Source organism: Erythrolamprus reginae, chromosome 11, assembly GCF_031021105.1.
Source record: "Erythrolamprus reginae isolate rEryReg1 chromosome 11, rEryReg1.hap1, whole genome shotgun sequence".
NCBI lineage: Eukaryota > Metazoa > Chordata > Lepidosauria > Squamata > Dipsadidae > Erythrolamprus > Erythrolamprus reginae.
Genome location: NC_091960.1, coordinates 37,656,783 through 37,935,909, shown reverse-complemented (window position 1 = coordinate 37,935,909; position 279,127 = coordinate 37,656,783). Strand labels below are relative to the sequence as shown.

At 49.5% G+C, this 279,127-nt stretch overlaps 13 protein-coding genes across 28 annotated transcripts; 6 read left to right on the top strand and 7 right to left on the bottom strand.

Moving 5' to 3' along the window:
* Positions 1-2,450: 2,450 nt before the first annotated feature.
* On the bottom strand, positions 2,451-12,247 carry AZIN2 (antizyme inhibitor 2). Its single transcript, XM_070764699.1, has 11 exons — positions 12,075-12,247; positions 11,863-11,979; positions 10,316-10,488; positions 8,332-8,505; positions 8,027-8,199; positions 7,309-7,443; positions 6,128-6,293; positions 4,908-5,070; positions 4,482-4,594; positions 3,391-3,605; positions 2,451-2,817 (listed from the first exon to the last, which is right to left on the bottom strand). The coding sequence occupies exons 3-11, from the start codon at positions 10,412-10,414 to the stop codon at positions 2,673-2,675; spliced, it is 1,383 nt and encodes a 460-aa protein (XP_070620800.1). The 5' UTR covers positions 10,415-10,488; positions 11,863-11,979; positions 12,075-12,247; the 3' UTR covers positions 2,451-2,672.
* Positions 12,248-13,325: 1,078 nt separating this feature from the next.
* Positions 13,326-21,613, top strand: AK2 (adenylate kinase 2). 2 transcript variants are annotated; one of them, XM_070764301.1, is made up of 7 exons: positions 13,327-13,485; positions 14,892-15,017; positions 16,529-16,639; positions 16,883-16,977; positions 17,498-17,570; positions 18,487-18,682; positions 21,369-21,613. In XM_070764301.1, the coding sequence occupies exons 1-7, from the start codon at positions 13,381-13,383 to the stop codon at positions 21,374-21,376; spliced, it is 714 nt and encodes a 237-aa protein (XP_070620402.1). In that variant the 5' UTR covers positions 13,327-13,380; the 3' UTR covers positions 21,377-21,613. The 2 variants fall into 2 exon arrangements, with proteins under 2 accessions (XP_070620401.1, XP_070620402.1); XM_070764300.1 differs by lacking the exon at positions 21,369-21,613 and having other exon boundaries at positions 13,326-13,485; positions 18,487-19,329.
* Positions 21,614-32,674: 11,061 nt separating this feature from the next.
* Positions 32,675-49,499, top strand: RNF19B (ring finger protein 19B). The gene is made up of 9 exons (XM_070764295.1): positions 32,675-33,555; positions 39,981-40,186; positions 41,223-41,367; positions 41,631-41,793; positions 42,045-42,159; positions 46,173-46,313; positions 46,984-47,191; positions 47,918-48,049; positions 48,767-49,499. The coding sequence occupies exons 1-9, from the start codon at positions 32,831-32,833 to the stop codon at positions 49,224-49,226; spliced, it is 2,295 nt and encodes a 764-aa protein (XP_070620396.1). The 5' UTR covers positions 32,675-32,830; the 3' UTR covers positions 49,227-49,499.
* Positions 49,500-51,974: 2,475 nt separating this feature from the next.
* Positions 51,975-62,455, top strand: TMEM54 (transmembrane protein 54). Of its 4 annotated transcripts, XR_011560310.1 has the most exons (7): positions 52,265-52,441; positions 55,699-55,892; positions 56,440-56,499; positions 58,841-59,029; positions 59,298-59,432; positions 60,587-61,729; positions 62,171-62,455. XR_011560310.1 is itself a non-coding variant. In XM_070764298.1 (6 exons), the coding sequence occupies exons 2-6, from the start codon at positions 55,701-55,703 to the stop codon at positions 60,677-60,679; spliced, it is 669 nt and encodes a 222-aa protein (XP_070620399.1). In that variant the 5' UTR covers positions 51,975-52,191; positions 55,699-55,700; the 3' UTR covers positions 60,680-62,455. The 4 variants fall into 4 exon arrangements, 3 of the variants coding, with proteins under 3 accessions (XP_070620399.1, XP_070620397.1, XP_070620398.1); XM_070764298.1 differs by lacking the exon at positions 52,265-52,441 and adding an exon at positions 51,975-52,191 and having other exon boundaries at positions 60,587-62,455; XM_070764296.1 differs by having other exon boundaries at positions 52,181-52,441; positions 60,587-62,455.
* Positions 62,456-64,555: 2,100 nt separating this feature from the next.
* On the bottom strand, positions 64,556-82,973 carry HPCA (hippocalcin). The gene is made up of 4 exons (XM_070764299.1): positions 82,902-82,973; positions 71,300-71,696; positions 65,074-65,179; positions 64,556-64,738 (listed from the first exon to the last, which is right to left on the bottom strand). The coding sequence occupies exons 2-4, from the start codon at positions 71,675-71,677 to the stop codon at positions 64,641-64,643; spliced, it is 582 nt and encodes a 193-aa protein (XP_070620400.1). The 5' UTR covers positions 71,678-71,696; positions 82,902-82,973; the 3' UTR covers positions 64,556-64,640.
* Positions 82,974-124,194: 41,221 nt separating this feature from the next.
* S100PBP (S100P binding protein) lies at positions 124,195-131,285 on the bottom strand. 2 transcript variants are annotated; one of them, XM_070763879.1, is made up of 5 exons: positions 130,942-131,285; positions 127,947-128,799; positions 127,058-127,167; positions 126,227-126,308; positions 124,195-124,575 (listed from the first exon to the last, which is right to left on the bottom strand). In XM_070763879.1, the coding sequence occupies exons 1-5, from the start codon at positions 130,949-130,951 to the stop codon at positions 124,404-124,406; spliced, it is 1,227 nt and encodes a 408-aa protein (XP_070619980.1). In that variant the 5' UTR covers positions 130,952-131,285; the 3' UTR covers positions 124,195-124,403. The 2 variants fall into 2 exon arrangements, with proteins under 2 accessions (XP_070619980.1, XP_070619979.1); XM_070763878.1 differs by lacking the exon at positions 126,227-126,308 and having other exon boundaries at positions 130,942-131,031.
* On the top strand, positions 131,044-148,311 carry YARS1 (tyrosyl-tRNA synthetase 1). The gene is made up of 13 exons (XM_070763877.1): positions 131,044-131,466; positions 134,096-134,242; positions 135,279-135,454; positions 136,557-136,686; positions 137,660-137,740; positions 138,850-138,942; positions 139,904-140,039; positions 140,188-140,273; positions 141,244-141,379; positions 144,167-144,264; positions 144,356-144,549; positions 144,686-144,827; positions 147,737-148,311. The coding sequence occupies exons 1-13, from the start codon at positions 131,410-131,412 to the stop codon at positions 147,845-147,847; spliced, it is 1,587 nt and encodes a 528-aa protein (XP_070619978.1). The 5' UTR covers positions 131,044-131,409; the 3' UTR covers positions 147,848-148,311.
* A 2,319-nt stretch (positions 148,312-150,630) lies between these two features.
* NHSL3 (NHS like 3) lies at positions 150,631-205,609 on the bottom strand. 3 transcript variants are annotated; one of them, XM_070764598.1, is made up of 7 exons: positions 205,154-205,609; positions 165,027-165,188; positions 163,247-163,302; positions 160,422-160,539; positions 158,239-158,355; positions 154,625-157,645; positions 150,631-152,713 (listed from the first exon to the last, which is right to left on the bottom strand). In XM_070764598.1, the coding sequence occupies exons 1-7, from the start codon at positions 205,329-205,331 to the stop codon at positions 152,691-152,693; spliced, it is 3,675 nt and encodes a 1,224-aa protein (XP_070620699.1). In that variant the 5' UTR covers positions 205,332-205,609; the 3' UTR covers positions 150,631-152,690. The 3 variants fall into 3 exon arrangements, with proteins under 3 accessions (XP_070620699.1, XP_070620700.1, XP_070620701.1); XM_070764599.1 differs by lacking the exon at positions 205,154-205,609 and adding an exon at positions 190,851-190,959; XM_070764600.1 differs by lacking the exon at positions 205,154-205,609 and adding an exon at positions 174,059-174,147.
* SYNC (syncoilin, intermediate filament protein) lies at positions 205,596-237,926 on the top strand. Of its 5 annotated transcripts, none has more exons than XM_070764601.1 (4): positions 205,596-205,800; positions 232,303-233,258; positions 237,023-237,147; positions 237,624-237,926. In XM_070764601.1, the coding sequence occupies exons 1-4, from the start codon at positions 205,755-205,757 to the stop codon at positions 237,682-237,684; spliced, it is 1,188 nt and encodes a 395-aa protein (XP_070620702.1). In that variant the 5' UTR covers positions 205,596-205,754; the 3' UTR covers positions 237,685-237,926. The 5 variants fall into 5 exon arrangements, with proteins under 5 accessions (XP_070620702.1, XP_070620707.1, XP_070620704.1 ...); XM_070764606.1 differs by having other exon boundaries at positions 205,748-205,800; positions 232,299-233,258; XM_070764603.1 differs by lacking the exon at positions 205,596-205,800 and adding an exon at positions 225,097-225,237.
* A 2,730-nt stretch (positions 237,927-240,656) lies between these two features.
* On the bottom strand, positions 240,657-248,891 carry RBBP4 (RB binding protein 4, chromatin remodeling factor). 2 transcript variants are annotated; one of them, XM_070764870.1, is made up of 12 exons: positions 248,562-248,891; positions 247,098-247,245; positions 246,154-246,299; positions 245,605-245,778; positions 245,188-245,303; positions 244,930-245,090; positions 244,665-244,791; positions 244,369-244,446; positions 244,050-244,126; positions 243,909-243,966; positions 242,277-242,387; positions 240,657-241,527 (listed from the first exon to the last, which is right to left on the bottom strand). In XM_070764870.1, the coding sequence occupies exons 1-12, from the start codon at positions 248,575-248,577 to the stop codon at positions 241,462-241,464; spliced, it is 1,278 nt and encodes a 425-aa protein (XP_070620971.1). In that variant the 5' UTR covers positions 248,578-248,891; the 3' UTR covers positions 240,657-241,461. The 2 variants fall into 2 exon arrangements, with proteins under 2 accessions (XP_070620971.1, XP_070620970.1); XM_070764869.1 differs by lacking the exon at positions 248,562-248,891 and adding an exon at positions 248,295-248,419.
* Positions 248,484-257,532, top strand: ZBTB8OS (zinc finger and BTB domain containing 8 opposite strand). 3 transcript variants are annotated; one of them, XM_070764871.1, is made up of 7 exons: positions 248,484-249,248; positions 250,101-250,125; positions 251,250-251,371; positions 252,951-253,033; positions 253,595-253,647; positions 254,561-254,597; positions 255,117-257,532. In XM_070764871.1, the coding sequence occupies exons 1-7, from the start codon at positions 249,161-249,163 to the stop codon at positions 255,201-255,203; spliced, it is 495 nt and encodes a 164-aa protein (XP_070620972.1). In that variant the 5' UTR covers positions 248,484-249,160; the 3' UTR covers positions 255,204-257,532. The 3 variants fall into 3 exon arrangements, with proteins under 3 accessions (XP_070620972.1, XP_070620974.1, XP_070620975.1); XM_070764873.1 differs by having other exon boundaries at positions 248,805-249,433; XM_070764874.1 differs by having other exon boundaries at positions 249,181-249,240.
* Positions 249,319-266,841, bottom strand: ZBTB8A (zinc finger and BTB domain containing 8A). 2 transcript variants are annotated; one of them, XM_070764867.1, is made up of 5 exons: positions 266,678-266,739; positions 263,294-264,256; positions 261,043-261,212; positions 259,185-259,513; positions 249,319-249,395 (listed from the first exon to the last, which is right to left on the bottom strand). In XM_070764867.1, exons 2-5 carry the CDS (start codon positions 264,228-264,230, stop codon positions 249,368-249,370), a joined length of 1,464 nt encoding a protein of 487 aa, XP_070620968.1. In that variant the 5' UTR covers positions 264,231-264,256; positions 266,678-266,739; the 3' UTR covers positions 249,319-249,367. The 2 variants fall into 2 exon arrangements, with proteins under 2 accessions (XP_070620968.1, XP_070620969.1); XM_070764868.1 differs by lacking the exon at positions 249,319-249,395 and adding an exon at positions 258,699-258,844 and having other exon boundaries at positions 266,678-266,841.
* Positions 266,842-270,697: 3,856 nt separating this feature from the next.
* ZBTB8B (zinc finger and BTB domain containing 8B) lies at positions 270,698-276,818 on the bottom strand. Its single transcript, XM_070764866.1, has 4 exons — positions 276,744-276,818; positions 273,876-274,857; positions 273,251-273,429; positions 270,698-272,409 (listed from the first exon to the last, which is right to left on the bottom strand). Exons 2-4 carry the CDS (start codon positions 274,822-274,824, stop codon positions 272,107-272,109), a joined length of 1,431 nt encoding a protein of 476 aa, XP_070620967.1. The 5' UTR covers positions 274,825-274,857; positions 276,744-276,818; the 3' UTR covers positions 270,698-272,106.
* Positions 276,819-279,127: the final 2,309 nt, after the last annotated feature.

The window sequence follows — 279,127 nt, the reverse complement described above, 5'->3', positions numbered from 1 at the left end:
AAGTGTTAAGCTTCCATTTCTACACATTCTAGTATCTTTTTATTATAGGGATATCCACACCTTTCCAATGTTGTGCAAATACAATTGTAGCTGCTAATAACACATGTATTAGATACACAGTCCCTTTATTATATTTTTCTGGTGTAACACCCAACATCAATATTTCTGCTTTTAGATCTATATGTTTATTGTTTTTTCTATCCAAATATGTATTTTTGTCCACTATGTTTTTGCCTTTGGGCACACCCACCAAATGTGGTAGGATGCAGTGAAGAACTACCAATTTTTTTGCCACCACTCTGTGGCCGTGGCTTATGTATTTCCTTTCAACATCTTCCAGTGCAAATTGGGTGCTGGGGGGGGAGCTCCATTTTCAAGACGTGGTCTTGGGGGGAAGGTGTTGTGCAGAGTGGTAACAGCATACAAGTACAGCTGCCCCAAGTCTGCGGAGAGGGGAGGCATACAAATTTTAATAATAATAATAATAATAATAATAATAATAATAATAATAATAATATAATGCAGCTAGAGAAATTAGTGAAATACGAAGATCTAAAAATCGAGCTGCAACGACTCTGGCATAAGCCCGTGAAAGTGGTCCCAGTGGTCCTTGGCATGCTGGGCGCAGGGCCAAAGGATCTCAGCGGACATTTGAAAACCATCGGAATGGACAAAATCTCCACCTGTCAATTGCAAAAGGCCGCTTTACTGGGATCAGCAAACATAATTCGCCGCTACATCACGCAGTCCTAGGTGCTTGAGAAGCGCCCGACTGGGGATGAAATACAAAATCCATCATAGTGATCTCGTTTGTTGTGTTGTACTGACATAATAATAATAATAATAATAATAATAATAATAATAATAATAATGGGGAAGCGCTTTTCGTGCCCCCGGCTCATTCGTGCAGGAAAGAGTGGGCACTTTGAGGAGACTGGAGGGGGCAGTCTCCTTTTGGGGGGCAAAGCCTGCGAGAGTTCCGCAGGGAAGCTACGTAGGGAGACCCATTCAGAGGGACCTGGTGGGGCAGGTCCATGGCTGCACGTTCAGAGCTTCTCCAAGTGCCGAGGTTGCGGGAGGAACGGAGAGAGCCTGGAATGGGCAGCAGCAGCAGCTCTCTCTGTCCCGCCCACCCCCTCGGCAGTGCCACGCACCAGCCAGAGAAGCTCCGAATGCGTGCCCAGGCCTGGGATCCTCCCCACTGGGAACCCCCATTCTCCAGCTGGTGGCAGCGCTCTCTGTTCCCCCCCAACCTCGGCAGCCGCCAACTGGGAAACCATGGTTCCCAGCAGAGAGGAACCCAGGGAAGCCTGTGCATCCAGAGCCTTTCCACAAACTTGCAATTGGGTTGTGATCAGCCCACATACCAATTTCAGTGCTCACATTTTGTACATTTACTAATAAATGTATTGAGATCCACATCTATTTTTGACCAGCTGCTCTATTTCTATTAGAGCAAAATGTATATTTGAGGGCCTGGGGGCGATGAATCAACAATGATCATGGCCAAATTGTATGAATGTCATGTACGCATGTTGACAAGTTAGTTTATTATGGCTTTTAATTAATGGTTTTGTTTAGATTCTATATTTGATTTCTGTTTATTGTTTCTGTAACTTTTACTGTTGTAAGCCGCCCGGGATTGGGCTGGATAGAGATTTTGGTAATATCTTCTTATTCCTTTCCGTTGTCTTATACACCTCTACTATAGCATTAAAGTCTCCCATCGTGCAGATATTTTCATAGTCTAATTCAGTTATTTTAGCATGTAGTTTACAATAAGACTTATCTTGGCATTCATTCGGTGAATAAATCGCAACAACTAGTAGTGTTTTTTTTAATTATTCAGTACTATTCCACCCATCAAAATCCTTCCATCTTCATCTGCATATATACATTTGAGATTCATCTTTTTTCTGTGTAAACTTAAGAGTTTGGAAGCTTCACTTCTAAGGACGGATGCGCCTTCTTGTCCCCATCGTATACAATGGGAGGAAGCCACAAAAATTGTGCATCTTTTGTGAGCAGCCAGCCCGCCCTCTTACAGTCTGTGAGCTCTGATCAGCCAGGTGAGAACAAAGAGCCGAGATTCAATTTAGCTTAAACGATATTAACTATATATAGTGGGTAAGGTGGCTCTCAAGTCACATGAAAAGTGCCACTTTGGAGGGAGCTCTTGTGGGGCGAGTGAGGGCTGGACCAAAGTGTTCGGGATCCCTTGAACCTGTGTAGATCCCACCTTGCTCTTTTAAAGGCTCAGCTGCCTTGGAACACCCAAAGGAACTCTTCCCGAAGACCAGATGACCCAGTGGAACAAAGTGCAGGCAAAGCAGCCCCTGAAGGATCCGACTCAGAAGCAAGCAGAACGGAGGGCCGCCGCGGCCACCCTTCCCACCAATGCCCCTGCCTCCTTGGCCCCCAACATGCCCCCAATAACACCAGGGCCAGGCTAGGAGGAACAGGATTTATGTTGCATACTTAAAAACCACACTGCTTGGAAAGGAAGAAGAAGAAGAAGAGGAAGAGAACCCAGACTTCAGGGCAGGATACGCAACGGGCAGGCCGGCCATTGGCAAAGAGGAGGAAGAGGCGAGGCAGGAGAGGACAAGGCGAGGGGGGGCTCTGCTGGGAGGGGTTTGCCCTCCCCACCCCGGGCGAAGGGCTGGCACAGCTCACATGATGCTGGCTGGCGTGAAGACGGGGGCCACACACAGGGGGTCCGTGATCTCCCAGCCACAGGAGAGCGGGGCACATGGGCTCTCCCGGTCCTCTTCTTCCGGATACAGTGGTTTCCCCTGGAGGAGCTGGACAGCTTCCCTGCAGGAGAAAGGAGCCGGGTGTGGGTGTGGGTGTGTGAGGTCTCCAGACGGGAGGGGGCCGAGTTCAGAGACCCTACACTTGGGGTAGCGGCAGAGGCCTTAGACCAGTGTTTCCCAACCTTGGCCACTTGAAGATATTTGGACTTCAACTCCCAGAATTCCCCAGCCAGCAAACCCTGCCTTAGACGACCCTCCCCAAAGGGGTGCAGTCACCCGAGTGGGATTCTTGTGACTAACAACACAGCTTTCGCTTGAGACGGTTCACACAAAAGCCTTCCCAGTTTTTGGCACCTGACATCAGCTCAGCCCCTGGAACTGGGCCAAGGGGTCACGGTCCCTGCAAGGAGCCTGCAATTTTTTAAACAACAGGGGACTGGTTCTAGTATTGCAAGAATGCTGAAATAACAGGAGCATTCTGTGGGATGACCCTGTAACAAAAGTGGCTCTAGCAAGGCCCAGGCCAGGCTTCCTCGTCCCTGGTGGCTTCCATTTCATACCTGGGGGCTTTGTGGGGTGGAAATGCAGGTGACCCCTCCCCCTTTCCTTCCTTCCACCCTGAGAACCTCCTTACCAGGCCACTCTGGACATCGCGTAGTGAATGGGGGTTGACGGAGATCCCTGGAAAGAGGAGGGGGCCAGCACAGAGTGGGCCCCCATGTTCTCAAAGATCAGCCAGTCCCCGACCTGCAGCTCAGGCATTTCCAGGCCATCTGCAATTCGGTCCAACCTGTCCCCAGTCGGTCCCCAGAAGCTGCTGCTGTGCAGAGGGACATCTGGTGGGGGCTTCTGCAAAGAGGAAAAAAGAACCATCACCAGACGGATCTTCTGGGATCCTCAGTTCAAGCTGACCTTTAACCTGACTCTCTCAAGACTGGACAGCAATGACCTAGAGATAGACCTCGATTTACAGCCACAACTGAGCAAGATAGTTGTTAAGTAAGCTTTGTACAATCTTCCTTGTTCTGTATTGAATATATACAGTTGTGCTAAGCTTAAAGTGAAAGTAACCTTCAGTTGACCCTGTGAACCTCAACTGTTTTCATATTGGCTCTTTCAAGTGTTATGACTGGTCAAGGGTGAACCAAGCACGAGGGGTCGCTCCATCCCCAGGGCATGATAAAACTTAAGAGTCTCTTGGTGGTCCCCCACCCTCATTTCTATAGACTCAGTCTCAGCCCTCCCCAGCTACCGAACCATCCAACTGGCAGAAGGCAATGGGGGCTTTCGTGGGTATCAGTCTCAATCCCATTTTCTCAACCACCTCTGGGCTAATTACACATCTACTACACCCAAAATCCAAAGGGGTCAACATCTCCCCCAGGGCACCAGATGATGATAACCTTAGTGCTACTGGGAGGTTGATGGAGCCCATTAGGTTGACTTACCAGGGGTCATCGTCAGATTCCCTGTAGATGTCCCCTGGGGTGGTTGGAGATCCCAGCTCCTCCCCTGGGGTGGAAACGGGGTGTCGCTCAAAGCCCAGAAGGGGGGAGCCACCACTAACCGCTGGCGGAGGAAGGACATGGGGAGGGGGCCGTAGAGCATCCAAGCCGGAGGGAACCGGATGGTTCAGGTCCTTCTCTGGTGCTTTGGCACTCGGGGCCCCCTTGGCTCAGAAGAGGGGGGGGTCTGTCCCTTGCTGGGTCGTGGGCTTCTCCTTACCTTAGGCAAGATGGGGACAGGGCAGATGTTGCTGAAGATGACCGAGCCAAGAGAGCCATAGACGCCATCGTTAATGTGGTAGACAAAACTCTTCTTGCCCTCAGTGTCTTCCTCTGAGGAGACCAAATGGCAGGCGGTCAGAGAGGCCTGGGGAGACCGAGGATGGGAAGCCCCCGGCCAGATTTGTGGGTGGCTTAATTCTTGAGATGCAGGGCCTCCCACCTGTGGGAACATGGACACCCAGCCAGATGTGGGCTGCTAAGACGGAACGGTGACATGTGCTCGCTCCCACGGCTCTGAGTGCTAGTGGAGTCCAGCGCATTTATGCCACTGCACCTGGGCCATGGGCGCCCCTGCGTATCCACACATGATTTTGCTACCTGCCCAGATGCAGTAGCAGGATTGTCCCGGGCCCTCTGGACCTACCGTCTGAGCCCACCTGGTCCAGGGGCACCTCCTTCTTGGCCATGATGTTGACCACCAAGGTAAAGGCCGACTGCACGTAGTAGCGCCCCAGCTCAGCCAGGATCTCAACCCCGCAGCCATCAGGGAAGTAGAGCTCCAAGGCAGAGTGGATCACAGCTGCCGACTGCAAGAGCCCAGGGGGGCGGGGGGGGGGGAGAAGAGAGGAAAGCTTGCCATCACACACACACAGACACCCAAAGCCCTCCCTGGACTTGGCAGCTGTTGGGGAAAGAGGCTGCTGGGGCCAGAAGGGCTGCAGGAAGTCAGATTATTATTATTATTATTATTATTATTATTATTATTATTATTATTATTATTATTTATTAGATTTGTATGCCGCCCCTCTCGGGAGACTCGGAGCGGCTCCAGATACCGTCCGGCTGGTTGGATTTCATAGCAGCACAAAGCAAGTAAGCTGGGAGGAAGTGAAAAGTAGATGTGGGTCTGGCACAAAGTATGGAAGCCCCTCCAGGCACGACAAGGATGTAGCCACTAAGCCTCCCTCCCTCCCTCCCTTTTCTTTCTTTCCTTCCTCCTTCCTTATTTCTGCTATTGGTCAGAAATAGTGCAGGGTCTCTTGCTTGGCCGAGGGGGTGGATGGACTACATGACCTACAAGGTCCCTTCCAACCCTGTTAATCTGTACAGTATTTATACCTGTATCTGTATTTATTTATAACTTGATCCAAACCTGCAGAAAATCCCAGGAAAATGAGGTCCAGCCTCAGAGGGTCACTGGAGGTGCTCGTGCCGGAAGACACCGCGACATTATGGGATGCGCTCAGTGGCTGAAGCCACATCAGTCGCCTCCTGTGTCAGTGTTGGGTATGGATGGTTTCAGAATGGCTGGAAGGTTCTCCAAGAGGAAGCGAGCAGCAACAAGCATCTGAGTGCGCCAGACCCTTCAGCCAGACCCTTCGATTCGTCAGCAAATATATTTTTTCCCACACACCATTCCATATATAGATTGACCCAGTTGGAAGGGACCTTTCAAGGCCATCCAATCCCAGCCCCTGCCTAAGCAGGAAGAAGCCTCCTGGTTGGAAGGCAAGGGCTCTACTCCTCAGCCACAGTTCTTGGGTCAACAGAGATCAGAGAACGGAGGGAATTCCTGGCCGGCCAAGGGGTCTTTGGAGCCCCCACTGTGTCCCCACCGCAGGATTCATGCAGGAGGACTCCTACCTCTTCGAAGTGCCTCCTGGACTCTTCAGCACCGGGCAGTCCTCCTCCAATGACCAGGAGGTGTATCTGGTAGCCCAGCTCTGCTCCCATTTCCACGACCAGGCGGGCGTCTGCTATGGACTGGGCAAAGACCTGAGGGTCAGCGCAGCTGCTTCCAATGTGAAAGCTGGAAAGGAAAGTGGACGAATCACCTGTGGACACGTATAGCTAGAAGACTGGCTCAGGGAAATTGTGTGGGGCGCTGCTCATATTGCCCTCTGCCCGACTGCGTGGCAGCTTCTGTGGGTCACACACACACCCAGATGTTGCTTGCTCCCAGGTAATTGGGGTCCCCACCTCAGACACGTCCAGGGTTTCCTCTCTTTGGCCAGAGAAAAGCACTATGGAACCTCCTGGGTCTCCCCCACTCTATGCTCCTTTCCACACAAAGGCTCCGTGGCAGATGCCGTCAGGTGTTTCTGGGTGTTGCCCTGTGCTGAGTCTTTTGACCAGATATTACTAGCCCAGCAATCAAAGGCACTGGCCTGAGACCTCTAGCCCATGTCCATTCATAGTATTCTGATTCCTTTTGACCCCCTAATTCCAATGTAAGTTTATCCATCTCAGAGCAATCGTAGATTTTGTTTATTAAGACATTTACCCGTTCATTCATAACGTGAGAACAGTGGTACAAATGGGTTGAGTTAAGAAAAATAAATAGGAAAATTATAAATAACAGTCAAAATTAACAGTAATAGAAAGATATAAAATTAGATATAAAATTATGTCATTGCAAACAGGAATATACAACTACGTATATTGACTAATGTGTTAAAGAAATAAAGTTTGAAAAAAAGTACTGTGATGAAACATAGATATGTGAATATTTATTTTTCATTTCTTTAGGAACCAATGCAGAATTACTAAAAGTATGACTGTCATTGTTTTTAAAGAAAATGTTTTTTGTAAATACCAATTTTTTAAACCAATGTCTTAATTATGGGGTGGGTGGGGTTAGATTAGGTTTTTACATTGTTTTTTAGAGTTTCTCAGCTTTTGTACCGTCTTCACTTTATTATGTAAACCGCCCTGAGTCCACGGGAGAAGAGAGGCCTAGAAATCCAATTAATGGATTAAATAAATAAATAAAATAAAAGGGGAGGGGAGGGGGCCATGGAGGAGGAACCAGGGAGAGCCCCTACCTGAGGCCCACCACCTCGAGGTTCATCTGCTTGGCAATCTCCAGGAGATGTCGGCAGGTTTTAAGGGTGGCACCAAACTTCACACGGAGATGATTGCGGCACCTGGAGTCATCGGTGGCCAGCTGCAGAATCATTCTGCGTGGGAATGGGAAGAGTTAACAATTCTGCTTTAATTCCTATGTTCATGATGCAGCTTGGCCTCACAAGGTCACTGTGCGCATAGGCAAATGACACAGATAAGGTCGTTTTTAAATGATGCCCATGCTCTCTCGCTCTCTCGCACACCCAAACACAAACACTGTGAACCCTCCAAGGCTACCAGACTAGGAAACCAAAGTCCTGCCAGCTGATATGGTCTTTATTATTATGGACAGAGCTCTGATTGACGGTCTCTTTCCCACTTTCCTCGAACTGGATTTAAAAATGTGTTTATTGGAAGAGACTAGTCCAGTGACTCTCAGAGTCCTGGGAGTTGAAGTCCACACACCTTCCAGTGGCCAAGGTTGAGAAACACTGGACTAGTCGGTGTGTGAAGACTTGTAGAAGGCCCTTCAGCCAGGAGGAACAAAGCCTCCTCTCTCTCCTACCAGAAGCTCTTTCCAGGGTCCAACAGCTCCGGAGGCCTTCTGCTTTGGTACCCGGTTGTTGACAAGATTTCTCCCCCCATTTTGGGCAGCTGCCCCTTGGGGCGCAATGCGCACAGGCGCCACTGGCCTACCTGGCGGACGGGTGGCTCCGCGCGACTTTCCCAAGCTCCACTTCATTGTCGAAGGTCATCAGCTGCACCCCTTGGCTGGCCGCGTATCGGATGAGGGCGAGCTGCTTGCAGGGGCTGGCGCAGAGGACCCTCTCCGCGGGCACTCCAGCGCTCTTGACCAGGGCCATCTCTGTCTGGGAAGGGGGAGACCGCCGGAGGAGGTCACCTGGACTTGGGGCTGGGGGTGACGGGGCCACACCAAGACGAGGCACTGACCCCCAAACTCTCCCCCCGCCCCCGTGCCTCCGGGGACCCTCCCACCCCACCTTGTTAGTGCAGCTGAATTGGGCCCCCAGCCCTGCCAGCATCTGTACCACGCCCCGGCTGCTGTTGCACTTCAAGGGGTAGACGGGCTTGACCCGTGGCAGGGCCTTGAGGAGGCGCACGTGTTTCTTCACCACGTCCTCGAGATTCGCCACAAAAAAGGCTTCCCGGCTACCCTGGAGAGGAAGAAGCACCATCAGCACCTGTTCTGCCAGCTTCTAGTACAGGCCTCCAATGAAAAGGGAATTGGTTCAAAACAGACACACACACGCAGTAGAAGTCCAGTAAATGTTTTTTATCTCAACAAAAGAAAAGCAAAACTCCCTTTTAGAATTCAAAGGGATTTCTTGTATAAACAAGGTAGTAAGGGATTACATTCCAATTACAAGGCAAGCAATAAATCAGCAATGAACCAGGACTGTGAAGTTTGGCACAAATACTGTTTGTTCCAGATGTGGCAAAAACTTACAAGGATTTCTTTTCTCAAACTCCGTCACTCCCAACGACTACGATCAGATAATCTCCACGTTGCTAAGCCCGCACACTGCCAATTTAACAGCTGCTATAATTACGTGAGCCCCACTCAACCACAGGTGGATTCTCTATCTCCTGTAATATTTCTTCAGTTGTTCTCTCCTATGCATAACTCTACGCATGCATGGGTCTAGCAATTCCTCATCCAAATCAACGAAGGGAGTTTGGCTTACTGGGCTGTCCGCCAAGCCCCCCTCTTCCAAGTTACCCCCACCTTCTTCTTCCGAGGAAACTTCACTGCCTGACTCTGCCGGCAATAAAACAGGACTATGACGTGTTGATGTTTTCCCTGCATCCACCTCCACATTCCCTGGGGCAGGAGCTGGGCCAGAGCTAACCACAACAGCACCCACGCAAACGGGTCGGTTTTTGCACCCGGCTCTCCAGGGGGCCTCCCCACCTCCATAGTGGTTGGGGGAGTCGGGGGATTTCCCTGCAGACCCCCACGTCCCCGGCCAGCTCCAGATGGAGGTTAGTGTGGTCATCAGGGCCTGTCTCAGGAGTCCCACAAGTTAGTTGCAAACACCGAGCAGGAGACTCTCCTTCCACTTTTGGGTCGGGGGGCGTGGGAGTGTTTCACTAACTTTGGCTGCACAAGTTCCACAATGGAAGGGCTGAATTCTGTGCAGGTTGTGGAGTTGTGCGCATTGACAAGTCTTATCCTTGGCCGGTTCTCCAAATTACCCAAAATTTCCACTACTGGTTCTCCAGAACTTATTTTATTTTATTTTTTTATTCATTCATTCATTGGAATCATATACATTGCCGAGTCTTATCCTTTATATTCTTCTATAGAAAGTTCTAGAGACTTATATTCTCCAGAACCTGCTGGGTCCCACCCCTGCCTTTATCCCAAATGGCTCAGGCGCACTTGCCAATGGGAAGCCCACCCCCTGGGATGGATTGCCATTATTTATTTATTTTATTTGTTTGTTTTGTCAAGTATGTATTGGTGGTATACAAAGATATTGATATACATGATTTTAGTAAAAGAGAAATATTAGGACGGGGGACGGAAGGCGCTCTGGCACACTTATGCACACCCCTTATTACCACTGCTACCTGTGCGCTGGCATGCACAGCTTCAGTTCTCTTGCTTGCATGCATGTCCCAGCATGTTTTTGCTTCTGCCAAAACACGATGAAATCTTGCGAGGGAATGCACACGTGAGATTTCAGTGATTTTTTTGATTCCGCGCATGCGCAGAAGCGAAGAATCGCCAAAATCTCTCTCTTGTGCGGGTCCCTTCACAAGAGTTTGCTTCTGCACATGCGCATGAAGCCAAAATACGCTGGTGCATGCGTGCAAGAGAACTGGAGTTATGCGCACAGTGCACCGTGCACTGCTGGTGCACCATCCTCTACCGTACCAGTAGCTACCCACTGCTGATATGCACCCACCCACACTCCCTCGATCCCCAGCGCATGGGAAGCCAACTGTCCTGGTCCTCACCGTCTGGGCAACCTTGAGGAGGAGACTCTCCAGGAGGTCCCTGGTGGTGAAGCCCTCCTCCACCATCATGACGTCCGATTCATCCAGGTACCTGGTCATGGTTACCACCGAAGGAGGGTCTTTCTTTGAAAGCCCCCGTCAGCGGCGGGGATAGTTTTTAAGTATGCAACACACTGTGGAGGGAAAGAGACAACGTCAGGAAGCTCCTCCACAGCCCCCTGAGATGGCTCCTTCGTAGCAGGGGCTCCTCTGCCGGGTGCTGGATGGTTTAAGCAGGGAGATTCAAAGTGTTGGTAATGACCTATAAAGCCCTACATGGCATCGGACCAGAAAAGCCTTCTCTGTGGCGGCCCCAGGCCTCTGGAATCAATTCCCTCCAGAGATTCGAATTGCCCCCACCCTTCTCGCCTTCCGCAAGACTCTGAAGACCTATCTATGTCGCCAGGCGTGGGGTAACTGATGTATCCCCTTTTTGGCTAGTAAGATTTATGTGTGGTTATGATTGGGTAGCATTGACTGTTTTTAAATGATTCCGATTTCCCGGTTTTTGCTCCAGCCAATACGAAAAGGGAGAAAGGAAGACCAGCGCCTGCTTGTTTCAGGTCTTGGGAAGCATCGAAGGGTCTGCATAAATTGAGGGGAAAATTTGGGGTTGCAAGACCAGGAAGGGATTCGCAGAGAGAAAGGAGCCTGAGACTGAACATCATCAGAACAAATCCTGTTCCCTGCGTCACTCAGTCCTCGGTGCCAATCCCCATCCCATCCGCCCATCCGTCCACCTGACCACGCCACAGCTGGAAGAAGAAAACTGAGCAGGGATTTAAAGGATTTAAAGAAGAGCTGCAGTGGCACAATGCTTAAGACTGCAGCACTGCAGGCTCCTTCAGCTAAGGGCTAGCTGTAGTCCAGCAGTTCAAATCTCACCATCGGCTCAAGGTTGACTCAGCCTTCCATCCTTCCCAGGTGGGTCAAATGAGGACCCAGATTGTTGGGGGCAAAGATGCTACCTGTGTAAACCGCTTAGAGAGGGCTGCAAGAGCATTATGAAGCGGTATATAAGGCTAAATGCTATTGCTAAATGGGAAAACAAATGGGATAAAAGTTATCTGAGAAAGTGCATATTTCTAGATGTGGTTAGTAAATCCACAGGAACTGAATGTAAACATGCCTGGGATAAACATAGATCCACCCTAGGACAAAATACACAAAATAGTATAAGGGCAGACTAGATGGACCAGGAGGTCTTTTTCTGCCATCAATCTTCTATCTTTCTATTTGTTTGACGACATTTCTTTTTTAAAAGAGCTTTTGCGAGACTCTCTCCAGTGCAGGCCTCAATCTGCCCCCCTCTCTCGTGCGGACCCCCCCATGGCAGGCAGAGAAGTGGGGGTGTTAACCCATGTTAAAGCGTTGAGTGGGTCAGGGACGAGGGAGCCGGTCTCCGCTGCTCCTGGGCTCTGTCCATGCTGGGGGAGGGCAGGGTGCTTCCCCGTGTCCCCTCCCTGCCTCCCCAACCAGCCCTTGCCCCACGGAGGGGCCTCACCCACCGTCCCGAAGCCTTCCTCCTTCCCAGGTGGCTAGGTGTAATGCCAGGGGGGCTCTCCGGTGAACTCTGAGCTTCTGCAACACCCCGAGGCGCAGTTGCTGCTGGGGATCCGAGGTCTCTGCAGAGGGGCAGACGGGAGACGGGCATCAGCGGCAGAAGAACCCGGAAAGCCCCCTCTCTCCCCCCCCCCCGCAGCCCTACCACACGACCCACCTTAAAAAGCATTTAAACGGATTTTGCCCATGGGTCTCCCAAGAGTAAATATAGGCTTCGGCAGTGGCTCCTCCTCCTGCTCCTCCTGCAAAGCCTACACCATGCAAAGCAGCACCAGCTAATCTTCAGCTCTGGGGAGATGCTGGTCCCTTACACATCCCTCTCTCCCCCCCTCCCGCATCTCTGCTCACAAGGGTCGCCATGGTGACCAGGCCCAGCAATCTGATTGGCTGAGGGGGAAGAAACAAAGCACGAGTGATGGAGAGAGGTTGAACAGACGGTCCAGGGGCTGGAAAGGTAGAGAGGCCCCAGTGGCTTCTGGCTGATGGGGGGGGGGATTTTCCTTGGGGGTGAACGTGGGTCCCCTAATGTGTTGCCCCCTGCCAGGAGAAGCAGCTGCAGATCAGGGTCTCCCTGAGGAAGGGCGCCAATCAGGATCGATCCCTCAGAAAGGGGACTTAGATCAGTGTTTCTCAAGCTGGGCCGTTTGAAGATGTGTGGACTTCAACTCCCAGAATTCCCCAGCCAGCATGACTTTGATAGTCAGCTGGACAACTGCCCCCCTTCTGGCCCATGATAAGGCCAGACAAAGAGTTTAAGGCCTTTTTATACAAATCTGCATTCCATCACACGCGCATAGCAAAATGGATTTCTTTAACGTGGATTTTATATTTTATAAACCCCTGACCGACAAGGTCCCAGCACTGTTAATCTGTTATTAATTGATTTATTTCATTTTATTTAGAAATCTCAGTTCCCCGACTGGACATAACTGGAGGATGAGCCCTTATTTGGGGCCTGGTCCCCGGGTTGGAGGAGCCCGTGACAAGGGCCTATCCGCAACACCGGCTCGGGGGCCTACAGGCGGCATCGCTGATCAGCATTTGGGGCTGCGGAGCTCAACGGGGGCAGAGCAAGGGATTCAATCTCAGCGACTTCTCAGAAGACTTCAACTCCCAGAATTCCCCCCAAACGCTGCCAGCATCCGTTTCCGAGCCAGCTAGCCCCGCCTCCCGATTACGAGGAACTATAATATTTGCATATGTTTCCGTGGTCCAATCAACAGCCACGCAGCCCAAGAACGAAAGCACCCCTCACTATCGCGAGCGGAGTGCGCAGGTGCAGCTCTATTCCCGCCGGCGTTTGAGGACACAACATCCAATCCGAGGCGAGATGCCGCCGCCGTGGTAAGGTGATTGGGCAAAAGCCGCCCTACGCGAGTTGGGGGCCTGGCCTTCGGGCCAATAGCCAGGCGCGAGGCTGCTGGGTCTGGCGCCGGCGCAGGACGGGCCGGGCGAGCGGCGTGATGGCTCCGAGCGTGGAGGGCGAGTGTGACACGGAGGGACGCGGGGCCCGCAGGGGCGTCCGGGCCCTGCTCCTGGGGCCGCCCGGGGCAGGGAAGGGCACTCAGGTGAGCGGTCCGGGCTGGTTGCAGGAAGCCTCGCGGCGTCTCTGCTGGGCCCCAGAGTGGGCGGGGGGTGCCAGAGACTGTCCTTGCAGGGAGGCCGGTTCTGCGCCTGCGCTGCTGTGTCCCACGTGGTGCCTGGGGAATTCTGGGAGTTGAAGTGCCCGAGGTGGAGGGACTCTGGCCTGGCCTGGCCTCGAGGGGAAGAAGCGGCCTGGTGAGCGCTGGCCCTGAGCTCCAGCCGGCCTCTCCTAGGGAAGCCTTCGCCCTTGGGGACAACGCAGCGGCATTGAGCAAGAGCGTCCGCACTTGCACGTGCTCTTTCCTCTGCTGGCTTTCACTTCCACCCTGGTTCTCCTGGGTGACAGTTACGAGCCGGGGAAGAGTTCGATTCCTGAAGGAGGCTCCCAGGATAGAATGAGAAGGGGGAAACAAAACCTTTTGTGAAAAACGTCGCTCATTATTGCATGTGATTTTTCTTGACGAGTGGCATCAAACAGGCTCTCTTGAATTCCATGGAAGAAAATTATTTATTAGGTACATTTAGCCTTTAGCTATAACCCAGTGTTTCTTCCCAACCTTGGCAACCTGGAGATATCTGGACTTCAACTCCCAGAATTCCCCAGCCAGCGGATGCCAGGATGTGAAAAAGATGTTGAGACTCTATAAAGAGTGCAGAGTAGAACAATATAGTGAGCCGGGGTGGTGCAGCAGGTAGAGTGCTGTACTGCAGGCCACTGAAGCTGACTTGTAGATCTGAAGGTCAGCGGTTCAAATCTCATCACTGGCTCAAGGTTGACTCAGCCTTCCAGCCTTCCGAGGTGGGGGCAGAATTGGGTAGATGTGTCTAGAGAAAAAGACTAGGGGCGGCCTCAGAGTGTTGGAATGTTTAAGGGGCTTCCACAGGGGAGAGGGGTGTGTGTGTGTCAACCTAGTCTCCAAAGCACCAGAGGGCAGGACAAGAAATAATGGATGGAAACTAATCAAGGAGAGACGCAACCTGGAATTCAGGAGAAACTTCCTAACAGCAAGGACGATTTATGGGTGCAAGTGCTTGACCTCAGAGGTTGTGGGTGCGTCATCAATGGGGCTTTTCCAGAAGAGACTGGACAGTCACTTGTCTGAAATGGTGTGGTGGGATCTCCTACTTGACCACGGGGTTGGACTAGAAGACTTTCAAGGTCCCTTCCAACCCTGTTTTACTCTGTGACTGGCACTCGCTTCTTGTTTTCAGTAAAAACTGCCCCACGGGGAACAAGGGTTTTGCTTAATAACTATGCTGTTTAATAATAATAATAAGGGTTTTTAAATTGGGCACAGTTGTGTAGTTACCTGTTTTATGACCCAACGTTGCAGTCGTATTACCTGCATATAACCACGGTGGGGACTTCTGGCTCTTCTTTCTTGTCCAGGCTCCTCGGCTGGCCGAAAAGTACTGTGTGTGCCACTTGGCCACAGGGGACATGTTGCGGGCGATGGTGGCTTCAGGCTCAGAGCTGGGGAAGAGGTTGAAGGAGACCATGGATGCCGGGAAGCTGGTGAGTGAGGAGAGTGGGTTTTGGGCTGCACTTCCCCAACGTTCAAGGAGAAGAAGAATCCTTTTGTCGGTTGAATGCTGAGATTCCCAGCAGTTGCCTTAAACCAGTCACAGGCCGATGGAGACTTGTAGGGCAAGTTGCACCAGGAACTGATTGTATGGTGACAGGATGCCTGGAAACCATGGCTTCTACAGATGCCTCTGAATGGACCAGAGCCCCATCAGGTCCAACTCCGGGAAGTGCCAGGACTGGGAGAGGGTGCGGTGCTGGCTCGCTTGGTTCCAGTGGTGCCCTTTGCTCTTTGGATTAAACCTTGGAGACCAGTCCCCCAACGGGCAAGTTGAGCCAGGTTGTTGTAAATCAGCCGTGGCCTTTCTATGGAGGGGATCCAGCTCACTCATCATAAAGTCCGCTGGAGAAAATGGAGTGGAACTTGAAAATTATATGCATCCTAATTGTATTGCTTTTCTATTTTTAGGGAAGGGTGGTTTATTTTATTTGTAGCTGTCCTAGCACTAAAAACGTAATATTTCCTTCTACATTTAGAGCTGAAGATTTATAAGGGTCTGCAGTGCAGGTTATTTCTGTTTAATGACAGTGCCCGGGATGGGCAACCCCACGGCTGAGCCCAGCATTACGCAGCTGTGCCAACCTAGGGCAGCAGTTGTGGCTGTCATCATGGGAGGCCGTTTGCCATCTGAGTGGACTTTGAGGGGGGCTGCCACTGGCGGGACCCTGCAGCCCTCGTAGTTGCGAGCTGTTGCCAAGCGCCCCTCGCCCCACCTGTCATTGTGGGGATGCTGCCACAAGGGGTCGGTCCTCGGTCTCCCTGTTTGGTGCTGCTTGGTTTCATGTGGTCACTAACTGAAGGCTGTCTGTAAAGGCAGATGGTGTTGAGGGATAACCAGTAGATCTGCTTCCATACATCACCTCCGCCATAAATATTTCTTGCTTAAAGAGCCGGGCATTTTGCTTTTTTCCAGTTGAAGAGATTGGTGCAACATTTCCTACAGAGTTTTGCAGGGGGCCAGTAACGACTGGTCCTTATTTATGGGTTTCGTTTGAAAGTGTCATTTTGCCATCGTTAGAAAGTGTTGCTGATGTGGGTGGATGGATTGGATCATGTTTGGGAGGTGAAGCTCCATCCACCCTCCTGGAGAGCTGCTGAGGTGGGGCTGGACCTCCCAGCCTCTTTTCTGGCAAGGGGGGCATTTCCGCATTGGCTCAGTCCATGGGGAGAAGTTACTCAGTGCTGAGATCTGGGATAGAAACACGCTTAGTCCTCACAGAGGTAGAGGTCAATCGAAATCAAACAATCAAAAATCCGAGTGATTTGAACCGGGAAATTTTGTGATCTTTGCAAAGGGCGTAGGGGGCTGGAGGGCAGAATCGGGCTCCAAGGAAGGACCAGTGGTGTCTGGGGTCACTGCACAAGCACAGTTTTCCAGTGGGTGTGAGTGGCTCCAGCTGCTGCTGCATCCAGCGGTTTCCCCCTCCCCCTCTTTTATCAGGTGAGTGATGAGATGGTGGTGGAGCTGATTGAGAAGAACCTGGAGACGCCCCCCTGCAGAAACGGTTTCCTCCTGGACGGGTTCCCTCGCACCGTACGGCAAGCAGAGATGGTAAGTGCCCTCTGCGGCCTCGGGCGTCTCTTGTGCCCGGTGCAAGGCCTTGTCCGCACTTCCCGGAGGTTCATCCCGGGAGGGGTCCTGGGTCCTGTCAGAATGGAACTGGCTCTGCCTTTGGTGCATGCTCGTGCACGCACACACACACGTTTGCTGACCGCCCGTGTCTGCCTTGGTCCAGAAGGACGTCTGGGGTGTGAATTGGCTGACCGGGCTTGCCTTCTTTCCACAATTTTGCAGCTGGACGATCTGATGGGGAAAAGGAGAGAGAAACTGGACTCGGTCATCGAATTCAGCATTGCCGACTCCTTGCTCATCCGGAGAATCACCGGACGGTAACTGTCATTTTCTCGGAGGGACGTCGCTGTCTTAGGCAGCTTGGACAGCTGACCCACAAAGCTGGGGGCCGAGGCTGTGGGGGCTTCTCCTAAAGGAAAGTTTGCCCACTGAGAAGCATATTTTGCAGCACATGGGGAGTTAATCAGCCTGATGGGGTCAGTGACGAAATAGGAGGCGCCTCGAATCCTATGTAGGGAAACCATTGGTTGTGTTGCAAATGCAGGTTTTGTGTGTGTTTGTCTTGAGTGGGTGCTGAAAGGAAGTTCTCCATCCTCACTGCCTGGATTTTACCAGTGTGGCTGCAGTGATGTTCCAACATCACATTGTATTATAATAATAATAGTAATAATAATAATAATATAGCATTCCTTCTTCGTACCCTTCTGTTTCTTTTTTCATTTATGAAAAATATCTTTCCTAACTAGTTTTTACACTTTGGTGCTGGTAGATTAGCTTTGCCCCACGTTGTCCCTGCAGACGAAAGACAGGTGAGGTTTCTCTGTGCTTCCCTTCCAGGCTGATCCACCCAGGAAGTGGCCGTTCCTACCACGAGGAATTCAACCCACCCAAGGTCCACATGAAGGATGATGTATGTGTCCCTCCCTTGTATCAAAATGCTTCTAGTTGATCTAGAGCCTTAGGGCAGGGGTGTCAGGTAGTCCACAAGTGATGACCTATTGAACTATCGGTACAGGGCAAGAATAACATGGGCGGATAGGCCGAAGAACAGGTTCTATCCCAGAACTGTGTTCAATTGGACTATGTAGTGCAATATTAATGCCGTATCGGGGGCTTTCAATTCAATTGTGCAAAATGTGAAGGATATGTGGACTTTGTTTTTAATAGTTTTCTTGTGTAAGTTATGGCAGTCATAAAGAGGGTCATTGTGTAATCAGACCAAATCTTTGCCATGTTTTGAGGGACAGTTATTACACTGGACGCTGGAGCCCTTCAGCAAATGCCTCAGTCGCTAAGCCAGGCCATTGTTCCTTACGCGCTGGTTTTATTGGAACCAGGAAGTAAATTCTGGTTTCTGGCAAAAGCCTCATTAATTGCAGTTAGGTCACCCCCCAATATGGGCGCAACAGCTGTAAAAGTGCTGGGAGAGGGGTGGCATACAAACCCAATAAATAAATGAGGACCAGTTGCCCAGAATGCAGCCATGTGGCCGAGGGGGTTGGGTGGCATCAGAACTTTGAAATGGGGCCGTAGGTAGCCTTCCGGAGGTCTGCCATAACGTCAGACGGTCACTAAGAGAAACTGGGGAGGAGTCCCTGCAAGAGCTGCCCACCTCAGGGCCAGGCCGAGTCAGCAGCTGGTTCCATGCCGGGCAGAAAAGAGGGACGGAGCCCTTGGGAACTCTCAGCCACAGCCCAGTGGGGGTTGGGGCCCTCCGCTGCTTGGGGTGGCTGGACGTCCCTGTGGCGAAGGGCTAGGTGCCCGGCTGTTCTAGCTCAGGTGCCTCCTCGGCCGGTGCCCGCATTGACCGGTTGCTCCCTTCTCAGATCACCGGGGAATCTCTGATCCGCCGGTCCGATGACAACGAAGCCGCGCTGAAAACCCGCCTGAGGTCCTACCACACCCAGACCACCCCGCTGGTGGACTACTACTCCCGGCGCGGGATCCACGTGGCCATCGATGCTTCCCAGACTCCAGACGTGGTTTTTGCCAGCATCCTGGCCGCTTTCTCAAGAACAACAAGTAAAGACCTGGTGATGTTCGTCTAGGGCTCTTCTCTTCCTTCCTCCTCCTGTCCTGTCCTCTGCGGTCAGCGAGAAAGAATGCCGCGGGAGTAGGAGCCAAGCGGTGGCGGTGTACGAGCAGTGTCCATTAAAGAGAGAGACGTGTGACTCTTCCTTTGTACCGTAGAATTTCTTTTGTCAGTCTGTGGGAAGGCTCTGGCGCTGTGCGTGCAGCTGGCCAGCAGGGGGCGCACCGCACTCCATCCGTCCAAGGCACTTGACAGATGGGGCAGAATTGGTTAAATCAGGAAATGGCTGCAGCTCCTGTTCCCCCACCTCTGGACCAACCTGTGCAGCAGGTCTCAAGCTCCCACCTGAATAGCAGCGGGAAGGCAAATGGCCGGCCACCAGCCCTGGCTCTGGCTCCAGGCCTGGAAGGCTGCCCCAGAAGCGGTTGGGATCCCAGAGGTTTGAATGGTCCTCCTTCTGCCTGGGTCAAGCGAAAGCGGCCGGCACAGCCCAAGAGGCCCCAGGGCAGCGTTTCTCCCACGCGGTCATGACCTGGAGATGAAAGGAAAAGCTTTTGTCAGGCAACACACAAGGCAGAGGCTGCTTCGTCTACTCCATTTGTTTAAAAAAAATAAAATAAAAAATCATGTGATTATGGTTCTTTAGAAGAAGTGACTTGGAGATGGGAAGAGGGTGGTGACATTTCTTCTAAGGAATTGAAGAGTAGGTATTTTAAGGAAAACAGGGGAGTGGGTACGAAACAGCCCAGTCTGGACCGTGTCTTTAGAGCAGGTTTCCTACCTGTGGGATTCCAGGGAGGAGGAATATTTTCTGAGGTCAATAATCTGGGAATTCCACATTAGTTACGTGATGTTGTCATCACACAATCAATGCAGGAGAGCTGGCACATGATTTCGGGGCTGCAAGTGGCCCAGTGGGTTGAAACCACAGAACGGTTCCATTCTTCCTACTTGGGTCTTTGGTCAGTGCTGAGCATCCTGCAATGGAGTGGTTGCTGGTCTAATGCCCTTGTCTTGGGTGACCCAAACAGCCTGGACTCTGTTCTCAGGGGCCTGCAGTTCCTCATGGCCACCCCAGCAGCCTCCGACCTCTGCCTGCCTCCTGGAGGCCATTGGGCTGGCTTGGGGCAATGTCCCTTGCCTCCCCTGCAGTTCAGACCCCCGTGCAAAGACAGACAAGCTGCCTGGGAGGATTGTTAGGAGCCACGTAGCCACCTTGGGGGTCAGAAGGGCAGCCCGCTTTTAGTAGGCTGAGAAGCGGACAAAGCATTTCCCTCTGGGCTGAGCTTTGCTTTCCTCCTTTCGCTTTCTTTCCTCCTGTGGTTTATGTTTCTGTTCTTCTCCAAGAGCCAAGTTCTCCCTTTGAGGAAAGGCAGCGCTACAAACACAATAGGTCACAGGGGACTTTACAGCCTTTTTTAAAACATTTCTCCCGGAAATTACTTGTTATAGTGACATATTTGCACATGTCATCATTCCCAACTTTAAAGATGCAAATGCGACTTGGATGGGCACACTCTAAGTATTCAGAGAGGGGCGGCATACAAATCTAATTATTATTATTAATAATAATAATAATAATCAGTCCTAGGTGCTTGGGAAGTGCCCGACTGGTGATGAAATACGAAATCCAGCATAGTGATCTCGTTTGCTGTGTTGTACTATAATAATAATAATAATAATAATAATAATAATAATAATAATAATATCTTGTGGATCTTAAGGGTTCCAGCTCTCTGAATAGTTAACGGGCAGCTGATTAAGATAATCAAAACACTTCCATAAAATCTCTGCTCCAATTTTATTTTTGCTTCTCTCCTTGCTTTTAAAGAACATTTCCATTCCAGGGGAGTGAGTCGCTTCCTTTGAAGGAGAGAGTCCTCAGCCTTTTAAAGCGATCTGGTCCCACTCCCGCAGGTTTATTGGCAAGACGGGTCCTCTTTAAAGCAGGGTGCCTGTCTGGGGAGAGGGGAGGAAGCCCCGGGGATGCAACGAGCAAGGGCCGCCTTCTATTGGCCAGTAGGGTCCTGGCCTCGGCCTCTGGGAGTGCAGGCAACGCCTCTTGTGAGGAGGAAGGACTTGCCAGAGGAACTCTCGCCAACTTGGTTCCCTTTGGAAGTTTTGAGGCTCCAGGTCTTGGTGACCTTGGCAACACTGGGGGAATTGCAGTCTCCACATGCTGGCAGGCCCTGTGAGATTAGAGCAGTGTTTCCCAACCGTGGCAACTGGAAGATATTTGGACTTCAACTCCCAGAATTCCCCAGCCAGTAAATGCTGGCTGGGGAATTCTGGGAGTTGAAGTCCAGATATCTTCCAGTTGCCACGGTTGGGAAACACTGGATTAGAGGGGAAGACTCTCTCGTTGCCTGGCGGCCAGGATTCTGAGATGCCTGTTGCACATCAATGCCATTTTTTGCCCAATGACGGCTGTGCTGTGATTGAACCGGGGCTGTTCGGGCATAGGGTGGGTTAGGGGCTCCCTGGCACCCTTGCTGCCAATTCCTTTGGTGTGCATTCCGAGGGGCCCCGAGAGGCCCAGTCGCTTGCGAAGAAGAGCCCTCCGAGCGCCTGCTTTGCTTCTGAGCTGCACCTCTCTGATGCCTGCCTGCTACGAACGATGGTCGGTTATGAGTTTTTAAAAACTGTTTCTCTTCTTTCTATTTGTCTTCGTTTCAGCCGCGTGATTCCAGACGGCAGACGTCAAGCGCATCATGTCCCGCCACTGCCTCCCGCTGCCCAGCTTTGCTCTCGCGACAAAGAACGGGTGGGTGGGATGGATGGGTGGATGGAAGGCCTCGTCCAAAGAGGGAAGGAAATGGCCAGAAGTTGGGGATCTCTCCAAAATTGCACAACGGGGGGAAGTCCTGTTTTTTTTAAGAAAGTCAAATCAGGAAGACAAGAATAAAGTGTTGCTGCAGGTGCTTGAGGGCAGAGTGCTTTCATTACGAAATCAAGTAATTGCAATCTTTCAAAGGGGAATTTTTAGCATTTAGGAAAACAGGATCTGCTGCCGGCAGTGGCTTTTCCCCTGGTTATTTACAGGGTTTTAGAGAGATGGCCTCTCGGGCTCTTAGAAACAGAAACATAGGAGATTGACGGCAGAAAAAGACCTCATGGTCCACAATGCACTTCCCCAAGTGCTTTATTTTACATTTGGAAACATTAAACTGCAGTTTCCATTGCTTTGACCACTTACCTAGTAACGCTAAATCATTTGCCATATTACAGACGCCTCCAGGAATATCAACCCTATTGCACACTTTAGAGTCATCGGCAAATAGGCAAACCTTCCCTACCAAACCTTCCCCTATGTCACTCACAAACATATTAAAAAGAATAGGACCCAGAACAGACCCTTGTGGCACACCGCTTGTAACCTGTCTCTGCTCAGGATACTCGCCATTAATAACAACCCTCTGATATCTATGCTTCAGCCAACTGCAAATCCACTGAACTATCCAGGGATTAAGTCCAATCTTTCTGACCTCCTGGTTTGCCCATTGGGAAGGTGCAGTGGCAGGATTGCGCTGGACTCCGCTAGCACTCAGAGCCATGTGGGCGAGCGCACATCACCGTTCCACCCTTAGCAGCCCACCTCTGCTTACAACCTTCTCTTTAATGACTGAGATTATGACCTCAGTGAAAAATGGTAACTTCACGCTTATGACCGTGCAACCTGCATCTATTGGTAATGATTGCAGCATCCAGGGGTCGCGAGCGCTATCTGCAGCCTTCCTGGGGACCTCCAACAAATACAGTCAATGTGGGAAGCCAGATTCATTTCACGACCACGACCAAAACATAAAGACTGGAGCCAACTCAAGAGGGGGGATGCATGAACCTAGCTGCGGTTGATAGGTCCTCAGTCTTGCTTCTAGGAGTCGGAAGGACTTCAGTCGGGCAGAGTAGAGTAGCAGAGCGAAGCCCCCCTTCATGAAGCTCACAAGCTGCAGTTGCCAGAGGCGGTGAGGATGCTGAGGTAAGAAGGACCAAAGGATGGAATTCCCCACTTGCGCTGCCATAGCAACTGTTTCCATGGGAAACGGCAAACATGCGGTAGGGCTGGGAGGCAGGCAGGGGGGTGAATGAAGGAGGGCTCTATTGGTGGAGGGAGCGGCAGGAGGTGATGGCTCTTGGGAGGCAAGAAGCATCCAGAGCAGTGCGGAAAGTCCAGTTGGGTAGCAGGGTGGACGCCCTTTCCCTGAATTTTCCTAGGTGGGTTTGCAACCTTCCCCATCCTCAGCTTGGGCCATTCGAGTAAGGAAAAAGCGGAACAACACCCTGGAAGGGGGCAGGTTACCAAAAAGTTTAGGTGTTATCCAAGCTGTGCCTTGACCAGACGTCCTTATCCATCAGTCCTTTCCCAACATTGCAAAATTCTCCCAATTTTGAAGAGAATGTTGTGATTAACAGGTTAGTTAAATTGGTTGATATGCCTGTTACACAATTGTACAAAGCCCTCAAAACGACTCAATGGACCGTCCCTTCCTGCAGTACTGAACGGGAGCCCCCAGGTTCAGAAAATGCTTTTCAAATACCGTGTGCTCCTGGCTCAGAACTGGGTGGGACGGGTCATAGATTGGGAAGCGGTTCAACATCACCTTGATGAGTTTCAGAAATAACTGAAATGACATTGAAATTTAGTGGAAGCAAAGTAAAGTACTTCATTCAAGAAACGGGCAAAATATAGGAAATACTGTATTTTTTTGGAGTATAAGATGCGCCTTCCTCCCCCAAAAGATGCTGGAAATGTTGGTGCGTCTTACACACCGAATGCAGCCATTTGCCCCAGCATCCCATTTTTGGACAGAGGGTCTGGGAAGCCTGCAGGGAGCTCCTGGGTGCTGGAAGATGGCAAGAATGGCCCTGCTTTTGCAAGAATTGGGCCATTTTTTGCCCATTTTTTCATTAAAATGAGATGGGCAAAGGTTCTGGGGAGCCTGAAGAGACTCCTAGAAACGGGGGGAAGGCAAGGATGCCTCTACTGTGAAAAAAGGCCATTTTTGCCTTCTAATTACTCCCTCAAGCATGACTGGAGGAGGAATTCTGGGAGTTGAAGTCCACTAGTCTTAAAGCGGTCATCTTTGAAGACCTAGGGGTTAGGGGTGCAAGGGCTTCAAACTAGGCAAGTTTAAGACTTGTGGACTTTTAAGTCCCATTCCTGAACTAGCATGGCTGGGGGAGGAATTCTGGGAGGCCACAAGTCGTAAAGCTATTGGGTTTGAAGCTTGTGAAATTGTAAAAGGTATTCTGCTACCCTGGTATTTTATTAAATGATACATCGCCATTTGGCTCAGAAGACCTTTTTCTAAAATCTAGGTGCGTCTTATACTCCAAAAATAGGGTACATGGCTTGTCAATACCTCTGGGAAATAACCCAGTGCCACCGAGTGGGGCATGGAGGAATGCTTACATTGGTGACCTCAGTTCTAATTGATGGTTCTTCCAAGGTGATTCTAATAATGTCTTTGATCCCATTCATCAACATCAGTTGTGTTCTTGTGTTGGCAGTTATACGTCTCAGCCTTGCCAAGCCTATTCATGTCACATCACTTGCCCAGAGTCTGTGAGTTTCTATTGGCTGATCTTCACCTCAAGAACTTGGCCGGCCTTTATTCCATCTCCAGTTGCTATTAGCAATCTTAATATTTTGCTTGCTAAATGCCTAGTTTTCCCAACCATACTTCACCTTTGTAAAAGCATTGCTTCAGCTCTTCTGGTTTTTATTATTCCTGCAGCTGCATCTAGCTACTCGCGTGGGGACGTTCCCCAGCTCGCCTCCTTTCCCCTTTCCAAAGAGTCCTGGCTCTCTGGTTGTGAACCCGTACAGTCTCGCAGGGACATTTTCTGCTCACGCTCCATCTTGTCTCTATACTGAGGGCTCAGATCCAAGAATCTGACTGTGAATGCAAGAGATTCGTTGGCTTGTGTTGGCTCCAAATTAGTAGCCGGGTCCTGCTGAATTTCCAGGCAATCTTGCTAAGCCTTCGCTTTCCCCCAGCTCTGCAGGCCTGACTGTGGTGCCTCCAGGCGCACGGTGCGGTTGTGTGTTAACTAGCTTGAACCAGAAACACTTAGAACTGGAGGGCATAGTTCCCTCTAAGCTGAGCAGTGAGCAATCGCTCACTTAAAAATCATCATCAACTCAGAGTTTTCCAAACCTGCCCAGAAGCCGAGAGGGAAAGAGTGAGAGGGAAGGAGAGAGAGAGGAAGCGAGAGAAACAGATAGAAAAAAGAGAGGAAGGAGAAGAGAAAGAAAAAGAATGGGAGTAAGGAAGAGGGAAAGAAAATCAAAATCTAGTTTGAAACTAGCTCAACTATTTAAGTGGCATTTTGATATTGATAGAGTTGCCCTATTATGAGCTCACTGTTATAGACACACAGTACAGTATTTTATTTTGAAATTCTCTGAGGCAAAACAGGGTGGGTTTTTTGTTTGTTTATTTATTTATTTAATATTTCTGTGCCGCCCAGTCCCGAAGGGACTGCCGCTCAGACACTATACTTTTCTGCCCACCCCCCCAAAAAATTAGAGGAAACACTGCTGGAGGGTCCCAGAGAGAGAGAGCAGAGAGACAGAGAGAGAGACCTTTAGATCCGATTTCCTGCTCAATGTGAGAAGGCTCTTTTGAACCTCCTGGGTCCAACCTCTGTTGAGTGCCCCATCCCGAAGAGCTGCTGCCTTTCAGAGTCATGAGTCCCCTTGTCAAAATGCTCAATCCATCAGGGATTCTTACTGTTCGGCCAGAACCTCTCTGCCTGTAGTCTAAATCCATGATTCTACATCCTGATCTTTGTGATAATAAAAGTCTAGCTATTAAATGGTTTTTGCCCTCCCTCGGTTTACTCTTTTCAAAATGAAGTAATATATCCTCTGAACTCCCTTTGTAGGATTTACAGTAATTTTGAGCCATTAGACTAGATTAGATTAAATTAGATTAGGTCATGTAGCTATCTATCCCACCTTTTTCTATCTTACAAAGAAGTAGGTTGTGGTCTACTTTGTCGAATGCTTTGCTAAAGTCTAAGAATATTATGTCTACAATATTTTGCTTGACCATCATCCTGTTCTAGGAGGTCAGAACCCCTCTTAAAGTTTTGTGTCTGTGCTTCTGAGGTGACCTGATCAACAGAGAGGAAAGTGGGAGGCTGCTGAGAAACGATACTTTTGTTCATGCAGCCACAACCTTGGCCTCATTTACAGGAGCCTCTTCATGTTCCCGACCTTTATGTTTGCACATTATTTTACTGTAGGCAGTCATGCAAAATTTAACTCTGGGGTTGAGACCCACAACATATGTGAAGCTGCTGAAAATCCAGCCAGAAAGGGAAGAGGTGGCAGGTGGTCTTGTGAGGGGTACAGGAAGAATCCCAACCCATCTGACCTCCTCCCTTGACCTGCAGGGTTAATAATACACTGCAATGTCTTTTATTCCAGCCCAGGACTGGTTATAGACGGCTGTCAGAACCTCCTCTCAGCTTCAGCAAAATCCTGACCTGCACTAGATTTAATTTCACCCTGCAAAGCTGCTTTTACGTTTTTAATCACACAAAAAGCAAAGAAGGTCATCAGTTTCCTGCCACTTCATCATCAGAAAAATAAGTAAATAGAACCTCTTCCCTAAATGTTTAGAGTGGCAAGATTTCTGACTCTTTGGCAGTTACAGTAATTGTCCACTTTTGTTCCTGCAACTTAGAATGAGGCCGAATGAATCCAGGCTTGGCAAGTGGGGGAATAAAGTTTAAAGTAGTTGTGCTGCCCTGTCTTGAATGAAGCCACCTACATAAGGAATCAAGTTGGACAATTTCAGTTTGACCATATGGGGGTGGGGTGGGGGTTTTTTGTGTGTGCATTATGCTAAATCATGGTTTGTAATTTTAGATATGTGTTGAGAAAACTATAATTAGCTGGCCTTGCACAATGCTCTAAGCCACAGACCGTGATTAACAAATCACAATTGCAGATCATGGCTAAGCATAACATACATGGCTCCCTGCCCACCTGCTTCAATTGTGAAAGGTCCATTTTACGTGCTTGGCTCTGAGGCTACATGAGTCAGGCAGTTTCTGGAATTTTGACTGTTGGGTAATTTGGGGGGCAAAATTAAAATTTATTTTGAGACTTGCTACCTACTCTTTTACGACAGAGGCCTGGAGGTTATAACGATCCTGGCAAATACCAGCACACAAGATCTTTCTGCTGACAGCTTCAGGACATCTCTTGTCCCTAGACAGAAATAAGCCCTTCCCTGCTTCAGTGGTGCTTCTAGATAACTAGTCGCAGGGCAATCTGACAAGCAAAGCATCGGCTCTGGGTACATGAAAGCGGTAAAATTGTAGTGTGAAGCAATCTTGTCACCCAAGTCTAAGACTTCCAAGGAAAGAGGATCTGCCTATTCGTCAGTGTTTTCCCTGCTCCAGAAAAGAGCTTTGAATGGATCCTGTTTGTGGAATTTTAGGAAGCATCACCTACAAAAGGATATGGATCAAACTGAACGGGTCCAAAGACGGGCTACAAGAATGGTGGAAGGTCTTAAGCATAAAACGTATCAGGAAAGACTTAATGAACTCAATCTGTATAGTCTGGAGGACAGAAGGAAAAGGGGGGACATGATCGAAACATTTAAATATATTAAAGGGTTAAATAAGGTCCAGGAGGGAAGTGTTTTTAATAGGAAAGTGAACACAAGAACAAGGGGACACAATCTGAAGTTAGTTGGGGGAAAGATCAAAAGCAACGTGAGAAAATATTATTTGACTGAAAGAGTAGTAGATCCTTGGAACAAACTTCCAGCAGACGTGGTTGGTAAATCCACAGTAACCGAATTTAAACATGCCTGGGATAAACATATATCCATTGTAAGATAAAATACAGGAAATAGTATAAGGGCAGACTAGATGGACCAGGAGGTCTTTTTCTGCTGTCAGTCTTCTATGTTTCTATGCTTGTAACAAACTTCCAGCAGACGTGGTTGGTCAATTCACAGGAGCTGAATTTAAAGATTCCTAGGATAAACATAGATCCATCCTAAGATAAAATACAGGAAATAGTATAAGGGCAGACTAGAGGGACCAGGAGGTCTTTTTCTGCTGTTTAAGCATAGCAACCATCCTTGTCTCAGTGTTAACCATGGGGCAATCTCTCGACTGCATATGATAAAATGTGCATTGCGCAACCCCACTGCCAAGGAATGGATGCGATCAATGAGAACCTCTTCTTTCCCAGGTACATTCGCAGCTCTTGCTCGCTTCAAGTGAATATTCTGCCGTTGCCCATAGCAACCCAAAAGGCTACGTGGCTCTTCCCACAGAAAGGCTGCTAATTGCAAATCATTCCTGATGAAAGAGGAAATTGCTTTGCTCTGCGTACAAAGGGAGCAATCAGAAATTAAAGTTGAAATTTTAACATGGGGTCTATCACCAGACAAGCTTGTTGCCTTCAGTCCTGCGTGGAGGAGGGGAGACTGAGGGGCCACGAAGGTCCTGGACTGCTTCAGCCTCTGCCTTCGGGCAGGACACAAGCAGGGAAAGGGGGGCTCAGCATTCGATGCCACCCCCTCTTTGCTCCTGCAAGGGGCGTATATAAGTGCACTGATGTGCCTATCGTCCCGTGTCCAATTGTCTTTCCTTATCTCATATATCATATATATTCTCTCCTTATCTATCTATCTATCTATCTATCTATCTATCTATCTATCTATCTATCTATCTATATTATATATATATCATATATACTTATATATTCTCTCCTTATCTCTTATATCATATATATTCTCTCCCTCCCATCTACTTCTCTTCTTTTTTACTTTCTATCTTTATATATATTACTTAATGTCTATTCTCTTCCATATGTATTGTATATTGGACAAAGAATAAATAAATAAATAAATAAAAGTTGCTGCCTGCAATTGGCAAATGCTGCACACGTCAGTAGAAAGAGCGGCATATTTTTCCTTGAAGCGCAAAGGAAGAGGGGTGTTTCCGTGGGGGAGGGGGAGAACAGAGCTTTGGTCCATCATATGCAACCATTGTTCTTTCCAGGCCACTCTGTTGGTTGCCATGGGGAAACAGATAAGCCAGGGTCCATTTTCGTAAGCTCCTCAAAACCCACCTCTGTCGTCAGGCATGGAGGGATTGAGACATTCATCCCCCCCAGGCCTATACAATTTATGCATGGCATATTTGTGTGTATGTTTGGTTTTTAATAAGGGTTTTTAGTTTTTTTAAATATTAGATTTGTTATATGTTGTTTTATTACTGTTGTTAGCCGCCCCGAGTCTATGGAGAGGGGCGGCATACAAATCTAATAAATAGATGGATGGATGGATGGATGGATGGATAGATAGATAGATAGATAGATAGATAGATAAATTTGCTAGATAGCCCACCGTGACCACCTGCCAAAGGGGAAAGGTCGACAATGCCACCCAGGGGTGCTTCTCTGGAAATCCATTCCTGGGACCCCAGGCAGGACCTGCATTGCCCCAACTCAGCTGGGAGGCAACGGCTTCCAAGTGGGCTTAATGCTCCTCCTGTAGGCAGCGTCTGTAGGAGGGAAGCCACAGGACACGGAGCAGAGGTGGGCTGCTATGTGCTCGCCCACGTGGCTCTGAGTGCTAGCGGAGTCCAGTGCAATTCTGCTACTGCACCTGGGTGTCCGTGCGCAATTTCTCTCCCTGCCCAGGTGCAGTAGCATAATTGCGTTGGACTCTGCTAGCACTCAGAGCCAGGGGGCCAAGCACACGTCATTGTTCCACCTTAGCAGCCCCCCTCTGACCAGTCGTCAAGGGAAGATTATTTGGGGTGATGTCACTCAAACATGTTGGCCTCATAACAACCCTTCCTCCTTTTGTTTTGGTGCCTTCAAGTTGCTGTTGACCCCTGGCGACCTGAACAAGTCCGGGCAGTTTTCTTGGCAAGATTTCGGAAGTAATTTGCCATTGTATGTTTCCTAGGGTTGATGGAGAGTGACTGGCACGGGATCCCTTGACTTGCTTTGTGATAAGGTGGGACTAGAACTTTTGCTTTCCCGATTTCTAGCTTTAACCGCCAGGGACCTTTGCATGCCTGAAAATGATTGAAGGCTCCAAAGAGCTTTGGTTTATGTCGACTATATCTAGACATAATTAGAAATCAAAACTAAGAATGTATAAAATATTTTTTCGACCAGGTCCACACTGTGAGTCCTCGCATTTATACCCATTGTGGCATTCCCATGGTCATGTGATTAAATTCAAGCATTTCTCAACTGGCATGTATTTATGACAGTTGAAGCATCTCGGGATCATATAGGTGATCACCATCTATGACCTTCCCAGCTGGCTTTGGACAAGCAAAGTCAATGGGGGGGGGCTTTGCCCGGGTTCGCCTGGTGCACCAGTTGCGGCCCTATCTGGACCAGGACTCACTGCTCACAGTCGGTCATGCCCTCATCGCCTCAAGGCTCGACTACTGCAATGCTCTCTACATGGGGCTACCTTTGAAAAGTGTTCGGAAACTTCAGATCGTGCAGAATGCAGCTGCGAGAACAATCACGGGCTTTCCCAAAAATGCCCATGTCACACCAACACTCCGCAGTCTGCATTGGTTGCCGATCAGTTTCAAAGTGTTGGTTATGACCTATAAAGTCCTTCATGGCATCGGACCAGAATATCTCCACGACTGCCTTCTGCCGCACGAATCCCAGCGACCGGTTAGGTCCCACAGAGTTGGTCTTCTCCGGGTCCCGGCAACTAAACAATGTCATCTGGTGGGACCCATGGGAAGAGCCTTCTCTGTGGCAGCCCCAACCCTCTGGAACCAGCTCCCCCCAGAGATTAGGATTGCCGCCACCCTCCTTGCCTTTCGTAAACTTCTTAAAACCCACCTCTGTCATCAGGCATGGGGGAACTGAGACATCTCCCCCTGGCCTATATAATTTATGCATGGTATGTTTGTGTGCATGTCTGTTTTTAAATAAGGGGTTTTTAGAGACTTTTTAATATTAGATTTGTGATATATTGTTCATATTGTTGTTGTGAGCCGCTCCGAGTCTGCGGAGAGGGGCGGCATACAAATCTAATAAATAATAATAATAAATAATAATTTATTGAAATCAAGTAATTCACTTAAGGACTGCAATGATTTGCTTAGCAACCCTGGCAAAGAGGTTGCAGAACCAGGTGTGATTCACTGTTTGTTTAGCAATGGAAATCATGGCCCTGTACTTGTAAGTGGAGGCCGATCTATATAGTTTGTAGGTATTGCCTGCTGGGGTCAATGGTGGGAAAGTCTCGCCCAGGTTTTGTCCACCTCAGTTGCACTGTGAATGCTTTCATGGACAAGGGGCCCTGACTAATTTAAAACCTGGCAAGGGGGTTCAGCTAGTGTCCAAAGACATCGACATCAAAGTGACCGTGGTAGGAGGGAAAACTCAGCCTGAAACTTAAATTTAGCCAAGATCAATGCACGGTTGCATATTTCTTTTTAAAAGTCAGAATTCAATATTCAAGGTCATACAATTGGAAGTGCTTAGCTTGGGATGGCAGCTGAGCATGAGTCACGAACTAAACATCTGATACGATCTTTAAATCAGCTAAGTTTTATAAAGATAATTATGAGCCTTTTCAGGCCCTGGAATCAGCAAAGTGACATGAATGGGAAGGGAAAAGGCAGTGCAACTTTGCAATTTTAGCCTGCATGACTGGGACCATAATGTTCACGTTCTAAGCAGTTATAGCTCCACTTTATTAAGCATTAATGTGCTTTCATAGGGGAAGTTGTTGGGTCCAATTCTCACTTCAAGAAGGTTGCAGACAAGTTGGGGCGGGTTCAGAGGAAGAGAAGACAAATGCTTCGTCTCCTGGAAAATGTCTCTTCTCAAATGAAATGGAAGTGGCAATATGTACACAGCAGTGTTTCTCAACCTCGCAGCTGGCTGGAGAATCCTGGGAGTTGAAGTCCACACGGCTTAAAGCTGTCAATCTTGAGAAACACTGGCATAGGGTAATCGCCTGGAGAAGAGATGGCACTCCTTATGAATACACAGCAGCACAGGAATGTAAAGTCACCCAGCTCTAAAAAAAAAGACTGTGCAGCTTGCAATATTTAAACGGCAAACACGACTATCCAGACCAGGCAAACTATCAATAAATCTGTAAAAAAGAAGAGTCAACAAGGGCTGCCGGGGAAACAGGGCTGGCTCTTACAAAGACCTCCGTCTCTCTCTCCGTCCTCCGGTGGTGGGTGTGTGATGGTGGGTGGATGCAAACTTCACTATCTTGCTCTTTCAGACGAGGCTGCCCTGTCTAGATAGTGGGTCTGCACAGCAACCTCACCCGGGGCTAATCTAACCATTTGGGCCCCATGTTTAGAAGACACAAACTCAATTCTAAGGAGACCAACAGTTGAGCTTGCACCGTTGTTCTGAGTGTGGGGTGAGTGGCAGTGCAAAGGGAGGCAGCGTTGTGCCCACTGGGGGAGGGTGCCCTGTACCTGGGGAGACCCTAGTGGGGGCACCCAGGGAATGCTGAGGCCAAACTGAAAGGAAAACCTCACGGGGAAGGAGGCAAAGATTGCTGAGCAGTTTTCAGGACGTAGCATCTGTTTAGCACACGGGCCAGAATCAAGAAATGAACAATGAAGAGGGGAATAAAAAGCAACATTAACAAGAAATTAATCATGAAAAAGGTGGAAAAGAAAATCAATTAGACAACTTCACTGAGATTTATGGACAGGACAAAAACAAACGGACACAGAGCATCTGCACCAAAGACAAATTCCTTGTGTGTCCAATCCCACTTGTCCAAAATCAACCATGGAGCGCTGGACACGCCCTCCTCCCACTTAGCCACGCCCCCTCCCTTCCCCGTCTGCACAAGCCGCCCAGAGACGGTGACGGGTCCCAAACGCTTCGGCCGACGTCACACGCATGCGCCCCACGGGTCAATCTCCCCGCGCCCCCCCTCCAGGGCGAGCGCCTTGCGAGAAGGGCGGCCTCTTCCTCCTCCTCCTCGGTGCCGCGCTGGTTGCGCAGGCGCAGCGGCCGTTGGGCCTCTCCGGCAAGGGCCGCTCCGCGCAGGCGCCCTGCCCTGGCTCGCCTTTCCCTCAGAGGCGGCGCCGCTCAGTGCAGGAGGGTCGTCGCCGCCGCTGCCGCCGCGATGGGCTCGGAGAAGGACTCGGAGTCGCCGCGCCCGGCCTCCCTCCACGCCGCCGCGCCGCCCGCTAAGTGCCCCAAGGGGGGCGGCGGCGGCGGCGGCGGGGGCAGCTCGGGGCCCGGGGCCGGTCGGGGGGGTCGCCGCCGCCGCCTCCTGAGCTTCCAGAGCGTCTTCTCGGCCGCCGCCTCAGCCGCCTCGTCCTCGGGCGCAGGGGTCCGTCGCCGCCGCCGCGCCAAGGCCAAGCCCGAGCCGCCGCCCCCACCCCCACCGCCCGAGACGGGGCTGGAGGAGCGCGAGGCGTCGGCGCCCGAGGAAGGCCTCCCGCCGCCGCCCGACTCGCCTGCCTCGCCCGCCGCTGCCGCCGCCGCCGCCCTGCTGCCGTGCCCGTCGGAGAGCGAGGCGGAGGCGGAGGGCGGGGGGGCGTCGGGGGCCTCGGAGCTGGAGTGCCCGCTGTGCCTGGTGCGGCAGCCGGTGGGCAACGCGCCCCGCCTGCTCTCGTGCCCGCACCGCTCGTGCCGCTCGTGCCTCCGCCAGTACCTGCGCATCGAGATCACCGAGTCCCGCGTCAACATCAGCTGCCCCGAGTGCAGCGAGCGCCTCAACCCGGCCGACATCCGCCTCCTCCTGCGCGACTCCCCGCACCTGGTGGCCAAGTACGAGGAGTTCATGCTCCGCCGCTGCCTCGCCGCGGACCCCGACTGCCGATGGTGCCCGGCCCCGGACTGCGGGTGAGGAGGGGACCGGGGAGGGCGGGGAGGGGGCTCGGCCCATTTATGCCACTGCACCTGGGCCAGGATGGGGCTGGACTCCACCGTTACCACTACCTGGCCAAGTGCAGTAGGACAGTGTTTCCCATTTGGACTTCAACTCCCAGAATTCCCCAGCCAGTATATGCTGACTGGGGAATTCTGGGAGTTGAAGTCCAAATATCTTCAAGTTGCCAAGGTTGGGAAACACTGCAGTAGGAGACTCCATGGTTAACATGCCAAAACATGGGCACACTTGCATGTCCATATGCGATTTCGCTCCCTGCCCAAGTGCAGTAGCACAATTGCACTGGACTCCATGTTATCATGCTGAAACATGGGTGCACCTGCATGTCTGCGCACAATTTCGCTACCTGCCCAAGTGCAGTAGCACAATTGCACTGGACTCCGCTAGCACTCAGAGCCCCATGGGCGAGCACACGTCTCCGTTCCACCTTAGCAGCCCACCTCTGTGTGTACTGTATGCCATCATTGTGTCCAGCATTGACCTGTCATTGTATAAGTTCTCGGTGCCTTTCCCCATTATCAGTCACTAAGGAAAGAGATTCTGCTTTTTAATGCGGCCTAGTTAAAACAGTTGCAATTTTGAAAGGATTCTGTTGACTGGAACATTTTACCACTAGATATATGAAATGTAGTGCTTCGTATATACACCTGGCTTGCCTCTTTGGCTGGTGCTTAATTGGAGGACAGGTGAGTATATCAAGGGACTCATCAGAGTTGCTGAGATCAACCTAGGTTGGCTAGATGAGAGTTGGCACTGATAGATCCCTAAGAGATCTCATTATGGAAGCTTATTTCACCCCCCCTGCCTATTATGTACACTGTTGAGAGGACTCCATGGTACTACTGAGACTGTGTACATAGAGATCTCATTAGCAGACCAGGTAGTGTGGAATAATGTCTTAAGAGAAAGGTTGGGGAACTGGCGGTACCTGGTGCCAGGGGATGCTGTCTAATCATGATCCCAATTTTTTAAAGGTTTTTTCTTGGGCAGCAAAGCCCATCTCAGAGGAATTGGTGGACTAGGTCTTCAAGGGGCTACGACTGCCCTGTGGGATGGATAAGAATGGGTAGGTTATTTGGGGGAGGGGGGGAAGATAAGTGAGAATTTTAGTGGATGGGGTAGAGATGCCAAACGGTTGTCAACATGTCCTGTTTGGGGCAAGTTTGATTTTTCCCTCTGCTTTATTTCTAACATTATGCTTAGTTAATTTTAACTTATCTATAGATTTGGTGTGCCCACCTTCAAAACAGCTGGATATGAAGCCATTGATTTGCACTATTACTGTAGAAGGAAGGGATCTGAAGGGTGGTAGTGGTCTGTGGACTCTGGGTCCAGGTATCACCCATCCCTCGTGTCAAATTTAACGCTTCCTTGTAAAGAATTAGTTTTCAACAAGCTCTTGCTCAAACTAGTTTCTCAGCAAAAAATGTTTTTTGATGAGGATTTTGTTTGAATTCTGGTGAAGAAAGGTATAAAGTTGATGATTTACGAGCGAGAGAGAACATGATGTTCAGTCAAAAGTGAGAAAATGCAATTAAATAAATAGAGCCATAATAAGACAAATTCTGTGAAACTGCTAGCAGACCAAAGTGTGAATCATTGTGATTCGGTCAGTCACATAGTTACAGAGTGAGAAATTTCCTACTGACTCTTGACCAATTGTCAGAATGAAATGAACAAGAAGACTTTTGCTTTCAGTTCTGTTTTCTTTTAAATCAGCCTCCTTAGAGTTTCTCTGATGGAGAATTGAGGACGTTCTTTGAGTTGCGGTTTCTTCAGGGGTTTCCTTTAAACTGGGCAACTTAATAGAAAGGATGAGAAGTTATTATTGTAATAAATAATAAATTACATTGCTAAATGTAAATTATTAACTCAGATTCTATAGGTTTCTGTCAAATATATTCAGGTTTTGTGAGCATTATGGTTCAATAGCCAAAATTTACATTGCTTTTGGAAAAGTTTTGATATCTAAATAATTCTAAAGTATTGAAGTTTTTTCTTTAAATTCTGAGGAATATCCTAATCACTGTATCTTAGATGTTCCTGAAATTGATGTTGAAACGCTGTTTCCTTTATAGAAAATTTAAGGGATTTTACGAAATTCATACTTAATAATGGTAATAGATTTCATGCTATACAACAGTGTTTCCCAACCTTGGCAACTTGAAGATATTTGGACTTCATCTCCCAGAATTCCCCAGCCAGCGAATACTGGGAGCTGAAGTCCAGATATCTTCAAGTTGCCAAGGTTGGGAAACACTGCTATACAAGTGTAAAAAAATATTTATCCTAGTTGCAGAGATGTCCACTGAAGAAAAGGCCCCTGTTCCTTCATTCATCTTGCCTTTATTTTTGGTCAGCTCAAGGTAGCATCCATACATAAGTCCCCTCCCTCCTCTTCTCCCCACAAGCACCACCTAGGGAAATTGTTGGGGCTGAAAGAGAACATCGGGCCCAATGCATACCTATACCTATGCAGGCCAAAATACATAGAGACATTACTTTTCATATTGAAGTCAGGGTTTTGGAATAATGTATGGCAGCAATCCTAATGTTACGTGCCGGTTAGCCTGGTGGTGTGTGTGTGCATATATTTGTACAGTTTGTTTGTTTGTTTGTTTGTTTATTTATTATTTAGATTTGAATGCCGCCCCTCTCCGCAGACTCGGGGCGGCTCACAACAAAATAAAACAATTCATGACAAATCTAAATTATAGTTTAAAATATTAAAAAAAGCCCATTTACTAAGCAAACATACATACAAACATACCATGCATAAATTGTATATGCCTGGGGGAGATGTCTCAGTTCCCCCATGCCTGACGACAAAGGTGGGTTTTAAGAAGTTTACGAAAGGCAAGGAGGGTAGGGGCAGTACTAATCTCTGGGGGGAGTTGGTTCCAGAGAGTCGGGGCCGCCACAGAGAAGGCTCTTCCCCCGGGGCCTGCCAACCGACATTGTTTAGTTGACGGGACCTAATCGGTCGCTGGTTTGATGAGTAGCATATGTGTGAAGGTAACAGCACCACATTGTCAGGATCTCTGCCCATTGAAGTCTTAAGGTCTGTTTGTGTTCTTGCTGGATTCCAGAAAATTAATCTGGTTTTCTTCTCTGCTTATATTTTACACAAAATCTCTGTTCCCAAGTTTCGGAAGCCAGTTTCTCTCTGATTTACAGTGTAACCTCCTCCCAGGAAATACGGAGTGATGTCTTCTGCATTCCGTCTTTGCTATAAGCATCTTCATAAATTGGCAGACTTAGCTATTCTGCTTGGGAAGGTGAATTGCAGACCTAACGGCAAGAGTGTGTTTCCATGGCAATGCTGTCTTCTGCTGCACACTGAGACCTGCATACAAATCTGGAAGTAGGTTTTCCTTTGTGGTCAGCTTGTGCTACAGCCTAGTATTTATTGGGTTTGCCCTGCCAGAAATATGGACCATGTTCAGGGCACCAGAATAACATCTGCATTATTGCAGTTATGTGAGAAGAGCAGAACATGGTGAGGCTAGAAAGCTAGAAAAAAGCCACGAGTCTTTGTGACGGAAGACAATTTCAGAAAACAGCCTCCCTTCCTCTAGTAGATGCAGGGACCCAGAAGGGCAATAGGCAGAACTGAGTTCCCTTTATCCATCTGGAATGCTAGCAGCTAGGGTGTGTGTCTCTGTGTGTGTGTAAGAAAAGAAATTACCGGTAGATGGGGAGAATGAAACGCACCTATGAGAGGGGTGGGGTCTTCTGAATATGGACGTCTTCCCCGAGTTTGAAATTCCTTCTGATTTCTCTCTAATAGGAACAAATGCGATTTTGGTTATACACCAGTCAGAAAAAGAGCTCCCTGCTCACATACAGAATTGCTGGTTGCCTTTTAATGCTACCGAGAGCTAAAGGATCTGTGCCTACTCACCTCATTCGTACTCACCTCTTATTCATTATTTAGCTATTAAACAAGACTGCCCTGCCTTTTGTGTCCCAATTGTGCGTTCTTTTCTAAAACCCCCAGTTCATAAAAAAGAAAAAAAACCATCCACGCAGTATGGATCTGAAACTGATCTGATAGAGGCAAAATGTATAATTTGGTCTATGTATGTGTTTGGCTATTGAAATATTTTGGTGATAATAAATAATAATAATAATAATAATAATAATAATAATAATAATAATAATAATAATTTATTAGATTTGTATGCCGCCCCTCTCCGAGGACTCGGGGAGGCTCACAACAGCAATGATATGTGTTGCCTGATGACAGGCAAGGTATGAGCAGTTAAAGATTTCCTTTTTTATTCCTGGAAAACTAGAAAGTATATCATTTCTATAATAGAAATGAGGGTGGGGGCAATTCGAATCTCCGGAGGGAGTTGATTCCAGAGGGCCGGGGCCGCCACAGAGAAGGCTCTTCCCTTAGGCCCCACCAGACGACATTCTAAACAACTGCTTACACAATATCATTTTATTGAGGAATGGGATCGATATGTATTAAAAAAATCAGAATCCCGAATTTAAATGAGGTGTGCAAAAGACACACTACCAATAATTTCCCTGTATTCCTAGATGCCACTTCCAGACATGAGTTGTTCCTTAAGACCAGAAGGCCCTCTCCGTTTCATCCCTTGCTTTTGGCCCTCAGCTTCTTTGCCCATTAAGACCTTCTGAGCCGTCCTTCAATTCTGCTTTCCTGCCAATCTGCCCTGCCTCTTGACAGGTCAATGCACGTGGTGCTCAGCTTTAATGATTCTATGGGCAGGTTTCAGCCCTTTGAACTCCTGCAGCAGGATGTGAGTCACACAGACCCTGGAGTTGCTTGTTTTCCTTTGTCTGAGACACCGTGGCGGGGTCTGAGTGTTAACAGTCGGAGGAATGAAGAAAGCAACACCTGTGAGGTCTTGACTGCTTGCAGCTCTTCAAATAGGGCACAAGGCATTTTAATCGCATCTTGGTTTAGATTCAGAAGTGTATTAATATAACAGGTGGAGGTTCACTAATTCTGCAGAGTATGTTTCCAGAACTGAGCAAGAGGCTGCATTCTGCATGGATTTAGATTTCCAATTAATTTTCAGTGTTAATCACACGTAACAGACATTGCATGTTATGGAGAAATGTACTTTTTCTTTCAACTGAACAAGTAGAATTCATGACGCCTGCTGCTATCAGAATTCAACGCCTGTTCACTATTGAAAAATACACTGCAGAAGTAGCAGATACTTTCCTTGATTCCTGAAATGGCTGAGATACTTTTTCTGCCTCATTTTGTTAAAACCAAATTTGATTTCACTAGCTTTTATAATTTCATAGTACATCTTATTGCGAATAAAATCCACGGCGCTGTAGTCTCATAGCAGCTTCTAAAACTAACCAGTTTATCAGCTTTTATAATTCCCTCAGTTGGAAATGCAACAAATGCACCCCACTTATAAATACTTTTGATGGAAATGTAAACAACGAAGTCAAGCCATAAAATGCACACACTTTTTAGCATAAAAATGTGCTAAATTGATATTTCAGAAAACCAGTATCTATTTATGGAATGCGGTAATATGATTGGTTGAATTAAAGGCAAAATTCTATGGCATTCCCTCAATAAATGCAAAAGCTTTGTAGAAGGGTTCTGCTTAATTTACTTCCAAATAGGCAATAACATCAGCGCTAATCTTGTTTCTTAGAGAAGGCCATTATTGTTCCATATGATAGAAGCAATTACTGAAAAAAATCTAGCCTCAATTTTCTTAACTTCTTAGTAATGGAGAACTACAAATAATTTTATTCAAGATACTCTTTTTGATTCAAGTCATATAAATCTTTTTAGGTTAAAACCAGTGTATTACTTTACAGTGTTAAAGGGGCCTCTTGTTTTAGTTGCAGGCGTGCAGAGCTGTTTTTAGGCCTCTTACCGTTGAATTGAGAAATGGACTGTATGGGATATATTTGCCCTATGTTGCAGTCTGTATAGTCTGGAGGACAGAAGGAAAAGGGGGGACATGATCGAAACATTTAAATATATTAAAGGGTTAAATAAGGTCCAGGAGGGAAGTGTTTTTAATAGGAAAGTGAACACAAGAACAAGGGGACACAATCTGAAGTTAGTTGGGGGTAAGATCAAAAGCAACATGAGAAAATATTATTTTACTGAAAGAGTAGTAGATCCTTGGAACAAACTTCCAGCAGACGTGGTAGATAAATCCACAGTAACTGAATTTAAACATGCCTGGGATAAACATAGATCCATCCTAAGATAAAATACAGAAAATAGTATAAGGGCAGACTAGATGGACCATGAGGTCTTTTTCTGCCGTCAGACTTCTATGTTTCTATGTTTCTATGTATGACCTCTCCACGAGATTCTGCTGTTTCTAAACTGACCTGCACTCTCCTTGCTTCTCAGTTATGCTGTCATTGCCTATGGATGTGCCAGCTGCCCTAAGCTGACTTGTGAGAGAGAAGGCTGCCAGACTGAGTTCTGCTATCACTGCAAGCAGATATGGCACCCCAACCAAACCTGCGACATGGCCCGCCAGCAGAGAGCGCAGACTCTGCGGGTCAGGACAAAGCACACCTCAGGCCTCAGTTACGGACAAGAGTCTGGTCCAGGTATGTACTTGAGAGTTCCTTGGTCACTGCTGCTCTGAAGATCCTCAGAGGGTGGATCCTGGTGTAGTCAGAGGTCAGGATGTATAGGTGCTGTATAATCTTCCAGGAAGGATCTTTCCTCTGCTGGCTTTGACTTCCACGCTGGTTCTCCTGGTTGACAGTTACGAGCCGGGGAAGAGTTAGATTCCTGAAGGAGGCTCCCAGGATAGAATGAGAAGGGGGAAACAAAACCTTTTGTGAAAAACGTCGCTCATTATTGCCTGTGATTTTTCTTGATGAATGGCATCAAACACGCTCTCTTGAATTCTACGGAGAGGGGCGGCATACAAATCCAATAAAATGAAATGATTATTTATTAGGTACATTTAGCAATAGCATTTAGATTGATATACGGCTTCCTAGTGCTTGACAGCCCTCTCAAGTGCTTTGCAGAGAGTCAGCATATTTGCCCCCAATAATCTGGGTCCTCATTTGACCCCCCCCCCCCTCGGAAGGATGGAGGGCTGAGTGGACCTTGAGCCTGGTGAGATTCTCTCTGCCAAACTGCTGGCAGCTGGTGATCAGCAGAAGGAGCCTGCAGTCCTGCCCTCTAACCACTGCACCACCCAGGCTCTTCATATAAGTCCTGGATTGAAGCTCCCTTCCTTCCCACTGCTCAGTTTGTTCTCCTGCTGACGTGTCTCTCTCTACCTAGAAGGCCTCTTACCTGTGGGGCACGTTAGGATGAATCTGGGCAGTGCAGATGTTTTTAAAAATCCAGATCTTTTACTTATTACTAGCCGTTCTCTTTTGCAGTCTTGTCAAATATATCTGAGCCCTCCTGGAGGAACAGTTGATGAGACACAGGCCAGTCTTGGAATGAGCAAGGCTTGGTCCTCAGGACGGCCAAGCTCCATCTGCTGGGCTTGACTTCCCTGTCCAGAAAGGGCTGGGCCAGAAAAAGTGAAGGCCCAAGGATTCACCTTCTTCCTCCTTGCTGGACTCTCCTTAATGTGCAGAGTTAAGAAGCTGACCCGTCTTCTTCCGCCCTCCACAGCCGATGACATCAAGCCCTGTCCCCGCTGCAGTGCCTACATTATCAAGATGAACGATGGCAGCTGCAACCACATGACCTGCGCTGTGTGTGGCTGCGAGTTCTGTTGGCTGTGTATGAAGGAGATCTCTGATTTGCATTACCTCAGGTAACTTGGTGGGAGAGCCCCTGGTTCTGTTTCGCTTCTGCCTTTTTGCTTCCCCAAAACCTGGAGCTGTGAGGTCACACCGTTGGCCTTGCTCTGTGCACAGCAAAGTGACCCCCAGGGCTGCATTCCTTCATCCAGAAATCCAGACTCTGGGCCAGTTCCGACTGAGGCGCTCCCTGGTTCCTCCGGGCACCCTGTCCGCCCGTTGAAGGAACCCTTGTGGCGCCTGTGTGACCCAGAATTCTCTGTGGCCTCTCTTGCAGTCCTTCTGGTTGCACCTTCTGGGGCAAAAAGCCCTGGAGCCGTAAGAAGAAGATTCTGTGGCAGCTGGGGACGCTGATCGGGGCCCCGGTGGGGATTTCTCTGATTGCCGGCATTGCTATCCCAGCCATGGTCATCGGAATCCCTGTCTACGTTGGGAGGAAGGTAAGCAGAGGGACCAGAGAGGCAAGGGGGTAGAGTGTATCTGATGGAAAGGAACATGGCGGTCAGCTTCTGCCTGGAGATATAGAGAAGGCTCTGTGGATATAGTGGCATTTTGATCTCTCCCGGTGCTTCCACCTTTTTCCAGAGATATGTTCTCTTCAGTTCTTCAGGAGTGTATAGAGAGCATCTCTGTGCTGATATCCCCTTTTCCAGGTTTAATTCTTCTTTATTGTTGAATCTTTATGCACCAGATCCACAGCAGATACGAGGGAAAGAAGACTTCCAAACACAAGAGGAATTTAGCTATCACGGGTGGAGTGACCCTGTCTGTGATTGCATCCCCTGTCATTGCTGCGGTCAGTGTTGGTAAGTTCAGTGTCTCTTCGCAGGTCTGGGCTTTGCTCAACAGGGCCGATAGAAGTGCTGGGTCTGAATTACAGACAAGCCTATTTCACATCCAGATGCAGTTCTGCAGAGCGATTGGGGGCTCCATGCAGCTTAAAGGGGTTTTAATGTTTCTCTGGTGGAAGAATCCCCCTCTTTGTGCCCACGTTCCTAACCAGGGCGTCTGACTGACACTTTTCATTAGCCAAGTCAGAGGGACATTCCTGTGTTGAGCTTTCCCCCATTTTTTGATAATTCAGAAATCATAGTGGGGTTACCCTGGTTGGTAGGGAATCTGTTTAAAGTGCTACAAAATAGTTTTAGACTAGAATAGAGCTGGAAGAAACCTTGGTCTTCTGTTCCAGCCCCCTGCTCAAGTAGGAGATGCTATAGCAGTGATGGTGATGCCAAAGGTGGCACATGGAGCCATATCTGTTGGCACGCAAGCTGTTGCCCTAGCTCAGCTCCAAAGTGCATGTGTGTGCTGATCAGCTGATTTTTGGCTTGCACAGAGGCTCCAGGGGGGTGGAGGAGGGCGTTTGTACCCTCCCTTGGCTCCAGGGAAGCCTTTGGGGCGAAACACAAGCCTACTGGGCCCACCAGAAGTTGGGAAACAGGCCTCCAGGGGGTGGGGGAAGCTGTTTTTTCCCCTCCCAAGGCATTGAATTATGGGTGTGGGCACTCACATGCGCACAATAGCGCACGCCTACTCTTGTCCGGCATCCGAGGAAAAAAGGCTCACCAGCGCTGTCCTCTAGCATTTCAGACAAATGTCTTTCCACTGTGTCCAGCCTGTGATGAAACCCCCACAAGACAGTGAAGGCAAGATGTTCCCCTGTTAATTGTCCTCACTGTTAGGAAGTCTCTCCTTAATTCCAGCTTAGTTTTGGGTTAGTTTCTTTGATTAGTTTCCAATCATCGTTTTAAACAGGGTGAGTGCAGCTGCTACTGTCTTTGCTTGAGGAAACCAACGTGGGCTCAAGAGTCCTCCTGTTGCCAGTCATTTGAGTCAGTCCTGCTCTTTGCCTTGGAGAACGCTCGCCTTCTCTTTCGTAGGAATCCCAGCAGGGCCCCCTTGGCCTGGTTGTGCTTCACCCTTTCTTGACCCCTTTCTTTGGGCCTGCTGAGAGTGTTCTCTAGTTTCACGACTGCCCTTGGGGGCTGGAGGTCAGAAATGCGTCACTGCTCAGGTGCGCTGTTCCTGAGCATGTTCCGTGTCTAGTACAGAGAGATTTGCTCTTCCTCAATTCTGAGCAAGTGAGCTCTCCAGATGGGCAGAACCTGGGGTTGTATAAACTAAGGGCTTGAGCCTAAAAAGTGGCCTAGCTTGTTTGAAAGAACTGCCAAGAAATGGACAACTCTCTCTCACACAGTATGTGTGTGTGTGTGTGTGTTTCAGTGGTTTTGCCTGACGGTGTACTTTCTGGAACAATCAAAGCGGGTTAAGGGACTGTGTGTGCTTCGTGGCCAGGGGTTGGCCCCTCCTTATCTGGGCAAACCGGAAGAGCAACCTTGAGAAATGTGACCACGAAAGGTGCCAAGGAGGAATTTTGCAACGCTCGTCCTTTGCCTCAGCCAGCCTTCCACTCAAAACTCAGTGCAGATCCTCTTTATATGTCATTACTTGGTCTTGATTTAATGCATTGTTTTCTGTGGTTTAGGAAGAGGCAATTTATAATTATTTTGTATTGCCATAAGACGTAGATCAAAGTTATATTTTAAACCTCAGTTTCTCTTTCGATTTGATAGCCTGGTCATACTTTCCGTGGACAAGGAAGTGTGTGGAATCCAAAAACCAGCCTCCCTGATTCCATGTGCTGATTAAAGAGGGAAGGAACCATAGGAACTGGAGGGGAGGTGGCAGCCTTTGAACCCAGCTCATTCAATCTAAAAACAGGATACGAAAGAGGAAAAAAATATTGGCATTATCAAAAGAGAAAGTCCAGTTGCCAGAACCGGGCATCCAAAGTCTGAAGGTGGTGCCAGCGGTCAAAACAATAACATCATAAAAAGAACCATACATTCATTATAGTTAATCTAATTCCAGGCCTGCCGGAAAAGCCAGGTCTTAACGGCTTTCTGGAAGACTGGTGGGGAGGAGATAGTGCGGATCTGTGGGGGCAGTTAATTCCACAGGGTCGGAGCCGCCACAGAGAAGGCTCTTCCCCTTGGTCCTACCAACTGACATTGCTTGGCGGATGGGACCTGGAGAAGGCCGGCTCTTTGGGCCCTTAGTGGTCGCAATGAGGTAGGAGAGCGGAGGCGGTCCCATAAATAGTCTGGCTCTGAGCCATTTAGGGCTTTGAATTGCGTTCAGAGACCGACTGGCAACCAATGCAGCTCGCGTAGAGATGGAGTAATATGGACGTACCTTGGTACACCCGTTATTGCACGTGGTGATGCATTTTGCACCAGCTGAAGTCTCCGAATGCTCTTCAAGGGTAGCCCCACGTAGAGCGCATTGCAGTAGTCATTAATAATCTCAGAATTAAAACCCAGTTTTAAAAATGGCAGATTTTGCCTACCTTAAAATTGTAACGAGATTTCTTCTAGTAATGATTTCATTAAGAATAAATATAATTTATGAAGACATAGGCACATGGCTGATTCTCCATGGGACCAATGTACACTTCTTGTGTCACTGAGCTAATGGTGTGGAGCCACCTGGCTCCGTCCCGACTACATGCCTAGCGCATAGCTGTCATTTGTGGGTTGAGAGGTTAGCTTGCTGTCCAAATCCATAAATAAACCTGATGTAAGCGACAGGTTTTTGGGTTTTTTGAGTATGGAGAAAATGCGGAGGTCTCATGTTGCAAAAGGACCTCGGTTTTGATCCTGTGTTTGAAAGATGATATGTCCTGCATTTATTTGTAGGCTCTGACTCCTGCTTCTTAGTGAGTGAGGCTGTGCTGCATTGAGGCTTTGGGGCTCTTGGACACACAAAGTATTTTTGTTTAGGCTCTGAAATCTGATGCAAGTCATTCTTTTCTGGACAGCCAAGATCTGTGATACCACTTGACATATTGTGGTTCAAGACTAGCTTATCATACTTTAAGGTTGTTTCCTGCATTCCCCTTAACCAGTTTTATTTTTAATTTTTAAAAGTACTCTCCTGTCATCACATAACCGAGTGTGTTTTCTGAAATTCAATCTTTTTATAAATTGATATTTTTACCTTCTGTCTGCAAACAGCCAATCCCCCCCTCCCCAAAGGATAGTAACATCTGTCATGCTACTTACTTCCAAGGCCACCCGGTCCCCATGCGTAAATACTGAGGAATGTCCTATTTCAGGCTTTCTGGTTTCTGTGGGTCTTCTAAGGCAGCATTCCACACCTTTCCAGGTTGGCGGCCTGGCATGTGTGTGTGGGGAGGGGGGGATGGCTTTGTGCGAGGGGCATGAGTGGGGTTGCGAGTATGTTCCTGTGCCAGCCTGCCATTCACGTGACCCAGTTGAGGAGAGGCCTCGGCCCACATGTTGTGGACCCCAGCTCTAAGGCTTTGGGGATGTAAGAAACCTCGTGTTCCAAGTATATCACTACTAACCAGCCAGTTGGAGGACCACATCTAGACAGGAAACAAAGGAAAGGAACAGGGGCCTGACACATCATTGCTGTGTGTCAAGTAGCCATCAGTGCAGGTATCCTACCCCATCCCTTTCCCACCCTTCATAGTGCAGTGATGGTCACATCTCCACTGGCCAAAGGCTCAAAAACCTAAAGCCTTTAGGACAGTCGGGAGATATTCTGTGCGGGGAAACAGAGACAGACAGACATTTGCAAGAAAAAAACATCTCTCCCCTGTAAGATAGCAAGATAGTATATAAGGCAGCAGTTGCACCGCTAGGGCAATGCATTTGCAGCATTACAGAGGGAATTGCAGTCTGCAGTCTGCCTGAATCCTTCGATGGACAATTGGTAGCGGCTGCTGAGATGCAGAGACTTTTCTTTCCTGTAGGATTCCTGCTGTTTATTGATGTGCAGCCTTTGTTCCTAGGTATTGGTGTCCCCATCATGTTGGCCTACGTGTATGGAGTGGTCCCCATTTCTTTGTGCCGAGGAGGAGGTTGTGGTGTCAGCACAGCCAATGGAAAAGGGGTTAAAATTGAGTTTGATGAAGATGATGGGCCAATCACAGGTAAAGAAGTAGCTCACTCTGGCCATAATCTTGGGGGGGGGGGGGGGCACTTGGAAACAAGGAGGGCAGTACTGGAGAGTTCTAGGGGCAGCTGTGGGTGGGTGATTCTCACACAATAAATTTGTAAAGACAAGTAGAGAGTTCCTACCATGCAGGTAAAGCATCATCCAGATTTTTTTCTTTATCACTCCTCCACAAAAATATTTCTAAACAGCCCAATTACAGCTCTCCAGTACTTACTTACTTATTTACTTGATTTATGTAACCACCCATCTCACTTTTACGTGACACTAGGCCAGGGATAGGCAAAGCGGGCTCTTCTATGACTTGTGGACTTCAACTCCCAGAATGCCTGAGCCAATTATGCTAGCCCAGGAACTCTGGGAATTGAAGTCCACATGTCATGGAAGAGCCAACTTTGCCTACTCCTGCACTAGGCGGTTTTACAAAAAAAAAGAAAACAACACCAAAATAAAAACACACAGCAGCAGCTGGGCCCCATCTAACCCATCATCCACAGAGCCAGGAATCGGGCCCTAACCCTCAGCCTGGGCCCGGCCTCAAGCACAAAGCCAGAATTTTACTTCTTGGGCCGTCATTCCAGCTGGTTCCGCTTTTACTCTTAGGGGGCTTCTGCTTAACCGCCCTCACCACCTCTCCTCTTGCTTAGTGGCAGATGCTTGGAGGGCCCTCAAGAACCCCAGCATTGGCGAGAGCAGCATCGAAGGGCTGACCAGTGTGTTGAGCACCAGCGGGAGCCCCACCGACGGGCTCAGCGTCATGCAGGGCAACTACAGCGAGACGGCCAGCTTTGCGGCGCTCTCCGGGGGCACTCTGAGCGGAGGGGTCCTCTTAGGAGGGAAAGGGAAATACAGCAGGTAAATACTCGTGGGTGTATGTGGGGGGGGCATGCATGTGTTGCAGGAACATGGAATCTGGGACCACATACAGGCGGCAAATATGACTTTGATTCTGTTGTGCGGCACCCAACTTAAATAGACCATGATATCATGGCCACGAATTGCACTCAAGTGGCTGCTTCTCTGAGAACTAAAAGGCTTTTGCAGTTTAGCATTATGTGGTTCTGTTGCCTGCTGGGGAGGGTGGGAGGGGGTGGGTCTGCTGAGGATGAGAGAAGCAAAGTCAAAGTTCATCCAAATGGATATTGGGTGATTTAAGAAGAATCTTTTTTTTTTTTTGAATTTTTTTTATTGGTTTAAAATATATATACACACATTTACAAAACGTAACAAAAAAGAAAATAAACAGAAAATGAAACAAAACAAAACTAAACAACTAAACAAAACACATTCAGACAAACATAATAAATTATAATCATAATATTAATTACTTATTTAAGTACAATAAACAATATTAACTATAACAATAAACAAATAGTATAATATATATTATTTAGATTCTCTTATGAGGAGGAAAGTCATAAATCATCTTCTCTTATATCAAATTATTTTCTGGTGAAGTATACAAGAATCTTAAAACAGAGCCACGTGCCCTTTGGGGCTTCGTGTGATCGGACCCCCCTTCTACCCCAGTCAGGAGGCTTTGGGGAAACGTCCTTACGCCTCTTCCCTTCTCTTGGCCAGACTGGAAGTGCAGGCCGATGTGCAGAAGGAGAACTTCCCGAAGGATTCGGTCAGCCTCGGAGCCATCAGCGACAGTGCCAGCACACGAGCCATGGCAGGCTCCATCATCAGCTCCTACAATCCCCAGGACAGGTGAGCCAGTCTCGGGAGGAAGACAACGCCCGTCTTTGGAGGGAGCTTTTATACGACTCAGCTTTGTCAAAAAGGCATCCTTGGTTTTGCTATGCTTGGCTGGAAAACAAATGCGGATTCTAAGCTGAGATTCCTAAATTCTGCAAGTCAGTTAAAATTGGAGAAATATAAACATGCTGGCATCTATTTCATTATTCTGTCCTTTGTGCAGAATCTTATGAGAAATAGCTTAATTTGAATGAGCCATTCTGCTGCAAGACTTCTTGTAGTAGGAAGGGGAAGTGACCTCTGCACCTGGTGGTCCTCCCTCCCCCTTGTGTGGTGGCCATGGCTGAAAGGGTGGAATATGCAGACACATTCGCCATCTTTAGGCTGAAGTTATTGGCTTCTGCTGCTCTGAGTGTGTGTGTGTGTGTGTACACCCACACAAACATGCACACACACTCAGAGCAGCAGAAGCCAATAACTTCAGCCTGAAGATGGCGAATATATATATATATATATCCACCATGTTTTTTCCTGCTAAATTAGCCTCCGTGCCCTGGGAGGGTTTGATAGAGGGAGGCCGTCCATGTGCCCTGCTCCCATAACTCCCTTTAAGGGGTGGCTGCATCTCTTCGCCATCAGCATCCGTGTCCCAGGATAAGGCAAGTCCACCTTGCAATTTATCAGCCTTGTTGGTCACACGGGGCTTCACCTGGGGCACTTTTCCCACAGAGAGTGCAACAACATGGAAATCCAGGTGGACATAGAGACCAAGCCCAGCCATTATCAGCTGGTCAGTGGAAGCAGCACCGAGGATTCCCTCCATGTCCCGACCCCCCAGATGGCAGAAAACGAGGAGGAGGAAGAGGAGGAGGAGGAGGAGGAAGGGCAACTATGCCACCACCAAAGCTGCGACCAGAAGGACTGTGTGGCCAGCAAAACCTGGGACATCACCCTGGCGCAGCCCGAGAGCATCCGCAGTGACCTGGAGAGCTCGGACAGCCAGTCGGACGACGTGCCCGACATCACCCTGGATGAATGCGACTCCCCCTTCCCCCCGACGGCTGCCTGCCTCCCCCCGCCCAGTGCCAGAGGAGCTGGGAGCCCAAGTGCCCGCATTGGCCACTGTGCCCAAGCAGACGGACACCGGCCAGAGGAGAGAACACTGGAGTGCCTTGAGGCCCGAGGGTGAAGCCCCTCCCTCCATCCCTCCTTCCCCCTTCCCCCCCTCCCCCTTGGCTTCTGCTCCTGGTTCCCCGGGCGACTGCCCCAATCCGGACCCTGGGCACACGGCTCTTCTTACGTGAGGACAGAACCTCCGTTTTCTTTTTTTATTTATTGATTTCAGCGCTTGGTGATGCTCAGTGAGTTCTGTCAGAGTGTACATAAATGTGTGCGTGTGTATATCGTATGTTTGCCAAACACACACCTAAAGAATGCCTTTAATAAATATCCCTGTTCCATTCTCATTGGATCCTGTTTGCCCCGCGAATCTGTCTGCGGTGCCCGCTCGGCCCCCCCCCCCTGCTCTGGGAGCTCATTCCCGGGAACCCACCCGCAGCCCCTGGGAGGCTCTGAGTCCAAGCGTGTGTATTTGCTGCCCCCTAGAGGACGTGGCTCCCTCTGGCCAGGTGCCCTCTTTGGACAGGGAACCAACAGGTGACCTGGGGCCTCAAGAGCCCCGGTGTCGAGCTTGATTTCATTGAGGGGCTGTGTCTGGGTTGTATTTGATTTTGGGGGGTAGGGCGGGGGGGGGCACGGCCAGCTTGATGTCAATCATGTCAGGGCACCTGTGGTTGCCTAAGCGCTCTGCAAGCGAAAACGGGCTCCCAAGCTCCTTTTTTGGCGGCAACCACTTCCTGCAACCTCTGCCAGCAAAAATGGAGTTGCGCTCTCTCTTCGCTGTCAGAGGCACCATGGGCCGGTCCTTCACTGTTTCCAGAGCAGCCCCGCGGGCCAAATCTCAGCACCCCATGGGCCTGATCCGGCCCCCGGGCTTGAGTTTGACACCCTTGTTCTAGAGGGTTTGGAGGAATTAGAGGGCAGCAGATTGCTTGGGATTCCCTGTTTTCAGATTTGGGGACTGGAATTGCCTAACTGGGTGACTCTGAAGCTGTTGCTGTATTCACCGAAACCATAAGACCAGGCACACAACGTTGTAAGACAAAAGCTGGATTTCAGTAAGTTAAACTGCAAATGTTTTAACATCATTTCACCTTAGTCTAGTAAGATGTATGAATTCAGCTGCAAACAATATAAATATTTCAAATATATGTGTTTCTGGTTATCAGCTGCAGAAAGGAAGAGTATTTTGGAATGTTACATGAAATTCAAGGGAAGATTTATGTTGTGGAACTATCATATAACGAGTGTGTACCATGAGTTTCCACTTCTTTTTAAATACTTTTTGCTCCATCCAAAAAGAGTAAGAATATGGAGTAATCGAACCTTTTGTTAAATCGCATAAATGTTTTGTAAGAGGAAAGAATGAAGAGATGGTGCAACACTTTAGGAAGCTGTTTGAGGTCCCACTCTCTTCCCTTTTCTTTGCCCTGGAATAAGAGGCATTGTTACTCGTCCACACTTCACGTAAACCTGTCATTAAATACGGAGGAAGGCTTCTTAGACCAAGAAGGTATTTCTCTTGGATGTTGTGGAGGGCAAGCACAGATGTTGAAGGGAACCGTGTAGTGCAGTTCATTCTTTCAGAAGGAGGGATTTGTGCATATTTCAAAGTTTGAATGTTGAAAATGTCATGTCCATAAAGAAGAATTGTATCTCTCTGCATCTGTCTGCAGGGTATTTCAAAACCTAATATTCCCATCTCAGTACAGGAAAATATTAATAGTTCTGATCTGAACTGTGAGGCCCTTTATACACTCTGGAGTTTGGTGGTTTTTCTTGCAGATGTTTCATTATACAAATTAGGTAACATCCCTGCGAATGAAGCTTAGAGAGCCCCAAGGACCCCTCACTCCCACCACATCCCAATTGGTACCAAGCCAATGGCTCTGAGCACTAAGGCCCCAAGGCTGTGGACCCTCGGCTCAACCTTGGACCCTTCCAGGGAAGGGGAACTGAGGGTCATTCTCCCTGCAAGGTTGCTCTTCCCACTAGTGAGCTTTGCCTTCAGAATCTCTTTCTTCTAACTTAAACACATTACTCCATGGTTCTGCTCTGGAATGAAGAGACTGGGTCCTTTTTGAAGGCCTCCTCCTCCTCCGCTAGCTTCTCCTGCCACCAAGTCACCTCGGCTCCATGTTCTTCAACCCCAAGGGGAATGTTCGGTTGCCCCCCGCTTCTTTTATATCCCTTCAAATTGAGCCCTCCGCATTGCTTAATCTCCCCTTAATATTCCTCTGAAGAAGAAAGCGTTGAGGGAGAGAAGCGGTGGATTTCTCGGAACTGGAGAAAAGTTTCCCTCCCGTTTTCCTTTCAGGGGAAGGGTCTGCCCTGGCCTTTGGGCTCAAAAATACACTGGCTGCTTCTGGACAAGACCCTCCTGGGGGGGAAGAGCCCTGCAAGGAAATAATAATAATTGGAGGAAGCGGTCAAGCCCCTCGTGGGGGTGGAGGACCCCGAAGCCCAAGGGAGATTTTACTTTTACAAGCACCCAGAAAGTTTTTGTTCTTTTCATATTATAAAACACGTTTTCTAGATCAAGCAGATAAAGTGTATTTAAAAAGTACATACAGCACTGTAAAAAAAAAAGACCCAACACAATGGTCTAGCAAACACTCAGGAATAAAGTGGAAGTCACTGCAGTGTAAAATGCCACGAGAGGTTCTGAAAACAACGGCAATGGCGGCTGAGATCCCGGCGGGGCCTCCTCCCTCCACAGATGCCCCCGTGGCTGCCGTCGGGGGATCCGGAGAAGGGCGGGGGGCAAACGGCGGGGGCCTTTGGGGCAAAAGGGCTGCAGTTCTCCAGCCTCCGAAGCCTCCTCCTGAGGGCGGCGACCATTTTGCGGCCTTCCCTTCTGAGGCCTTGGAGGACTCGCCATGGGGCAGGCCAGGACCAGGACCCTCGGGCCAGAAGCTCCCGGACCGGGCCCGGCCTCCCGGGCTGCCCCGCCGTCGCCTGCCCGCCTGGCCCGGGGCGCGCCCAGGACGGCGGAGGCGGCAGGAGGGAGCGGCCGCGCAGGGTGGGGCCGGCAGGTGAGTCACGTCGCGGAGTCACTCACTCGCGGGGGCCGCAGGTGGAGCCGGGCCTTTTGTTCGGGGCCCGCCCGCCGCAGCGCGAGGGGTGAAGAGCTGGAGCGGCAGGCGGAGATCCCGGAGCGCCGTGGAGGCCGCGCAGGTGGCCGGCTGAGGCGCGCCGCTCTCGGGGCTTCGGCGGCAGTGGAGGAGGCGGCGCCCGTCCCGCCGGGGGTGGGCTGACTTCCGCGCGGCCCCATGTGTCGCCTGGGTGAGTGGAGGCCCCGCGGCGCCCGCTTCGGCCGGCCGGGGAGGCGGAGTGGGGCGGGGGGCCCAGCCGGCTTTCCAGCGGTCTTTCCTGCGGGGCCCACCCGGACCCCGGACTCTCGGCGGGGACGAAAAGGTCTGGACCTCCGGCGGGCCGCTCTTTCCTCTATCCCGGCCGTGGCTGCAGAGCCGCAGGGCCTGCTTGGGGGCCGCTCACGCTCCGAGTCCCGGGGTTCCTTCGGGGGGGGGGGTGTTAGGTTTATTCACGCAACCGAAGCTCCACCGAGGCGTGTAGCGTGTCTCCCCTTTTAGCACGTGAGGAGTTTGAATGACTCTTTCCAGGAAACGTTTAGCTGGTCTTGAATTTTTTAATTGGCAGCTCGTGCACAGCAGGGGGACAAACGTTGCCCTTGCAATTAAAAGGAAAAGTAGGTTTTTTCTTATGCATTGAATCCCAGGAGAGTGTTGGGAGAAAGTTGTTACTAACATCAAATGGAAATGTTTGCTCTTTCAAAACAAAAATTATTTTTATTGACTGTTTTGGTTAACACCAAAAAATGCAAACAGCCTTTTTCAAATATGGTTATTTTTGTTGTAGTTGTCTTGTTTGACACTTACTGGGAGCAATTCTGCTACAAACAACCTCTCCCTTCACTAATGAGAGTTCTGGGGCCAAATTGCCAAACCGTTAATGTCAATGAATCTCTGAAGAAATAGAAGAACATAAATGGTACTAAATATGGAAAAGTCATGTGCATTGTCTAAAAACAACCTAGACAAACTTTCCATAATTAGAAAATTTTAAGGGCTGGTGAAATGTAAAATCGTGCATGAAATGTTGTACAAAATGCGGCTTAACGAGGCTTTGCAAAATGTCTATCATGCAAAAACTAAAACGGTGCTGCATGAAGATTGTCTTGGTAGTGTAAAAGTCCTCAATTAGTTGTTTCTAGTTCCCCCCCTCACGCACACACGCACACACCCCTCCCAGTATTTGCCCCGGAGGAATTTAAAGTCAGATGAACAAAAGAGATGGGAATTTAGCTGCCCAACCAGATTTTGGAGAAACAGGGTCCCCAGTTGCATCCCACGCAGCCTCTCTTGCTCTCCCCTCACCCCCATCTTGTACTTTATGTAGATTTATGGGCCGTTCTGGCCCCCTTCACCATGCTGTCTAAGCCATGGTCAATCTTTAAAGGGAGGCTCCGGTTCTTTCCCAAAGGAAATGCTACATTATAGGCTTCCCTATGGCCTCTGGCTCAACCTGTGGGAGGTGAGTTGGTTGGGGGAGCCACGGCCATGGCACCACTTCCCGGCGTGGTTGGTGCCGGAGAGAGGCACAGCCAGGGCTGCATATGGAGGAGCCCCACCGATCCCGCCCCCCCCAAGTTCTGTGCTCCTCCTGAAGAAGGAAAAAGGGGGTGCCTCTTCCTTCTCCAGACAAGGACACTCATAAAGGTGAAAACTCATAAAAGTTAATTAAAAACTGCAAAGCAAGATAAAGAGCTCGGGAGGTTTGTGGGAAGGGACTCGGCAGAAGGGTTGGTTTGGTGTAGGAGTGGGAGAGCCGGTTGCCTTTGGAGGTTCTAAACTTCACCTCTCTCCACACCTACCTGTTGGCCAACTGGCCAGGGCGGTGGGAGCTGCAGTTCAGCTGTTTCTAGAGGGTCAGATCCTGCCTTGCCTGAGCAACAGCTGCCCAAAAGTTCCTGGCCACCCTCATGAGGGGCTGGTCCTGGTTGGGCTTCAAGGACATATGAAGCAGCTTAGATTCCATGTTTCTAGTGTCAGGCCCACTAGAAACTCATCTCCACAGGAAACATAGAAACATTGAAGATTGACAGCAGAAAAAGACCTCCTGGTCCATCTAGTCTTCCCTTAGACTATTTCCTGTATTTTATCTTAGGATGGATCCATGTTTATCCAAGGAATCTTTAAATTCAGTGACTGTGGATTGGCCAACCACGTCTTCTGGAAGTTTGTTCCAAGGATCTACGACTCTTTCAGTCAAATAATATTTTCTCACGTTGCTTCTGATCTTTCCCCCACAACTGACCTCAGATTGTGCCCCATGGTCCTTGGGTTCACTTTCCTATTAAAACACTTCCCTCCTGAACCTTATTTAACCCTTTAACACATTTAAATGTTTCGATCATGTCCCCCCTTTTCCTTCTGTCCTCCAGACTATACAGATTGAGTTCATAAAGTCTTTCCTGATACGTTTGATGCTTCAGACCTTCCACCATTCTTGTAGCCCCTCTTTGGACCCGTTCAATTTTGTCAATATCTTTTTGTAAATCATGTAAATCATCACCACAGAATTTTGTAGGTCTGATGGTGCCCTCCCCCTGCTTATCCCCAGTGAATCAGCCTTTGGACTCTTCTCGTGCTGCCCAGGACCTCTTTCATACTTTACTGTTTCTTTGCTTATTTCTGTCAGGGAACAACTCCTTTTCTCTGCACACACAGCTGCATCACAGCATTTGCCGCAGCCTGCTTTTTAAAGCTTACCCTAAATTGCATTTGGTTTGTTTTAATCAGTCTAAAACATTTGATGCTCCCTGAAATTGAGCCAAATCATTTGTAAACAAGCTGAGAAGAGCAGTGCTAATATAAATGGTTAGAGAAAAACATCTGGGACAGACTCCATGTTATAAGTCGTGCCCCACTCGGACTGTTCTCTGCATTTTTATTGACCTATTGGAAGCTTCATTCCTAGAGAAGCCTTTGGGGAGGGATTTTGACAAGTACGGTAAATCCCGAAATTCAGGTAAACTATGTTCATCAGATGATCTCTGTGGGTAGCTTCCCCCCTCTTTGATCTCCAAGATCTGTAAAATGACTTGCCTTCAAAACATTTTCACCATGTTTCCAACCCTGAGGATGACTATCTGAACATGAAATTCTGCTTGTACCTGAGGTTGCTTCAGAAAAGAGTTAAGGAGGGGGGGGGAGGGGAGGGAAGGAAGGAAGGAAGGAAGGAAGGAAGGAAGGAAGGAAGGAAGGAAGGAAGGAAGGGAGTCAGCAAAGCTTTGAGACCTTTGTGAAGAGGAGCACCAAGAGCAGGTGCTTTCCAGAGGGGTCAGATTGGCCCCTGCATGAGGATGGGAGATAGATGCCTCTTGACCTTGACTCCGCAGGCCGGCTGTTGGCCAGAGGCAACTTTTGCCAAGTAAAACTTCACATTGGGCACCATGTCTAGTTCTCTCCTCCTTTCCTGTGAGGCAAAACTGAACTGGAGCGAATGTGTTGCTTTCTCAGATATGATTGACACCGGCAGCTCCCAGAAACTCTTGATGAAAACAGGGCTCATCCTGATTGTCATTGGTCACCTGAACTTCATTTCTGGAGCCCTGGTCAATGGGACGGTCTTGCGCCACATCGCCAACCCTCAAGATACCATTTCGTTGCAGTACGCCGTTTCTAACATCATTTCAGCCATCTCGGCCATCTTGGTAGGTAGCCTGGTTTATATGATGGGGAGGCGTTGGTGGGTGGGCCAAGCTCGTTCTTCCTCCCAGATGGTGAGGGTCCCCTGGAGAGGTCAGCCCCCAGTCAGAAAAGTCAAAATGCAAATAACAGTCCCTTTAACTCATACACTATTTAAAGGTCAGAAACAGAGCCAAAATCAGTGACTGGTTCTGATGGGCACCCACAAATTAAGTAACATCTGATCTTCTTTCTCTCTTAATAATAAAGTTGGGGATTGTGCCAAATAATAAATGTGTTGTGACTGAAGTTGGAATGCAGTAGCAAAAGGCAAGCATAATTCTAAAGCTATTACCTTGCCCGAGATTTCAAATTCCTTCGAATAATAGAACAATCATTTTTGATCTTGGAGTCATCAAAACTAATTCCTGCAAAGCCACCAGCTGTTCTCAATTTGCTGGAATTTTATCTTGAAGTCAACATCTGGAGGGGGGCATTGCATCACCCTATTGTAATCTGCTGCTGCTGCTGCTGCTCTTGGCGTGGGGTAATTCCCTGGTTCTTCCTTTGCAGACCATCTCCTGCGGAATAGCAGCCATTGTGCTGTCCAGATACCTGTCCCAAAAACCACTGGTAAGCCACCTTGTCCCCGGGGCAGTTGGGAGCAGAAATATGGAGAGGGGCGGCATACAAATTTAATAAATAATAATAATAATAATAAATAATAATAGTAATACCTCCAGTCGGAAAATGAACCAGGTTTCTGCATAAGAATTCCCTAATAGGCTACACCAGTGATAGGGGGCCTTTTTTTCATTGGGGGCCGAAAGAATGTGGGCGCACTCTATCACACATGCACAAGTGCCCACACCCATCATTCAATGCCTGGGGAGGGGGAAAACAGCTCCCCCTGCTCAAATGGCCTGTTTCCCAACTTCTGGTGGGCCCAGTAAGTTTGTGTTTCGCCCTCTTCAGGCTCCAAAGGCTTCCCTGGAGCCAGGGGGGGGGAGGTAAAAACACCCCCCCCTCCAGACGCTGTCATGGAGCCTAAAACGCCCTCCCAGAGCCTATGTGCGAGCCAAAACCCAGCTGGCCGGCACCCACATGCCCATTGGAGCTGAGCGAGGGCAACGGCTCGTGTAGCAGCAGATATGGCTCCGCTTGTGGAATTCGTGCCATAGTTTCGCCATCGCTGGGCCACACCCTCAAGTGTTTGCAGAAGAGCCCTTGCTAACTCCGTTAGGAAAGAATGGCTTAACCCTGAGCCTCATTTTTCCTTCTTACCACACCTTCCTCGTGCCCGTAATCTTCTTATCTTCAGGGTCATTCACTCCCTGTCCCTCCCAAGAGCATGCAACCACTCCATAAAACCATGCTCTAAGTAAACAGCTTTCCCAGCTACAAAGGGCCCCTTACACATTCTGATTGGGGAGGAACTATGCACATAAGCCTTTGCATGTAGCTCTGCTTGATTCATGTGCTATATTGTGAATTGCCCAGTAAGGAGAGAGCTTTAGGCGGACTACATGTAAATGCCTCTTCAAATGGAATAAGAAAAACAATGAATATAGAGAATTCATAGGGAGGGTGTGCAATTATGTAAGACCCATCTATGCAAATTATGTCCCTCACATGCAAATTCTAAATGCTGTTGTAATGGAAAACTTTGCACAGAACGCTGTCACTTATATTAAAATGCACTAATTAGACGATCCAAAATGCAGATCAATATGCAGGAAGCATTAAAAAAAGTCACCCTGAGGGGCTTCCTTCCATTCTTCCATAGTTTCCTTAAGTGACATGCAGTTTGACATTATCCACGCTGGAAGAGCCTAAGTGCCGTTTCTGACAGGGTGATTGCTTGATTGATTAATTACACGTATTATTATAGCTGCCTGCTCCAAAACTTTAGTTTGCTGGGGAAGAATTTATCCATTCTCTGAACACGAAGAAGCCCTTGAGATCAGGGTTTCTCAGCCCACGTGGGAGGCACCTCAAAATTGGTTAGATTGAAAAAAACTCCTTGCTTGAAATGGTTTGGATTCCAGTTCCTAAGTCTCCTTCCCTCCATTTGAGTTGGACTCCAGTTCCCAGAGTTTACAGTCCTTGGACGGTGGGAATCGAACCCCCAGACATTTGGGTGGCATCACATGTACCGTCTTTTGAATTTCTCCAAGGCCATTCGTAATATTCCTTGATTCTAGTTCAGCTGCGTTCACACATAATGTGGACTTGACTTCTCTTCCCCAAACTTCAAGTGACTTTGGAATTATTTATTTATTTATTGGATTTGTATGCCGCCCCTCTCCGTAGACTCGGGGCGGCTAACAACAGTGATAAAAACAGCATGTGACAATCCAATATTACAACAGCTAAAAACCCTTGTTATAAAACCAATCCTACACACAGACACACCATGCGTAAATTGCAGGAGCCGAGGTTTGACCTCTGTCTATAGAAAGCCATGTTGCCAGCTTCACCTAGGGATCACTCTATGTTCACAAATGGAACTCTACATAAACAAGCCATTTTTTAACATAGCATGTTGTGTGTTGTACGGATTTGGAAAGTTGCGTTAATTTTGTGGCTAAGCTAATTGCTGTAACACTGAGCCAGAAAGGATGAAGGTTTTTGTATGATGAGTCCATTGTATTTTGTAAGCTGTGGTCTGTGGCCTTCCCCCCCTTGGCTAAGCCCTCTCCCTCCCTGTGTCTTGTGGGTCAGTCCTGCCCTCTGGAAGGCCGGGAGGGTAGATGGCCTGTGAGATGGTTAGGGTGGAGGGCTTGTGCCTTTGTCCATGGCAACCACCGGTTGTTCTGTTGAGGCATTTTTTCCTGTTGTTTTAATGTGATGATGACTTTCCAGAGCTTATAAAACCAGTGTCAGGAATAAAATAAATAAGTGCAATGGTCAGTGCGTGGTCTGGCTAGCCCAATGAAGCTTCCTGGTCCTCCCTCCCTCTCTCTCTCTGCAGATATGGGCTGTTTTCTCCCTGAGCATCAGCAGCAGCCTCCTCTCGCTCTTCTGCCTGGTGGGGCTGGCCGTGGCCATCGGCCTGACCTTTGCCAACAAGGGCCAGGCCCTGCTGTCCGTCTGCACCTTTGCTGACATGGAGGTCATTCAGATCACCCACGAGTGCCCCTTTGACCCCACCCGCATCTATGTAAGTCTGCCCACAAGGGCCTGGAGCTCCTGCGACCAGAAGGTGGGGAGGGGGCCTCATCCCCCTGAAGGGGAAAAGGCTCGGCCAAGATTGAGTGGGGTGGGTGGGGGTCATTTCTGAACTGCCATCGGGCTGCTTAGCCCCCTGGAGAGGATGCCCACCCTGGGGAGCTGGAAGTCGGCGTGGGTGGGTGGCTCCACCAGGGGAGCCCTGGAAGCTGGTGGGCGTCTTTCTGACCGTCCCTCCCTTCCTCCCTCCCTCCCCCCAGAGTTCTGCCCTGGTCCTCTGGGGCCTCTCCTTCCTCCTGGACTCGGTGGAGGTCATCTTCAGCATCCGCTGCTTTCTCATCACTCTCAACGTCCTGAACTTGAAGCTTTGTCGCAGGAGGAAGCGCAAGAAAAAGGTAAAACTCTTCCTCTCCCGCTGAGTCCGGGAGGCCGGGCGGCTTCTGCTGCTGCTAGCTGTAGTCCAGCGGTTCAAATCTCACCACTGGCTCAAGGTTGACTCAGCATTTAGGCTTATGTGCCGCTTCCCAGTGCTCCGACAGCCCCCTCTGAGCAGCTTGCAGAACCAGCAGGTTGCCCCCCAACAATCAGGGTCCTCATTTTACCCACCTCAGAAGGGGGAAGGTTGACTCAGCTTTCCACCTTCCGAGGGGAGGAAAATGAGGACCCAGATTGTTGGGGGGCAACCTGCTGGTTCTGCAAACCTCTAAGAGAAAGAGGGCTGTAAAAGCAGGAGGAAGCGGCATATAAGTCTAAGGGCTGTTGCTATTCCCTGCAGAGTTGGGGGGAAAGAAGAGGGGCCTTCCTGGGGGCCACCGGATCTAGCCCAGGTCCTTCTCCGGGCATTGGAGGAAGGTCTGCTATGGCCTTCCCCCCTTCTTCCCCTCCGCAATACACGGCCGATTTGCCACATTCTCCTTATGGCCAAAGACTGGGGGCTCCGTCCCAGAGCAGTTCCCCAGAAGAAGGGGGGGGGGGCAATGCTGGGCTTCTCCTGGGCTGTCAATCTGCAGGATCCGATGATGCATTGATCAGACATTCCGGTTTAGGTTTGAGCCTTACGGGCTTTTGGATCATGTCTTAATAACCAGGCCAGATTTAAATAATTGGTTGCTTGCAACATACTCATCAATTTGCATCTCATTAAATCTGGCCTTGACAAAAGATACCTGTTGACCGCAGCCTGTATCTGGCCATGTGACTATATGGGGGCTGCGGTAGCTTTTGAATTGCAAGGGTCCGTTGTAAGTCGCTTTTTTCTGGGTGGGTGGGTGGAACTTCAGTGGCTACGTGGAGGGTTGTAAATCAGGGAGTGCTTGTAGGTCAATGGGGGGGGGAGAGGGAGGCTGGACCCCCTCGTCCTTTCAGCGCAATGCAGGCGGTCAGTTGCAGCACCGCTCCTGCCATTCACGCGCCCTGCCAGCATATTGACTGGGGAGGAGAGTCCTACTTTGGCCGGAGCCCACCCTAGATGCTGGTGCCTTGCCATGGGGGTGGGGGGGTGGGGAGGGTTGGCCTCCCTTGTGACTGACGGCGCTGCCTTGCTTCAAAGGTCTCATTGACCCTCGCCACCGCCGAAAGCCGAGACTCTTGCGAGGGACGGGATCTGCTGAGGATGGAGCGCCTGGACCCTGTGCGGCTGTAGAGCCCCCCTCCCCCCGTGACCCTGAGGAGACCCTCACGGGCTCTTCCGTGGCCCCTTCCCGGCTGCCCCTGGCCCGTGGTCCCATCCGACTTCAGTGACCGCTGGGAGAAACTGCTGAGCTCTGCTGCTTCCAGGCAATGGACGGTCTTGTGTTTGGGCACCTCTCCCGCTCGCCCTCTGGACGGTGGTCCTAGCTTTGACCTTGACCCACGTGCGCTCCCTTTCTTATTCTGATGCACCCATGCCCCTCCCCCCAGGTGAGGCTCCCCCAGGACGGGCAGCTGGAGGGAGGTGGCAGTGCTGACTGGAACATCTGGAGGGAACCGGGTCCTCTCTTCAGGCCAATGACGCCCTGGTCGTTCTCTGGAGCAAAGTGTCACCCAGAATGACAGGAGCCTGATGGCCAGGAAGAGGCTCTCGCAGGGCCCGGAGGGGCCAACACGCTCATCTCAGGAAGGCTACGTCCTGTTGTCACAGCTTGAGCAGGGACTGAACACTCTACTTTCCATGCAAGACTATGGGCAATGGCCTTCGGACGATGGGTTTCTTGACCAAAGTGCACATCCCCCCTCCCTTTGCTTCCCACTGTAAATATGCAAATCTGGTGAAATAATAGTTGGGGGAGGGGCTGCAAAGGAGGCAGATTGGGGAGCCCCCGTGTGGGTCCTGGGAAAGGGAGGGTCAGCTCAGTCTCAGCCCCGGAGGGTCCCTGGGGGGACGTTGGCCCAGCCATGCACTCTCAGCCCCAACCTACTGTATTTTTCGGAGTACAAGACGCACCTTAGTTTTGGGGGAGGAAAATAGGGAAAAGAATCTGCTTATCGGTCATTCCTCTGGCCAGCGTCCTTAGTCTGGTCAGCTTCAGCACATGATTTTCTCCCCTGGTTAGGGCTTTAAAAAAACTTTATTTGGAAAGAGTAACAGTGAAAGAGCTGGCAAGCCTGTAAGAGCTGGGAACATCGTTAGCACCTGGAAAGAGACATTTGGAGCAATGGGCAAAACCCTGCAAAGACTCAGGGCTTGGAAAACCTTCTTTGCAGAGAGTTAAGCGTGAAAGAGCCTGCAAGCGGGTAAGAGCTGGGAACATCCTTAGCACCTGGTTAGGGCTGGAAAGAAACTTATCCAGAGTAAGTTAGAGCCATGGAAAGAACCCTGCAAAGACTCAGGGCTTGGAAAACCTTTGCAGAGAGTTAAGCGTGAAAGAGCCTGCAAGCGGGTAAGAGCTGGGAACATCCTTAGCACCTGGTTAGGGCTGGAAAGAAACGTATCCAGAGTAAGTTAGAGCCATGGAAAGAACCCTGCAAAGACTTAGGGCTTGGAAAACCTTTGCAGAGAGTTAAGAGTGAAAGAGCCTGCAAGCGGGTAAGAGCTGGGAACATCCTTAGCACCTGGTTAGGGCTGGAAAGAAACGTATCCAGAGTAAGTTAGAGCCATGGAAAGAACCCTGCAAAGACTTAGGCTTGGAAAACCTTCTTTGCAGAGAGAAACAAGGAAAGAGCCTGCAAGTGGGTAAGAGCTGGGGAGATGGTGAGCAGCTACTTAGGGCTGGAATAAAAGGCTACGTCCAGAGTATAAGATGCCCCCAAGTGATCCGTCTCTTAGGGAGGAAAAAGGTGGGTTTTATACTCCGAATAACACGGCACCTCCCAGGGGGGTGGGGGGCTGAGGAATGCCAGGCGGAGGGAGTCCTGTTCCCTGCCTTAAAGCCCTGGACGAAAGAGGGCGTGAGACATGTAACCCATGAATTAAAAGAACCGGCCGAGCCCCGGCCCTTCCTGCCCGGCTGCCGTGTGAGCTCCTTCGCGGCCTCCCGCGTTCTGCAGCCCTTCGCCCCCTTTGAGCTTCTGGGGAACCAGACCCGTGGACGCTGCTGGTGCTGCTGGAGGAGGAGCCGCCTGTGGGGCTGCAGCGCCTGGAATCCCAGCATCCCGGAGGAGCTGCCCTCCTCTTGCGCAGGCGCCTTTTCTCATCACTGGACACGGGGGCGGTTCGGGGGGCTGTCCTCTGCAAACTCTGCCCCTCCCTCTTGAGATCCCAGTCCTCCTCTCAGCCATAGTGTGACACTGGCAGTCCAGAGATTGGGGCGGTGGGTAGTGCATGGCTGGGGGGGGGCCTTGGGTGCCACTTCTGCCAGCGGGGAGGGCTGGGCTTTGGTGCTGGGTTCCCTGGCTGCCCCCCTCCCCCCCGCTGGCAGAGGAAATGGGGAGGAGCTCAGTGGTGGGGAGGGCAGGGGGTCCCTGGGGTGGGCCCATGGATTTCTGCACCAATTTCTACCCCTCCCCACCCAAAGCCCGGACATGCTGGAGAGGAGCCTGGTTCCCTGGGCAGCTGAGCCTGGGGGGGCCACAGAGAAAGAGGAGGGGGAGCCTTGGACTGAGGCCCCACTGGTGCCCTGGGGCTGGGTCTTCCGGACGTTGGCTTCCCTCAGCCTGGATTCAGGACTTGGCCCGCCCTGCAGGGAGGCTGCAACCAAGGGACGAAGCAGACGGAGACTCCGGCCAGGCTAAAGCTCTGCATGGGTGGGTGGCTCTATCCCCTCCCCCGCCCAGGAAGCCCCCACTTGCACCCCCAGCCATTTTCCCTAAGAAGCAGGGGAGGGGCGGGCAAAGCCGTTTAATCACGGAGGGTGGGGCAAAATCCGCTTCTTTGGTCACTCCCAAAGCGAGTTGCAATAAACCGGAGAGTCTGGCTCTGAGTTGGGAGGAAACTCCGCTTTGAGTGGACGACTGGACGTCCGAGCACAAAAGACACCCACAGGCTGGGATTCTCTCGCGGCTGCGTTGGGATCCTTTTATAATGAAAAGCAGGGAGGACAATCGAAGAAATCTACACATACATTTTTCACACCAAGCTGTGGTTGGCAGCTCCCCCCAAGCAGCTTCTGCAGGCTGGGCTCTCTGCCCCCCCCTCGCCCCCCCGCTCCTGAGGCTGTCGGTGGGGGCTGCCTGCCTTCCGGGGGGGGCTGTGTTGCCAGGAGGGGGAGGGCCGGGGTATCAAATGCCCCCCTCCCCCTGGGCTGCAAACCAGAATCCAAAGGGCTGGCAAGGGGGGGGGTGATGGGGGTGGGCAGAAGTGGGGGGGTGCGTGGCCAGGGCATTCTGGGGGGGGGCTCTGTGGTGGGCTGCAGCGTGTAAACTAAGGTTGTTTGCATTAAATGGCACTGAGTGGAAACCAAAGCTGGGCAGGGATGGAATTCTTTGGAAACCCCCACCCCCTGGTTCTCTGCTCCTGGGAAGGAAGGAAGGAAGGAAGGAAGGAGAAAAAGGAGAAAGGGAGGTAGTTAAGGGAAAGGAAGGGAGGGAGACGCTTGGAGAGAGAGCAGAGGGGGGGCTGCAGGCAGGGGCCCAGAGCGCTTGGGAGGGGTGCCCAGCCCTGAGGGTGCTTATCCAAATGGCCCCCTGCATTACAAAGAGCCTGGCTGGAAGTGCCACTCAGGGCATCCTACAGGACACAAAGCCCAGACTTGGTGCCTGCTAATCTATTAAATCGATGGGCTGGCTGACTGGGGGCTGCCCAAGCGTAAACCTGGGTCCCCCTCTCTGGCCTTTGCAGCCTCAGGCTTCAGACCTCACTTCCGCCAGCAACAGCTGCTCTCGCACTCGGAGCCCTGCAGCGGGAATACAAGGCGCTGCAGAAGAGGTGGCCCCTTTGGCTGACCCCAATCCAGAGGGTCCCCAGGCCCCGGCTTTGCCCCCCCTCCCCCAGCCGCATCCCAGGTCATGGCACATCCACACCAAGCTCCAGTGTTCAGGGGGGTGGAGGAAAAAGACGGGTGAGTCAGGAAACAGTTCGGGGGGGCTGCCGGGGGGGGGGGGGGGCTCCTGGCTTCAGTGTCCCAGCAGGATCTGGAGGAGGCTGGTGAGTGACGTCCTCGGAGTCGCCCGGTGAGGTTGGGGGCTGCCTGGGGAGGTGGGCTCGTCCAGAGGCTCCTGGGCAGGTGAGGGGGGAGGAGGCTCAGTGCTCAGAACTGGGAGGCGCTGCTGGGGTCACACTGGAGCAGCCGGACGATGGAGGGGTCACTCTTGGCGCCTTTGATGAACTCCTCCAGGGACAGTTTGCCTGGAAAGGAGAAGGGGAGGGGGGAAGGGTCAGGCACAGCAACGGAAGTGACACTGCCCCCCCCCCCCACCCGAGAAGCCCCAGTGGCTTGCTTCTTCCCAGAGAGCTCTCTACTGCCCCACAGCCTGTCCAGGACTATATTAAGGCAAAATGCTGGAAATTGCTCGCCAGCCTGGCCCCTCTCTTGCCCAGCCTGGCAGAGCTGTGGGGCAAGCGTCCCCCCCTGCCCACCACCGCCCCCTGTCACTGTATTTAATCAGCTTTCCTGCCTTCTTGCTTAAAAGCTCTGGGTTTAATGATGGCCTGTGTCTTAATCTCTCTGTCTCCTCATTTACCATCATTATTGGTATCCATCTGTCGGAAGATTTTTTCCGTCCGTTTCTCGGGGGTTGATTCATCATCTGGCATCTTCATCACGGACGAGACCATTTTGTAGATCGCCTGGACGAGAGGAAGAGGAGTGGCAACAAAGTCGGCAGAAGGCACCTATCCCGTGAAAGGGGGCCTGCACCAAATGGGGCCCGTACAGGTGGGCTGGAGAGGGGCATCCCTCTGCACCCCTGCAGGTGAGCCTGGTCTGTTGGGCCTGCAATGTCCACCTCTGCCTCTGCTCTTGGTGTTGGGCCATCGAGACCCCTCCAATCCCACCCACCCAACTCAACATGCTTCTCCTTTCCAACAAACCACTGGCTTATCTCAGCATGGACACTGAAAACGGGAGAAAAGTTCAACGTTCTTCCGATAGTCCTCGACTTACAAATACAACTGAGCCCCAAATTTATGTTACTAAATGAGGCAGCTGAGTTTTGCCCCATTTTACGACTGTCAAATCTGTGTATCTGCCATTCTTCAAGGGAAGAGGGACACTGGAACTGTTTAAAACTTTTTAATTAGTTTTAATATTGGATTTGTATTGAGTCTTCGGAGAGGGATGGCATACAAATCTAATAAATTATTATTATTATTATTATTATTATTATTATTATTATTATTATTATCATTATTATTATTATCTATCACCCCAAAGACAGGGTGGTGCAGTGGTTAGAGTGCATCACTGCCGGCTACTTCAGCTAACTGCTAGCTGTAGTTCAGCAGTTCAAATCTCACCACCGGCTCCAGGTTGCTCCGCCTTCCCTCCTTCCCAGGTGGGTCAAATGAGGACCCAGACTGTTGGGGGCCAATATGCTAATTCTGTAAACCTCTGAGGGGGGCTGTCAAAGCTCTATGAAGCAGGATATAAGTCTAAGTGCTATAATGCTCTTGCTTGCTCTATGTTGTGCCTCAGGTGCAATTTTGCCAAACCCCGGAAGGCCCTCCCAGTTTTCGTCAAAAACCTTCGTAAAACAAGGTCACGTGATGAGGAGACACTGTAAACATCTGTAACTGCTGTCCTATTGCTGAGCACCCGATGTCCAGTCATGTGACCAGAGGCTGACTGTCCAGGTTTTGAACCCGGGTCGTAAACACCCCTCAGGCCCATCAAAACTGTGAATGGCTGCTAAAGCTACTAGTCCTCAGTTGAGGTCCACCTGTAGGGTCTCTTCTAAACCAGCCTGCCCAAGACTGACTCCTTTGAAGACACCTAGGACTAGACTTCCCATCATCCCCAGCCAGCATGGTGGTGGTTATTCTATGGGGAGAAGATGTGGCCATCCCAGCTCTGGAGACCAAAGAAGGGAAGGGGCTCTCGGCCTCTTGACCCTCACCCCCTCCTCTCCTTTCCTCCTCCAGGGGCTGAGGGAGATGCCCTTGCCAGGGGCCAGTCTGGGTCTCTGGGCCCCCAGGCCACTCGGGACAGAGCTGAGGGAGCAAGAGCACTTGACCCCTGTAATATTCAGCCAGTCGGTTCTTCCCCAGCAGAGCCTGGACGACAATTCACATGCACCGCTTGAGAGCTGGGCTGTTAACAATAGACGGACGGCTCAAGCAGGCCCATCCTTTGGGGAAAGCAACGGTCAGCAGAGTAGCCCGAGCACAAGACTGGGCAGCCAAAAACAAGCCTTTTATTCAAAGGGACCCAAATGGAACCCTTCAGAGAGAGAGAGAGAGAGAGAGAGGGGTTTCCAGAGGGTGATGGCCAAGCGATTGCAGCTGCACCTGCTTTTATATGCAATGCATTTTATGTGCAATGCTCTTTTTGGACGGCATTCTGCAACCATCCCTGGTGAGAACCAAACAGTAACCGTGAGGATGGCCTGCATTATGGACAGGATTCTTGACCATTGAATCTTTTCTTTTATGCACACTGAGACAGAGGGGGGCTGCTAAGGTGGAACAGTGACATCATGTGCTCCCCCCCCTGTGGCTCTGGGTGCTAGCGGAGTCCAGTGCACTCCTGCTACTGCACCTAGGCAGGTAGCGAAGTTGCGCAGACACGCAGTGGCACCATGTTGCTACCTGCCCAGGTGCAGTAGCGTAATTGCCCTCCACTAGCACTCAGAGCCATGGGGGGGAAGCACAGGTCACCATTCCACCTTAGCAGCCCCCCTCTGCACTGAGAGCATCTCTGCACCAAAGACAGATTCCTTGTGTGTCCAATCACACTTGGCCAACATTCTATTCTATAAAGAATTCTATCAACGTCCAGCAGAGGGCGCCACGGATACAGGCAGGAGCAAGAAAGTAAGGTGGGAATTGGGACCAGGGTCTCCCCACCTGCCCATCCATCCCTTCCGGCTGGACCTCAACCCAGAACTTCTGTACGGGAGGCTGAAAGGAAAGGAAGTGGTCTGCCAGCTGCTTTTTAATGGCCGGAGTCTACGGAGAGGGGCAGCATACAAATCTAATTAATAAATAAATAATAAATAAATCTGGGTTACTCCGTGGCAATCAATTCAGTGCCCTGATTGTGAACTGGGCAAATTTATTAACAACTCTGGCAAATGTATTAGGCCAAGCAGGGATCCAGCGGATGCATTCACACCGCACGCTAGAGATACCTTCAGTGTGGCATGAATGCAGCATGTTCAATTTGCTTATTGCTTGATGGACTATGGAAATCCAGACCAGTTAATTCAACTCCCAGATTAATGCACCCACTGAACAATTCTGTGTCCTTCCTTGGCTGACCCCAAATTATAACCCAAATTTGGGACTTGTCTGAATTATTATTATTATTTATTAGATTTATATGCCACCTCTCTCCGAAGACTCGGGGCGGCTCACAGCATACGATATAACACAATGAATACAGAGAAATCTAATTAATTAAAAACTGTAAGCCAAAAAACCCCAATATATTAAAAATCAATCAAACAAATTCAAATTGCAGCCATACAACCCAATTATTGGCCAGGGGGTTTAGATCTAATTGCCCCAAGCCAGGAGACATAAGTGAGTCTTGAGACTCTTGTGGAAGGCGAGAAGGGTGGGGACAGTGCGAATCTCTGGGGGGAGCAGATTCCAGAGGGCCGGGGCCCCCACAGAGAAGGCTCTTCTCCTTGGCCTTGCCAAGTGAATTGGAAAGCCATCTGCAAAACAACAAGTGCTTAGCTTTTTTCAGCAGACCTCCATGTCCGGGAATGCCCCAATGAGACTCATAATAAAGCTTTCTTAGAAAATTGAAAGGATGGGCAACCCTTGCCTTTAGTTTCCTCTGAAACTGCCCATGTGCCCAGACCAAAGGGAAGCAGGGAGGGGGCAATCAGGAAGGGCAGACCTATCAAGACCAGGCTTTGCAAACAGTTTGGGCAGCCATTAGGGGAAGGACAGGCCACCTCCAACTGCAGGTTTCCAAGGTTCCCACAGCAATGTTGCAAACCTCCTCCTGCAAAAACCCCTCTCCTTTTTCAACTTCAACGGATGTAAAGAGGTGCCAGTCCCAGGAGCCTCCACACCTCATATTTTGCAGTGTCCATTCAAATGCTTTAGACCTCTAAAACAAGGCTCTGGTACAGGAGGCTCCTGGGTTTCCATCTACCAAGAAGGCACCGTCTCAGCCGTGTCCCTTTTTGTTCCTTCCTCAGAGACTTTATCAGTATTAAAATCCAGTTACCACCCAAGTCTAAAAGATTCGCAGCCGACTTTCAGCGATCTGAATTCTTTCTGGCTTTCCCCAGAAATCTCCCAGCAGCCGGTGAGCTCAGATGTGATCAAAACCAACAAATTGTATCTCAGTGTGGAATAAACAAGAATCTACAAATTGAATTTGACTTTTAAAGCCTCCCTGCTCACCTTCTGGGCAGGTGGGGGGAAATTTGCAGACGATGCAAAAACAAAACATGTTTTTCTTCAGGAAAACATCACCAAGTGAAGCTCATTGATGCAACATTGTGCACGGAATGTATGAAGCTGCATTGCTTGGCACACTGTGATCCTAACGGTGCTTTAGTCAATAAACCAGACCTAAGCAAATGGCGATGTTTCTGTCATCCCCGTTCTGACCTGGGAATCAGTTTTGGAAGCTGCCAATATAACAACCTTGGAGATTTTGCAAATCTAATCTATTCTGCCTGTGCATAAAAAGAACCTCCAATGTCTATAAAAACATGTTTGAGGGAGCAGAAGAGAGGGACGTGGGCTGCTAAGGGGGAACGGGGACGTGTGTTAACCCCGGGGCTTTCAGTACCAGCGGAGTCCAGTGCAATTCTGCGACTGCACCTGGGCAGGTAACGAAATCACATGCGGGCACACAGGTAGAATTGCGCTGCACTCTGCTAGCCCTCAGAGCCCCGGGGGTGAGCACATGTCCCTGTTCCACCTTAGCAGCCCCCTCTGAGAAGAGAATTGTAGGAGAGTGAGACCCTAAGTCCCCTCTACTCTCCCCCAATTCCCTCCCCTCTGCCGCAGCCCTTCCTCCGCCCAACGCAACCTGCGTCCACGCAGCCGCCAGAGGCGAGGGAGGAGGGGGCTTTGTTCTGAGCCAACTTTGGAGACAGTCTTGGGGGCATCTTCCAAAGGCATTTTTTCCAGGGAATTTCTAGGTGGCTCCGCTGCCTCCCACACTGAGCATCCTGTTCTCCCACACAGCTTCTGTTTTTGCTCTCGTTCCGCAGAAGTCACGAAGGAAGGAAGGAAGGAAGGAAGGAAGGAAGGAAGGAGAGGCAGAAGAAGAGAGTGCCGGGGCCTCTGCAGTGGAAGCAGCCAGACGCAAACCAGCTGTTGGGGAGAACCAGGCCAGAGGAGAATTGGAGGAAACCTCTGCTCTCCCTCTGCAGCTCCCAGCCCAGTTCTGACCGGCTCTGGCTCAGCCTGAAAGCTAAAGGCTTTAATCAGTGTAATTGCTAGATTAACAGCACCCGTAAGATTAGTTACCCTTTGCAGACTGGATTTTCCCACTCACTAATTAGGGTCCCCTGCTTTAATCACTACACTCAGCATATTAACCGGTGGCTTTAGTTGATTAATTGTGGAGGAGAAAATCTTTGGGGGGGGGGAGAGGACCGGCGTCAAGAACCAGGAGGGCCAGCAACCCCAGGGTCCATCACACGCAGGGTCTTCTTTAGCTACTTCCACTTCTTCGTTGAACTGAGGACATTTCGATACTTAGAATACGGGGCTTCCCAGGAGTCAAGGTGGTGCCCTTTTAAAAGGACAAGACTCAGAAATTAGGCCAAAAAGGGCGATGAATTCCCCATTTCCTCCCCCCTTCCATCTGATTGCAGAAGAGCCTGTTGTTGGGTCAGCTGCCCAGAGACTGGGGGCAGGGAGGGAGGGAATGGGTGAGACCAGAGGGGGCTACTAAGGTGGAACAGTGACGTGTGCTCGCCCCCGGGGCTCTGAGTGCTAGCGGAGTCCAGCGCAATTCTGTGACTGCACCTGGGCTATGGGCGCCCCTGCATGTCCACACACAATTTCGCTGCCTGCCAGGTGCAGTCTCAGAATTGCACTGGACTCCGCTAGCACTCAGAGCCATGAGAGTGAGGACACGTCACCCTTCAACCTTAGCAGCCCATCTAGAACCTAAGAACCTAAGAAGAGCCCTGCTGAATCAGGCCCAAGCCCATCGAGTCCAGCCTTCTGTGTCCCACAGTGGCCCACCAATTGTCCTTGGGGACCTTGAGCAGAAAGAGAAGGCAAGACCCTCCCTTTCCCTTGACCCCCAACAAATGGGACCCAAGGGAACCCTGCCTGCCTCAACCAACATAGAGGCGGCACATGGACATCCGTTTCAATCACCACCTCTGCTCTTCCATCCCTCTGCTGTGGCTCCCTGCCACTGTTTGGCTCCACAATTGAGGGGGATTTCGGTTAGGACAAGTAGAGGGAAAAGGAGGCCGGTTGGGAAAATCTGTGATGGGGGGAACCAGTCTTCCGGTCGGTTCCAGAATTCAATGGGGGGCTTCCGGACCTCTGTGGCTCTTTCAGTGTTTAAGGTTGCCGACCCCTGCTCTTTTGTGTTTGTGTCTTATGAGTGTTTGTGTCTTGCCATGAGTCTCACGCTAAAAGCTCTCGTAAGACACCTCCGTGGCCGGCTCACAGGTCCAGGCCTCTGAGTTCAGCTCTGGAAACCTACGAAGGCTCCGCTACTGTGGGCTGTGGCAAAAGAGATCAGCCAACGCTCCTCTCGGGAGGGGTCAGGATGTTGCTGGGGGAGGGGAGGGAGGGGTGGCAGCTCACCTGGACGATCTCCAGCATCTCTTCCTTGCTGATGTAGCCGTTGCCGTCCAGGTCGTACATGCTGAAGGCCCACATCAGCTTCTGCTCCAGCTTCCCCCGCGAGGTGACGCTCAGGGCGATGATGAACTCCCGGAAGTCGATGGTGCCGTCGCCGTTGGTGTCGAAGGTGCGGAAGACGTGCTCGGCGAACTTGGAGGCGTCGCCGTAAGGGAAGAAGTTGGCGTAGATCTTCTTGAACTCCTCCACGTTGAGGATGCCCGTGGGGCAGTCTTTCAGGAAGCCCTTGTACCACTCCTGCAGCTCCAGGTCGGAGAACTCCGTGTTCTCCCGCAGGTCTTGGAGCATTTCCGGACGCAGCTTGCTGTTCTGCTTCCCCATGGCTGCAGCGGGGGGCAAGCTGAAACAACAAGGCGCAAAGAGGACCTTGGCATTGTGATGGCGAACCTATGGCACAGCTGCCACAGGTGACACGCGGAGCCATACCTGCTGGCACGCGAGCTCCCGCCCTAGCTCAGCTCCAACGTGCATGTGTGTGTGCTGACCAGCTGGTTTTTGGCTCACACAGAGGCTCTGGGAGGGCATTTTGGGTTCCAGAGAGCCTCCGGGGTGGTGGGGGAGGGCTCCAGGGAAGCCTTTGGGGCCTGGGTTGGGCAAAACACGAGCCTACTGGGCCCACCAGGAGTTGGGAAACAGGCCATTTCCAGCCTCCAGGGGGCAAGAGAAGCTGTTTCCGCCCCCCCCAGGCACTGAATTATGGGTGGGGGCACTCGCACATGCGCGATAGTGTGCACCCACATTCCTTTAGCACCCGAGGGGAAAAAAAGGTTCACCATCTCTGGACTAGGCCCACAAACTTGGCCATTTCTCTGGCCGCCTCTCCAGAGGAACCTCACACAGGCTGCGCGCTTGTTTATGTGGGCTCCTGCATGCAACACTGAGTGCTAGAAACATGCGCCTGATTTAATGATAAAGATTATTAATTAGGAGAAAAAATCTTAAATGAAATTTGATGGTTGGTTATGTGAAAGTCTGACATTATACAAATGTTTGGTTATTAAGAAAATATGTTTTTTAAAATGAAAATGAATGAAATATAATAGATTGGATTACAATATTTAAAGGTAGGGTAGAGGATTTTAGTTACAGCAAGAGGGAATAAAGAAAAATAGATATTGAGGAAATTATCAAAGAAGGGGCAAAAGCAATAGGCCTAAAAAGGAAGTTATGGGAGATAGTCAATAAGGATGGAAAAATAAGTTATAATGGTTAATTAAAAGAACTTAGTGGTTGGACTAATTTGGCTGTGAAGCCAGATGACAAAATTAGAACTTTTTTACTGGAGGTGGTGTTATTTTGTTTTCTTAGCATTTATATATCGTATGTAGTTTAAAAAATTTACTGAAGATTTAGAAAGTCATTAATAATAATAATAATAATAATAATAATAATAATAATAATAATAGCAATAGTAGTAATAATAATAAATTTCTTTTCTTTTCTTCTTTTGGGGGAAATAGTTAATGGAATTATATACAACCAGTCTGTAAATTTGAGAGAGGCGATACTTTGGAAAGGTTTAAGAGGGTGAACGTGAAAGCAGAAAGGGAGGAAGAGAAGGAGAGAGAGGTAGAGGAGGAGTGAAGATGTAAGTAGGTAGCTGGAGGAGTTGATGAAAGATAGAGGGGAGTTTTAGAGAGAATGAGCAAAATAATAGACTGGGGGCAGTAAAAGAAGAAGGGAATTTTTGATTAAATGATAAGAAATGTGTTTTTATACATGATTTCTGTAATATTGGATTATATACATATATACATATATACGAGTATGGTGGAGAAAAAAAACATTTTTAAAAAAAAATAAACATCCATCTGGGTTTTAAAATGTAATTTGGATGTTCAAGAGCTCAGCTGTGTGTTCCACGAAGTCATAGGACCCGGAACAGAGATAGGGCAGAAAATATGAGAGCTCCTGTTTCGGTTCCATCATCAAATGGTTCTGCGGTTGGAAGAAAGCAGGGAGGGGCATCACAACCCCTTTGAAAGGCTAAAACCACCACGTCTCCTCAATCGATTTTGGTCCCTTGGAGGAAAAAACCGCAGCAGCTTCTTCCTCCTCCTCCTCCTCCAGCAGAAAACACCCCCTCCCCCCCCCCCTTTCTGGAGAAGAAGCATTAACCCATCCTCCGCGAGATTCTCTCCCTCTTGCAAGCCATGGTCTCTGTCCTACTCAGAATTCAAGGCAATTCGTGACCTGGGAATGCCAAAGGAATCAGGGTGGATTAAATAAAATGCGGCCCAATAGAAATGGCCAGAATCAGGCGCTCACCACGGCGGCAGCAGCAGCAGCATCAAAATTAATGGAAGGAAGATCCCAGGCTTACAAAACTAAGCCCGTCTTGGCTTCGTGCCCGAGAGTCCACCCATGCCTGGCAGCAGCCTGACCTGCCCAGGATGGCTGGGCTCCCACAAAACTGACCATCCTGCCAGACCAGATGCACCAGATTCTGATTCCCAAACCCTTCAAAGTTGTTTGTTCCTGGGGATCCAACCAGAGGGGGGGGGCTGCTAAGGGGGAACCCCCGTGGCTCTGAGTACTAGCGTAGTCCAGCGCAATTCTGCTACTGCACCTGGGCCATGGGCGCCCCTGCATGTCCGCATGCGATTTCACTACCTGCCCAGGTGCAGCAGCGTAATTGTACTGGACTCTGCCAGCACTCAGAGCCATGGGGGGGCACCTCTGGATCCAACTACAGGGTATTATTGGAGGTGGGGGCTTCCCCACTGCACCCACAGCCACGTGAATCCCTCCTGCATGGAATTTAGGCTTGATGGCTAAAATGGATTCATTCAAATTTATTCCAAGTTTGCTGGATGATCCAAAGAATTCCTGCACCACTGTTTTTCTCAGGCTCAGCACTTTTATCGTACGTCAAGTTCAGCTCCCAGAATCCACACAGCTTAAAATTGATGAGGTTGTAAGACACCGATCTGGAAGGACAGATGCCATATGTCCCCAACCCAAAAGGTACAAATACATATATTAATTCAGAAGATTTTAAAGTTCAGTTGAGACCAGAAACCTTTGGGACTAGTGGAGAAATAACTAGAAAAGTTACAGAACATTGTTTTTATGTATGATAACTGCAAGTTGGGATCACTGGGAAATCTGCTGGAGAAAACAACACAGGGACCTCCAGACTTCCTAGACATTCTCTCTGCCCTTGGAATCCATTCGTTACTCTTCAATAATAGACATACTTCAGAAAAGTGAAGTGCTAAAAAAAATCCCATCCACATTGCTGGGAGCTGGATTGCAAGACCAGAAAAACGTTTATTTTGAAGAAAAATATGATTTTTTCTAATATACGTACTGTAAAGAAAGAAGTATAAAACTTACATTATATGTAGTCAATGAATAATAAACTAGCAAACGGCCATAAAGTTATGTTGAGATAAGATGGATGGCCTGTAAATTTTATACATTTGTGAAATAAAATACTAATAAAACTAACCAGAAATATGATGAATACTGTAAAAAGACTAAAGGACAGGAAAAAAGAACATTTTTCCTCTCCCACAGTACAAAACCAGCTATTATATCCTCCTACACCCACAGTAGCTACATTCAAGTTTTTAAGCCACAGGCTGAGTCTTGACTGCACAAGATCCTATTCTCTGGTTTTGCCCTTCCGGTGGTAGAAGAGTTGGCAAATTCGGTTGCCATTCCTTGAGGGATGTACCTGCCCAGGTGCAGTAGCAGAATTGCACCGAACTCCACTAGCACTCAGAGTCACGGGGGCGAGCACACCTCCCCGTTCCCCCTGAGCAGCCCACCTCTGCACGTACGTGTCCCAGGGGCCGTAGTTTGAGGACCCCTGATTTAGTGCAACGTAAAAAAATGCAAATAATTTTTCTGCGCACCACCAAAATGTTCTCACGGTCCACCGGTGGGTGACTGCTGCTTCAGAGCACTTGGTAGAGCAGGGGGTTCTGGGAAAAGGGTGCGCAGGATGTGTCCCCAGTGCTCCACCCCTGCTTGGCCCCCGTGAGGCTGGAAGCAGAGAACATTTTGCTGTTGGGCGCAGCTTCCCGAAAGGAGGTCAGGGACTGATTGGAAATCTGCTCTGGATTTGTGGCATTTCAGAAATTAGCCTCCTGTCCATGGAGATAAGGAGAGAGAGGACATTTCGTGCCGCTTGGCTCCTCTGCCGGACTCTGGATTTTTGACCACAGAGCGCAAAGGATTTAGAAACATGATTACAATGCACCATTAATGTTACACGGGTACTAGATTATTTAATTAATTAATTTTTATCCCGTTTTTATTTTTTCTATCGATAGCTCGAGCAGCAAAAATGCCTAAAATTATTTACATTTATTCCTAGTTATTTATTTATTAGATTTTGACTCTAGCTTTATTACTTTATAAGTAACGCAAGGCAGTGACCTAATCCTCCTCCTATTCTCCCCACAACAACCCTGTGACGTGGGTTGGGTTGAGAGACTGGCTCAAAGACCCCCACTGGACTCTCATGCCTAAGGCAGGACTAGAACTCACCACCTCCCGGTTTCCAGGCCATTATTTTAACCATTTCACTAATCAAAAGCCGGGGTGGCGCAGCAGGTAGAGTGCTATACTGCAGGCCACTGAAGCTGACTGTAGATGTGAAGGTCAGCTGTTCAAATCTCATCACTGGCTCCAGGTTGACTCAGCCTTCCATCCTTCCGAGGGGGGGTAAAATGAGGACCCGTATTGTGGGGGCCATAGGCTGGCTCTGTTAAAAAGTGCTATTGTTGTAAGCCGCCCTGAGTCTAAGGAGGAGGGTGGCATAAAAATCAAATCAATCAATCTATCAATCAATGAATAAATCAGGACAAGATCTGTTTGATTCGTACATGATTTAATCTTGTTATTTTATTTTTAAAATTTTAGGCCACGTGGCATTCCTTATTTTGGTTGTGATGCTTCTGACATGAACAAGCAAATCTCAGCCACCAGGGAGACCAGTCTGGCTCTTCCCCGTGAGCCCAGAGCGGAGGGGGGGGGGCTGCTCAGGTGGGTGCGCTCGCCCCCGGGGCTCTGAGTGCTGGTGGAGTCCAGCACAATCCTGCGACTGCACCTGGGCCATGGCGCACCTGCATGTCCGCGCGCGATTTCACTCCCTGCCCAGGTGGGGTGGCAGAATTGTGCCGGACTCCACTAGCACTCAGAGCCACGGGGGCGAGCACACCTCACTGTCCCACCTGAGCAGCCCCCCTCTGGCCCACAGCCGCCACTCCAAGCGCAGTGCCAGGGTATCAGATCAGTTTCTGGTCACAATTCAAAGTGTTGGTAATGACCTACTAAGCCCTACATGGCATTGGACCAGAACACCTGTGGGACCGCCTTCTGCCCAAGAATCCCAGCGGCCAATCAGGTCCCACAGAATTCCAGGGTCTCTGGATTTTTAGATGACTAACTATTGATTGGATTCAGGATGTTATCTGTTGTTATTTTATATGTTGTGAGCTGCTCCGACTGGGAACACAGGCTCCGAGTCCTCGGAGAGGGGCGGCATAAAAGTCCAATAAATGAATAAATATAGGATGTCCCAGATAAAGGATCTTTTCTTGGGCGCTGCCCTTTGCGGCTTCTTCTCTTGCAAGACCCCCTCTGGGAGACAGCGAGGGGGGAATCCAGCAACAACACCCACAAGTTTGATCAAAACAGACACACAACACACACACACAGAATAAAAAAACCCTAACCAGCTGAGCTTGCATTGCAGGATAAATAAATAAATAAGTACCCTCCATTCTGCTTTTTTAAAAAACCATCCCTTGCAGAGAATCCTGGATGCGAGCCAAGGGATGCAAAGGGAGAATGATGGGAGCCCCCCAGTTGAGTGGAGGGGGCAAAAGCCCCCACCCCATTCTGGAAGCGGTTTCAAAGTCCAGGGGTTGGGAATGTTTCTTCTTGGGGGCAAAGCCAAAAGGGCTGTGGCTCCTCCGTCCTGTGCTTGGGAGAGACTTTCCGCAGCCTCCCCCCCAGACCCTCCCCCACTGCCAAATCCTGCTCTGGGAGGGGGGGCATGGCTCCCCCCCCTCGCCCAGGCAGCAGATGGGCGCCCTGATGGCCAAGGACTGAAAATAGCAGCCAGAGAACAAGACAGGCAGAACTTTCACCTTAAATGTCAGCGGAAGGCAGGGGGCTAAAGTGCAGGCAGGCCCCCTCCCTTTGGCACCCAGAATGTGTGTGTGGGGCTTTGGGAGCCTCTGCATTTTGGAACTGAGAAGAAGAAGAAGGAGAAGGAGAAGGAGAAGAAGGAGAAGAAGGAGAAGAAGGAGAAGAAGGAGAAGAAGGAGAAGAAGGAGAAGAAGAAGTAGAAGAAGAAGGAGAAGAAGAAGAAGAAGGAGAAGAAGAAGGAGAAGAAGAAGAAGTAGAAGGAGAAGGAGGAGAAGAAGGAGAAGGAGGAGAAGAAGGAGAAGAAGGAGAAGAAGGAGGAGAAGGAGAAGAAGAAGAAGAAGAAGAAGAAGAAGAAGAAGTAGTAGTAGTAGTAGTGACCCAAAGAGTCCTCAATCTCACCGTCTAAGGGCCGCTGGGTCTCCCTCTTTTGGAGGGGAGCCAGAGAGACCTTGTGCAAAGCCTGGTGTGTGGGTGTGTTTGTGTGTGCTTGTGGTTCTATGTGCTTCTGAGGGGTGGAAATGGGGGCTCCAGCCAGAAGACACAGAAGGCAGCTGGACATTAAAGCAAAATTCCAACCACCTCCATGATTTTTCGGCCCTTCCCAAGGTCCCTGCCTGGGAATTCCGGACACGGGAACTGCAAGAGGGAAGGGAGGGCTGTGGGGCCAGCGGGGTCCACACAAGGGCTCTTCTCCTGACCCACTGGAGGACCACGTCAACTGCGGTGCCTGCTCAGTACACAAGCAGCACCACATGCTCAGCTGCGGAACATCTGAGCATCACACTGCAGGAGGGGGCCCCTTTCCCCACTGCCCAGCCAGAGGAAGGCCAGGTGGGCAGTGGCTGGACCCCCGCCCCAGGCAAGAGGCGGCTCTCCTGCCAGCTGCTCCCTGCTCTATTTCAGCCAGAGGTGCTGCTGAAGGTCCAGTCCAGAATTTCCGAGTCTGCTCTCCTGCAGGAACCGCTTCCCCCAAAGACGCGTCTCTTTCACTCCAGAAAGTGCCAGGCCACGAGATGTCAGGCTTCCACGTCAGGCTTCTGGCTCTGGAGTCCAGAGACGGCAAGAGACCGAACCGCCAGAGGGGAAAAGAGCACCGAACCTTCAATGACCGATCTCTCTGGAGAGTCTCCGCCATCCAGGTCAGGGCGGTCCCAAAGATGCTCTTCTCAGGAGGCCCTGGATTTTCTCTGAAAATGTTTTGCTTCTGAGAACTGAAGAATCTCCTTGCAGGAGAAGTGAAACCTCTTCAAAGAAAAACTGGAAATCCCTGCTGCCCCTTGGGAGAAGCATCTTTGGGCCTTCAAGGACAGAGTTTCACAACGGAGGCCTTTGAGCTGAGAGTGAAGGAAGTCCTTCTCTCTGGAAATCAGCAGCCTGCGGTCACCCAAAAAGATGGGAGGGAGAAGGCTCTCCACAGCCACTGCCCCCCCCAGAAGCCTGGGCTGGGTGGACGCTGGGCTTTCTAAGCCCATTTAGAGGGGAAGGTTCGGGTTACATCACGAGGGCAGGTGAGCGGTCCTGTGGGAAGCCCAGGTGGGCCCCACCCTTGAAGAAAGCCAAGAATGATGGGTTTGTGTTTGGAGTTCCTGCATTAAGTGGGTCACCCCCCTTTGGAGAAGCATTTCTGCAGCAGGAGAAGGGCAGGCGGGGGGGGGGAGTGCTGGGGCTTCATGAATATTTTACGTTCCTTCTTTGCAGCCTGTCAGTAATTGCAGCCCAAAGGACCCAGGAGTTAATGCAAAGAGCAGCGGAGGATGCTCTGGTTCCAGCTCTCGCTCAGCCACCACCTGGCCTGCTCTCCGACTCTCTTTCAGCACAAGGCTCCATCCAAAGTGGGCAGAGAGGTCTCCCTCACCAGGCAGAGCAGCCTGAGTTCGGTTCCTGAGCTGCACCGTGAATGTCCATCACGGGGTGTCTGCTTGCTGGCCTCAGCACCAAACCTTTGGTCCCTTTGGTCCCCACCTCTGCTGTCCAGCCCCGGGAGAGCAGACGGATGCCCGGATGCCTCTTCTGCCCTTTTCCTTTCACCCTTAATTGAAAGGCCTGGGGATGTTTCTCCTCCTGGTCCAGGTCTTCACAGGACCAAGAGTCCCTCCAGGGGGCCTATCAATGCCCCTTTGCAGGGCTGAGTGGCCGCCCGTGGCTGCTCCAGAGAGGATGCGCAGGGCGAGGCGGAAGAGGCCTCCCGGGCCCTGGAGGGACTGCGCAGGTGACCGAGACACGCGTGGCTCCCTCCTTCGGATGCCGCCTGCGTGGCTCCCTTCCAGCCTTCGCCCACAGAAGAGGAACGAGAGGGAAGCCATCCGGGCACTGGAAGGTGGGAATTGATGCCACGCGGCAGCCAACTGCAGCCATGTGCCAGATCTCCCCCCCTCACCAAGTGTGCATCCTCCACGTGGGGTGGGAAGAAGGCCAGAAATCAGGCCGAGAAAACTACCAGATGCCGAGAGTTTCCCCAGGGGGAAAGAGGGGGGATTCCCCCAAGAGCAGGCAGGTTGTTGATGGATCGCAGGCCCTTGGTTCAGGCCTGGGGCCTTCTTCACAGCCCCCCCTCCTTCCCCAGGATGCCACCCGCTCAAAATGCCCCCCCAGCCCTTGGCACAACGCAGGGCAAGTGAAATGCATTTTTCTTTGCGGTGGCTCAGAAGTTTACACATCAGTGAAATGTTCTCCTTCTCCTTGGCTTTTTATTTACATCACCAAAGTAATTTCTAAAATATTATTTTCACTATACAAAAGTTCCTCTGGCTCAAAATATTCCTCATGGATGCATAAAATGTCATCTTCCCTTAGAAGCACAAGTGTCATTTATTTATTCCGAAAATATTGTGTGGGGCTTTTTTATAGCTTCTCTTTAGGTTTTGTTTGCTTTTGTTCTTGTATTCTTTTAAACAAACCTCTGATGTTTTATTCATGCAGTTTAAATAAATCCATTAAAGTGTTTTTGGGTCTGAAACATTCATGAAATGCCTAGTCAGAAAACTCATCCTGGTGCACATCGATACTTTTTTCCAAGCGGCAGGGGCTGATTGGAGTTGTAGTCCAACAAAACTGGAGCTATTAAATCCTAGGCAGTTCCTTCCCTTAACTCTCGGGGGGAAACTGAGGTTGGCTTATATGTCTCTCAAATGTGCAGAACGCCTCCTTTCATAACTTGTTCAGTTTTTCTAAGAAAATTGTTTGTGCTCTTCCACTCAAATTTTCACTAATAATTTATGTTCTGTTTTTTCTCTGAGATTAGATTGGGGGGGGGGGAAGAGATGATTTTAATTTCTAAGTGAAAGAATAGCTGGGTTCTACATTGAGCGACTTTTAACATGTTGGTGATGCCTTAATTTCTCCTTCACCTAAGAAAGTGGACATGAATATTTATGGCACTTGAAAGCATAAACAAGCCGAAGATCCTCGAATCCCTGGCAATGTTTCTCCTCTTTTCTGAAACGAAGAGTAATAATTTATGGAAAAACAGAGGCAGTCGCTTGATTAACGGAAGCTCTGGCCACCCAAAGCCTCCATCAGCGCCAGGATGGAGCTGGAAGGGCCCCAAGAAAGACCCAGCTGTGTGCAACTGTCTTCTTCCCCAATTCTGCATCTCTCTGACTAAAGCCAGAAAGATGAGGATGGAGACTGTCCTTCAGATGAGAACATTTAGTTGTCTCGCTTTCTTACCTGAGGAAGCAGGCTCAGTGCAAAAGGGCATAAGACTAAACCTGGGCTGCAATTCTTCCCTTTCTGGTGGAGCCTTTGTTCCTTCGGACACACTGGACCTCTGGGAGTGGAGAAGAGTCCTGAGCGATGGCTCTTCCCTGAAGCCCATTTGAAAGTGCCCTCCAAAATTTTTACCTACCAACATGGAGCCATGGAGTTGATTTCAGGCAGAATTCACTCCAAAGGAAACATGGAAATAATTGCTGCCCCCGAATGTCAAGCCAAAGCCCCCCCCCCAAGGCAGAAAAGGAAGAGCGCGATTTCGCTACCTGCCCAGGTGCAGTAGCAGGATTGCGCTAGATTCCACTAGCACTCAGAGCCACGGGAGTGAGCACCCGTTCCACCTTAGAAGTTCCACCTTAGCAGCCCACCTCTGTTGTGTCTTAGTGGGCAGGACAATGACCGCCTCTGGGATAGGGGAGAGCTGACCGGATGAAAGTCCCATGGCCAAAATAAGGCACATGGAATCAAGAAATTCTTCTTTTCCAGCCCCTCTAAGCCCAAGTCTTTCCCCACCTCTTGCACACTGAACGCATTGATCCATAAATACCAGGGCGGCACCAGCAGAGCCCACCGGAGAGATTGTAAGCCCGGCTCTCATTTGAATCACTTGGGGCTGATGAAGAAGAGGGAGAAGAACGAAATGGGGAGGGGGAGGAGGCTGGGAGGCCAGGCTAGGAAACCAGGAAGGCTCTCCCAGAAGGAGGTGGGGGGAGGCAGGGGGTGGGGGCTTCCCTGAAGCTTGAGCTGCCCACCAAACCCAAGGAGCCCAGTGTTGCCCTTTTCACCCCTGCAAAAGGCCCCACGCACCCAGGGCTGGGCATTCGGTCACAAACAGAGCAGCTGGACCTGCAGAGGACTGGGAGGGGGGGATGCTGTTGGGGGGGGGAGCAAAGAAGGTCTCCAGGAGCATCTGGGAACTGGTACCACCAGTGCCCCCCCTTCTCCCTGCCAGCATCCCTGATCTATGCTGGGGGAGGGGGGCGGTCTCTGCGCAGCTCCAGCTGTGCTCAGGCAACGCAGCTCGCAAGGGTGTGTGTGTGTGGGGGGGGGTTTCCTTCCCCTTCTTTGGAGAATTCCAGCGGCCAAGGGAGCTGCGGGTCCCCTCCCCCGGCGGGTCCTCCCCATCTGCCACCAAGCAGAGCCGACGGGGTTCTCCCCCACCCGCTCTCCCTCCCAGGGCAGGGCTGCGCAGGGGCAGGGAGGGGGCAGCCCGGGTCCAGCTGGAGGGGCCACTGGTGGTGGTGGGGATTAGCAGCAGGCATCTCTGCGTGTGCGGGGGAGAATCGCTGCTCCGGCCGGTCCCCAGCTCAACTTTCCCTCCATGGCCAGGACGGGCAGCCTTCGCCCGCCCCCCCCCCAGCCCTCCCACCCCGGGGATCTCTTCTGGGAGAGGGGGGGTCTTGGCAAAGACCCCCTCCCCAAATCCCCGTGGACAGCCAGCCACCCCCTTTTTCCCCGCGCAGGGACAGCGGCCACCAACGTCTGCCGGGCACGTGGCGAGGCTCCCCCGCGCCCCTCCGGGGGTCTCCGCTCCCTCCACCCTGGGCGGCCCCCGCTCTCTGCGCCCTTTCCTGCAGCGACCCTAAGAGCCCGCTCTCCCCAACCAAGGCGCGAGGGGGGGGCGCATCGGGCATCCCGCTGCCTCTTGCGCGCGCTCCGAGCGGCCCCCCCGGGACCAGGCGCCCCCCCCGCCGCCCCTGCAACGCCCCCCGCCCGAGGCGCCTACCTGAGCGAGGGCTGCGGTCTCCCGAGGAGGCGCGCGACGGCTGCTAGGCAAACGCCAGCCGCTCCTGCCGCATCTTCCGCCGCCGCCGCCGCCTTCCAAGCGCTGGAGCCCGAGCGGCACGCGCTGCCTTGCCCGGCTGGCGGGGCGGGGGCGAGAGGGAGGGGCTCAAAGGCGGGGAGGGGAGGGGGAGGAGGAGGGGAAGGTCCCTGCAGCTCCCCCCGGCGGGGCTCCCCGCCATCGCCCCGGCCGCCCCGCCCGGGGAGTCCCGCCCGAGGGAGGGAGGGAGGGAGGGAGGGAGGGAGGGAAGGCGCCCAGAAGGGGGCTAAGGCCGGACGGGGCGCTCGCCCCCCCTCCCCCGGGGCTCGGAGGGCTGGCGGAGTCCGGCGCAATTCTGCCACTGCACCTGGGCAGCCCCGGACGCCCCTGCGTGTCGCTCCCTGCCCAGGTGCGGTGGCAGGAGTGCGCCGGACTCTTGAATTGGAAAGGAAGATGGGTGTCAATCATCAGCATCCTTCTGCCAAGAGAAAGGAGGGGAGGTAGCAATAATTCACACACACACACACACACACACACACACACACACACACACATACACCGGCAGCTGCCCCCCAATCCAGTGGCTTCCTAGGCTCCTGTCATTCAACCCTTATTTTCTTTTATTTACTTCTTTTCTTTCTTTAATTGGACTTGTATGCCGCCCCTCACCATGGACTCCTCGGGGGCCACTCACAACATATACCAAAATACATAACAATAGTTTATCAAATTCATATGCTTAAAAAAAAAAATTCTTAAAATTGTAATTTTTAAAAATTCATTCACATTCACACAATAATCACGCTAATGACATTCGTGTCCCCAGGTCTGGTGGCAAAGATGTGTTTTAGACTCTTTCTGAAGGCAAGGAGGGTGGAGGTGGTGCAAATATCCCGGGGAGCTGATTCCAGAGGGCAGGGGCCCCCACAGAGAAGGCTCTTCCCCTAGTCTCCACCAGCCGACATTGTTCCGTCGACGGGACCCTAAGGAGACCAACTCTGTGGGACCTCACCGGTCGCTGGGATTCGTGCAGCAGCTTTTGGGTTTCTTGTGCTGAGAGCAGAGGTAGGTCAGCCGACCAAGCAAAGAGATCAGCAGATGACGCTGCCAATAGGGCCCTGCACTACATTTTGCAACCTCTTGAATCTCCAAAGACCCGACACAAGGCTCCTTTTTGTAGACTTCAGCCTTCAAAACTGTAGAGATGACAGGAGATTTTAGGAGAAGCCTTGCTATTCTACTACTTTTTCTAATACTAGACAATAGAGTCTAAACCGTAGAGACCTTCAAGTTCCTAGGTTTCACCCTGTTGCAAGATCTAAAATGAACAACTAACATCAAAAAGGTCCTCCAGGAAACACAACCAAGAATATTCTTACTGTGCAAACTCTGGAAGCTCAAACTGCTCAAAGAGCTGCTGGTTCAGTTCTACAAAGGAATTACTGAGTCTGTCATTTGCTGACATATATACTGTATTTTTTGGAGTACAGTGGTCCCTCTACTTAAGAACTTAATTCATTCCGTGACCAGGTTCTTAAGTAGAAAAGTTTGTAAGTAGAAGCCATTTTTCCCCTAGGAATCAATGTAAAAGCAAATAATGTGTGCAAACCCATTAGGAAAGAAATAAAAGCTCAGAATTTGGGTGGGAGGAGGAGGAGGAAGAAGAGGAGGAGGACAGTTGCTGCCCAGAGTGAAGGGAGCGTTTCTTTTCTCTCGGCACTGGTAGAGGTTTATTCCCTCTCCAAGTGCCCAGAGAAAGGAAAATGCTTTGTTCGCTCTGGACTGCCAAAGCCTCCTTAAGCGCCACCCAAAGGCTCCTCTGGCAGCCCAGAAAAGCCCGAGATGGCCGGGATTAAAGGGGGAATGGCAGGAAACTGGCCGGACCTTCGTGCCACTCTTAAATTTCCTGGGAAATTTTTCCGTGCTTGGGTTCTTAAGTAGAAAATGGTTCTTAAGAAGAGGCAAAAAACCCTTGAACTCCCGGTTCTTATTTAGAAAAGTTCTTAAGTAGAAGCGTTCATAGGTAGGGGTACCACTGTATATAGAACCCCTGCCTTGGACCCCTAGTCCAGGGGTCTTCAAACTTGTCAGCTTTAAAACTAGTGGACTTCAACTCCCAGAATTTCTCCCCATGCATGTTAGATGGGGTAATTAGAAGGCAAAACACCCTCGTTTTTTGTGGAAAATGGGCCATGCTTTTTCACAAAAATGAGTTGGGCAAAATGTCTGGGGAGCCTGCAGGGAGATCCTGGATGCTGGGGGATGGCAAAAATGATGGACACATGTCATCTGTAACAAATTGGAACTCAGAGCCACGGGGGCGAACACACCTCTGGCTCAGAGACCGGGCAAAGATCCTGGTGGGACCCCACTGGCAGATGCTGCTGCATCTCTCTCTCCCTCCCTCCCTCCCACCACCCCCAAGATCTGCAGGTATGCCCTGAGGTTGCCATGGCAGCTGCGGAGGAATTTCTCCGACCCACCGGATTCCCTCCTGGATTCTGCAGAGCGTGTGGATTCCATGTGTGCCGATTTCAGGCGGTGCTTGTGCTGAGTGAGGGGCTACAAGTGCCTGCAAGGGAGGAAAGGGGAGGGGTGGGGCTGGCCCTCTTTCGCCCCCCCCTACCCACCCCAGATTTTGCTATAAAAATGGACCTTCTGGGAAAAAAACAAAGTCTGGGATAGAATAAGGTATTCGAATGAAAAAATGGAATAGAATACGAATAGAATTCTTTATTGGCCAAGCATGACTGCACACACAAGGAATTTGTCTTTGATGCTCTCAGTGTGCATAAAAGAAAAAGAGACATTTGTCAAGAATCAGGAGGCACAACCAGTGAAGATTTACTACGTGGCTTATGCGTTTTCTTTCAACATCTTTCAGTGCAACTTGGGTGCTCTGGGGTGGAGCTCCATTTTCACTACCCCACTGCGTGTCCCCCCTGTCCAGGCAGCAGCCCACCCCTGCTCGTGCTGGAGCAGCTCTCTCCCAGCAATGGAAGGGGGGCTCAAGCACCACCTCTTGCCAGGTATCAGGACAGGTGCAGCTGGGATCACTTCCTACTTTCTGAAGAGCAAAGCAAGGCCATCTCTTAAACACCCTAGAAAATGTCCAGAGATACTTCACCCGAAGAGCCCTCCACTCCTCCACTCGCAACAGAATCCCCTACGCAACCAGACTCACAGTCCCAGGTTTAGAAAGCTTAGAACTACATCCCATGAAATCACCTGCTACAATGTCCTTCCTGTCAACGACTACTTCAGCTTCAACCACAACAACACACGAGCACACAACAGATGTAAACTTAAAGTAAGCTGCTCCAACCTCGACTGCAGGAGTTGAGGCATGGAACTCACTACTAAACTCTGTAGTATCATCATCTAACCCCCAAAACTTTAGACTATCTACTGTTGACCTCTCCCGATTCTTAAAAGGTGAGTAAGGGGGCATAGGTGCACCAGAGTGCCCTCCATCCCGTCCTCATGTTTCTCTTTTACTAGTATCATGTATATAAATATGACATCTTTGCATACCACCAATACATACGTGACAAAACAAACAAACAAATAAAATGAAATAATTTCCCAGAAGGCAGGAAGTGCCTGGGGCCACAGGGGCTCCTGTTTCCCTCCCTCCTGGGCCCTGCTGGCTGGCACGGACGGCATTCAAGCCTCCTTGAAGGGCCACATCCTCTCCACCCCTCTGGTTCTGGCAGCATGGCCAATTCTCAAAGCGGCCAGCCCCCCCACCCCCCTGGAAACATCTGCACGCTCTCCTTGACGTCAGCCACCGCCAGTCCAGCTCAAATGTTAATGGAGCAATCTACCAGCTGCAACCGATGGCACAGATGGATTTGTTCATTTATAGTTGATTAATTTTATAGCCATTCATTTAGCCACCGTTTGAAGTTGCAACAGCGGTGAAAAAAGTCTTATAACTGGTCCCTGCCTACAAGCATAGAAACATCGAAACATAGAAGATTGACAGCAGAAAAAGACCTCATGGTCCATCTAGTCTGCCCTTATACTATTTCCTGTATTTTATCTTAGGATGGATCTATGTTTATCCCAGGCAGGTTTACATTCAGTTACTGTGGATTGACCTACCACGTCTGCTGGAAGTTTGTTCCAAGCATCTACTCCTCTTTCAGTCAAATAATATTTTCTCATGTTGCTTCTGATCTTTCCCCCAACTGACCTCAGATTCTGTCCCCTTGTTCTTGTGTCCACTTTCCTATTAAAAACACTTCCCTCCTTCTGTCCTCCAAACTATACAGATTGAGTTCATGAAGTCTTTTCTGATACGTTTTATGCTTAAGACCTTCTACCATTCTTGTAGCCCGTCTTTGGACCCGTTCAATTTTGTCAATATTGTTTTGTAGGTGAGGTCTCCAGAACTGAACACATTTTCTCGGGAATTAATTCATGCCAATGATATGGATCTCACAGTCCAAAGAACCAACTTTGGTGATGCAGAGGCCTTCTTCTCTCAACAGAAACTGGGTGACTACTCCAAAAAAATGGAGCCTCCAAACCAATGCTAAAAAAACCAGAAACCAAATTTAAATTCTGCTTTCCCTAAAAGTTCACAAACTGGCATCTCTGGGAGGCCGGAAAGGCTCACGAAAGTCCAGAAATCAGGTGTTTACATGCCCTGCAAAGGAAAAGCTTCAATGTCGCCAGGCAGGTTGACTAATAATTTTTTTAATATTATTATTATTATTATTATTATTATTATTATTATTATTATTATTATTATTATTATTTCTGGTCTCACCATCTTTGCTTTTTCGGTTGGGGAATTTTGCAGAGGTGGCGCAGCAGGTAGAGTGCAGTACTGTAGGCCACTAAAGCTGATGGCAAATATGCAGGTCAGTGGTTCAAATCTCACCACCGGCTCCAGGTTGACTCCGCCTTCCACCCTTCCGAGGTGGGTTAAATGAAGACCCGGATTGGGGGGGGGGGGCAATAGGCTGGCTTTGTTAAAGAAAAGTGCTATTGCTAACATGTTGTAGGCCGTACAGGCATGTCTGCGCATGACTTCGCTCCCTGCCCAGGTGAAGGAGCCGACCATGGCAACCGCCCCTCGCTTCCAGAGATGCGCCTGCTCTTCTGGAGGGGGCGGGGGGGGTCGGCGGCGGTTCTTCTCAGTCTCCGCCTCGGCCCTGCGCCCGCCCAGCTCTTCCTCCAGGCGCGGCAGGACCCCCGGCGCTCTTCTCCAGCCCGCGGAACCTCCCGCTCGGTGGCGGACCTCGGCAAGAGCAACGCGGGCGCCTGTTTCCGGCGGTCGTGCGGCGCCCTCTGGCGGCCTGCAAGAGAACAGCCCGAAGCTCTGGCGCCGCCTTGGGAGTCCTGGGACGGGAGGGGCTGCTTGCTCTTCTCCGCCTCTTTTCCCCCTGGGGGGACCAAAAGTGGGCGCAGCGTTCCCGGTGGGGCCTTCCCGGGGGCTTCGGAAGCGGCACCGTGGATTGTTTTCATACTATTGTTTCCTGGTTGCTTCTTTGACCCCGATGACAACCATGAAGGGTTGCACCCCCTGATTCTTGACCAATGTCTCTTTTCTTTTATGTTCACTGAGAGCATCTGCACCACTGACCAATTCCTTGTGTGTCCAATCACTTGGCCAAGAAAGAATTCTATTCTATTCTATTCTAAACACATCACCTGGTTTCCATCCTATTCCTCTGGTGACGTAGCCTAGGGTCCCATGGGCTTTTTGGAGGGCTGCCTCCCACCGTTGGCTCCTGTTTAAGTGATTGTCCACTAAGCCTCTTCAATCCCTCTGGCAGTTGCTGCTCTTGAGCCAGGGAGTCCCACCTACCCATCTTATTTTAACTGTTTTAGACTGTTTTTAGTGTTTGGGGGGGTTTATTTTTGATTGTGAGCCGCCCAGAGTCTTTACAGGGTGGGATGCATAAAGATCAGATAAATAAATACATAAATTCTCTACCTGTACATTCGGTTTTTCCTGCCTAATTTTACTTTTCTAACCATTGATTTTCTTTCTTTTTTTTAATTGTAATTTTCCAATTAAAGACAAAAACAACCACAACACAAGCATACAAAACAAACATGTACCGTACACCATGTCCCTCCCAGCGGCAGATAAGAGCTCACAGAGCCCAGAGTCCTTTGGGAGTTGGGCAGCATATAAAAACTACAAACAAACAAACAAATAACGTTGATTTTCTTTTTCCTTTTTTATTATAAATTTTATTTGCAATAAATATAAATACATAGGAGAATACAAAAAACAAAGACAATACATAAAGTTAAAAACATAATAGTCAATGTCCAGTCAACGAAGCGGTGGAAGTGATGTGCCGGTGCCTGGAGGCTGTTGGGGCCTGGATGGGTGTCAACAGACTCAAGCTCAACCCGGATAAGACGGAGTGGCTGTGGGTTCTGCCTCCCAAGGACAATCCCATCTGTCCGTCCATTACCCTGGGGGGGGGGAATTATTGACCCCCTCGGAGAGGGTCCACAACTTGGGCGTCCTCCTCGATCCACAGCTCACATTAGAGAACCATCTTTCAGCTGTGGCGAGGGGGGCGTTTGCCCAGGTCCACCTGGTGCACCAGTTGCGGCCCTATTTGGACCGGGACTCACTGCTCACAGTCACTCATGCCCTCATCACCTCAAGGTTCGACTACTGTAATGCTCTCTACATGGGGCTACCTTTGAAAAGTGTTCAGAAACTTCAGATGGTGCAGAATGCAGCTGCGAGAGCAGTCATGGGCCTACCTAGGTATGCCCATGTTACACCAACACTCCGCAGTCTGCATTGGTTGCCGATCAACTTCCGGTCACAATTCAAAGTGTTGGTTATGACCTATAAAGCCGTTCATGGCACTGGACCAGAATATCTCCGAGACCGCCTTCTGCCGCGCGAATCCCAGCGACCGATTAGGTCCCACAGAGTTGGCCTTCTCCGGGTCCCGTCAACTAAACAATGTCGGTTGGCGGGCCCCAGGGGAAGAGCCTTCTCTGTGGCGGTCCCGGCCCTCTGGAACCAACTCCCCCCGGAGATTAGAACTGCCCCTACTCTCCTTGCCTTTCGTAAGCTCCTTAAGACCCACCTGTGTCGTCAGGCATGGGGGAACTGAGGCATCTCCCCTGGGCGTACAATTTATGAATGGTATGTGTGTATGTATGTGTGTTAGAAAATGGGGTTTTTAAAATGTTTTTTAGTAGGAATTTAGATTTGTCGCAAACTGTCTTTTTTACTTGTTGTGAGCCGCCCCAAGTCTGCGGAGAGGGGCGGCATACAAATCTAAATAAATAAATAAATAAAATAAATAAATAAATAAATAAATAAATAGAAGGTGAGCGAGAGCACAACAAGTCTGTATAGTAATATGAACTGTGTATATTCTCTTTAGCCAATTTATAGATAACTTTAAAATCTATATTACAGTGTTCCCTCGCTTTTCGCGGGGGATGCATTCCGAGACCGCCCGCGAAAGTCGAATTTCCGCGAAGTAGAGATGCGGAAGTAAATACACCATTTTTGGCTATGGACAGTATCACAAGCCATCCCTTCACACTTTAAACCCCTAAATTGCAATTTTCCATTCCCTTAGAAACCATTCAGATTATTACTCACCATGTTTATTTCGTAAAGTTTATTTTTAAAAAAATTTATTAAAGGCAGACGAACGTTTGGCGATGACATATGATGTCATCGTGTGGGGAAAACTGTGGTATAGGGGGAAAAACCCGCAAAGTATTTTTTAATTAATATTTTTGAAAAACCGTGGTATAGACTTTCCGCAAAGTTCGAACCCGCGAAAATCGAGGGAACACTGTACTTATAAACTAACAAAGACCAGGAAAGAAAATATAAGTAGGAAAAAAAGGCAGGTAATAGTCTTAATTATTAACTCATAACTTTATCTTATATACCTCCCAGTGGTAGCCCAGCGACCAATTAGGTCCCACAGAGTGGGCCTTCTCCGGGTCCCGTCAACTAAACAATGTCGGTTGGCGGGCCCCAGGGGAAGAGCCTTCTCTGTGGTGGCCCCGACTCTCTGGAACCAGCTCCCCCCAGAGATTAGAACTGCCCCTACCCTCCTCGCCTTTCGCAAACTCCTTAAAACCCACCTTTGTCGTCAGGCATGGGGGAACTGAGATATCTCCCCCGGGCCTATACAATTTATGTATGGTATGCTTGTGTGTATGTCTGTTTAATAATGGGTTTTTTAAAATATTTTAAATTGTAAATTATTAGATTTGTTATGAACTGTTTTGATTGTGTTGTGAGCCGCCCCGAGTCTACGGAAAGGGGCGGCATACAAATCTAATAAATAATAATAATAATATACAATAAGCTTTCACCAGATGTGTTTTTATTTACCTAGTTGAGAATTTAACAGCATATTTAACGGGTTTTATTCTTTTTTTTCGAGCCAGTGAAAGAATAAGTTCCAGCAATGAGCTTTTTCACATTGCCACCACAGGGGTTGCAAGTGTCACCAGAACCAGAGGGTGAAGAGGAGGAGGCGGCATCCATCACTCTGGACCCTCATCCCGGAAGCCATCAATTCCCACATCCCCCTGCCCGACAACGTGATGGTCGCTGTCATCTGTCCCTGGGCAAAAAAAGCACAGATTGAATATTTTAATAACAATGAATAAAGAAACAAAAGAATAAATAAGGCCGAGCAACCAAATTAACATTAAAGTCTCCTACTTTTCTTTCCACCCTGCAAGCACCTCTACCCAAAACAAGAAAGGCAAATGCACAAAATACTGGAACACCAACAATAAAAACAGAATATATTTCAGATAGAAAAATAAAGAAACATTGATGACCAAATTAGTGCAAACACCAACCATCACATTGTCGGGTATTTCAGGAGGAGTCTGACGTCCTCCTCATGAATCAGGGAGAGGAGGGGATGGGTGGGGTCTGGGATGCAGGGGGCCACGTAAAGGATGTTTACCGCTTAGAGAGGGTTGTAAAGCACTATGAAGTGGTACATAATGTCAATGACTACTTCAGCTTCAACTGCAACAACACAAGAGCACGCAACAAATTCAAACTTAATACGAACCGCGCCAAACTTGACTGTAAAAAATATGATTTCAAAAATCGAGTTATCGAAGCGTGGAACTCATTGCCGGACTCAATTGTGTCAACCCCTAAACCCCAACACTTCTCCCTTAGACTCTCCACGATTGACCTCTCCAGGTTCCTAAGAGGCCAGTAAGGGGCGTCCATAAGTGCACTGGTGTGCCTTTCGTCCCCTGTCCAATTGTCTTTCCTTTCTCTCACTTATCATATATATTCTCTTCCTTTCATATATCCTCTCCTCTAAGTTCACTTTCACCCTCTTTTATATTATCACATGTCTATTTTTCTTCCTATGTATTTGTGTATTGGACAAATGAATAAATAAATAAATAAATGTAAGTGCTATTGTTATTTTGCAGCTGATCCAGGATGTCTTTTATTTATTTAAAAAGCAGCCCTGCAATGTGCCTACACATTCATAGAAAGCCAGGCGTAGGGATGTTTAGTCTCGGGAGGAATCCAAATTAAAGCAACCCCAAGGGATTGCTACCTAGCCTCCACCTGGTGAACCTATTCGGTGAAAGGACCCCCATCCCCCCTCCGCTCTGCTGGGAAACAGACACCCCTGCTCAGCATGGTGCTAGGGGAGATTCTCATGGAAGCAGAGAGGTGTTTTCCGTAGCTTCCTTGAGAAGGTTTGCATCGATCCAGATCAGCCTTTTGGAATCTGCAAGTGGCTTTATCTGGCAGTGGATTTTACTTGCATTGGGGGCCCGTTAATAAGACTGGCTTGAAGCCTGAAGCTGCCGTTTCATAAGTCGGCACATGGAATTGTTCCTTCTAAATTCTGAGCTTCACCTTTTTGTAGCTGCTGAAAAATGCAGAAGTTCAGCAATTTCAAATGGTGAAATTTGTAATGACACATCTTGCTATTAATATTGGATCCATGCTTCACTGCAACAGGCGGGAATGTTTTCATTAAAGGTATCAGGAAAAGTGTTTTGCTCAGCAACTCAAATTGGCTTTAAAGCTTCATCTGTAGCGCGACATGCTGGCAATTTGGGATTTGCTCACAGTTAACTTCATGCTGGTTTTGGTTTCCTAACCAAATGTTGTACAATCAAGATTAGGCTCCCTTAAAAGAGTGCATTCTCCCACTTGGTCATTAGGGCTGCAAGCTTTAATTGCTTTAATAGCAGATTAATCATCCAATGACTTTGGTTGATTAATCAGCAGAGGCCCTATTTAATTAAGGAGGGCTAGGACTGTTTTAGCAGGCTATCTGATGGTATTTCCTGAATCAAACTCAGGTCTTGTGTGCTTAGATTTATAGAAGATGAAACAAATATTATTATTATTATTATTATTATTATTATTATTATTATTTATTGGATTTGTATGCCGCCCCTCTCCGCAGACTCGGGGCAGCTAACAACAGTGGTAAAACAACATGAACAATCCAATTAATAAAAACAACTAAAAAACCCTTATTATAAAAAACCAAACATACACCCGAACATACCATGCATAACTTGTAATGGCCTAGGGGAAGGAATATCCTAACTCCCCCATGCTTGGCGACAAAGGTGGGTCTTGAGTAATTTGCGAAAGACAAGGAGGGTGGGGGCCGTTCTAATCTCTGGGGGGAGTTGGTTCCAGAGGGCCGGGGCCGCCACAGAGAAGGCTCTTCCCCTGGGGCCCGCCAAACGACATTGTTTGAAATATGAATATGAAATATGAAAAAAATGCCTCTTGTTCAGAAATATAGGATAATTTTTATTTAGGTTATTTAATCCGCTTGAGTTTTTTCAGCAAAAACAAGCTGAATATTCCAAAAATCGTCCCGGTGGAGAGTAGGGGGCGTTTGAAGTGTTTACTTCTTCCCGTGGGGGGGGACAGAAAGTAATTGAGAAGCACTGCCCTGAGCCACCCACACACCCATGACCGGTTTAGGCTTCAGGCCACTGGACGATTCTTCTGGCGGGGAAGAGAAATGATGAGGCTGCCCAAACCTAGGCAGGAAACTATTCATCTCACTGCTTCTCTCGCTGCCCTTTCTGGGGGTTCTGGAAAACTAAGGAGCCAACTAGAATTGGCCAGAAGAAGGAGAGAAAGGACCCCACCCAACACTGGTCTTCACTGCCAGGGCCTCACCAGGCTCCGTTCCTCAAGTGGCCTCTGGAAGCCCTTCAGATCCCTAAGGCGCCTCGGACGTCTGAATGGTCCATCTGCCCTCACAGGCAGCAGGTGACCTCATGCTTGTCCCACCAGTTTCCCAAGCAACCCACCTCTGTCGTCAGGCATGGGGGAACTGAGCTATTCTTTCCCCTTAGGCTTCTACAATTTATGTTTGTATGTATGATTGGTTTTTATAACAAGGGTTTTTAGCTGTTTTACTATTGGATTGTCACATGCTGTTTTTACCACTGTTGTTAGCTGCCCCGAGTCCACGGAGAGGGGCGGCATACAAATCCAATTAATAATAATAATAATAATAATAATAATAATAATAATAATAATAATAATAATAATCCTGAATCTTTACTAGAGGCATTGAAGCAAAAGCAGAGAAGCCAAATGTCCAGGAAGGCTGAAACATAGAAGATGGATGGCAGAAAAAGACCTCCTGGTCCACCTAGTCTATTTCCTGTATTTTATCTTAGGATGGATCTATGTTTATCCCAGGCAGGTTTAGATTCAGTGACTGTGGATTGACCAATCACGTCTGCTGGGAGTTTGTTCCAAGTGTCCACTACTCGTTCAGTCAAATATTTTCTCACGTTGCTTCTGATCTTTCCCCCAACTAACCTCAGATTGTGTCCCCTTGTTCTTGTGTTAACTTTCCCATTGATAACACTTCCCTCCTGAACCTTATTTAACCCTTTCACATATTTAAATGTTTCAATCATGTCCCCCCTTTTCCTTCTGTCCTCCAGACTAGACAGATGGAGTTCATGAAGTCTTTCCTGATCAGTTTGATGCTTAAGACCTTCCACCATTCTTGTAGCCCGTCTTTGGACCCGTTCAATTTTATCAACATCTTTTTGTAGGTGAGGTCTCCAGAATGGAGCACAGAAGGTTCCTCTTGTGCTGAGCAGCCACTGAGCTAAACCAACACCTCCAACCTGGAGCTCTTCAGAGGATTCGGCCCTCCAGTCATCCTAGATACCACCCAGCATGACCCCTTCTCCCCGCATCCAATGGGGAATTCTAGGGATCAGAGGGGCTATATTTGGGGAGCCTCACTTTGGAGAAAACCTGGTTTAATCGCCTCCGGATCTCTTTCAGCGAACTGATCCCAGGCGATGGCGAAACAAGAGAAATGGGCTGTTGCTCCAGCCAGAAGGAGTGAATGGTCGGTGGATGAAGGCCTTTTAATATTGGGGTTTTTAATTATCGTATACTGTTTTATTGCTGTACGCCACCCAGAGTCCATCTGGAGATGGGCGGGTTATAAATTAATTAAATCAGGTTCAGGAGGGAAGTGTTTTCAGTAGGAAAGTGAACACAAGAACAAGGGGGCACAATTTGAGGTGAGTTGGGGGAAAGATCAGAAGCAAAATGAGAAAATATTATTTGACTGAAAGAGTCATAGATGAAGCCAGAGGTGGGCTGCTAAGGTGGAACAGTGACCTGTGTTCGCCCCTTGGTTCTGAGTGGTGGCAGAGTCCAGGTGCGGCTACTGCACCTGGGTAGGGAGCGAAATCGCAAAATTAGCAGCCCACCTGCAGATCTGTTGCAGGGAAGGGAGCTGAGAGTTCAGCATGGCAAGTTTGGACTCATCAGGCCCCCAACATGTTCAAGTTGAAGCCTTTATTGTCAATGGACAACACGTAGACAATGAAATCGAATGAGCCTCCACTCGTTCCTGTGGCCACTTGAGCCTCTCTGGCCCCATCTTGCCCCCTGCAATGCCTTTCAGGTCGTCTTCTCGGGCTGCTTGATGAAGGGGCTTTTGATCCCTATGGAGATTCCACCCAACCTGAGCTGGAGCCCTCCTCTTCCTCTCCTGGTGCCAACCGGAAGAAACCTTGCAAGGGGCCGTGCGGCTGTTTGTTTTGTCACGTACATATTGGTGGTCTACAAAGATAGAACAGTGTTTATATACATGGTGCTAGTAAGAGAGAAACATGAGGACAGGGGACGGAAGGCACGCTGGTGCACTTATGCAGGCCCCTCACTGACCTCTGAGGAATCGGAGTGATCAAGAGTGGACAGTCTAAGGGTCAGGTTTTGGGGGGTCAGGTGATGATACTACAGAGTCCGGTAGTGAGTTGCAGGCATCAGCTACTCGGTTACTTATCTCTCAAAGCCTTTGGATGGATTCCTGCTCAAATGGCGCTGGCCCCGAGGAGGGCTCTCTTCCCCAAGAAGGGGGCGGCAGAGTCCTCCCCCCAGCCGGGCCCCCTCCTCGCCTGCCCCGCTTGCCTTCCGCCTCCAGTCAGCCCCAGGGGCCGCAGGGGAGCGCCGGTCGAGGGGCTCAGGGGTCCGGGCGCTGCCTCCCTTCCTTGGCGCCTTCCAAGGGCTCCCGCTCTCCGGCTCAGCTGAACGAGGAGGGGGGGCGCCTGGAGACACACGGCCGGCGCAGGCCATCTCCACGCCAGGCGAGGGCGGTGTGGCTCGGGCGGGGAGGGCGGGGGGCGCCGCCTTGTGCCAGACTCCGGGGCTCCCCCCGTCACCCGCTCGCGCCCATGAATGGAGCCGCCTGACTGAGGGGGGGGGAGGAGGAGGAGGAGGAGGCGGCGGCGGCGGCGCGGTTGCAGCGTTTGCAGAGAGACCCAGCCTCGCCGCCGCCTCGCGCTGCCTTCGCCTGGCCGGAGCCCCAGCGCCTGGCAGACCCTTTCCCGGGGCGCAGGGAGGGGAGCCCGCCCGGGGTGGGGTGGGGTGGGGGGGTCCCGCCAGCGTCCGCTCTTCTTCCTCGCCGGAGGAGCTGGGCCAGGCGGGCGGGCGCTGTCCGTGGTGCTGGGATGCCGGCCGGGGTGGTTCTGACCGGGGCCCGGGGCTCCCTCGGCCCCCGCCGCCCCCCGCGGGCTCTGGACCTCCGCCGGGGCTGATGGGGCCTCCCTTCCCATGTGGCTGCCCCGTGGCCTGGCGCCGGAGGAGGATGGCGGACCTGCTCCTCTACCTGAACGCAGCCCTCCTGGCTTACTCCAGCTGTGCCAGCCTCTCCTGGGCAGATGCAGGTGAGCGGGCGCCGGGGGAGGGCGGGGGTCCGGGGCCGTTCCGGGGGGTCCGATTGCCCAGAGCCTCCGGGGCTGCTCGGCCCAGTGCTTGGCCCGCCGGGGCCCCTTCCATCCCAGAGCGGAGCGGAGGAGGAGGAGGCGGCTCCCCCAGGAAGGGGTGCGGGGGGGCAGACAGGAGCGGGACGGGAGGACGGCACGTTTCCCTGGTGGCGCTCGGGGCTGCGTGTTCCTGGAAGAAGGAGCCACACTCGGTCGGGAGGGGGCCATTGAAAGGTGCCTCGTAAAATCCAAAAACAGATTAAGATTTTAAGATTAAGATTTATTAGATTTGTATGCCGCCCCTCTCCGAAGACTCGGGGCTGCTCAGAACAACAACAATACAATGCATAGAATACAAATCCAATAAAGTTAAGAAACGAGATTATTTAATATTATAGATATTAAAAGCAATCATACTGCACAATCACACCATCCTTATATATTACAGTCAGAAAAAAAAGGGGGGGAGAGAAAGTTAGTCCCCCCCATGCCTGGCGACATAGATAGGTCTTCAACATCTTGCAGAAGGCAGGAAGGGTAGGGGCAATTCAAATCTCTGGGGGGAGTTGATTCCAGAGGGCTGGGGCTGCCACAGAGAAGGCTCTTCCCCTGGGTCCCACCAAACAGCATTGTTTAATCAATGGGACCCAGAGAAGGCCAACTCTGTGGGACCTGATTGGCCGCTGGGATTCGTGCAGCAGAAGGCGGTCCCGGAGGTATTCTGGTCCAAAAAAAGGAAGCCATTTGTGTCCTAGAGCAGTGTTTCCCAACCTTGGCAACTTGAAGATATCTGGACTTCAACTCCCAGAATTCGCTGGCTGGGGAATTCTGGGAGTTGAAGTCCAGATATCTTCAAGTTGCCAAGGTTGGGAAACACTGTCCTAGAGTTTAAGAAGACCTCTTAAGATCACCCAGAGCCCAAGGAGGTCTTGCTGGCTGTGAAGTTTGGCCTCTGGACTTCATCCTGTTTATTCAGCTGGGCTTGAGAGAAAGGAGCCAATCGGCCGCATGAGTGACCGTCCTTCCAGTCAGCCAAGTGATTCATTGAGAGATCATATGATGCCACCTCATGTGAAGGCCACCGACTCCCTGGCCTCTCCCAGAAAGGAATGGCCACTCACTGGACCTTCACTTGGCCCAGGGTGGCTTTATTTATCCGACTTCTTTGCCGCCCAGTCCCAATGGGGACTCAAGTGGTCAGAAAACCCAGAGGTCTGAACAGGATTGCTAAGAGGTGGGGAGAGACTCGGCAGATACTAACAGTTAACAGTGATTTCCTCAGAACCAAACAACTTTGGACAGTAGGGCAGTGCAACCGGAACTAGGGAAGGAGGCATTGGCAGCAGGGGTCAAACCAGTCTCCCATCACATAACTGATTTTCCAGATTATTGGCAACACAGGTCTTTAGATGGAGAGCTGGGAACCCCCCCCCCAGTCCCCCGCTCTTTCTCAACAGTGTAGCTGAGGAGTTATGCAACCAACAGAAACCTGTGGGACTTAATGAAGTAGGAGCTCCAATTGTTTAAGGAAGGTTGGGAGGGGCATCCAGCCCCCAAGAGCTCAGAGAAGAAGACAAATAAGTAAGGAAGGAAGGAAGAAAGGAAGGAAGGAAGGAAGGAAGGAAGGAAGGAAGGAAGGAAGGAAGGAAGGAGTGGAGTTCGGACTCCTGTGACTGGGCACATATTTCAAGGGCTGCTTCACAAGGTCACATTGGCCACGGAGTCAGTGAAAACATGTCACATGACAAAGCAGAATGCTTATTCAAAAATCTGTTGCAAGGAGTCGTAGAATTTACCAACAATATTTACAATATTGGAAACTCAGCCCTTATTGGTCTAGAATTTTCATTGTGGATCTCTCGCTGTTTGTCAAGCTAAAAACAAAGTCTCTCAGAAAAATAGATGATAAAAATCCATGTAGACAGAGGGTCACGTTAAAAGTCACCAGGACCTCCAAAATCAGCGAGTAAATTAAGTCTCACTTTAAAAGCAGATGGACTGGAAATGAAGTTCAACAGACTATGAACTTCCCAGAAAGAATAAGTAAAAGTGGGGGAAGAGATGAGAGGAAAAAGTGAGCAGGTTCTGACTTAACCAGCAAAGCCAGCAAGAGTCTCTCATTGGAGACACAGCGAAGGAGTCGGCTCAGGCGGCAGATCCTGGAGTCATAGGGAGACATTCCTTAATTCTTGACCTTATTATACTACTGGTTATTAAGATCTTTTGAGAGTTATGGAAAAATGCTGTCTTTAGATTCAAAAACAAAGCTACGAAATTAATGAGCTGTAATTACAATGAACTGGTTTCGGTGGACGTTGTTTTTGTAAGTCCAGATCCAATGCATTAATGCAATACACGCAATCCTAAACCTGAAAAGCCTGATTCTTTTCTTCTTATTCTTTTTAAAAAGAAAATATAATCTTTATTGAGGATAAATAGGGGGGGATACATAAAGCAAAAGGACTGTGCGAATATTGGTACAAATGTATATGAGTTTTGAATATACAGTTATAAGTCAAAATACACACTTATATAAAGAGAGAGAAAGAGAATGAAAGAAAAAGGAATAGGAAAGAAAAAGAAGGGAAAAGGAGGAAAAAATAAAAAAGAAAAGAAAGAAGAAAGAAGAGGTAAATTCATATCTATATATTTATCAGATGTCGTAAATAGCATCAATTTATCTGTTGACCCGATTACTGTACAGCTTTTAAGATCTTTACTATCAATGTAGATGAAAGTTTTACGTTTCTAAACCTGAATTAGAGTTTAAGTTTTGTCGTTTTGAATTTGTCCATCCTTTTATCAATGATTCATAATGTTATTTTATAAGTTTGTGGGATAATTGTTTGGGTGAAGGGTGAAAGGCTCATGATGGAGTTGTGTGTTGTCTTTTCTCCAGCCAGATGTACCATTTATTCCACGCTTTGTAGAACTCGGATTCCTCTTTGTCCTGTAGTTTAAGGGTCACTTTCGTTGGCTCAGCACATTCGAGGGTTTTGTTAATGATGTTTAGGGTAGATGGGGTGTGATCCAATTTCCACGTTTGGGTGAATGTTGCTCTTTTCTTCATATAACCTCCAAAATAAATAAACTCTATGAGGTCTCAGTGAGCTGACTGGCTTCATACAATGAAGGGTAGGTTGTGGTTTGATCCATTGAAAGCCCAGGAAGATGCAAAGTGTTTGGGGCCAGGCCTGCTGTGCAGGGCAGGGTAGGAGAAGGTCATCCTTGAGGTCAATTGGTTTCAAGCCAGGGAATTTCAACAAGTTAGAATCTCGAGTGAAGCCTAGAAATAGCCGAAGTGGTTTCAGAGGAGTCTTTGGTTGCATTGAAATGAAGAGAATGCTGGGAAGCCCCTTCCACCCTTAACACGCCTGCTCAATGATTCCCAACTAGCCAGATTGACCTCTGGGAGGAGATGGACTGGAGCCCCGTGGCTTCCTCTCGGTTTCACTTAGAGGCGGCTTTGCTTAAAGGCACCACAAGATCCATTGTCTTCAAGCTGATTCAGCAGCTGTCATTCCGACTGCAGGTAAAATGCTAATCCACCTGTTCTGTGAGAGCCTCCCCTGCTCCTGGGGTGCCTGTTGAGACAATGCCAAGTGAGAATTCTAGCACCTAGAGCAGTGATGGGGAACCTTTTTTCTTCGGGTGCCAAAAGAGTATGCGTGCACTCTATCACACGTGCATGAGTTCCCACACCCATAATTCAATGCCTGGGGAGGGCAAAAACAGCCTCCCCCAGCCCCCAAAGGGCCTCTGGGAGCCCATGTTTCCCCCCTGTTTCTCAACTTCTGGTGGGCCCAAGAGGCTTGTGTTTTGCCCTCCCAGGCTCCAAAGGCTTCCCTGGCTAAAAATGCCATCCCCCATCCCCCCGGAGGCTCTCTGGAAGCCAAAAACGCCCTCCCAGAGCCTCTGTGCAAGCCAAAAATCAGCTGGCCGGCACACACACGCACCTTGGAGCTGAGTTAGGGCACCAGCTTGTGTGCCCACAGATATGGCTCCGCGTGCCACCTGTGGACCTGTGCCATAGGTTCACCATCACTGACCTAAAGCCTAGCACAAGTGCAGAGCCCCAGGTCGGAGAAGGTTAGAGTTTGTCTTTTCAGTAGATAACAAGCATGCCCATGTGTGGCCATCCCATGGCACCCTGCCAGGGCTCAGGGCCAGAGGCAAACAACTGACCCTAGAGAGGCACCCGAAGGGCCTCCAAACCTGACCAAAGAGCCCCAAAATGGGCCTTGCTCTGGCACTGGCTGGAACTGGGATTCTAAGGCAAGCCCGGCATATGTAGGACCAGCCTGGTGAGGACGAGAGGAGAGACACGAGCCTGCCCAGTCTCCAAAAAGCCCCAGAAGGCTCCTCCGAGGATCTGCAGCCTCTTTCCCAACTCTGAGAAGCTTCGGTCCAGCCTTCCTCCCTCTTCTTGCAATTGGCGCAAAGAGTGCAAGTCCCATCCAACTCAGCTGCCATACAGACTCTGCTAGGGGGAACCTGCCGGTGCCTTGTAACCCCCTGGCCACGGCCGAGAGCCCTGAGTTCACTCACAGAGACCCTGAGACTCCCTTTGGAGCAGGGCCCTAAGATGACCTTTGCCCCGTTTGCTCTGCAATTAGCTCCTCTCCAGCAACAGGGGTCCCTGTGGATTGGGGAAATCGTGTTCACACACAACCCTGGTTGAGACTTCTGTTGCTGCTGCAATTCCAGCCACGGAAACAGCCTTCCAGAAAGGCTCTTCAGCAAAAGGCTTCTTCTTAAACAGCTGGTGACCGACCCCTTTTCCAAAAAGAGGTTTTTTGTTTGTTTTAAAATTAGAAATGAATTTAGTCCTGCTGAAAGGAAACACGGCTGAAGCGTTTTGCTAACTGCAGATTTCTTTCATTCATGTTTTTAAAAGTTTCTAGTCTTCAGGATCTTGCTGGAAATATCTGGATTGGGTCATGTTTTATAACTAAGAATTTGGTTAATTCACTGTACTATTTCTATATTATACTTCAGGTTGATTTATGCATTTTCAACTATTTGCTTTCCCAAACAGTTTCCAGAGGGTTGCTTTTCCAAATAGGATTTTGGTTTCAAGTGATGATCGTCACAACTTAAATTGTAGAGTTGTTGGGTTGCTGTAGTTTTAATTACACACATATTTTTATAGGAGAAGTATCCCCAAAGAGGGTTTTTTTTTTAGTAATGGAAATCAAACCCACTGAAACATAGATTTGAGAGCAAGAATGCAAAAAGGAGTCAGGCATACAAGCCCTCTATGTACAGTATAGATCTGGAATAAATTTGGGATTGAATACAGCAGCGTAACTGATTGGTTGTCCTGTAATCCAATTAAATCAGGATAGTGAGGCAAGGAGGATGGGACTCCAAAAACCATGGTCCCCAAATTGGGCAAAGGCTGTGCTCTTGGATGTGCTCCTTCCTCTACTAGGCCACCTCTCCTGGGAACTTGTCTTCCTCCGCTATTCCTGTCTCTTCATATCCCAGGCAACATCCTTGAGTCTCAAATGTTTCTTGGTCTTTGATGCGGGGAGTTTATGTTCCCAGGGAGGGGCATTGGGAGAGGGGAGAAGCAGAGGAGCAATTTTACTTGTCTGCTTCAGATAAAACTTCAGAAGAGAAGGATTGAGGGATCGTGATTTCTGACAGTCTCCAAATGGGTGAACAGTGCAGTCAGGTGGTAGGGAAAGCGAGTCGAAAGCTTGGCTGCATAGCTAGAGGTATAACAGGCAGGAAGAGGGAGATTGTGATCCTGCTGTATAGACCACTGGAGAGACCCCATTTGGAATAATACTGTGTCCAGTTCTGGAGACCTCACCTACAAAAAGATATGGTTAAAATTGAACGGGTCCAAAGACGGGCTACAAAAATGGTGGAAGGTCTTAAGCATAAAACTTACCAGGAAAGACTTAATGAACTCAATCTGTATAGTCTGGAGGACAGAAGGAAAAGGGGGGACACGATCGAAACATTTAAATATGTGAAAGGGTTAAATAAGGTTCAGGAGGGAAGTGTTTTTAATAGGAAAGTGAACCCAAGAACAAGGGGGCATCATCTGAGGTGAGTTGGGGGAAAGATCAGAAGCAACGTGAGAAAATATTATTTGACTGAAAGAGTAGTAGATTCTTGGAACAAACTTCCAGCAGACGTGGTTGGTAAATCCACAGGAACTGAATTTAAACATGCCTGGGATAAACATAGATCCATCCTAAGGTAAAATACAGGAAAGAGTATAAGGGCAGACGAGATGGACCAGGAGGTCTTTTTCTGCCGTCAACCTTCTATGTTTCTAGGTTTCTATGCTTCACTCGCAGTGTCTTGCTGAGACTGATGGCTGTAATTCACCCAACGGGCAAAGAAGCCCTGGGGCTGCAGATGTGGGGAGCTGTGTTGGGAAAGGTCTTGCTCTGTTTCTAGGCCTGATGAGGCGATCAAGGCAATGTGGTAGCAGGACTTTGACCTCAGTCCTTCGTGTGGTCCTGGCGGAAATAAAACAACCCACATTATTGCTAATAGGCAGGTCCTCCTCCTGCTCATTGGCTTACATGACTTGCATCCCAGAGGTCTTGGGTAGAAATGAGTGGTTAATAACAGAGCCCCCCTGGTTTTAAGACATTGCAGCCCCCCCTCTCCACCCATCCCCGAGGGCCCCCATTTTCTGCTGCTTGTGGACCCCAGTTTAATGAAGTGACCCTCCGGGCACCAATCATTTCTCTCCCTGGGCCTGACCACCTGCCCCGCTCCTCCCTCTTTGCCTTGGGAGCCAAAACACCCCCCAGCACACACCCCCCAATCCAAGGTGCCCTTGCCTTTCGCCCAACCGTCCTTGAGGATTCAGGTGGTGAAACAATGTGGGACTCCGGAAGTGGCACGTCCATCTGGGAGACTCTGTGGGAGATTTATGAAGGTGCCTTTAATACGGTTGTACATGGCTGTGCTGGGGGGGGGGGCAGAGAGAGACAGGGCGCACGCTCAGCTCACACACCGAAGGCTTCAAATCACCTGCCTGCTTCCTCCCCTGCTCCTCACCCCCCACCCCCACCCCCGCTATCCTCAGCTCACCCCAGATGGAGAAGGAATCAGGGAGGGAGGGAGGGGGTGAAGGAAGATGGGAGGGAGGGAGGATGGAAGGAAGGAAGAAAGGAGGGAGGGAGGAAGATGGGAGGGAGGAAGATGGGAGGGAGGGAGGAAGGAAGGAAGAAGGGAGGGAGGATGGAAGGAAGGAAGGGAGAAAGAAGGGAGGAAGAAGGGAGGAAGGGAGGGAGGAAGGAAGGAAGGAAGAAGGGAGGGAGGATGGAAGGAAGGAAGGGAGAAAGAAGGGAGGAAGAAGGGAGGAAGGGAGGGAGGATGGAAGGAAGGAAGGGAGAAAGAAGGGAGGAAGAGAGGGAGGGAGGGAGGGAGGAAGAAGGGAGGGAGGAAGAAAGGAAGGGAGGGAGGGAGGGAGAGGAGGAAGGCTCAGGGACATCCAGGCACCCTCTTCTTCCTCTCTCGGGGGCTCTCCCCCCCCCATTCTGTAGTGAGGAGGAGGCCAAAACAGGGCAGTGCCGCCTCCCGCAGTACGGCAATTAAACTAATGGGCTGAGAGAGAGAGAGAATTTGGAATACGCTTTGCCAACCTACCTGCCCTGTTCTCACGTACGGGAGAATGACAGGAGAGCCGAGCGCTCTTCCCCCCCAATGCCTTGCTCAAGAGGAACCCCTCTCTTGGGGGGGCCAACCGCTTTTGTGGCTCGGGGGCCAAAAGGGTGCACATGCAAGTGCTACCGTGAACATTCATGCCCACACCCGTAATGCAATGCCCTTCCCCGCACGCATGCTATGTTGTGTTATGTGTGGATGAGATTGAGTAGATTGACTGTTTTTTAACACAATGGGGGTTTTAGCTGACTGTTTTAACTCTTAGATTTTGAAGATGTTCAAATGCATAGTGTGGCAGTATAAATGTTGGTAGCCCATCACTGCTCCCGGCCAGAGCCAGTTCCAAGGCAGTTAATTTGTTCATAGCTGACGTATATTGATATGTTTTGAGTCTCCCCGAGGCCATGGAGAGGGGCTGCATACAAGTCCAACGAATAAATCAAATAAATCAATGTTCAAGAAATTTCTCCTTATTTTGTACTTACAGGTACAAAAGCCATGGGGCCTCAATCACAGGGCGATGGCTGCTGTTTCCCCTTTTCTGTCGCTCCCCCCCTCCACTGGGTCCCCAGGGTCCCTCGGGAGTTTGGCAGCCTACGAATAGAATGAATAAACAAGCGGAATGGATAAGTACACAAGCACAATGGCCACTTTGTCCCTACAACTTAGCATTCCGGCCCTGGCCCTTCCTCACCTGGAGAGCAGCCCATGCAGTGGCCTCCATTCGCCTCCTAAGCACAAGCACTTTGGACACTTTCCATCCCACAAGTTTTAGTTGCTGTGTCGTGAGGACAAATCCATTTGCAGGGGACCTTAAAGGCCCCGGGGAGGGACGTTTGCCTCCTGGGCTCCCCAGCAAAATGCACAACAGTCTGAAATCTTAATATACTGCCCTGCCTCCTCCTGCCTCCATCCCTGCCTGCGCAGCTCCCTTGACCACCTGGGACCAACCAAGGCAGAAAGGGAGCCAGGAGACAGAGGTCAATAGAAACCTAGAAACCTAGAAGATGGACGGCAGAAAAAGACCTCCTGGTCCATCTGCCCTTATACTATTTCCTGTATTTTATCTTAGGATGGATCTATGTTTATCCCAGGCATGTTTAGATTCAGCGACTGTGGATTTACCAACCATGTCTGCTGGAAGTTTGTTGCAAGCATCTACTACTCTTTCGGTCAAATAATATTTTTCATGTTGCTTTTGATCTTCCCCCCAACTAACTTCAGATTGTGCCTCCTTGTTCTTGTGTTCACTTTCCTATTAAAAACACTTCCCTCCTGGACCTTATTTAACCCTTTAACATATTTAAATGTTTCGATCATGTCCCCCCTTTTCCTTCTGTCCTCCAGACTCTACAGATTGAGTTCATGAAGTCTTTCCTGATACGTTTTATGCTTAAGACCTTCCACCATTCTTGTAGCCGTTCAATTTTGTCAATATCTTTCAGTTCAATTTTATCAATATCTTCCATCAAGTTAGTTGATGGAAATTGTTTCCTACAACCGCAGCTTCTCCTGACAACAATAAGTATTAAATAACATATATGGACTATATCACTCACCTGCTGAACAAGGGAAAGGATTTGTTTCCGAATCCTGATGGAATTCTCTCTTGGCTCCACTCCAGAAATTATTCTGTAGAGAAAGCAAGCTTAGGGTGGACCTCTGTCCTTATACTCTCTCCTGGGATACATTGTCCACTTTGGGCATATGTGTAAAGCTTGTAGAGTTTATTTATTTTATTTATTTATTTATTCATTTTGTTAATACATAATGTAGGTTTAATAATAATCATCATAGTAAAATACATCAAAAAAGAATAGAAGATAAGACATTAGAAATAATATGGAAGAAATAATCATTGGGAATATTAGAGTTCATATACATGGAGCCAGTCGAAATATAAGAGAGACATTAGGACAGGGGACGGAAGGCACGTGGAGCACTTATGCACCACTTAAACCAACCAACCTCCCTCCCTCCCTCCCTCCCTTCCTTCCTTCTGTTGTGATTCAGCCTGAGGCTGCTCAGGGACCAGCTGTGTCTCTGCTGGCTCCATGCCCGGAGGAGGAGGACAGCGCAGAGGAGGGGGCTGAGCAGTCTGACAGGGGAGAGGAAAGTCAGGAATGGGACGAAGGAGAACAGCATGAGAGCCCTGGGTGGGGGGGGCTCTCTCCAGCCAGTAGCTTGGAGTCATTAGGTGATGACGCACAAGCCATCATTGACATGAGACAGAGACGTTCAGATCAAAGAAAGGAGCAATTAAAGAAGTATTATCAGCACTGAATTAGGAACAGCTGGGCTTGGGTGTGGTCCTCCTTAGCAGGGTTTAAAAGGCAGGCAAGCCCTTGAAGCCATGTGGAGTGTTATCAATTGGAGTTACGGTGTCCTGCTTTGTTCTTGGCGTCTCTGTTCCTGGCTTGTGGCCCAGCAGTTTGGAAGACCCATGGGAGGTGTAGGTCTGCTATCTACAGCCTCGTCTTGGCAGCAAGAATCCTGTATTGCTGCATGGACTTTTGCCTTCGTGGATATATCTGAAGATACAGCATTTTCCTGTTTGTAAGGACATTTTCTGTTACCTGTGTTTTTCTTGAGTTTTATAAACTGCCTTTGCCTTTTATCGGTTTGTCTGGCTTCTCTTCTGGGTTGGTATTGGCTTCCGGAATGACCCAGACAGAACACCTTCCTTCCTTCCTTCCTTCCTTCCTTCCTTCCTCCCTCCCTCCCTCCCTCCCTCCCTCCCTCCCTCCCTTCCCCAACCTAGTGCTCTCTCTGTCCAATGAACTTCAGCACTTAAATTGGGCCAAAACTTCGGGAACTGCAGGGCAACCCATTTGTAGACCCCAGGTTGAAGAGGCTGGCCTGTGGGGCACACGGATACACTTTCCTTCTTTGATGGTTTCAACAATAGAAAGAGGGTCAGGGGAAAAGAAGCTCTTTCTCTCTCCCCCCCCCCATCCCTTCCTCTGGGCATGTTTTGGCAAAAGGCAGCCTGCTAATTAGGTCACTTTATTTGCCTGCTTGGAAAATGAAAGGAAAGGAGAGACAGAACCTCCTTTTGGTGGAGAGGAGAAGGGGGCAGGAAGGGGGAGGGAATTACTCGGGCAGTTGCTCCTCCGGCAATCCAGGGGGGTGGGCAATTGGCGCACTTGTAGGGACTCCATTAGCAACTCTCTCCGCCACCCACCGCCTCTAATGTCTATTGCCGCCTGCTCAAGGCAATTTTCCCACATCATCTTTTAGACGTCTTGAGAGTCTGGGAATGCAATTGAGTTTTGCAATAATGCCATCCCCAAGGCTGCGGGCCCTGTTCCCTGAGACGCTATCGAGCTCTGGCAGAAATAAAATACAGGAAAGAGTATAAGGGCAGACTAGATGGACCAGGAGGTCCTTTTCTGCCATCAATCTTCTTGGTCTCTATGTTCCTATCCTATCCTATCCTATCCTATCCTAAGGTGACCTAGTTCTAAGCTAGTCTCACCCTTCCTCGTTGCAGACAGCCCCTCCGCTCCGGTCAACGTCACCGTGAAGCTCCTGAAGGCCAACTCGGCGGTGGTGACCTGGGATGTTTTGGAAGAAGAAGTGGTCATCGGATTCGCTATTTCGCAGCAGGTAAGCTGCTGTAAGGTAAGCTTTTACCTGATGACAAAAGTACGAGGGTTTTGTTGTTGTGAGCCGCTCCGAGTCTCCGGAGAGGGGCGGCATTCAAATCAAATCAAATCAAGTCAAGTCAAATCAAGTCAAGTCAAGTCAAGTCAAGTCAAGTCAAATCAAATCAAATCAAATCATAAATAAATAACCAACCAACCAACCAACCAAACAAACAAACAAACAAACAAACAAACAAACAAGCAAGCTACCAGCCAGTCTGTTCCCGAGTTCCCTCTCCCTTCCTGGGTTCTCGGGATGAATTCAGAATTTGCCTTAACTGTCTTCAGCAGTGGCCACAAAACGATGGTAGAGGAGGACGTGTCAAGAATTCCCAGGTTTTCTGACGATAAAAGTACTATTGGTTACGGCTCATGCGAGTTCAACGGACCCGATTGGTTTTTAGGTTTTTATCTGTATGAAAAAAAGTTGGAAGTTATTTTTCTTTTCTTTTTAATGCACCCCTACATTTTGATTTTTTTCTTACCCTTCCATCTTTCTTTGCTTTTTTTTTTGTATTTCATGTTGTAAATGAAGAGTCAGCAGGCAGGAGGACAGGAGGGAAGGCACCCCCACCCACCCCCGAACAAAGAGCTAGCACCCCCTTTTATTGTCCTCAAGTTACATTCCATTAGTCATCAAGTTACATTTTGTTGGATATTAGGAAACACTTTACAGAAGCCCCTTGGCTGAGAACATGCATGGTGACTTCATGACCACCTCATGGTCAGTGAGTGATGAATGTTTGTTAATGCCCAAGGTCCACTGCCTGTGTGCAATTTTGGGCATCTCTCTCTCTCCAAGGTTGTGTACAATCGAGGAGGAAGTATGCTCTTTTTGGGGAAAGGGAGATGCGCAGAATGTCACATAGACAAAAGGTCACACGGGTCAGAGAGCTTTGCCAGGCTGACCTGCTGCCTTTCACAGAATGTCACATCAGCCCATGTGGTTTGCCAGTGGTGGCCCAGTGCCCTTCTGTCTCCACATGTCATATTTTGCAAATTTAATAAAGTTTTTCAGAGAGAGAATTGAAAGCCTCATTCCCCATTTTTTTACCTGACATCCTGAACAGAATTAGGTCGAGGTCGTTCTTATCTTGGGCCTGGAGAGCAGTACACGAATGCCTGGAAGACCCTTGGTGCTCCCTGATCTTGGTGGCTTTCTTCCAGATGTTTCATTTCCCAGCTTGGTAACATTATTATTATTATTATTATTATTATTATTATTATTATTATTATTATTTATTAGATTTGTATGCCGTCCCTCTCAATAGATTCAGGGCGGCTCACAACAGTGATAAAAACAATATACAGTATAATGACAAATCTAATACTTAGAATCTAAAATAACAATAATACATTTAAAAGTCTAAAAAACACATCTACAGACCACTGATGGTGTTACCTAGTTGGTGATGAAATGTCCACAAGGAAATAACCAACCATAGAGAGTGCTAGGAGTTTGTTTCCGACCCTTTCTCCATCAAGTGGGGGGGCCGGGGACAGATTTCGGGGCTGTGACTTCAAGGGTGGGGCTTCTCAAACGTGTGGACCTCAACAGCCAGAATTCCCATGGCCAGCTGGGGAATTCTGGGAATTGAAGTCCACAAGGCTCAAAAACTGCCGAGGTTGAGGATCCCTACTCTAGGGAGAGGCCAGAGAGGCTCCTTCCGTGGGGTTGGGGGAGGCAGCCGGCCATCGGTTGAGAATCTTTCCCACCCTGTTTGTCGTCATTCACTCTGCAGAAGAAGGATGTTCGGATGCTGCGCTTCATCCAGGAAGTAAACACCACCACCCGCTCGTGCTCCCTCTGGGACCTGGAGGAGGACACGGAGTACATCGTGCATGTCCAGTCCATTAGCATTCAAGGCCAGAGTCCAGCCAGTGAGCCCGTCCACTTCAAGACCCCGCGAGAGGCAGAGAAGTTGGCTTCAAAGAACAAAGGCAAGTAGAAGGGGGGGATTGGCCAAGAGGTTCCCCACCACTGGGCTTGGCTGTCTGGCAGCTCCCTATAAAAGGACCGGCGGTCAGACGGAGCCTTTGCTTGGATGTAAACAGTGATGGCCTCCTATGGGTACGGTCAGGTGCGCAGTACCGGTAGCAAAATTTTTATTTTTTTTCCCCTTCTGGGCTCTGGGTATTTTTTTCCTATCGCAGTAAATGAGGTTGAATGTGTATAATTTTAGAAGAGCTGTGTGTGTGTGTGTACATACACTTTATATAGTAGATAATCAGGGGTGGGCTACTGCCCGGACACGGGGGAAACGCAGTGGGGTAGCGAAAATGGAGCTCCACCCCCGAGCACCCAATTTGCACTGAAAGATGTTGAAACAAGAGGCATAAGCCACGGCCACAGGGTGGTAGGAAAAATTTTGGTAGCCCATCCCTGGTTGCAAATAGTTGCCAAATGAAGAGCTGTTGTATTGAAGCCACGTTGGTCCAGTCACCCTCTCCAACACTGGCAACGAGGGTGGGATTGGACGGCAGCCAGAAAAGAGACAAAACCCCCTCTGCTCTGCTTTCTCCCTCTCTCTGCAGATGAAGTAACGATGAAGGAAATGGGAGACAACAACCACCAGCTGCGAGCCGGAGAAATCCTGATTATCGTGGTCGTCTTGTTCATGTGGGCAGGTTGGTGGGAGTCCCTGCGAGCGTGGGAAAGGCGAGGCAAAGGGGCTCCGGGGCTCAGTTGGGGGCCACTGGGCAGGCTCTGGTCTTGAAAGATACGTAGCGATGTGCAGATGGGATGGCCATCGGAATGAGCTAGAAAACGTTCCAGATACGGATACGAAGAGACATGGATAGTTTAGTATCTACTAGAAACCTGGGTTGGTTTTGTATCTACTTGTAACCTGGATTGGTTGAATATCCACTTCTAAGTAAACTGAATGTAGCTGATGTAAAGTTTCTACAAACAGAAGACCGAAGATATTTTACACTGAAGAGTAAACTATTGTTTTATACAAATGTGTCTTCATTCATTTATCTGGTTCATTAAATTGCCACAATAGATTCTGATATTCTATCTAGTCCTCCTGCATTACTGGGCATATATATCCGGACATTTAGAGAGTGCAAAGCAGTAGAGTTGTCACCCGGGGGCCCTTCTCCTCCCCCCTCCCTCCCTTGGCTGGAGGTGCTTGTGGGGCCTCCAGGAGATGCTGACCTGTGACCTCTTTCCCTCCCTCAGGGGTGATTGCCCTCTTCTGCAGGCAGTACGACATCATCAAGGACAACGAGCCCAACAACAATAAGGAGAAAGCCAAGAACACGTCAGAAAACAGCACCCCAGAACACCAGAGCGGGGGCCTCCTGCGAAGTAAGGTGAGGAGGAGGAGGAGGAGGGTGGGGAAGGACGGGCACAAACAAGGCAACTGGTGGGTCCCCAAAGAGTCTATCCTCTCACCCTCCGTCATCCTCCATAGAAAGAGGGGCTGCAGCCAGAAGCAGCATATATATGGGGCAAGAGTCCCAAAGCACCCCCAAGCAGTATTGGGTCCCTATGGGTACACTTGAGGAGGCTGCACCAGGAGTAAAAACAGAGCTGCATGCTCAGCTCCGGGTATCCTGTGGGGGTGCGCATGCGACCCAGCAAGATGCCCAGAAGCAAAAAAAATCACCGAAATTTCGCCTGCACGCCCCACCCCATCACAAGGTTTTGCTTCCTTTTTAAAAAAATTAAAAATTCAACTTTTACTGAACTACATAGATCAACACAATACACAATACAACACAAAGACATTTAAAAAAGAAAAGAGAGTTGGGTGAAAGTGAGGATAACGCTAATAGCGGTTCTGACTATGTGAACATTCTATTACAACTCGTATTCGATAGGCCAAATACACCAGTTTGTTGACAATAAAAATCCTAATCATATAAATAACCTTCTATCTCTATTTTTTTTTTTACAATATATTCCGTGCGTGCACAGAAACAAAATCTCTCTGGGACGCAAACACTTGCCGGTCACCCATGTCCTGGTAATGGCGGAGGCAGCAACCCCCGCCTGACCCCAGGGCCTCCCTCCTCGCACCCTTAGCAGAACCCTCCATTGGCTGTGGCCATAAGAAGAACGTCCGGCATTTCCTTTCTGAACCCTCCCCTGTTTCCTCTGCCCCATCCGGTCACGAAAGGCTGCCCAGGGGATGGAGAAGGAACGATGTGCCTGCTACTGCCGAGTTCCCCGTGGCCGTCCCTCCCCAGGCCCTGGCAGGAGACCCCCAGTTGCAGGGCAGCAGATTCTGTGATGCTAAGAGGGGGGCACTCTGGCCTGAGCAAGTGGCGGTAGCAGTTCATCAGGCTTCTCCAGAGCACCCAGGAAATGGGTCCAGAGCTAGGCTGCGAAGGGGGAACGGTGACGTGTGCTCGCCCCGTGGCCCTGAGTGCTAGCGGAGTCCACCGCAATTCTGCCACTGCACCTGGGCAGGTGTCGAAATCGCACACGGACATGCAGGGGCGCCCATGGCTGCCCAGATACAGTAACAGAATTGCACTGGACTCCGCTAGCCCTCAGAGCCACGAGGATGAGCACATGTAACCGTTCCACCCATGGCACCCCTGCGTGTCTCTGCGCGATTTCGCTCCCTGCCCAGGTGCAGTAACAGAATTGCACTGGACTCCGCTAGCCCTCAGAGCCACGGGGATGAGCACATGTAACCGTTCCACCCATGGCACCCCTGCGTGTCTCTGCGCGATTTCGCTCCCTGCCCAGGTGCAGTAACAGAATTGCACTGGACTCCGCTAGCCCTCAGAGCCACGGGGGCGAGCAGAGGTCACCGTTCCCCCTTAGCAGCCCCCCTCTGGTGCAGAGCACCCGTTAAAAAGTCTTAATGAAGGAGAGGCTAGCAAAAATGTTTAAGAATAAATCGATGAAGTGTTGCAAATGGCTCTTTTTATCCTGTGTGGTGGACTTAAAACGAGGATCCAGATTGTTGGGGACAATAGTCTGATTCTGTAAATGGCTTAGAGAGGGCTGTAGAAGCACCATGAAGCTGTATATAAGTCTAGATATTAAAACCTGGACTTCAACTCCCAAGATTCCCCAGCACGTCTTAAAGTTGCTGAGGTTGGACACCCCCTGATCTAGGCTGTCCTGAGGCACAAGGTCTTGACACTTGTCACTCTATTCCTTTTCTCTCTTCCAGTTTCCAAAAAACAAGCCCTCCGTGAACATCATTGAAGCATGACAGCAGAGGGAAGGGCTGGGCCTCCGTTCGCCCTCCTCTCTTCGTTTTCCCCTCCAAGATCTGGCAGCCAAGAGGTGAAAGACTAGTAGACTTCCTGCTCAACGGGATCAGTTAAAACCTCCCAATTTTTGCAATGGGAGAAAGGAAAGTCTGACAAAGCTTTGCAAAATGAAGAGAAAGACTCTGCAAGGGGAAAAAAGCCTAATGGGAACATTTCCATGAGACTGACCGAAAACCCAGGGCCAATCTTCCATAGCAGAAGTAGCTAAACTCTCCCCAGCGCCTTTCAGAGGTTCTGAGTGATGGCTCCCCTAATCTCCAGCAGGTATGACCTTTGTGTCCGGGGATTATGGGAGACGAGATCCACACATTTGAAGGGGACCTGAATAGGAAAACCTGAATTACATTGGCTGCTGGAGATAATAAGATGTTATATGTCTCTTCCGTCCCCTACATCCACCTCCTGGGAAATAGTTCATCTTGTGGCTGTTCTGCTTTCTGGCTACCGTGGTTCACTTTCTAAGGAGGGCCGGCTATCCTGTGTTCCAGGCATCACTGCCTTAGTGTCTCCTTCTGGTGGTGACATTGGAGACATTTCTCCTTGGACTAAAGGATGGGTTCCATTGCAGGCATCTTGTTCTTTGTTCTTTCAAGCACTTGCAACTCTTTGGAGCCATTCAATATTCTTTCTTTCTTTAAAACAAAACAGAAACAAACCAGAAGCACACGACATTCTCCACCTGGGTTCTCAGGGCTCCATTCGCTGCTGTTGCCGCTTTCAGATGATTTTGAGCAGTTGTGTAAGTCATCTTGTTCCCACGATGTGTGGGATAATCAACACAGAATGCAAAAAAGATAAAGATAAAAATGTTCCAGGTTTACAGAACAATGAAATTTGACAGCACCATAGAGAAGAACTGAACCACATGCTGTTTTTTCCTCTTAAATAGGGAGAGGGTAATATCCCACCTCTGTCGCAAATATATGGGTTTTATATCCCCTTAATTTTTTCAAAAACGTCTTTGGAATTATAGTTTAGTGTAGTTCTGAAAATTATACAATTCAAATGATCCACCAAATCAGGTTAGAGTGGAGGGTCTTGTTTACTATCCTGTTTCTTAGGAGAATAGCCAAAGGGGTGTTTCATAGGAATCCATAATACCCACTTCCTGTTTGGCCCCAACAGTCAATCACCTATTTTGCACATTCACAGTATCAGTTATCAGTTTTATGAAAGAATACAAGATAAGGGCAGTGAGTGCCTGACATTAAATGTTTCAGTCCCCCTTTTGGGGGGTGGTCGTGATCACAATCCATGCCCTCTTTATTAATTGTCCTTTTGCCAAAAAAAGGGTGGGATTTGCAGTTGCCTGTTTTAAACTTACTGTTTTCTTGGCTGGACCTTAATTTTAGGGCAAGTTAAAAAAAAGGAACCAATTACTTGGTCAGAAAACTGGACCGGAGGCCTTATCTCGCCAGTTCCCCGGTTCCTCAGACAGATCACTCTTCCTCCTGTTCCTTTTCAGCGGGATCTGATGTGATGCATCCATAATCATGTGCCAAGCAATTGCAACCTGGCCCAGGAAAAGTGTTGGTCCTTGCAGGACCTTCAATTTAATATTAAGAGCATTGCAACCGAACAGCTGGCACCGGTATAAGAGTTCTTGCCTTCCTGAAAACATTCTCCAGCTGTGTTTGAATGCTCAGGTGGGAGAAGAAAAGGTCCCAGATTAAGGGTCTCTGAGAATTTACCACAAGACAAGTCGCTGCGGGACAAGAATTACATTAATATCAAAGAAATGGTGGAATAGAATCATTAAACAAAGGATGCAAAAGGATGGACAGAATGAAATCATTTTTATTTATTTTTAAATAATTAAATAGAATGGTTGTCCTGCAGCCTGTTGGCAATGGCAAGTTGTCCATTCCCCTGATTAATTCGGGGTGAGAAGGGGACATTATAACTTCCCTGCAAGCGGTCAAGGAAGGAAAGTGGCCCTTGGAAGGTCCATGGATGCTGTTTGAGGGAAGGGGTGCAAGAACTGGATTTGAAGTGGACTTACAAAATTGTGCATTTTTTTAGTGCTGCCTTCACCTGCCTTATTAGCAAGACTTAAAAAAAAAAATTAGTTAAACTTTACTGCTGTAAGATCAAAATGTGGGGAGGGGGGGATCTTTTTAATTCATGTATTTATGCCCTGTTTTTCTTTTCTCACCTGCAGCCTTGTGATCTGCCACAGCCGTGAAGGGCCGGGCCAGGCTGGGCCTTGTGCCTCTGCTAGGATAGGGACTCATTTCCTACAGTCAAAGTTACTCCATGACAGAGACTCACAAACTGAGCCAAGTCAGGGTATAGTGGGTGAAGGAGTGAGCTCAAGCTGCCTCCTTCCAGGTCTTAATTCTATAGCTCTTGCTACGTATGCAATTGCAGATGTATTTATTTCTCCATTCTATTTGAAAAACGCTGCAGCTTTGCTCCCAAACACAGGCAACACCCTCCTTCCAAGCCTACTACCTTTGTAGACTGCAATTTCCATCATCCCCCGTAACCCAGTTTATTTGGAAGACGCCAAGTCTGTCCAATGACTGGCCATGTTTCTTCACCAAAGTGTGGAGATAATCTTCTAAGCCTTCCATACGGTGGTGCCATTTAGAACGTTCAATATTTCTGCATAGGTATGAGATGATACATCAACTTTTCTCCACCCAAGTCCTGAAACTAGATCAAGAGAATCCATTCTACCAAATGAGTCAAAAAATATATTTGTCCATGCATTTATTGAGAAAAATGATCCAAAGCTACATATTTTTGTGTAGCAAAAGTAGGCAAACCTTTGCTTTCAATAACTGATGTGCCTGCCTTAGGTAGCTGTAACTGCAATTAAGCATTCCATGTTCTAGGTCAGGGGTAGACCAAGTTGGCTCTTCTATGACTTGTGGACTTCAACTCCCAGAATTCCTGAGCCAATCATGCTAGCTCAGGTAATGACCTTTAAAGCCCTACATGTAGATAATCTTCTAAGCCTTCCATACATGGCATTGGGCCAGAATACATCCGGAACCGCCTTCCACCGCACGAATCCCAGCGGCCGATAAGGTCCCACAGAGTTGGCCTTCTCCGGGTCCCGTCGACCAAACAATGTCGTTTGGCGGGGCCCAGGGGAAGAGCCTTCTCTGTGGCGGCCCCGGCCCTCTGGAATCAACTCCCCCCAGAGATTAGAACGGCCCCCACCCTCCTTGTCTTTCGCAAACTACTCAAGACCCACCTTTGTCACCAGGCATGGGGGAGTTAAGATATTCCTTCCCCTAGGCCATTACAAGTTATGCATGGTATGTTTGTGTGTATGTTTGGTTTTTATAATTAGGGTTTTTAGTTGTTTTATTAAATTGGAATATTACATATTGTCTTTTACCATTGTTGTTAGCCGCCCCGAGTCTGCGGAGAGGGGCGGCATACAAATCCAATAAATAAATAAATTCTGGGAGTTGAAGTCCACATGTCATAGGAGAGCCAACTTTGCCTACCCCTGTTCTAGGTCATTCTTATGCAGAAATATATTGACTATTCAAGGGAGTTTGCAACTGTGTTTCTGTACCACTGCAGCTAAAAACGGACCCCTTCCTGGAGCCTATTAAGGAAGGAATTGCCCTTCCTCCCCAGGAGTGGGCGTGCTGCTCCCAGAAGGCACCCCCTTGTATTGGGGGGGGGGAAGCTGGATTTCCCCGCTCCTTCCAAAAAGATGGGGTGAAGCAGGTTTGAAACCACCTCTGAATCTCGGCAGTAAAAACAAATCAGCCCCACATTTTAAAGAAGGCTGGGAGACCCACACTGCTCATTAATTGTGGAGCGTAAGTTGTGTTCTGGGGGACCAATGCACAAACTATTTTTTCCAGCATGATTTAAAACTTCCATGCTGCTCCAAACAGCTGGGTTTTCCCATTTCATGCGAATATAGCCCTGAGTTTACAGAATGTTCCATTGCTAAAAGCACAAGTGGCAGAGAACATGGAACACTGAGGTGGTTGAGATCTCAGACTTGGTGCTCGCTTTCTCTGTCCCCTTGAGCCATAACGCCATGGGTTAGGTTTTGACCTATTGCACTGAGAACTCCAGCAATACGGTTTTCATGCACTGTGTGAATCTGCCCCCTTTACTTAAGATGCTCATCTGTGCTAGGTGTCTCGGTAGGAAGGTGTAGCGTGATGTAGCGGATGCCAGTGGTCAGGGGGGAACGGTTGAAGACATAATTCCTGACCTCCTTCAGGAACCGGTGACTGATCAGTGCTGGACATTGACAGGACATCATATCTCAAGAGGGCTCTTTTTTAATAGTAATGTTATGCAAGGTTGCATGTACAAAGGGAAGTCTCTGCAAACTAAGGAAAGAATAAAAAGAAAATAATGGAAGGTGCAGAAAAGATGAAGTGGAGAAATAGAAAGGAAAGAAAAAAGAATAAAGAATTTGGTTTTAAAAATGACATATATAGATATACTGTGTGTGTGTGTGTGTGTGTGTATGTGTGTGTGTTTTCTCCCTTCATCAGAAGTATAAACAATTTTAGTAACTTATCACCTCCTCTTAGAAGGCAACAAATGTTAACTTCCCACTAAAGGGGTACCTATTTATCTACTCACGTTGACATGTTTTCAAACTGCTAGGTAGAACAAACGCTCACCCGTCATGCAGTATTTGGGTCTCAAATAGCCAACCTCTTGATTGGCAAGGCCCACATCTTAACTACTAGGCCATATTGCCTCACCTATCCCATCGATAAAACCTCATCACTTCAGTTCTGCCAGCAAAAGTCAATTAAAGGTTGCCAGAGATAATGGCACATCTATTTTAACCTTGATCAAATAAACCAGATTTGTATTCTTTCCTTTTACAACAATCCTAATCTTTATTTCATTAAATAATGTTTGAATTTTTTTTCTTTTCCCTTTTAAAAAATTCTTCAGAATGTTAACAAACCTTTTTTGTAAATCTAAAATAAGAAAGTACTGTAATTCAGAAAAAAAATCAAACAAACCTCTCGGTTTATTGTTTGTACTTGCCTTTTAAATATTACAACATCAGCCAATTTCTTTTATATGATCAGTATATCTTATTCCATATCATTCTTGTATCCTGTCATTTGTTACATTGACTTTCAATTCAGTCTTGATCTTGTCAGGAAAAACTTGTTCTTCTTTGATAACATCTTTCAGATGTCTTTCCATGGAGGCAGGTGTCACTGTGCTGACACTATTAATTTATGAATCTATTCTCCAAAAATATCCTTCAGTGTGTCTAATGTTAGTATTTTGCCCTGGTCTGTAATTATTAGAGTTTATGTGTTCTTTAATTGTAATCTTTAGTTCCCTCTAATCTCCAATTATTAAAATTATATCTATATCTCACAAAACAAAAACATTTTCCCACAACAAGGATTCCTTTTAATTCCAAAATCTTAATTCAAATTTATTTATCTGGACCCTTAGCCTCTTTGTAACTTTCTAAAACCAACATTTTAATTTCCCCTTTGCTGCTTATCCCCCGCCCCAAAATAAATTCTTAAATCTGTACTTAAAAATCTCTTGCCAATAATTTATTTAAAATCATTTATTCATCACCTAAGTGACTCTGGGGAGTTTACAACAACAATTGAAGGCAAACTTAGCAGGTGCTGTCAAACCTGTCAATGCAAAGGCTCTTCATAGCTGAAAAATAGGTGAATTTAGTGCCCTTTGAAAGGTGCTGACCCATGGTTTGAACAAGTTGGCTCACCTCTCAAAGCTCTATGGCATTGTTTCCCAACCTTGGCAAGTTGAAGATATCTGGACTTCAACTCCCAGAATTCCCCAGCCAGCATTCGCTGGCTGGGGCATTCTGGGAGTTGAAGTCCAGGTATCTTCAACTTGCCAAGGTTGGGAAACACTGCTCTAGGGAAGGAATTGCTACCTTGTGATCTCCTCTCACAAGCATTTGTGGGTAATTCCAAGTCCAGAGAGTCTTTGTTTAGAGAAGAAGAAAGAGCTGGCCCGCTCAGAGCTCTCTGTTCCTCATGGTGGTCGTGTCAACACCACGTTTTGTGGATCTCTCTTCAGTCTATTTCTTCCTCTGGATGTCCCAGCGTGGGGCTCTCTTGAGCTTCCTCTAACTTGTCCTATACGGATTTTCCCAAGTAAATTGCTCCAATACACCCCACAGCAGCAGCTCTAGTGCTAGGCAGCATCAGTAAAGATGATTTACTCAGAGAGGGGCGTCATAAAAATGCAATTAATAAAATAATACAGAAAGAAATAAATGATAATGTGAAATACTGTATCTTCCTAACGAAACTCTCCTAACAGCATCCCTGTCTTGGGCAGCCTTCAGCTATGGGAGTTACCTCCAGAGGGTCCTAGCAATGAGCCTCTTCAAAGCAGCACCACTTTTGTAGGCAACTAAACCAGCGAGTCCAGCTTGACCCACCGCTTTCCCTGCTCCTGTGCTGGCCATGTCCGGTGGCCCTTCTGAGCTGCAGTTCCAAGATGCCCGGAGAGCCCCAGATTGAAGGAGTGGAGCTTTGCAATGAGGTCCTACGACTTGCAGCAAATCCAGCATTTATGGGCCAACCCATTCCAGCTCTTTGCAAGCCACGATGCCACTCCACGCTTCGTTGTGTTCCGCAAACACCAAGGAGGAGGCTCGGAACAAAGTTGTTTGCCTTGGGACATTAGTTGTTACCTGTGATAACAATTTAAGCAATAAACCATATTTTTAAAGGTATATTGACATGGTGATCTCATTTGTATGTTTTTAAAAAGATTATTTATCCCCAAGCTGGGCCTAGGAAAATATGCTATATAGCAGAGTTTAAATAACCGTGGGGGAAGAAATTATTCTAAGCCATTATTCTAAACCTTATGCCTGAATTAATCATGTGTGTGTCAAAGTGCTACTTTTGAGCCCTTTTTCGCATGTTGCATGTATAGTGGAGTTCAGGGCAGAGAAAGAACCAGTGGAGTTTGCAAAAGCCCCGCCCACACTTAGCAGCAGGGCCTTCTGCGGCTCTTTTCCCAGCCTCGCTGGAAGAGGAAACGGGAGGCAGAGGCTTTGCAGCTCGCTCAGCCTCCACAACGGCCTCCTGCCAACACCAAATGGGAAGAAGCCGGTGCCGCACTTTCTGCCATTAGTTCCTGTAATTGCACATTTCAAGGATGGAGGCTATTAGGGAACAAAGCAGCCGGGGATAAACAATGGCAGCCCAAGGCAACTCCTGCGCTTCAGAGTGGGGGCTTTCAAGCCACAAAAACCAGCCCTGGGGGTGGGGACCGATTTAAAGAAGCAGGAATGCATTAGGAGCACACACTGGGAAAGAAATGAAGAGCTATATGTTGCATAACCGGGAAGGAAGGTGCAAAATACAAGGAGGCTGCAAACAGCCTCTGCATTATTCAAGGGAGGTTTGTGCCGACCCACATTAAAGGAACTTTTATAAGCTCAGCAGTCAAAACGTTTAGTTCACAATAAAAATACACCCACAAAATGGGGGTATTTTTCCTGCCCTAAAATGCTTCAAAAAGTTGAACTGGTAGAATAATCTGACAAGAAAGCAAATATTTCTGCTTTCAGCGATTTTTCCAATTAGGCATAACAAGATAGAGTAAGCAAAATCCTACATTAAAATTGTTCTGCTACCTGTAAATGTAACAAACATAAAACAAGAAATGTGCTTGAATAACAGAGCAGAATTAGAGTTCAAGGTCTTTAGTCCAGTCGCCCACTGACTTAATGACCCTGGAGGTCATTACATGGTCAATCCACAGGAACTGAATTTAAACATGCCTGGGATAAACATCATAGAAACATAGAAACATAGAAGACTGACGGCAGAAAAAGACCTCATGGTCCATCTAGTCTGCCCTTATACTATTTCCTGTATTTTATCTTAGGATGGATATGTTTATCCCAGGCATGTTTAAATTCAGTTACTGTGGATTTATCTACCACGTCTGCTGGAAGTTTGTTCCAAGGATCTACTACTCTTTCAGTAAAATAGTATTTTCTCATGTTGCTTTTGATCTTTCCCCCAACTAACTTCAGATTGTGTCCCCTTGTTCTTGTGTTCACTTTCCTATTAAAAACACTTCCCTCCTGAACCCTATTTAACCCTTTGACATATTTAAATGTTTCGATCCTGCCCCCCCTTTTCCTTCTGTCCTCCAGACTCTACAGATGGAGTTCATGAAGTCTTTCCTGATACGTTTTATGCTTAAGACCTTCCACCATTCTTGTAGCCCGTCTTTGGACCCCTTCAATTTTGTCAATATCGTTTTGTAGGTGAGGTCTCCAGAACTGAACACAGTATTATTCCAAATGGGGTCTCACCAGCGCTCTAAGATAAAATACAGGAAAAAGTATAAGGGCAGACTAGATGGACCAGGAGGTCTTTTTCTGCCGCCCATCTTCCATGTTTCTCCCTGCTGAGGTGCCTTCAGTTGCTAAGGAAATGGTGGCGGGGGAAGCTGCTGTGTAGAGGGGTCGCAGCTCCTGGTTGTGGGCTGAACCAGGTTAGGGCCTGTTTGTCTGCATGAACCGGGTTCTGGAAGTGTCCGGTGGAAGGAAGGGCGGCGCTTTCCTCTCCTTCCCAAAAGGCTTCAGTCAGGCTGAAGAAGAAAAAAGGATGGCGCTCCACAGATCTGGCAAATATGGCTTTGAGTCTGAGCTACTGGAGCACAGAATTGGCCTGTCGCCTGGTTTTCAGGATTCCCACTGCAGAGAAATTGAGGTTTTTCATTAAGAGCCTTTGCATGTCTGAAGCAGCCAACCTGGAAGTCTCGAAGCCCAGTGAAGGGAAAGAGGGATAAGAGCCAGGTTAAGAAATATTTCCCCTAAATGTGAATGTGCCATGCAAGGAACCGTGTCTGGGACCCCCTTTCTCTGAGCTGTCCAACTTCTTTCTCTCTCTCTCTCTCTCTCTTTAGAGATGGTCAACTAGCCCAATACCCCCCCTCCCAAAGCAGGAGTCCCTACACCATTTCGGACAAATGGCAGTCCAGTCCCCCTTTGAAAGTCTCAAGTGTTGTGGCACTCACAACCTCCGCTGTTCCACTGGCTGATCGCTCTCACGGTCAGGAAGTTCCTCCTTATTTCCAGGTTGAATCTCTCCTTGGTCAGCTTCCATCCGTTGCTCCTGGTCTGGCCTTCTGATGCCTCGGAAAACAGCCTGACCCCCTCCTCTCTGGGGCAGCCCCCCAAGTATTGGAAGAACTGCTACCATGTCACCCTGGCCCTTCTCTTCGCCAGACTGGCCATGCTCAGTTTCTGCAACCGCTCTTCGTATGTTTTAGTTTCCAGTCTCCTTATTTTGTACCCTCTGCGGAGGTCTCCGGAATGGAACTGTACATTTATTGATACCATACAAATATACATCTAAACTGGGTGAAACCACAGTCAATAGCAGCGACTGCGAGAGGGATCTTGAGAGTCTTTGTAGACAACAAGCTAAACATGAGCCGGCAGAGAGCAGCGGCAGCCAAAAAAGCCAATGCAATCCTGAATTGGGATACAATCTAGGATTAGGGAGGTACTAATACCACTCTATGAAGCCATAGTTAGACCATAGCTAGAGTCCTGCATCCAGTTTTGGTCACCACCCTACAAAAAGGACATTGAATCTCTGGAGAAAGCGCCGAGAAGAGCAACCAGGATGATTAGAGGACTGGAGACTATAACATATGACGAGCGGTCTTCTAGTCTTGCTTGCAATCGAACTATTACTTGGAATCCTTAGATTATATATGTATGCATGTTGTCCATATATATGTGTGTGTGTATATATACACATATATTTTTCTTTCAAATCTCCCTGGTATACCCAAATACGGGGGGAAGCATACTCCTCCACAGACCATCCAGGCAGTTAATTTTATAGCCGACAAACTATTTTTTATGTGTTTCACATATTTTTGCTGATAATGAAAATGAGTATAGTATAGATCGATTTCAAGCTGCTGCAGATGGGTGTCCAAGATGCTTATTAAAGCACACAATCGACAGAGTCATTGCCGCCCGATAATTTCTTGACCATTTCAAGATTGAAGGTGTGGTTTTTCTCAACTGTAGAGTGACAGGAGATGAAACTTGGGCTCATCACCCGACTCCAGAGAGCAAACGTCAATCAATGCCGTGGCGCCATACCTGTTCTCCTTCAACCCAAAAATTCAAAACTCAGCAATCGGAGAGAAAAACCTTGGGCCCCCATCGCAGCAGCGTTCCTGCCCTTTGCATTCAGGGAGCGCATGACAGCGCGCACTTCGCCCTTGGAGGGAAACAGAATGAGGACACTCATCTCTAACCTTCCCCACAACGCCAGTCGATGGTCTACTGACCGCTGGCCCTGCTCGGTCTCTTCTGGTGGGTTCCCGCTACACAATAGTCACACCATCTTCCCCCGGGAACGTTCCCTGCAAGAGCTACGTGCCTTGTAACCTTCCTCTCCAGATAACCCTCGTATTAACCAAAAGGTAGACAATTAATCTGGACACAATCAAGCAGTACACAAAAACGAGAAAAAGGATAATAAGGTCCCAGAATTTTAAAATAAACATAACACATTCAAGGTGCAATATCAAATAAAGTAGTAAAAACACATCATTTCTAAAATATTCAGCAGTAAAAAATACCTAGGACAAAGTATACAAATATTTGTAATAAAAAACAAATACATTAAATTGACCGTCATATTAATAGTAACTCACACAAACACTAACTAAATTGATCTGCTGGTACCTAAACATTAAAAGAACAACTCTGTGTAAAATCTCCTCTTTGGCTTAGGATGGGACTGCGCTTGAAGCGGTCAGGGACGCCATCGAACCGGGCAAAGTTGCGCCTGCTGTGCTCAACCCACTGGTCAAGGCTGAATCGCTGCGTTTTGCTGTTGCTCCGTTTGCTGTAGTTCCTATGGAGGGAAGGAAGGAAAAAAACTTGGAAGCAAAAGAGCAACAACCCAACCCTGAAAACAATCCCCTCTGCCTTTTTCTCTCCTCCATGAAGCTTTCCACACAGTGCTGGGAGCCCCACCCTCACTTTTCAACCTGGTAAACCACAAACCGGCTGCTCTCCACTCTTCCCTGCCTTCTGTCCCCTTCTAGGCCTAAGACCCTCTGCCTTCTCTTTACTTAACTTGATCCAGTCCCATTTCAGAAACTGCAGCCTCAAGAAATTTGCATTATTTATTTTTATTAGAAGTGGGTCAGATTATCTTTCGACAAAACAACCGTGTTGATCAGAATCCAAAGTCCTGCCAGAGGATTTGGGAGAAAGGGGGATTTTTATTCCTATTGCTTCCTATTGACTGCTTTTGCTGTTTTGGTCTTCATGGGGATAGAACTAATGCTCAATTTATTCAATTCAATTCAATTTATTACATTTGTATGCCACCCCTCTCCGAAGACTCGGGGTGGCTCACAACAACGATAAAAACAATATTATAATGGCACAAATCTAATATTAAAACAAAACTAAAAACCCTATCATAATTAAAAACCAAACAGCACATACATACCAAACATAAATTATAATGAGCCTGGGGGAAAGGTGTCTCAGATCCCCCATGCCTGGCGGTATAGGTGACCGATTGCTTAGTGATGATGCAGGTTATTTCCATGAAAGCATTTACAACCTGGTTCCGAACTTATGAACTCCCCCGGTCATGTGACTGTGTTTTGGACAGTTGCAATAAGCCCACATTATATGGCCTTCTGTGTGTGAATGCAAATTACAAAGTTTTTTGCTGAAAATTGGTCCTTGCTTCCAGTTCTCAGCAAAACCATCACATAGCAAATAATGAATTTGCATAATGCCTGCCACATTCACTTAACAATCACCGAAAAAAGGTTGCGATCAGGTCAAACACGTGGGCGACCTGCTCTATGACCATCATGAGTTACACCTGTAAAGGGCAGCTCCATTACAGCCATAAGTCGAGGACTGCTTGGCCTGCAGTTCAGGAGAAGAGAAGGATGTGCAGGCAAGTCAAATTCTGTTGATCGTTTCTAAAGATGTTCAGCCACCATGTCAAGGCCATGCTCCACCCGGGGCATACAAATCCAATAAATAATAATAATAATAATAATAATAATAATAATAATAATAATAATAATTAAGCTTCCTCTCCCTCCCCTAGATTTTCTTCAGATAAGAAGGCTGTGCTTAGAGTCAAATAGAAGCTTCAAGACATTATCTTTTTAAAATAATCACTTCTATAATGATCTCTCACATTATAAAAATTTCTTTTCTTTTCAGTTGTCTAATTTTATCCCCAATTTTTAATTTAATTATTGGTAGCCTGGGAAATAAATGCTTGAAAAGAGCATTGGTCTCTTTAATTCATATGCGTCTCTCACTGTTATTAATCTACGTTGTGATCTTTATCACCCAAATATCAGTACGGGTAAGTAAGATTAATTTGCCAACCTGATAAGACCGTAAATCCTAGTTCCTCAAAGTTGAAATAATGATATTTACAGGCTGTGAGATCTACAAAGCTGCCTCCCAGGGGAAAAAACCCTTGCCAATAAGTTCTGCCTGGCGTCTCAGAGGGATCATACCTTACGGTCAAGTCTGTTGGGTGGCTGTAATTGGATTCGGATGCGACTGTATCTACCAGGGTGTGCAGCTCATGGACGGTGTCTGGAATTCAGTAGAACAGAAGATTAATCTAAACATGTCAGTTAGGAGGGAGATTCCGCTACTAACAACATTTTGGAATATAAAGAAAGAGACGATCCTTAATGTGTTAGGAAACAGAAAAAGAAGACCCAGAGATTTGTTCAGTGCCAAGAAAATCCCAACTGTTGCTTGATTAATCAGCCCAACATTGTCTAAGCCAGGGGTCTCCAACCTTGGGAACTTTAAGACTTTAAGCAAAGCTGGCTGAGGAACTCTGGGAGTTGAAGTCCACGAGTCTTAAGGTTGTCAAGGTTGGAGACTCCTAGTCTAAGCCAGTGTTTCCCAACCTTGGCAGCTTGAAGATACTTGGACTTCAACTTTCACAAATTACTCAAGACCCACCTTTGTCGCCAGGCATGGGGGAGTTAGGATATTCCTTCCCCATGGCCATTACAAGTGATGTATGGTATGTTTGTGTGTATGTTTGGTTTTTATAATAAGGGTTTTTAGTTGTTTTATTAAATTGGATTGTTACATGTTGTTTTTTATCATTGTTGTTAGCCGCCCCGAGTCTGCGGAGAGGGGCGGCATACAAATCCAATAAATAATAATAACTCCCAGAATTCCCCAGCCAGCGAACGTTGAAGTTGAAGTCCAGATATCTTCAAGTTGCCAAGGTTGGGAAACACTGGCCTAGAATGCTAATCTCCACATTGACCTTAGTGATGTTTCCATCAGCCACCACTCTCCCTTTCTACCCTTGCACTTACCTATGAGAGACGGGACGGAGCTAGCGTGGTTAAGGACGGCATTGATGTACCTCGCTTTTCTCGACTCAAGGTCTGCTTCTTGAATTAATATCCGTTTACGCTTTACAGGACTAGGAGAGGAGGGGGAAAAACAACAATCTGCAAATGTACCACAAATGATCTTCTAGGAAAGACCAAATCACTAGGAATGTTTTGAAAGCTAAAACAAGATGTCATTGCACAGAAGTTGTTTCTGCTACTTTCAGACAACCAAAAATAAAAAAGATTTTACTTCCAAATTTTAAGCATTTGTACCCATCCTGTCAATATACTATAAAATGGGAAAAGGAAAAATACCGATATACCACCTGCTCAACTAAGAAAGGAACACTGCCTAGCATCAGATATATGCAAGTTATCTTGAATAGCTTAAATATTGGTTTTGAGAAAGTACAAGCTTTTAGCCCTCTGCAGGGTGAAGACTTCAACTGATAAAAAGAAAAAATCTTGTGCCATATTTCAAACAGGAAACATTGTCATATCCATGGAGAAGAAAAACTGAGATTTTGGGGAGTAGGGGGAGAAAGGAAAATAAGGAAAATGAGATTTAAAAGAAAACCAAAACATGTCAACTATTTCCAAACTACACAGGAAAAGAGAGGGCGTGGAATCTGTCCCCGAGAGTAAACCTTTAGTGCCTGCCACCACCTAGTGGGAAGCCAACCCGTTGTACGTCTCACACACACAAAATCCTCAAATGTATTTCCACCTTCTGAAGATTAGTCAGCTCGGTCCATCATCTACACTAAGCAGGGAAAAACAAGGTGCAGGTCTAACTCCAGGTGGTCAGAGAAATCACACACCTGACAGCATATCACCGTAAAGAAGGGGGAGGGGGTGGTTTTCTGACCTATTTGATTTTTTAACATCGGGAACTTCCACACAATCTTTTCTTTGGCCATTGACACGAGTGGACACCGCGTGCAAGTCAAGAGCATCTAATTCTTTCTTGCTTGTGTTCTTGCCTCTGAGCTGGCTGCAACTTAGGGGAGGACTCTGTCTCTCTGCGGAGGACTGGTCAACCACTGCGCCAAGGGCTTTGTGTTCGGCCTCTAGTGGGCTTCCTACCGACAAACCACTCGTCACCGTCTGTAATGCTTCATTGTCTGTTTTCCCAGACAGGCCTCTCTCTGGATTCAAAGAAGCTGTTGCATCTGAAGCAGCTTCTGGAATCCTAAGGCCGCTGCGATTCGCACCAAACTCCGCTTGAATTTGAGACCGCTTATTCAAGTACTGTTCCAAACCATTCGTGGAAAGAGCCCCCTCGCTTGAGCTGGCGGGAGAACCGGCCTGAGGAAGAGGTTTTGTGCTTTCAACCTCATCCAGAGCCCTGAGAGGCCGCGCGGATTCGGGACACGCTAAAAGGACACCGTTCTTCGCATCCTCACAGCTATTTACTCCAACTGCTAAGGAACACGGGGAGGTCTCCCCATCCTCTGCTATGAGCTCATCCTCAGCTTCGCGAGAGAGTCCGGTGGGAGAATCCGGCTTTTCCTCATCCGAACGAGCCAGGATGGCATCGTCCAAGTCGTTATCCCAGCATCCACTGCTGCTCAGGGAAGAGGCGGGAGAAGCTTCTCTTCCATTGGGGAGAGAAGGGGCCTGGGAGGACGAGCACCTGCTGGGCACGCAGCATTGCCTTTTCGCGTCTCTTGCGCCGTCTTCTTCACACGCCTCTTCTAAATGCCTCTTGCTCCTGGAACCTAAAGCACGGGAGAAAGCAACTTTAAGAAACTACTACAGAAGCAGAGAACGCGACTTGACCCAAATGCCCATGTTACACCAACACTCCGCAGTCTGCATTGGTTGCCGATCAATTTCCGGTCACAATTCAAAGTGTTGGTTATGACCTATAAAGCCCTTCATGGCATCGGACCAGAATACCTCCAGGACCGCCTTCTGCCGCACGAATCCCAGCGACCGATTAGGTCCCACAGAGTGGGCCTTCTCCAGGTCCCGTCAACTAAACAATGTCGGTTGGCGGGCCCCAGGGGAAGAGCCTTCTCTGTGTCGGCCCCGACTCTCTGGAACCAGCTCCCCCCAGAGATTAGAACTGCCCCTACCCTCCTTGCCTTTCGTAAACTCCTCAAAACCCACCTTTGTCGTCAGGCATGGGGGAATTGAGATATCTTCCCCGGGCCTATATAATTTATGTATGGTATGTTTGTAGGTATGTCTGCTTAAAAATGGGGTTTTCTTAACTACTTTAAATTTTAAAATGTAAATTATTAGATTTGTTATGAATTGTTTTATTATGTTGTGAGCCGCCCCGAGTCTATGGAAAGGGGCGGCATACAAATCTGATACATAGATAGATTTGATAGATAGATAGATAGATAAATAAATGACCACTACATTTTAAGGATCCCACCCTCCACTCTCCAGGTTAAAGACTAAGGTAGGATAACCTTATAACCAAAGCCCTGTTTCAATCCAAGTGGTCTCCATCTGCCTGGAGGCTGAACTTTTTGACAAAGTTGAAGCATGGTTTTCCTCCTCTTCCCGAGACTGCATGTACTTGGAAGGAGGCTTCGTCGTGTAAATTAAAAGTCAAGCCAGGTGATGGTACTAGACTAGACCTTTTTTTCCTCAGGTGCCGAAAGAGCATGTGTGCGTGCTATTGCATATGTGTGAGTGCCCACACCTATAATTCAATGCCTGGGGAGGGTGAAAACAGCTCCCCGCACCCCCTGGAGGCCAGAAACAGACTGTTTCCCAACTTCTGGTGGGCCCAGTAGGCTCATGTTTTACGCTCCCCAGGCTCCAAAGCTTCCCTGGAGCTGGGGGAGAGTAAAAACGCCCTCCCCCATCCCCCCAGAGGCTCTCTGGAAGCCAAAAACGCCCTCCCAGTGTCTCTGTGCGATCCAAAAATCAGCTGGCTGGCACATACATGCATTGGAGCTGAGTTAGGGTAATGGCTCTCATGCCAGCAGATATGGCTCCGTGTGCCACCTGTGTCATAGGTTCACCATCACTGTACTAGAGTCTGACAGTGAGTTCTATGCATCAACTACTCGGTTACTAAAGTCGTATTTCCTGCAGTCGAGTTTGGAGCTGTTTACTTTAAGTTTGTATCTGTTGTGTGCTCGTGGGTTGTTGGGGTTGAAGCTGAAGTAATCATTGACAAGAAGGAGGTTGTAGCAGATGATTTTATGGGCTCTGCTTAGGTGGTGTTTAAGGCGGTGTGGTTCTTTCTAAACCTAGGATTCTAAGTCTAGTTGCGTAGGGCAGCGTTTCCCAACCTGGGCAACTTGAAGATATCTGGACTTCAACTCCCAGCATTCTCTGGCTGGGGAATTCTGGGAGTTGAAGTCCAGATCTCTTCCAGTTGCCAAGGTTGGGAAACACTGGTGTAGGGGATTCTGCTGCCAGTGGAGGAGTGGAGGGCTCTTCTGGTAAAACATCTCTGGACGTTTTCTAGGGTGTTTATGTTTAGGAAAATGTAATTGTGGTAGAACTGAACGCTAGGCATAACCTTTAAAAAGCAAAGTCCTCCGTTATAAGCAACAGGTGAGGCGAATTTCTCCTGAGGCTGAAGAGAGTTCCACAGCTCTCCTACCAATGAGGGAAAGCTCTGTAAAAAAAAACCTTGAAAAAAGGCGTTTTTTGTGATATTCCAAAGGCAGAGTTAGTAATGCTCGAATAAACGGTTGTTTTCTGAGTTTGTTCATAAATGTCACTGAAATATTCTTTAACCCACAGATAGTGCCAATTCCCCCCGCCCTCCCCCAGAACCGACTGAAAAGACCGCCGAAAAGCTCCTCGTTCCAACCGCTCTAGGAACCGAGTCTACGGAGAGGGGCGGCATACAAATCTAATAAATAATAATAATAATAATAACTCACCCGCCGCCATCTTCGCCGGAGAGGCGCAGGCCACGCCCCTTCTCCCTGGCCGCGCAGTGCCGATCGGCCTTTCGTTTTCGCGCCGCAGAGGGACCAGGCCGAGGAGAGGAGCGTCGAGCGGCAGGAGGGGGGAGGAGCGCCGATCTGCGCAGGCGCCAGGCCGAGGGGAGGCGCGCCAAGCTGGCACAGGCGTCAGGCCGGAGGAGGAGCGCCGAGCGGCAGGAGGCGAGGGACGCTGAGCTGCGCAGGCGCCAGGCTGAGGGAAGGAGTGCCACCCGGCGTGGACGCAGCTGGCCAAGCGACGTGCGGCAGGTGCACTGCTTCCCTGTAGGCCCCGCCTGCCCTCCTGCTTTCCCCGAAGGCGCCCGGGACTGCAGCGGGCCCCCCTTCCCGGCCACCCGGGCCCTCTCGTTGGCTTTCAGGCTCGGGCGGTGGGTGACGTGAGTCAGCAGCCGGCGGGGCGCCACTATGGGGGACGAACTGGCCGCCCAGGAGAAGCTGCACCTCATCACCCGGAATCTGCAGGTACGTGGCTGCGGGGTGGTGGTGGTGGTGAAGTGGGGGCGGAGGAGCCCGGGGTGGCAGGAAGAGACCAGCCCTTCAACCGGGGGGCTGTCAGACATAAGTTCATTCCTGAAGGCCATATCACAATGCGAGTAAATGGTTTGAAACCCTGGGAGAGGCTGATGAAAGCCCTGGTCAGCATGTAATCGTGGGCTTGTACTTGTGCTGCAACCTGATTGGCTGTAGCCTATATAAGGCGGAACCCCCTGGCATGGGTGTGGCTTGATACAGAGGGGGGTTGGTTATAGCAGTTAGTGCTTAGTGGTTGTAGTGGTGGATATTTAATAAGAGTTATACTGTATATTAGTATTGTATGGTAGTTTATTTAGAGCAGTGTTTCCCAACCTTGGCAACTTGAAGATATTTGGACTTCAACTCCCTGGCTGGGGACTTCTGGGAGTTGAAGTCCAGATATCTTCAAGTTGCCAAGGTTGGGAAACACTGATTTAGAAGAAGTTGGAGAATGTTGATGAGGGCCAGGAGTGTTTGGTGGAGATGCAACAGCAGCCAACGGTTCAGTAGCTGACTGGAGCAGCTTTGTCTGGGGAGGGGGGTGGAAGGGGCAAGATCAGAAACCTCAGGTGGACGCAGCAGCATCTGGAGAAGATCAGACAGAGACCACAGGAAAGGGGGAGGGGAGATACAGGTCGTTCTTGACTTACAACAGTTTATTTGGTAACCATTCTGAGTTACGACGACACTGAAAAAAGTGATGGCTTTTCATACTTAGAACCATTGCACCATCCCCATGGTCACGTGATCAGAATTCAAACACTTTGCAATTGCGTGGTTGCAGTGTCCCAGGATCATGTGATCACTTTTTGTGATTTTTTGACAAGCAAAATCGATGAGGAAGCTAGATTCACTTAACAACTGTCCTACTAACTGAACAACTGCAGCGATTCACTTCAACATAGTGGCAAGAAAGACATAGAGCAGAACCTAACTTAGCAACAGAATGTTGGGCTCAATTGTCGTCAGCCAAAGACCCCCTGCAGAGGCCCCGTTCCTTTCCCTACTACTTCCCTGAGTTTTCAAAAAGCTTAGAGCCTTGGCAAGATTCAAGCTTTTGAATTACATGAAACTCAGGTAGGTTATCAGAAAGGCTAGATTATTCAGCCAGCATGGTAAAGATTTTAAGACCCTCTTAGTCACACTAGAAATCTGTATTGTGATAAAAAAAGGTGAGTGCCGAATGCAGGAATGCCACCCACTGCCCTCCCTGATTTGGCTGCTCGTCTGCTGCAGGGATGATCAGATAACGGTTGCAGTGGGGAGGTCTCACTTCTTGCTCTCTGCAGGGGCCAGAGAATGTGGTGGGATCTGGGGCTGAAATTGGTGTGTGTGTGTGTGTGAAATTAATAACGGCTAGCTAGGAATCCCTGAAGGGGATTGTTGTTGTAAACTGCCAAGAGTCCTTCAGGGCGGCATACAGATGTGAATGAATGAATGAATGAATGAATGAATGAATGAATGAATGAAACAATAGGGACCTGACTTCCCTAAATAATAATAATAATAATAATAATAATAATAATAATAATAATAATTTATTGGATTTGTATGCCGCCTCCTCCGTAGACTCGGGGCGGCTAACAACAATGATAAAAACAGCATGTGACAATCCAATAATAAAACAACTAAAAACCCTTATTATAAAACCAAACATACACACAGACATACCATACATAACTTGTAATGGCCTAGGGGGAAGGAATATCTCAACTCCCCCATGCCTGGCGATATAAATGAATCTTGAGTAGTTTACGAAAGACAGGGAGGGTGGGGGCAGTTCTAATCTCTGGGGGGAGTTGGTTCCAGAGGGCCGGGGCCGCCACAGAGAAGGCTCTTCCCCTGGGGCCCGCCAAACGACATTGTTTAGTCGACGGGACCCGGAGAAGTCCAACTCTGTGGGACCTTATCGGTCACTGGGATTCATGCGGTAGCAGGCGGTTCCAGAGGTAGTCTGGTCCAAAGCCCTGAAGAGCTTATTTCAAGAGAGCACATTTAGTCTGGCAAGACTGGCAGCAACAGAGGAACTTCTCTGATGAGCTCAAGGTGTCATCCAGCCACGATTGGATCACTTGGGTTTCCAGGCAGCTTTAGTTATTTCTTGTGCAAGTCTGGGAGTTTTGTGAATGCTGGCCTTGGGAAGAGTTCTGCTGCAGCCAAGGAGTTTACTGTATTTTTTGGAGTATAAAATGCACCCTTTTCCCCCCAAAAGAGAGAGTGAAAATCTGGGTGCTTCTTTTACTCCAGATGTAGCTCTGCTCAGCCTCTCAAACGGAGGTTTCAAAGGCTGGAAAAAAGTCTCTGAAACTGAGCTTCAGAAAAAAAAGCCTTTGACATGAAAGTTTCAGAGGTGTGTGTGTGTGTGGGGGGAACAAGGCACAAAGCTCACAACCAATGAACCTGTTGCTAAAATTCACCTCTGGGAACAGCTGATTGGGGGTATCAGTTTTTGTCTTATTTTCCTCCCCCAAAAGTATGGTGCGTCTTATATTCCCATAGTCCAAAACATGGTAATGTTGACTTTCGGCAAAGTTTCTATGGCCAGCAAACCTTCTAAGCGAATCCTCTTTGTTTGCAGGAGGTTCTTGGAGAGGACAAATTGAAGGCCATCCTGAAAGAGCGGGAGCTGAGGATTTACTGGGGGACAGCCACCACGGGCAAGCCCCACATCGCCTACTTCGTGCCCATGTCCAAGATCGCAGACTTCCTCAAGGCAGGCTGTGAGGTTGGGCCAACTCTGCTTTTTTCCTTTGGGTCCTTGGGCGGGGGTGGGTGGGGGTCAGGGGGTGGCTGCCGCCGTGGCCTGAAGGGCCTGTGGAATATTGGAGACCCCTGGAGAGGGAGACATGGGCAAAGCTGGCTGGGGAATTCTGGGAGTTGAAGTCCAGCTGCCAAGATTAAGAAACCCTGCCCTACTTTGCATTCGTGGGTCTCTCCCCGTGTGCGACGCTGAGTCACTAGATAAACCACACCAACCTGTATCTCTAGGGTGGGAAGGGAACCAGAGGCGGAAGAATACGCTGTACCTTGACAGAGGAATGTCTCTTGGCTCCTGTTGACTTAGTGGGCACAGCCAGCTCATTTTCTTCCATCAAACTATTTAAACTGTGGCCCGAACCTCACAACTGCATTGGAATCCTGGATTCTAGGGAATTAACTCCCAAATCGCCTCCTGTTTGCAGGGTTTTTATTCATTAGATAGAATTTGCTGCAGTTGATAACAATAGTGATTGTTGGGCAGCCATACAGAACGGATGAGATTGTGATTCTTTTAGGTTTTGGGGAGGGTTGAGCCTTTAAAGGATTCTCAGTCCGTTCGGTGGCCAAGTGGACTCTGCAGTGTGCGATTGGTAGATTCTGCCAGGCTTTCAAGGGGAACAGCCCTTGGCTCCGAACCCCCTCCGTTTTCTCTCTGGGGATTCAGAGGAAAGAACGAGGTTTGCCTCCCCTCAATTTTTCAATACGAGGCAACCACTGGGAATCAGGTGAAAACCCACCTCTGGCCCCAGAACTGCCCAGAGTGGGTGGGGTCTTTGCCTACCTTGCGGGGGCTTAAGAAGGAGGCGTCGGAGTTACGCAGCACTCTTCAAACCCTCCCATCCTCCAATCAGGTGGCCTTTTCATTCTGGTTTTGGCTTTAAGGGCAGGGGGGGGCTTTCTGATTTCACACACAATCACGCACCCCGGGCAAGGGAAGAGACGTTGCCTCACCGAAAAGACAGCAGCCCATATGACCCCTGCCCACCCGCTATGTCTCCCAGGTGACCATTCTCTTCGCTGATCTCCACGCCTACCTGGACAACATGAAGGCTCCGTGGGAACTTCTGGAGCTGCGCACCCAGTATTACGAGGGGGTCATTAAGGCAATGCTGGAGAGCATCGGGGTGCCGCTGGAGAAGCTCCGGTTCGTCCGAGGGACCGACTTCCAGCTCAGCAAGTAAGCAACTACCTGGAGAAGTTCTGGGAAAGATAGAACCTGATGCCAAAGGCAGGTTTTTAAAAAATTACTATTTCATATACCTGTATGTCTCCTGGTTTCCAACGACTCTGGGCTGTTTATAAGAAAAATCAGTAAAACCTAAATGGTGGATGAAAGCTGTCAAGCAGGAGAGAGAGGTGCAGCATTCTCACCGTCACCTGACCAACACTCAGCCACTTGGCAACCGGCATGCGTTTCCGAAAGTTGCCTCACCCCGGGATCACGTGATGGCCATTGGCCACTTTCCCCGGTGGCTTCCAACAAGCCGAGTCAGTGGGGAAAGTCGGATTCGCATAATGACCGTTTGATTCACCTGCCAACTGCAGTGGTTCACTAAACAACCCAAAAGGTAAAACTACTCCCTTCACCACCACCTTCCCTTTTGCAATTCTGGTCTCGGCTGTGGTCGTATGTTGAGGACTACCTGTTAGATTAGATTAGATTTATTGGATTTATATGCCGCCCCTCTCCGCAAACTCGCGGTTAGGAGTTGGTACATCCTGAGATAATATTATAATGCAGGAAAAAGGCCTATAACCATGGTGTGGCTATGTAAGCAATAATTAGTGTGTAATCATATGTTTACCAATTGTGTTGCAACCTGATTGGCGGGGAACTATATAAAGAAAAGATGCCCCCTTGCATGGGTATGGTAGTTGTAATAGCTGTAGTCGTTTTGTGGTAGTTGTATGATAGTATTGAAGATGGTTTGTTATATTGGTTAATACTTAAAGAGTTTGTGACATAGAGTAAAACTATTTAAAGAAACATTTTTGCTAAGATACAGTATATTTCGTACAAGAAAGCCTCTTGCGGTGTTTTCTTTCTTTGAAGACTTCAGTTACAGTTCTGTGGCTATTTGGCGACCTTCTGCGTTCATTGGCTACCTTCTTGACCCTACTGCATGCTCTTCCTTTGTGCTGATCAATGTAGGGATCAGCTGCCCATTCAATAAAGGCCTACGTACCCTATAGTAACCTCTGCAGTCCCGAGACCATTTGCATCTCTGGCAAAGGAAGGAGGTTTTACCCCACTGACCACTTCCCTTCTTCCTGCCCAGGGAGTACACGCTGGATGTCTATCGACTCTCCTCCATGGTCACCCAGCACGATGCCAAGAAAGCGGGCGCAGAAGTGGTGAAGCAGGTGGAGCACCCCCTCCTCAGTGGTCTCCTCTACCCTGGGCTGCAGGTAAGGCCACGCTCAAGGACCCACCGCAATTCCTGGAAGATGGAAAAGAGACGTCCATACCTTGAGCCAACTGTTTACCTTTTTTAAAAAACACAATCTGAGTTTTTGGTAGATGGGCAGGGCACATCTGGAGCAGTAAGAGGAGCGGAGACACTCTGGTTTTAAGTCTGTTAGAAGCGATTCAGTCTTGGACTTCCCCAATCTCAATATTTGAGGGGTATATTTAACCTTTAAAGCCCTACATGGCATTGGGCCAGAATACATCCAGAACTGCCTTCTACCGCACGAATCCCAGCGGCCGATAAGGTCCCACAGAGTTGGCCTTCTCTGGGTCCCATCGACCAAACAATGTCGTTTGGCAGGCCCCAGGGGAAGAGCCTTCTCTGTGGCGGCCCCGGCCCTCTGGAACCAACTCCCCCCGGAGATTAGAACAGCCCCCACCCTCCTTGTGTTTCGCAAATTACTTAAGACCCACCTTTGTCGCCAGGCATGGGGGAGTTAAGTTATCCTTTCCCCCTAAGCTATTACAAGTTATGCATGGTATGTTTGTGTGTATGTTTGGTTTTTTTATAATAAGGGTTTTTTAGTTGTTTTTATTAATTGGATTGTTCATGTTGTTTTACCACTGTTGTTAGCTGCCCTGAGTCTGCGGAGAGGGGCGGCATACAAATCCAATCAATAATAATAATAATAATAATAATAATAATAATAATAATAATAATAAATATATTTGCAAATTAATTTCCAAACTGAATTTCATTTACAAACGTGAACTAAAAACAGCAGGCTGCATAAAAACCATGACATTAATTGTGGTTAAACAAAGAAACTTGTTCCTTCCCGGTTAGTTCCTGCAGCTCATTGCCCCTCAGTTATGGCCCTTGCACACGACACCTTCTGAAGCAAAAATGGGGGCCACTCTCTTGAAGTCGGTAGCCTCCCACGGAGTCCTTTTTCCTTGCTCTTGCTGCAGGCCCTGGATGAAGAGTATCTGAAAGTGGACGCGCAGTTTGGAGGAGTGGATCAGAGAAAGATTTTCACTTTTGCAGAAAAGGTAAAAGCAGAGCCAAAATTCTGGTGCCTTCGGTTGTAACCACGATACTTTCTAAAAGCTCTTGTCTCCCAGCAAGGGACGAGCCCAGCACCTGGGACCCTCTCCCTGCCCAGAGAGAGACTGAACCTGGCCCACAACAGGCGGCAGGTTTCAGTCAGGGAGGGGTCTCCTTTTGGCAGTTCCTCTCCAGGTGTGTTGGAAGCATAGTTCCCTCTAAGCTGAGCAGGGAGCAATCGCTCACTTAAAAATCACCATCAACTCAGAGTTTTCCAAACCTGCCCAGAAGCCGAGAGGGAAAGAGTGAGAGGGAAGGAGAGAGAGAGGAAGAGAGGAAGAGAGAGAAACAGATAGAAAAAAGAGAGGAAGGAAAAGAGAAAGAAAAAGAATGGGAGTAAGGAAGAGAGAAAGAAAATCAAAATGTAGTTTGAAACTAGCTCAACTATTTAAGTGGCATTTTGATATTGATAGAGTTGCCTTATTATGAGCTCACTGTTATAGACACACAGTACAGTATTTTATTTTGAAATTCTCTGAGGCAAAACAGGGTGGGTTTTTTATTTGTTTGTTTGTTTGTTTGTTTGTTTGTTCGTTCATTCATTTATTTATTTATTTATTTATTTATTTATTTATTTATTTATTTATTTATTTATTTATTTATTTATTTATTTATTTATTATTATCTGTGCCGCCCAGTCCTGAAGGGACTGCCGCTCAGACACTATACTCTTCCGCCCACCCCCCAAAAAAATTAGAGGGAACACTGGTTGGAAGCCCTGGCTGACGGGGAGGGGGTCCCCCTGGGGGGAGGGAAGAGACAGCCCAGCTTAGTCCGCTCAGGGGAAGAAACCTCTGAGGTCAGACTTTAGGTCTCCATTGGCCATTTCTCAAGGGAAGGCAGACCGTCTCCTAAGACAGGCCATCGGGTATAAAATATCCACTTGGGCTGACCCACAAGCGGTTCTGGTTGCTCGGCCTATGACACCTCTTCAACCGGCTTCTTGGAGGATTTGCTTGTGTCTCTTCATCCACTAAGCCCCATCCCTTCCCCTCAGCCTCCTGAATTGTTTGTGTGTGACAGGTGTGTGTGTGTGTTTCTCTCTTTGCTGTAGTACCTCCCGTCCCTGGGCTACACGAAGCGCATCCACCTGATGAACCCCATGGTGCCTGGACTGACGGGCAGCAAAATGAGCTCTTCGGAAGAGGTGGGTCCCCAACGCCCCTCCTGCCTCCTGCGGGGGAGAGGGGGCTCTCCTGGGGGGCCCTTCAGGGATGGGAGTTGTGCTCACAGAACAGGTAATTCATCGAGCTGGGTATACGGGAAGGGGATTCGTAAATCAGGTAAAGTTAGGCAAGTAAACGGAAGGAACAAAATGAGGGAGAAAATGGAACACTTGAAGAAATGAAGAAGAAGCCAATGTCCGAAACCCTGTTTCAACACCACAAGGGACATGATTTTGCTAATCTCAAAGGAACAGCCTCAATTTTCCAGGGCAAAGAAAAGTTGGGCCGGTGACATGATGACATTTGATGGGTTCTTAGGTGGCAGTGGAATCCACCTGGTTCAGTGGCTGCATTGTATCTGGTGGCGCCCAAAATGTGGCACACAACCTCTGCCCCGTGTCGGGAATCGGCCTGCAGCACAACCTGGCGGACAGACGCTTGGGATTCCAGCCAATTGTTCACACGCTCAGTGAAACTTTGACCAAAAAGAAGAGGCTGTAGGGTGATATTCAAATATTCACTGACTCTCAAGGGGGAGATGTTATGCATGTGATGTTAACTCCAATCCAGGGTTTCTGGTGTGGGGATTTTAAAATGGGTGGACCCGGAATTCCCCAGCCAGCATCTGCATTTGTGACACCTGGGGAAACCCAAGAGTTGAAGTCCATCCGTTTTGAAGTGGCCACGGTTGGGAAACAACACTATAACCAATTAATATAAATGCACCCTATTGAAACCTGTTCTGTCGAGCTCTCTGGTAGAATCCTCCTCCCAAAAATCCACAGGTACAAATCTCAGACACACACACGTTTGAAAATTCAAAACAATGTTCTTTATGATGAAAACCCTATCGTGGTTCCTTTTTATTTTTCTTTTAAAAACCCTTCCAATGTTGGCTAAAGAGTAACATCTGTCCATTTTCTCCTTTTCTTCCTTTTTTAGGAGTCTAAGATTGACCTCTTGGATCGGAAAGAGGACGTGAAGAAGAAGCTGAAGAAGGCTTTTTGCGAGCCAGGGAACGTGGAGAACAATGGGGTCTTGTCCTTCATCAAGCACGTGCTCTTCCCCCTCAGATCAGGTGAGGGTCCCAAGTGGGCAAAGGCCAGAGGCCGTTGTGATGCCCAGCACCATCCTACCCAGAAGAGCATTTGAGGGTGCTGGGTAGGTGGGCTTGTGTGTGTGTGTGCCTGGGCTCTTGCTTAACAGACATCTCCACTTTCTTGCAGAGTTTGTGATCCTGAGAGATGAGAAGTGGGGAGGCAATAAGACTTACACAAGCTATGGGGATCTGGAGAAGGACTTTGCGCAGCAGGTAACATGGGGAAGGGCCCAGGGTCAGAAGGGCCGGGGGCTGCGGGCTTTGGCGGAAAATCTGTGTAATTTCCTAGCTGTACTTTACTCTCGGGTGTTTTGAGAAAAACGTTCTGCTGTTCTGCACGTTTGAAAAGTCAAAACAATGTTCTTTATCATGAAAATTCACTTAATCCCAGTCTTCTTCCAGGGGCAGTTCAGGCTGTTGCTTCTGACCTTTAAAGCCCTTCAGGGCATAAGAGGCAACTTGGTGGACCACCTCGGTCCCCTAGGCCAGGGGTAGGCAAAGTGGGCTCTTCTATGACAGGTGGACTTCAACTCCCAGCATTCCTAAGCTAGCATGATTGGCTCAGGAATTCTGGGAGTTGAAGTCCACAAGTCATAGAAGAGCCCACTTTGCCCACCCCTGCCCTAGGAGAAGCCCACCTACTTCGGATCCTGTCAGTCAAAGAAGTCCAACTAGCGGGATCCAGAAGAAGGAAGAGGCTTCTCTGCTGCAGCGCTCACCCCACCCCAATGAAACCTCCTGCCCTAGGTTGTTCCATGCTGGGGGGGGGGGGGCTGCAGGGTTGATGCCAGAGTCCTCCCCCCCTCCCCCCGCTTTCTGCTCCATCTTTTGGGTTGCCATGTGGATGGTGTATTCTCCTTTTGTTCCTTTGTCATATGATGCCATTATTTTACTCCTGTTTACGTGGCTTTCGTTCTTCTTCCTTTGTATTATTGTCAGCCACCCAAGAAGCCCTAAGTCAAGACGGGGGCAGGTCTATGTAACGGATAAATAAATGAGTAGCCTTCTGGCCGAGGGAGGCTTTGAATGTGCAGCTGCCCGGTTCTCTCCTGCCAAGTGACCCCTTCCCTGCTGCTCAGGAGGGAGGCAGTCCTCCTGAGGGTCAGCACATAGCCAGCTGTTGCTCAGAGAGTCGGTGTCCAAGAAAGACTCACGTCTGCTGCTGCTTTGATCTTGTGGCCAGGTTGTCCACCCGGGAGACCTGAAGAGCTCCATCGAGGTGGCCTTGAACAAGCTCCTGGATCCCATCAGAGAGAGGTTCAGCAGTTCACAGATGAAGAAACTCGCCAGCTCCGCGTATCCCGATCCCTCCACAGCAAGTAAGGGCCGCGGGAGGGGGGGGGGGGCGTACTGGGCTGCCATGTGCCTCCTGGGCAAGATGCAAGCTGAGGTTGGGGCCTGAGAGCCACCTCCCGTATCTTCTCCGTTTCTGCTTTGCACCACCCAGAGGGGGGCTGCTAAGGTGGGAGAGTGAGATGTGCTCACGCCCCCTGTGGCTCAGAATGCTAGCGGAGTCCAGCGCAATTATGCTACTGCACCTGGGCAGGTAGAGAAATCCCGCCTGTGGCGCCCCTGCATGTCCGTGCGCGATTTCACTACCTGCCCAGGTGCAGAATTGCGCTGGACTCCTCTAGCACTCAGAGCCACGGGGGCGAGTGGACCTCACTGTCCCACCTTTATTTTATTTATTTATTTAGACTTCTATGCTGCCCAATACCAGGGCGGCTCACAGCAAGTAAACTTTGCACCTGCAAGAGCCGGGGTGGCGGAGCAGGTAGAGTGCTGTACTGCAGGCCACTGCAGCTGACTGTAGATCTGCAGTTCAGCGGTTCAAATCTCACCACCGGCTCAAGGTGGACTCAGCCTTCCATCCTTCCGAGGTGGGTCAAATGAGGACCCAAATTGTGGGGGCAATAGCCTAGCTCTGTTCAAAAGTGCTATGGCTAACATGTTATAAGCCGCCCTGAGTCTAAGGAGAAAGAGGGCATTAAAAATGAATAAATAAATAAATTCCTCAGTGAAAAAAGTTGGCCAGCTGACGCCCCACAAGAGCTTCTCCAACAAGCCCCCAGCAGCTCCCTGAGTGGTTGTTAACCGAGCCACTCCTCAACCGGGGTTGGACTGGACAACCAGGCCGGTGACACCGGGGAGGAGAAGGTCACGGCAGGCTGGACCGAGGTTTTTGCCCCGAGCTAAATGGCTTTGCCTTTTGCACCTCTGGCCTTTGCTGGCTGGGATTGGACAGTGTGGGGGACGAGGCTCTTTGGGTGCAGCCCTCGTGGGAATCAGCCTGCAAACACTAATGAGATGTATTCCACAGCCTTATTTATTTATTGCTCATTTGAAGTCAGAAAATCAGAATCGTGAAAGGAAGCATCTCAAGGACAAGCCACCGAGAGTAAAAATAATTTGCATTTATGCTTAACTTTAGATCTTTTTGGAATTCTTTATTTTGTTCGTTTTTCAGACAGAGGGGTCCTCTCCCGATCCAAAGAAAGAGGTGCTTACAGTTTTGCACTAATAAACAGAGGGGCAACAGGAATTGAATCTGTCTATATATTGTATCAGTGTACAGGTGTTGGGAATAATATACAACGTACCAATAGCAGGGTTCACTGTAGAATATTATTCAGTGGGTTTCTTCCTTTCCCCCCAAAGCTTTGGGTCAAAAGAATGTTTCTTCCAAAGATTGTGAGGTGTCCCAACTTTCTTGCAAACCTTCCTATTCGAGCCAGCAGGGTTACAGATCAAAGTCGCATGCTATAAGAGCAAGGATCATCTTTTTAAACCTGACTTTAGGCATTCTGTGAATCCAAGATTTGTGGGAGAGATTAGGAAGTTTCCTAGGACTATAAAAAGTCGTCATTTAGAAAATGATTCATTCCAATCATTATTGTGCACCAAATCTTTAAATTCTTGAACCAACTAGAATTGGACAACTTGGTAAAGTAGAAACATGTGGGATAGACAGCGTTACCACCAGATAGAAGTAGAACTGGCTGACAAACCACACTCAGTGAGTAGCCCTTAATGGTACCACATCTGCATAGAGGGGAGAAGCAGTGGGTACCACAGGGCTCCGTCTTAGGCCCAGGGCTCTCCAGGATCTTCATAAATGACTTAGATGAGGGAACAGAAGGGGAACTCGTCAAATCTGCAGATGAGACTAAGCTGGCAGGAATGAGCCAAGACCCCAGAGGATAAACTCAGGATCCAAAAGAATCTTGACCATCGGGTCCTTTCCAACAAAATGAAATTTAATCTGGAGAAAGCAGGTTATACATGTAGACAGAAAAAGGCAAAGGTATAATTATAAGTCAGGTGAAGCCTGGCTCAAAACAACAGCTGTAAGCGAGATCTTGGGGTCCTCATGGACGATCACTGCAACAGGAGGAGAAGCAGCCAGAAAAGCTCATACGACCCTCGGCTGTAGAAACAAAGGCACATGAAGCGGTAATCATTAAGTGTTGGACTTCATGGTTCCTGACAAGTGTACATTGTCTTTTATGTACACTGAGAGCATCTGCACCAAAGACCAATTCCTGGTGTGTTTCATACTTGGCCAATAAGTTTCAAGTTTTATTGGATTTATATGCCCCCCCTCTCCGAAAACTCAGGGCAGCTAACAGCAATCATAGACAATATACAATAATAATCCAATACTAAAAGCGAATGAAAACCCCTTAATATAGAAAACCAAACACACATACAAACATACCATGCATACCATTGTAAGGGCCTAGGGGGAGAAGAAATCTCAATTGCCCCATGCCTGGTGGCAGAGGTGGGTTTTAAGTAGCTTACGAAAGGCAAGGAGGGTGGGGGCAGTTCTAATCTCTGGGGGGAGTTGGTTCCAGAGGGCCAGGGCCACCACAGAGAAGGCTCTTCCCCTGGGTCCCGCCAAGCGACATTGTTTAGTTGACGGGACCCGGAGAAGACCCACTCTGTGGGACATAATCGGTCGCTGGGATTCGTGCGGCAGAAGGCGGTCCCGGAGGTAATAAAGAATTCTGTTCCCGATTCTATTCTCTATTCTATTAGAACCGCTGTGTAAACCCTTAGTAAGGCCCCACCGCCTCTTCCTTTTGCCGGCTGTTTCCTTGCAGAATCTGCTGCCAAAGGCTCCACAAAGAACTCTGACTCGGAGGAAGTCGTCCCGTCCCGCGTGGATCTCCGGGTGGGCAGAGTGGTCAGTGTGGAAAAGGTGAGGGGCCTTCGTGGGTGCCGTTTGAGTGGCGTCTGTCCCACTGGGTGGGGGGGAGCTGCTCCCTGAGTTGCCCGTCTGACGCCCACAGCACCCCGATGCCGACTCTCTGTACGTGGAGAAGATTGACCTGGGGGAGGCCGAGCCTCGTACGGTGGTCAGTGGCCTGGTGGCCTTTGTGCCCAAGGAAGAGCTGCAGGACAGGCTGGTGGTGCTGGTGTGCAACATGAAGGCCCAGAAGATGCGGGGAGTGGAGTCCCAGGCCATGCTGCTCTGTGCGTTCAGGTCAGCAAAGGAAGGAGGAGGAGGAGGGGGGCAGGGGGGAGGAACTGGGGTGGCCCCTCTTCCCAGAAGCATCTTGTACGTGGCAGCGCTCACGTCCTCCCACGGATGCCTTCTTTCCTCCGTCCCCCCATCTCAGTTCTGGAGACCCCTGCCAGGTGGAGCCCTTGGACCCTCCGACAGGCTCCTGTCCCGGAGAACGAGTGTTTGTGGAAGGGTTTCAGAGTGGCCGACCGGACGAAGAGCTGAAGCCCAAGAAGAAAGTGTTTGAGAAACTGCAGGTGAGCAGAGAGGCTGTGTCTCGGTGCAGGGGTGCCCAGGGTCCCTAGCAGCATCTATTTGTTGAGGGGGGGTGTCAGCAACTCAAACAAGCCCCCTTGTCCAGGTGAGTGCTGGGCACCCTAAGGGGTCAGCTTTTGCAGGAGGCCTGGGGAGCAGTTGGAAGAGTTTGGGCTTCTGCACGGGGTTGCCTACTGCAAATTGGGGCGAGACCCTTTCCTGGGGAAGAAGAGCCTGCACACGTCTGCTTTTCAGTGAGGCCAAACTCCATCCCTGAAGAATCTCAGCATTTTTATGTGGCCCTTAATCCTCGGCTCTCTTCATAGAGGAGAAGAACATAAGAACCTAAGGAGAGCCAGGCTGAATCAGGCCAAAGCCCTTTGAGTCCAGCATTCTGTGTCCCACAGTGGCCCACCAATTGTCTATGGGGATCTTGAGCAGAAAGAGAAGGCAAGACCCTCCCTTTCCCTGGACCCCCAACAAATGGGACCCAAGGGAACCCTGCCTGCAACATAGAGGCAGCACATGGACATCCGTTTCAATAACCACCAATACACTTGGCATCCACGAATCAGTCTAATCCTGCCTTGAAGCTCTCCAGGCTGACAGCTGTCACGACCTCTTCTGGAAGGGAATTCCATCAACCAAGGACCCTCTGGGTGAAGAAGAAATATTTCCCTTGATTTGTCCCCACTTTCTTACCTATGACCTTTAGGGAGGGGCCCCTCGTCCTAGTATTGTGGGATAGAGAAAAGAATTTTTCTCTGTCCACCTTTTCTATCCCATGCAGGATTTTATACACTTCGATCAAGTCACCCCTTAAACGCCGCCTTTCGAGGCTGAAGAGACCAAGGTGTTGCAACCTGGTTTCCTAAGGGAGGGGCTCCATTCCCTGGATCGTCCTGGTTGGGAAGAGTCCGAGACGGCAGGTGGCATCATTTCTAGTTCTGGGAAAAGGACTGAGAGCTTGAATGTCTTGACCCATGGCTGTTCAGTGGCAGATTGGACAAATAATTAGGTTCAATAGTGGAGGTAACAATAGTGGCTGTGGGAGGTCCAGGGCTCCTGGTGGGGAATCACTTAGGTGTGATCCAGCTGTGCTGCAGGTGCCAAAAGAGCCAGCCCAGTCCTAGGGTCCATCAATGGAGAGAGAATCAGGATCAGGGGGAGGGGGAGCACTGCTTCACACTTGTGAGAGGTGGACTATTGCACCCAGGTTGGGTCCCCACAATACAACAAAAGGTGTTGAGACCCTGGAAAGTGTGCACAGAACAAAGGTGATGGTCTGTAAGCTCAGCTGGACCATAAATGGTTGAGGGACAGAGAGAAAGACGAAGGGTGACGTGATCCTTGTCTGCCAGTTCGTAAGGAGGGTCCCAGAGAAGAGGGTCACCCGAAGGCCGGACAGGAAGCAGTGGGCGGAAGTTGCTCAGAGGCAGATCAAGCCTGGAGCTCAGGAGAAATTTCCTGACCGCAGAACCCTTCATCCGTGGGGAAGCTTGCCCCCTGGAGTCGTGGGTGCTCCCTTGCTGGAGGTCTTCAAGAAAAGATCCCCTTGTCTGGGACGGGATCAGGCGTCCTGCCTTGGGCAAGGCTTCCAACTGGGAGACCTCCAAAGACCCCTTCCGGTCCTAGGATTACACGACTCTCCATATATTCACACCGTGCTAGGTCATCATGTCCTGGTTTTGTGTAGAAGTGAATCTATTCCTTGTGCATCCGAAGAGCTGCCTCCATCGCGCCATCTGAGGAGGCCTCTCTGGCTTCATGCGGCCTCGAGTCCTTCCAGCAGCAAATGTAATTGTAGAAGAGGACGACGGTGACCTTGGTGAAGTTGTGGCTGCTCCACTGCCAAGGCAACAAACGAGCAATTCCAGTCCACAGCAGATGAATATTTGGGAGAAGGTCACACAGGCACTAAACAAAGTTATGTTGGTTCTCTTTCTCACAGCTGCTTAAATCTCAAGGCCACCATCGCTTCTCCAGCCTCCCTTGTTCCCCTTGAACGGCTCTTTCCTGCCTGGGATTCTTTGGCGCATTTCTGCAATTGATTTGCCCCCAAAAGTGGGCCAAGACGGGCCCACTTGCCCCCATCACTCCAGGGGCTTCGAGGGCCGAGGGGGACCTTGAGCTTCATCCTCCCACCCTAAACAAACACACCACCCATGTGTTGCCGCTTGGTGTTAGTCAGTCCCTGTGCTGCTCTTGCCCGGGGGTCTCCAGGCCTCTCCCTCCGCAGCACAGCAGTGGGTGGCCCCCCAAGCTGAGCAGAGGCAGCCAGCTGTGGTGGGGGAGGGTCCCTCTGGGAAATAAGCAGCCTAAAGAAGATAGGAGGAGACTCTCCTGCAGCAGGAACGGGAGGGTAGTAGCCAGGGGGAAGAGCGGAGGAGAGAGCACAGAGGACTAGCCTTGTGGTGCTTGTGTGTGTGTGTGTGTGTGTGTGTTACCTAGGGGCCTCTGTTGTTGTGCTGTGTTTTTTATTCTGGAGCCCACTGACTGGGTAAAAGACCCAGGTGGAAAGATTCTCAGTCATCCAGGTGACGGTTCTCCCACAGGTGTTTTTATCAGGTGGGCTTTCTTTGAAGATGTTTTGCTTCTCATCCAAGGACCTTAGAGCCTTGGTGGGACAGTGGTTAGAGTGCGATAGTGCGGGAAGCGGGATATAAGTCTAAGTGCTATTGCTATGCTGTTGCTGCTTCTGCTCGGACGGGACAGAGGGGAGTGGGAGGATTCATACTCCTTCCCCACTGTCCTGTCTGAACTGAAGCTCCTTGGATGAGAAGTGAATCGTCTTCAAGTCCAGTTGCCTCCGGAAAAAGCCCCTTTGGGGCGACCCAGGGAGCTCTGGACCTTCGAAGCAAACCTACCTGCTGACCCTGGCCCCACCTCCTCCTCCTCTCTCTCTCCGCAGGCCGACCTCCAGATTTCGGAGGACTTTGTGGCCCAGTGGAAGGGGAAGAATCTCATGACAGCTCTGGGGAACCTGACGTGCAAATCTCTGAAGGGGGCCAGCATCCGCTAGAGCCCCTGCCTGCCCCTCTCCTGAACCCCCCCACCCACTCATTTCCCACCCATCTCTCTCCCTCTGTGCTTCCATCCGTGACCTTCGTGGGAATCATGAACTTTCTGGGCCTCGGGACCGGTGTGCAGTGGGGAAAGGAGCCACCTCCAGCAGGGAAGAGAAGGCCCTGCCGGTCCCTCAGCCCCAAGGGGGCCGAGGCCTCTCTGAGGCAGCTGCTTCCGCTCACGGACTGGTGAAGGTGACAAAAGCCAAATCCGGCAGAACAAGACTACAGAGCCCCCTTGAGAGACTGACCTTCCCTCTCTGCTGGCGGGGGAGGCCTTGCTGCTTCTCCTCGGCCGCTTCCACCGCGTTCGGATCCGGGCTAGGGAGGGAGGAAGCTCCCGCAGAGGAGCAGACCAATCGGGCCTCTCATGAAACATTGTCGTGTTTGCCTCCAAATACAGCGCTCTCCCTTTAAACCAGGTGAACTGGTGGTACCTTGGCTTGTCCTGTAACCCTGGTTGCCAGATGTGGGCACCCCTGGGTGTAGACGATCAGGGGTGCTCCAGAAATCAAAACTTGATCCAATTTCTGGGCAAAAGACCGAAAAGGACTTTGTTTCTTCTAGAACGGTGATGGTGGACCTATGGCACGGCTGCCCCAGGCAGCACGCGGAGCCATATCTGCCAGCACACAAGACGTTGCCCTCGCTCAGCTCCAACGTGCCTGTGTGTGCCGGCCACCTGATGTTTTGGCTCACACAGAGGCTCGGGGGGGGGGGCATTTTCAGCTTCCGGAGGGCCTCCCGGGGGGTGGGGGAGGGCGTTTTTGCCTTCTTCAGAAGCCTCCAGAGCCCAGGGAGGGTGAAAAACGGGCCTACTGGGCCCACCAGAAGTGGGAATGGGCTGATTAGGGCCCCCCGGGGGGGGAGGGGCAGGGGAGGCAATTCTCGCCCTCCCCAGGCACTGAATTATTATGGGTGTGGGCACTTGCGCAGGCGTGATAGTGTGTGCGCACATACTTTTGGCTGCTGAGGGGAAACAGGTTCACCATCACTGTTCTAGAATGTTTGCACAAACCCCATTGAGAAAAGAGTTTTGTTTGGCCACACAAGGTCAAATCCGGAAATAATCTGCTAGCAGTTGGCAGAGACGGGCAGGCCGAAGGGGCCAGTGGAAGCATTGGAATAGCGGCAGTCTTCAACCTGCGACACTAATAGGACCTGCCCATCACCATTTGCAAACCACGAAGGTTGTAACCCGGTGACTTTTTTTGGCAACTTGTTTTCAACAAAAGCAATTAAATTGCACTTGTGTGACTGCGTGACAACACACAGCAATAAATGCGAGCTAGTTCGAGGGTCCTGAAATGCGGCCACGTGGCCATAGGGGAGGGGTCTGTGGCTAAGCGGGACAAGGGAATGTTGCCTCACTTTTCGACCTTTCTTGCCATAGCTGCTAAGTGGACCCCTGCACTTAAGTTAGCAGGGTGGTGGTTAGGTGGACCTGGCTTCCCCACTGACGCTGCCGGTCAGATCGCAAGAGGAGACTCCCCCTAAGCCCTTGGACATGGCCACTGTCATTAATACAAGTCAGTTGCCAAGTGCCTGAGGACATGAACCTTGGGATGCTGCAAGTTGTGTGAGAGGGATAAGGGCCCTTGTCACTTTGAGCAGCCCACTAAAGGAACCATTTGTGAGTGGAGGACTGGCCGCCTTGGGCCCCCGCTCCCATTTCCTTCCAAGTGAAGCCGCCACCACCTCTGCTGCCCCTTTGACCTTGCGGCCTTCTTGGGAGGGATGGAGGGACTGGCCGAAGGTCACCAGGCAGGGCTGGAGCTCCATCTCTTGGGTTTCAGGCCCTCCACTCCGCCTTTGCAGAGGGAGCTGTTAAGCCCACATCAGGAATACTCATCCAGAGGTGGAAGTGCTTAGGTCTGTGGCCTGCGCTTGGCACCGGACGGGGATTTGAACCCACGTTTCCAGCTGTGCAGAAGTGGACATAATCGGTGAATAGAGGTTTGAAACAGAGTGATGATGCCATTTGGAAGCCCCTTAGACCAGTGTTTCCCAATCTTGGCCACTTGAAGATATCTGGACTTCAACTCCCAGAATTCCACAGCCAGGAAATGCTGTCTGGGGAATTCTGGGAGTTGAAGTCCAGACATCTTCACGTGGCCAAGGGTGGGAAACACTGGCTTGGACATTCATTTGTTCAGGATGTCGCCCAAAAGATCTCAGGAGGGGCTTGTGTGGTGGCCCCAGATCAGGCGGAGGCTTGGGGCAGAAGGCCCCTTTGCAAGCATCCGTTAACCTTGAAAACCAAACCCTCCAAGACCTGGCAATTGTCTCCATTTTGGGGAGTTTTCAAGCAGCAAGAGGGGGGTCTGGAGCCTTTGGGATGAAGAGGGCCAATCCCCCTCCCCATTGGGTTAAAATAGCCATTGGTCAGAAAAGACTGCAAACTCAGGTGCTGCATGCGCTGGTGTCCTTGGAAGGGACCGGAAGGAAATACACCGAGGGGGGGGGGCTTGAACATCATCATCACCAGTGGGTTCTCCTGCCCCCTCCCACAAACCTTGGTGGGGGAGGGGAAGTTGCAGCTAGGCTTCTGTTCTTTTAAAAGAGCAGCGCTTGTAGCCCAATGCCGCCATCTTGCCTTTTTTGACCTCCCTCCCCACAGCCTTGCCACCTGAGGGTGCCTGCATCTTGTGGCCCTTGACACCCAGCTCTCCCTTTCTCCCCATCCGGGGCACCCAACCTGCCCCCCCTCTCCTCCCCCCATCACAGAAAGAAAGGAGTCGGCAAGCAAGCTTTTAATCAATCCTTTTACAAATGCACATTCATCCTTTTTTTAAAACAGATTGACCATTTGAAAAAAATAAAATTAAAAGCAACCCATCCCTTCCCGCCCCCCCCCCACTGTAGTGGAAATCAAATCGACCGACTCCCTAGGGGTTTTCCAAGGTCTGGGGAGCGGTTCCCAGAGGGGGGGCTGCGAAGGTGGGACGGGGAGGGGGGCTCCCCCCGGGGCTCTGAAGGCCGGCGGAGTCCAGCGCAATTACACTACTGCACCTGGGCAGGGAGGGAAATCGCGCGGAAACACAGTGGCGCCACTAGCCCAGGTACAGGAGCAGAATTGCGCTGGACTCCACCAGCCCTCAGAGCCCTGGGGGGAGCACCCCTCCCCATCCCACCTTAGCAGCCCCCCTCTGGCGGCTCCGGCTGTCCAAGAACAGAAAAGGCAAAGCCAAAGAGTCTAGGGGGGTTGGGTGGGGGAGACAAAGCCGGGCCCAGCTCTTTGGCCTCCTTTGGTTGTCAGCCCCTCCCCAGAGAGCGGCCAAAGGCCAGGGGGGGCTGCGGCCACCACCTCCACCTTTCTCCCCACTGCTCCTGGCAGGTCGGCCGAAGACGAGAGCCCCGTGTTTGCACCAGCTGGATGCAAACCTAAAAACCCTGACCTCCTTGAGGGTGGGGGCAAGCCTCCCCACAGGGGGCCCTGAGGCTGAGGGCCTGGGGGGGCACTTGCCACCGCAGGCACGAGTGGTTGGTTGGGATGGAAGGAAGGAGGGCGCCCCCTTCGCCCTTCTGCGCAGGGTCCCTCTGAGTCAGCACCATCTGCGAGGATCTCGGCCGGTCATCACCCCTTAGAAGAGTTAACTACGCCCAGCCCTGTTCTTCCGGCCAGAGTGGGTCTGCATCCAGGCTTCCCCTTCAGTCTGGATGGAATCCCCCCCCCAGCTCCTAGCAAGTCCCCGGCCACCCCTTCTCTACACACCCAGGAGCCTGTGTGAATCGGAGTCAATTTCTCTGCCGTCTTTGTGCCCACTGGTAAGGGAGGGGGGGGCAAATTCACCACAAATAAAAGGCAAGTGGGGGTGCCCTGTGCTATTATAACTTGGATTTCTTGGTGGGAGGGGGAAGAAGGAATGCCTGGCCTAGAGTGGGCCCCCCACCCGGTTTTGCAGGGGATCCCCTGTCCTCCTGACCGGAAACTGGAATGTTTTGGTGCAAAATGCAGGGGGGGGGGTGTCTCTTTTTTGCTCTTTTGGCAGTGGAGAGCTTATATTCTCGGCAGTTGCCAGCGCCGGCCAAGCCTCAACCGTCTGATGCCTCAACTGTGTCGGGTGCTGCTAAGTCTTCACGTCCCTTGCAAGGCAGCTCCGGGATCCTCCCACTCCCATCGGGGGGGCGGGGGGGGTCTTCTTAAGGCAGCCTTCACGGCACAGGTGGAGGGAGGCTGGGGAAAAGCCAAGGCTCTTGGTGGCTGCGCCATCTTCTGGGCTGCCAATTGTGCTTTAGCCGGTGTGGGCAAGGGGGGCTCCCTACCCGGAACCAGCCGTTTACAGCAGCCAGAATCTGCCCACGGGAGTCCAGAGCGAAACTACCATGGAGCAGGGCCTCTTCTGGCCCCCGGCACCATCCCGGAGGACTCCGCAGGAATGTCCCGCCATGGCCCTCGTCCCGGGACCCCCTGGGGTCTCAGAAAGTGCTTCGCTGCCACTTCCCTCCCCTCCACTCCGCAAGTGCACACCCAACGACAATGCAACCCATGGAAAAGGCATCTTCTGTTTTCTCACACCAAATCGGGGCGGGTGGGGGAGGGAGGAATTCAACATCACCAAACCAAGCAGGACCGGACCGAGGCGAGGTTTGAGTCCCAGGAGAGCCGGGGGGAGGGTGGGAAGGGACGCTCCCCTCCGACCCCGGATTTAAGAGAGCCGCGGTGCTGAGGACATCCAGGCCAATCCCGTGGGAGGGAGACGAAGGCGCCATGCGAGCTTCCCTTCTGGCCCCCAGAGGTCCCTGAGAGTAGGTTTCTCTTCAAATCCCTGTATCTTGCGGGCAAAGGTCCCTCACCGGTCACAGCGCTTCCTGTTTTGCTTCTGCAACGAGAGAGTCCGGTTAGTTCGTAATAATAATTCATTCGATTTGTGTGCTGCCCCTCTCTGAAGACTCGGAGCGGCTCACAACAGTCATAAACAATGTACAAATCCAATACTTAAAAACATCTAAAATCACTCAAGGCACCTTCTTTCATTTATGGTGGTTATGTCCAGAGACAAGGAAATATTAGAAAAAAATAAATAATTGGTTGTGTCAAATAACAAATACAAAAATAGAATATACACCAGAGTTTTTTCTACTGGGTATTATGAGAGGTAACTATTCTAAAAATGTAAAATATCTAAGCTTGCATATTACAACAGCTGCAAGGATGGTATTTGCACAGAACTGGAAAAATCCGCAAATACAGTACCTGAAGACAAGGAGATCATCAAGAAAATATACGACTGTGCAGAGATGGACAATGGAGCTTAATAATCGAAAAGAATCGGACTATTATGAAACCTGGTCAAAATGGGACCGATGGACAAAAGAAAGAAACTCAAAAGAAACATCGAAATAAAATATCAAGAAATCTAAAAGTAATTAGAAGACAATGTCAATAGGAATGTATATATGACGTAGATTCATCTGTAAATATGATTATGTACTTTTTTTTAAAAAATGGAAAAATTTCATAAATATATATTGAAAAAAAACATCTAAAACCCATATCATTGAAAACCATACAACTCAGTCATACCATGCCTGGCAACATAGATGGGTCTTCAATAACTTACAAAAGGCAAGGGGGGTGGGGGCGGTTCTAATCTCCGGGGGGAATTGATTCCAGAGGGCTTGGGCCACCACAGAGAAGGTTTTTCCCCTGGGGCATGCTAGACAACATTGTTTAGTCGACAGGACGCGGAGAAGGCCAACTCTGTGGGACCTTATCGGCTGCTGGGATTTGTGCGGCAGAGGGCGGTCCCAAAGGTATTCTGGTCCGATGCCATATAGGGCTTTACAGGTCATTACCAAAGTTGCGTGAGACTTTGCAGCAGAGTTTGAACCAAGCCCGCCCCCTCCCAATTTATGATGATTGATTGGCAGAGCTGCCCATCTCGTGTAAATGAAGGACAAGCCCAGCAGGGTCGACGTCAGTCTGTGTCAAAGTATTTTGGCTCCTATGCTAAGCCCCAAAGTGGCTCCTTTGGACAGGACTTCCGTCCTTATGGCCAAGCAGGCATGCCACGCCTCCGCCAAGCCACAGTGTAGCAGGACCCGTGGGACTCGGACGTCAAGGGGAGGGACAAGATGTAGCTGCGGAACCGCCTGCTTGCCCTCTTTTGACAGCTGGTTTTGGATGCTCTGGGCCTGGTGTCCTGGCAGCCCACCTGCCTTCCCGAGGGGCAAAGGGGTCCAAGGAAGGTGACCTCCTCTGCCCCACAGGGGGAAAGTGGGGTTGCTATCAGAGGGGGCACCCAGAGCCATATGGGGGGGCACGCAAGACTTGTCCATGTTTCAGCTCCACCGCACCCCCCCCTAATTCAGACCCCTGCCCCAAGGATGCTTGCAGAGTCAGGGTAGGGGTCTGGGTAGGGGGCAACCTTCCTGGGCTGGCGCGAGAGGGCTCCTGTCCCCTCTGAGCAGCCCACGGGCGGCACAAAATGACCGGGGGTGGTGCCGGAGTGGACCCTGCCCACCTCCAGGGCCATTTCAGCAGAAAGGGAGGGAACGCTGGCAGGCCCCGAAGCAACGGGCCAGCCCCCAAAGCCCAGGAGCAGCTGCTTCCAAGTTGGCAAGAGGACGGTCACCTAAGCCCTGAGGCCGGCTGAAGAAGCAGAAGTCTTCCTACCACAAACCCCGGGAAAAGGCCTCCACCCAGCCCCTGGGACTTCCTGCCACCCCCTGCCAGCTCCCCAGCCACAGGAAGGGCACCCCGCGGGATTGCGGGTCTCCCGCCCGCTCACCTTGTGCTCTGGGACTCCTCTGCAGCTGCTCTTCTGGCCCAGCTTCGGGGCTGCCACCGCCGGACTCCCTGGGCGGGGTCTGGTTTTCCGAGCCCGCCTTCTTAGTCCGCTCCTCGCCTGCTGCTTCGTCGGCTCCAGAGGGCTTTGGGCTTTGGTGGGAGTGCCTGCGCCCCGGCCCAAGAGAAGGCTTCTTGGCAATAGGAGGGGGGATCTTCTGGGGCTTGGGGTCCTTGTCCGAGCACTGCGGATGCAGCCCTGGGGCCGCCGTGGATCGCTGGCTGGAGACGGTCATCAATTCGGCCACCAAGTTCTTCTGCAGGCTGGCCTGGGCCTCCGAGGAGGATGCCGTCTCGATGACCAGCTTTTTGGGGCTCTTGGCAAAGATGAAGCTGGCGGTGGAGGCGGGGGATTTGTGGAGTGGGGACACTGGGCCGTTGCTAGCTGGGGTGCCTGGCAGGGCCACCCGGCTCCTGGTCTTCCTCTCACCCAGGCCGAGACTCGTGGCTTCCCTGGAAGTCAAGGTGGAGGCCTTGAGGCGCACAGCCTCGCGCAGGGGGTTGAGCCCCTCTTTGGAAGCCGGCTGGGCCCCCCTCAAGGACAGGGACTTGCGGAGGGGCTTCTGGGGGGCCGAGGGGCCAGGCTTCCCATCTGCAGCCGCGTTCTCCCTGCTGGCCTCTGTGGGGTTCACAGGCCCCCCGGCTGGACCGATCCCGGGGCTGTGGGCCTCCACATCAACGGAGCGCAGCCGGACCATCTGCAGCAGGGATGGCGTCACGATGGGCAGGCTGGCATCCTCCTTGGGCACCGAGGTGGCCTTGCTGCGCACGGAAGGCTCCTTCTTGAGGTCAGGGTGGGAGCCGGTGGGTGGCTTCTTATTCTGGGGGGACAGACTGGGGGGCATGGCCACCCCTGAGGTGGTGGGGTGCCGAGAATCCTGCTGAGGACCGGCCAGAACTCCACTTGCAGAAACCTTGGGAAGTGGAAAGGGCTCCGTGCTTGGGGCTGGCACGGGCAGAGGTCCTGGCTGTGGGATGTGTGCGGAGACCACTGTGGGAAAGGAGGGAGGTGTCACATCTTCCTGTCCTGCAGGGGGGGCTGTTTGGGGCTCTGGAGGGGCCCCTGCTCCCCCTGAGTCCAAAGAGGGGGCTCCCCCAGGCGCCGTCTGCAAGAGTGGGGGAGGCAGCAGGAAGCAGGCCTCGTCCGGTGGGGGGAAGTCAGCCATGGACAGGTCCGGCTCGTCCAGCAGGGGTGGGGGCGGAGGGAGCCATGAGGGGTCTGTGGAAGCCCCCACCTCAGCCTCGGAGGGAACCGGCACAGGGCCCTCAGCACCTGGATCGGCTTTCTTCGCAGGGGGCGGAGGGGGCTGGTAGGCCGGCGGAGGGGAGGGTGGGGGTGAGCCCTCCCTGCTGAGAGGGCTGGGCTGCTGGGGGGCCAGGTCTCTGGGGAGCAAGGCGGCCCCTGGCCCTTCCTGGCTCTTTGGCTCTGTGGGGGGCGGGGAGAAGGGAGCGGGGACCTTCGGGTGTGGAGGGATGATAAAGCGGTCCACGTAACGTGGGGCGGCAGGGGAGGAGCCCGGGAGGGGGGTGGGTGGGGCCGTCCCTTCGGGGGGTGCAGGGTCAGAGGCTGAGGAGGAGAGGGAGGTCAGGGAGGAGGAGGAGAGGGAGGGTCCCGGGGACTGCAGGGAGCAGACGCGCTCCGGCTTCCGTGGTTGCGGCCTCTTCTTCCCCGGGGACAGGGCAAGGGGGAGGGGGCTTCTGGGCAGCAGGGTGGGCGTGCCGCTCTGGCTGGAGTAGCCACTCGAGGGAGACATGGTGCGGCCAAAGCGGTGGGGAGAGCCAGGCTCCTGGGCCTCACTCCTGTCGGCCTCCCGCAGTTGGCTGACCCTCCCTGGACTCCGGGGAGAGATGTCTGGTGAGCAGGCCAGGCTGCCGGTCCCGCCCGGGCAGGTGGGGGAGAAGACGTCATCAGGCTCGTGGGTCAGGCTGGGGCCCTGGCTGGCTTCCCGAGGGGGCCTCCGCTCCGGCTTGGGGGGCAGCCCCATTCCTCGGGGAGCCCCTTCCGCTTCCAGCTGCTGAGCCTTCTGGTGCAAGGAGTAGGTCCTGCGTGGGGGCAAGGGGGCCACCTTCATCTTCCGGAGCGAGACACTCCGGGTGGAGGAGCGGTCACTGCGCACACTGGCATCATCCGAGCCCTCGGCCACACTGCTGGTGCTGTAAGCGGGCGAGGCCCTGCCGCTGCTCCCTTCTGGCCGCACCCCGAGCAGCATGGGGGAAGCCGGGGAGGCCCTGGCTTGTCTGGAGCTGACGGGGCTGGCAGGAGGGAGCCAGTCGGGCCTGCCTGTGGGGGGCTCCCTGCCGCCCAGCCCTGCCTCGCCCTTCGGGCCCCCGTGGGAGGAGATGGTGGAGGCGTTGGAGACGATGGTCTCGGTGGACTGCGAGTGGCTCCAGTTGTCGCTGGAGGAGGAGTGCTCGCGGCTGCGGGGGAGGGCGGGGAAGTGACCCGTGGAGCGTACCGAGAGGGCCGGGCTGGCGGAGGCCAGGCTGCAGCGGCTGAGGGTGCGCACCTGGTTGCGGGACAGAGCAATGACGTCCACCATGGGCGGCAAGATGGCGTTGGGAATAATCTTCGAGAGGTAGGTGCCCTGTGGCGAGATGGACATGACCGGGCTCAGCAGCTCGGGAGAACTGGGCTGGGTGGTCATCCAGGGAACGGCCAGGGATTTGGGCCTGGCCACAGGAGACACTCTGGCCGCCGTCCTGTGGCCCAGCACCGAGTCATCGTAGTAGACGCGGCCGATGTGCTGCTGCAGGGCGGCCTCTGTGGCCCGGGCCTCGAGAGTCTGGAGGGAGATGCGGGCCCCCCGCTCGGGGAGGGTGGTGGCGAGTGGCTTCCCATCGATGGTGGGGATCTGGATGGCAGGGCCGGGCAACTGGCTGCCATTGACCAGGGTCTGTGGGGATGGGATGGGTCTGACTGCAATGCTGCCGGGACGCTTCGTGGAGTCACGCCCGTTGCTCAGGCCTGTGGGCAGAAAGGCACATGGGCACCAATGCAGGTCAGAACAGAGGAAGCAGCAACTGGGCCTAGGCTGGGAACACCCCCCCCCTCGTCAGGGAAGCCTTTGGAGCCTGGGGAGGGCAAAACACGAGCCTACTGGGCCCACCAGGAGTTGGGAAACAGGCCATTTCCGGCCTCCAGAGGGCCTCTTGGGGGCAGGAGGCTATTTTCGCCCTCCCGAGGCATTGAATTATGGGTGTGGGTACTCACGCATGCACGATAGCGCGCACTCATGCCAAGGTTTGCCATCACTGGCCAAGTTCCTACCCATTGTGATGCTAAGGACTGCCTGTCATTGCACCCCCACCCCAAGGGCTCTTTGGCCATCCCTGCTCCCTCGGGGACTCAAGGGGGCAGATCCCTCCCCAAGGCCTTGGGCTAAGTGAGCAGTTTGGCCCCCTGCATCGGCTGTCCCTGCGCCTGGGCGCTCCGGGAGCATCGGGGAGCTCCTTCTCCAACCTCCCCCAACCAGGACGCATCTGGTCCAGGCAAGGCAGGGGGGTGCTCAGGATGGGGGGTGCCGCCCTCTGACCCTCTGTGCCCAGCCAGCCGCTTACCCAGCTCCTGCTGCACGTGTTGGGGCAGTCCCAGGACGGTGGTCCTCCGCTCCCTCCGCCTCTTCTCTCCCTTCCTGGACGACTTCAGAAAGGAGTCGTGTGGCCGGAAGGTGGAGCCTGGAAGTGGGCAAGAGGGACAGGAAGTGGAGGGGGGTCAGCAGGCGGAAAGGGAAAACTCATCCGACTTCAGCAGCAAAGCCCCAGTGTTCACCCCTCTCACACACACCCCCAACAGCAGAGGGGGGCTGCTAAGTTGGAATGGGGACGTGTGCTTGCCCCTCGTGGCTCTGAGGGCCAGTGGAGCCCAGTGCAATTATGCTACAGCAGTGTTTCCCAACCTTGGCAAATTGGAGATATCTGGACTTCAACTCCCAGCATTCGCTGGCTGGGGGATTCTGGGAGTTGAAGTCCAAATATCTCCAAGTAGCCAAGGTTGGGAAACACTGTGCTACAGCACCTGGACAGGGAGCGAAATTGCGCGCAGACATGCAGGTGCCACTGTGTTTCGGCGTGATTTATTGCTTCCACCTTATCAGCCCACCTTTGCCCAACAGTATCTGTGCCCCATTATAAAACAAAATTAAATAGAGGCGCTAGGCTTTCCGTGAGAATTTTCCTTAAAAGTAAAATGCAAATGTTACAAAACCTGGGTCCCAAGGGGCAAAGACTCCAGACCTTTTCGTCTTTAAGGGATTTCGTAGAATCATAGATTGACAGGGCTGGAAGGGTCCTTGGGGGTCTGCTAATCCAACCCCCCCTCCAAGACAGGGGGTCTTCTCTATTTACTAAATCTCTTGGCTGCCCATCTTACCACAGGGTCACTTGGGCTGGCTTGCAACGACTTATACCGCCCTGTCCAGGAGTGGGTTGCTACCGGTGTGGTAGGGGGCTGTGCACTGGTAGGGGCCGCCAGATTGCGCAATTTGCGTGCGACTGCTACCGTTGCCATTCCTGGGGGCCACCATCTATGGGCACCAACGTATTTCCCCCCCAATTTTTTGTATTTTTGCTTCATGTACATAAACAAAATCTTGCAAAGGGGACACATGCGCACATGCAATTTTGGCGATTTGGGCATCAGCGGAAGCGAAAAATTGCCCAATTCTCTTGCGTGCATGTGTCCCCTTGCAAGATTTCGGTGTGTTTTTTCTCCCTGTGCTTGCACATCATGCACGCACACACAAGGCAACCGAAGCTGCCATCCAGCCCTGATCCTGCGCAACCTTTTCTTGAAAGGCTCCAGTGAAGGAACAGCCATGACCGCAGGGGGCGAGGTCTTCCTTTGGCCAACTGTTCTCGCCCTGAGGAAACCCCTCCCTTATTTCCAGCCTGGATCTTCCGCCCACCTGTCTCGTCCTGCCCTCTGGCACTGTGGAGAACAAGCGCACACACACACTCCTCCCTGGGAGAGACCTTCAAGGACGGGCGGAGGCCACCGGACCCCCCTTTCATCCCCTCCAGAGTCTCTGAGGCTCAGAGTGGAGACCAAAGGCCGCCCTGCTGGTCTGACTCCCCCACCCAGAAGCCCTGGGCTCAGCAACCACTGGACAATGGGGGTCAGTGTAGAAATCAAACGGAGGCATTCCTAGGGAACATCCTCACCAAAAGGGAGACCACCAACTCTCCGGGTCAGTAGTTGCGTGGCTGAACTTCTCTTCCAACCTTTATTCCAAACAGAACCTGCCTCTATACACACCCTGCGGGCGATCCGTGACCTTCTCCTGCAGATGGACCAGTGGGGGAGAAAGGCTCCCAAGGGAACGGTCAAAGAGAGACCACAGGGTAGAGCTCGAGCTCAGAAGGACCCTCACTCACGGCTCAGATAGGCTCATTCTACTTTCCTGCAAAGCTACATTCCAAGAACCTTGCAAGCCTGGACGTGGGATTGTCCTGCTGTCACCTTTACAGGCTGAGAATCTCTTTTATGGCCCCCCTTGGAGCACCCTTCTTGCCCCTCGTGTGGCCACAGGCAATGCCCTCAGGCTTAGCTGACCATTCCAAGAGAGCCTCTTTCCTCTTTTGGGGTTGAAGGCCCCAATTCCTTCCATGGGGTCTTCCTGGGGCAGCGTCCACTTCCACAGAGCTGCGGTGGAGAGGCTGCTGCAGCTGAGCCCCTGACCCCCTTGAGCCCAGAGCCTTGCGCCCGCTCCCCCCTGCGCCAGGACGGCTGTGCCACGTGGTACCTTTTCTCTGGATCATCTCGGAGCGGACAGACATGGCGTCTTCCGAGGCATCTTCTGTGGTGCACGAGGAGGCTTGGCTTTGGAGGGAAATGTCATCGCCCTCAGTGGACTGGGAAGACTGACCAAAGGAAGGACAAAGAAATGGACAGCGGGTTTTTTTAATACGAATATAGCGTAATCAGAGAAAGCAAGAAAATAATTTTAAAATCAAATTGAAAATGATGGTTTACAAACACTCGGATCAAAAATTGGAAAATGTTGATGGAAATCCATATTAAAATGTTAAACTCGGTGTTGGGAATCCATGTGCAGGTCTTAAGGAAACATTTCCCAACCTTGATGACATTTTAGTTGAGTAGACTTCAATTCCCAGAATTCCCCAGCCACCATTCCACCCACCTTAAAGTTCAATGGCATACCAGGCAGGGGATGATGGGAGTCAAGGTCTACACCAGTTAAAGATTATTTGACCCCTATGACGATCATTAAGGGTTGTTCCCAGTAATGGGCAGCCAAAATTTTTACTGCCACAATGTAGGTGTGGCTTATTTTGTGGGTGTGGCTTAATGCTCAAGTAAGTGGGTAGGAGTGGCTTGCCGGCCATGTGACCAGGTGGGAGTGGCTTGAACGATCAAGGAGGGGAGCCGGGCAGGAGAAAGGGAAGCTCATCCGAGGCCAGGAAGGAGGAAAGAGGGGAAAAGCAAGGAGCCCAGACGCAGCAGCAGGGGGGAAAAAAGAGAGACCAGGAATCCCGGAAGTGACAGCAGCGGATCAGCTGGAGCTGCGCACACATCTTCATTTCCGCTGGTGGAAATGCGTTGCACCCCGTCCTGCCTGCTGCCCACCCCTGGTTGTACCTCACGATCCTTGACCAATGTCTCTTTTCTTTTATGTGCACTGAGAGCATCTGCACCAAAGACAAACTCCTTGTGTGTCCAATCCCACTTTCTATTCTATTCTCAGCGGTCAAGGCTGGAAGCACTGTCCCGAGGTTTATCCTCCACCAGTGAAACTTCCTGAAAGCCCGGGGGGGCTGCCTAAAGGCACTTCTGCCCCCGACAGAGAATCTTGGCAGCCGAAAAGCAGGACAAAACCTGCCCCCCAGCTGCTTCTCTTCTTCTTTGCCTTCATGACGGAATGAATTACACGAGGAAGCACTTAGGTTTGTTTCAGCTCTTTCCTAGTTGTTGTGGTTCCGTCTGAGGCCCCTCAGGGAACGGCTGATCTTCTGTCGGTTTCCAGCTCAGAGGGAGAGGCTGAGGAACAGGAGGTTCAGGCAGACAAGGAGGAGGAATCCCAGGCTGAAGAAGAGGGAGGACAGCCAGAGTCCCACCAGGGGGAGCTCTCCCCAGCAAGCAGCCTGGATTCCTTAGAGGAAAATGCACAAGCCATAATTGATCTGCGACAGAGAAGAGCTACTCAGAGAAGGGAGCAATTGGCTAAGTACTTTCAGCATTAAAGAGGCAACAGCTGGGTTTGGGTGTGGTGCTCTTTGGAAAGGCTAAAAGGCAGACCCACCCTTCCTGGCTTGTGGAGTTTTATCTTTGAGAGTCGTGGGACCTGACTGTGAACTTTGGCGTCTTGGAATCCTGGTTTGTGCCTTTGACTATTGAAACCTTTGGGGGGGGGGGGTGCCAGCAAGAAGCTTGCTGTATTGTCTGGACATCAGGACTCTGCTGTAACGTATTATAGCCTGTCTGTTGGGAAGAACAGGTTTTCCTCTGTGTTTATTTTTTCCAGCTATAAAATACTTTTGGCTTTTACCAGAGTGTCTGGCTGTTTTTTCCAGTTGGTGTTGAGGTCTGGGGGAACCCAGACAGAACACTAGTGGACCGTCCAAGATTTTCTACTTCATACCCATCATCATTGCTCCTTTGACACCATTTGGACGTCTATTACGGAAGCAGACTTGGCATTGTTGCCCTTCAAAAACCTCCTGGAGTTTGTCATCCCATTTTCTGTCATTCTGCACAAGTGCTGACCAAAAAGAGAAGCTGTTCTGCCGGGCGTGTCTCAACCGCCCGTAATTACACACACCACACGATAAAAGGAAAACCCAAGCAACTCCCCCCCGAGATTAGAATTGCCCCCACCCTCTTTGCCTTTCGTAAGCTTCTTAAAACCCACCTCTGCCGCCAGGCACGGGGGAACTGAGATACTCTTTCCCCCTAGGCCTTTACAATTCTACGCATGGTATGTCTGTATGTATGTTTGGTTTTACAATAAGGGTTTTTAACTGTTTTAATATTGGGTTGCTACATGCTGTTTTTATTACTGTTGTTAGACACCCCGAGTCTACGGAGAGGGGCGACATACAAATCCAATAAATAAGTAAGTAAGTTAAGTAAGTAAGTAAGTAAGTAAGTAAGTAAGTAAGTAAGTAAGTAAGTACGTACGTACGTAAGTAAGTAAGTAAGTAAGTAAGTAAGTAAGTAAGTAAGTAAGTAAGTAAGTAAGTAAGTGCCTGGATGGGCTCAGCCGAAAGCAGCGGAGGGAGGCCATGGGGCCGTAGGGACAAAGTGCAGCTGGCTACAGGCAAGGTAAACATCCCCAGAGATGCAGCCATGGGTGGGGGGGGGGGGGGAGGGGGTTTGTCAAGCACAGAACTCTGGTGGCTTTGGTGGGAGAGAGCGTGTCCTAAGACCCCCGAGCCCCTGCTTCCTCCCTCGTCAGCCAGGCAAGGTTGACATCGAGGGGCAGCCGAGAACTCCCCCGCTACCTCCCCAAGCGCCTGGGTTTCCAGGGCATCCCAGGCCCCAAGAATAGGGGGCGTCCTCGGAGGCGAGGGCCCAAGGAGGGGGGCAGGAGGCAGGCAGGCGGCTTACCTGGATGCTGCTGGTCTCGCTGTGGTCCCAGATCTTCCTGGTCTTCTTCTGCTTCTCTGAAAAGCAACAGGACAGACACAGCCACGGGTCAGCTGGGGGAGGCCCGGGGGTCCCCACACCCTCACCCGGGGGCTCTGAGTGCAGAGACGGCAGCACCAGACGCTCCCTTGAGCTGTAAGCCCCCAACCACTGGTGATCAGGAGCTGCACTGGGGGGCAGCATGGAGAGGCCAGAGGTGGCTGGCTCTTTAAAGAGTTGGGCCCACCAGCCCTGGACTCCGCAGCGGCTCTGCCCTCGGCCCAAACGCCCTGCGCATGTGCAGAGGATTCTGCTGGCTTGGCCTCTGCTCCGGGCAGAACCACCAACAGATCAAATCTCTCTCCCTCCCTTTCTCTCCCCCTCTCTCTCTCTGGGTGCACATGCGCAACACTCACAGAACTGGCCACCCCCAACCTAAACCTAAAAGACTGTGTTGTGAAGGCAGTGAAAGACGATGTGTATTTTGAGCACGATTTCAAAGGAGAAAAGAATTCCAGGTGCGTTCTTGCCTTCCCCCACTTGCAAAGAATATTTGGGGCGTCTGCCTGGGTTCCCCACTTCCATTAGAATCCACAGGATTTTTTTTCAAACTGTGCGGGGGGGGGCTGCAAGGAGGAAAAGGGGGGAGAGGAAACACCCCCAGGAGGACCCCCCCCTCTGCTCTCGCTAGAAACGAAGCCCGAAACGAAGGCTTCCATTTTGGCACCACTCCATCCGAAGCAAGTTTGGGCAGCTCACAATGTTAAATGAAATGCAGTAAGTGAAGCTGGGAAGAGGAATTAGCCGCATGGCAATCAAGGGTCTATAAGTATGAAGAGGACCTCCAGGAAAGGGGGGATCCACCCACCTGACCCAAGGCCTGGGACACAACAGGGTCTTTCTTCAGGGGCTCCCAACAACCCCAGCCCCTTGGCCCTGAGCTGGCTGACAGAATTAGCAGCATCCCAGGCCAGGGGTGGGCAAAGTCGGCTCTTCTGTGACATGTGGACTTCAACTCCCAGAATTCCTGAGCCAGTCATGGCAGCTCAGGAATTCTGGGAGTTGAAGTCCACATGTCACAGAAGAGCCAACTTAGCCCACCCCTGTCCCAGACCGAGGACCCCCAAAATAGGTGACATCGCCCAGCAGTTTCATGCTACGGTTGAGTAGAAGGGGAGACACCTCCCGAAGCAGAGGCCCAGGAAGGCGGCCTCTCCCCCCACACCCACCCAGACAGCAGCAGGGCCGGGAGGAAGGGGGAGCCGCTGCCTTCCCAGCCCTGGAGATGGTCCAGGTGTGGACAGGCCCTGAGAAATCAAGGCACCTGGGCAGGGACGCAGCCCTGCTTCTCCTGGTTCTGCTGCCTGCAAGGAAGACGGAGGCTTCACCCTGCGACTCCACTTAGGGAAGGCAGAACCCTTTCAGGGTTGAGGGGAGAATGTCCTCCTGACCTCCTCATCGCCTCCGTCCAGAGGTGGGCAGCTAAGGTGGAACGGGCAGGGGTGCTCGCCACCGGGGTTCTGAGTGCCAGCAGAGTCCAGCGCAATTCTGCTACTGCACCTGGGCAGGGAGAGAAATCGTGCGTGGACACGCAGGGGCGTCCGTGGCTGCCCAGGCGCAGGGGCAGAATTGTGCTGGACTCCGCTGGCACTCAGAGCCACGAGAGTGAGGACACGTCCCCGTCCCACCAATTAGCAGCCCACCTCTGCCTACAGACCAGCAAACAGCTCCACGGTCAACCCCCCCAGCCCAGTCGGCCTACCTAGGTTCTGCAAGGACTTGAGTCCCGCCTGGGCCTGGACATGCAGCTCCTCCAGATGTGGGGGGCGGCTGCTGGGAAAGAACACATTGTCCGGCTGGTCTTCTACGGCCTTGTACTGGACGCTCAGCCGCTTCTCCTCGTTCTCCGCCTTGGCAGCAGCACCTGGGAACACGTGGGGGGGGGAGAAGATCCCTCAGACTGGGCAGGCAAACGAGGGTCCATTTCCCCCTCTACACACGCACACGCACAGCAGCAAATGGGAGGCAGGAACCCTCCCCAGCCCCCAACCCTGATCTGATGGGCAGCAGTCCTGCAGAGTGGCAGAAGGGAAGGCCCTTCCCATCAAGTGCTGCCCGAGGAGTCCAAGCCCTGAACTGCAAGGGCCCCCACGAAAACCCCTCCTAGACTGAGGGAGGGTCCCATTCTTTTTGGAAGAGCCTCTTTGCTTTCACTCAGGCAGTATTATCACCAGGTTGCTGCGTTCATGCTGGACAGAAGGATGGGGGCGTTTTTTCTCCAGCTCAATTGCCCTTTTGTAAACCAGGACTATCTATCTATCTATCTATCTATCTATCTATCCATCCATCCATCCATCTATCTTCTATCTATCTATCTATCTATCTATCTATCTATCTATCTATCGATCTTCTATCTATCTATCTATCTATCTATCTATCTTCTATCTATCTATCTTCTATCTATCTATCTATCTATCTTCTATCTATCTATCTATCTTCTATCTATCTATCTTCTATCTATCTATCTATCTATCTTCTATCTATCTATCTATCTATCTTCTATCTATCTATCTATCTATCTATCTATCTATCTGTCTGTCTTTTATGCCGCCATTCTCTGAGGATTAGGTGCAGCTTACAACATATGATAAAACAATGTATAACATTTTAGATCCAATTAATTAAATATAAAATCTAAAAACCCAACCCATAAAAAGCAAACATTGCCCTTCAATCAACTTTCTCTCAGCACGTCCATCGGCCAGGGGGCCAGAATCTAATAGCCGCAAGCCTGGTGGCACAAAGGCAAGGAGGGTGGGGGCAGGATGAAATCCGGGGGGAGTTTAGACGATGCCCAGGCCAAACGGTTGGTTTGTTAATACTGTACATATAAGCAAGCCTGTTTGAGTGCTTTAACTTTAAATGTACAGTACTGCTGTAGCATAATTGGCTGTGGTGTTTTACATTGTCCACAAGAGGGAGCCCGAGAGCTCAGTTGAGGGCTGATGTGGTGGGAATGCTGATTCATTCCTGATTGTCTGTGTGTCTCTTTGATGTTTAAGACAAAGACAGGCTGGTAAGAAGATTATAGTACTCCCTGATTCTTTAATTGGACGGTGCTATTTATCTAAAAGTAAACTATTGTATACACTTTACCGAATTACTCATCATAAAAAGTGCAGAGAAGAGCGACAAAGATGATTAGGGGACTGGCGGCTAAAACATACGAACAACAATTGCAGGAACTGGGCGAGAAGGACCAGGGGGGACATGGTAGCAGCCTTCCAACATCTCAGGGGTTGCCCCAAAGAAGGAGTCGAACTATTGTCCAAAGCATCTGAGGGCAGGACAAGAAGCAATGGGTGGAAACTAAACAAAGAGAGAAGCAACTTAGAACCAAGGAGAAATTTCCTGACTGTCAGAACGATTGACCAGTGGAATTGCTTGTCTCCAGAAGTTGTGAATGCTCCAACAGTGGAAGTTTTTAAGCAGATGTTGGATAACCATCTGTCTGAAGTAGTGTAGGGTTTCCTGCCTAAGCAGGGGTTGGACTAGGAGACCTCCAAGGTCCCTTCCAACTCTGTTGTTGTTGTTATTATTATTATTATTATTAATATAAATATTATTATTATTATTTACTGGATATTTATTGCAATCCCACATGTCCTAAACGGATGTCCCTGATAACTCAGTGGTAGTTCTCATCCCTTTTCCGTAACACCACCAGGCAAACATTTTCCAGAAGTGAGAGATTGCACTCAATGCCCCTTCGCCTTCCACCCTCAGTGACGGGTGTGTGTTGCTCCCATTCACAGCCTACATTTTCAAAGTCTGCGCAAGGAAGAGGCGAGAGTGCCCGGGGCAGAGTCACATGACTGATACCACAACGACTGCAACACCTGGCAGGCACCAGCCTGGGAATCCAGCTTAGAGGGCAGCATTTTTTTAAAATTGTGGATTTACCAATCGCAGAACTCAGCCACTCCCCGAATGGAAAGTCTGAGCAAAATCCCCTCCGTCTTACTTGCACGCCTTCGTTTTCAAACAGAAGCCATTGGCTTCAAATGCGGAATTTCATTTGCGTTTTTCTATTTTTATTTATTTATTTTGTTATTTGGACTTTTACGACACCCCTCTCCGAGCACTGGGGGCAGCTCACAACATATAATAAAACAATGCATAATGTCCTAAATCCAATTAATTAAATATAAAATCTAATAAATCTTTTTTAAAAACCCAAAACCATAAAAAACAGTCATTCCCATTCGATTAACTTTCATTCACACATTCATCGGGCAGGGGGCCAGGAATGCCTGGGAATGCTCAAGACAGCGGCTGAAGGCACACAACCCTCTTCCTCTGGTCACCGAGTCAATATATTCTCCAGACCCTACATTAATCCTAACACAATCAAATAAGCAAGATTAATTAACCTCTGTCGTCAGGCATGGGGGAATTGACATGTTCCTTCCCCCCTAGGCTTATAAAATTTATATATGGTATGCTAGTGTGTATGATTGGTTTTAACTTGTGGTGTTTTAAAATTAATTTAAATATTGGATTTGTTTACATTGTATGGCGATTGCTGTGAGCCGCCCCGAGTCTGCGGAGAGGGGCGGCATACAAATCTGATTAATAAATAAATAAATAAATAATTTATTATATTTCTATGCCACCCAACTCCCGAAGGACTCTGGGCGGCTTACAACAGGATATAGAAAATACATTTTAAAACTTCATAAAAGATTTAAAAAATCACATGCACACGTACCATTCAGGATGGACCTTGCAATTGCGAGATCCAAGGCCCCAAGCCTGCCAGGTCTTCAAGGCTTTCTGGAAGGCCACCAGAGTGGGGGCAGTCTGGATCTCAGGGGGTAGACCGCCTTCTGCCACACAACTCTCAGTGACCGGTACAGCTGGTGGGCCCACAGGGAAGGGCCTTGTCAGTGGCTGCCCCAGATCTCTGGAACCAATTACCTCCAGAAGTCAGGACTACCCCCACCCTCTTGGCCTTCCAAAAAGCTGTTCTGGCAAACCTGGGACCGTTGAGCTCACAGTTATAATCGGTGAGATCCATCCATGGAATGATATGTCTGGGTTTAAATTGTGTTAATGCTTAAGATGTTCTTAACATTTCCTTCTGTTGTTAAGCCACCAGGAGTCCTTTGGGAGTCGGGCGACATATAAATTAAATAAATAACTAAATAAGTAATCAATATCTAGACCAGTGTTTTCCAACCTTGGCAATTTGAACATATTTGGACTTCAACTCCCAGAATTCCCCAGCCAGCATTTGCTGGCTGGGGAATTCTGGGAGTTGAAGTCCAAATATCTTCAAGTGGCCAAGGTTGGGAAACGCTGATCTAGACAACGCTCCCTCTATGGTCTACAACCAGCTCACATCAGAGACTAAAGTCCAGGAAATGTTTCTTGAGGTCGACGGCAGACTTTGAAAAATTTGGAAGCTGAGTCGACCGATGGGCAGCTGCAATGATCCAACACTGGGAAAAACGCCGGAGGGGCCCAGCCACTGGGTCTGACCGAAGCTGGGACGTATGGAAGTCATTGCAGGGGTACAAGCAGCGCTGAACAAATGGGGCCATCCGGGGGCTTGTGGCAGAGGGGGGCTGCTCAGGTGGAATGGTGACGTGTGCTTGCCCCTGTGGCTCTGAGGGCTAGCGGAGTCCAGCGCAATTCTGCTACAGCACCTGGGTGCCTGTATTTTGGCATGATAACCGTGGAGTCCAGTGCAATTCTGCTACTGCTGTGACGCCCCTGCGTGTCCGTGCGCGATTTCTCTACCTGCCCAGGTGCAGTAGCAGAATTGCACTGGACTCCGCTAGCCGTCAGAGCCACAGGGGCGAGCACATGTCCCTCTTCCACCTTACCAGCCCACCTCTGGCTTGTGGCCTTTGCGATTGTGGTGACACGCAGAAGACAACACGTATGTACACCTGCCCTTTGTGTCCCAATCCGTGTCTGCTTGAGGAGAACACAATTAATGCCACTAGTTTCTGGGCCAGATCTGTTTATCTTGGACATAATTTTAATCTTACATTTTATATTCTGAATTTTATGTCACATAGTGTGCCTTATGTCAGTGGTGATGCTTTTGATAGAAACCAAAATGCAGCACCCTCCGTGAAGTCAGAACGACGGCTGATCTACTGACTCCACAGCTGGAGGAGGGCACCTCTAATAATAAACCACTGACAGCACACAGGGCAAAGCAGCAGGGGGGGGCCCTTGCCTCGTTCCCCTCCCCAGGCAAGATGGGTCTGGCCATACAAATGATTACATAATACATGAGTCTGTATCTAATCTGCAGCCAGAGAAGGTTGATGTACATTGTTTATCAAGACCCGAATTAGCTGTTCTTTTCATGAAAGTACAAGCAAGCCGTGTTTTGATCGTGCAACCTCTCCCTGGGATTCTCTCCGTTTCTCTTCTACCTTGTTCCCCCAAAACTAAGACCTCCCCTGATCAATAAGCCCAATCGGGCTTTGGAGGCCAAGCGCTTATTTCAGGGTTCCAAAAAGTATAAGACTGGGTCTTGTTTTCAGAGAAAGGCGGTATTATTTTCTATGCCTCTTTCTTGCAAAAACAAATCAAATCAAATCCTAATAATATTTATGCACACATATTTATTTATTACTTAGATTTGTATGCCGCCCCTCTCCGAAGACTCCGAAGAATCACCGGCCCATTCCTTGCTGCTCCCTTTGATGCGATCAAATAAAACTCCCAGGGAGGGGAGCCAAAAGCCAGACCACCCCCAACGTCTGCACGAGGCTGATCAGCCCGTCTGATATTGAGGGGTCACCCCATGTTTGGGTCAACCGGGTCCCCCACTCAAGGATCCCAAATAAAGGCTAGACACCCAGCTACAATGGCGAGCGGCCCGAAGGAGGAGAGGCCCGGTGTGAAACGATGGGCGGCCTCGAATCCCAAAAATCCCTCCGGCATCCAGGCACTGCGCCATGACACTCCCAGACCTCCGAGGAATCACCGGCCCATTCTGCCACCCACCTCGCTCTTAATAGCTGTGTGGATGTTATTTAAAACGCAGCCTCCTCCCTCCCAGCCTGTTCTTCTAGCAGAGCTCAGACAATGGGTCTCCTTGGCTGGGTGAGATTTCACAAGCCCCTCGCGGCCTCCCCTGGAGAGGGGGGTGACAGCTCAAGGCTGCAGCTTAGACGTGCACCTCGGCTGTGCCGTAGAGAAAAGGGCTGGGGCCACCTTTGAGGTTGTGCGTGTTTAGTCTTGTGTCGGATTCCATGCGACCACATGGACCACAGAAGGCCAGGCCCCCACTGCCCCCCCCGCCCCGTCTCTTGGGCACAACCAATCACGGCTTTGCAAAGAGCTCCTGGCGCCTGGGAATCCTGGGGCAAATTGGAGCGATCTGTTGGGGGTCCCATAGGCGATCAAGGACACAGCTGACCGGCCGAGCCCCTTACCAGCATCCCCTGCTCTCCCCTCTAACAGAAGGAAGCCCCCCCCTGCCTGGTCCTGGTTAACCTTCTTCAGCTGGAGACGCCAAAGGTCAGATCTCAGGTGTTTCCACCAGGCAATTCTGGAGCCCCAGGTAACCCCCCACCCTCTGGCAGGGCAGGGGGTCCTCAGCCTACAGCTGTTTAGCTCTCATGTGAGGTTCACGGGTTATGGAAAAAAGCGATGTGTGGTCAGTCCTACAGTCATTTATGATCTTTCCAGCCAGCTTCCAATAGGCAAAGCCTGATTTGCTCAACAACTGCAGTGATTCACTTAACAGCAGGTTGTAAAACTGGGTGTGACTTACTCACTTGCTTAGCAATGGAAACACTAGTCTTAATTGTGGCTGTCAGTGAAGGACTCCCTACCACAGGTGGGCTGCTAAGGTGGAACGGGGAGGTGTCCTCGCCCCCATGGCTCTGAGTATTAGCAGAGTCCAGCGCAATTCTGCCACTGCACCTGGGCAGGTAGCAAAATTGCGTGCCTGTGGCACACCTGCATGTCCGTGTGCAATTTCGCTCCCTGCCCAGGTGCAGTAGCAGGATTGCGCTGGACTCCGCTAGCCCTCAGAGCCACGGGGGCGAGGACACGTCCCCGTTCACCCTTAGCAGCCCCCCTCTGCTCCCTACCTAAGGCAGACTGCTTCTGAACGCAAAGGCAGGGAAAGCAGCTCCAGAGCCCTGTCCGTGCCTACACTTGCAAGGCTACCAAGGAAGACAACCTACATTTCTTTTGAGCATAGGAGCATCAGCTGTGAAGGCCAGGAATCATGTACCTCTTGGGCTGCATCTGTTTGTGGACCTTTCCCCCCAAAAGCAAGTTAGATTTCGATTGCAGCCACCAACAAGGCTATGCTACGGATGAAACCCCCCTGTCCCTAGAAGATCTGGACAAGCCCCTGCCTGCCTGGCCCCCAAGAAGGTCATGTCCCGCCAGGCTGCCCAAGTGCTGACTAGGCATTCCCTCGGTTCCCCCACCGCTCTGCTCTTCCCTCTCCACAATCTGGTTCTCCTGTTACAAAATCAATATTGATGGAGCCTCTCTTCCCAAGCATCCGTGCTCCCTTCTCCTTCTTTCTTGGGATAAACAGCCTGGAGCAAACAAGCCTCCCCCTGCCCCACCCCACGCCCCCCTTCTCTCTCTGGAGGTCAAGGCAATGTGGGCAGCAGGAGGACCCTCATCCTTCACAGAGGACAAAAGAGCACTATTTGGGGCATAATATTTAACTTTATAGTGTATTATTCAGCCTCCTCCAACCTGGAACCTTTCGAATGGATTGGACTACAATTCACATCGCCCACAGGCACTTGGTGCAAACCACAACCCACTAAAAATGACAAAAAGAATGCATCACAATGTGAAGACACAATGCCAACTTTGATACTTAATGTCCCGCTTGGACACAAGTAGATTACCTGTGTTTTGCGTGGCAATGTTGCAATGGGAACCACAGTTTTGGGGAGGGGGGACATGATGGAGTTGTGGCCCCCAGTTTGGCAGTGGGAGTTGAGCCAAGACACCAACCCTTGAAAGACACCAATCCGATAGCCAAAGATTTCTGTGTACTGCCTGGCTGCAAGGTCTCCCAGGGTCCAGGCAGCGTCCTGGTCACCCCTGCAACCACTCTGGCCTGGCAACCTTTGGAGAAGAGCGAACTGGGCCTTCAGCTGCTGCAACCTCATCCTGGCTAATTTTGAAGTCCACGCAGGGGGTTCCTCTCAGCCCCAAATCAGAGCTCCAATTACCACAACACCAAAGTCCATGTGGCAATGCCTGGAGATGTCCACCCTACCCATCCATCTCTTATTTTGAGATCTTTCACCTCTTGTGAAATTCACGGGGCTTGGACCTTATGTGCTGTGCTCCCTGAGATGCCCGACTGACAGGCCCCCCTTCTCCTACTCCAGAATGTTTTTTAATTGGTCTTATTTCATCAGGCATCCACCTCTGTGTAAAGGTTGGGGGACGACGACACTTATTTATTCATTCATTTGTCCAATACACAATACATATGGAAGAGAATAGACATGAAGTAAGCTTGTTTTATCTAGTGGGGGGACAGGACATTTCTTTGGTTTTGGTGAACAATCTCAGAATTACATGATTGGGGCAGTTAACAAACACGCTAAATAAAGCCGTTTCTTCCTTCACCCTTGACTTCCTTCAATGCATAAATGCAAGGGAGCTGGATTTAACTGAGCTCCCACATCACTTCTATCCTTAACCTGCCTGATGACGTCTGACCTTGAAAAAGCTCAAACCGCCCAAAATCTCCAGACTGCAAAGCTAAAAAACATCCCTAAGGGCAACAACGAGACACCTCCCTCGCTCTCAGGTTGCCAAACAAACTATGTTCCTGTATCCACAAAATCCCCAGGAATCCAGTTGCGCGGTGAAGAGATTTCCCATCCACCCACCCATGCTCAGTCTGCAACCATGGAAACCTCGATGGGCGGACTGCATCTCCCAGAGGTGCCCGGGTGGCAAAGATGGCAAGGGAACTCTGGGAAGTGGAGTCCGCTCCTCTGGGACTTGCCAAGGTCAGCTTCTCCTGGTCCTCCAGGCCTGAGGTGGCCCAGCTGGACGGCAGGGTCTCCGGCACAGGTGGGCAGCTAAGGGGGAACGGTGAGGTGGGCTCACCCCCTGTGACTCTGAGTGCTAGTGAAGTCCAGTCCAATTCTGCTACTGCACCTGGACAGGGAGTGAAATTGCCCACAGACATGCAGGTGTGCCTGTGTTTGGGCGCAGTAACTGTGGAGTCCAGTGCAATTCTGCTAGGTGAGTCTCGGCACCGGCACCCTCCCACCTCTCCTTTGGTCCTGCAGTGGGGAAGATGCTGAGCGGCCCGGCCCCGCCGCGGCTTCTCCCTCCGGGCTGCCCTTCCCCGGGCTCGCTTCTCCCGGCCGGCTCGGGGCGGGCAGAGCGCGCAGGAGTCCCGCAGGCCGGGCGGGCTTCGGCAGAAGGAGGGGTGCAAGGGGGCTGCCACCCAAAGGCCGAAAAGGCCCCGCTCGGCCTCGCCCCCAGCCAGCCGGGAGGGGCTGCAAAGGCTGCGGGGGGGGGGGGCGCCCTGATCTCCCCATCGCCCGATGCCGAAGCCTCCGCGCCGGGGATGCCGCCGGGCAACAATGGGCGAGCGCCGCACAAGGCCGGGCGGGGCGGGAGAAGACCCCCCCCCCCGGATTCTTTGCACCCCCTTCTGGAAGGAGCGATCCCAGGCCCCGCCGCCCCAGCGCTGCGCCCGATCCTCTCCCTCCCGCGCAGCCCCCCCCCCCCCCACTTGCCCAGCTTGCTGCTCACCCTTCTTCTTGAAGAGCGCCAGCAGCGACGGGAGGTTCCTCCCCAGCAAGACCACCATCCCGGCGGCGGGCGCGCAAGGCGGCGGCTCGGGCTCCGGCTCGCCTCCTTCGCCTCGGCCCCCACCCTCCCGGAGCAGGGGGCGGGGCCAGCGGCAGGGAAGAAGGGAGGGGGGGTCGCCGCCGTGCTGGAGGTCAGCGCCGGGACAAGGAGGGGCGGGGCTCCGGCGCAGCTCTCCAACGCCCCCCCCCCCACCTGCGCTGCCCCCCTTCTGCCCGCCCCGCCCTGGTTGTGCCAGCAGCGTCCGGGCGGCCGCCTCCCTTTCGCTCCCCCCCGCTCCTCCCGCTCGGGATGCTCTTCCCTTCGGGGCTCCGGGAGGGAGGGAAGGAGCTTCTCGCCTTGGGGACCCGGGACAAACAACCCACCCACCCCCGGATTTCTTAAGCGAGCCGCCCGAGGAGTCTAAAGGCCGATCCTGTACGAGGAATCCCCCCCCACCGCCCAGCCGCTTCCTGAACTGCCCATCCCAAGGTCGGGGACAGCCGGCATTACATGGGCGACACCCAGAGCTGCTCTGACCATATGGACACCTGGTCTCAATGCAGAGAGTCCTCGACATACAACTGCACAGCTAGCAATTGTCCCAAATGACGGGGGAGGGGGCACTGAAAAAAGGGACTTGCAACCAGGCCTCCTGCCTTCATAACTATTGCAACATCCCTGGGGGGCTGCTGTGGTCAAAACCTGGATGCTTGGCTTAATACAGTTCTTCATGTTGTGGTGGCCCCCAACCATAAGTCTATTTATTTATTTATTAGATTTGTATGCTGTCCCTCTCCGCAGACTCTGGGCGGTTAACAACAACAATAAAACAACATGAAACAAATCTAATATTAAAAATGACTAAAAACCCTTATTAAAACCAAACATACATACAAACATACCATGCATAAATTGTAGAGGCCTGAGAGGGGGAAGGGATATCTCAGTTCCCCCATGCCTGACGACAAAGGTGGGTTTTAAGGAGTTTACGAAAGGCAAGGAGGGTGGGGGCAATTCTAATCTCTGGGGGGAGCTGGTTCCAGAGGGTCGGGGCCACCACAGAGAAGGCTCTTCCTCTGGGTCCCGCCAACTGACATTGTTTGGTTGATGGGACCCGGAAAAGGACAACTCTGTGGGACCTAATCGGTCGCTGGGATTCGTGTGGCAGAAGGCGGTCCTGGAGATATTCTGGTCCAATGCCATGAAGGGCTTTATAGGGCATTATAAATAAATAAACAAATCCCAAGAATTTGCCAGAAGCCCCCATATCCTAAAGCCACCCAAGTTGACAAACACTGGGCTGAGACATTTTTTCCAGTCAGCTGATCTGTCCAGCTGCAGCCTTCTTCGTCTCCGCTGACCCTTGAGCCCTGCCTCTGACCAGCCAAAGCATTGCAACCCGAGACAGCTGCAGGTGCACGGCTGCTCTTTCAAAGCCTCCAGAGTTGTGGCAACGACACCACCCGCCACGTGCCATGGTTGCCATGCCGCCTCCTTTACCCACAAGTGTCACCTCAAGGAACAGCAGTCGGGCCAGGCACATGCCGCTGCCCAGTCCCTCGTCCAATTCCAGGGTGTCACAAAACTCTCCTGGCTCGACGCCACGGCAGGCACTGAGCTAGCCAGGAAAACGAAAGGGTCCGACAGCAAACGCAGGGCAGGTGGACTCAGGAGAGGGGAGGCCAGGTCCACTGTGAGACGAGGAGTGTTCAGGTCGGGAAGGAGAGGAAAACCCGGAAAGGCCTTCTGGGAATCTCCCTCCCAGCCCTCTCCAAAACGGCTTCAGAAAAGGAGCCATGCTGTAGTATTTTCAGTTGCAGCCACAGAGAAAATGGCAAAGACTCCCAGGAGGAGGGACACCTCGTCTTTCTCAACCTCAGACTTCAAGTCCTAGAACCCCGTTGGATTCTGGGAGTTGGAGTTCAACCCATCTGAAAGTGGGTGAGGTTGAGAGGCCCCACCTAGCAGCTCATCCCCGCAGGCTCTCTGCCCGGTGAATAGCTCCCCAACCCAACTGGGCTCCAGACCGGTGCCAGGAGCACTGCCGGGGATGATGGGAAGCGTGCAGGGCGCGAGGCAAACAACAGGCCTTCCTCTTCCTCCTCCTCTCTCTTACTCATCTCCTTTACCGGAAGCCTCCGAGAAAAGCGCCAGGACCCTGTTAAAATTTAAGCAGGGAGCCAACACATTCAGGCCCAGGAGCAGCCATTCAAGTGTGAGCAATGATTAACCAGCAGGGCAGGAGGCTGGAGTCTCTCTCCTCCTCCTCACAAGGCTGAGCTGGAATGCCAGGACAGGGGGCAGGGGCTGCCCCTCCCAAAAGCTGCAGAGGGGGCACTTCAACATCACAATGGGGGGTGAGGCTTGCAAAACAAAACTTTTAGGCAAAACAGCTGAGCTGCAAGATTCTGGGAGGTTTGATCCTGCTTCCCCTGGAAGAGAGGGGGAAGGGGGAGAGAAGAGAAATATTTCTTATCACATGTGTGCGTGTGTGAGCAAGCCTGTGCATGAATGGCTGTGTCAGACCTACTTGTATTGTGGCTGTTTATGGGGATTATCTACAGATAATTTTGCCTCCGTCTTGTTGCCTCTTTCTTTCAGCATTTCCATGTTCTCGCTCCTCGGCCAGTGGGTTTTGTCTGCGTGTGAGGGAGACGTACAAACCTTCTCAGAATTAACTCATGCATCTAACGAAATGTTCTAATGCTACATATGTGCCACTCGGCTTGTTTTTAATGAATCACAGTTGTCGGCTTTGTTGCCAGAGTCTAAAAATGCTCTTTGGAAGCTGGTTTCTCCACATCTGCCAATACTTGATACAGACAGTGATTGGCAGTGCAGAGAGCTGCCAATCACATTTTGGTGATCTGGTTGTCAGCCTGATCTGAATCAGGAACTGCCTGAAATCTTTTCCCAACAGGACAGTAGAGGGGAAAGAAGAGGAATTCGGTGGAAACACGCAAGAATCCTGAGCCCAGGTAAAAGAGGCCTTAAAGCAGCGGTTCTCAGCCTGGGGGTCGGGACCCCTTGGGGGGTTGAAGGGCCATTTCACAGGGGTCGCCAAAGACCTGGGAAAAGACGCATTTCCCATGGTGTTAGCAACTAAAGCTTCTATACTTAGTCCTCCATATTATAATGGCAGCAAGTTTGCTATGCCCACAAAAATGGAAAACAGAAACAGCCCCCACAACTTTAAGCTTCATAATTAAGGCCCTTGAGTCTGCAGAAATGACCAAAATGACTTTGGAATTACAGGAAAAAGATACATCTGAATTCTACAAAATATGGGGAAACTGGGACAAATGGCTCAAAGAGAAAAAAAATACATTAAAAATTTAAAGGAAAAGCAAAACTAGACACTCCTTCCTTTCGTACCCAAATAAAATGAAAATATAGAAACATTGCACCATAAATCGATAGAACACAAACCCCCTAAAAACGAATCGGTATCTTCCTCAGAAGTATCCAAAATGAACACAACATAATATACAGAACTAAAGAAAACAAACCCACAATTCCACACACTAGATACAAACACCTAATGTTAGGTCGCTTGACAAGTGATAGTCAGCAATAGGGTTGACAATATATATCTTCTATATAACAAATAAATATATGTATGTAGTGAAAGCAAATAACTGTCTATATAGAATACAACTGAAACTGAAGACGTTTTATACGTTGTTTAAGTTTATATGCTCATTTGTCTCTCTTGTTTTCCCCCCTTCTTTTATTTTCTTTCTATGTTCTCTTTGTTTACATTGCTTTTCTTTTCTTTCTATTTTTATATGAAGAAACTTAATAAAGATTATTTTTTTAAAAAAGAAACTAAAGCTTCAGGCACCTTGGAACATATTTCTCCAATCAAGCGCTTACAGTGGGGGGGTGTCCCCCTGACCTTCCTGCCAATCAGCTTCAACAGGGAGAACTGGCACTAGACTTATGGTTGGGGGTCACCACAATGCTAGGAACTGTATTAAGGGGTCGCGGCATTAGAAAGGTGGAGAACCACTGTAAAAAGTCTTTAAGGGAAAAAATGATATTCAGAAGCAGCTCAAGGAAACTCCTTCCTGACTCACTGGGGTGGGGGTAGGACTGCGCCCCTAATCTTCCCACTCCAAGGACCCACAGGGGGGGGGGGTTGTGACCCAGTAGTGGGTTCTAAAACCGGAGGTGGGCTGCTAAGGTGGAACAGTGACGTGTGCTTGCCCCCGAGGCTCTGAGTACGAGTGGAGTCCAGCGCAATTATGCTACTGCACCTGGGCAGGTAGCAAATTCGCACACAGACACGCAGGGGCGCCAGTGGCGAGCCATTGCCCTAGTTCAGCTCCAGCTTATTCTGGGCTTGTGCTGAGGCTCTGGGAGGGTGTTTTTGGCCTCCGAAGGGCCTCCAAGGGGAGTGGGGGGCTGTTTTCCTCCTCCCCAGGCTTCCAGAAAGCCCCTTGTGCCTGGGGAGGGTGAAAAACAGGCCCACTGAGCCCACTGGAAGTCGGGAAAGAGGGGAGCAGGGGGTGTTCTGCACAGGGATGGGGCAGTGGGGGGAGCCATGCACGCATGCGTGGGGTATGTGGGGTATTGGATTGTGGGGGTGGGCAGGCAGACACGTGCAACAGCCAATGGGCGCACGCTTTCGGCACCCGGGGAAAAAATGAATAGATGTGATAGACGGACAGACTTCTTAGCCTGCAGTGAGAGAGAAATTCGAGGGGCCGCGAGGAAGCTGCGTTGTTTTTGAAGGCCAACTGAGTGGCGTGCAAGGGCCCCCCCGATCCCATGGCCCCTTCCCAGAACTGAAGGGTGCTTTCTAAAGATCAGGTCTGCTTCTTCTTCAGTGGACAGTGATCCTTTCTCCCTGCCTTTGAGCAGGAGGGGGGGAGGTTGGGGGGTGATGGATCCTCTCACACAGCCCAAACCTCTGCTACGTTTTGCAAGGGCTGCAAATTGAAGCCGGGGGTGTGTGTGTGTCTTGCTCCTGCCTCCTCCTCCTCCTCCTCTTCTCAGCCCAGAAGGGAAGACTTGTCCTGGCACGACGGGGCAGGCTGTGGCCATACACGATCAGCCAACTAGGCACGCCCGCGCACGAGGAGGCATTTTGCAGTGTTTCCCCCTTCAGAGTCGGAGACGCTGCCAGAAACTTCACCCCAATTTTCAGGGCTTCTCCGGGCACAGAGACCGAGGCTGGTCTTCCAGGAAGCCCCTGGAAGCACAAACGGCACCCAGGGGCCTGATGCCACTTGACGTGACTAATCAGGGGTGCAGTCACAAAATGGCTGCTCCTGGAAGAGAGGCTGGGCAAAGGGGGAAGGGAGCACCCTCAGCTTCCTACTCTCCCCTCTTTCTTGTTTTGGGCATGGGGGGGGTCATTGGCCTGTACTGAGTTGCAGCCCCTGGATCTTTGGGGCCGGGGAGTGGGGGTGTCCCAGGAAAATGCCTGTGTTAGACCTCTCCGTCCTGCATCGTAACTGAATGGATCAGAAAGAAGAAGGAGCCCGGCTGCCCACAATCCACTTTCTGACCCGTTCCGGACAAAGGTGGGAGGCTTCTAGATCTACGTGACCATCCGTTGATTTCCTGCCTCAGGCTAAGCGGTCAAAAGCCCCGTAACCAGTTTGGCCGATACAGAATCCAGAAAGTTAACGTCGCGTGAGCCATTCTGGGCTGCAAAAGAAGTGGACACCAGCCATGGGGGTTTAGCCAAAGAGATCGTCCAAATGAGGGCTGAAGAATTGGGGCTAAATTATTACCAGTCAGGAGAAATCAGAGTAAATGCTTCTTCTGGATTCTTGTCTGTGCTTGTTTCCCTTCTTTGGTTGGTTATCGGTTGGTGAAAAGTCTCTCTCACTTGCTTCCTAATCCTTACTATCTTCTTGTAGCCCTCCCCCCAAAAAACCTTTCAAAGGCACTGACACACACACACGTCCCTCTTACAGGCAGGACGTGCTCAGAGGCCCCCTTTCCTTTGCCCCTGCTCTCTCACAAACCAAAGACATGACAATCCCCCAGGTTACATTAAAAGCTGAGCATCTTTATTGGAATAATCAGTTTATTAGACATGTAGGATTATGGTTTTCTAGATCTTTTGTGGTAATATGAAGATTTACCTTATGTATAACCTACTCAGCTACCGTGTATTATAAGTTATTGTGTGTATTGTATTGTATTCTGTGTATTGTAAGATTTTGGAACAATTAGCTCAATAGATTGGTAAGGTCAAAATAAGATGTGAATTTAATGACCAGTGATTAATGTATAGGTTATTGTAATTTTTTAATATTGGATGAAGAAAAATTATACTTTAAGGGGTTTATGAATGTATATTATATGTTTGTAGAGTTCTTTAGTGAAAGAAAGAGATATAAGAGCCTCCACTGTATATGTTTGATAATAAGCTTGATATTGTGTTGGAAACTATGTGTTGTTTATTTTATGTTGGAGAAAATAAACATTTTATGGCAAAGAAAAAAAAGGCTGGGTATATGCTGCCAATATCTGCTGTGGAGGGGGGAAGGCCGGCATCTTAACCGAGGGCACCAACCGGCCCCCCGGGAACCTCAATGGTGGCGCTGGCAGCCTTCAAAAGGCCGCGAGGGAGGAAAACCTGCCCATTCATGGCGGTCAGCGAGAACCGAGGAGATCTCTGCAGGGAAAGAGGTGTGTCGGTTTCCATGGCAATGCCCGCCAGATAAAGCATGTGGGCACAGCCCAGGGTGGTGCCCGAGAGAACGGAACGGCCTGGCTGCAGAGGCCCAAGAGGAGCCACGTGGAGGCAGGATCGGGTTCTCCTGGCCCAGAAGCAAATAAAGAAGCCCCACCCACAGGATCCCTCCTCCAGCCTCGCTTGCACCCGGGTTCTGCTCTGCACGCCAGCTGGCCCCTCCCTCATCACTGCCCAGCCCCCCCATCACCCGCAGGAGGCTGAGGCATCGGGGCCTGTTCAGCCCTGCCCGTCTCTGCAGCCATCAGGGCCTTTCGACAGTGAGATGGAGGGAGGGAGGGAGGAAGGATGGGCATTTCCCTCGCTTGGGAGCCTGTGCACTCCCCCCTCCCAGAAAGAGAGATCTGGCTGGGGGGGGCAAATGGCTGCCAGAGAAAGGGCCAAAGAGCTGGTGGGCAAGAGAAGACCCCTCCAGACAGCCTCCTGCCACTCTTCCAGCATCCAGAGCCCTTTGTCGGGGAGACGGGCAGCATATAATTGACCTCTCCAGATTCCTAAGAGGTCAGTAAGGGGCGAGTACAAGTGCACTAGAGTGCCTTCCGTCCCCTGTCCTATTGCTCTCCTATATCTTGTATACCTTTCTTCTATTCCTCTATCTCTTCTTCTATTCTTTCATTGATATGTTCTATTCCTCTATCTTCTCTTCTATTATTTTTTAGATATATTTTACTATGAGTATCTCCTCTATAACCTTCATTATGTATTTTACTATGTGTATACCCACTAAAATTCTCATTGTATATTGGACAAAATCAATCAATCAATCAATCAATCCATAAGTGAATTAGAGTGCCTTCCGTCCCGTCCTATTGCTCTCCTATATCTTGTATACCTTTCTTCTATTCCTCTATCTCTTCTTCTATTCTTTCATTGATATGTTCTATTCCTATATCTTCTCTTCTATTATTTTTTAGATATATTTTACTATGAGTATCTCCTCTATAACCTTCATCATGTATTTTACTATGTGTATATAGATATATACCCACTAAAACCCTCATTGTGTATTGGACAAAATAAATAAATAAATAAATAAAAATAAAATAAATATACAATCAACCAATATAACCAAAATGAAATCCACCAAGCCAGGTCCACAGCCTCAAAGTCAGGAAGGTTCCTCAAGAGGCCCAGGCCACCTTCCCACCCAGTTTCTCAGCTGGGCCTCTGGGCAGAGGGGGGGCTGCTAAGGTGGGACGTGGAGGTGTGCTGGCCCCCGTGGCTCTGAGTGCTAGCGCAGTCCAGCAAAATTAGGCTACTGCAGATGGACAAGTGGCGAAATCTTGCACAGACACGCAGCAGCGCCCGTGTTTCAGTGCAGTAACTATGGAGTCCAGTGCAATTCTACTGCACCTGGGCAGGTAGCAAAATTGTGCATGGACACGCAGCAGCGCCCATGGTGCACCTGTGTGTCCACGTGTGATTTCGCCACCTGCCCAGGTGCAGCAGCAGCATTGCGCTGGACTCCACTAGCACTCAGAGCCACGGGGGCGAGCACACCTCACCGTCCCACCTTAGCAGCCCCCCCTCTGCTCCTGGGGACAAGAGAGCAAAATTCTCTCTTTCCCTTTATTCTCACAATGCGCTGGTGGTGCATGTTGGGAGGCAAGACGGCTGGAGGGGCTTCGGGGGGGGGGGCTTCCGTACAGCAGCCTCCAGGTGCACGTGTGCCATCCGGTAAATTGGGGGCAATCAGCCACAGCACTTCCGGAGGGCACCGGACGGTTTGGGGGGTGCTGCCAATCCTCCTGCCCCACCCTTGAGGAGATGCGAGGGAGGGATACGGCTCAGCACGGTGCCCCAGGCTCCCCCCTTGGCCAGCTCCTCTTTTTCTCTCAGGGGGCAGCCCCCGTTTCCTCAAGGCAAGACCCCCATGTCCCTGGTTCCTGAAGCCCTGAATGCTGGGGCTCTCCCCCTGCAAGGCCCACAGGGCACCCACCCCCAACCCCTTTGCTGGGTGCCTGAAAATGCTGAAGCAACACAATGCACATTCCTTTGCGTTGCGGCCTCCCGTCAGTTGCCATGGAGGCGGGCAGGGGCTGTTCCCCCCTCCACTCCCCGAGGTTCACACCCCCCCCACTCGCAGCTCAGGGCACCTGATGAGAGGGTCTTTCTCCAGGGGATGCCGACAGGGTCTTTTCCAGAGACCCCTGCCGACAGGTGCAACATGCTAGCCCAGGAGACACCTGCTTGCAGCCCCATGCGCTAACTCATGCGTTTGGGCCACTTGTCTTCTAAGGCTGCAGGGAGAGGGGCGGCATACAAATCTAAATAAATAAATAAATAAATAAATAAGAAAATCAGGCGTTACCTTTAATCCACATCGACTCTCATTAATCTGATTACTGCCCAGTCAAGCGTTGAAAGATTTCCCCCTTCCGTCCAATTCCCCAAAGGAACCGGGTCGGTCTAGTCTAGCGAAGAGGTGACAGGATAGCAGTGTTGTAATATTTGAGGGGCTGCCACAAAGAAGGGGAGTCAAAGAACCACATGGCAAGAGAAGGAACAACGAAGGGAAACTAACCAAGGAGAGAAGCAACCGAGAACTAAGGAGGGATTTCCTGAGAGTCAGAACAAGAAGACAATAGACTGGATTCTCTCCAGATGTTGTGGCTACTCCATCAATGTAGGTTTTCAAGAGCCTGGATAGCCACTTGTCCAGAATGGCACAGGCTCTCGGGCTTGGACAACGGGTTGGACTAGAAGACCTCCAAGGTCCCTTCTAACTCTGTTATTCTCTTACTCCATCATTATTGGTCTATCTACCACAGTGGTTCTCAACCTGGGGGCCGAATGACCATTTCACAGGGGTTGCCTAAGGCCAAGACAAAATTCCCCATGGTCTTAGGAACTAAAGCTTCAACTCTGGCGCCTTGGAACCTATTTTTACAATCCGACCAATCAAGGCTTTACAGTGCCCTGTTGGGCGATTTGGTGTTAGACTTATGGTTGGGGGTCACCACAACATGTATTAAGGGGTCATGGCATTAGAAAGGTTGAGAACCGCTGATCTACCACATGACAGCCAAGGATTATGCCTGTTCCTTTTTCCCCGGTAGCCAATGGGTACGTCCTTCCTGTTAACAACTACTTCAGCTTCAATCACAACAACACATGAGCGCACAACAAATACAGACTTAAAGTAAATTGTGCCAACCTCGACTGCAGGAATACGACTTTAGTAACCGAGTAGTTGATGCATAGAACTCACTACCAGACTCTGTAGTATCATCACCTGACCCCCAAAACTTTACTCTTAGACTGTCCACTGTTGACCTCTCCCGATTCCTAAGAGGTCAGTGAGGGGCCTGCATAAGTGCATCAACGTGCCTTCCGTCCCCTGTCCTAATGTTTCTCTTACTAGTATCATGTATATAAATACAGTGATACCTCGTCTTACAAACGCCTCGTCATACAAACTTTTCAAGATACAAACCCGGGGTTGAAGATTTTTTTGCCTCTTCTTACAAACTATTTTCACCTTACAAACCCACCGCTGCCACTGGGATGCCCCGCCTCTGGACTTCCGTTGCCAGCAAAGCACCCATTTTTGCGCTGCTGGGATTCCCCTGAGGCTCCCGTCCATGGGAAACCCCACCTCCGGACCTCCGTGTTTTTGTGATGCTGCAGGGGAATCCCAGCAGCACAAAAATGGGTGCTTCGCTGGCAACAGAAGTCCAGAGGTGGGGTTTCCCAGCGAGGGGAGCCTCAGTGAAATCGCAGCATCGCAAAAACACAGAGGTCTGGAGGTGGGGTTTCAAGGACTTAGGTGTTTTAGCGATGTTGCAATTTCACTGATGCTCCCTTCACTGGGAAACCCCACCTCCGGACTTCCGTTGCCAGCAAAGCGCTTGTTTTTGCGATGCTGGGATTCCCCTGCAGCATTGCAAAAACACAGAAGTCCGTAGGTGGGGTTTCCCATGGAGGGGAGCCTCAGGGGAATCCCAGCAGCACAAAAACGGGCGCTTTGGCTGGCAAAAGGGGTGAATTTTGAGCTTGCACGCATTAATCGCTTTTCCATTGATTCCTATGGGAAACATTGTTTCGTCTTACAAACTTTTCACCTTAAGAACCTCGTCCCGGAACCAATTAAGTTTGTAAGACAAGGTATCACTGTATTATTATATCTTTGTATAGCACCAATACGTACTTGACAAAACAAACAAATGAAATAAAAAAGCTATGCTCGCTCACAGGAGAGCATGGCCTTTCGCAGTGGGAAGAGAAAGGGGGTGGATGCCTCCCCCCTGCCCATCCCTTTTTCCTTGTCTGCTGTGTCTTTTGTCTCTTCATTTTTTAGTTGTAAATGTATGTAAATAAGCATTTGGCTAAAGAGGGGAACAAATACGACTTAAATATACAAAATGCACAGAACCTTGCAGCCTAACTGAAGAGGCAAGTCTTGGCTGCCAGGGAGCTTACAAAAGCCAACCCCCGTGTCTCAATCCATGCACAGAAGGTTTCTGTAAGAGGATAAGGAGCTCTTTTGGCAGGGCTGCCTGTCACAGTTCACTAAACAGCCCCTGAAGTCTCCGAGCACAAGGGGGATGCAGGAGAGCATTAGCACAGCCGCCTTTCGAACCACATGAACGAATAAGCTTCCTTCCAGGTCATGGGGTGCAACTTCCAGGGAGATAAACCTCCCCCTGCCCCCCAACATCTCAATCAGGCTCTTTGGAAAGCACAACCCATGAAGCAAACACAAAACCTCTGCATTTCTGTCTTTGGGAAAACACAACTGTAATTAAATTCCCCCCAGATGTGTGGGTCTTCAGTTCCCATTGGCTGGGAGTGCTCGCTAGACATTGTGGGGATGAGGCCCCAAACACCTGGAAAACATCAGGCAGGGGAGGGGCTTGAGTAGAAGCCATTCCCCTCTTTTCCAACGTGCCAGCCCTGACTTGCTTAACGTCCCTACAATTCCCATCCTGTTTGTGCCAAGGCGGGAGTCCCACAAGTTGTGCGGGGCAGGGGGGGTCCACGGAAAACGGTCAGCATGGTCAAGGTGACAGCCAGGAGGGAGCTCCTTAAAACCCACCTCTGTCGTCAGGCATGGGGGAATTGAGACTTTCCCTCCCCCTAGGCTTATAAAATTTATGCATGGTATGTCTGTATGTATGATTGGTTTCTTAAATTAGGGTTTTTAAATTAACTTAAATATTAGATTTGTTTACATTGTCTTATTATTGTTATTAGCTGCCCCGAGTCTACTGAGAGGGGCAGCATACAAATCTGATAAATAAATAAATAAATAAACAAACAAACAAACAAATAATCAAAGCTCCGTCTCTTTATTAGGGGGCTTTCTCTGAACCAGGGGGGCCACCGGCTTGGCTACTTGCCTGTCCCCTGCAGGCTCTCCTGGTGGGGGGAAGGGGGGAGTGAGGTCACACGCACAGCCCACGAATGATGTCCTTGTGTAAGGGGGGACCCCACGGTTGCTGCAGGCCAGCAAGATCAGCAGCCCAGGGCTCTGGAAGTCAGACGCCCCAAACCTTCCGTGGGCGTCTCCCGCCTGCCTATGAATCAGTCACTCCCTGGCCTCTCCCTCTGCAGCCACCGACACCACCAAACCCACAGCCACGTCCAAGGGCTCTTGGGAAGCCTTCGCTCTGGAGTTGGGCATCAACAGGAGCTCAGAGGGAGGGAGGGAAAGAGGGAGGGGACTAAATCTAGAGGTATAACAAGCAGGAAGAGGGAGATGGTGATCCCGCTGGTGAGACCCCATTTGGAATCCTGTGTCCAGTTCTAGAGACCTCACCTACAAAAAGAGATATGGATAAAATTGAACGGGTCCAAAGACGGGCAACAAAAATGGTGGGAGGTCTTAAGCATAAAACATATCAGGAAAGACTTCATGAGCTCCATCTATATAGTCTGGAGGACAGAAAGGAAAGGGGGGACATGACCGAAACATTTAAATAGGTTAAAGGGTTAAATAAGGTTCAGGAGAGAAGTGTTTTTAGTAGGAAAGTGAACACAAGAACAAAGGGACACAATCTGAAGTGAGTTGGGGGAAAGATCAGAAGCAACATGAGAAAATATTATTTGAGTGAAAGAGTAGTAGATGCTTGGAACAAACTTCCAGCAGACGTAGTTGGTAAATCCACAGTAACTGAATTTAAACATGCCTGGGATAAACATCGATCCATCCTAAGATAAATATAGAAACCTAGAAGATTGATGGCAGAAAAAGACCTCACGGTCCATCTAGTCTGCGCTTATACTATTCCCTGTATTTTAGCTTAGAATGGAGAGGGAGGGGGGGTACATGTCTGCACACAATTTCGCTACCTGCCCAGGTGCAGTAGCATAATTACACTGGACTCCGCTAGCACTCAGAGCCACAGGGGCGAGCACACATCCCTGTTCCACCTTAGCAGCCCCCCTCTGCATGTGGCTCTCTCACAGCCTGCTGGAAGGAGGAACCACGACCAAATATCTTGCCCAGGAAATGGCAGGGACTTGTCTGAGCACCCATCAGAAGTCAACACGCCATCATCACCTCCCATCTTGACTATTGCAATGCTCTCTACTTGGGGCTACCCTTGAAGAGTGTTCGGAGACTTCAGCTGGTGCAGAATGCAGCAGCGCTTGCAATAATGGGTGTACCAAGGTACGTCCCTATTACTCCAACCATATGCGCACTGCATTGGTTGCCAGTCGGTCGCCAAATGCCCAGTCCGTTTGGAGTGAGCAGCATATAAATACAATCAATCAATTGATCAATAACAATAAATAAATAATAAACAAACAAACATTGACTTGAAAGCTCAAAGGGAAAAGGAATGGGAGGGGTCTGCCCTGCTCCAGTCACCTTAAGGCGCATGAGGTGTAAAGTGGGGAGGGGGCTTCACTTTCAGGATCCTTGACCTAGAGCAGCCTTTCCCAACTTCTGGCAACTTTAACACCTGTGGACTCCAACCCCCAGAATCCCCTAGCATGGCCCCCGCTGAGCTCGAGGTTCCCTTCTCATGGCATCTATGCGCTGAGAGTGTTTTTACCAACCTGTGGCCCTTCTGCTCCTGGGCACCTGGAGGCAGAAGAAGTTGGACACTGGGGCTCGGTCACACGCTTCAGGACTAAGCACCACGTTCTTGTTAATCCCTGTAAAGCCTTTTCCCAAACTTTTCCGGCTTCCTTTCCCTCCCTGGCATCCCACATTCATTAAGGTCAGTTGCTGCTTCCTATGTGGGCTGGGAGGGGGGGCTTTGGAATCTGACCCCACCTCCGTGGTCATCTGCCGCTCCACATAACCCGCCCTGTCCCAACCACATTCAAAACCACGTTTGGGGGTGGGGTGGGGCAGACTCCTGCAGCTTGAATTCCCACACGGCTATGGCTGCATTCCCACAGCTTTCACCCATTGTCTGGGTTTGCACAATGCACTCGGCTGCAAACTGACCCTCCAGGCTGAAGACGGACAGAATGACAGGCCACAAAAACCAACCAAGATGGAAAAGAACAACTTTTGGCAAGTGGAGCAAAAAGAGCAACTGACCTTTAGGTGTGGTATGTAGCACACTTTTATTCGGTCAGAAGGCAGCTTTGGGTTTGCCTGTTTTGTAAACATAAGCAGTGTCTGAATCCTTATTTATGACTTCTTATTATTACATATTATTACTACTGCATATGAACCCAGCAAACTGTAGTTTCTCCATTGGCAAAGCAAAGGGCAACTGCCTAATTTAGGAACTCAATCACTCAGTGAAGGTTTTATTAGAATGGAAAAAAATGTAGGGAAAGCTTCACCCTCAAAGTTTTAGTAAATCATATTCCTTTCAAGGATCAGAAGGCATAAAACTGATCAGAAAATAAATCATATTAGCCGGGAGTCCAGGACTTCATCTGACTCGTGTTTAGCTGCGGATTAATGGTCACGGCGAAGGACAACGACTGCAGACAAAGCTGGAGGAAATTAGCACATTGATTCTTGTCCAGACAGAGATGCGGTTAAATGTTTAGATTTGTTGCTTCTCTTTTCCTATAGGGCTTGTTTTAGCCACCTAACAAAATCCAAAGTCTGAATCAAACAACCTGATTAAATAAAATTCAAATTAAGGAACTGACCGACACAAGCTGGGGTGGATTAACCGGCCTTAACCCAAACTAAACACCTTCCTGCTCTGTGGGGAAGGTTCGTGTGTAAGGGAAACACTGGTTTCTCTTAATCAGCAGCATCGCACAATTATAACACAGCAAAATAACTCCCTCACCCACCCACCCCCATTCCAAGCACGTGGTCTGACCACGGGACCATCAGTCGGGCAAAACCCAGAGCAAAATTTGGGTCCCTCGTCCTCTGGCGGTTCATTGGGCGGAAAAAACACTCACAAGCGTTGTGTTCCAAAGGGTCAGCATTTCTCACACTCAAAATGCTCAGTGCTAATTAGGAGGATCCAGAGGGGGGGCTGCTACAGTGGAACGGGGACGTGTGCTCACCCCCATGGCCCTGAGTGCTAGTGGAGTCCAGTGCAACTCTGCTACTGCACCTGGGCAGGTAGCGAAATCATGCGCGGACATGCAGGGGCGCCACAGGGACCCCCGCGTGTCCATGCACAATTTCGCTCTCTGCCCAGGTGCAGTAGCAGAATTGCACTGGAATCCAGTTATTGCACTGAAATATGGACACACCTGCGTGTCCGCGTACAATTTCGTTCTCTGCCGAGATGCAGTAGCAGAATTGCGCTGGACTCCCCTAATGCTCTGAGCCCTGGGGGCGAGCACATGTTCCACTTAGCAGCCCACCTCTGGGAGGGTCTCAAGAACTGTGAAACAAGGAGTTAGCCACGTGGATTAAATAAAATAACAATAATTAAAGCCGCTTCTTGTCATCAGCATCCTCCATTATGCCAGGGCGGGGCACGGAAGCACCTGCAATCCGAAGTGGAGAGCAGGGCAGAAGTCTGGCACCCCGGGGAGGGTGCAGATAGGCCAAAGCAGCCGCCACTCAAGCTGCCTTTACTTCCGACTTCAGGCAGCCTGCAAATCCAGCGGCTTGAATGGAAGGAAGGCATCATACACCTTGTGAGGTCACCTGAATGGTGCAAAAGGTGCAAATTACACAATTTGCTGTTGACACCAGCCCGTGATGCGCCCAACGTCCTGCTGTGCTTCATAAACTTCATAGACTATGACAACGTCCGTATAAACACAGCCAAACAGTGGCATCGTTTCTCCCCCTGACAACTGGAAGGGTTCAACTCCCAGAATTCCCCAGCCAACCAGGCCATCCGGGGAATTCTGGGAGTGGAGGCCACACTTCTTCCAGCTGCCAGGATTGAGAAACAGTGAACAAGGCTAGTGCGACACACACCCCGAGAGGAAAGCCAACCATGGCAAAAAAACAGGCAGAGTGAACCCAGCAGCCTGGAGGAAGGAAGTTCGAAGTCACCATCAGAAACCAAATCGCTTCCCAGACTCTCACTTCATCCCGACCTTCTGCAGGCACCAGCACAGCCGCTCCGCGTTTCCACCAAGCAGCCATGCCTGGGCTCCCCGGGGTTGCCCAAACTTTCCGGGCTTTGCAACTCAAAGTCCAGGGGAGCCCTCGCCAGACGTAGGCTGCTAAGGCGGAACGGTGACGTGTGCCCCCGTGGCTCCGAGTGCTGGTGCAATCACACTACTACACCTGGACCTGGCAGGTAGTGAATCTGCGCGTGGACACGCAGGGGCAGTAGCAGGATTGCGCCAGCACTCAGAGCCACAGGGGCGAGCACACGCAGCTCCGGCCGGAGACCCCCGAAAGGCAGAAGCCGCCCGCCGTCGAAGTAACCCCGGGGACTCCAGCGGACCCGCAATGCAGCGCCTGGCCAGGGGGTCTCTGAGTGCGTGCCGAGCGCCGCCCCGCCGGGTCCTTGCGATGGGCAAGAGGCGCATCAAGGTCACCCGCCGACCGGCCGGGAGTTCCGGGGCTGCCAGTGGGGGGAAAGCGGGAGGAGCCGCCTCGAGTCCCCGGCCGGCGCCCCTTCCTCCGCGGGGAGGCTCCCGCCCTGGCGCCCGGCGAGCACCTGCCCCACCGCACCTGTCCGGCCCTACCTGTCGTGGCCCGGCGGGCGCGGGCGAAGCTCCAGAAGGCCCAGGGTCGGGCGCCGGGAGTGCTGCGCTTGCGGGACGCGTTGTTGCCCATGGCCGCCTCGGACGTCCCCCCCCGGCCCGGCCCGCGCCCCCCGCCCCACCCTGGGCCGGGCGGGAGGCAGAGGAGGAGCGGGGCGCTACATGGAGGCGCGGGAGCCCCGGCGCTGCCTCGCCACCTGCCCGCGGGGCTGCCGGCGGAACCAATGGAGGCGCCGGGGAGGAGCCCGAAGCCTCCTGCAGCCCCGCTCCCTTGTCAGGTGGCTGCTCCGGGGACGCCCAGGTTCGGCCCGCGGAACCCGGCCCTCCGCTCAGCCGGTCGCTCCCGGGGTGGAGGAAAATCCCAGCCCCCACCCCCGCCCGCACTTTGGCCCGATGATGGTCTCTGGGAATCCCCGGCCATTGGCTAAGCCGGCTGCGTCCCATGGGATTTAGAGTCCAACTACACATGGACTCGGTTTCCCTCCCTCTGGACCAGGACTTCCTGGTCATAAGAAATACTCCTTATTCCTTTAGACCAGCGTTTCCCAACCTTGTCAACTTGAAGATATCTGGACTTCAACTCCCAGAATTCCCCAGCCAGCGAATGCTGGGAGTTGAAGTCCAGATATCTTCAAGTTGCCAAGGTTGGGAAACACTGCTTTAGACACACCATATGGGTTACCTGAACACAGAGGTGGGCTGCTATGGTGGAAGGGTGATGTGTGCTCGCCCCTGTGGCTCTGAGTGCCAGTGGAGTCCAGGCAATTCTGCTACTGCACCTGGGCAGGTAGTGAAATCGTGCGTCGACACGCAGGTGTGCCACAGATTCGCTACCTGCCCAGCTGCAGTAGCAGAATCGCACTGGACTCCACTGTTACCACGGCGAAACACAGGTGCATGTCCACGTGCGATTTCGCTACCTGCCCAGGTGCAGTAGCAGAATTGCCTGGACTCCACTGGCACTCAGAGCCATGGGGGCGAGCACACCTCACCGTTCCCCCTTAGCAGCCCACCTCTGCCTGAACCCAGGTAGGCAGCAACAAAGCTCCAGATATTCGCCGCCACTATAGCAAACAGCAATGCAGTTCCATTAACCTGGGTTTAGAGACTAGCATGTTACCCAAGCCTAGAGGTAAACATCCTGTTTTCCCTACCCATGGTTTACATTCAGAAGTTAAATTGTGCAATCAAATCGTGTAGTGTTATTACATCCTGGCACTGGAGGGTTATGATGATGTGTGGATCTAAGGGCCAGGCATCCTAAAGAGGTAGACATCTTCATGTGCAGTGGGATATAAGTCTAAGGGCTATTGCTGTTGCTACCATTTCCCACAATTAAGACATGATCAAAATTGAGATGCCCAGCATGTCCTGGGTCATGCAATCACCTTTTGTGACCTGGTCAGTGGGGAAGCCGAAATTATTTAACAGACGTGTTAGTAACAGCAACAGAAATTTGGGACTCAGTTTTAAGACCAGAAGTACCTGTTGTTTGCAAACCTTTGAAAAATTCACTCCCTATCACAACCTTCAGCCTTTTCCTCTATGGCTGCTCCAGCCTGTCCGACCTCCTGGCTTCCAAGCAGGGGCATCCACAGAGCCCCCTTTCTTTCTTTCTTTCTTTCTTTCTTTCTTTCTTTCTTTCTTTCTTTCTTTCTTTCTTTCTTTCTTACTTACTTACTTACTTACTTACTTACTTACTTACTTATTTATTGGATTTGTATGCCGCCCCTCTCCGTAGACTCGGGACGGCTAACAACAGTAATAAAAAACATCATATAAATGCAATACAAAAACAACTAAAAAACCCTTATTGTAAAACGAAACATATATACAAACAAACATAACATGCATAAATTGTAAAGGCCTAGGGGGAAAGAATATCTCAGTTCCCCCATGCCTGACGGCAGAGGTGGGTTTTAAGAAGCTTACGAAAGGCGAGGAGGGTGGGGGCAATTCTAATCTCCAGGGGGAGTTGGTTCCAGAGGGCCGGGGCCGCCACAGAGAAGGCTTTTTCCCTGGGCCCCACCAAATGACACTGTTTTGTTGACGGGACCCGGAGAAGGCACCTTGAGCAAGGGGGCAGGGGGGTCTTGACGTTTTGGATACATGTGGGTCCTGCCTTGCCTCCAAGTGCCAAAGTCATTTGGAGATGTTCTGGGAAGGGAATGAATTGCTCTGGGGGCCAGGAGATATTTTTATTTATTTAATTTAATGGTGCATTAGGCTTAGTAGAGACTTAATTAACCTATTTTGCTTCTCGTTTTTGCTTTCTGAAAAACTCAAAAACCGATTTTGGCCACTTCATCCAGAGGCCACCGAAAGCTGCTGGGTTGCCTGCGGGTAAGGAAAGCTGCCCACCCCTCTACTTAAAACGGGAGAGAGAGATTCTTTTTGGTCACCTTTCCCTATCTAGAAAAGTTGCCGGAATCCCCGTTCACTTCAGGTGCAGCCAAGAAGATTGTGGTTTAGCAGCCGGCATTGAGCTCTGTGGAGAGATGACTAAGCAAAGAGAAAGTCCGGTTCTTTGGCTGACCTTCGGCAACGCTTTCTCCTTGAAGTCGTTCTGCTCTACACAAAGTCCTTCTCTTACAACCAGGGGTGGGCTGCTAAGGTGGAACGATGGCACGTGCTCGCCCCTGTGGCTCTGAGTGCTAGCAGAGTCCAGCACAATCCTGCCACTGCACAAAATTGCACGCAGACACGCAGGGGTGCCACAGGCAAAAAGGCCATTTTAGCTGCTCCTCGACCTTGTGGCCCGCAAGCGCTGGCCTGTTGCCTCCCAACGGCCCTCCCTCCCTGCACGCTGCTTCACAACAGCAGCCCCTAGAAATATTGAACTCCATCCCTGTGAAGAAGCAGCACATTTTCAAAGATTTGTATTTGTAAGTCAGCATGAAGTGGGGGGGGGGATTCTCCCAAGTCTTCAAAGCCTCGTTGGAAGCCTCACCCGATGATGCGAAGTTTTCATTGTGCTTCCCTGACCCATGTGAAGACTGCATGTTTTCCAGGAAACCTAACAAGCCGCCAGTCGCAGGGGAAGGCAAAGTGGGCTCTTCTGTGGCATGTGGACTTCAACTCCCAGAATTCCTGAGCCAATCGTGCCAGCTCAGGAATTCTGGGAGTTGAAGTCCACACGTCATGGAAGAGCCCACTTTGCCTTCCCCTGCAGCTAGTCAATTTGGGCCAATCCTGTGAGATCCCAGCAGCAAATCGTACTAGGGCAGTGATGGCGAACCTTTTTTGGTTCACGGGCCAAAAGGCAGGGAATGCAGGGGGGGGGTGTCACACATGTGCATGCCCACACACATAATTCCATGCAGTCCCACACACATGCATGTGCTTGTGAACCACCCCCACCACACAATGGCACGCCCATTTTTTACTCTCCCCAGGCTCCAATGCCTTTCTAGGAGCCTGGGGAGGGCAAAAACAGCCTCCCCCCATCAGAGGTCCTCCAGAGGCCAGAAATGGCCTATTTCAAGTTGGCTGTTTTCGCCCTCCTCGGGCTCCTAGAAAGGCTCTGAAGCCTTTGGAGAGCAAAAAAAAAAGGAACTTCCGGTTCGACCAGAAGTCAGCAAACGGAACATTTCCAGCCTCTGTGGGTTGCGGGGGAGGCCGTTTTCACCCTCCTCAGGCTCCTAGAAGGGCTCCAGAGCTTGGCGAGAGTCAAAAACGGGCCTTCTCCACCCCCTTCAGCCTATTTCCTGACTTCCAGTGGACCCAGAAGGCCCGAAAACCAGCTGGCTGGCACACGCCAGACCTAAGCTTGCGTGCCCACTGATATGGCTCTACATGCCACTTGTGCCACGCGTGCCATAGGTTCGCCATCACGATACTAGAGCAGGGGTGGGCAATTAATTTTGCCATGGGGCCGCACGAGAAATTGGGATGGTTTTAGAGGGCCGGACTAATACAATTAACTCAGTTCTACCCAATCCTGTAAAGGCCCAGACCCTGGCCTGACCTAAACACCCAGACCCACTTTACAGACCCCTAACTGTTTGCTCTACGACAACACGGTGCACCACAGTCACTGCGCTGGAGTTTTGTCATGGTTTCTCTGCTCAGCTGCTCTCAGTAGGAGGTCGGGGTCCACTCCAGTGCAAGGATGAAAGACCTCACCGAGTCTGCCAGGACTCCTCCGATTCCTGTTCTCCTCATGATTCATCAGGAAAGCAGGAACCCGAGGAGTCCCGGCAGATGCGGTGAGCTCTTTCATCCTTGCACTGGAGCGGACCCCAACCTCCGCGGACCAGTCACAGACAGTGGGCGGGCCAGATGCAGCCTGCGGGCCACCCCTTGCCCAGGTCTAGAGGGTCGAGAAGAACAAAGTCTTCCACTGAGATTCACTTTTGGTTCTGCCCAGCGTTTTGGAATGGGAAGAAAACAGGGGAAGCCCCGAGTCTCCCCAAAGGTGGATCCAGGCTCGGGAAGCTGCTCCTGCTCCGAGTGGACTTAAGCTCCCACCCTGGCTGAGAACTGGGAAGGGGAAGGAAGGGGGAGCTGATTAAGTGAAAGTCTTGAGCCAAGTTCTGGGTTCTGGGTCACTGCCCGCTTGCTGGGGAAGGCGGTTTGAGGAGCAGCCGCCACGGCTTACAAAGGCGCATTCCAGCCCCTGGAAGCAAAGGCCTTCGTCCTCTGGGGGAACAAAGGCCTACCTGCTGCTGGAACAAAAACAGGAGGTTGAGATCTGAAATCATTAACAGAAATGAGCCGGGAGGCTCCCGGTTCTTTCCTGCTGAAACCTGATTTTGCCCCCACCCTCCCGGCTCGCTCCCCCAGGGCACCTGCCGCCTCCTTCCTCCTCTGGCCACCCGGAGGGGTGGGAAAAGTGCCCCGCGTCCCTTTCACGGGATTCGCCCTGCGGCGAGGTTGCCTAAGATGACACAGATTGTTGCCCCCGGATCCCTCACGTGCCGCAAGAGCAGCCCACAGAAACTCCAGCACCGGTCGGACCAGTCCCGTCCGCTGCTGCGGGTGTTTGCTCAGCTCTGGGCTTTCCTCCTCCTCAAAGGCCAGGCTGTCTTCAGGAGGAAGCCTCCTTTCTCTGGAAACCTGACTCCACAACCCTCCCTGGGCTCTGGAACAATCAGGTGTTGCTGCTGCTGCGGCACAAATACCTCCTCACCCACCTTCGGGTGGAGAAGACAGACGGCCCTTTGTTAGCCGAGCAACTCTCGGCCCTTTCCAGCACAAGGCAGGTGCAAAGTTCCTACCGGGTGATATCTCAGAAATGTCATTCTCAGCCCTCGTAATCCTGCAAGCTAACCACAATATTTCCCAACAAGTCCCTGGAAACCAGTTTTGCAATCCAGCTCAGGGTGCCAACCATGTACTTCATCCAATTAATGAGCCAATACAGAGAGAGAGAGAGAGAGAGAGAGAGAGAGAAAGAGAGAGTGAGTGAGAGAGAGAGACAGAGAGAGAGAGAGAAGCTGTATACTTTTTCCTTCTTGGGATGTACCAGCCTGATCCTCCACATATTTATTTTTATTTATTTATTTTGTCCAATACATAATACACATTGAAGAGAATAGATTTGTAGTAATATAAGTAAAGGAGAGGATAGAAGAAAAGATATAAAAGTATAGGAGAACATATTTGAAAGGAAGAAAAGATAAATGAGATAAGGAGAGACAATTGGACAGGGGGCGAAAGGCACACTGGTGCTCTTATGCTTGCCCCTTACTGACCTCTTAGGAACCTGGAGAGGTCAATCGTGGATACTCTAAGAGTAAAGTGTTGGGGGTTGACAGTACTGAGTCAGGTAATGAGTTCCATGCTTCAACAACTCGGTTGGACTACAAGCCCATGGTTCTCAGCCAACCATTGAGGCTGGGGATTACAGGTATCATCATCAGTCAAATGACAAGGAGTCCAGGCCCAGAGAGGGCCAGGCCAGGGGCTGTTCTTAGCCAAGCCAGATGACCTCCCAACTGCTGTGGTGCGAAGCCAGAGGTCAAGAGTCACAGCATGGTGGGCTGGGCTCATTGGGGAGAGTTTTAAAGCCAGCAGGAAAACAGGGGGGGGGGATTGACTGCTTTGTGCAACATGTAATGTCAGGAAGCTTGGCTTTTACTAGCCAGGATGCATTATATCTGAAGTCGAAAGATGGCTTGTGCCTTTTGAATAACGCTAGATTGAGGGCGATGGTTTAAAAGAGAGCAAACATTTGGAGGAAGAGATGACTGTTGTCTCATCCTTGTTTTGAATAACGACTATGACCTTCTAAGCCCCCAAAGCCCCCCCCAAGACATCAGCTGCCCCCCCAGAATGTCCACAGAAAAGACATCAATGGGGAGGATGGCGTCAGCACACAAATGACCAGACTGATTTAGCTGCAACACAACGACAGGATCTGATGCGGCAAAAGTGCCACCAGAGATGGGCACCCCTGTGTGTCCACGCACGATTTCGCTACCTGCCCAGGTGCAGTGGCACAAATGCGCTGGACTCTGCTAGCCCTCAGAGCCACGGGGCCACGCACACCTCACTGTCCCACCTTAGCAACCCCCCTCTGCCTCCCCCATTCCTTGCAGTGGAATCCTCTTCCCCTCCACCCCCTGGTTGCCCCCCTCACTGGCACCATTCTCACTGGCAGTGCCCGTGTGTGGAAGGATCTGTGGTTCCTGCCTGCCATCAAACAAGGCAGAGGGCACCATCGCCCACGACCACTTTCCCTCCATTGTCAGCAAGGCAGTAGAACAATTTGGTCGGTTCTCGGCCCTCGTGGATGCAACTCCAGCAACACCCCCCCTTCCTTCCCTCCCTCCCTCCCTCTTTCACACACACACACACACCCTCTCCAGTGAGGGCGAGCCCTCCCACCCAGGCCCCACTGGGCCCCTCAAGGCTGCTGCAGCTGTTGAGCGGTGCACGCGCCCCGGTGCCGAAAGAGTGGAACAGGGTGCGGCCCGCCTGCCTTCAGAATTTTGGAAGGAGTGAACAAGACGTGCCGGGAGACGGCGGTGATTTCATCCGGCAGAAGCCTGCTGGAGTCATCATGATCTGGCAAGCAGAGAACTTCGTGTCTCCTTGGTAATCCAGAGAGAAGCTGCTCTGCGCGGCTCATGGCCCTCCCGTATTTCAAGGGGGCTCGGCCTCCAAAGGGCAGGAATCCTTCGGTTGTCGGAATCTGCCCCTTCCTCCACGGTGCCCAGACTCCCACAGTCCCAGGCTGCCCTCTGCCTTTCTTCCCCACAAGGCCCAACCATTGCTGGGGGTCCCTCCCGACAGCCCGGCTGCGTTTCCCTTCAAAGTGAAAAGGCCCTTCCGGTTAGCGACGACTTCACCCTTAACAACAACAACACAAGAGCACGCAATAGATACAAACTCAATGTAAATCGCTCCAAACTAGACTGCAGAAAATATAATTTCAGCAATAGAGGGGTCACCGCCTGGAATTCACTACCGGACTCTGTTGTTTCCTCTCCGAACCCCAAAACCTTGAACCTGACATTATCTACAATCGACCTCTCCCCTTTTCTAAGAGGTCTTGTATGGGGCATGCATAAGTGGACCTTCATGCCCACCGTCCCTGTCCTAAGGTCTTTTCATCTTTTCTATCTCTACTTTACACTTACATTATGTTAAACATACTACAGTACTATGTTTGTATGACAAATAAATAAAAACAAACAAATAAATAAACAAGGTCTCCTTGCTGGGACCAGGATGCCCCAGGGGAGAAGCACTGGTGGTGGGAAGCAGCAGCCCCTCTTGTCCCACCGCCCAGGCTGCTCCCAGGGTGGTGGGTGTGGAGGTAGCAGGAGGAAGAAGGAGAGTTGATTATCTTTGCCACCTTCAGTTATTTGTAAAAGAGAAATAACAAAAGGGCAGAACACATAAATAAAAGGAATGTTGTTTGAACATCGCACTTCCTTCCAAAGTGAGGCCAAAGTAAACACATTTTGGAAAAACAGTTGAGCTGGCTGATTAAGTGGCTTCCAGGAGCCTCTGCAAGAGGATATCCGTAAAAAGGGGGCAGGGCGCAATGTCCACCATTTTGACTTTTTTGACACACTCATGCGCCCCACGGACACCCTGCCTGGCGCCCCATTGGTTTAACTTGATCTGGCTTGACCTGCCCCAACAGATGAACCGCAGATCGCAAGACGGGTGGGATTCCTCCCCACCCGCAGAGCCAAGAGCCTCGGTGGCACAGCGGTTAGAGTGCAGGACTGCAAGCTACGTTGGCTGATCAATTGGCAGATCGAATCTCAGTAGGCTCAAGGTTGACTCAGCCTTCCACCCTTCCCAGATCGGTAAAATGAGGACCCAGATTGTTTGGGGCAAGAGGCTGACTCTCTGGAAACTGCTTAGAGAGGGCTGTAAATCACTGCGAAGGGGTATATAAGTCCAGATGTTAAAATGCTGGTGTCTACGGAAGAGACGCCGTGGCCGAAGGAGCCAAGAGGCCTCTTCTCGCTCAGGGCTACCAATGGAGGTCATCTTCTGACTAACAGGTGGAACTTCAAACAGCCAAAGGAGTAATACAGGCAATCCTCGACTTACAACAGCTCACTTAGTGACTGTTCAAAGTTACAACAGCACTGGAAAAAGTGGCTGTTTTTCATACTTACAACTGTTGTTAACATGATTTTGATCATAATCACGTGATCCAAATTGGCAACTGACCTATTTATGGCCGCTGCAGTGTCCCGGGGTCAAGTGATCTCCTTTTGCAACCTCCTCACAAGCAAAGTCAACGGGGAAGCCCAGGTCACTTAATAACCGTGTTACTAATCTCACAAATGAAGTTTTCACTTAACAACCGTGGCAAGAAAAGTCGTAAGAATGGAGCAAAACTCACTTAACAAATCCCAAAGGTGATTTTGCCAAAGGGAACTGGACTTCCCGGTTTTACCTAAGACGTTTCCTCAACTCTCTCAAGGATGAGAAGCGGGACGCCTTCAAAGGAGAAACCAGGAAAAAGTCCAGTTGCCTTGGGACAATCATGACCTAGAGCAGTGTTTCCCAACCTTGGCAACTTGAAAATGTCTGGACTTCAACTCCCAGAATTCCCCAGCCAGCTGTGGACTATGGAGAATCTCCATAGTCACAAGGGCAAATTGTTGGGGTCCCCGGATAGAGGGTGAGTAGCCAACAGACTCTCTTGTCCCTTCAGCTGTGGAGAAAGATACTTTTTATATAGACCACAAAGTTTTGCAAGCAAGTTTTGCCTCACAGCATGGCCTTTCCTTGATACATAAACTTTCCAAAACAGATGTCCAACAAATATAATTCCAGGCTTGTGCTAAGACCCACAACTCTCTAGGAAATTGCACGATGGCCAATCAGGTTTCTCTCCTCATCCGTACAAGGAAAATATTTGCAGGAGCCGACACAAGTCTTCGGAGAAGGGCGGCATACAAATCTAATTAATAATAGTAATAACAATAACAATAATAATAGTAAAAAAATAGCACTTATTTGGGTCCTGAAGTTGTGGAAGGGAGGATTGGAAAACCAATCAGCAATTTTATTTATTTATTTATTCATTCGTCCAATACACAAATACATAGGAAGAAAAAAGACATGTAGTAATATAAATGAGGGTGAAAGTGAACTTAGAGGAGAGGATATATGAAAGGAAGAGAATATATATAATAAGTGAGAGAAAGGAAAGACAATTGGACAGGGGACGAAAGGCACACCAGTGCACTTATATACGCCCCTTACTGGCCTCTTAGGAACCTGGAGAGGTCAATTGTGGAGAGTCTGATGTTTTTTGAAAAAGAACACTACCCTGTACCCAGTGAAGGGCTGGGGTTATTTTTTACTACCACACTGTGGCCGTGGCTTACTTACTTACTTACTTACTTACTTACTTACTTACTTACTTACTTACTTACTTACTTATTTGTTTGATTTTTATGCCATCCTTCTCCTTAGACTCAGGGCGGCTTACAACATGTTAGCCATAGCACTTTTTAACAGAGCCAGCCTATTGCCCCCACAATCCGGGTCCTCCTTTGACCCCCCTCGGAAGGATGGAAGGCTGAGTCCACCTTGAGCCGGTTCAGAGGTGCAATATCCCTCTCTATTTACTATTACCGAACCTCCAAAATATACTGTTTAATTCTATGTATATAAGCCATGTGTGTACATACATATTACACACAGGCACACAAAAATATACATTATCTAGTATACTGTCTAAACTGCATGTGTATGTACACCCACACCCACCCACACGCACACACAGCTCTTCTAAAATTATACGCATTCAACCTCATTTACTGCAATAGGAAAAACCTACCCAGAGCCCAGAAGGGGAAAAAGGAAAATATTCGATTTTTCTACCAGTTCTGCCTACCTGACTGTCCCCATAGGAGCCCACCCACCGCTGCCTGTCCCTGAAACCAAAGGATGTCGTCAGCCTCTGCCGTCACCTTCCAGGGAATCTTATATATATATATATTATTAATGGGTTTTTAATTGTTTCTAACATCAGACTACTATTGTACACTGCTTTATTGTTGCTGTTAGCCGCCCGAGTCTCCGGAGAGGGGCGGCATTCAAATCAAATCAGATCAAATCAAATCAAATCAAATCAAATCAAATCAAATCATAATCTCCCAAAAGTTCTTCCGAACTTCCCAGAGCTCCGTTGTTCCAAAACCTGCCACTTTCCACGCAGCAAGAGATGAAGGAGTTTGAAAGCCCTACACTGAGTCCTCGACTTACAAACGTTCACTTAGCGATGGTTCAAAGTCACCGTGGCATTGGGGAAAAGTGCCTTAAGCCACTCCTCACCCGTATGACCTTCACAGCTTCCCGGCAATCCTCCTTGGCAACCAACGTTTATTGCCAACAATTTCAGCGTCCCAGAGTTACGCAATCACCAGCTGCAGCTTCCTCAGCCTCCTTCCCAGAAGGACAATGGAAAAAGCCAGATTCACTTAACGATCCCGGCTGTAAAACCAAGCAGCCACCAAAACCAAGATTTTCCCACCTGTGGCCTTCTAAATATAATGGACTGCGGCTCCACTCTTACTCCCAGCCCTGTTAAGAGATCCGGCCTCTCTAAAGAGCACCCACTGGGGTCGGATCATCGAACTCAGTCTTCATCAATCTTGGCCACGTCAAGACGTGTGGACTTCAACTCCCAGAATCCTCTGACCAGCATGGCTGGCTGGGGAATTCTGGGAGTGGCGTTCCCAAGGTTGATTCAGACCGATCTAATTGTGGACAGCGCTCCTAGTCCTCACTCTCTGCCTTTAGGATGGCTCCTGGATGGCGCCAGTTCCCTGGAATGGGACTGGGGTCTCGGCCTAGGGCTGCACTCAATTTCCATGGGCTTCTCACCCCCATTTCCCAGCAATGCCTGCCAGGTTTTTCTTTCAGGGATCCGGCCTCACTCCTGCATTGCTTGGACCACTGGTGCAGAGGTGGGTTCCTGCCAGTTTGGACCAGTTCTACAGAACCGGTCGCTCGAATTTCCCCCCAATCACTAAACCCCTGAACTGGCTCTTTTGGCAGCGCCAAAGGTGTCGCCATCTTGTTTTTTGCTTCTGCGCATGTGCAGAAGCTGGGTTCTTAACACTATGCATGCACATGTGTGAAGGGTGTGCGCCTATGCGGCGCATCAAGAAGTAAACCAACAGCGAAGTAGGCCAGAACCCACTCCTGCTCTGGTGGTGGAGGGATCAGGTATTAGTCAAGTTAAAGCAAAGCCAATTTGCATGTTGCCCAGATGATAAAGAGAGGGGGGAAAGAGCGGCTGGCTTTCGAGATGGGCTTGGTTTTCCCAAGTAGTGTCTGACCAGTGTGCCCACTGACCGGTGTAAGTTATGGATTTTTATAAGGCAGCCACCATATTATGCTATGAGCCGAGGTGGCGCAGTGAGTAGAGTGCAGTACTGCAGGCCACTAAATCTGACTGCTAGATCTGCAGGTCAGCGGTTCAAATCTCATCACCGGCTCAAGGTTGACTCAGCCTTCCATCCTTCTGAGGTGGGTCAAATGAGGAGCCCGACTGTGGGAGGGCAATAGGCTGGCTCTGTTAAAAAGGGCTATTGCTAAAAGAGTCTACGGAGAGGGGCGGCATACAAATCTAATAAATAAGAATAAATAAGAATAAGAATGTTGTAAGCTGCCCTGAGTCTAAGGAGAAGGGTTGCATAGAAAAATCTAATAAATAAAAAATAAATAAAATAAAATTAAAATTAGTTTTATCTCTTTAGAACAGGGTCTCAAACCCAGGCCACTTTAAGACTTGTGGGCTTCAACCCCCAGAATTCCTCAGCCAGCTTTGCTGAAGTGAGGTGTTGAGCTTTGCTGGCTGAGGAATTCTGGGAGTTGAAGTCCACAAGTCTTAAAGTGGCCCGGGTTTGAGACCCCTGCTTTAGAAGTATAAAAACCTCTTGACCTCTTAAACATTAAGCAAGAATATTGGGCCTCTGGTTGCATGGGTGACCCTGTGCTTGGTCAGTCCACAAAGTATTTGCCAAAATAAATGGATTCCAGTTGTGCTGCTTTCCCCCCAGAGTATCTAGCTAACATATTAAAAAATGACACTTGCTCCCCATACCCCTCGGAGGATCTTCAGGCCAAGGAAACTTTCTGGCCGGTCCCTGAGCCGGATCCACAAGGTCCAGCTGCCTGGCTGGCACGTTGCCCCCAGTCTAATGTTCCATTCCATCTGTGTGACACACACCCATCCACGCCCCTCTGGCGTGACTCGGCCTTGAACCCGCTGATCCAGGCAGCAGGAAGTGGCAAACTCACTCAGACTCTTCGCTTCAGCCATGCAGGGCCCAAAGGTTTTCCAGGTGGGCTGCAGCATGCAGGACACAGGATGTCCATGCCAGGACGTTCTCAACTTCGCTCAGGCCCGACTGCCACATTGGAGACGCCCAGAGGGGGGCTGCTAAGGCGGGACGGTGACGTGTGCTTGCCCCCGTGGCTCTGAGTGCTAGCAGAGTCCAGAGCAATTACGCTGCTGCACCTGGGCAGGTAGCAAAATTGTGCATGGACACACAGGCACACCACTGGCACCCCTGCGTGTCCGCGTGCGATTTCGCTACCTGCTCAGGTGCAGCACCGTAATTGCACTGGACTCTGCTAGCACTCACAAGCAAACGTCACCGTTCCCCCTTAGCAGCCCACCTCTGGAGACTCCCCACACCTTCCTCCTACCCCTCAATCCAAAGTCCTCAAGAACAGCAGCAACCTCCCTTGCCTCCCCAGTTGGGCTTCCCCAGGCAGAAGCCCCGGTTGCATCAGTTTTTGCAAAGCTTCCTCCTTCGTTTGGGGGGATCTGGAGCTGCAGCAGGGTTCACCCAGGATCCCAGACCTGAGCGGCCCACAGAGAAGCCTCGGACACAGCAGAAAAGCCAAGGGGGGAATCAGAGGCCCACATATGGCCCATTTGGCAGGAACTGCCCCAGCTGCAGCCCAAGGCCAGAGCAAGATTGCCTCTTCAGACATAAGAACATAAGAACCCTGCTGAATCAGGCCAAAGCCCATGGAGTCCGGCATTCTGTGTCCCACAGTGGCCCACCAATTGTCCATGGGGATCTTGAGCAGAAAGAGGAGGCAAAACCCTCCCTTTCCCTTGACCCCCAACAAATGGGACCCAAGGGAACCCTGCCTGCCTCAACCAACACTTGGACATCCATTTCAATAACCACCGATACCTTTGGCCTCCATGAATCTGTCTAATCCTGCCCTGAAGGCTGACAGCTAACACAACCTCTTCTGGAAGAGAATTCCATCAACCAAGGACCCTCTGGGTGAAGAAGAAGTATTTCCCTTGATTTGTCCTCACTTTCTTACCTATGACCTTTAGGGAGGGGCCTCTCGTCCTGGAATTGTGGGATAGAGAAAAGAATTTTTCCCTATCCACCTTTTCTATCCCATGCAGGATTTTATACCCTTGGATCAAGTCAACCCTTGCAACTTGGTTTCCTAAGGGAGGGGCTCCCTTTCCTGGACCCTCCTTGTGGCCCTTTTTTGCACCTTCTCCAGTTCCCTTATGGACAGAGGGCACACGTTGAGGGCCTGGCGGAGCCCTTGGCCCACCTGGGCATTTCCCGGTGTGCAAAGGCCCCCAAGACGCCGCCTCCCCCTGCTGCTCTGCTCCGACGGGCACCGGCCGAGGGAAGCCAGCCGGGCGGGCAGGTGACCCAAAGGGAAAGCGGGTCCCGCTCCGGAGCTCAAGACGAAGGAAGAAGGAGCAACAGGCTCGCGTGCAACTTTGGGCGCCTTCAGCCCGCGGCGCCCCCGCCTCAGCCCCTTCCCGCCCCCCGCCCCGTCCGCCTCGGAGCCGGCCTCACCTTCGCCCGGGCGCCGCTCCGCTCGCTTCTTGCCCTCCGCCGCCGCCTTCTTCTTCCTCCGGCCCCGCAGCCAGCTGAAGGCCCGGCGCAGGCTGGACGAGCCGGACTTGGGCTTCTTCTTGTCGGGCGGCGAGGCGGCGGGGCAGCCCTTCTCCGCAGGTGCGCTGGGGGCCGACATGGCAGGCGGGGGAGGGGGCGGGGGGGTCAGTGGGCGGGGGGCGCGGCCGGGCTCAGTGTCCGGGGGCAGCCGGCGCCGGGACCCCCATCCCAAGCCCCGCCCGCCTCGGCGCCTCCACTCCGGCGGTCGCGCAACTTTCCCCAAGCCGAGCGGGCGCCTCCCGGATGGGCCGCCGCGAGTCCTCCTCCCGCGGGGGGCGATGCCGGATCGGCGGGGCGCGCAGAAGAAGCGCCGCGATCGCCGCCGCCGCCGCCGGGGAAAGTTTCGGCCGGACTGGAGGGCGTGTGGGGAGGCCGGGCGGGGCCTGCGGAGCGCGCCGGGGTGTGGAAAGCGCCCCCTCCGACACTCCGCCTCCCTCGCCGCGCTCCGCTCCGCAGACCCGCCCGCCCGCCCGCCTGCAGACGCCGCCGCTCCAGCCCGGCGATGGGCAGCCGGCGTCTTCGGCTCGCTAGGGGCTCCCCCTGCCGAGGTGAGAGAGCCGGCGCGGGGCGTTGGGGACGGGGCGGGACGGTTCCTGCTGGCGGGGACGGAGGGAGGGAGGGGGCCCGGGGCCGCTACCTTTGCATCGCTGCGGGGCCCGCGGGCCAAGCGTGGCAACTTCCCCCGTGTCCTGCGCTCCGGCCGCCCGAGCCTCACGTGGGCGAAGCAAGCGGCGGCTCCGGCGGCCCTTCTTCCCCGAGGGGGTTGGTCCTGGAGTCCGGGTGGACGGCCATGCCGCTGGGCTGCCCAAAGGGCCCCTGGCTGGAGACGCCTCAGCCGCAACCGGGCCCATTTGGGGTGTGTGTGGGGGGGAGAAGGACTCTGTCAGCGCCCGGGCCGAGGAGCAGGTGCCGGGCGGAGCCTGTGGCCGGGGCCTTCCGGGTCGATCCTCGGACCCTCTGGGCCCCTCCTGCCCTCCTTCTCCCCGCTCCCGCGCAGGTGCTTCCCTGAGGGGGCCAGTTGGCGGTCGGGGGCTTCGTCCGGCCTTTCCCCTCAGCCCGTTCCCGCCTTTTTCCCTCCCCTCCCCCTCCCCCTCAGGGAACGAGGCCTCCCTGCTCGCGGAGCCGGGGGGCGCGGGCCCTGATTTCCCCGGGCAGGTGCCGAACGTGGCTCCCTTTCCCAAAGGTCCTGAGCGGCGCCCCTGACGGAGGAGGGAGGCCGGAGGGCCGGGAGTCCAGGTCGCCTCAGGGACTCAGCTTCTCTGGCTGAAGAGCCTCGCTGGAATCCTCTCCCTCCTCTGGCCCAGGCGCCTCTCCAGCCTTGGAGCCAAATCCTGGAAGAGGCAGGGGAGGCTGCCTTCTCCGTGGGGGGCTTTCCCTCTGCCTCTGCCGGACAAAACAGGCTCCTTGGGCCACGGGTGAGACCCGCCCTGGAATGGGAATAGGGAAGTAGCAACACCCTCCTTGACTAACGACCATTGTTGGGGGGGTGAGGGGTGCTGGCCCCCGGAGCTCTGAGTGCGAGCGGAGTCCAGCGCAATTTAAGCCTTTTATTCCTTGCAGTGTGAACTCTGCTAAAGACTCCTAAATCTATATTTAATCTACCTAGAAACAACTTTACCTGACAACTTTAATATGAGTGGACTTCAACTCCCAGAATTCCCCAGCCAGCAATTCTGGGCAAGGAATTCTGGGAGCGGAAGTCCTCTAAGGTTGCAAAACACAACACCGGTGGGAAGGTTCAGATCCAGGGCAGGTTCCTCTTGCCTTTCAAGTGCACTGAACATGCCGTACATGGGTGCTATGCAGGCATGTGCGTTCCCACTGCGCGATTTTGCTTTCACGCATGTGCAGGAAGCAAAGACGTTCCAAAATCTTACGTGGGGACGTGCATGCACACATGATTTCAGTTAATGTTTACTTCTGCACATGCGTGGAAGTAAAAATAAAATGGCTGAAATCATGCGCACGCATCCCCTCACAAGAATTTGCTTCCGTCCATGCACAGGAAAGAAAATCAATCCAAAAACTCAAAAAAGGGAATGGCGTTGCACGAAGGGCTGGCGAAGGGAGCACCGGAGCAGTCGCACATAAACTGCGCAATCCGCAGGCTGCTGGCAGAACAGAGCTCCAGGGCGCACCAGTAGGAAGCCACCACTGTACAGACCACACTCGTTTCTTATGCTTCGTTCTTCAAGAGTTTTGCTGGGATGGTTGTTTCGACAGGGAGGTGAGCTCCAGCTGAGACCCATTGCTACCTTTGCTCTGGAAAGGCTCAAGCCATCTCCCCCCCCACTCACACACACACACACACACACACACACACTTCTTCCAGCTCCTGCAGCAACAAGTTGTTGAACGTTTGTTGCTGGCTGCTTGGAGGGAACCAAGTGGAAAAATGCCACCCTTCCCTCTCTGTTAATTTTTACCCCAGAAGTATGTCACCTGGTGCCCATTGCATTCGTTTCGTGTCTGAGCATGTAAGGGCTGGAAGCGCCTAGACAGGGCTGCAAAATTGCCGGAGCGTTTGTACCTTCCAAAATGAGTCATAATTGGCAGCTCCAGGGAATCACATTTGGTTTCTGGAGGCCATGTTAGCTCCAAGTAATCGAAGGCAGTTAGGTTTGAACCAGGCAACCGGCAGCAGAGGAAATCTCTTGAATTTGCAGTCTCTTGAATTATTATTATTAATAATAATAATTATTGCAGTCTCTTGAATTATTATTAATAATAATAATAATAATAATAATTATTATTATTATTATTATTATTATTATTATTATTATTATTATTAATTAGATTCATATGCCGCCCCTCTCCGAAGACTCATCTTGACCCAGGAACGCAGCAGGGCTAATAATAATAATAATAATAATAATAATAATAATAATAATAATTTATTAGATTTGTATGCCGCCCCTCTCCGAAGCCTCGGGGCGGCTCACAACAGCAATTACTAACTTTCAGTAAGTAAAACTTGAAGTGCTTTATTCTGTTTCTTGGGGTTCTGCTTGCTGGCCTGGTGTTTCCACCAAAAACAGCTAATAAATGGTCTTATGTATAAAAATAGAACCATTTTAACAGCACAATTTAAAAATAATTAACAGAGCAAGCCTGTTCTTGATAAATCACTCTATCATTAAACATTACAGAAAGATATTCAAGGCTACAACTACGAGGTGAATTGGGAGCCATTGTCTCAAACTGAAGAGAAGGAAGACCAAGTTCGAAGATTATTCTTTCAGCACTGGGGCCAATCCAACAAAATGCAGTTCACTGGTGAGAAACGTAAGGCCCAGCACAACCAAATGCACAGGCATAGAATAGGATGTACCAGCATTGGTCACTGTTAAGAAGGATCTGAGTCCTACTGGACAATCGCTTAGATATGAGCTGCCGGTCTGTTGCAGCCACCAAGAAGCCAACACAATCTTAACTGCATTAACAGAGACCACATGATGTATTAGTACCACTATATACTGCACTGATAGGACCACAATGCTGCATCCAGTTTTGGTCACCACAATACAAAAGGAGAGGTTGGGACCAGAGGTGGGCTGCTAAGGTGGAACGGGGAGGTGTGCTCTCCCCTGTGGCTCTAAGTGTTAGCGGAATCCAGTGCAATTCTGCGACTGTTTTTTCTCCCCTGTGAAAAAAACCCTGCTGAAATCGTTGCATTTCAAAGTACAGTGTTCCCTCGATTTTCGCGGGTTCGAACTTAGCGGAAAGTCTATACCACGGTTTTTCAAAAATATTAATTAAAAAATACTTTGCGGGTTTTTTCCTTATACCACAGTTTTTCCCACCCGATGACGTCATATGTCATCACCAAACTTTCGTCTGCCTTTAATAAATATTTTTTTTAATAAACTTTAATAAATAAACATGGTGAGTAATAGTCTGAATGGTTGCTAAGGGAATGGGAAATTGCAGTTTAGGGGTTTAAAGTGTTAAGGGACACTGTTCATAGCCAAAAATAGTGTATTTACTTCCACATCGCTACTTCGCGGAAATTCAACTTTCGCGGGCGGTCTCGGAACGCATCCCCCGCGAAAAGCGAGGGAACACTGTAAATGCACCCAGGACTGAAAGGCAGCCACCTCTATACGGATTGGCGAAAGTCCTGCTGAAATCAGGGAAAAGCTGCAGATTTCCAAAGGCTAAAAGGTGGGATGAGAGACCCCTAAAAAGCTCCAGGCTGAGACTGGAAAATTTCAAGGCAGCTGAAGGCGACACTTTCTGACTGACACCCGAACCCCAGCACTGGAGGCCTCCAGGCCACGCCCCCCTCAGAGGGGTCTCCTTCGCATTTCTTCCATGCCTCGGTTCAGGGCAAGTGATGAAATCTGCCTGTTTCTCTTTCTGGAGAACAACACAAGGTCCAGCAAATAAATACACACAGAGCTTGCCGGTGATTGTGTTACTTTCTGCTGTCTATAAATAACTCCTTTTTGCATGTGCACAAGATATCCCGTTTCCTCCCAGCACACACACACACACACACAAGGGAGTCACTATGGCTTGGCCTGGAAGCGAAAGGGCCGATAAGCAGGAGCTGCACGTAGGAGCGGCTACTTCGGACTGGGTGAGGGTGCAGATCCCCAGCCGCAGAGGGGGGCTGCTGAGGGGGAACAGTGGTGTGTGCTCCCCCCCGGGGCTCTGAGAGCTAGCGGAGTCCAGTGCAATTCTGCTACTGCACCTGGGCAGGTAGTGGAATCACGCGTGGACATGCAGGTGCACCCGTGTTTCAGCATGGTAGCCGTGGAGTCCAGCATGATTATGCTACTGCACCTGGGCAGGTAGTGAAATCACACGTGGACATGCAGGTGCACACGTGTTTCAGCATGGTAACCATGGAGTGCAGCATGATTATGCTACTGCACCTGGGCAGGTAGTGAAATCACACACAGACATACAGGTGCGCCCCTGTTTCAGCATGGTAGCCGTGGAGTCCAGCATGATTATGCTACTGCACCTGGACAGGTAGTGAAATCACACGCGGACATGCAGGTGCGCCCCTGTTTCAGCATGGTAACCGTGGAGTCCAGCATGATTATGCTACTGCACCTGGGCAGGTAGTGAAATCACGCATGAACACGTAGGTGCCTGTGGCACATCTGCATGTCCACGTGTGATTTTACTACCTGCCCAGGTGCCATAGCGTAATTGCACTGGACTCCACCAGCACTCAGAGCCACAGGGGTGATCACACATCACCATTCCCCCTTAGCAGCCCACCTCTGCCCAGCCGGACTCTGGATGGCCCTGCCCCAACTAGAGAGATGGGGGTGGCAAAAATTCCGGCTCCCTTTCTCCTCTGCCCCTGCCTCCTTTTCATACTTGTGTATGAGACCAAGTGAAATATCTGATGGTCAAGATTACGGGTTATGTGCAAATATGGAGATAATGGCTGTAGTTGGAGCCCCGCCTTTCCTACCTGTGCTAGCAAACCACACCCAGAAGGAGCAGGTGTCTACCCCACCTGCACGGACAGAGGAGGGACGGGGCGTCTTTGGTCTTCATGCGTTGCTGAATTGTTCAGCTGTGCTTGGAAACTGGTGGGCAGTTCCTCTTGCCTTGGTGAAGTTGGGTAACCATGTAGCCAGCAGAAGGCCACTTCATTGAGGGAGGCTCTTAATGGGAACACTTTAAATAGGAACAGCAGGAAATGCACACAATAACCACTGAACACTGCAACAATTGCAAGATTGCTTTCCTTGACCCCCGGAGCAGAAGTGCTGCCAAAACAAACACCATCCATCAGCTGAGTAGCAAAGGGATTTCCAAAACAGGGCAAGTTCTCCAAAGAGGGAGGCTGTAGTAGGAAGACACCGGAAGTAGCAGTTTTATAGGCAGGTCAGGATTAGAAAGCCGTATTGTGTTGTATGGTTTTCAACAGTTGGGGTTTTTTATATAACTTTTATTCTTAGATTTGTTCCATTGTTATACTGTTTTTATTACTGTTGTGAGCCGCCCCGAGTCTTCGGAGAGGGGCGGCATACAAATCTAATAAATTATTTTTAATTATTAATTATTGAGGCGGAAACGAGACTCCTCCAGGAGAGTCTTCATGGACAGGCCGAGTTTAGCCCCTCCAGTCCCTTTCCCTGGGTGCAACTGAAGGCCGGGGGGGGGGGGAGAGGGGAGGGGAGACTGCCCAGCAAGGTAGGGGAGTCGGGGGCCTGGAGGGGCCTAACGGACGGAGGAAGGAACCACCCTAAAGGTGGTGGGAAGTTTCTGCCTTTGAACTTGCAAGGCTCTGTTAATGCAGCCTTACAATAAAACAGAATTGGCCCATGTAGCCCGTTTCCTGCCTGCTAATTTGCTGACCGTCCGTATTGTTCTTCATCTATGGTGCTGAAGGTGGGGCCTGATTCATGGTGAATAAAGTGGAATACATTTACTTCCCTTCCCATTCTCTGCAAGCCAGGACTTGGTCTCCAGGCCCCTAAAATCCTCTTAGTTGCTCTTCACCACAATTCAGATATATTCAGTATATAAAAAACTATTTATTTTGGCAAATATCTCAGTCAAGACCAATTCTAGTCATACACAGTTACATCAATCAATAATTCTCAGTAGATGTACAATATTACATTAAACCATCCTTTGAACACACAGTTCTACAGCACAGCCACAAAGACAAACTAGCATAGAGAATCACACTTAGGGCAATCTGTAACACTAGCTCCTAAAACAATAGTGTTCTAATACATGTAAACATGCATTGTTGGTTTGCTTATTTATTTATTGGATTTCTATGCCCCCCCTCTCTGAAGACTCGGGGCGGCTTACAACATATAAAAAACAGCAAGTTACAATGAAAATCAATCCAATGAAATTTAAAATTACATAACTATTTTAAAATTCCTAGCTAAATTAAAATCAATCGCACCCATTCGTACAACAACGGTACAATCATTCATTGGCCAGGGGCCAAGATCTCAGCCCAAGCCTGGCGACATAAATGAGTCTTCAGATTCTTTTTTTAAAAATATTTTTAATTGATTTTAAAAAAATATATAACAAAACAAACAACAATTAATATGTAAAGCTCCGCAAAGTGTAGAAGTCTTTCTAATACAGAAAAAAACCCTAATTCTAATTTGATCAATACAGAAAGTTAAAAGTTGTTAATAACATCTCTTAATATACTACTATAGTATAAAGTCTACTCAACTCAAGAGTCTTCAGATTCTTACGGAAGGAGGTGGGGCAATCTCTGGGGGGAGCTGGTTCCAGAGAGCCGGGCCCCCACTGAGAAGGCTCTTCCCCTTGGTCCTGCCAAGCGACATTGTCTAGTTGACGGGACCTTGAGAAGTCCGAATCTGTGGGACTTCACCGGTCCCTGGGATTCATGCTGTGTCATGTGGCAGCAGCAACAGCCACACTTTGCAATTCTCTATGCAGCCCTCCTCTCAGGGATTGACAGGTGGCCCCTTCGGCCCGACTACCAACGCTCGGCCATCTCTTTTACCACCACAACTCTCTTGTTCGGGCTGCTCCTTTGGGTGAAACTGCTGGAGGAGGACAGCACAACCCCAAAATTGCAATCATAGAATGGATGCTTTTGTGCATGCAGGTTTGCCTTCAAATATTTTGGGCGCATATGTGGTTATTTTTTGCAACAGAATAATCTATGGCCTCTGGGTCACAATTTAGTGCTGAAAGTATCTAATTGCTTAATAACAAGATCAGGATTGTCCTGATGGCATCGGACCAGACATGACATCGGACCAGAATATCTTAGGAACCGTCTTCTGCCGCACGAATCCCAGCGACCGATAAGGTCCCACAGAGTTGGCCTTTTCCGGGTCCCGTCAACTAAACAATATCATCTGGCGGGCCCCAGGGGGAGAGCCTTCTCTGTGGCGGCCCCGGCCCTCTGGAATCAACTCCTTCCAGAGATTAGAACCGCCCCCACCCTCCTTGCCTTTTGTAAGCTACTGAAGACCCACCTATGTAATCAAGCATGGGGAATTTGAGATACCCCTGGGCTTATATTGTTTACGTATGGTATGATTGTGTTGCATGGTTTTAATAATGGGTTTTTATATGTCTTTTTAATATATTGGATTTGTCACATTGTTGTTATTGTTGTGAGCCGCTCCAAGTCTTTGGAGAGGGGCAGCATACAAATCTAATAAATTATTGTTGTTGTTGTTGTTGTTGTTGTTATTATTATTATTATTATTATTATTATTATTATTATTATTATTTCAGGTGCTTGGGAACTGACCTGTATTTAATGAGAAGCTGAAACACCCAGCAGTTGTGGTGCTGAGATTTTGATGTTTTTTTCTGCAGAAAACGGCAACAAATACAACTGGATATGCTGGATTCATTTAATAACCTTAAGAACCATGCAGACTCACTTTATGGTCGTCATAAAACATTCATAAAATTTAGTCAGGTCATATGGTGACCTGCTTAACGACTATTATTATTATCATTATTATTATTATTATTATTATTATTTATTGGATTTGTATGCCGCCCCTCTCCGGAGACTCAGGGCAGCTAACAGCAATAATAAAACAGTATATAATAATAATCCAATACTAAAAACGATTAAAAAACCCATTAATATAAAAACCAAACATACGTACAGACATACAATGCATAAAATTGTAAAGGCCCAGGGGGAAAGAGCATCTCAATTCCCCCATGCCTGGCGGCAAAGGTGGGTTTTAAGTAGCTTACGAAAGGCAAGGAGGGTGGGGGCAATTCTAATCTCTGGGGGAAGTTGGTTCCAGAGGGCCGGGGCCACTACAGAGAAGGCTTTGTTTAGTTGACGGGACCCGGAGAAGACCCACTCTGTGGGACCTAACTGGTCGCTGGGATTCATGCAGCAGAAGGCGGTCCCTGAGATAATCTGGTCCGGTGCCATGAAGGGCTTTATAGGTCATAACCAACATTGTGACCAGAAACTGATCGGCAACCAATGCAGACTGCGGAGTGTTGGTGTAACATGGGCATATTTGGGGAAGCCCATGACTGCTCTCGCAGCTGCATTCTGCACGATCTGAAGTTTCCGAACACTTTTTAAAGGTAGCCCCATGTAGAGAGTGTTACAGTAGTCGAGCCTCGAGGTGATGAGGACTACCTGAATTTACAACTTACAACCCAACTTCTGGGCTCAATTGCAATCATACCTCGAGGAGATCTGCACTTCAGAGGCCTTGAAATGTGATTCCAAAGAGCAAATGCTTCTGTTCACATTAAAGCCGTAATATTATTCATGCCTTGCAGACAGCAGCAGGCGGTGCTGTGGCTGAAAGCAGCTTGCAAAATGCACTTAAGGTAAATAAAAAAATAAAAATAAAAACCATGGATCAGCTGCTTTGTTGCTCTTTCAGACAATCTAAAAATACCTATTTAACTCTATAGGAACGCTTAGGGAAGCTGCAGGAAAAATTACAATTCACTTTCATCGAAGCAGTATATGCTATGAAGTATCAGCTGAAACACTTAATAAATATAATAAATTGAATTAATAAAATAAGTGCATGAATGACTTTTTTTTAAAAAATGGTTAAGAGGAGGCATGAACGTACCAAGATCCGTTCTGTAGTATGTCAAAACCTGAGTCATCTAGACCAGTGTTTCCCAACCTTGGCAACTTGAAGATATTTGGACTTCAACTCCCAGAATGCTGGCTGGGGAATTCTGGGAGTTGAAGTCTAAATATCTTCAAGTTGCCAAGGTTGGGAAACACTGGTCTAGACTCTATGTACCACTCTCTATAAATAGAATACCAAGTTAATCCACATTGTTTAAAATAAAAATTATTTTAAACATTGTTTAAAATAAAAATTATGTGATGGGCGACTATCACAACTATTGCGGTGTCTCTCTTCTTAGTGTGATAGGGAAGCTGCTTGCCCGTGTTGTGTTGAAGAGGCTCCAGGGGTCTGCAGAGAGACTCTGACCTTGGCAATGAATCTTCACTATCGGAAGCTGCTGGCAATAATACAAGTCTCCGTGACCCTGGGGATCCCCCTAAACTCGCCCCGAGTCTGCGGAGAAGGGCGGCATACAAATCTAATAAATAATAATAATAATAAACCAACGTCCAAATTCCCTGTTGCAGGAGCTGGCCCAGAGCCAACCACAACAGATACTGAGCTGAATAAAGACTCAAAAAGAGAACATGGCTTAATAAGAAACGGACAGAACATCCGAAGATCCAGGTTTATAGAACCAGGTTTATAGAGCACACTCGTGTATTGCCGTGAGTCTTGGACTCTTTATGCACAGCAAGAGAGAAAGGTGGCATGCCTTCCATATGCGCTGTCTCCGATGTATCCTTGGCATACTTGGAAATGGACATTAACAGCTGGGAAACCTTGACCTCTGATCATTTATCTTGGAGGCTAAAGACGCAGCACGGCCTTCTTGTAATCAGCAATTATTCCAATAATTTTGTATTGGGGGTAGTCAGACAAGGTGTGCTGGCTGAGGGATTCTGGGAGTTGAAGTCCATCCATATTGTCCTGGTTGAGAAAGTTATTGGAATAATTGCTGAATAGAATAGAATTTTCATTGGCCAAGTGTGATTGGACACACAAGGAATTTGTCTTGGTGCAGATGCTCTCAGCATACATAAAATAAGATGTACATTTGTCAAGAATCATGTGGTACGACACTTAATGATTGTCATAGGGGTCAAATAAGCAATGAAGAAGCAATATTAACAAAAATCTTAGGATATAAGCAACAAGTTACAGTCATACAGTCAACATGGGAGGAAATGGGTGAAAGGAATGATGAGAAAAACTAGTAGAATAGAAGTGCAGATTTAGTAGAAAGTCTGACAGTGTTGAGGGAATTATTTGTTTAGTAGAGTGATGGCGTTTGGAAAAAAACTGTTCTTGTGTCTAGTTGTCTTGGTGTGCAGTGCTCTGTAGCGACGTTTTGAGGGTAGGAGTTGAAACAATTTGTGTCCAGGATGTGAGGGGTCAGTAAATATTTTCCCCGGCAGGTTAGCAGCAATTGTTTTTTCTGCAGTTCAAGCAGAGTAAGAATCTTTGATGTGATGTGATGTTTCTGCATCTGGATTTCATGCAGACAGCATCACATTTGAATTCCTGCAAGAAGGTGAAGGTTAGACTTTCTAAAATGGACTCCTGAACTGTCAGTACATTTTAAATGCCAGTAATGTTTGTACAAGATGTTTCCAGGGTGCTTATAAAATTCTGCATTCCTTGTAAAACATAGAAACATAGAAGACTGACGGCAGAAAAAGACCTCATGGTCCATCTAGTCTGCCTTTATACAATGATTTGGTATATCAGCTCAACATACAATGGATTTTTTTTCCCCCCCAGAGACTTCAAGTAAATCTGCACACTAGATCCTATGCCATCTACCTACTGAAATAGTATCCAGATTTTTCCGTTGTTTAGCAATGACTAACTTAGTTCTTGGAAATAAAGACTTAATTAGGTCTTTTGTTTTGCAATTTTTTATTCTGGCCCCTAAATATACGAGACAGACTGAGCTTTGGAAAGACCTGAATATATTGTTTAGTTCTGTGAGACATTTCTTTAAATACATTCTTCCAAATTCTGATATTTTATTACATTTCCATTGAAAGTGAGAACATCCTAACAGTGGGACAATTACCAGTGGAACAGAAATCGCCGGTGCTCCATTACTAGAGGTTTCTAAGAAGAGGTTGGACAGTCAATGTCTGAGATGCTATAGGGCAGTTCTGCTTGACCACGGGGCTGGAGTAGAAGACCTCCAAAGTCCCTCCCCGCTCTGTTCTGTTCCTTCAATGTACAGACTTGCTAGCATGTCATGGTACTGTATATTGAGAAAATACCATATGTGTAACATTTGTATTGGTGCTTGATATTACAAATTTTATTATTATTATTATTATTTATTAGATTTGTATGCCGCCCCTCTCCGCAGACTCGGGGCGGCTAACAACAGCAGTAAAACAGTACAACAAAATCCAATACTAAAAAACAGTTAAAAAATCATTATATAAAAACCAATCATACATACAAACATACCATACATAAAATTGTGAAGGCCTAGGGGGAAAGTGTATCTTAGTTCCCCCATGCCTGGCAGCAGAGGTGGGTTTTAAGCAGCTTACGAAAGGCAAGGAGGGTGGGGGCAATTCTAATCTCTGGGGGGAGTTGGTTCCAGAGGGTCGGGGCCACCACAGAGAAGGCTCTTCCTCTGGGTCCCGCCAAGCGACATTGTTTGGTTGACGGGACCCGGAGAAGACCCACTCTGTGGGACCTATAAATATTTTATGACATATTTTCATTTTGTATGCTGATAAAATTACAGAATAACAGAGTTGGAAGGGACTTTGTAGGTCATCTTGTCCAAACTTCCACTCAAGCAGGAGACACTACACCATTTCCGACACATGGCTCTCTTCTTGGAAGACTCAAGTGATGGAGTTCCCACAACTTCAAAAGGCAACTTCTGTTCCACTGATTGATCTCTGTCACTGTCAGAAAGTTCCTCCGTATTTCTAGGTTGAATCTCTCCTTGATCAGTTTCCGTCCATTATTCCTTCTCTGGCCTTCAGGTGCTTCGGAAAACAGCCTGACCACCTCCTCTCTGGGAAATGACCCAAAATACGGAGAAAATTACAGTGGTCCCTCTACTTAAGAACTTAATTCATTCCGTGACCAGGTTCTTAAGTAGAAAAGTTTGTAAGTAGAAGCAATTTTTCCCCTAGGAATCAATGTAAAAGCAAATAATGCATGAAAACCCATTAGGAAAGAAATAAAAGCTCAGAATTTGGGTGTGAGGAGGAGGAGGAAGAAGAACAGGAGGACAGTCGCTGCCCAGAGTGAAGGGAGCGTTTCTTTTCTCTCGGCACTGGCAGAGGTTTATTCCCTCTCCAAGCGCCCAGAGAAAGGAAAATGCTTCATTCGCTCTGGGCTGCCAAAGCCTCCTTAAGCGCCACCGAAAGGCTCCTCTGGCAGCCCAGAAAAGCCCGAGATGGCCGGGATTAAAGGGGGAATGGCAGGAAACTGGCCAGGCCTTCGTGCCGCTCTCAAATTTCCTGAGAAAATTTTCCAGGTTCTTAAGTAGAAAATGGTTCTTAAGAAGAGGCAAAAAATCTTGAACACCCGGTCCTTATGTAGGAAAGTTCTTAAGTAGAGGTTCCACTGTATTTGGGTTTAATGAGCCAGTCACGATTTCTTTTTTCTTCAACAAAGCAGGCTTAAAACAAACCTTGCTGTAGGAAGAGCCACAAACGTAGGCCAATATGAGTGCAAAATCTGAGAAGCCATATGAAAGGTACCTTAGCAAAGTAAGTAAATAACTGACTCAGAAAGCAAACCAAGGGGAAGATAAAAATAAGAACCAGGGCATTCGTAGAGCATGTTTCACCTGGAGATCATCCAGATGGTTGCCATAGAATTGATTTCTCTGTTTCTCAGCATAATCTCTGCTGCTACCCCAAAATAGACCGTCTTGCTTTGCTTTAGGGCAGGACTTTATGTGCTCTGAACACGCGAGTTGCACACACACACCAGGCACACACACACATACAGACCATCCAGGATTTGCTGCAACAGGCAGTGATGTTCTTGGAACCCAGAGCTGTCTTGGGTATTCTCAAGTAATCGGCCCCTTCCTCTTGCCTGTCACACAGCCAACAGTTGCCTGGCTGTGTCCACAAACTGAGAAGTTGCAGTCTCCCAGGAGCAGTGCATAATATGGCTCTCCCTCCCAAATCCCCCTCCCCTCTCAGGGTCCCTCTGGGCACAGGTGAGTGGACAGCTCAGAGTGCCCACCTTTGGACTTCCTTTATGCCACAGAAGGCTCTCTTTGACCAGCCCCGCTGACCCTTTGCTGTGACTTTACTAGCCATTCCTACACGTAGATTGAGTTGGGTATTTATATACACAAGCAACCTCACCCAACTTAACAGCATTCCTGTACTATTGAGTCAAACACCTCTCTGCCTTTGGAAGGGAGGAGCCTGTGGGTTGAGCTGCATTCTTCAGAAGGACAAAAGCACGTTTAGGTTTAAATAAAAGAGCCCTGGGTTTCATTCCTTTTAAAGCCGACTTCTTTTGTCTTCACCCAAAGTTTTGCGGTGCAGCAAAAAGTGAGCAAACCAAGCAGTGTTCCCTCTATTTTTGGGGGGTGGGGAGCGGAAAAGTATAGTGTCTGAGCGGCAGTCCCTTTGGGACTGGGTGGCACAGAAATAATAAATAAATAAACAAACAAACAAACAAATAAAAAACCCACCCTGTTTTGCCTCAGAGAATTTCAAAATAAAATACTGTACTGTGTGTCTATAACAGTGAGCTCATAATAGGGCAACTCTATCAATATCAAAATGCCACTTAAATAGTTGAGCTAGTTTCAAACTAGATTTTGATTTTCTTTCTCTCTTCCTTACTCCCATTCTTTTTCTTTCTCTTTTCCTTCCTCTCTTTTTTCTATCTGTTTCTCTCTCTTCCTCTCTCTCTCCTTCCCTCTCACTCTTTCCCTCTCGGCTTCTGGGCAGGTTTGGAAAACTCTGAGTTGATGATGATTTTTAAGTGAGCGATTGCTCACTGCTCAGCTTAGAGGGAACTATGAAACCAAGGAGATCTTAGGCCTGGGCGGCAGAGGGGTGGGGGGGCTTGGGAAGCAGCTGCCTGCCTCTGATTTGTTCAGGGAAGCTTTGGGACAAAAGGAAGGGCTGGAGGGCTGTCCCTGATCAGGCCCCCTTTCCATCCTAAGGCCTCTTAGCCATCAGCCGCTCAGTTAGAGAAACGTTTAAACGCTCAGGAGCCTCGGGATCTGGGAAGAGCAGTTTCCAGGGCTTCTTTCCAGCAGTTGGGGTCCCTGGGAGGTTAGAAGAAACACTCCATCCCATTTGAGGAACAAGGGCCAAGAAAGACAACCTCTTGCATGGTCTGCAATCTGGCCTCTGCAGGAAGGTTGCGTACTTAGATTCTGAGTATAAGATGCACTGGTGTATAAGACACACCTTAGTTTTGGAGGAGGAAAACAAGGAGGGGAAAAATGTGCCTCTTTTTGCTGTGTATTTATGTGCATGGGTGCCTGATCCATAGAAATAGCAAAGAATTGGAGAAATGTACATTATGGCAGTATATTAATTAATTTATTTCATTTATTTATTGATGTATTAGATTTGTATGCCACCCCTCTCCGTAGACCCGGGGCGGCTCACAACACAATAAAAACAGTTCCTGACAAATCTAATAATTTACAATTTAAAATTTAAAATAGTTTTTAAAAAACCCCATTTTTAAGCAGACATACCTACAAACATACCATACATAAACTATATAGGCCCGGGGGAGATATCTCAATTCCCCCATGCCTGACGACAAAGGTGGGTTTTAAGGAGTTTACGAAAGGCAAGGAGGGTAAGGGCAGTTCTAATCTCTGGGGGGAGATGGTTCCAGAGAGTCGGGGCCGCCACAAAGAAGGCTCTTCCCCTGGGGCCCGCCAACCGACATTGTTTAGTAGACGGGACCCGGAGAAGGCCCACTCTGTGGGACCTAATCGGTCGCTGGGATTCGTGCAGCAGAAGGCGGTCTCGGAGATATTCTGGTCCGGTGCCATGAACGGCTTTATAGGTCATAACCAACACTGAATTGTGACCGGAAATTGATCGGCAACCAATGCAGACTGCGGAGTGTTGGTGTAACATGGGCATACCTGGGGAAGCCCATGACTGCTCTCGCAGCTGCATTCTGCACAATCTGAAGTTTCCGAACACTTTTCAAAGGTAGCCCCATGTAGAGAGCGTTACAGTAGTTTAATGGCAGAAAGTAATTTTATTTTGTTTGTTTAGTCAAATACATATTAGTAGTATACATTAGTAGTATATATCTGCAGTTGTTGGAGTCCCCTGGGCTTTCTGCAATGGGCCTTTCAGGTAGAATCCCCTTAAGAAAGCAACACACAGGAAAGGATGTGATATATTATCGTTGTTGTTTTAGAAAACAGCACAAATCAACTTTTTGGCTTTGGACGCTAAAATGCTTTCAGCATTCGTTGGTCACTCCCAAACAGCTTGGCAGAGGGCATTTAAGGCAAATGAATGCCTTACCCTTCCAAAAAGCCATTGTTAAGATTTAAGATACATTTTGACAACACAGAGAATTCTGCTGGACTTAACTATGGTTTGTATAATCAAGTGAGCTTCACGTTTTGCCCTACTGTGTTCCAAGAACAGGGCTTTGGCCTCTGAGCTTTTTGAGGGAGAGATAAACCAACTTGCTCTTGCCTTGCTTTAAGCATGAAAGCTTTGTCCAGTCATTCTCTCCCTTACCAACCCACCTCACAGGGATGTTGTTATGGGAAGAGAGGAGGAAGGAGCTGAATATGTTAACAGGCTTGAGTTAGTTGTAAAAATGATAAAGGAAGGACATAAATCAATAAATATTTTGCTTAGGATGGTAACAAGCTTTTTTTTACTGTAGCAGCATTACTGTATTATAAATGCCAGGATTCAGGATCTGAGACACTCCTCAATTATCTATTTATTCATCACATTTATATAAGATATTTTAAAAACTGAAATATAGACAATTAGACACAAGAACATTTCCCCCCTGAATGCCATCACTCTGCTAAATAATTCCCTCAACACTGTCAACCTTTTAACTAAGTCTGCACTACTATTACTACTAGTTTTTTCTCATCATTCCTATCACCCATCTCCTCCAACTTATGACTGTATGGTTGTAACTTGTTGCTTGCATCCTTAAGATTTTTATTAATATTGTTTCCTGATTGCTTATTTGACCCCTATGACAATTATTAAGTGTTGTATCTCATGATTCTTGACAAATGTCTCTTTTTCTTTTCTGTACACTGAGAGCACATGCGCCAAAGACAAATTCCTTGTGCGCCCAATCACACTTGGCCAAAGAATTCTATTATTGTTGTTGTTGTTGTTGTTATATAAGGCTTCCAGAGTTGTTAACCTGATCCTACGTAGCTTCTGCTCTGGCAATCTCACATTACTGACTAGAGCCTACAAAACTTATGCCAGACCCATTCTCGAATACAGCTCATCTGTCTGGAACCCACACCACATCTCAGACATCAACACTCTCGAAAACGTCCAAAGATATTTCACCAGAAGAGCCCTTCACTCCTCCACTCGAAACAGAATATCCTACGAAAATACACTAACTATCCTGGGTCTTGAAAGCTTAGAACTACGGTGCCTAAAACACGATTTAAGTATTGCCCACAAGATCATATGCTGCAACGTCCTTCCGGTCAACGACTACTTCAGCTTCAACCGCAACAACACAAGAGCACACAACAGATTCAAACTTAATATTAACCGCTCCAAACTTGACCGTAAAAAATATGACTTTAACAATCAAGTTGTCGAAGCGTGGAACTCATTACCGGACTCAATAGTGTCAACTCCCAACCCCCAACATTTCTCCCTTAGACTCTCCACGATTGACCTCTCCAGGTTCCTAAGAGGCCAGTAAGGGGCGTACATAAGTGCACTGATGTGCCTATTGTCCCCTGTCCAATTGTCTTTCCTTTATCTCATATATCATATATATTCTCTCTCTATCTATCTATCTATCTATCTATCTATCTATCTATCTATCTATCTATCTATCTATCATATATATTCTCTCCGTATCTCTTATATCATATATATTCTCTTCTTTTTTACTTTCTATCTTTATATATATTACTTAATGTCTATTCTCTTCCATATGTATTGTATATTGGACAAAGAATAAATAATAATAATAATAATAATAATAATAATAATAATAATAATAATAATAATAATATAGAAAAATATAGAAGGGGAAGTCATCAAATTGGCAGATGATACCAAGCTATACCAAGCTAGGGGGAGCCCTGAGCAAGATAGCTTGAAGGTTCAGAACAAACCTAAGCCCTGAGCTACAATATCCTATAACAGGCAACTCAATGGTGAGAAAAGCACATGTGTGGAAGGAGCTACCTGGCTCAACAGCAGTAACTGTGAAATGGATCTTTGAGTCCTAATGAACAATCATTTATGAGCCAGCAGTGTGGGGCAACTGCAAAAAAGCCAACAAAGTTATAGACTGCATTAACAGAGGGAGAGAGTCAAGGTCCCGTGAAGTGTTAATACCACTATTTAATGCCTTGGTAAGGCCACACTTGGAATACTGCATCTACGAGGGTCGCCCAGAAAGTAATGCACCACATTTTTTTTCTCAGCCTACACTAATGGTACGAATGCAAAATTTTAGATGTACATTATTTGAATTGTCAGGAGTGCGTGTGTACATTTTGCGTTTCTTTAGACAGCATAGCTGTACCAGTGTTTCCAAATGGTGTCTGTAAGTGATGTACATTACAAGCAGCATGTCGTCATTTCTCACCGTGGAGAAAGAAACTGTTGGGAACATTCACAAACGTTTGTGAATCTGCAGTCGACAGAAGTACGGTTAGTCGCTGGGCCCAGAGGGTGAAGCCATTAGAAGATGGTTCAGCAGAGCTCTTTGATTTGCAGCATTCGGGGTGGCCAGCCACGGCTATCACACCTGACAAGAAACAGCTTGCTGATGTGCTCATTCGCAAGGATCGACACATAACGACTTGGCAGTTGGTGCTGAAGCTGTCAATCATTAAAGGAAGTGTGGAGGAGGTGATTTGCACAGTGCAGAAATGGCTTTGTGACCAGAACAAAGAGTGGTACGGACAGGGTATACACGCCTTGTGTCTTGCTGGAGGAGGGCCATAGAACGGGATGAAGATTACATGGAAAAATAGAGAGTGTAGCTTGTAAGTTTCATTGTGTTCAATAAATAATTGTTGAAGAAAAAAAATGTGGTGCATTACTTTCTGGGCGGGCCTCGTAACATACATCAGAGACGCAACTACACTATCTGACTGAAGAAACACACAATTTACACATGCACTCCTGACAATTCAGATAATGTATATCTAAAGTTTCACATTCAGACCAAGTCCTCAGAGTCCTCAGAGAGACGTGGCATACAAATCTAATAAATTATTATTGTTATTACTGTAAACTGAGGAAAAAAATGTGGTACATTATTTTCTGGGCGACCATTATAAATGCAGCATTCCAAAAGTGGCCTTAACAAGGCATTAAATAGTGGTATTAACACTACTAAAACTATTTACCAAGGCATTAAATAGTGGTATTAACACTATTAAAACTATTTTAAAATGTGGTGCATTACTTTCTGGGCGACCTTTGTAGTTTGGGTTGCCACAATGCAAAAAGCATGTTGAGACTCTAGAAAAAGTGCAGAGAAGAGGGACAAAGAGGATTAGGGGATAAATGGAGGCTAAAACATATGAAACACGGTTGCAGGAACTGAGTATGTGTAGTTTAATGAAGAGAAGGACCAGGGGAGACAGGATGGCAGCCTTCCAATATCTCAGGGGTTGTGACAAAGGAGGGAAGCTATTCTCCAAAGCAGTTGAAGGCAGGACAAGAAGCAATGGATGGAAACTAATCCAGGAGAGAAGCAACCTAAATTTCTGTCAGGTTTCTAAGGAGAAACTTCCTGTCAGAACACTAAACCTGTGGAATGGCTGGGGTCCAAAAGTGCTGGGTGCCCCACCATTGGAGGCTTTGCAGAAGCTGAGCAGCCATTTTGTCCAGAAGGGAACATGGCCGGGGGCTGGACTAGAGGCCCTCCGGGGTCCCTTCCCTTCCTCTGGTATCCCACATGCCGCCTCCGGAGTCCTCTGGGCGCTCCATGCGAGGCACCGGCCGCTTTCCTGACTGGCAGCGAAGAGGCTCCCAGAGGCCCCGCTTCCCCTCGCTTTTGGCCCTCGCGGCCCCTCAGCCTCCCCGCCCAGGCGCTCTCAAGGGGGGGGAAGCCCCCCCCGCCTCCCTCCCCAGGCTCCTCCCTCCGGGCGGGGGACGGGGGGCGCCTCCGGGTTTCCGCTCCTCCTTATTAATAACGGCGTCTCTCCTCAGCTCCGGGCAGGCGAGGCTGGAGGCGCCCGTGGCGGAGCGGCAGGTGAGGGGCGCCGGGGGCCGAGGGGGCTCCGGGCGGGGGGGGGGCGCTGAACGGCTGAAGGGAGGGGGAGGGGCCGCCGAGGCTCTTGGGGAAACGGGCAGCGGGGATCCTGACGGCCGCCGCGCCCCGGCTTGTGCAGAGGGCCGGGGTGGGGGTGGTTCCCGGGAGGGGCCCCTCCGCCTGCCAGCCCGGCCGGGGGCGCTGAGGGGGCGGCGGAGACCCGGCCTTATTTGGGCAAAGGGGCTGCGGGGAGCTCGCCCGGCGGGGAAAGGAAGGCGCGGCCGGCCATGTGCGCCCACCTGTTGCCGGAGCCCCGCCGCCTCTTGTGCCGGGCCGGCTCGGCTGCTGCTGCCGCGGGGAGAAGGAGGAGCGGCTGGTCCGGTGGCTCGGCCGCCGCTTGGGGACCCGCCAGCCCGGAGAGCGCTTGGCGTGGCCGGAGCAGCCCTGGGTGATTCCCGCGGGCGCAGCCGCAGCCGCCTCCCGAGGCCGGCCAAGGAGCCGCGCTCCAGGGCTGAAGGAGCCCCCGGCAGAGGCGGCCCTGGAGCCCCGCGGACCCGCTCGGATCGGGCGCTGCAATGGAATCGCCGCTTCCTCGCTAAAGGTTTGGTGTGTGCGGCGCCTCCCGCCTCCCCTGCGCCCGGACGCCGCCTCCTTCCCGACCCCTTCGCCGCCCTTGTCTGCTTTGCCACTTAGAAATGACATCTTCTTGAGAGGGGCAGAGGGAGGGGCATATAAATCCCATAGACAGATGGAGGGGTAGATAGATAGCAACAGGACTTCGACTTATATCCCGCTTCACAGTGATTTGCAGCCCTGGCTAAGAGGTCTACAGACTCAGCCTCTTGCCCCCCACAATCTGGGTCCTCATTTGACCCACCTCCAAGGAGGGAAGGCTGAGTCAACCATGAGCCGGTGGTGAGATTTGAACTACTACTGGATTACAGCCAGCAGTCAGCAGAAGCAGCTTGCGGTACTGCACTCTATCCACTGCACCACCAAGGCTCAGGTGGGTGGATGGATGGGAGGGAGGGAGGGAGGAAGGGAGGATGGATACATGGATTTGGAGCTGGCAAAAAAGTACTTGCCTTCGTGATGTCCCGTGAGAATGAATGGATCCCAAGAGTTTCTGTCCTGCGTAAATTATAACCAAGTTGAGGTGTGAGAGAAAGGATGAAAGAGGAAGAAAATGAAGGCGAAATGAGAAGAAGAAAAACAATGCTGTAGTTCCCTCTATTTCGGTTTTATCCCATTGTGGGCTAAGGGAGGGTTAGAAGAATATGGAAAGACCTCAGTCTCCCTCTTACTTATGGGACCCTAAATGAATGTACAAATGATCCTATACATGTAACCATGTGCAATGCTGTTACTAATCTGGGAGTGGATCAACTAGTAACTAACAACACTGGACTCAACAACTGCCTTGATCTTAATTTTTGCAACAGTTCAGACACAGTTTATGGACTACAAAAAAAGCCCTTTTCCAAAACTGACCATAGCATGATTAACTTTTGTCTCAATTTATCCCCTTACAAAAATAATGCATAATGATGGAATACCAAACATAAGTTTAAAAAGCCAACTATGATCTCATGCACACTGACCTCTTGATTGGCCAATTCTATTCGTTGACTGTAATACTGCAGAAGTCAATTATAACATTTTCCTGCTTGTAGTCAAGAGAGTCAGTAAGCTATATGTACCACTAAGAACCCTCATAAACAAATTACCCAAAACAATAAGAAAGCTCCAATTAAAAAAATAATCTCTTTGGCAAAAAACCAAAACTGGCTATGTAGCTAGCTTTAAAAACTGCTACAAAAATTTATGCCACCAAATAAGGACTGAATGCACCAATTATCTCATCAAACAAGAGGAAAACTATCTACACACCAATTCCACTTCCGCCTTCTATAACTTTGTAAACAACCAAGTTAAAGACTCACAATCTATCCCACCTCTAAAAGGACCTAACAGTAATGACTATAATGATGAAAGCACCAATGCCAACCTTTTAAACACATTCTTTGACTCAGTCTTTGTAAACAGCAATGGCTCATACCCAATATTTCCTAGTCGTACCACAAATAATTACAATGATCTAACACAAATAGTTTTTACTGAAGATAACATTGAAAAAGCACTACATAGCCTAAAACCATCTCTATCTATTGGACCCCTTGGACTACCTGCCTACTTCTTAAAAAAAGCTTTCCTCTGCCTTAGCAGAACCTGTAAGGATAATCTTTGAATGTCTTTCAAGACTGGTTCCCTCACCAACCTATGGGTACTAGACACAGTCATCCATATCTTCAGAAAAAGGAGACCCCAACTTAGTCGAAAATTCACTCCTCTGCTCGCAACAGAATACCTTATGCCACTGGACTTGAACTTTTGGCCTTAGACAATTCAGAATTATGCTGCCTTAGGTCTGACCTAAGTGCAGCACATAAAATTATCTGCTACAATGTCTTACCCATCAATGACTAGTTCAGCTTCAACTGCAACAATGCACAAGCACATAATAGATACAAACTCAAGGTAAACTGCTCCAAACTTGATTGCAGAAAATATGACTTCAGCAATAGAGTGGTCAATGCCTGGAATACACTAACAGACTGTGGTTTCTTCCCCAAATCCCCAAAACTTTAACCTAAGATTTCCTACTATTGACCTCGCCTCATTCCTAAGAGGTCTGTAAAGAATGTGCATCAGGGCATCCAATGTGCCCACCGTCCCTGTCCTAATGTTCCCATGTGCTCAAAATTGCCTTGTGTATACTTGTTTTTGCTTTTACTGTAATCTTTTATATGCTTTACAAAATAATATATAAATAAAATGAAATAAACTTTGGGAGGTGGAAGTTGCATACATTTGGCAAAAAACCCCACACATAAATTGGAGGATGCTTAAATATTTGGAATTACATAACACTGACTCAGGTTTCCCAAATCTGGCACTGTTGAGATACACTGAGATTAAAATTTGCTGGATTCCTAGCCAGCAATGCCAAAATAAATCACATAACATCTTAGAACCACTAATGGCTTGGATCAATATTTAGTTTAAAAAATGTTGCCAAGGGTAAGGAGAATATCTCGGGCATCAGAATACTTTCAGTCATGCTAATCTATCTCACTTTTCTTCTTAGGCCACAGTCCTTCCAGGCAAGATGGGTTGGGTGGCCACACAAACATTTGAAGCAACTGGCAATATTTTTCCACACAAAGATTCCAGCCAGCTGCCCATATTTATTGACAGAAGAGAAACTAATGACTCCCCAAACCAAAGATCTCTCCTATCATAACAGTGTTAGGAATCCCAGCCGTGTGGGTTGACACACTGCTAATCATAACTCAATGCTGGCAAAAAGTAAAGGATGTTTATCTGAATAAAAACTTAGGAAAATAGCCACATCATTGCATGAGACTTAATTTGCCACCTGTGCACATTGGCTGTCAATGAGCAGAAATGGAATTAAAATTGTCATTAATGTAAGGTCTCTATATGACACCCCCCCCCCAAGTCAGTTCATTTCACTAGTTGTGGATCTCCTGGGATTTGGGGGCATGAGGCTGGTCTGCCAGATCTGTTTCTAAAGTCCTTGCTTCCTTGACGACCTTCAGCCAAGAATTCCTTAGCCCAAAGAAACCTCTCCCCGAAGCCCATTCTCCTGCCTCTCTCTGGAAAAGGACTTTTTAGAAGGGTTGGATACTTACAATCTCTGCTAATCTGCAGATTCATGGACAACATACCACATTTATGCACAAACACTGTATTCTAGGGAACAACAATACACAGTCAGTCCTTGATTTAAAACCCAATTGGAGCCAGACATTCTGTTGCTAAGCAAGGTGGTTGTTAAGTGAGTTGTGCCCAAATTTATGACTTTTTTTGGCCATGGGCATGCAGGAGTGAAAATGCCAAAGTATTTAAGAAACTCTGCCTGCCCTGTCTCTCCTCTGCATCACCCTCTCCCCAGAAACGGAACAGTTAATCATTTTGCTGAGAAAGTTCCCTGTTCCAGGATGACGTCATATGGAGGCTCTGCAGATGATGACTTAGAGCAGACTTGGCCAAGTAATATTCGGAGTTTCTGGGGAAGAGATGGGGAAGGGGCCTCTCTTGGCAATTACATCCAGAAAAAGGGTTTCAGTTTTTAAACCCTGGTAACTCAAAACAGAAGTGCTGGGCAGGAAAGCTTTTAAAATACTTTTAACAGCAGAAATGCCCTGCCACTGTGATTATATTTGAAATTGTTTCTTAAAGAATGCCTTCTAAAGTCTTTCTATGACTTCTTGATTTAATAGAATAGAATAGAATAGAATTTTATTGGCCAAGTGTGATTGGACACACAAGGAATTTGTCTTGGTGCATATGCTCTCAACGTACATAAAATAAAATATACATTTGTCAAGAATCATGTGGTACAACACTTAATGATTGTCATAGGGGTCAAATAAGCAATGAAGAAGCAATATTAATAAAATCTTAGGATATACGCAACAAGTTACAGTCATACAGTCAACATGGGAGGAAATGGGTGATAGGAATGATGAGAAAAACTAGTAGAATAGAAGTGCAGATTTAGTAGAAAGTCTGACAGTGTTGAGGGAATTATTTGTTTAGTAGAGTGATGGCGTTCGGGAAAAAACTGTTCTTGTGTCTAGTTGTCTTGGTGTGCAGTGCTCTGTAGCGACGTTTTGAGGGTAGGAGTTGAAACAATTTGTGTCCAGGATGTGAGGGGTCAGTAAATATTTTACCCGCCCTCTTTTTGACTCGTGCAGTATACAGGTCCTCAATGGAAGGCAGATTGGCAGCAATTGTTTTTTCTGCAATTCTGATTATCCTCTGAAGTCTGTGTCGGTCCTGTTGGGTTGCAGCACCAAACCAGACAGTTATAGAGGTGCAGATGACAGACTCAATGATTCCTCTATAGAACTGAATCAGCAGCTCCTTGGGCAGTTTGAGCTTCCTGAGCTGGCGCAGAAAGAACATTCTTTGTTGTGCTTTTTTGATGATGTTTTTGATGTTAGGTGACCATTTTAGGTCTTGAGATATGATAGAACCTAGAAATTTGAAGGTCTCTACAGTTGATACTGTGTTGTCTAGTATTGTGAGAGGTGGAAGGGTGGAAGGGTTTCTCTTAAAGTCTACCACCATTTCTACAGTTTTGAGTGTGTTCAGTTCTAGATTGTTCTGGTCACACCACAAGGATAGTTGTTCAACTTCCCGTCTGTATGCAGATTCATCATTGTCTCGAATGAGTCCAATCACTGTTGTATCATCTGCAAACTTCAGTAGTTTAACAGATGGATCGTATGAGATGCAGTCATTAGTGTATAAAGAGAAGAGAAGTGGTGAAAGTACACAGCCTTGGGGGGCACCTGTGCTAATTGTACATATATCTGATGTGATTTTTCCTAGCTTCACCTGCTGCTTCCTGTCTGTTAGGAAGCTTGTGATCCACTTACAAGTGTGTTCAGGTACCGCTAGCTGATTTAGTTTGGTTAAGAGAATGTCCGGTATGATGGTATTGAATGCTGAACTGAAGTCCACAAAGAGGACCCTGGCGTAAGTCATTGGAGATTCAAGATGTTGAAGGATGTAGTGTAGAGCCAAATTAATAGCATCATCTGTTGATCTATTTGCTCGGTATGCAAATTGCAGGGGGTCTAACAGTGGATCCGTGATGGCTTTCAAATGCAACATCACTAGCCTTTCAAAGGTTTTCATAACTACAGATGTTAGAGCAACTGGTCTGTAGTCATTCAGTTCCTTGATGGAGGGCTTCTTTGGCACTGGGATGATAGTCGAGCGTTTGAAGCAGGAAGGAACATAGCACAACTCTAGTGATTTGTTGAAGATTTGGGTGAAGATGGGGGCCAATTGGTCAGCACAGACTTTTAAGCAAGAAGGAGTTATCTTGTCTGGGCCTGGTGCTTTTCCAGGCTTCTGTCTGAGAAATAGATCTTTCACTTCCTTTTCTGTGATCACTAGGGGTTGTAAACACAATGGGATGGGTTCAATTGTAGAAGATTTAGCTGTTGTTGGTGTGTCTGGGATGGAGGTTGTGCACATAAGTGGTTGAGGTTTCTTTTCAAACCTGCAGTAGAACACATTCAGGTCATCTGCCAATTGCTGATCTCCTTCAGCCTGGAAAGGTGGTTTGCTGTAACAGGTGATGTTTTTGAGAGTTTTCCACATGTTTGCTGGTTCATTTGTTGAGAATTGATTCTTTAGCTTTTCAGAGTAGTTCCTTTTTGCTGCTCTGATCTCCCTTGTTAATATATTTCTGGCCTGATTGTACAGCATTCTATCACCTTTTCTGTAGGCTTCCTCTTTGGAATGACGTAACTGCTTGAGTTTGGCTGTGAACCAAGGTTTATTGTTACTGTATATTTTCAAGTTCCTGGTTGGTACACATAGGTCTTCACAGAAGCTGACATATGATGTTACAATATCTGTGAGTTCATCTAGATCTGCAGAGGTGTCTTTAAAAATATTCCAGTCTGTGCAGTCAAAGCAAGCCTGTAGCTTTAACTTTGCTTCCTCAGTCCAAGTCCTCACTGATTTAATTATTGGTTTTGTGGCTTTAAATCTTTGTTTGTAAGCAGGTACAAGGTGAATCATGCAATGATCAGAATGACCCACAGCTGCTCTTGGTAAAGCTCTATATGCATTTTTTACAGCTGTGTAACAATGGTCTAAGATATTATTGCCTCTGGTGGGACAATTTACATGTTGAAAGTATTTTGGTAGCTCATCTCTTAAGTTTGCCTTGTTAAAATCTCCCAAAATAATGGCCAGTGAATCAGGGTATTTGGCTTCAGCCTCCATAATCTGATCAGCTAGGGTTTTTAGTGCCTTTTGTACAGATGCTTGAGGAGGGATGTAAATTGTAGAAATTAAGAAGGAATGAATCTCACGAGGAGAATAAAAGAATAAATGTCCTTAAATCCCCACTTTCCTCCTCTATGTACGATACAAGGCTTTGCCATCTGTGTGGTAGAGAAATATCCCTGTTTCTCCAGATCTGATTCAGTTGTTTTTCTCTTTTCAAGAAAGTGATGGCAGAGTTTGAACTTCCAGGGGAGCAGGATAGTGCCGAAACCTTGGAGCCAGATATTGCCGGTGTAGGAATGCTGCCAGAATTTAACCAAGAAAATGTCCCTGAGTTCTACTACATGGATCCCGTCAGTGCTCAGTTCCAGCAAAATCCAGAAATTGCAGGGGCCTCGCTGGGGCCTCAGGACTCCATGACCTGCCAAGACCTGTCTGCTGCTGAGAGCCAACAGGTGGACATTGAAGATCTTGGAGAACGTTTCCAGCAGTGCATTGAAGCAGTGGAACAGCTGGAGGAGGAGAGGGACTGTCTCATTAAGGAACTCACGCTCTTGCGCGAACCGGCTCTTGAGGAACTCCAACGGGCCCACCGAGAGATTCTGGAGGCCTATGGGCTCCATGCCAAGGTAGAGCTGGAGAAGGACAACCTGCGGGATGAGATTCGACAGGTGAAGCAGAAGCTATTTAGGGTGACACGGGAGTGCGTGGCCTGCCAGTACCAGCTGGAAGCCAGGAGGTTCGAAGTCGCTCAGCACCTGGACTACCGGAAAGAGCTGGAGAACCGGGCCAGCCAGCTCTCGGAAGAGCTGTCCAAAGTGAGAGAGACTTGTGAGGCGGAGAAGGGACATTTTAGGCAGAGGATGGAGGCTCCACGGCACGAGGGCAGCACCCGTCACCTCCAAGAGAGCCGGCGACTTTCCATGGAATTTGAGAGCTTCGTCCTGGAGAACCGTCAGTGCTTGGAGGAGCATTACGAACCGAAGCTGATGCGCCTCTTGGAAAGGAGGGAAGCCAGCAGCAAAGCCTTGCAAACCACACAGCGTGACATCCACAGGCTGAAGGAGAAACTGAGGCCGCTGCAGGGAGAAGCCAGCAAGTGGATGCTGCAAAACCGGAACCTGGAGGAACAGATCCTGCTGATCAAGCAGAAGCGCGATGAAGAGGTCCTGCAGTACAAGGTAAGCCTCGTGGCCTCCACTCCTCCTCTTTCCGGCTGGCGGCTGGGCCATTGGGAGGGCAGAAGGGGCTTCGATGTTGGCGCCTGGTTCATTTCCAGAACAGCTCCATGTGGCTTTGCTCTGGAACGTGAGCTTGGCGTCTTGTCAGGCGCAGAGAAGCCAGACCATCCCTCCTCTGCCTACAATACAGAAATCGCCCAGTCTTACCAGCTTTCCCTTAGGAAAGGCAAGATAGGAAAGGCAACACAACACCACAATTAGGTTTAATATGATAGACTTTTGCAGAGCCAGCGCAACGTGCAACATGTTCACAGCGATGTGATATAATGTGTATTATACGTATACGTACATGGGAATGTCTCAGTTATTACTTATTGGGGTTTCAGGATTCTTTTTCATTTATGGAGTTATTGAGATGTATTTTGAGTTTCGGGGTGGGGGGGGTTGCACCAAGGGAGATGCATTCAATTTCATTATACACATGTTGTACATTAGCAATAAAGGTTTCCCTGTGTTCCAGGTTTGCTGGACACCCTGGGCTTTCCTCAAAGGCACTGTAAGCTTACAAATATGTCCAAGGGTTAAATAAGGTCCAGGAGGGAAATGTTTTTAATAGGAAAGTGAACCCAAGAACAAGGAAGCACAATCTGAGGTTAGTTGGGGGAAAGATCAAAAGCAACATGAGAAAATATTATTTGACTGAAAGAGTCATAGATCCTTGGAACAAACTTCCAGCAGACGTGGTTGGTAAATCCTCAGTCACAATATAAATATGCCTGAGATAAACATATTTATCTCATACAGGAAATAGTATAAGGGCAGACTAGATGGACCATGAGGTCTTTTTCTGCTGTCAATCTTCTATGTTTCTATGTTTACGTTCAGTTTACAAAGGAACCATAATGAGGTTGCTTCATGAGTAAACGGTCTGCAATTCATGACAGAGCTTCATTTTTTATAGGCCCTCTGCTGAGGAAGTTATTTTAAACAGGGTGTAGAAGCATAACTCCCGGCCATCCGTCAAGCTCAGTTTCCTCGCAGCCCAGCTGGACTGTGGCTATTTCCAGTTCATTAGCAGAGGCAGCAAAGAGACCTTGGCTGCTTTTGTCTTGATTCAACAAGTTCTGTCCAGAGCTGGGCTTTATTGCAACCGATCCTTTCCCGTGCACGGTGTGTTTGGTGGGAGACCACTCCGCTATGTAGGGGACAGATGTTGTGGAACGGTGGAACTACGGAATACATTCATTTTTGACGTCTTTTTCTGCTTACAGCAACTTTTCAAGTCTGTGGCACAGCTTGCAGACCCTAGGGATTGTCACTCCAAGAGAGTCGGAATTCCAACAGGGGTCTCCTTTCCTCTTCTTCAATTATTTAAATTAAATTAATTAAATTAAATTAAATTCTCTTTGTTCAAAAAGGAAAAAGTTAGCAGGATCAGGGAAAGCCATTTACATGGTTCAGTGAGATTTTAATACCATGTGATCTGACCCCTCTCTGGAGAGTATATAAATAATGACCTATTTTTGTGGCCAGAGAAGCACATTTTGCTTTCTATGAATAGAACTGATCTGTGACATATTCAGCCAGTGGGGACTTTGATCTGATGTCCCTCAGATCCAGGGAACTCTCGATTTGAGGGACATCAGAATAATAATAATTATTATTATTATTATATTATGTATTAGATTTGTATGCCGCCCCTCTCCAAAGACTTAGGTTGGCTCACAACATAGCAATAATACCTTACAAATCTAATAAAAATTTAAAAAGTCAATTAAAAAACATTAATACAACATAAACAGTGTCATAAAATCACCAACTACACACTCGTGCATGGGGGGGCGTTGATTCCAGAGGGCTGGGGCCGCCACAGAGAAGGCTCTTCCCCTGGGCCCTGCCAACCGACATTGTTTAGTCGACGGGACTCGGAGAAGGCCAACTCTGTGGGACCTAATTGGCTGCTGGGATTTGTGCGGCAGAAGACGGTCTCGTAGGTATTCTGGTCCGATGCCATGAAGGGCTTTATATAATAAAAGTTTATATTTATATAATATTTATATAATAAGAGTTTTGAAATGCGCCGGGATCAGACTCAATGTTTCTTTTCAGGAATAGACTACAACTAACAAGCTACAAATGCACCTGAAACAGCCCCAAGGGTTCTCATGCCAACACCCTCAATATAAGTAGTAGTCCTTACCACCGTTCATTTGGTGACCGAAATTATGACATGGAAAACAGTGATGACCAGTCCTTGCCCTAACAACCACTGCAGCCTTATCAGTCATCTGATCTAAAAGCAGGCCCTTTGAAGGCATGCAGCCCTCCTTCTGTGGGTCGACCTCTAGGGAGGCACAGCATGCCATGGTTGCCACATCAGAATGAAGCGACAGAGAGAAAGTTTTCTCAATGAGGCGACCTCTGTTAAATCAGGATTGCTCCTTTTATTGTGTTTCACTTATCCTGACATGTGGTACAGAATAACCAATTTGCGAATGCCACATACATTAAGCCATCCCCCTTACTACCATTCACTCCTACACCATATAAGGCTTCTTCTCATGACTTCCCTATAGATAATTAACGGGAGCTCCATTCTTTGCCTTTTTCCTGGATTGTGTGTTTGCAAAGGAACGAGAGTAAGGCATATATTTCCTCATATGGAAGTTAGCTATAGGTTTTCTTCATGTTGCATACCAAGTTAAATGCTTTCCCCCCGTGGTCATGGATTCTGCAGGATGCTTACTCAGCCTGGACTTTGCTGCCCCTTCATAGAGGAAGAATTAAGGTTTTATACAGCACCCATTTGGGCTAAAACATCACTCTCCAGTAATATTCCATTCCAAATTTCAGTGCTTATAAACCTATGATTACAACAGCCCTTGGCAACGTGTGTTTGTGATGGTTGTGGTGCATCCCATGCAATCCTCCTTTTGCTACTTCCCAGCCAGAAAAGTCTGACAAGCAAAGGTTGTAAAATCAGGGGCAGCTCAGGAAACTTCCCTTGCTTAACCACGGAAATCCTGTCTCCAATAGTCAGGTCAGGAATTATCTGTATCAAGAAACTTCAGCACAAGATCATTAGTGTTATTTCAGCAACATATTGTTCTGTCCCAGCCACAAGCCCAGGAATTAGGTACACACATACACACAATGCAGCATCCCATCATGTGACCAGAATTTGGGGGCTTGGCAACTGGCGTGTATTTATGATGGTTGCAGTGTGCCGCGATCAACACTTACAATTTTCCCAGCTGAATTCCGACAAGCAAAGTCAATAAGGGAAGTTTGTTTGGCTTAACAGATGGTGCATTGAATAACCGGCAAAATATGTCGTAGAATCGGGTATGATTAATCGAAACATTTAAATATCTTAAAGGATTAAATAAGGTTCAGGAGGGAAGTGTTTTTAATAGGAAAGTGAACACAAGAACAAGGGGCCACAATCTGAGGTTAGCTGGGGGAAAGATTAGAAGTAACATGAGAAAATATTATTTGACTGAAAGAGTTGTAGATGCTTGGAACAAACTCCCAGCAGACGTGGTTGGTAAATCCACAGGAACTATATTGAAACATGCCTGGAATAAACATATATCCATCCTAAGGTAAAATACAGGAAATAGTATAAGGCAGAATAGATGGACCAGGAGGTCTTTTTCTGCCGTCAGTCTTCTAGGTTTCTATGATTCAATAACTGCCTTGCTTAACAACACAATCCCAACTCTGGTTGTAAGTCGATGATTACCTGTGTTTTTCACCCACAGGAGCAAGTGGAGGAGATGGAAGACAGAGTAAGGGAGCTGAAGACTGGACTTCAACTCCAGCAACTAAAGAACCAAGAATTGGAAGAACTGAAAGCCAGTTTACATCGAGAACTGTCCATTTACAAGTAGGTTTCGTTTGATCCAGGTAAAAGCAAAATAAGGAAGGAAACACCATTAATAGAGAAAATAATTTAAGAAACACCTTAGGGCCAGGAGTCTTGATTTCCTATTTTTACTACGTTTGTAGCTTACAGTACTTCCTTGGCCTATGAGTGTAACCTCATAGCCCCTTACTATGTTAACAATGTTGCATCTCACTCTGTACAAAGTATTTAGAAAAAAACATGGTGGCATAATTAGCATATATATTTTATGTGAACAGATATGATTTGTACAATATTCAAATTATAACGAATGAAAATATCTTGCTTTGTTATAAAAATGGTTATGTAACTTGTTCTGCTGTTACATTTCCTTCTAAGTAGGAAGTCTACAAGAGTTTATCTTCAAAGCACATAAAGAGCAACTATTACTTTGCAATATGTTGTATTTTGTAACAGAACTGATTGGCAACTGCTTAACCAACTCTCAATTCTCACAGAGGCTGCTTGGAAATGTACGGGCAACAATGCAAATCGGAAGTGAAGGAAGATGAAGACTGAATCCTTTCCCTCTGCTTACCAATATCTACTCCATCCGACTAATACCGGTAGTAACCAATAAGCAAGATTTCTAGGATGAGAATTTGCATTTTTTACTGTTAAAAAGGATTGTGATTTTTGAGATGTGGCCATTACGACAGACCTGATGTTAACAGAACACCAGATAAGCAGCATCAACCATTGTTAAAATGTACTTTGTCAATATTTAATTTTCTTTATAAACATTTCTTCTGAACAGTGAAGTGAGCTTTTTGTAGACATGCAATGTTACTAAGAACCAAAAACAAATCAAAAACGTTTCCCAAGGGAGCTGCTTGAATAGGGCAGTGATGGCTGACCTTTTTTTCCTTGGGGGCACAGGCACACAACAGTGTGTTTGCATGGCCCCCACACATGCGCAGGCAAGCCCCATGCTCCGCTGCTCCTCACGCATGTAGGGGTGGCTGCCTCCCCAAGGCCCGTTTTGGTGCTAGAAGACCCAGGGGTCTTCAAGGAGTCTGCTGGCACCACACTTGGGGGGGGGGGTGAGACCCCTGATCTCCACAACCTCTTTTCCCAGCGCCCGCTGGCTTCTTCCTGGATTCCTCCCTCCTGTGCCTTCTCTGACCTCCCCAGTGCGGTGTGTGTAAATGCTCCATGCGTGTGCGGGAGAGACTCAAAGACTAGCTGGCGGGTGGGAGGCACACTTATGCGCAGTGGGGCCTGGCTGGGCAATGACTGGCGTGCCAGGAGAGAGCTTTTCATGCCCCCTGTGCCACAGGTTTGCCATCATGGCTATTAGTGGTTTTTCAATCTATGACATTCAGTTAGCAACCACTCCAAGTTATTGACGCCAAGTGAAAGGCAGCTACAACCAGTCATTGGACTTCTGGCTGTCCCAGCAGGCCCACAATCACACAATGCTTAGCACTTACAACCAGTTGCCAAGCTCACCGTGACCACCATGGGCAACCTTCCTTGTGCATTTCTCCAGAAAAATCAACAGGGCGGCTAGCAGGGAAAGTTCATTTACTGCATCTTTTGGACTATAAGAGGCATCTAAATTTAGAAGAGGGACACAAACAGAAAAATCTTGGCCTCTGTACAACCCATTTTTGACCCTTTCTGCCTATTTTCAGCATTTTAAAACCAATTTTTGAGGCTTTTTTGGGTCCATTTTTCTGAAAGCCTAGAAAATGGGCTAAAAGAGCCCAAAAAAGGGACACGGGGAGGTCAAAAAATGGTCGGTCAGTTGGTTGGCAGGGCTTAAGCAATATTCAGTCTATAAGATGCAAACATTTTAACCACCTTTTAGGAGACAAAAGTGTCTTATAGTCCAAATAATGTTGTATACTGTATAAGACAATTTATATGGCCTTAGTGATTCTGAGCAGCATACAAAAATATAAATATGTCTCTCTGACTCACAGGGCCCTTCTCACACACCCTCACATGGTGCCCCCCCCTCCTCATCCCACAGGGCAGTGGGCTACCTGCCTGTAAGTCTGGGACTGGCAAATTCCTCCCAGGCCCCCCACGGATTTTGACTGTGGGAAGCTGGCAGGAAATTTTCTCAGGTGACACCATCCAGGTGACAGCAATCAGGACAGCAAGAATTGCTGCTAAGTGGTGTGGTACAGAACTACTAAGCACAGAACTGTTGCAAAAAAACTGCACAAGCACAACCAAATAAGAGCTTTCAACATTGGGACCATCTTGAGTTAATCAGTAACATATTATTCAATTTTTATTTCCAATACCTAAGAACAATTTACTTCAATTACATGACCCCCCCCCCCAAAAAAACCCTACTTTATTTATTTATTATTTAGATTTGTATGCCGCCCCTCTCCGCGGACTCGGGGCGGCTCACAACAAGACACAACAAATCGTTACAAATCCAAATAAATTTAAATATTTAAAAAAGTTTAAAAAGAACCCCAATATACTAACAAGCACACACACAAACATACCATGCATAAATTGTACATGCCCGAGGGAGGTGTTTCAGTTCCCCCATGCCTGACGGCAAAGGTGGGTTTTAAGGAGTTTACGGAAGGCAGGGAGAGTAGGGGCAGTTCTAATCTCTGGGGGGAGTTGGTTCCAGAGAGTCGGGCCGCCACAGAGAAGGCTCTTCCCCTGGGGCCCGACAACCGACATTGTTTAGTTGACGGGACCCAGAGGAGGCCCACTCTGTGGGACCTAATCGGTCGCTGGGATTCGTGCGGCAGGAGGCGGTCTCGGAGATATTCTGGTCCAGTGCCATGAAGGGCTTTACAGGTCATAACCAACACTTTGAATTGTGACCGGAAACTGATCGGCAGCCAATTAGTGTGTCTTCCTCCCCCCCCCCCCTTGAACCCGCATCCCAGCCACTCATTTTGGGTGCTTGGCAACCAGGCTCACCTTTATAACGGAAGCATCCCAAAGTCACATGACAATAATGTGTGACTTTTTTGTCAGAAAATACCCATTGGGAAAAAATTCATTTAATGGCCATGGCATTCACTTAATAACCAGCACAATAATGTCAAAAAAACCCAAAACAAAACGGGTCCAATCACATGAAGCTTCAATTTGTGACCACAGTGATTTATGATTGTAGTTCCAAGCTCCATTATGATCGTAACTCAAGCCGGGGTGGTGCAGCAGGTAGAGGGCTGTACTGCAGGCCACTGAAGCTGACTGTAGATCAGCCGTTCAAATCTCATCCCCAGCTCCAGGTTGACTCAGCCTTCCATCCTTCCGAGGGGGGTCAAATGAGGACCCTGATTGTGGGGGCAAGAGGCTGGCTCTGTTAAGAAGCACTATTGCTAACATGATGTGAGACGCCCTTAGTCTAAGGAGAAGGGCGGCATAAAAATTGAATAAATAAATAATAAATAAATAAGCTAGAGTATCTCTCGTGCCTAAGAAATCTGAAAGAAACTTTTCAAAATATAATTTAATTAAAAAACCTACACATGTTCAAGTGAAGAAAAAGACAAGTCGCGTTCTACATAAAAAATGAATTTATTTCACTTGAAGTTTTTTTACAGGGTTCATGAAGTTACATTGGTTGCTGGTGAAACAGTTAAATCCACACAGCAAATATTTGGAGGCAAACTGAACTAGTTTCATCATTCCGTATTATATATATATACCTGCTGCCAGCGTTCCATTCCAGAAAGCTGGGCACGAGGCCTGCGATCTATCACTCGGCTGAAACGCCTTTTACAACTTGGTCTTCCAAGTTAAAACACAAAAACATGAACAAGAAATGAAAGGTAAAACACATTTCAAGAAGATACAGAGACAGCCAAGCAATGTGCAGGTATATAGGCCATCACCATATTCGTATTCCTATCCTAACATCCTAAGATGCCTTATTGGAAAGGGAGAGGGAACAAGATGGCACAGTGAAACCTAGGAAGGAAGTCTCCCTCGCAGCAGCTGGAGACAAGAGTGAGAATTGAGGCGTCTGCACTGGGTTTATCTACGCCGAGAACTTGATGATTAGTGAACAAAAATAGCTCTTGTATTGCAACGGTTTGAGCAGACTTTGTATCGTTATGTTTTAAAAAACCACAAATTAATCTTATAGTTGTGGCCACAGATATTCACACTAGCATAACTCACAAATTCTTTAGAAATGGTCAAAAAAGGCCAACCTCTTACATTCTCAGATGAACAGCATTCATAAATGAGCTGTTGAATGCACAGTGTGATTTATTTCTTTCAAACATTGTCAATCTTAGGATAGTCACAAAAGGCAGGAAGAAGGAGACAGTAAAAGGAGTCAGGAAAGGGCCCACGTGTCTAGGACCCTTGTCCCTCTGGATCCACGCTTCCTTCAGGGTCTTCATCATTATATATGTTCTCGGCCTACAATAGGAGACGGACAGAGAAAGAGAAGGAATGACTTGGTGGGCAACGCATAGCAGTTCTGAAGGCCACGCTCAGCCATTCCCACTGGAGAGAATCCATGTAGCTCAAAGCAGAACTGCGGTGGCCTTGGTGGCTTGTCTGCAGACTTTCACTAAAATTCACCCTGTTGCCTTGTTTATCCAACAAGTTAACATCAATACATGTTGTAAGCCGCCCTGAGTCTAAGGAGAAGGGCGGCATAAAAATTGAATAAATAAACAAACAAACAAACAAATACGAATTGCAAGGAAACGTCTGCAAACAAGGCACCAGGCTCAGGAAGCACCAAAGCTCCACAATTCTTAATCATGTCACTAACAGGCAACATTTAGCAGCTTCAACATGCAACCTTAAGGGTTCTATTATTCTTTCCTTAAATACTGGTGATAAATTCCTTTGATTACCACAATGGCAGGGATGTCAAACTCGCATCGCCACGGGACCTATTGGGACATTTTCCCTTCATTAAACCAGACACGGACGTGGCCAGCGTGAGATGCATCTGGCCCACAGGCCAGGGGTTTGACAGCCTGGCATTAAGGAAACTTTCAACATGCAAACCCTAGAGTGTCACATTCTGTCTATAGAGACATTGCCATAATATTCCCAATACTGCCATAAAACTCTATGGCCAACATTGCTCATGCAAGAAATGATTAAGAGGTTGCAAACTAACAAAAGTAGTGGAACAGTCGTCACATACGTACCATCTGCCACACCTGCATTATATTGTCTTCTGATACAGAACAAATTACCCACGGTTCATTGGGATTCCAGGAGAAGTCGGATATCTTTGCAGTGTGACCCCCGTGAATGAACTAATATCAGAATCAAGAGAAAGTGACATAAATACACAATAGCAGTGGTGCAAACTATCAGAAATACTCCATAAAACCCAAGAGACTTGCCCATATAAAATGTATTAATTTCTAATACTTACTTCTAAATACACAAGCTTTTAAAAACAGATTCTAGAATACAGTAAAATACCAGCTTAGCAGTAAAGTTGTTGGCGCTTTGCATTTTAAATTACATGGACATAAAAAGTCAACATGTGTAAAATTTATAGCAAGAGCTGAAATTTTAAGCTTCAGAATAATTCCATTTCTTCAAATCACCCAATGGTTTTTCAGAACTTATTCCTCAAAAGCAAAATACTTTATATGATTCTGTAGACTGGAGACAGAGCGTGGAAAATAATTATGAATTATTTCTGTTTGGAAATCAGGACAAACTAAAGTGTACCAGACTGATACAAGCTGGAGAAATGTTGCCTGATTGATCACACTTTTGCACACTCTCAAAAGTAACATGAGCAATCACCATTCGACCAGACACTTCACCTTATTTTACTACCCCTTTTTCTGTTGTGTAGATTTGGAAAGCACATCTCGGGACAAAACAGATCACAACAGAAAGCGGCAAAAGCAAAGTTATTCTGTCAGACAGACTCTGGAATTTTGGGGTAAAAGGTGGAGGGGGGGAATCGTTTCCAAAAGGAAGAGGTAAGAGAGAGATCATTGGAGCAAGATTAAAGTAGGAGGGGTCCTTTTCTTGCAAATGTTTTATTACCCAACTAGGTAACATCACCAGTGCTAGTAAGGAGTGGGGTTTGCTTCATTCTAGTGGCTTGCTCTCTTGAGTGTTGGTAGAGGTGACCTTAGAGGGCCTTTGGCTGGGCTATTTACTGGAGCTTGTTCGCCATGACTGGGCTCATTGTTTGATGTTAATCCTGGAGTAAATCTATGCTCATCTGGATGCTGATGGTTGGTGCAGAGATGTTTTGATCTTTTTGCTCCCTTTTTGGCTTGTTGACTGTCTCTTTTGCACAATATGCAGATATTGTTTGTCTATGTGTCTATTGATGTGCCAGGCTTCTGGGAAGTCCCTAGCAATTTTGCATCTGGCTTGGTGTAGGTCAGTTTCCCAATTGAAAGTATGGTTAATTGTGAAATTAAAGAGCTTTCACCATGCCTTCTGACCGCTGGTTGGTGTCCATGGATGCCCTCTGCCAGTCTCTGCTTGTTCTACCTAGCGGGTGTTGTAGCCATTATACTGCATGTTATAGATGGCTCCTGTTTTTTTCTTCTGGGGCTGCTGGATTTTTAGTTCACTTGGGATGCTTTGAAAGGCTTTAGGATAGATTGTGCACTACGCTGGTTCCATCTGGCTGTAGTAGCCTGCTCTCTGACTGTAGAGTTATAGTTGTAATAGTCTGGCTGTACTCCTGGCTGTAGTCTGAGACGTTCTTAATGTATGTTGGTGTTATTCTTTTTAGGGGTTGTGTTGGTTGAGCTGTATTGGGTTGAGGGGTTGAATTGATTAAAGTGCCCACTTACCAACAATTCAGGTGGACCATCTTCTGCATCCTCAGGAGATTGTTCTTCTCCGATTTTACTAGAAAAGAAGCAGCTGCATTACATAAAAACCATTCCTGATAAAAACTTCTATACATGTCATGAGACTAATTTGATGCTCACCTCAAATCCCAGACATTCAGTCGGCGATCGGTACCACTGGAGGCCAAAATGGTTTCATTATGTGGTGACCACTGAACCTGTGGAGTAAGAGGATGCAAAACACAATGTTGTAGTACAGGCAGTTCTCACTTAATGACAACTTGGTATTTGGTAAAAAAACAAAAAAGCTTAATGGCAAATGAACTATTATGCCCTCCCCTTGAGCAAAAAATTGCATCAACCAAATGTTTGCTTTAATTTTTTTGAATGATCATCTTAAAAACAGCCAACCTGTCAAATGATCAAGAGCAAATCATTCCATATCCATTATGTGAATTACCTGAAATATTTCATCTTTATGTGACTCAAAGGAATGCAGCTTTAGTTTCAGGTTTCGCAGATCCCACAATGCAACAGTCTGTCCGGGAAAATCAAAATGCAGTTTGACAAATTAAAACATTTACCCTTTATTTCATGTATAACAGTCAATATAATGCAAATTGTATGTTCAATACCTCCTCTTCAATAAATAAATAAAAACCCACCCTATGTAATATGCTGATTTAAATAGGAAGACCCCTAAATGGAAACCAAGAATTTAAAGGCAAAGCACTTCATAAAATTCTAATTAGGTACCTTATCGGCTGATCCTGTAGCCAGGATGAACTCGCTGTAAGGATTGAAAGATAAGCAGTTCACTTCAGCAGTGTGAGCATCCACCGAATGGCTTGGTTTGGAAGTGTTGTTTGAACGGGTATCCCAGCTTAAAATAAAAAACAAATTCAGTTTGAGAAACTTCTCATAGGGCAGTAATATATACATCGTTGTAAGTGTAATTGACAAAGCCCTTTTCTCTTTATATAAAAATTCAGTTTGAGATAAAGGATTCTGCTTTGCTTACATCATGAGTTTCTGATCATCAGCAACAGATCCAAAGAGAGATTCGTGGAGCAAATGCCAAGAGACATCCTCCACCACAGCTGTATGGCCAGTGAAGATGGTTTTAGCATCCACCACTTTCCCTTCCTTTGGAACAGCACTTATGTCCCACAAGCAGATAGTCTTAAAACAAGGAGGAGAGAAAACGTGTCTTGTTAGGATAATTTACCTGGCAATTAACACAATAATACGGGGATGTGCTAAGCACATAACTACTCACGTGATCGTCAGATGCACTAAGCAAATGTCCGCTAAGATTTGGATTCCAAGACAAGCCATAGCCTTCTTTTTGATGCCCCCGAAGACGCAGGTCTGGGTTGCACTCCCCAGAAGGATCTACCAAGAAAGCAGTGGCTCAGCAAAAGCACAAATGTAATGAAATATGAATGAGAATGCCCGGAGGGGGCTTCTCCTTTTTTAAAACATTTAACACTAGGTAAATAAGGAAACTTGACTATCTAGTTGAACTACATAATTAAACTGGTACTCAAAATCCTTCCCTAGTAACCGCTATCATATGCATTTCCCATTTGCCTGAATGCATAAATATCACTTTTCAAATAGTGATTATTTGGCATATTATTCTTAAGACTATATTTCCAAACAGGAGGTGAAAGACATGGAAATGGGCAGAAACCTGGTTTAGATGGATGTTTGGTATAATCAAATACAAGAACATCACTGGATGGGGTTTTTGTGGCAATGATGCAAGGATTCTGAGGCATGTAGCGGGCTCTGTTCACTTCTCCTTCGTGGTTGATCTTTATTTCAATCTCAATTTTCCCACTGACAGATCCAAAGCCGCCAAATTCTGGAAATAAAGATAAGGTTTATAAACTCTACTTTGTTGCTTATCAGAGGATATAAATTAAGAACAGAAACAAACTAATGCAATAATGCAATGCAGCAGCCTAAAATACTATTGCTGGTTACTGAACTGTGTTAAAGCAAAAATGCTGACATTTCACATTTATAGTGTTATAATAGTAATATTTTCTATAAGAGCATTATCAATGTTCATTATGCACCTAATGCACACATAACTGAATGATTCTACACCCATTAGTCAAAAAACCAAAACAAGAAATCAGGTACTGCCACAAAGTATACAAAAGATGAAATTAAACAAGCTATAGACCTAACAATAGGTCTAAAATCACAACTAAAAGCTTAATTTTTCTCTTACCTCCCTTTTCACTATCATAATGTGAGGCATCAAACTGGGCATCATCATTGGGGAGCTGAACACTGGCTATGACAAGGTGATTTTGCTCATCAGATGTATGTGTCCCAAGAACTAGCCGGTGAATACTGAAATCTTTGCCTTCCGGTCTGTAATGATATTAAAAAATGAAGATTGGGTTAAAGGGAACAAAAAGCTAGACTGATTAAATAGGGTCAGTGAAACTACAAGGAAAAAGCATCCTCTGAATACTTAATGCACCCAAAATAAGATTATTTTTCTAAGAAAAGCAAGAAAGAGCCAAGAGACCACTCAGATTTCTTCTGCTACAGATCAATCCACTATTGCTCCATGGGAGCCCTACCCCCACCCCCCACCGAATCTGCTTGCAGAAAAGTCTGTTTGCAAAATTGAGCCCAGTATCCAGTACCATTCTACATGCCAAGGCATTACAGAAAAGATACGTGAGAAATAAATTCAAATAATCTTGATTCAACTTAGCATTAAAGTGAATTATATAAAAGTCTGTCCCAAGACTACATGATTCCTGTTTCTTGGCTATACCTACCTTGAAGATTTCACCATTATTTTCCAAGGATGGAGTTATTTTTTCTGCAAAAGCCACATTTTAGATTTTCTTTTTGCCAAACACAACTCATCCGTAATGGTTTAACAAAACTTGTGGAACAAGATTTATTCTGATTTAAAATAAGTTTTACTTTTTGTGCTCACCCATTTGTTATATGTTAATAAACAGTTTCAGAAAAAAAAATTAAAAGTATGGTGAGGACTATTGTGTGCATTTAAGTCTTATCCTCAATATGCATGTGTCAGAACTCAATTCCATCCTATAGAACTACTCTAGCTACTCTTCCAGCATCTTTACTCAGAAGTTTCACCGTGTTCAATATTTATACATACTTAAACTGTAATTCTTAGACAATTACCTGGTGACATCAGGAAGCCACTGAGCAGTCAAGCTGGGCCATTCCAAGGCATGTGTCATTACAAGGTCATAAAGAAAGGGAGTATTTTTCTTCCATATTTTATATTCTTCGTTGATCACTCGCTCTTCCACTGCATCATCAAAGGCAGCTAAAATATAACATCAATGCAATCCAATTAATTTTAGAGTAGCATGAAAAAAAATGTTAGTAAAGCAAACTATTCAGAATTCAAGATAGAATGGAAACAGTTTTTGTGTGTCAGAAAAGTATATTGATGAAAAAAACAAAGGGAACCCTCAAAGAACCCATCCTAGATCTGAATGAATGAAACATTCTCATTGAATACTTTGTTCTGTACAAAGTTGAATGTTCCAAAAACAAAATGAAATTGGGTGTCAATCAGTGTTGTTGCCTAAGTGGACAGTTTGATTTCACAGAATTTTGATTTACTTGGAGTTATATTCTGTTGCTAAAGTGCTCCCTTTATTTCTTTGAGCAGTGTATTTATGTACACTCACAACCTTATCAGGAAATACAATATATATATATAGTATTTAAACATGCAATCCTATATTCATGCATAGACTTTATTATTGACTGGATAATTGTCACACCGGTTTTTTCCCTGGAGTTAGAAATGATTATCCTGGGCATCGATATTAAAGCCCCGCGCCTGCCCGCAGCTCTTTCCACAAGGCAGGCGGAGGCGACCGGAGGGGGAGCCACCTGTCATTTCCCCCTCACGCTCCCAAAGAAAAGCGGATTCTGACGCGCAGGGCAACAAAGCGCTCCCTCCGCCGGGCTCCGGCCTGCGCTCTCTCCTCTCGGCTCTCCAGCGGCGGCCAGGCTTTTCCAGTCCGCAAGCGAGCCGGGCGGAAGGGCCAGGCCTGTCCACGGGGCTCCGGCCATGGCAGCTACCTCCCCCCCCACCGCCCTTCCCCCCCCCGTCAGGAGCCACCCAGGAAGGCCGAGGAAGTGGCGGGCGGCCCATCGGCCCGGAAAGAGCGGCCTGGGCCTTCCCGCCCCGCGGTCGCCGCATCCCCGCTGCTGCCTCGGAGGGCGCCGAGCCGACTCCCGCCGCGCCTCCCACCGGCCTGGGCTCCAACTGCCGGGAAACGGGGGTGGGGGTAGCGCCAAGCCCCCCTGACAGGAAACCATCGTGGAGCCCCCCCGCGCCCTCCCCCCGCCGGTCCCCACCTGAGCCATCGGGCAGCCCGGCCCGCCTCATCCCGCCGCCGCTGAGAGACCCACAAGCGCGGACTTTCCGCCGCGGGGGAAGAGTCGGAGCGGGCGGGCCCAGCGCGCGCGGCGCACCCTATTGGGCGGCGTCTGGGATACGGGGCGGGGCCAGGCCGAGGGCGGCCCGGATTGGACGAAGAGCTCCCCGCCAGGGCGGGAAGAGTGCGGGCGCGGGGCCTGTTCCGGCGGAGCCTTCCCTCCTCGGGAGAGCGCGGCTCGCCTTACCTTCCTTATCCGCCATGTTGGCGACTCGTCGGAGCGGCGAGCGAGGGCGTCGCGGCCGGCTGGCCTGGCTACGCCTCTACCGTTTTGGCGAGGCCGCCGCCGGTTCCTTTGCCCCCCCCCCTCGCTCGCCCGTCGCCTCAGAACCGCAGCCGCGCGCGACGCCTTCGCGCCAACGGCAGCCAATAGCGGCCCCTCACCGCCGCGGCCTCCTCCGCGAATCACGAGCGCGGGAATGGCGGGAGGGGGCGGGGCAGGAAAGACCACAGGCGCGCGCCAGACGCCCTGCCGCCCCCTCCCCCCTCCGCCTCAGCCGCCATTTTCGGCCGCGGTGGGCGGGAGGCTCGGCCGGGCTGGGCTGCTCCTCCTCCTGCGTCCCCTCGCTCGCCTTCCCGGCTGCCAGCGCTTCTCTCTCCCTTTCGGCAGAACCGGCCAGGCAGGAACCCGCCCGGTCGAGCTGCTCTGAGTGAGGCAGAAGCGGGAGCCGCGCCGAGAGGCTCCTCGGGGGCTTCGGGTCGGGCCTGCCGGGACGTGGAGCGGGCCGGGAGTTTGCGGGAGGCCCCGAGGAAGCCTCTCCGGGGGCAGCAGAGCGGCCCGGCCCCATGGCGGACGCCCGGCGGGACTACGACCTGACCGAAGCGCAGCAGGCGGTGGAGGCCAAATACCCGGCCATCCAGAAGAAGTACGAGTGTGAGTCCCGCCCGCGGAGGCAGCTGAGGGGAAAGAACCGGCGCGCGGCCTTCGCCTCCTTTGACTTCTTTTTTCTTTGCTTTCCCTCGGGCTTCGCTCAACTTTAGTCTTCAGCTTTGCTAAAACAATAGGGTTCTATTTCCCAATCTGGGGAAAAAAAATATTGCTGAAATTTTGAATTTCAGGTGATTACTTTAAAAAAATATCTTTACTGAATATTTACATTTAAAACAACAAAGACAAAAGAAAACATCCAAACAAAAACATAACCTGCAAAAGCATTCAACTTTACAATATATGGGCTACTTATCTGAATTTAAGCATCTAACAGTTAACATGTATGTCAGCTCTTCTCCTGACCCTGGTTCCTTACAGCTTATCTATATTTTATTCTACTTTCTTGTAAACTGGGCTTTATGAATTACATGGTTTATATCTCTCTGGGTTACATTGTTTCTCATTACTGTGAATTGGTATTTCAATGGGAGTCAATGGGTGAGTTTAGCAATAGTTTGTCTGCTTGCTTAGTTGACCGTAGTTAAAAGGATTTATAAGATTACTCTTTGCTTTTATTCATTGTCTTTTGGAAGTGTACACAGTGTTAAAGTTTCAATTTTTTTAAACTTAACTAGTCATATCATTCTGTATTGTCCTTTTCCTGGAGTTCCAATGTTAGCTTATTCATCTCTGCTACCTCATGTATTTTAATTATAAAATTTAATATCGAGGGGGTGATTACTTTTTCATTAGCCAATGAAATTCCTTAATTTTGAGGCCTTATTGTGGTTTCTGTGGATTTCACTTTTACTCTGAATTAATTGATTTTATGTATTCTTTTTAAACCATGTTTAGATCTGGATCACACAGCTGACGTGCAGTGAGTATTTTTACCTTGGCATATACTCTAGTAAATGGGGGGGGGGGGCTATGCAACGCCCAGTCTTTCTTTAGTCTTCAGGAAAGAGTTTTTTCTTGCCATAATTCCTCATTAGGAACTCTAATCATAATGGACTCTGAATATGTTAGACCAGCATTTTAGATCTGTCTACAAAGTATTGTATCATGTTAGGCTACTTACTCATCTTGCTCCCTAGGTTGTCCAAGTCCCCGTGTTATATTAAACTGTAAAATTTTATCTTGGTATGGTGTGTTTAATTAGATTTAAGGGACCCTTTATTTATTTATTTATTCAATTTTTATGCCGCCCTTCTCCTTAGACTCAGGGCGGCTTACAACATGTTAGCAATAGCACTTTTTTAACAGAGCTAGGCTATTGCCCCCACAATCTGGGTCCTCATTCTACCTACCTTGGAAGGATGGAAGGCTGAGTCCACCTTGAGCCGGTGATGAGATTTGAACCACTGACCTTCAGATCTACAGTCAGCTTCAGTGGCCTGCAGTACAGCACTCTACCTGCTGTGCCATCCCAGCTCATTTGAGTCCATTAAATTGATTCTATTATAGCTTGGGAAATTTGTGACTGGGTTGTTAGGAGTTAGTCAGGAAATAATGGCTTACAGAAATTATGCTTGGGGAAGGCAGCTCAACTGATAATCATTCTCCAGACTGGAAGCTTTTCCAGTCCCCAATTCTCTGTGTGAAGGGAGGAACCAAATATGGAATTCTAATCTGCAAAACAGGACATGTCCCTAAAATACACATCTTTCCCCAAAGCTCCCAATCTAATGTATGGGTCTGTACTTGTTGGAAGATTACATCATGTAAAAGATTCCTCTGCAGATGGAAGGACAAAGATTTTTCTAAAGAGCCAAATTATTGTGGATATGATTCTTGAGCACATTGAATACAAGCTACAGAATTAAAAAGACAACTATTATTTACTTTCTATTGGCGATCTCAAAATATAAAACATTTACTATTTATCCTGCAAGTGAACTGAAATGCCCTTTCCGATACTGTGGTCTTCAGATTTCTCATCTGTATATTTTATTCTGATGCTGACCACCCTACCAAGCAGAATTCATTCTGATCAACTTGTAGGTTGCATGCTTGGGGTGATACCTTGGAAGAGGCGTTTGAACAATGCGCTATGGCCATGTTTGGGTACATGACATACACGGAGACTGTTGAACCTCTTGACACAGTAAAAGTGGAAGCAGAAGGTAAGGAAGCATTTTTGGAGCCTGGTTTGTCTAACAGCAGTTCCCAGAGGTTTTCCCCCACAACATCTACAGGCAGGAACAACTTTTAAAAAGACTGTCTTCAATTATATGAGCGTTTTTAAAGGACAGAGTATTAGATGAAGATCTGTCAGTCCTCTAGTTCAAAAGAGAGAAAAAAACAAGATTCCAGGACCTCTTCATCAATAATCAGCAACCAGATTTTTATTTTATTTATTATTAAATTTATATTGCCGCCTATTCACCCATGGTGACTCGAGGCGGCTTACAGAATATAAAACCAGATTTAAAACAATAAAAACTAATGAAAAGAATCAAATAATATAGTACAATATAACAAAAACACCTCTTGCCCCCTCCGCAGCAGATCACATGAGCCATTTAATGGACTCCATCCCACTCTGGGTTATCCAGGTCCACTGGCAGAAACAGATCTTCAGAGCCTTCTGTAAGAGTATTAGGCTGTTCTAATCTCTGGGGGAATGATGTCCCAGATAGGAAGCCACCACAGAGAAGGCCCTTCTGGGTCCCACCAGGTGTATCTCCCTCAGGGATCGGATCCACACCATTCCCTCCCTGCTCTGATGGGTCAGGTAGATGTGACTGGCAACAGATGGTCCCTCAGGTAACCTGGTCCCAAGCCACAAAGGGCTTTAAAGGTGACAGTACCTTGAATTGCACCTGGAAGCAAATCGACATTCAATGCAGCTTCTGCAGGAGAGGCGATACATGTGCACACGCTGGTCTGCACAAAACCATGTTGGCGCTGCATTTTGCACCAACTGGAGCTTCTGGATCAGGGGTCCCCAACCACCGGGCCGTGGACCAGTACCGGGCCGCGGGGCATGTTGCACCGGTCCATGGAGTCAGCAGCTGCCAGTCCTCCTGCCGCCGCCCCCTCCCTCCAGTGCTTCATCTCCCGCTGGGAAAGAGGCCTCGGGAGGCAGGTTCTGCCGGCCACAGGGCGATGGACGGGACAGAGGAGCGGGAAGGAGCGGGAGGCTCAAGCCTCTTTTGGCTTCTGCCGTGGCACGCCTTTGCGTTTTTGGCTGGGGGGGGAGGCAGGAGGGCTGGCCTGACCCCCTCCCTCCAGCGCTTCACCTGCCGCCGGGCAAGAGGGTTTGGGAGGCAGGTTCTGCCGGCCACAGGGCGATGGCGGGAAAGAGGGGCGGGAAGGACCAGCACCCCCATGCTTAATCCCGCCCCCAACCACACCCCTTTCCGCCCCCACCGGGCCATAGAAAAATTGCCTTGCTGAAACTGGTCCCTGGTGGAAAAAACGTTGGGGACCACTGTTCTGGATGATTGGATGGACAATCAGTAGGCAGAAAATTTAACTTTCTTTGCATTCAGTCCATGACAACAAGCACAAAAAAGAATGTTTTAGCATAGTTAAGTCTGCTAGAGAATAATGAGCCCTCCCAGAATGGTTCACACAAAGGTTTCCTCTCATATCCTTTGCCAGCCTAGAGCTGTTTGGATGAGGATCAGATGTGTTTGGGCAGGGAAGAGTTTTGCTTTGAAAAACCACCCGAGGTTTCTCTTATATATTTTTCCATAGGACATGACATGCACTCGCTTCTCTTCAATTTCCTTAATGAGTGGCTCTATAAATTCAGTGCTGAGGAGTTTTTCATACCCAGAGTGAGTATTTTTTTAAATTTATTTATTTATTTGTTTATTTGTTTATTTATGTATGTTATTAGATTTGTATGCCGCCCCTCTCCGTAGACTCGGAGATTATTGAGATCATCTATTCTTACAGCACTGAGGTAGAGTGAGACTGCAACTCCTGGCCAATGAGAAAATCTAAAGAGCAGGAATGTATTTTGTTAAGGTCCCGCTGGTTGCATTCTTCTTGTGAATCAGGGATTTTTATAATATCAAGTTAGATTATGTGAGCTGTTCAAGATGCTGGAGCAGACTAGAACATCAATTTGTAGGCTGTAAGAAGTTACTGCTTTAGGAGTAAATAATAATAATAATAATAATAATAATAATAATAATAATAATAATAATAATAAAATTTATTAGATTTGTTTGCCGCCCCTCTCCGAAGACTCTTGCACCTTGATGTATGTAGAAAGTGGGGAATTGTTCTGTTTGGGTTAAGAATCCTGCTACTTGGAGTTGTTACTCGAGCTTGTGAAGCCTGCGAAGGTGTATAGATTTCGTACTAAGGTTAAATTCCCCCGCTGTTTATAGGAGGTGAAAGTGCTTCACATTGACCGAATGAATTTCAAGATACGATCTATTGGGTAAGTGAAATTATCCAATTTAAAATAGAAGAGTTGAAGTTCTAAAATGGAAAGACTTTGTGGCTTTCTTGGAGGATTCTGCAAAGTGTCTGTATGGCTACTAGGCATCATCTCTCTGCCAGGTTCCTTGTTCACCATGATTTCTCATGAACTTTGAGGAAAGAAAATGCACTCCATTGGGATCAAATTTGTCTGCCTTTGAATCTGCGTTCCACTTTTCTGGATTTATTTATTTATTTATTGGATTTGTATGCCGCCCCTCTTCGGAGACTCGGGGCGGCTAACAGCAACAATAAAAACAATGTACAATAGCAATCTGATGTTAAAAACGATTAAAAACCCATTAATATAAAACCCAAACATACATACATGCATACCATGCATAGAATTGTAAAGGCCTAGGGGGAAAGAGGATCTCAATTCCCCCATGCCTGAATGCAGAGGTGGGTTTTATGAAAGGCAAGGAGGGTGGGGGCAATTCTAATCTCTGGGGGGAGTTGGTTCCAGAGGGCCGGGGCCGCCACAGAGAAGGCTGTTCCCCTGGGTCCCGCCAAGCGATATTGTTTAGTTGACGGGACCCGGAGAAGATCCACTCTGTGGGACCTAACTGGTCGCTGGGATTCATGCAGCAGAAGGCGGTCCCAGAGATAATCTGGATTGGTGGCGGGGGGGGGAGGGGAGAAGAGGGGCTGGTTTTGTGTGAGGTGCAGGCACGCATGCTGGCACAGAATGTGACACAAGTGGAATTGCGAGTGTGTGTACCAGCCCCTCATACACATGGACCAGTTGCAAATAGGCCTCAGCCCGATAATGGGCTGTGACCCCCAAGTTGGGGGACTCCTGCTCTAAATGATCCAGGAGGCTTCCCCCTCCCTTGGCAATCTTCTAACGGTTGCTTTCCTTTATTTTCCAGGTGGGGAGAAGAATTCTCTTTGCAGAAGCATCCCCAGGTATGCTCTAAGAAGCTTCAACCTAGTTATGGTGGGCTAGTGAATCAGAGTCGAATCTGGCTTGGTTGAGAGTCCTCCTGGGTGGCAGAAAAACAACCCTTGCATCCTTTGGCCAAAGGCTCATCATTTGTATCCTCCACATAACATTCATTGTAAACTTCCAGCTGAAAGGACATTGACTCAAATAATTGCGAACAGATTTCCCTGAAAATGGCAGCTTGGAAAAAAACAAGCGCTGAGGTGGTTGGGTTCACACATTTCCCTAAGTCAGGATCTGCAAGTTTAAACACTCAGGAGCCACTTGAACCTCTTCCCCCAGCCCCCCTCCAAAAAAGGTGGGTGGTGTGGCCAACTCCATGTCCCTCACTCCTACCTAGTCACGTGAGCCCCCTAGCCAGACATTAGGGCAGAGACTCCACCAGGGACCCCAGAACCCTTCTCTCTCTCCCTCTCTATCTTGGTTAAACATGGTTTATTGACTTAACAAGTTATGGACTGTTTTCCCTTTGTTCATCTCAGGGGACAGAAGTCAAAGCAATCACGTACTCAGCTATGCAGGTCCTGGAAGAAGGAAAACCAGAGGTTTTTGTCATAATCGATATTTAGACAAAGGCCACTGTGCTGGACCGGTCCTCTGCATCCATCCCCTGCGGCCACAGGAGGATCCCAGAAACCCCAAAGGCCACGAGAAAGAAGCTCCAGGTGCAGATTCAGGCCGCAGCCATTGAGAAGGTAATTGGCAGTGAAAGCCAAAGAAGAGATTGTTAAAGGTTTCGTGACGAGCTTCTCCATGGAAATGAACTAGGATTAATTATTTTCTTGTTTTATTTTTGCTATTTCCTCCACTTCCCCCCTTGGGGAATATGTTGACTATCCATTTGTTTTTGGCACCGACTGCAGCCATTCAGTTACACTGAGTTCCCCCCCACCCCCCCGCCCTTCCCACTTCTGTAGATGTGTCCTCGTGCAGCCCTCCCCCAGCCACGCGTTCTGTGATCAGGTGGCCGTGAAAGGAAGGCTTGCGTCTTCTGCTCTCCTGGGTCCACGCTCTCGTAGCCTCCGTGGCTGCTTCCAGCTGTGTGGCGAGAGCGCATCAGCACTGGCGCCATTACGGTTTGCATGGATGAGAAGTTCCCGAGAAGATCTGCTGTTCACACTGTTGCAGATCTTACAGCGTGGTTAAAACAAACCGTCCACAGATATTACAGAGAACATATAAGTTGCATTGAAGAGATAATTCTTGACTTCTGACCGTTCATTTAATGACAGTTCAAAGTTATGACGGGCTCAGAAAAAGTCTTTGCAGTTAGGAGCATCACACCATGGTCATGGGATTGCATGATTGACGTTTGCCATCTTTCCAGCCAGTTTCTGACAAGCAGTGCCCGTTGTGGAAGCTGGGTCTCAACTGCGGTGGCTACAAAATTGGGTCCAAATACCGGATGACTTGCTTTAAAACCACACTGACTTACGACAGAAATTCCAACCCTGGTTGTGATAGTCAGTCGAGGACTGACAATCTAAATGTCCAAGGCAAAATCAGAGCTACGGTGGCCTTGCTAAAACTAAGAAATGTCTTAGTATGGAATAACACGTAAAGAATGTTGATTGCTTCGCCCTCTGTGGTGGAGAACTGGGTTGCCGAGCATGAGCTGCGTGTTTGAGGTCTTCCCAAAGTGGTGCTGAGGCCGAGGGCCACTTCAAGAACTCTTGCCCGTTTTGGGGAGATGGTTGTCATGTTAGGAAGTCCAGACGGGGCCCGTGTGCAGCTTCGGGGCTGATGAGGGCAAATTGATGAGATGCTGTGTTCCTCTGGTTGTGACTGCTGCCTTGTGGATGCGACCCCACATCTCTGATTGTGACTCCACTGGCCTCGTGGATGCCTCCGCAAGCCTTTGTGCGCCTTTGTGGCTACAATGTTCAGGGTTGGTCTCATCGCCCCAGATGGTTCATTTCCAGAGGTTTGGAGGTTCCTGCAGGGGCCATCGGGCACAGTGTGCGTGGGCTGCTTTGAGCATCGGTGCATTGATGGCCACTCTGCCCGCCTCCCATTTTTTTCCCAGGAGCTGCTGAAGCAACCACACTGAGTGGGCTCCGAGAAGCCTGGGTCCCCGTGGAAGCTGCTCCTGGGGGTTTCCCTTGCAGCCCAGCAGACCGTCCAGCAGTTTTGCCTGACATCCTTTTGGTCTGCCTGGCTCACTTCCCACTTCTGGGTCGGAGTTTTAGTTCTGGGTTCAAGTGTGACTTGCGTCATGACTGAGCACATTGAACAACTAGAGTGGAGGCTGGTTTATGCGGCTGCTCTTGAAGTTGGCCCAGGCAAAAGGGCAGTAAGGTTTCTAGCGAGGTTGAAAGGTGCAGACAGAGAAGTGGGCAGTCTGGTCAGAGGAAATTAATTCCTTCCTTCTAAAGTAGGGCAATCTATTCTTTATCTGGGCGTTGGGTTGCCTTGTCTATCCTGGGAGATTTTCAATGTCTTGAGCTGGTTTTCTTTCCTATGGTTAAGAAGCTGCCATTCATCAACCTTCTCAAAGGGAAAGCAGCACTGCGTCCCAGCCTCTACCTCAGTCTAGTCTGAAGGGCTTGTGGGGGCAATGGTCCTCTGCAGCCTTCAGCTTCTTTCTAAGGGTTGGCCGTTAGCTGGGGGGCCAGGAGGGAGAAGAATGCACGTGACGGGGGGGGGGGCACGGATGGCATTTCCCCCTCTTAGAGCCCCACAATAATCAGGCACTAGAATAAAACAGGGCACAGATTCTTGCCCGATTACTGTGCCAACCAATGTCTGAATAATCGAGGGTAAGAAAACTTTTGAACAGGGTCGTTTTATTGTTTCCTGTATTGCTATGCTTTGTTTAATGATTGGACTATGATTGTTTATATTTTAATTTGAATCACATTACAAATAAATATACTTTGTCTGCTTTCTCATACAAAATGGTCTCCTGAATGGTTTAGTGTGGATTGTGCCTCGTGGGAATCACCTCGTGCATCTAATATTACAGCAGCCCCAGGAAAAGCCACAACTTGGCAGTGCCTGCTGAATAAGTTAGGGCGGCTAATTCAACAAGTCATATTTTAAGCATACTTTAAAGAGGAATCCAAGTTTTGTGAAGATAACACTGGGAGGAACCAGGAGCATGAGACCAATGTATTTCTATGATACCAATATTTGCACCAATCACAAGTGACTAGCAAGCGTCTTCCTGGTTTACAGCTCAGAACATCCCCCTCCACCAATAGGAGAGGGGAGAAGAGCCTGGTTTTTGTCCTTGGCGTTGGTGTCTCTTGGGGAGAAACAAGGACCCTCTCGTCCCTGGTCCACCCCAGAAGGAAATGCAATGCGCCCTTAGGGCCTTTCCTGTGCATTTTCAAGTCTAGGCATTTCTCTGGGAATCTGCCGTGTGTGGCTCTGAGTGGCCACTTTCATAAAATGAAGCTCCAGGAGCCATAAAATGATGAGAGGCGGTGTCATTTGGCCAGTTAGATCAAGCTACCTTTAAAATGTCCTTGTTATGTCCAGATGCGTTACAGGTCAGAGGTGGGCTGCGAAGGGGGAATGAGGAGGTGTGCTCGCCCCCATGGCTCTGAGTGCGAGCAATTCTGCGACTGCACCTGGGCAGTTTTTTTCTGTTTAATTGCTTCAATAAGAGAGAGAGAAAAACAAAAAGCACAACTGGAAAAAGGAGACCACAAAACAGGGCCTGTAAGTTTGGGGGAGAAGCCATCGCAACGACGTGTGTCGCCCAAGAGTGTTGAGCTACATGAGAAAATACAGGCGAGTGCCTCTCACAACCCTGCATGTTGGTGCAGTGCCACATTTCCACAAAGTCAGGGAAGTGAACATGTGTGAACGCAGTCAGCGTGAGGAAAAGCTGCACTGCCCCCCGTGTGCTCCAGTGATGGATTTGAAAAGTGTCACTTCTTCTACCAGACCTGCCAAAAGGGCCACTGAAAAGAGATTTGGGAATCGAAAGCTGGTTTTGAAAATGTAACTGCTTTTAATAAACGATGCGTTGGAGAAAGTGCATGCTGGCTGAAGGATTGTGAATTATTGTCCACTTACATTCCTTGGGATCTACTGGCCGCGTTTCTAAGATAACACATAGCTGGGTTTACTTTCCGTGGCTGAAACACGGCTAAACCTTTTCATATTGGTGTTTACAAAACTCTTATAGTTGCAAAAAATTTAATTCAGTAACTGAATTACTATGAAGTTGTTCACTTTTATTTTGAAGGGCTTCCCACTTCTGTAAAAGGATTAAAAGGACAATTTTATATTATCAAAAGTTATCACGGTTGTCGCTGTTTACAAATAATTGTTCATACATCGCGCCCTCTTGAAACGAAGGCCTCGTTATGCAATAAAATAAGTGATGCCCGGGAGTAGCTAAATTCAGAAGAGACACAATGGCATGTCCGTCACTGCATGCAGTCGACCCTAAGCCGGGGAAAGCCTTTGGGGCAGAGGGCATTTGAACCCTGGGCCGGCAGGCAGGCTGGGCGTCAACATTCAAGACAAGGAGTGATATATAACGTAACCGGAGGAGGGAGGGGAGACTCTATTCACCATTGGTCCTTCAGGCCTACCTGATATTGGGCTTTACATCTTTTTCCTCGGCTTCGTCGTCACTGTCATCTACTTGCTGGATCACCAGATCGGACGAGCCGTCCTCTACAATCTCCACATCGGATCGATTGTCTTCGCTGTAGTTCCAGTTGGAATCCTTGTCGTCTTCCAGGGGGAACTCCGGGGGAGGCTCGGTGTCTAAGTCAATGCGGATGCTGTCGATCCCGGCTTCAGAGAGGCATTCGTTGCAAAGTCTGTAGCGCCTCGTCCCTTCCTGGACCACCTGGCCTGTCATTTCGGTGACGTGGCGCTTGCATTTTCTGCAGATGGGTTTGCAAGCTTGGTGGATCTGCGGTGGTGGGAGGAGGGACATGACCAGAAGGTTCTTAGATGGAAACAGAATTGTGTGGCAGTACCAAGTAATATACCCTCCTTACTGAGAGAATGGCTCATAAGAACCTAAGAAGAGCCCTGCTGGAACAGGCCAAAGCCCATTGTGTCCCACAGTGGCCCACCAATTGTCCATGGGGATCTTGAGCAGAAAGAGAAGGCAAAATCCTTCTTTTCCCTTGACCCCCAACAAATGATACCCAAAAGGGAATCCTGCCTCCCTCAACCAACATAGAGGTGGCACATGGACATCCGTTTCAATAACCACCTATGATACCCTTGGCATCCCTGAATCTGTCTAGTCCTGCCTTGAAGCTATCCAGGCTGACAGCTGTCATGACCTCTTCTGGAAGTGAATTCCATAAATCAAAGACCCTCTGGGTGACTCAGTTACATTTAGTCCTAAATTAAATCCATTTAACCTAGAAAAGACTTTATTTTATTTATATTTGTCCTACAAGTATAGAATTATAGTTTGTATTCACATAACAAAGTATAAAGAGATTATAAAAAGGATAATAAAAGGACAGGGACAGTGGGCACAATGGTGCACTTATGCACACCCCTTACAGACCTCTTAGAAAAGGGGAGAGGTCAACAATAGATAATTTAAGGTTGAAGATTTTGCAGTTAATGGAAGAAACAACAGAGTCAGGTAGTGAGTTCCAGGCATTGATCACTCATTTGCTGAAGTCATATTCTCTGCAGTCATGTTTGAAGTGATTTACATTTAGTTTGTACCTATTAGGGCTCTTGTGTTGTTGTTGAAGGTGAAGTACTGTAGTCACCAACAGGAAGGACGTTATGGTGTATGATCATAAGATCATACACCATAACGTAAAAACTGGACATAACTATTGTTTGAATACGATGGGAGGTTTAAAAAAGGGCACTGAATCATTTTCTCTGTGATTGTGAAGAAGATTATATGAAACTGTTTATAACATCAGTGTCAAGCTGGTGCAGATGTTGGGGATAAATTAGCTTGCCAGATGAGTTGAGGGAAAGATCAGAAGCAAGGGGAGAAAATATTATTTTACTGAAAGAGTAGTGGATGCTTGGAACAAACTTCCAGCAGACATGGTTAGTAAATCCACAGTCACTGAATTGAAACCTGCCTGGGATAAACATCGATCCATCCTAAGATAAAATACAGGAAATAGTCTAAGGGCAGACGAGATGGACCAGGAGGTCTTTTTCTGCCGTCAGTCTTCTGGGTTTCTATGGATCAAGCTCCCATTGTATTGCTATTTGCTATTTAAGATCAAGTCACTTTTCTCGGGCTTTAGAATTAACGTTTCAGCTGAAACATACAAAATGGGATTCTTAAAGAAGCTGCATTGTAGCTGGTGAGCCTGGAGGACACATGCGTGGTCCATTGTGTTTCACTACAAGTCTCAGAATTCCTAGTTAGCCTCTGTGTGTGCGTGCAAAGGTGTCATTTTAAAGCAACACCCACACACCCACAAAAAGAAGTAGGAAGCCTACCGTCCGAAAGTGGCTGCTCAAGTGGTCCAGCCGGCTGAACCTTTTCCCGCAGGCTTCGCATGGGTACGGCCGCTCTCCCGTGTGGCAGCGAAGGTGTCGCTTCAGATCCGCTTTCCGCTTCACCACGTGGGTGCAGAAGGGGCACTTGAACCTCATCCGGGGCAGGTCATCTGCAATACAAAGCAGTCCCTTCAGCTGCCAGACCGACTGGCCAGAGGGGCAATACTGGTCACCCAACGGCTTTGGAAGGCACATGGGAAAAGCATTTGGCAACCTTGGCAACTTTAACCCCTGTGGACTCCCGGGATTCCCCAGCCAGCAACTCTGGGAGTCAAAATCCGCAGGTGTAAAACGTTACCAACACCTGCTTGGCAGCTGCTATAAAGTGTTCAAAGTGGTTGACCTTTAAGTGCTTATTTGGTCGCACCTCGTTACAGTGAGCAGACATGACTTTCAGCCAGAGGTGGGCTGCTAAGTTGGGACGGTGAGGTGTGCTCACCCCTGGGGCTCTGAGTGCTAGCGGAGTCCAGCACAATTCTGCGACTGCACCTGGGCAGGTAGCAGAATCACACACGGAGACGCAGGTGTGCCCGTGTTTCAGCACATTTTTTTGCTTCCACACACAATTCCACAATATTTATTATTGTTGTTGTTGTTATTATTATTCAAACTTCAATGACCCTGGCATAAACCAGTACAGGTGGGCCCAGTAGTGACCGGCACCTTTGGGTGCTGTGCCAAAAGACCTCAGCCAGCATTTGAAACAATAAACATTGACAAAAACACAATCTGTCAGCTGCAAAAGGCCACCGTAGTTGGATCTGCACACATCATATAAAATACATCACATAGTCCTAGAAGCTTGGGAAGTGTTCGACTTGTGATACTGTGATACGAAATCAAGCGTATCAGTCTCGTTTGCTGTGCATTGCTGTTTTTTGTGAATAAAATAATAATAATATCAAAAGGTGCAATACAAATGTAAATAGCTGTTGGTTGTCTAGCATCAGTTGCTGAAGTTGGGGGCTGCAGGGAGAAGCCGATGGCATTCCTGAATGATGCCACACTAGTCAACTGGACTAACCTACGTGACCCATTCAGACCCTCTTCTCTCCTTCTATGTGGGCTAAAGAGCTGGGCTGCCCAAGACAGTGGGCGGACACTCAGCTGGGGAAGACACAACTTCTAGAGTTTATTTCTCTTGAATAAAATAAACGCTGAATTGTGAATAGCTCGTGTGAGTTACATGAAAACCCTCTTTAGAACAAATGCAGCTAGGACACACTCCATGGGTTGCCCAGCTGGGCAGCTGGATGCAACATCTGGTCCACTTGAGCAAAGGATCAAAGAAAGCAGAGTTGTGTCTTTCACTCAGGCAGCCTTTTCTAATAACGGTAGGGGAGGGTCTGCTTCTGGCAGCAAACTGTCTTGGTCAAGCAGTGCCAAACAGCATTTGGGAATGACCTACAGGGACCAAGGAAAGAGATGCTGCCCAGGGAAGGGCCGGAGAAGAGCAGGGGGAGCCTCCGGCGGCTTCACCACCAGAGGAGGAAACTGAGGAAGGACCCACCCTAATGGACCAATCAGCTAAAAGCGGCAGTAGGAAGTTTCTACCCTCAGACTTTCAAGACTTTTACAATAAAGCAGAATCGGCTCTTTGGCCCCATTTCCTGTCTGGTTTACCCAGGAGGGCTAACACGTCACTACGCCAGCTGACCATCTGCTGGGGCCAGTCCCAACCGGATGGGATTCACTCTGTGGTCAACATGCCCCCAAAGCCCTGCCTCACACCACCCCCTGAGCAAAGAGAGCGAAAAGGCGACTCTGGATTGAAACCTCTGCTAAAGCTCCGTTTCCATAATCCACCCAGTCCTGCACAGCACTCAGCAAACATTTGTGGTGCCTCCCCTGGAACCTTCATGAGAACTAGCAGTTCAAAGGGACCCATGCCTTTAATTCCCCACCCCTGACTGAGCTCCTTCCAAAGCCTGGGGCCTCGGTGGCACAGCGGTTAGAGTGCAGTACTGCAGGCTACTTCTGCTGATCACCGGCTGCCAGCAGTTTGGCAGATCGAATCTCACCAGGCTCCAGGTTGACTCAGCCCTCCATCTTTCCAAGGTGGGTCAAATGAGGCCCCAGATTGTTGGGGACAATAAGGCTGGTTGTGTAAACTGCTTAGAGAGGGCGGAAGCGGGGTATTAGCCTAAATTCTGCCCTGGTAGGGAAGGGAGTGTAGTGCCCAGGCCCTTACCCTCAGCCCAATTCCCCATGACCCCCAAGACGGAGGGCATGCTGGAGTACTGCTCTTCGGCTTTGGAAGACTTGGACTTGCTGGCCGAATGGGGCAATTCGTGCTCGTGCTGGGGCACAGCCAGCCCCCTCGCGACGGCGTCTGAGCCCTGCCCATACTGGTAGCCAGTGGGACAGGAATCCCCTTCCGAGTCCACCTGGAGCTCCTCTTCAGACGGAGAGGCGTGGCTCGGCGGCTCAGCAGCCCGGTCGTCCAGCTTGTTGGCCTTGTAGGGGGGCCCGTCCGCAGGCTGTCCCATCCCCAAGTGCCTGCCCTTCTTCAGGGACTCCTGCCGTGGGTCGTGTTTGGAGAGAGGCTGGGCGGCTCTTGGGGTGGACGGGTAGTAGCTGAAATTGGTCCAGGAGTTGCTGTTGACGACGCAGGTCCCTCGGTCAGGGCTCAGGTGGGAGTGTGGGGGGCTGGACTCTGCTCTCCAGCCAGCACTGTACAGGCACAAGCGCTCCACCCCGTTGGAGCTGACCTCCTTGTCCGAGAGGCTGAAGTAGCGGTCCTTCTCCTTCTCGCTGATGTCCAGAGAGGACTTGATGAACGTCTTGCAGACGCTGATGACGTCGGTCATCTGCAGGAAGCTGGCGGCCGACATAACCTCGATCACATTCTGGCCGGTGAGGGAGAGCTTGCCCGAATATACAAAATCCAGAATGACCGAAAAGGTCTCCGGGGAAAAGGCCTGGAAGGTGGCGGTGGTGGGCTGGCCGGCCTCCTTGGAGCACTGGGAGAGGAGCATCTTGAAGTAGCCGCTGCTGGCAAAGAGCACGTTGCGGTGGGCTCGGAAGACCTTCCCCTCCACCAGGATGGTGCAGTCGCAGAAGAGGTCCTGCTGGCGCTGCTCGTTTAGCTGCTGCAGGAGGTGCGACTGGTGGGAAGAAATCTCCATTCTGGAGCCGGGCGGCACAGTGGACGCTGCAAAAGAGCACAGGGAGGGACTCTTTACACACCCACAGCGACTGCAATGCTTTCAAGAGGAAGCTATATTCAGACCTTGCGATACACCCATTCATTCGTTGATTTCTATGGCTATTTGTGTATTTGTTCTCAACCTGGGGGTCTGGACCCCTTTGGAGGTCAAATGACCGTTTCACAGGGGTCACCTAAGGCCATAGGAAAAGACAAATTTCCCATTGTGTTAGGAACTAAAACTTCTATTCTGGTGCCTTGGGATGTATTTTTACAATCCGACCAATCAGGCGTTCACAGTGGGTGTGTCCCTCTGACCTTCCTGCCAATCAGTTTAAAGCTATGTTGGGAGAACTGCTGCTAGACTTATGGCTGGGGGTCACCACAACATGAGCAACTGTATTAAGGGGTTGCGGCACTAGAAAGGTTGAGAACCACTGGTGTAGGGTGTCCTGTTGAGTAGGGGGTTGGACTAGATGACCTACAAGATCCCTTCCAACTCTGTTAATCTGTAATCAATACTCTCCACCTGGGCTGGTATAAGATGGATGGACTTCAGTTCCCAGAATTCCCCAGCCAGGCTCCCAGGATTCATTTTGCTTACCCCACTGTGGGAGATGATAGTTATTTAGACTGTTCTGGGATTAGTTTTTAATGCTGACGGGGGGAAGTCTGGGAGTTGAAATCCTCCTAACGTAAAGTTGTTTTGAGGTTGAGAAACACAACAAGTATTAGCAACAATTCTTCAGGTTTCAGTCAAGTGCGCACACACAGCTCTGCCCCTGCTCTGCTAGGGAGCATGAACCCATTGCAGTGGCTTCTGTGGGGCACCTACTTATATTTCTTTATAAGATTATCAACTGCCTCCATTCTGAAAGTCTTCCGCCATTATAAAAGTCCAGTTTAGACAGCAGTGGCTGCGCTGGACTCCAGGGTTACTGTGCTGAAACACAGGCACACCTGCGTGTCCAGGTGCAGTAGCAGAATTGCGCTGGACTCCGCTAGCACTCAGAGCCACAGGGGCGAGTGCACCTCACCATTCCACCTTAGCAGCCCATCTCTGGTTACAGGATGCTGCCTGTGCAAAATTCAAAATGCCACCAACCAGGTTGTGATCAGGCAGCTTCAATGGTTGTTATTATTATTATTATTATTATTATTATTTAGATTTGTATGCTGCACATGGATGGATAGATTACACAAATTCGCCTCGGGCCTTTCATTGAAATCTGATGCTTCTTAGAGCTGAGGGGCTTGGGTGGGGGTGCCATTCTCCATTCCTGGGCTTTCGGCTGCTGGCATCTTCCCTTCTTTCCACCTTCCAGGGGCCTTTTGCCACGACCCCAGTGTTTCCCAACCTTGGCAACTTGAAGACATTTGGCTGGGGAATTCTGGAAGTTGAAGTCCAAATGTCTTCAAGTTGCCACGGTTGGGAAGCCAGTCTTTCCGCCAAGGCTTGGGCTCCTTGCCCTGCCCGCCCGAAGTCCTTTGGGGTCGGGCGGCCCAGAAGTCGAATAAATGAATGCCAAGCGGCCGCTCCGGTGGCCTCCCGCGGGCGAAGCCGGTTCCCTCAGGCGGCCATGGGGCACCGCGTCTCGCCCGCTCCAGCCCCCAGCGGCTGGGCGTCCCCCGCTGAGGCGATCCGGGCAGCATCTCCGGCGGCGCCTTCAGGGCCGGGGCCGCGCGAGGGGGCACTGCCCGCCCGCCGCTCTTTCCTGTCAGGCCCGAGGGGCCCCGGCAGGGCGCAGCGTGGTCCGGCGGGGGCCAAAGCGCCTGGGCGGGCGGAGGGGCGCGGCGCGCATCCCGCAATTTGCTTGGCGCCGGGAAGGGCAGCGGGAGGCGGCGGGGCATCCGGAGGTCCCCCGCCCTTGAGGTGCGCCCGCAAGGCGGCCCAGCGCCCCCACCCCAGGTGCTCCCGCGCCGCCACCGAACAAGGCAGCCCTGCCGAAGAGGGAGCGCGGCGACGGCGTGTGGGCAGAGGGCCCGTCAGTGGTTGGGCGCGCTTCCGAATTGGCTGCCCGGCCATCGGGAGCCCCGGCAGCCCCCAAGGCAGCGGCGCCCCTGCGGAAGCCCCGGGAGGCTCCAGGGGGGGAACCCCGCCCTCACTGGCTCGCGTCCCCCCCGGCGCTGGGGACGATGCGGCAGCCCCCGCCCTCCAGGCCGTCGGCCCGCTCGCTCGGTGCCCGGTTGGGGGGCGTCCCCGGCGCCCGGCCGGCAGAACCGCGCCCGGCAGTACCGCCCGCGCCGCCCTTTGTTGCGAGAAGCGAGCGCCGCGCCCGGGGCGGCCACAGCAGCAAATGGCGCCCGCTCGTCCGCTCGCTCCCTCGCTCGTCCGCCCCCCGGGGGCGATGGGGGCGCCGGGCGGGCGAGGCAGAGGCCCCGGAGCGCCCTCAGCCCACCCGACGCCTGGCTCTGCTGGGGACTTACCGCTGGACGGAGGCTGGGCGGCTGCGGCTGGGGGGGCGGGCGGGCGGGCGCTGGGAGGCGAAGGGAGGGCGTCTGGGGCTCCGCCGCCCCGCAGCCCGGCCGGAGAGAAACAAAGGTGGCTGCTGCTGACGTGGAGCGGCGGCGGCGAGAGGTGCCCGAGGGCCGGGGACACAATTAAAGGGGCAACGCAGCGAGCGCGGCAGGAGCCAAGCGCGCACAACGCTCTCCGCCCGCCCGGCCGCGCGCGCCCCTCCTCGCCGCCTCAGCCCCGCCGGGCGCCCCCCGCCGACGCCCCGCCCGCCCTGGCGCCCGTCCGGCTGGCGCTGCCCTCCCCGCCGCCCCCGGAACGCCCGCCGGGCCCCCTCGGGACAGGACCTCCCCACGCCCGCAGTTTCCCGGGCCGCCCGTCGGCAGCGGGCCGGCGGAGGCTGATGTCCGGCCGGGGCTCCGGACCGAGTGAGACGAGCTGGCCCCGAGGAGGCGTCCGGCCTCACGCCCCCTCTGGCCGGGTCCAAACGGCGGCGGAATAACGGGCCGGAGCGCTGCCGGCGGGGCCAAGCTCTGAGGGAAAGAGACTGAACAGGGCCCGTGCGAGGAGCAGCCGCGTGGGTCGAAGCGCCTCGGTGCCGGCTGAAACTGACGAATGGCCGAGGCAGCTACAGCACCCCGAGAGCCCCCGGGGCTTCTGCGCGGTCCCTTTCCGGGCTTTTCTGGAAAGCCCCGGAGGCCATTCGGTCCCCCCGCCGCCCGGAGCTGTTCCGACCGCCGCCCGGCCGTCATTCCCTCCTTCTGGCTGTCCCGCAAAGATTACCCGGCTGGATCGCAGCAAAAGTGCCTTTCGATAACATCTGTGTGTGTTTTATTTACTGAGAGGAAGCCTCAACTTTGCCCAAGGAGGATTAATACCATTCAGAACTTTAATTAGGTTAATACAACTTCCTAATCGCCAAGTCCTCATTGAGAAACAGCTGGCTGTCATCCGCTCCAGTTGAGGGGCAACAACGGAGCATCACTGCTCTCCCCACTCACATACTAGAGCAGCGTTTCCCAACCTTGACAACTTGAAGATATTTGGCTCAAGTTCATAAGTAGAACATGGTTCTTGAGAAGAGGCAAAAAAATCTTGAACACTCGGTTCTTATCTAGAAAAGTTCTGAAGTGGAGGTGCCCCTGTATAATAGAATTTAGCATTTGGAGGCGGTGTGTCCTCACAGGGAAGCGAAAGGCAACACAATTCCATGAAACAGAAATGGGATGAGCAAAATAACCCGCTTAGTTTTGGCCAGAAAGGGAGTGTTGATAAGAATTCTCTCCTCTTTGCCCTGATATAAATAAGCTTCATTTACTGTTCTCAAGAAAATTCCTGAAACCAGACTGAGTGGTCTGATGCCAACAAGAATCCTTAAACCTCCAAAGAGTTCTACTGAAAAACATGATCACCAAATCTGCAGCATTCTGTCCATTGATCACCAGATTTGTGTTGAACATGGACCATCTTGACTTTCCTCCCCAAGTCAGACTAGCAACAGCACTTGCTGTAGACTAAGAGCCGGGGTGGCGCAGCAGGTACATGTTGTAAGCTGCCCTGAGTCTAAGGAGAAGGGCGGCATAAAAATAGAATAAATTAAATTAAATTAAATGCCGCTTCAGTGTTTTACAGCCTTTTCTACCTGGTTCGGATTCAGCCCATTATCATCAACAATCTGGGCCCTCCTTTTACCAACCTCGGAAGGAGGGAAGGCTGAGTCAACCCTGAGCTGGTTAGGATCAAACTACTGGCAGCCAGCAGAAGTAGCCTGCAATGTTGCATTCTGGCCACTGCAGAAGCCTACAACTCAGCTGTCCAGTCAAGAGATGGTGATGTTTGCTGCTCCTAAGAACCTAAGCAGAGCCCTGCTGAATCGGGCCAAAGAAAGATTAGGGTTGACATGATAGCAGTGTTTCAATAGCTATGGGACGCACACAAGAGAGAGTCAAGCTCTTCTCCAAAGCTCTTGAAGGCAGGACAAGAAGCGACGGATGGAAATTAACCAAGGGAGAAGCAACCTAGAACGAAGGAGGAATTTCCTGATAGGGAGAACAATTAATTTGTGAAATGGCTTGCCTGCAGAAATTGTGGGTCATCACTGGAGGCTTTTAAAATGAGATTGAACACCATTTGTCATTAAATGACATAGGGTTTCCTTAAGAACCTAAGAAGAGCCCTGCTGAATCAGGCCAAAGCCCATTGAGTCCAGCATTCTGTGTCCCCCAGTGGGTCCTCCCCAATTGTCCATGGGGATCTTGAGCAGAAAGAGAAGGCAAGACTTTCCCCTGACCCCCAACAAATGGGACCCAAGGGAACCCTGCCTGCCTCCAGCAACATAGAGGTGGCACATGGGCACCCCTGCTACTCTCTCACAATGCTTCATGCTACTCCTCATCATTGCCCATCTTCCTACAAGGAGCAAAGCCTAATTTACTTTATGCACCTTCAGGCTGGACAGAACTTTAGTACTGGACAATTTACACCTTCTGACTCCTGAGCCAGAAACGGCATCATTATCCAGGGGCCATGGCAGAAAAATAATGCTCTGCTGAGATGGGTTTCTACCACAGTTGGGTCCAGGTGGGGCCATGAGCTAAAGTGGGCGGGGCTTAGTTCATCCAGGTTGTGGGATCCCAGCTACCCCAATTCCTTGGAACCTGACAGTGTAAAGGCAAAGTAGGAGCTACACTGCACTGTGTATTCAATCTACATTAACCTTGACTCCACACTCTTATTTCACACACACACCTCTTAAGTAACCCATTCCTTCTGTGGTCAATTTACTTTTATGTTTCTCCTCTCATATCAGCTCTCACTTCCATATTACAAAGTTGGGAGAAACACGTAGCCATTCTTGCTTCCCCTCTCCTCCCCGCTATGTTATTTCATGACATGCCATATATTGTGCTCATAAGATCCAGCCAGAAATGAATGACATGTATGCTTTTAAATTGTTTTTAATAGATCTTTTTAATGGTTTTGACATTGACGATGTTTTTATCTTTGTTGTGAGCTGCCCAGAGTCCTCCGGGGAGTTGGGTGGCATACACATTAGACGAACAAACAAGCACACACACAAGGAAGAGGGGTCTTGTGTAGTCTCGTGCCCTATTTTGAACGTTTTCAATAATCATCTTGGGGATTCGCACTTGGGGAATATGGACGCAGAAGAGGGACAGATTTGTTCAGCCAGCTTTTACAGAGGGTACGGTTGGCCAATGCTGACTTCCATGACTTTCCCAATCTAATTTATTTATTAGACTTGTATGCCGCCCTTCTCTGAAGACTCGGGGCGGCTCACAACTTGAAGAGGTCTGGACTTCAATTCCCAGAATTCCCCCAGCCAGCATTCGCTAGCTAGGGAATTCTGGGAGTTGAAGTCCAGATATCTTCAAGTTGCCAAGGTTGGGAAACACTGACTTGGAGAGAACTAGAAACCAGGTCTTTCTGCTCCTACTATCTGGGTTGGTGCTATTCAGAGGCATCAGATTAACCTCCACAATTTCTAGTCGGTAGAGGCGGGTGGGAGCTAGTCCAGCACGCTGGGAAGGTCACCAGGTGTACTAACATGTGAGGATGCCTTGGGAGACGGGGAGAGGGGCTATCTTGGGAGACCTGCCATGTAAGAGAGCTGTCTTCGGAGAGGGGCGACATACAACTCTAATAAATTATTATTATCATTATCATTATTATCATTGCTATCATCATCATTATCATTATCATTATTATTAGTCCACAGCTGGAGCGTGGGTGGGGCGAGAGGCCCAAGGGAGACCCTCCCCTTGTTTCTCAGCCTGTAAAGGTGCTGGCAGGAGAATTATACCTCCAGACTTGCAAGAGTCTATGAACGTAACTTTACAAGAAAGAAGAATTAACTTATCTGGTCATTTTTCCTGCCTGGTCCACCTGGTAAGGTTGAAACCAGGATGGAGATGGTGAATTTAATCCGAGTACGGGAGCTAAAAACCACTATATACAATTTTACACTTTGATTTTCATTGGCTTTTATTTTTGGTAACTTTATTCTGTTATATCTAGTGTGTTTTGGTAGTCCCCCAGATTGTTTAAATAGCCTCTAGAAATTCAACCTGAGGACATAAATTGTGTCTTTTCACATTCTATAGGAAACCAAACCCCTAGTGCAGTGATGGCGATCCTATGGCACAGGTGGCACGCGGAGCCATATCTGCTGACACGCCAGCCGTTGCTCTAGCTCAGCTCCAATGTGCATGTGTGTGCTGCACAGCTGATTTTTGGCTCGCACAGAAGCTCTGGGAGGGCGTTTTTGGCTTCCAAAGGGCCTCCAGGGGATGGGGGAGGACGTTTTTACCCTCCCTTGGCTCCAGGGAAGCCTACTGAGCCCACCAGAAGTTGGGAAACAGGCCGTTTCTGGCCTCCGGTGGGCAGGGAAGCTGTTTTTGCCCTCCCTGGGGATTGAATTATGGGTGTGGGCCCTCGTGCATGCGCAACCCCTTTTGGCACCCGAGGAAAAAAAGGTTCGCCATCACTGACCTACTGCATGCCATCAAGGGGAATAAAGCAAAGTTGAAACTGCATTTTTTGTAAAGGTGGAACACACACGAGACAAACTTGTAAGACAATACAAATACAGAAACCATCACAACCCACCCATATCACCATGTACCTGTGCAACAAGAGGCCCCCACCCTGGAAAGAAGAGGGGCAGTAAACTGAAGGATTTGGGCTCATCGCCGGCTCAGTGTTCACATTGCAATTACCACCAGAAAGGGTCAGGGACCCAATTTCCCCCACCCACCAGGTCCAGAACCTGGACATTCCGCATCACCCATCGGCTTTAGGTCCAGTAAATGCAGCTGCTGATCCTGAGCCAGGCAGGCAGTGAAACATCTGGTTGTTTCAGCTGGAGATGCTGAGAAATGAACTCCAGACTTTCTGCTGCGCCCTCAGCCCAGCGCAGCCTCAAAGCCCTGCCAGGGACCCACAGCTCAAAGACAGAGGGGCAGGAAGCACGTCAAGTGCCCGAGGCACTGCAACCCCCAAGGTGGTCACTCCAGAGATCGGTAGACTTTTTATGCACCCTTGAGCCTTGAGGCAGAGCCGAAGGGTCCATTTACATTGGTGTTAAAAATATCTAAAAATTAGGATTCCATTGTGGCAGCTCTTCTTCTTCAATTCAAACATCAAACTGGTGATGAAGTCGGCAGTTATTGCATGGACAAAGTGGTCTTTACATTTCTACGTTAGAACTAAAAATCAGAAGAGGGAGAAGGGGAAGTCCATCTGTGGCCCCCAAGAGAATTAGTTCCGTTTATACAAAAAGAGCCCAACTTCATGCAATTCTAGGTCGACCCATCCATAATAAGGGGAAGGGGCTCCCAACTGGGCCCCAGCCCCTCCCTCCCTTCATCCCCCCGTATTGCTACATCAGTGCTTCTTCATGGAGGCCCTGCTTATGGTCGGGGTTGGCCTCCTCATCCTCAGCTGGATCGTTTTCATCCCCGGACTCCACGTAGATGGGCCAGTCGTTGTCCGGGTCACTTTTTTCCAGCCCTTCGGAGGAAGGCTCCATGAGGCTGAGGTTGATGGGCCCCGGATCCTTGTGCGTGGTGGTGACACAGGTGCAACTGTCGCACAGGCCAAAGCGACGCAAGCCCTGAGTCAGGCTGCTGGTGAACGTCCGTCGGCAGCCTTTGCAGATGATGGGCTTGTTGGACCGATGGACCTGGAGGCACAAAGATCAAGCAGGATGGTCAGCCACAGGTGGCCGGGGTGGGGGGGTCAGAAGGGCCCTTGCGCAACTTTGAGTTGTGCACTGGTCGATGCCATTCCTAGACCAACACACCAGAGGGGGGCTGCTAAGGTGGGATGGTGAGGTGTGCTCACCCCCTTGGCTCTGAGTTCTAGCGGTGTCCAGCGCAATTCTGCTACTGCACCTGGGCAGTGGGCAGGTAGCGAAATCACGCGTGGACAAGCAGATGGGGCAGCATACAAATCCAATCAATCAATCAATCAATCAATCAATCTAATTATTTATTAGATTTGTATGCCGCCCCTCTCCGAAGACTCGGGGCAGCTCACAACAACAACACTACAATATAATACAAATCTAATATTAAGAAAAACAAGTTAAACCCCATTATTACTAAAAACAATCAATACTACACAATCACACCACACTCAAATGCTACAAGTCAGAAGGGGGGGATTAGTTAAATAAACAAACAAACATCCTTCCCCCAGAAGTACAATTGGTGTATGAAGATGGAGCGGTCAAGGGCTTGGTATGATTATGTTCCTGCTGCCTTGATGGGATGGGTGCAGGAATGGGTTGTGTATGTTAATGTTGTGAGGTGCCCAGGGACACCCAGGTGTGCGTTTGGTGGCCATATCGATTGGACCAATGAACAAACAACGTGGACGATGCCCCAAACTCTGTGTCCCGCATCAGGCCCAGCCCTTTTCGAAAAACCTCCCCGAAATCCCTTCCACAAGTGGATCGCCCGCTGCGATGGGAACACGACTTCCGCTCTCCGATGGGCGGGTGCAGCCGCCGTGGCACTTACGCTCAGGGCGTGGCTCCGGAGGTGCTCCTGGCGAGTGAAGCGCTTGCCGCAGACTTCGCAGGGGTAGGGCCTCTCTCCGGTGTGGGAGCGGATGTGGCGCTTCAGGATGCCCTTCTGCTTGGCGGTGTAGGGGCAGAACGGGCACTTGTGCAGCTTGATGGGCACCACGAGGACGTCACCTTTGGGGGAGGGGTGGGAAAGAGCATTGGGCACCGTTTCCAACGAGAGGGTTTAAAAATAAGAGTGCAAACCTTTGGGAGGGGAGAGAGAATCCCCTGGGGCCCTCTGCTCGCTACAGGATATAATCAGTAATGGGCAGCCAAAAGTTTTATTGCCACACTGTGGGTGTGGCTTATTTTGTGGGTGTGGCTTAATTGTCATGTGGCTGGGTAGGAGTGGCTTGCCGGCCATGTGACCAGGTGGGAGTGGCTTGAACAATCATCGTTCAAGTGAACTGTTAAGTCCTCGACTTACAACCTTCCCAGTGTCGCTCACTGGGGTGACAATTTGCTTCACGTTTCCCGCGCTCTCCTTCCTGGGTCGTCCCCCCCCACCTCAGGCTGGGTACTTAGGCAGGAAACGAACCCCGTGCAGGGAGAGAGGAGCTGACCCCTCCTCCGCTTACCTGAGTCCTCTCCATACCAGTCACTGTGAAGGTCCATCATGGAGCTCATGGGCAAGCCGGCATCTTCTGGCCGGCCCTCAAAGCCACGCACAAACGGGTGGACCATCTCGTCTTTCCTTTGGGAGGCGCTATTGCGCAGCAAGGCTTCCAGGACCTGCTTCATGTGGTAGCTGCTGCACGCTAGGTCCAGGGCCGGTCCCCCGTGAAGCCCCTCCTCAATCTGCTCGATGGTCAAGGGGGTGGGGTATGGCTGCAGCCGTCCCCCAACTTCCACCTCATCCACATCAAACTCGACCTTGGGCTCGATCATCTTGGGCACCGAGGAACTGGTGCCATCCGGAGACTCGCGGCCAGCAGGGTCCCTGGTCAGCAGGTCCAGGTGGTGATGGCAGCTGCTACAGTCCCCACAGGGGGGAGGCCCTTGTGGGCAGTCCGGGGCTCCATCCTTGTCTGGCAGAGAGGAGGTGGAGGCTGAGCACTGGGACTTCGCACTGCGGGACGGGCCTTGGCACGCGGAACTGGCGGAACTCCCGCTGTCCGCCTGGTAGAAGGCGGCTTCCCGTTCGATCTTCCTGCAGATGTCCAGCGATGACCGGATGTACGTCTTGCAGAAGTTGACCACGTCAGTCATCTGCAAGTAGCTGGCGGCGGACATGACCTCAATCACGTTTTCCCCACAAAGATCCAGCTTCCCCGAATAAAGGAAGTCCAGGATAACGGAGAAGGCCTCCGAGGTCACGATGTCCAGGGAGGCTGTGCTGTGCCGGCCGCTGTCCTGGATGTAGTGGATCAACAAAGCCCGGAAGTAGCCGCTGCTGGCAAAGAGAATGTTCTTGTGGGCCTTGAAAATCCTCCCCTCCACGATGATGCTGCAGTCGCAAAAGAAGTCCCTCTTCCGCTGCTCGTTCAGCTCGCTCAGGAGTTTGGCGTAGTACGACTGCATCTCCATCACGGCTCTGCAGCTCCGAGCGCTCAGCGGGGCCTGCAAGGGAAAGGAGGACCAAGCGAGGTCGCACAGCAGCTCCAGGGCACAGAGACCGGGAGGCAGCGGAGGCCGAGGGGGGCTGCTAGGGTGGCAGGGTGAGGTGTGCCCACACCCATGGCTCTGAGGGCCAGTGGAGTCCAGCGCAATTCTGCCACTGCACCTGAGCAAGTAATGAAATCGCACACAGACACGCAGGGCCCCTTCTCCTTCTGTTCCTGTGGAGCAGTGTTTCCCAACCTTGGCCACTTGAAAATATTGAAGAGAGCCGGGGTGGCGCAGCAGGTAGAATGCAGTACTGCAGGCCACTGAAGCTGACTGTAGATCTGAAGGTCAGTGGTTCAAATCTCATCACCGGCTCAAGGTTGACTCAGCCTTCCATCCTTCCAAGGTGGGTAAAATGAGGACCCGGATTGTGGGGGCAATATGCTGGCTCTGTTAAAAAATGCTATTGCTAACATGTTGTAAGCCGCTCTGAGTCTAAAAAGAAGGGCGGCATAAAAATTGAATAAATAAATAAATATTTGGACTTCAACTCCCAGAACTCCCCAGCCAGTGAATGCTGGAAGTTGAAGTCCAGATATCTTCAAGTGGCCAAGGTTGGGAAACACTGCTGTGGAGCACCTGCAAAGTGGTTCTTTCTTAGACCAAGTGGGAGACTTTGCAGGATTGTCTCTTACACACAGAGGTGGGCTGCTAAGGTGGGACGGTGACGTGTCCTCGCCCCCTTGGCTCTGAGTGCTAGTGGCGTCCAGCACAATTCTGCTACTGCACCTGGGCAGAGAGGGAAACCACGCAAGCGGAAGCAAATAATAATGCTGGAGCAGGGGCGCACCTGTGTCTCCGTGTGCAATTCTGCTACCTGCCCAGGTATGGTAGCAGAATTGCTCTGGATGCCACTAGCCCTCAGAGCCACAGGGGAGAGCACACCTCACCGTCCCACCTGAGCAGACCACCTCTGAGTCCTTCCCATTCATTGGGCTCAGTGGCCCCAAATGACTGAGATATTCAGCCCAGGAGATTGACAGTCAGGATTAAGTCACCAAGTTCAGAGAAAGGCAACTCTGGTGAAGCCGCAGCAGCAGCAGCAGCAGCTCCGGACATTGTCCAAACCAGAGGTGGGCAAAGCAGGCTCTTCTAGGACACGTGGACTTCAACTCCCAGAATTCCTGAGCTGGCACGATTGCTAGTTCAGGGGAAAGATCAGAAGCAACGGGAGAAAATATTATTTGACTGAAAGAGTAGTAGATGCTTGGAACAAACTTCCAGCAGTGGTCAATCCACAGTAGCTGAATTGAAACATCCCTGGGATAAACATGGATCCCTCCTAAGATAAAATACAGGAATCAATGCCGTCAGTCTTCTATCTTTTCTGTACAAACCCACGGGTCATAGAAGAGCCATCCTGGCCTAGCCCTGGTCTAACCAGGATCTGGTCAACAAACCCTCATTCCCAGCACCCAGCGAAGCCCCCGCCCAGCCCAGCGCCGGGAGCTCCCGCGTCCCTCCGAGGTCCATTGCAAGCCAAGCGCCGCGTCGCTGCCCGGGCTCTGCAGAAGAGCGCAGCCTCGGTAGCTCATCCGCAGACCGATCCCAGGGAGGTGGGCAACGAGGCGGCCCTGAGCGCTGCGGGTTCGAAGCCCGAGAGGCGCTGCCCGCCCTCCCTCCCTCCTTGTAGGCGCCGCGCGGGTCCCCGGGGGCTCCTCGGAGGTCCTCTAGCCCGACCTCGCCCTCGGCACCAGCCCCACCGCCGCCCGCCCAGTGAGGCGGGAGGGAGGCCGGCTTGGAGGTGGGACCACCGCGCCCCGGCAGCCTCCGGACGGAGGGAAGGAGGGAGCCGCAACAGTCGCCCGCCGGGCTTCCCCGGCTGAGCAGCGCAGCCTCACCTGCCTCGCCTCGGATGCCGCCTGGCCGCCCCGCCCTCCTCCTCCCGCCCCGCGGACACGAGCGCGCGCGCCCCCGGCCACGAGCACCGGCAGCCCGCCCGCTTGCAGGGGCCGCCCACCCGCCTCGGCGCCAATCGGCAACGGAGCCCCCCCCCTCAGGTGGGCTGCTCAGGTGGAAGGGTGATGGGTGCTCGGCCCCGCGGCTCCGAGTGCCGGCGCAGTCCCGCCACTGCACCTGGGCAGGTAGCACAATCGGGAAAATACACTGCTCCAAAAAGAGTAAAGGGAGCCTTCAAAGAACCCATCCAGCATCCGAATGGATGAAATGTTCTCACTGAATCCTTTGTTCTGTACAAAGTTGAATGGCACAACAGCAGGTGGAATTGATGGTCAATTGATGGAAGGGAAAACTTCAGAAGAGAAGGATTGAGGGGTCGGGGTTTCTGACAGTCTCCAAATGGGGGAACAGTGCAGTCAGGCGGTAGGGAAAGGGAGTCGAATGCCTGGCTGCATAGCTAGAGGTCATACAAGCAGGAAGAGCGAGATTGTGATCCCGCTGTATAGAGCGCTGGTGAGACCCCACTTGGAATTTATCTCCATCCTAAGATAAAATACAGGAAATAGTATAAGGGCAGACTAGATGGACCATGAGGTCTTTTTCTGCGTCAATCTTTAATCTTTCTACGTTTCTATGTACAAGATGTGGGCAGCATGCATAATCAGGCCCCCTCCGTATTGGGTATAGTTGATCAGCCAGTTACAAATCCATCTGGTGGTGATGCTGTCTACCCCACATTTTTCTATCTTATCAAGTAGTAGTTTGTGGTCCATTTTATTAAATGCCTTACGGAAGTCCAAGTAAATTACATATTCACAGCATTTTCGCTGGTCCACTAATTTTACCTTCTGCTGTCTGCCAGACTCAGGATGTATTGGACTATCACTCCCATCTACACGGGGCGACCTTTGAAGAGTGTTCGGAAACTTCAGATCGTGCAGAATGCAGCTGCGAGAGCAATCATGGGCTTCCCTAGGTATGCCCATGTCACACCAACACTCCGCAGTCTGCATTGGTTGCCGATCAGTTTCCGGTCACAATTCAAAGTGTTGGTTATGACCTATAAAGCCCTTCATGGCACCGGACCAGATTATCTCCGGGACCACCTTCTGCTGCACGAATCCCTGCGACCAGTCAGGTCCCACAGAGTGGGTCTTCTCCGAGTCCCGTCGACTAAACAATGTCATTTGGCAGGACCCAGGGGAAGAGTCTTCTCTGTGGCGGCTCCGACCCTTTGGAATCAGCTCCCTCCAGAGATTAGAACTGCCCCCACCCTCCTTGCCTTTCGTAAACTCCTTAAAACCCACCTATGCCGTCAAGCGTGGAGGAACTGAAACATCTCCCCCTGCCTATGTAGTTATTTGTGTATGATATGACTGTATGTATGTTTTTATATACAGTATTGGGGTTTCTTGTATTTTTAGACTTTTTAAATGTATTATTGTTATTTTAGATTCTAACTATTAGATTTGTTATTATATATTGTTTTTATCGTTGCTGTAAGCTGCCCCGAGTCTACGGAGAGGGGCGGCATACAAATCTAATAAATAATAATAATAATAATAGTAATAATAATAATAATAATAATAATAATAATAATAATAATAAATCCTAAATCAGCATAAACCAAGTAATCTGGGGGGCCCAGCTGAGAAGGGTTTTTCTATAGTGTTCCCTCCACCCACAGTTTTCCTTTTAACTCATTCCCTTAAGTTCACATATTGTATTAACTTGGTAAATCTGTTTTGTGGTTGGATACATTCTGTCACACTGTTCCATTGCAGTTATTAACTTTTATTCACTCCACCCTCATTGAGTCCTCATGCAGCTTTGACCCAGGTCTCATCTCATTTGATCACACATTGTCACTTGAGCATCTCATTCCTGCTTGCTTTTACTTCTCCACCAAGGTCCTCCTACAATGTAAGAAGCATTTTGCTATATTCTTCATTTCAGATCAATCCCTGATCTTTCTCTCCTCTTCCCCATCTCCAATACACCTTCAAACCCAAAAGTGCGGAACTGTCTGCTGCAGTAATATGTTTGACTTGACTGCTTTTCAACCTGAGTTTCTTGCTGAAAATGCTCTTACTGTAAGTGTTGCTTGTATCCTAAGATTTTTATTAATATTGTTTCTTCATTGCTTATTTGACCCCTGTGACAATCATTAGGTGTTGTACCACATGATTCTTGACAAATGTCTCTTTTTCTTTTATGGACACTGAGAGCATCTGCACCAAGACAAATTCCTTGTGTGTCCAATCACACTTGGCCAATAAAGAATTCTATTCTATTCTAGGCATGGGGAAGTTGAGATAGCTCTTCC

Coding starts and splice junctions, on each gene's coding strand:
- AZIN2 (XM_070764699.1), bottom strand. CDS start 10,414: ATGACCAGGTACCTGGATGAATCGGACGTCATGATGGTGGAGGAGGGC. Junction 6,294..7,308: donor CTCGAGGTGGTGGGCCTCAG/GTAGGGGCTCTC, acceptor TTTCCTTTCCAG/CTTTCACATTGGAAGCAGCT. Junction 4,595..4,907: donor GGACCAGGTGGGCTCAGACG/GTAGGTCCAGAG, acceptor TGGTCTCCTCAG/AGGAAGACACTGAGGGCAAG.
- AK2 (XM_070764300.1), top strand. CDS start 13,381: ATGGCTCCGAGCGTGGAGGGCGAGTGTGACACGGAGGGACGCGGGGCC. Junction 15,018..16,528: donor CCATGGATGCCGGGAAGCTG/GTGAGTGAGGAG, acceptor CTCTTTTATCAG/GTGAGTGATGAGATGGTGGT. Junction 16,978..17,497: donor ATCCGGAGAATCACCGGACG/GTAACTGTCATT, acceptor CTTCCCTTCCAG/GCTGATCCACCCAGGAAGTG.
- RNF19B (XM_070764295.1), top strand. CDS start 32,831: ATGGGCTCGGAGAAGGACTCGGAGTCGCCGCGCCCGGCCTCCCTCCAC. Junction 33,556..39,980: donor TGCCCGGCCCCGGACTGCGG/GTGAGGAGGGGA, acceptor CTTGCTTCTCAG/TTATGCTGTCATTGCCTATG. Junction 46,314..46,983: donor AGATGATGGGCCAATCACAG/GTAAAGAAGTAG, acceptor CCTCTTGCTTAG/TGGCAGATGCTTGGAGGGCC.
- TMEM54 (XM_070764296.1), top strand. Junction 55,893..56,439: donor CAGCCATCTCGGCCATCTTG/GTAGGTAGCCTG, acceptor CTTCCTTTGCAG/ACCATCTCCTGCGGAATAGC. Junction 59,030..59,297: donor TTGACCCCACCCGCATCTAT/GTAAGTCTGCCC, acceptor CCCTCCCCCCAG/AGTTCTGCCCTGGTCCTCTG.
- HPCA (XM_070764299.1), bottom strand. CDS start 71,677: ATGGGGAAGCAGAACAGCAAGCTGCGTCCGGAAATGCTCCAAGACCTG. Junction 65,180..71,299: donor AGATGCTGGAGATCGTCCAG/GTGAGCTGCCAC, acceptor CCTCTCGTCCAG/GCGATCTACAAAATGGTCTC. Junction 64,739..65,073: donor GATGGATACCAATAATGATG/GTAAATGAGGAG, acceptor TCTCCTTTCCAG/GCAAACTGTCCCTGGAGGAG.
- S100PBP (XM_070763879.1), bottom strand. Junction 127,168..127,946: donor GATGTTAAAAAATCAAATAG/GTCAGAAAACCA, acceptor CTCCTCTCCTAG/TCCTGTAAAGCGTAAACGGA. Junction 126,309..127,057: donor CTCCGTCCCGTCTCTCATAG/GTAAGTGCAAGG, acceptor ACTGAATTCCAG/ACACCGTCCATGAGCTGCAC.
- YARS1 (XM_070763877.1), top strand. CDS start 131,410: ATGGGGGACGAACTGGCCGCCCAGGAGAAGCTGCACCTCATCACCCGG. Junction 137,741..138,849: donor TTTTCACTTTTGCAGAAAAG/GTAAAAGCAGAG, acceptor TCTTTGCTGTAG/TACCTCCCGTCCCTGGGCTA. Junction 140,040..140,187: donor GCTCTTCCCCCTCAGATCAG/GTGAGGGTCCCA, acceptor ACTTTCTTGCAG/AGTTTGTGATCCTGAGAGAT.
- NHSL3 (XM_070764598.1), bottom strand. CDS start 205,331: ATGTCGGCCCCCAGCGCACCTGCGGAGAAGGGCTGCCCCGCCGCCTCG. Junction 163,303..165,026: donor CAAGTCCTTGCAGAACCTAG/GTAGGCCGACTG, acceptor GTTGCTTTTCAG/AGAAGCAGAAGAAGACCAGG. Junction 160,540..163,246: donor GCGAGACCAGCAGCATCCAG/GTAAGCCGCCTG, acceptor TCCTTTGGTCAG/TCTTCCCAGTCCACTGAGGG.
- SYNC (XM_070764601.1), top strand. CDS start 205,755: ATGGGCAGCCGGCGTCTTCGGCTCGCTAGGGGCTCCCCCTGCCGAG. Junction 233,259..237,022: donor AAGAGGTCCTGCAGTACAAG/GTAAGCCTCGTG, acceptor TTTCACCCACAG/GAGCAAGTGGAGGAGATGGA. Junction 237,148..237,623: donor CGAGAACTGTCCATTTACAA/GTAGGTTTCGTT, acceptor CAATTCTCACAG/AGGCTGCTTGGAAATGTACG.
- RBBP4 (XM_070764869.1), bottom strand. CDS start 248,325: ATGAGGCGGGCCGGGCTGCCCGATGGCTCAG. Junction 244,792..244,929: donor GATGATCAGAAACTCATGAT/GTAAGCAAAGCA, acceptor TTTTATTTTAAG/CTGGGATACCCGTTCAAACA. Junction 244,447..244,664: donor CTACAGGATCAGCCGATAAG/GTACCTAATTAG, acceptor TTTCCCGGACAG/ACTGTTGCATTGTGGGATCT.
- ZBTB8OS (XM_070764871.1), top strand. CDS start 249,161: ATGGCGGACGCCCGGCGGGACTACGACCTGACCGAAGCGCAGCAGGCG. Junction 249,249..250,100: donor CATCCAGAAGAAGTACGAGT/GTGAGTCCCGCC, acceptor AACCATGTTTAG/ATCTGGATCACACAGCTGAC. Junction 251,372..252,950: donor AGTAAAAGTGGAAGCAGAAG/GTAAGGAAGCAT, acceptor ATTTTTCCATAG/GACATGACATGCACTCGCTT.
- ZBTB8A (XM_070764868.1), bottom strand. CDS start 264,230: ATGGAGATTTCTTCCCACCAGTCGCACCTCCTGCAGCAGCTAAACGAG. Junction 259,514..261,042: donor TGAGCAGCCACTTTCGGACG/GTAGGCTTCCTA, acceptor CCACCACCGCAG/ATCCACCAAGCTTGCAAACC. Junction 258,845..259,184: donor GATGTAAAGCCCAATATCAG/GTAGGCCTGAAG, acceptor ATCCTTTTACAG/AAGTGGGAAGCCCTTCAAAA.
- ZBTB8B (XM_070764866.1), bottom strand. CDS start 274,824: ATGGAGATGCAGTCGTACTACGCCAAACTCCTGAGCGAGCTGAACGAG. Junction 273,430..273,875: donor CTGGTATGGAGAGGACTCAG/GTAAGCGGAGGA, acceptor CCTCCCCCAAAG/GTGACGTCCTCGTGGTGCCC. Junction 272,410..273,250: donor TCCGGAGCCACGCCCTGAGC/GTAAGTGCCACG, acceptor TTGTGCCTCCAG/GTCCATCGGTCCAACAAGCC.